Below are 283,803 nucleotides of genomic sequence, written 5' to 3'. Positions count from 1 at the left end.
AAAAACCTGGGGTCCACAGATAGGAGTGTTAAGCATTGGCTTACGGGTGTGACTCTTTACAGAACCCTTGGGAAAAAATTTAAAGAACAGCCCTCAGTTTCCCCTTATCTGAGGCCTAAGTGACAGCTGTGAAAAACGATTCAGGGACATAGGTCAAGATGTTATGTTTAGTTTCTGTAGGGAACCAGACATCTTGTGGCTCTAACTTATTTGGGTGGCCCTTGTTTGAAGCTTCAATTACCTTCTTGCTTGTCAAGGTGCTCATTTACTTCTCAAAGCTAGCTAGCTGCCTGAAATTCCCCCTGAAAGGACTCACGATTTTCCTTTATTTCCACTAAGAGGAGTCTCTGCCTCACCTCACTCTCAGTCACCTGGACTTCTCTAGCTTCTCCCCAACCTCCCTGCCTCTGTCCCAGGCCACCCAGATGCTTCTCCCTTAAGAGTAGCCCCAGCCCTCTCAGGAGCCTCCTATCCAACCAAAGAAGACTTTCACATATGCAGCTGAGACCCGCCACCCGCAGAACAGTGTTCTAAGACTGCACCCCATCTGACTCCCCCATCTCCCCTAACCTCATTCCATGCCCTGTACTGGGAGCAGCAGCTTCACCAGCCCTTCAAGAGTCATTTCAGGGGCTCTACTCTCCCCACCTGAAACCTTGCCCATGCTGATCTGTGACTGTCTGAAGGACTCTTCCATCCTCCCTGTGCCGCAGCATCCCAAAGCTCCCTTGCTCAGCATCCACCCCTCACCTATGGCCCTTCTCAGGCTGCGTCTCTCAGAGTTGCTGGTGGGGCCAAGGTTTCCCCTGCAAGGCCAAAGTTCCTGGAGGGCAGAGGCCAAGGGTCATTGTCAGGAAGACAGCAGCTCTTGGTAGAGCCAAGTAGATCTGGGCTCCAGTCCTCGTTCTGCCAGTTACTGGCTGTGTGATCTGGGCAGGTCCTCTATCCTTTTCCCTGTCTGTAAAATGGGCTTCTAGCTGGAGTGTGTGATGACCAGGTACAGGCAAGTCACGGGGATCGATAAAGGCCCGGTTGTGTAGGATACTGGGCAGCATTGTCTCTGGGCTGGGCAACTCCCATGTGTTCCAAGGTGGAGCTGGGGTTGTGTCTGAGAAGGCATGTTTGCCTCAGCCCACAAAACAGTGGGGTTCAGAGGATGCTCAGACCCCCTTCTGTATCTCAAAGCATTGGAGCCACAAGAGGGTATTGTGCAACAGTTGCAAGCATGGACTCTGCCTGGGCTCATATTAGCTGAGTGACCTCAGACGTGTGATCCAACCTCACTGTGCCAGCATCCTCTCCTATAAAGCCAGCATAGCAACAGTCGCACCATGGAGTTGTTGTGGGATTAAATAGGCCGGGCCATATGGAGCCCTCACGGTTGCCCTTTGCTTGGAGTAAGAGCTCAGCATGTGCTAGCTGGTGTTATTGTCATCTGGCCCAGCTCCTCATTTTGTGAAGACACTGAGTCCCAGAAGCAGAGACATGCACTCATGGCCAGTGAGAAGCCCAGCCACCCTAGCAGGTTAGCACTGGAAGGGCCCAGTCCTTTAATCATCTCCAGCAGCTCCACCTTCTCCGACAGGTGAGGAAAGAGGCCTAGCAAGAGTGACCTGCCCAGGACACCCACCCTGGTGGCCGGGTGGAGAGAGCATTGGCCCTGCTCTTGGGGGAGAGAGAGGTCCCCAAGATAGGCCAGGAAGAGCCGGATCTGCCCAACAAGGTTGGGGAAAAGGTGGGACTTTGATGATGCTCTGGCCCCGGGATCCTGCTGGTCAGTTTTTATAAACTGAGTCATCTAATGGTACCATTGCAGGGCCTGTTGTGGAGGTGCACTTCCCATTTCTCACAACCGCCCTCTGCGGCAGCTCTGATTAGTCCATTTTCCAGATGACAGAACCAAGCCTCAGGGAGATGCCCCAGGTCACACAATTAGTAACTGGAATCCAAACCTACCCTGTCTGACTCCACTCTTGTGGCCTTTCCCTCCCCTCTTCCTATCTCCTCCAGGAAAAGGTCACCTCCGCAGGCTCCTTGACTGGCTGTCCCACCTCTGCTTGCATGCCACTGTAACTGGGAACTCATTTCCTCATAGCACAGCCCTTTCCCCTCTACCTGGGAGAGACTTTTGTCACCCAGAGCTGATCCATCCCTCTCTTCCTGGTTCTGCCAGACTCTATACTCTCTATCTTACCAGAGCCTAGAGACAGAATCTTCTCTGCCCAGGTCAGAAAACCCCTATCTTCACTGCTCCTGTGTGTAATAGGATTTCCCAGGTGAAACTTATGATAATCATGTATTTTTTAATCCCAACAGACCTAATTGTCTAGCTATTGTGTGGGAACCCTAAAGGAAGCCGTGGCATGGGGAGTGGCTCAAAGTGGAGGCTCCTAAGGCTTGGTGTCTCCAAGAGGAATATTAAAAATCACCCTGTTAACCAGTTCATTCCGTTCTCATCTGGCCAGCTCCGGCAAGGGGGGCAGGTCAAGATTGCAGGGTGAGAAGGCCCGTCAGACACTGAACTTTCAGTGGGGAATAGTTGCTAATGGTGCTCCCCTGTGTGGTCAAAAATGGGAGCTCACAAGGGACTCCAGGGCAGAACAGGTATGATGGAAATCAGGATATTGAGACAAGATGACCTCTGAGTTGTTTTCAAGTCCATCCTTCTCTGAAACACTGCTTATATTTTGTTACTATCCTGGATATTATTAAAAACCAGTCAGACCAAGGGGATTTATTCCAAGAATGCAAGGTTGATTTATTTTTTTTTTTGAGATGGAGTTTTGCTCTTGTCGCTGAGGCTGGAGGGCAGTGGTGTGATCTCGGCTCACTGCATGCAACCTTCACCTCCCGGGTTCAAGCGATTCTCCTGCCTCAGCCTCCAGAGTAGCTTTAATATTAGAAAAATCCATCCATTAATAGCATTGCTTTAGTTTCCTAGGGCTGCCATAACGACAAGCTGGGCGGCTTAAACGACAGAAATGTATTGTCTTACAGTCCTGGAGGCTAGAAGTTCAAGATAAAGGTATCCCTAATTCTGATAAGGGTATCATCAGGGTTGATTCCTTCTATGGGATCCAATTCAATGTACAACAAGCATGTACCACATGAATGAACCTAAGGAGAGAATAATATGCTCATTATTTCTCTATAAATGCTAAGAAAGCTTTAACAAAATTCAATACCCATTAATGATCAAAACACTCAGTGAAATAGGAATTGAGGTATACTTTCTCAACATGATAAGATATAGTCCTATAAACCAGCATCTTATTTAATCAAGAGACACTGGAAGCATTTCCACTAAGATCAAGAACATCACAAGGGCCAGGTGCAGTGGTTCATGCCTGCAATCCCAACACTTTGGGAGATTGCTACGAGAGGACTGCATGAGGCCAGGAGTTTGAGGCCAGCCTGGATGATAAAACAAGACCCCATCTCTACAAAACAAAAAACAAAGCCAGGTGTGGTGGCATTTGACTGTAGTTCCAGCTACTCAAAAGGCTGAGGTGGGAGGATCCCTTGGGCACAGGAGGTTGAGGCTGCAGTGAGCCCTGATTATGCCATGTACTCCAGCCTGGGTGACAGAGTCAGACCTTGACTCTAAAAAAAAAAAAAAAAAAGAAAGAAAGAAAGAAAAGAGAAACATGGCAAGGATGCTATTATCTCCACTACTATTCCATGTTGTACTAGATGTATTAGCCAATGCAATTAGACAAGATAAATCAATTGGAGGCCTAAGAAGAAGGAGAACTATTTCTATTTACATACAGCATAATATGCCTGAAGAACCCCAGAGAATCAATGATAAAACTAATTCAAATAGTAAAGGAGTTCAGTGAAGTAGCAGGATACAAAATTAAAGTGTAAAATATAATGGCCTTTATGTATAAACCTATATGAGGAAATTTTTTTTTTTTTTAAACAGAGTTTTACTCTGTTGCCAGGCTGGAGTGCAGTAGCGCAATCTCAGCTCACTTCCGCCTCCTGGGTTCAAGTGACTCTTGTGTCTCAGCCTCCTTAGTAGCTGCAATTACAGGTGTGCATCATCACACCTGGCTAATTTTCTTATTTTTAGTAGAGATGGGGTTTCACCATGTTGGCCAGGCTGGTCTCAAACCCCTGACCTCAGGTGATCTGCCCACCTCGGCCTCCCAAAGTGCCGGGATTACAGGCGTGAGCCATCATGCCTGGCCATGATGAAATTTTTAGAACATTTTTGAAAGACATGAAAGGAAAACAAATGGAAAAATATCCCTTTGTTTGCACAGGAAAAGTCAACATTGTAATGGTGTTAGTCCTCCCTAAGTTAATGTTAAACTCCATGTAATCCCAATAAAAGAAACAGCAAGGTATTTTATGAAGATAGACATGTTGATACAAAAGTTCACATAGAAAAATAAACTTGCAAGAACAGATAAGAAGACATTGGAAAAGAAAAACCATGAGAGAAAACTAGACTTGCCAGATATTAAAATAAAAAAAAAAAGCTTCTGTAATTAAAACTGGGATGGTGCTGGTACATGAATAGATAAATTGGAAGAGACTAGAAAATTTAGGATTAGACCCAAAACATTTTTACCCCACTAATTTGAGATGTTGCCTTTGCTACACACTAAACATAGACTTTGCAATAGATAGTGCTGGGACAACTGGGAGCCATTTGGAAAAAGATAAAATTAAATCCATATGTTACACTGTCATATTTTGTGTTGTGTTGCTGTAAAGGAATACCTGAGACTGGGTAATTTATAAAGAAAAAAGGTTTATTTGGCTCATAATTCTGATGGTTGGAAAGTTCAAGACTGGGCATCTGGTGAGGGCCTCAGGCTGCTTCCACTCATGGTGGAAGGTGAAGGACAGCTGATGTGAGCAGATATCACATGGCAAGAGGAGAAGCAAGAGAGAGGGGAGAAGGTGCCAGAATCTTTCAACAAGCAGCTCTCCCAGGAACTAAGAGAGTGAGAAGTCACTCACCCCCAGGGAAGGCATCAATCTATTAATGAGGGACCACCTCCATGAGCCAAACACCTCCCATCAGGCCCCACTCCAACCCTAGAAATCACATTTGAACATGAGCCTTGGAGGGGACAAACATCTAAACCATAGCACACATCCAACAAAAGAATAAACTGAATGGATCAGGGATCTAAGTGTAAAATACAAAGCCACCTGTCTTAGTCAGCTCGGGCTGCTGTAACAAAATACCACAAACAACCAAATCCAATGGTAAAGTGAGGGGAAAGGCACCAACAGGTAACTAACCAAAAAAGATATTAAAATGGCCCTCAAACTTATGAAAAAAATATTCAAGGACACTGGTAATTAGAGCGAGGCAAATCACAGCCACAGTGAGATGCCATTTTTCACTTTTCAGACTGACAATAAAAATGATCACAACATATTCTGTTCACCAAGTTGTAGGGAAACCGTCACTCACAGCTATTGCTGGTGGGAATACCATTTGGTACAATTTGGTACAATTCTAGGGGAATTGGTGATACCTAAGAAAATTACATACGCATGTACCCTTAACCTGAGGCAACTCCACTTCTCAGAATCTACTCAGAACCCATGCCTCTGGCAGTATGGAAATACACATGCAAAGCCTTTTTCAGTGACGCGTTCTTTTTAATTGCAAATATTGGAAACAATCTACATACCCACAAGTGGGAGAGTGGTTGAATAAATTGTAGTATATCCAGGCAATGGAGCATTAAACAGCTGTAAAAGAAAATGAGGAGGAGCACATTGAATTGATACAGTGTGAATCCCAGAACACACATGGAGAGAGAAGACAATATAAGAACATACACAGGTGTCTGCTCATCTATGCAGAGAAGTACAAGAAGGAAAGATCAGAAACTGGTGAGATTGGCTACCTACAGGGACAGGTGGAAAGGAGTGGAAAGAACTGGTCAATGGGATAGGATAGCAGGGAAGAGGGGGGAGTGACACTTCTCTGACTATATCTTTTTTACTTTTCTTATTGAGATATCATTTACCTGCCATAAAATTCATCCTTTAAAGTATAAAATGCAGTAGTTTTTAGTATATTTACAAAATTGTGCAACCATCACCACTATCTAATTTCAGATTGGTAGTCCTTTCCAGTAACATCTCCACAAGGCACTGCTTGTGGAGATTGGGAAGCACTTCTGGTCCATTGGATAGAGGAAGCACGCTCCCCATTGGATTCTTCTTTATAATTGGATGGAAGGTTCTAATACAGAGAAATTGGATGCTCTGCTAATCTAGAGGTCGGGATTTTCACCACCCCAATAGAAACCTCATACCCAGGCATTCTCCATTTCCCCCTCCCCTTATCCCCTTATCCCCTGGCAACCTCAAATATCTATCTCAATGGATTTGGCTATTGTGGGTATTTCATATACTGAAATCATACAATATGTGGCCTTTTGAGTCTGTCTGGCTTCTTTCTTTCTTTTCTTTTCTTTTTTTTTTTGAGGGGGGGACAGGTTCTCACTCTGTTGCTCAGATTGGAATGCAGTCACGTGATGACAGCTCACTGCAGCCTCAAACTCCTGGGCTCAAGTGATCCTCCTGCCTCAGCCTCCTGAATAGCTGGGACTACAGGTGTGTGCCACTGTGCCCAGCTAACTTTTTAATTTTTGTAGAGACAGAGTCGTACTATGTTGCCTAGGCTTGTCTCCAGCTCCTGGTCTCAAGTGATCATCCTGCCTTGGCCTTCCAAAGTCTAGCTTCTTTCGCTTAGCATAATGTTTGCAAGGTCCATCTATGTTGTAGCATGGATCTGTACTTCATTCTTTTTTAGGGCTGGATAATATTCCATTGTATGAATATACCAGATTTTGTTTATTCATCTGTTGACAGACATTTGGGATTTTTCCACTCTTTGGCTACTGTGAATAATGCTTTGAATATTCATGTGCAAGGTTTTTTTTGAGACAAGCTTTCACTCTGTGGCCCAGGCTGGAGCGCAGTGGTGCGATCACGGCTCCTTGCAGCCTCGACTTCCCAGGCTCAACTGATTCTCACACCTCAGCCTCCCTAATAGCTGGGACTACAGGCATGCATCCCCATGCACGGCTAATTTTTATTTTTATTTTTTGTGGAGATGGAGTCTCACTGTGTTACCCAGGCTGCATGTGCAAGATTTGGAGAGGACATCTGTCTTCAGCTCTCTCAGGTATATGTCTGGGAGTGGACTTGCTGGGTCATAGGGTAACTCCGTGTTTAACTTTTTGAGGAACTGGCAGACTGTTTTCCCAAGTGCTAGGAGTGTCCACTTAAATCCTCCTGCCAGGCCCTGCAAGCTCCTGATGTAGCCCCGCGACCCTGGGAGTGAGAAAATCCCACCCAAGGCCCCAGCCAGTGGAGGGAACTGGAGCCAAGCCAGCACCTGGGGCTGCTGCCTGCATATTGCCAAAGAGGGGCCTGTGGGTCCCCAGGGTCCCTGGATTCTCCAGTGTCCTACAGGCCGGCAGCAGCTGGCGGGGTTTGGGAGTAAGGGTGGGCAGGAGGGGTACCTGCGTCCTCCCTGTGCAATCTGGGACCCAGAGGCAGCGGCAACTGCCTCCACCCTGCCCCTAGGCTGATATGTGTACATCTGCCCCCACTTCCCAGCTGATGGGGCTCTGACTGATTCTGCTCTGGGTTCCCAGTTCTAAAACTGCCTTCGTAAAAATTGTAACAGTGAGAAAATTATGCCAGTAAAAGAGATCTGACCTAACTGACTCCACCTTGCTTCTAACCTCCAAGCTACCCTTGTTCATTTTGGGGTGTAAGAACTAATTTTGGGAGACAGTTAGTTTATAGTTTAACTTTGAAACAAAGATAACATCAGCCCTTTCCCAAAACAAACTTCCTTTTGCCTGGGGACCAGACTGCCTTTGTAGGACTAATAAATTAGCCACAAGATTAGAAATTATGGTTTGGAAGTCAGCTGGGAGCAGTGGCTCATGCCACTAATGCCAGCACTTTGGATGGCTGAGGTAGGTGGACTGCTTGAGGCCACGAGTTCGAAACCAGCCTGGCCAACATGGTGTAACCCTGTCTCTGCTAAAAATACAAAAAGCACCCAAGCATGGTGCCACAAGCCTGTAGTCCCAGCTACTCAGGAGGCTGAGGCAGGAGAATCACTTGAACCCAGGAGGTGGAGGTTGCAGTGAGTCAAGATCATGCCACTGCATTCCAGCCTGGGCAACAGAGCAAGACCCTGACTCAAAAAAAAAAAAAAAAAATTATGGTTTAGGAGACATGTAGCCAGAGGCTACAAGATTCTACACCTCCCCAATTACTCCGAGGGATAACATCACTATTATAAAACCTAAGACTGCTGCTGAAAATATTTTTCAGCCCCTGCACTCAATGGATCAGGCGTCACCCAAATGGATAAACTGGCTCATCATGCCTTGTGGCCCCCACCCAGAGACTGACTCCATGCTAAAGGACGGCTTTGACTCACTGTGATTTCAACTCTAATCCAACCAATAATCACTCCCTACTCCCTTGCTCCCTACCCACAAAATTACTCTTAAAAAACCCCATTCTCCAAGTTTTCAGAGAGACTGACTTGAGTAGTAATAAGACTCCAGTCTTCTGTTCAGCTGGCTCTGTGTGAATTAACCTCTTTCTCTATTGCAATGCCCCGTCTTGATAAATTGGCTCTATCTGGGCAGTGGGCAAAATGATCTTGTTGGGAGGTTACAAATTAGCACCAAGGAGGCAGGGTGGGTGTGGGGGGGCATATGGCTGATTTGGGTATACAAGGGGTCCTGGCTGAGCCTTAAGATATTTAGGCCCAGAGGAGGGGTAGATCTGGTGTCCCCTTTGATGTGGGGACAGGAACCCATTTGCTAGGAAGCTTTGGTTTCACCTGAAGGTTTCGAGTACTCTGGCACCTAGAGGGGCCCCAAACTGTGGGAAGGAGCCCCTGCCCCACCACAGCTGGGCCCTTGGGCTCCCATTTGAACAGGGATTGGGTGGGGGCTGCCAGCAGGAGTCTCAGGCCACCCAGACAGCTGTGCCCCATCCCCAAGAGTTTAGGGACGGGGGGCTCCCTTTTCCCTACTTCTGTGCAGAGCCCAGTATTGCTCAGCAGGGGCAGGGCAGTGCTTCAGAACACTTCAGCCTGGCCCCAGCAGTGAGGACAGAGGGGATAAAGGAAGGGGACACAGGGAGGGGCCTGGCTGGCACCTGGCGTAGAGCATTTGGGCGAACACTCAGAGCCCTCACCTCACCTGCGTGCTGGGAAGCTATGGGAGACGTGGGGTAGCGTCAGAGGCAGTTGGGGCGTGGAGAACTCTCCATGCCCCTTGGTGCTTCCACAGGGTCCTAGGACCACTCAGTCTCCGGGCACAGGTGCTCAGATCTTCTCCAAGCTCCAGGCCCAGGGGCCCCAGTCTACTGAATCCTCCTACCCCAGTCACTCCACTCCAAGGGCCAGAGCCGAACCAGTCTTCCTCTGGGCCCTGGCAAGCACACCCCATCCCCACCCCCTACTTTCCAGGAACCAGCCCTGCAGGTCCAAGATCACTTCCTTCTCTCCTCTTCTCCCCTTTCCCGCCCCTCAACACACCAAGGCACCATGCCCTGCCGGGTCCTGCTCCTGTTACCCCTGGACCCCTCCACTCCTTTCTTCCCACAAGAACAGATGCACTACTGCACACCACCTCCCCACCATCCCCAGGGCTCCCTGCGCCAGATCCTGCTACCCCAGCAGTGCATGAACTTGCTCAAATCCAAATCCAATCCTTTACTTATTGCTTAAAACTCTTGGTGGGGCACCATGTCTCACACCTGTAGTCCTAGCACTTTGGGAGGCCAAGGCAGGTGGATCACCTGAGGTCAGGAGTTTGAGACCAGCCTGGCCAAAATGGTGAGACCCCATCTCTACTAAAAATACAAAAATTAGCCAACCATGGTGGCGGGCACCTGTAATCCCACCTACTTGGGAGGCTGAGGCTGGAGAATCACTTGAACCCAGGAGACGGAGGTTGCAGTAAGCTGAGATTGTGTCATTGCACTCCAGCCTGGGTGACAAGCACAAGACTCTGTCTCAAAAAACAAAAAAAAAAAACAAAAAAAGAAAAAAAACAACCTCTTGAGAGCAGGAGTCAATAATCAAGGATGACATTTTAAAAACTGACGTCATCCCTGTGTTCTTAGGAGCATCAGAATTAATCTTCTGGAAAGACTGCTCTTCTGCCGGGAAAATAGGTTAATGGAGCTGTTTGTTATTCACAGACTAGGCTGAGTCTGGGCTGCTGGGAGGAGGGGGCCTGCATCACAACAGAATTATTCCATAAATGACTGTCCCAGGGTGCAGAGGGGCATCTCTAAAGAAACCGTTCTAATGTTGATTTAACACTAAGAGCCTGGCAGTTTTCCCTGCAGCCCTGTGGCAAAGAGAGGGTTGACCCTTCAAAGCAAGTGGTGTTTCCTGATCTTCTGGCTTCCTCTGCACACAGCGTAGCTTTGGGCAAGGGGAGGTGTCTATAGGGACCAATGGGGCTATATCCTCACTTTGAGGAATGGGGTCTGTGGGGTAGCCTCCGCCTCCAGGTTGAAAGGCAGCTATGGGATCAGTGTGACCCACTTCCCCAATATAATCAAGAGAATAGGCATGGCCTGCTTTTCCAGGCCTGGAACAAACAAGGGCCCCGACGCCTAGATTAGCAGAGCATCCAATTTCTCTGTATTAGAGCCCTCCATCCAATTATAAAGAAGAATCCAATGGGGAGCGTGCTTCCTCTATCCAAGGAACCAGTAGTGCTTCCAAATCTTCACAAGTAGTGCCTTGTGGAGATGTAACTGGAAAGGACTCCCAATCCAGACCCCAAAAGAGAGCTATTAGATCTCAAGCAAGAAAGAATTCGCTGTGAGTCCACACAGTGAAGTGAAAGCCAGTTTATTAGAGAAGTAAAGAAACAAGAGAATGGCTACTCCACAGGCAAAGGAGCAGTCCCAAGGGTTGGCTATTTTTTTTTTTTTTGAGACAAAGTCTCACTCTTGTCCCTCAGGCTAGAGTGTGATGGTGCGATCTCGGTTCACTGCAACCTTCACCTCCAGGGTTCAAGCAATTCTTCTGCCTCAGCCTCTCGCGTACCTGGGATTACAGGTGCCTGCCACCACACCTGGCTAATTTTTGTATTTTTAGTAGAGATGGGGTTTCACCGTGTTGGCCAGGCTGGTCTCAAACTCCTGACCTCAGGTGATCTGTCCGCCTAGGCCTCCCAAAGTGCTGGGATTACAGGTATGAGCCACCATGCCCCTGCCTAGGGTTGGCTATTTTTATGGTTATTTCTTGATTATATGCCAAACAAGGGATGAATTATTCATGAGTTTTCCAGGAAAAGGGTCAGGGTTTCCCAGAACTGAGGGCTCCTCTTTCTTTTAGACCATGTAGGGTAACTTCCTGACTTAGCCACGGCATCTGTAAACTGTCATGGTGCTGGTGGGAGTGTCTTTTAGGATGCTAATGTTTATAATTAGTGTATAATGAGCAGTGAGGGTGACCAGAGGTCCTTTTCATTGCCATCTTGGCTTTGGCAGGTTTTGGCTAGCTTCTTTACTGCATCCTGTTTTATCAGAGGGATCTTTATGACCTGTATCTTGTACTGACTGTGAAATTCTAATTAGGGAGGGGGAGTCAGGCTGGAGGGACCAAGGGAAAGCAAAAAGAGAAAGCAGATAAGCTATAAATCTGCCTTTCTTCATGGTCCAGAACACGTAGCCCTCCTTCACAAATAACTCACAATCTTCCTGTGCCCAGCTATCACCAGACCCTGATAGAAAATGCAAGTTATCTCACTGCAACCCTGCCATTATCAGTACTGCACAAAAACCTCTCCAGCAGACAGCACAAGCATCATCCAATAAAATCCCAAGCAAGCCTTTGTCTCCTTACAGTCAGCTCCGCTCTTGCCTGCCTGCCCATTGCTTTCTTGCAATGTATTTTCCTACTTTCTCAAATAAATCTGCCTTTCTTTATCTACAATTCTTGGTAAATTCTTTTTACTGCCCACTCGACACTGGCCCCAGATAATCACTACCCGAGACACTGATCTCCTATCTCATCCTGAGAGTGAGAATGCCTAAGTTCCTGCGGACGCAGCCCAGCAGGTCTCAGCCTCATTTTACCCGGCCCCTGTTCAAAATGGAGTTGCTCTGGTTCCAACGCCTCTGACAGAGAGGCCTGGAGAAGGGGCTTCTGCGGCCTGCCCGGGGGATGTGGCTGCTAAGTGTGGTGGGGAGGCGATCCGAGTGCCCTTGGGTGTCTTAGCTCTGGGTGGAGCTCTGTGGGCCTGCAGCAGGCTGGCCGGCTAGGGCCTCCCAGTGCCTTCGCTTCCTGGGCCCTGTTTGTCCAGCAATGCTGTGGGAGCCCGTCTTTCTCTCCCTTCCCCATGCACTCTCTTTTGGGAACCTTTGAACATGTCCCTGCTCCGTCCCCTCTCCTCCAGCTTACCCATCTGGTCTAGGCTTAGAGAAAGAGTCTGCTGCTGGCCTTCTCCACATGGAGCTTCCCAGACTGGTTTGGCCCCGGTACAGAGGCTGACGTGCCCACTCCTTGGTCCTTGGCATAACATCACCATCATGGTTTGATCACTTTATTCTCTCTATCCCCATTCCCATTCCATCCCTGCCAGAGCCAACTGATCTAAGGTGGTTAATGTGTATCTTTTTGCAGGTGTGCTTGGGTAATGTGTTTTGTTTATTTACAAAAATATAATTTTATCTCCTTCTGTTTCTTACTTTTTGCACTGAGCACTGTTTTTAAGATCCCTCCTTGGTGCTACGCATAATGTAGTGTTGGCTCTAATGACGGTGCAGTATTTTGCCATGGCATCTCCCCCACAGCTTACTGCCTACTCCTCAGGGGGTGGACACCCAGGTGGCCACCAGCTCCCTGCCACCTGGAATCACTCTGCAATGAACGTCCTCCCACATGCGGCTTATGAGCTCTTCTTTGGAATGCCTACCTCAGAGTCCTGCCGTTGGGTGGCATGAGACACATGGGCCACCTAATTTAACAACAAAGACAAGATATTATTCAGAACGCCACCCCCACCCCACCCCCCCATTCCTCACTGACCCATATCTGCACATCCTTGCCAACACTTGGCATTTTTAGGTCTTTCTAATGTTTGCTCATCCATAAGTGCAGACATCTCATTGTTTTAATTTGCCGTTTATTCCAGTCATTCACAATTTTGAGGATCTTCTCACGTGCTGTGAAAGTGGGGCACTTCCTCTTCTGTAAATATAGTGTGATGTTGGCCTCTTTTGTCCACACTTCTGTTGGGGTTTTGGTTTGTATATTCTAGATATTGATGCCTTGTGGAGTTTAGACAGTGTATGTGTCTCTCCCACTGTCAGCCTCTATTATCTTTGTCCTTGTTTGTCATTGAACAGAAATCTTTAATCTTGATATATTCACATTCAAACTTCAGGCCAGGAGTGATGGCTGAAGCCTGCAATCCCAGCACTGTGGGAAGCCAAGGTGGGAGGATCACTTGAGCCCAGGAGTTCAAAACCAGCCTGGGCAATATGGTGAGACCTCGTCTCTACTAAAAATACAAAAATTAGCCAGGCATGGTGGTGCACGTCTGGAGCCTCAGCTGCTTGAGAGGCTGAGGCAGTAGGATCCTTTGAGCCCAAGAGATGGAGGCTACAGGGAGCTGTGATCATGCCACTGCACTCTAGCCTGGGCGACAGAGCAAGACCGTCTCAAAAACAAACAAATCTTATGGCTTATAGCTTTGAAATTTTGTTTGAAAAGCCCTTTCCCACACCTAGGCCACAAGATAGTCTCTGATAGTTTCTTCCACTATCCCTAGAGTTTCACATATCAAATTTAGGTCTTTGACTCAGCTAGAGTTCATCCTTGAATGAAGCGTTGGGCAATAATCCTGATTTATATTTTCTGTAGAGTGAGCCAGTTTTCCTCACAGCATCTACTACAGAGATGTCTCCCTGCATGCTCCGTTCCCACAGAGGCAGCATCTACCTCCGAGTTCGCTCCTTTGTTCACTGGGCTGTTCTTTTATTTGTACCATGCTGTTTGTATTGCCACAGCTTTGTAGTGCTGTTTGTGATATCTAGTAAGGCAAATTTAACTCTTATATTTTAAGATTAATTTTGCTATTTATTTACATTTTAGAATAAGTTTATTGAGTTCCTAAAAAAAAATCCAAATGGATTTTTTTATTAGGGTTGCTTTGAATTTAAAGATAAATTTGGGAAAAATTGATCTCTTTATAATATTACATAGTTTATTTTTACATTTTTATTTATGGATTTAAAGTGACAAATAAAATTGTACATATTTACCATGTGTAATATGACGTTTTGAAATATGTATACATTATGGAATGACTCATTGGAGCTAATTAACTTTTATTCTTTTGAGACGGAGTTTCGCTCTTGTTGCCCAGGCTGGAGTACAATGGCGCAATCTTGGCTCACTGCAACCTCCACCTCCTGGGTTCAAGCAATTCTCCTGCCTCAGCCTACCAAGTAGCTGGTATTATAGGCATCAGCCAGGCATGGTGGCGCACGCCTGTAGTCCCAGCTACTCAGGAGGCCGAGGCAGGAGAATTGCTTGAACCCGGGAGGCGGAGGTTGCAGTGAGCTGAGATCGTGCCACTGCACTCCAGCCTGAGCAACAGAGCAAGACTCCATCTCAGAAAAAAAAAAGGCAGGGCGCGGTGGCTCACACCTGTAAGGACTTATACAGTCACTTAATTCCTAGATGGTTTCTAATTTTTGTTGTTATTGTGGTTGGTATTTTCTCCCAACTTTTTATTTATTCTTTACAATGTCAATCTAGGCCAGGGACAGTGGTTCACGCCTGTAATCCCAGCACTTTGGGATGTGGAGGTGGGAGGACGGCTTGAGCCCAGGAGGTCAAGACCAGCCCTGGTAACATAGGGAGACCCTATCTCTACAAAAAAACGAAAATTAAAAAATTATCTGGGCCTGGTGGTGCACACCTGTAGTTCCAGCTACTCAGGAGGCTGAGGTGGGAGGATCTGCTTGAGCTCAGGGGGTCGAGCTTGCAGTGAGCCGTGATTGCACCATTGTACTCCAGCCTGGGTGACACAGTGAGACCCTGTCTCAAAAAAAAAAAAAAAAAAAAAAAGAAAGAAAGAAAGAAAAATCAAGCTATAGAAAAGTTGAAAGACTAGAACAATGACCTTTCTTATGTCCTTCACTTGGTACTCATGAACTGCTCATGTTTTGCTGTATTTACTTTATGCTTTATGCTTGCTTACAAACATTCATTCTTTTTTCTGAACCATGGGAAAGTTCCAGACATCATGAATGGTATATATATATTTTTAATTTTACTAGTCGATTATGCCTGGTATAGAGAAATGCTGTCGGTTTTTTATGTTGACCTTGAATCTGGCAATTTTGTTGTTACAAGACAAAACATTTTTTTTCTCTTTCTTTTTTTTTTTTTTTTTTTTGAGATGGAGTTTTGCTCTTGTTGCCCAGGCTGGAGTGCAGTGGCGTGACCTTGGCTCAATACAACCTCCGCCTTCAGGGTTCAAGCGATTCTCCTGCCTCAGCCTCCTGAGTAGCTGGGATTACAGGCACCCACCACCAAGCCTGGCTATTTTTTAAAAAATGTTTAGTAGAGACGGGGTTTCACCATGTTGGTCATGCTTGTCTTGAACTCCTGACCTCAGGTGATCCTCCTGCCATGGCCTCCCAAAGTGTTGGGATTACAGGTGTGAGCCACCGCACCCGGCCAAAACATTTTTTTGTTTGTTTGTTTTTAAACTACAACCACAATGAGAATTACGTTTTATATCATGATCCTATATCTTTACTTTCTGTAATTCACTTCATATTTCTATTTTATTCTTTTTAATTTTTTTATATGTGGGATTCAGACTCTGAATTGATTTCAGGACCCACACATAGGCCTCAGTTCATGGTTTGAAAACTACCGCTGAAGACTGGGGACCTGTGGTCTGGGCTCCCGCAGGCAGTACACCCAGTCATAGGCCCTGGCTGTGCTCCATGCCTTCCTCCGGCAGGCGGCTGTAGCCCTGGCTGACTGAATGCAGAGGTCCAGGGGCCGACAAACATTCCTAATATTTGTGTCATTCAAACCCTCACAGACCGCCCTCCCAGGGCTGGATTATGAGTGAGGGTCACACCTGGGCTCCCTGCCCTGCTGCAGATCGGCTGTGGGATAGGCTGGCCGCCACTTCTCTCAGGGCCCTCTTTCCCATGCATGGGAGCCGGGCAGGGAGGGCATTTCTCAAAACCTTTCAGGCTTGGACTTCCTGTCTCTCCATCATTATTATTTGCTCTTTCTTCAGGGTTTAGGGGAGTGAGTAGGTGAGGCATTGGGGTGGAGGAACTGAGGCGGGGCCTTGCCTTTGAGCTCTGCCCTCCACCCTGCCCAGCTCTGCATGCGTCTGAGGTGGCAGGGGCTGGGACGCTTTCCTGCCACTGAAAGTGTGAACAGTGCTATGGCTGGTTTATTTTTTCCTCGCTGGTGTGTGTTCTATTTTCAGTAAGTTTTAATTGAAATGTAGATTCGGGTATATTGTGTGAGATAGAACACTCCCAGGTGCCCCAGTGACTAGATGGCCAGATTACCGTCTGCCTCCTTTCTCTGAAGCTTGGAGACCCAGCCTCTGGCCTTATGCAGCTCTAGCCTGTGGACTCTGGGAGTAGTGGGCCCAAGGCATGGTGGCTGGGGTGGTGATTAGAGCCCAGGAATGGCAGGCAGGCGGCCCAAGCCCTTAGTCCTCGATGCCTGGCAGGCTCCATTGATCTTGGGCAGGTCTCTTCTCTACCCAGGCCTCGGCCTCCACATCTTTCAAGTAGGGATGATAATCCTGTTTTCTGGTTGCGGTGAGGACACAAGGAAATCAGGGGCTTAGAGGTACATCATGATGTCTCTCTACATTACTTTGTGTATTTAAAAAAAAAATCTTAAAAAATAGCCAGGCATGGTGGCTCATGCCTGTCATCCCAGGATGTTGGGAGGCTGAGGTAGGAGGATTGCTTGAGCCCAGGAGTTCGAAACCAGCTTGAGCAATACACGGTTAGTGAGCCATTAGTGATCAGTGAGCTGTGATCTATCGCACCACTGCACTCCAGCACTCCAGCTTGGGAGACATAGCTATAAGACATAAAGATACATAATATTTATACATATAAGAAATGTAAGATACATATATCTTAACATAATTTTTAATTATTTTCTTGCATATCTTCTTTTAGATTTAGCCCTGAGTATAATTTTGTTTCTATTGACACTTTAAAAAATGACTTTTCCTGGCATATATACACCATGGAATACTATGCAGCCATAATAAAGGATGAGTTCATGTCCTTTGCAGGGACATGGATGAATCTGGAAACCATCATTCTAAGCAAACTATCACAAGGACAGAAAACCAAACACCACATGTTCTCACTCATAGATGGGAGTTGAATAACGAGAACACATGGACACAGGGTGGGGAACATAACACACAGGGGCCTGTCGGAGGGTGGGGGTTTTGGGGAGGGATAGCATTAGGAGAAATACCTAATGTAAATGACGAGTTGATGGGTGCAGCAAACCAACATGGCACATGTATACCTATGTAACAAACCTGCACGTTGTGCCCATGTACCCTAGAACTTAAAAGCATAATAAAAAAAAAAGCAAAAAAAAAAAAAAGCTAGCTGAAACCTACCAAAACCAAGATGGCAATGATAGTGACCTCTGGTGGTCCTCACTGCTCATTACATGCTAATTATAATGCATTAGCATGGTAAAAGATACTCTCACCAGCGCCACGACAGTTTACAAATGCCATGGCAACGTCCGGAAGTTACCCTATATGGTTTTAAAAGGGGAGGGACCTTTATTTCCGGAAATTGTTCCCCCTTTACCGAAACCTCATGAATAATCCACCCCTTGTTTAGCTTATAGGTATACTCAGTCAAGTAGCCTGCATTGCTGCCTTGCCTATGTAGTAGCCATTCTTTTATTTACTTCTCTAGTAAACTTGCTTTCACTCTAAAAAAGAAAAAAAAAAAGATTTTTCCTGACAGCTTGTTGCTACTATGTAGGAATTAAATAGATTCTTTTGGTCTTTTTCTTTTTGAGACAGGGTCACCAAAGCTGGAGTGCAGTGGCACGATCAGGTCTCACGGCAGCCTCGACCTCCCGGACTCAAGCGGTCCTCCCACCTCTGCCTCCTGAGTAGCTGGGATTACAGGTGCCACCACCACTCCCTGCTAATCTTCGTATTCTTTGTAGGGATGGGGTTTCCCCATGTTGCCCAGGCTGGTTGCAAACTCCTGGGCTCAAGAGATCCACCCGCCTCGGCCTAGATTTTTGTATATTGATTTTTTATCTGGAGAAGTTGCTACCTTTTCTTAGTAATCTAATGAACTATCTGGAGGGTTTGTGCGCGTGTGTGGTTTTTTTTGGTGGTTTTTCTATGTAGACTAATAGTTCTTGAAGAGGTGTACTGCCCCCTAGGGAGAGATTTGGAAATTTGCAGGGGAGTTTTATTTTTTGTTGTTGGGCCCAAGAATTCACACATCAAAATGAACATTTTATTTTAAAGTATTTTTCTTTTATTTACTTCATATTTACATAATTCACAATAAAAGCATTGTATTGGTTTTTTGAAAATATGTGTGTGGAGGTGTTATATTATCTAAGTATTTCATTTCAGGATGGAGAGGGTGGCATTCATTTGTTACAGAAAGGGAAGTTGGATCCAATAGGGTTCTAAACTTCTGAGATTTTGAAAAAGTTCTTCCTCTATTTCCAATTATTATATTTCTGTATCTTTTCTTGTCTTGGTGTGCTCTCAAGTTCTGGACAATTCTGAACAGAAGTAGTGATGATGGGTATATCTCATTTGCTCCTAACTTTAAGCAAAATGCCGTCAAATGCTTTCACCTCTTACTAAGATTTTCTTTAAAATCACTAATGGATGTTGAATTTTAATAAACGTCTTTCACACTGCCTCTGAAATGCTCATATTTCTCTTGATGTAATGTACCTCATTGACGGATCTTCCTGTCTTATTTATGTAGTTTGGCAGTTTTTCTAATGCTAAGCCCCTCTGGAATTTCTGGTATAAACACACCTCCGTCCTGATAGATTCTCCTTTTTACATGTCACCGCATTTCGCCTGCTAGCATTTTGTGTAAGATTTTTGTTTCCATCTAGGTTCCTGAGAAAGGCGCATCATCTTCCCTGCTCAGGGGATTCTTGAGGGGTTTGAGTGTCAAAGTCATGCTGGCCTCACAAGGGGCGTTGGGGGATCGCGCTCCGCGGTTGCTTCGCTGAGTCCGCGTGTGTGCGGGATGCGGGATGCGGGGTGCGGGGTGCGGGGCGCGCCCCCTGGCGGCCGCGGGCCGCATGAGCCGAACGAGCGGAGCAGGGAGCGCCCGGCCAGTGCCGTGGGGAGCGATGCGCCAGGTGGCGCCAGGTGGCGCCAGGTGGCGCCAGGTGATGCCGGGGCTGCGCGGGTACTGCAGCCTTCTGTGGACCTGGACACGCGTGCAGCCCAGCTTCAGCACCGGGTGGCCAGGACCCAGAGTCACCTAGCCGACGCATAACAGCGGCTTCCCGAGTCTCGGGGCTGGCAAGGTCCTGAATCTTCATCTCTAGGAATAGAATGGGGATAATCCGCCTGTCTGTCAGGGAAATGGGAGGAGGCTGTAAAAGCATTTTTTGTGTGATTTTGTGTCAAAGCACAATTCGGGCCTTCCAGAGGACCCGTCCGCATTCTGGCCTCAGCATTCTTGTTTTCCTGTTTCTTGTAAGCCCTTGACAAATGGCAGCTAGGGGCAGGGAATTCAGAATTAATGTCACTCAGTAGTCCAGAATGAGAGCTCGCATCATGGAGGTCTGTGTGGAAGAAGCACCCCTGTTTGATTCATTTTTGTGCATTATTTCATTACTGTTGATTTATTCCACAAATATTGACTGGGCACTGTGGTGGGCATAATAACGGCTGCCCAAAAAGTTGCCCATACCCTACTGAATACCTGGAACCTGTGACTGTTACATGTTACATGAGAATGTTACATGTCGCATGTCACCATGTTACATAGCAAAGGGAAGTAAGGTTGGAGGTAGAATGAAGGTTGTTCATCAGCTGACTTTAAGATAGGAAGAGAATCCCAGGTTATCTAGCTAGGCCCAGTGTAGTTACAGGGTCCTTGGAAGTGGAAGGAGAAGGCAGGAGAGTCAGAGAGTGATGTGTCTGTGGAAGCAAGGCACCAAGAGCCACCATATGGTCGGTTTTGAAGATGGAGGAAGGGGGTCTCTGCAAGCTGGAAAAGGCGAAGAAATGGATCCTTCCCTAGCACCTCCAGTAAGGAGTGCAGTTGGCGGGTAGAACTGTAGGGTAACAGATGGGTGTGCTTTTAAGCCAAGCTTGTGGGAATTTGTTACAGCAGCAATAGGGAACTAGTACAGTATCCTAACACAGGGGTCCCCAAACCCTGGGCCAATGACCGGTATTGGTTGTGGCCCGTTAGGAACCGGGCTGCACAGCGGCAGGTGAGCAAAGCTTCATTGTATTTATAGTTGCTTCCCATCGCCTGCATTACCACCTCAGCTCTGCCTCCTGTCAGATCAACCACAGCATTAGATTCTCATAGTAGCATGAACCCTATTGTGAACTGCACATGCGAGGGATCTAGGTCACGTGCTCCTTATGAGAATCTACTGCCTGATAATCTATCACTGTCTCCTGTCACCCCCGATGGGACTGTCTAGTTGCAGGAAAACAAGCTCAGGGTTTCCACTGATTTTACATTATGGTGAGTTGTATAATTATTTCAGTATATATTACCATGTAATAATAATAGAAATAAAGTGCACAATAAATGTAATGCACTTGAATCTTCCCCAAACCATCCCCCACGTTGGTCTGTGGAAATACTGTCTTCCACAAAACCAGTCCTTGGTGCCAAAAATGTTGGGGACTGCTGTCCTAACAGATACAGTCCACACCACTGGGACAGATGGCACTCATCCACTCATCCATTCACCCCAAAAGCATGTAGGAGTATTTGTTATGGCCTGCTCAGAAAATAGATCAGCAAGGGACAAGTGGCTGTGGCTACTGAAGGCCCACGGCAAGGGCTGCAGAAAGGTCACAGAAGTGCCACCTCCTCCTGCTTCCTTCAACCTCTCAGAGCTGCCAGTAAGCCTGCAGAATGACAGTACCCTCCTATGTGGTTTACAGAGGATTTACATGGTCCTGGCATGGAACATCACCGTGGAAAGTGTATTTTTCCATTTTCACACTCCTATAAAGAATACTACCTGAAACTGTGTAATTATAAAAGAAAGAGGCTTAATTGACTCACAGTTCTGCAGGTTTAACAGGAAGCATGGCTAGGAGGCCTCAGGAAACTTACAATCATGGCGGAAGGCGAAGGGAAAGCAGGCACCTTCTTCACGGGCAGCAGGAGGGAGTGTGTGCGAGAACAAGGAAGTGCCGCGCTTTAAAACCATCACCTCTCGTGAGAACTCACTATCACAACAAGAACGTGGGGGAAACCGGCCCCATGATCCAATCACCTCCCGCCTGTCCATTCCTATGTGTCCCTCCCCTGACATGTGGGAATTACAATTCAAGATGAGATTTGGGTGGGGAAACAGAGCCAAATCTTATCAGAAAGAGCGGCTCAGAGAGGTGAGATGACCTGCTCAAGTTCCAGGAGTGGGAGTGATGGGAATTGCCACGGGTTCCCGCTGCGTAAATCTGTGACAGCCCTGATGTAAATCAGACATGGCCTCTCTGGGAGCAGCCAGTCTACTTGGTGAGAAACAAGGGATGAAAGGGGACACAGCAGGTGACTTAAGGTCGGAATGTTTATGTTTCCCCGGAATTCTTTTTTTTTTTTTTTTTTGGAGACGGAGTCTCGCTCTGTCGCCCAGGCTGGAGTGCAGTGGTGTGATCTGGGCTCACTGCAAGCTCCGCCTCCCAGGTTCACGCCATTCTGCCTCAGCCTCCCGAGTAGCTGGGACTACAGGTTCCCAACACCATGCCTGGTTAATTTTTTTGTATTTTTAGTAGAGACGGGGTTTCACTGTGTTAGCCAGGATGGTCTCTATCTCCTGACCTCGTGATCTGCCCGCCTCAGCCTCCCAAAGTGCTGGGATTACAGGACTGAGCCACCACGCTCGGCCCCCCAGAATTCTTACGTTGAAATACTAGCCCTGAAGGTGACGTGGTGATGAGGTGATGACGGCAGAACCCTCGCCAATGGAATCTGGGCCGCCGTAAAAGAGGCCGTGGGAGCTTGCTTGCCCCTCCCACCATGCGGGGACACAGCAAGAAGGCATTGAGGAATGGGCCCTCGCCAGACACCAAACCTGCTGGGACCTTGACCTTAGACTTCCCAGCCTCCAGAACTTTCAGAAATGTTTGTAAGACACCCAGTTTATGGTATTTTTGTTACAGCAGCCTGAACAGACTAAAATACTAGCAGGGCAAAGCTGCTGTAACAGAGTAGACAAACCCCAGAGGCTGAAAAATCATAAAAGTTTTTGTCTATATTGTTCTGTCCATAATTTTTTTTAAAAGCATAAAAGTTTATTTTGTCTTCCTCAGTAGTCTGAACTGAGTATTCCAGGTTGGTCCCCGGGCTGCTCTGCTCCGTGCAGGAACTCAGGAATCCTCGTTTCTCTGCCTTCCTCTAGGCCAGCGGTTCTCTGCTAGGGTGAATTTGCCCACCAGGGTATGTTTGGCAACATCTGGAGATACTTTAGGTGTCATGACTTGGGCTGTGATACTGGTATCTAGTGAGTGGAGGACATGGATGCTGCTCAGTGTTTTACAATGCACGGGACTGGCCCCCACAACAAAGAACTGTCCTGCCCCAAATGTCAGTAGTTGAGAAACTTCCACTTGGGCCTGGAGCATTGTTCTCACTTGCACCAAGTCAGAGCTGGGTCCCAGGCCCATCCATGTTCCAGCGAATGGGAAGGAGGAAGAGAGCATATGCAGGCCCAGGTGCCACAGTGATCCTCATCCACTCCCGTCCATCCATGAGGGCCTAGTCACAGGGCCACATCTAACTTCAGGGGATGGGGTGCTGGGAAATGGAGTCTAGGTGAGTGCCCAGGAGGAAGGGGACAGCCGACTCAGGTGGGCAGCTGGCAGCTTCCCTAACAGGCGTCCTAACCGGTGCAAGAGACATGCACGATGGAGGTGGTTGGAGGACATTTCGGTAACCAGTTCAGAGCTTGTGCAAAATGCAGAGGCAAGAGAGAGCCTGACAAAACGCAGGCACTGCCACCTGGATGGAGGCCGACAGTAGGAGGGAGGGAACAGTGAGTGGCAGCCTGGTGGCAGGAGCCTGAAATGCAGGACTGAGGAGTCTGGTCTTCGTCCTGAAGGCAGGGAAGGACCTTCGGCCAGTCTCCTGACTTTCTGCCCAGACTCTTTCCTCCCTGAAGGTGAGTCCCTTGTGTCCATCTTACATAGTTGGGACCTTGCTGACACACACTTCTGCCTGCCCTTAGGCCGTTTCCTTGATTTTCTATGTTGCCAAGATGACTGGAAGCTGCTGGAGGTCAGGACCACAGCCTGGTTCTCAGAGCCCCAAGCACCAAGTTCCCACCCACCCCTGCAAACTCTTTTTTTTTTTTTTTTGAGATGGAGTCTTGCTCTGTCACCCAGGCTGAAGTGCAGTGGCTCCAGCCTGGAGTGCAACGATCTCGGCTCGCTGCAACCTCCGCCTTCCAGGTTCAAGCGATTCTCCTGCCTCAGCCTCCCAAATAGCTGAGATTACAGGAATGAGCCACTACGGCCGGCTAATTTTTGTATTCCTAATAGAGACGGGGTTTCACCATATTGGCCAGGCTTGCTCGAACTCTTGACCTCGTGATCCGCCCTCCTTGGCCTCCCAAAGTGCTGGGATTACAGGCGTGAGCCACCTTGCCCGGTCCCACAATCTTAACCACTGTCCACTTCGGTCTCAGATCCCCCACCTCCCGAACACAATTCTACACACCTGCCTCCACAGGCTCCCCAACACTGGCCTCCATGTTCCCACCAGCGTTTCTCCACTTCGGACTCCCCGGAACTCCCTGCTGGGTTGTCCAAGGCCCACTGACCCTGAGTCCCAGACCCCGGCAAGGAGCCTGTCTCTGACCCGTGGGGGTGAGTATTGGCGGCAGGACCCAAACCAGGCCATTAGCTTTCGTTGGGGTGAGTGTGGAGGGGACCACAGCGGTGTGCTGTCTGGGAATACCATAGCCCTGGATTAGTCACTGACCAGGCCTCTGGTTTCCACTTTGCACGGCGAAGATTTCTACCTCACGGTTTACTGGGGCAGTGGTGGGAGGAAGGCTGCCACATGCGCCTCAGTTGCGTGTTGGCTGACTTCTTGGGGGAGGTGGGAGTGGGATCCACCTGACCACTGTCAGCCCAGCTCCAGCTCCACTCACTTGTAAACAGTGGAAATCACAACTGACATTTGTAGACACATGGCAGGGGACGCTGATCCTGGCTCCCACGCTCCCAGGTCTCCCTTGCTCCACTGCTCACGAGGACCCGAGTGTGGGAGCGAGGTGCCCGGAAGGCTTGCAGAGAGGGCGGTGGAGCTGGGTTTGCGAGGTTGAACAGATAGCCTAGCCGAGTGGTCCTCAGGCCTAGCTGCACATTCGCATCACTGGAGGAACTTAAAAAATACTTAACATGTCTGGGTCCACCCCAGACTAATCAAATCGCAACTTCGGGAGATGGAGCCAGGATGTAGGCATTTTCCACACCCCCCCACCCCAGCTGATTTCAGTGCGCAGCTGGGATTCAGGTGTACAGAGCTGGGCAGGACGTAAGGTACCCAGAGCAGGAAAGCTGCCTTCTCAGCATGGACACCGTCATGAGTGGAGGCCCGGGGCTGAAGCCGCCCAACTGGCCTCAGGAGACCCGGTGTCCCCGGTCACAGCTGAGCGCGGGGCTGTGCAGCGCCTTCCACATGAGCAGCATCTCGTAGGGCGCGAAGCGGTGCACTAGCAGCAACTCGCGGTACATGCAGGGGTCGAAGGAGGACTGCCGCGCGCCAGGCAGCTGCACGCCGAAGGGCCGGATGCCCTCGTGGCCGCTGGGCGCCAGGCCGGCGCGCTCCAGACACATGCCCATGTAGGCGTCGTCGATGGGGAAGAGCGGGGTGTGGCGGGCGGCCGCGCGCAGGGCCCGGGCCGTGGGGCCGGACAGGAGGAAGCCGCCGCCGCTGCAGTATACCGGGTAAGCGGACCCGGGGAAGAGCTGCGGCGGCACGAAGTACTTGCTCCAGCTGTCGCGAATGGGCACGGAGCCCTCCATGAGCTGGCCGGAGTACAGGTGGCGGCCGGGTGGCTGCGCCTGCAGGAAGCGGACTACGTTGGCGGTGTGCACAAACACGTCGTCGTCGCCGCTGAGCAGAAAGCTCGCGTGCCGGCAGCGCGCAGCCAGCCAGTCGAGCAGGTGCAGGTGCTTGAGCGTGAGGTTGAGGAAGGTGTCCGCGAAGGCCCACTGCAGCACGTCACCGTGCTCGCGCGCCTCCAGCGCCACCAGCTCCGCCAGCCGCTCCGCGCTCGCCTCGTCCTCGGGGCCTGGGGTGCCCAATAGGAAGAGGCGGCGCACTGGCCGCCCGCCGTAGCTGCGCTCCTGCCCCCACGTGCGCCGGATGAGCTCGCGTCGCTCGTAGTGCACAGGCGCCGACTTCACGGCCAGGAGCAAGAACACGCCTCGGCCGCCGGCGCATTTGGCCGGTGCGTCCCAAAGCAGCGGGAAGTGGCGGCAGTGACGGTACCGCAGGAAGTCCTGGATGCGCGCAGGCAGCTGCTCGAAGTCGGCCGTGGCGTTCGCCGAGGCGTTCGCCACGCACGGGGGCCCGGGGACGAGCTCCGAGGGCGGCGCGCCAGCCGCGGGACCGTCGGTGAGACCCTCTGGCGTCTCCTCCTGCGGGGACCTCTCCTCCCGCGGGGACCTTGGAGCCTGGAGGAACCACTGCTGCAGTGCCAAGAAACTCACGCCCACCAGGAGGCAGGCCAGAGTCTTGGCAGTCAGGGCCCTGCGGCAGGGAAAAGCCATCTGTGGGGGAAACCGGGTCAGAGGTGAGCCGGCAGTCGTCTTTGACACCGGTAGGACGCCATCCCTACCCGTCACTTCTCTCCCAGAACCTAGCTCCAGCCCCTTCTCAACTCTGCTGTTAAGTGGTAAAAAGGAACCAAAATCCAAGATTACACTGACGGTCTCTGGTCTTCCACACTCCGGACCGTTCCTCTGACCTTCAGATCTCTGTCTCTCTTTGCCTCCTGACAACACCGCCCCACCACCCGTCACGCAGGCCCAGCGGGCTCTTCATCTGAGTCTTCGTCTTCCCCTGAACCCATACCCTGCTGTTCCCACCTCCGTTCACCTGACTACTCCAGCCAGAAGCCCCAGCCTTCTTCCTTGTCCTTCTCAGCTGCTACCTGCTCTCCGCATCCTGTTGATTCTGCACCCTACATCCCTCTCACTTATTCCCTCCTCTCCACCTCTGTCCAGCCCGGATCATCTCTAATCTCTTCCCCTCGTTGCCACTCGAGTCGAGGAAGCATGAGGTGATAGCACCAGACTCAGACCCAGAGCCGAGTTCTGCCTTCCCCACTTCCATCTGCACCGTCTGAACAGTCAGTTGCGATGGCTGGGGCTGAGTGTTCTCATCTATGACAAAGGGTTAGTGAATTCCTACCGCAGGGCTGTTGTGAGCATGAAATGAGCATGAAGTGGCCAGTGACTGGGTGACACGGGTGATGCCACCTCATGGGTGAGATGACCTCCACCGCATCCTCTAGCTCTGCCTCCTCATTCTACCTGCTGGTATTATTTGCTGTTCCCAAACATTCACCCTCAGGCCCTCTCCTGCATGTAGCCTGCCCAGGTGCACCTCAGGCCTGGCCTTCATGAAGACCCCCAGGACGAAACCCAGGTCAGAACAACCTTTCCCTTATTTAACTGTGCCCTGCTAAAAATTCAGTCACATCAGGTTCTGCATCTCAGACCACTGGCTATTTATTTATTTGAGACAGGGTCTTGCTGTGTCACCCAGGCTGGAGTGCAGTGATGCCATCATGACTCACTGCAGTCTTGAACACCTAGGCTCAAGCAGTCCTCCCACTTCAGCTTTTGGAGTAGTTGAGGCGCTCTGCAGGAGCACACCACCACACCTGGGTAGTTATTATTATTATTTTTTTTTTGTAGAGACGGGTTTCCACTATATTGCCCAGTCTGGTCTTGAACTCCTGGGTTCAAGTGATCCTCCCAGCTCAGCACCCCAAAGTGCTGGGATTACAGGCATGAGCCGCTGTGTCCCGCTCCTACTCCCCCCTTAAAACAGACTCCACACTCTCCTGCCTTTCCTCCTTTCTTCTTGACCATGTTTCTCAGTTCCCTTTGCTCAGTCCCCACTCTCTAATAACAACCTCCTCTTCCCCCTCCCCCTCCTCCTCCCCCCCCTCCCTCCCTTCCTTCCTTCCTTTCCTCCTCCTCCTCCTTCTTCTTCTTCTCTTTCTTCCTTTCTTCTTCTTCTTCTTTTTTTTTTTTTGAGACAGGGTGTCACTCCATCACCCAGGCTGGAATGCAGTGGTGTGATCGTGGCTCACTACAGCCCACACTTCCCAGGCTCAGGTGATCCTCCCACCTCAGCCTCCCAAATAGCTGGGACCACAGGCATGTGCCACAGTGCTTGGCTAATTTTTTCTATTTTTTGTAGAGACAGGGTCTTGCCATGTTGTCCAGGCTTGAGCTCCAACTCTTGGGCTCAAGCGATCTTCCTGCCTTGGCTTCCCGAAGTGCTGGGATTACAGGTATGAGCCACCACACCTGACCTCTCTAATAATAACCTTTAATAGTGGAAGGCCTCTAGGGCTCTGACTTAGACCCTCATTTCACCTTTGTCCAAGATGATCTTCACAGTTAGGACCTCCAAGCTCCAGAGCCACATGTCCATCCAGCCCCCTGACTTAACAGCTCCATATGGCTGTCCACAGCCACCTTGGATGCTACTTGAACTCTCATCTTCCTCCCCCAAGCTGTCCCCAAGCCATCCACTGGGTTGTTCAAGCCAAAAACCTTGCTTGACTCCCTCCTTCCCCTCGTTTCCCCACCCAACCTCCATTGATTCTCTCTTCTGCATTTTTCATCAACCTACATGCTTCCATTCCATCTATCAACAGGCTGATCCAAACTAACATTCCCGCCTCACATGAAGTAGCGTCCTGCTTGGCGTTTCTACACACTATCTTGCTCTCGGCCGACCTCTCCCGTCCCGCAGCTGGAGAAACCTTTGAATTATGTAGATTTATGTGCCGCTCCTCATGCTCTTTTCCTTAGCAAGGTTACCTCACTGGCCTTGCCCTCAGCCCAGTGACAGCCTCAGACTGCCAGACCTCTTGCTACCTCAAAGCTTTTCCTTGTGCTGTCCCCCTGTCTGGATTGACTTCTCCCTCCCTGCTCTGTTTGCTTAAGAACTCAGTCTCTGGGTCCACTTGACAAGGCATATTCTTGGGGAAGCTTGAATGAAGCTCAAAGGAGACTAGGTACCATGTTAGACATTCTCAGCATATGATTTGTTTAAAGATTATCTTCCCTCCTAGGCTGTAAGCCTTTTAAGGGTAGGGATCGCACCGGTGTTCACCGTTGTGTTACCAGCGCCCTGCATAGGGTGGGAGGTTAGGACAGCCGAGTAGTAGGAAATGCTGGCTGCCTGGATTCAAATTCCACTGCCACTGCTTTCTAGTGTGATTTTGAGCATGTTGACTTAAGCTCTCAAATACCTGCCTCTGAAGAGTTACTGTGAAGACCAAATGATAATGTGTGTAAAGAATTTACTGTGGTCCTTGGCACATAGTATTCAGTAAATATTAGCTGTTAGGATTATCAAGGTGCTGATAAATATTTGCTGAAATACTGCTTTTCCACGACTATGTGCTCAATAAATACTTCCAGGTAGTTTGCACATACGTGTTATCAGATTGAACCCTACTGCTTGTGTATTACAGTCCATACACGATGTCTAGCACACAATGGGCACAAAGCAGGCATTCGGTGAAAGAATGGGAGCAGTTAACTAAAATGCAAGCATGAGAACCTTGCAAAGGTGTGGATGTAATCACCGGGAGCTGATTAGAAATACTAGAGTATTATATAGTATATCACTCTTCACTTATTCCTGCTTCTGTGTTAGAGGCACTGTGAGAAGAGGGCCTGCGAGATAAGCTATGTCTCTTTTACCATCAACTATCTACTCAGTGCATAGTCCTGTGTCTGGCACATTTGGGGAATGCAGTATTTTTTTTTTCAATGAATGAAAGAATAAAAAAATGAATGAAAACAGAATTTGGAGTCCGAATAACTGAGTTTGAGCCCCAGCTTCTTTCCTGAATTAATCTCCTGGGTTTCAATGTCCTCATTTGAAAAATGAAATATATATATATATATTTCAATGAAATAAGGAAAGAATTCTGTTTATGTTAAAGTGCTACACAAATACTAGTTAAAAAAATTAAGCATCCCCCATCATTTCTGGAAAAAAAAATCTCCCTCTTAATATAACAATAAATCTTGTTTCAAAGAAATTTGCATTTACTCTGATAAAACAATAGAAGATCTTGGATCACAGCCAACTTCTGATGTAAAGGAAAAGGTGTTGGGCCAGGCCCTGTTACCGAGAGTGGTGCTGGCTTGCTCACCTCTGTTCTTGGATGCCACACTGTGCAGTCTGAGGGCTTTGACTTGCTGCGAAGCATTGGGCATTTCTGTCTGTGGTTCTTTTTCATCAGGCATCCTGGAGCCCATGCACCTTAAACTTTCCCAGCCTCTGCAGGCCCTGATCCCTTGTCTCTCAGGACTCAGCTCAAATACCACCTCCTCCAGGTCACCTCACGGTAAGTCCAGGTCAACAGAACCTGTCTGCTTGTTGATGTCACAGCTGTCGAGTAGCAAATTTGGTAAAGAGGACAGATCTGCCACTTACTCCATCCCTTTGAACCTCAGGTTCCTTGTTGGTGAGACTTTGGGCAACTCCTTTATCTCAGTGTCTCAGAATTATATGAGTTAATTCATGTAAGGCATTTAGAGCCATGCCTGGCATGTAGTAAGCACCAGAATAACATTAGCAGTTGGCTAACACAGGAGACCATCTTTTTATGGATGAAGTCTAGCCTTCTCACACAGTGTGGTATAAAGTTCCTCTTTATAAGCTTTATAAAGTTCCTCTGTGATCCTCTAACTGCAGGCATTTCTCACTCTGTTTATTGCCCCACACATATTAACACATCCATTTATTGCTTGCCTTTGCAATGCTATTCACTCTGCTTAGAATTCCCCCTTCTTTTTCTTTTTCTCTGCTCACTGCAACCTCAGGCTCCTGGGTTCAAGTGATTCTCCTGCCTCAGCCTCCCAAGTAGCTGGGATTACAGGCGCCCACCACCATGCCCAGGTACTTTTTATATTTTTAGTAGAGATGGGGTTTTACCATGTTCGCCAGGCTGGTCACGAACTCCTGACCTCAGGTGATCCACCCGCCATGGCCTCCCAAAGTGCTGGGATTACAGGCGTGAGCCATCTCGCCCGGCCAGGAATTGCCCCCTTTCTTTTCTCAGGACTTTGGTCATTCCCTCCGCTGGTTTGATGCTGAGAGATGGATGGCTGGAACACAGATTCCTGGGCAACCCACCCACCCCCTACTATCCCAGGATATTCCTGGAGGAATATTCGTATAGCAGATATTCATATAGCAGAATATTCGTATAGCAGAAAAGGCAAATAAACCTTTTATTAGCTATTAGGGCCTTGGCCCCAACCCCCAGCATGAAGCCCTGAGCCCTGGGGTCTGCACTGGACCTGTGCAGTAGGGGCAATTCTGTCCTCATTCCTCTCCCCTTGGCCTTCCCCTCTTTCTTGCTTGGCACTCCGATTAGAGGGGAATGCGAAGAAGGAAAAATGCACTTCCTTCCCAACAGGAAGAAGCGCAGGCCCCCATCTTACCTGCAGTGTCTGAGAGAGAAGAAATAGACGGGAGCCATCCCCAGCCTGAGACTAGCCTTTAACTTTATTCCATACACTGAGGTTCCACCCCAGGCCTGTGGCTTCGTTCAGTCCTCTTGAATCTGACCAATCCATGACATCACCCCTCCTCCTTAGGAGTAAGGTGAAGAGGGGGAGGGCAGCTACAGGCTTCCTTAGCCACTGGTGACTGCCTGCTTCCTCTTTAAGCTCAAATGTCCTTGGAGTGTGGGTCCATTGAATCTCCTTGGAGGAGATTCTCTACTAAAAATATAAAAATTAGCTGGGCATGGTGGTGGGCGCCTATAATCCCAGCTACTCGGGAGGCTGAGGCAGGAGAATCACTTGAACCCGGGTGCAGTATCATACCTGTGCTCCTGGAGAAGGTGCATCTTGTCTGTAAAGACAGTGTGTGATGACGGACCTCACGTGGAGGCCCCCTGCGAGTTGCCTGGAAAAGTGTATTGTGTGCCTTCAGAGGCAGAGGCAAATTGCTTGAAGGGCTGTGGAAATACGCACAGAACGTAACAGGTTGGCCACATCTGTAAGAGTAAAGTATTTATTGTTGATTGAATAAAATCAGTTTCATTTTTAATATTAGGTATGGGGCCCTGATGGATGGGATCACAATGTTAAGTTGTAGTGATCCATCACAGGGTGCCATATATACACATTTATGTATTTAAAATAGAGACAAAATCTATATTACATTTATATATTAAAATATATAAATATATTTAAAAATCTAAATCTATATTAAAATGTATATACATAAAAATATATATATATTTCCAGATTTGAGCATAGGCAAAATTGGGCTGCTAAATGGAGAAGTAGTAGAGGATAATCACCCTTTTTAAAAATAAGGTTTTTTATAATGAGTTTTAATCCTTGAAGGGCCTACTTCTACTTATATTGGGCCATATTAACTATAAAATAGGGGCTCATGGGGTCCCATTTTATTAAGCCAATTTGCAAATGACAAAGAGACACTTTAATTTTAATTTATTATTATTATTAATATTGAAACAGGGTCTTACTCTGTCTCCCAGGCTGGAGTGCAGGGGCACTATCACGGCTCACTGCAGCCTCAGTCTTCTGGGCTCAGGTGATCCTCCCATCTTAGCCTCCCAAGTAGCTAGGACTATAGGCACACACCATCACACATGGTTAATTTTTGTATTTTTTGTTGAGATGGGGTTTTGCCATTTTGCCCAGGTTGGTCTTGAACTCCTGGGCTCAAGAGATCTTCCTGCCTTGGTCTCCCTAAGTGCTGGGTTTACAGGCATGAGCCACCATGCCCAATCTAATTTATTATTTATTTTGTCAAAGCATCTGTGTCCAATAGAAAACATTTTATAGCAGTGGGTATATGAGCATGGGAAATTTAGGCAAGGCTACACTTAAATTGAGGCATACGCATTTAAAAACGGTTATGTGTCGTTACCCACTCAAGATTATAGGGTCAGAGTGTTTAAATTAGTGGGATCCCCAGGTATAATTATAATTTGACCCCCAATATTAAGTTCATGAATTTTTGACAATTAGTACATTTTCACAAATGTTAAGTTAGAACCTATGTTGTAGAGGCACAAAAACCAATCAGTGCTGTTTTTAATCTTTTTGTTATACAAATTCTTTAGTATATAAATTAGGAATCTTGAATTTCCAATTAAATCAAATTGTGGAAAATATAGCATATATACAACTTGCCATATATATATATGTGTGTGTGTGTATATATATATATATATATATATATATATATATGTATATATATTTATTTATTTATTTGAGACGGAGTCTTGCTCTGTCACCCAGGCTGGAGTGCAGTGGCTTGATCTTGGCTCACTGCAACTTCTGCCTCCTGGTTTCAAGCCATTCTCCTGCTTCAGCCTCCTGAGTAGCTGGGATTACAGGCATGTACCACCACACCCAGCTAATATTTTTGTATTTTTAGGAAAGATGGGGTTTCTCCATGTTGGCCAGGCCAATCTCAAACTCATGACCTCAGGTGATCCACCCACCTCGGCTTCACAAAGTGTTGGGATTACAGGCGTGAGCCCCCACACCCAGCCTATTTATTATATTTATTTTAAAATATGTATATAATTTATTTACATACATTATTTTATATGTAGTTTATATTTAAATTATATACATTTATGTATATATAATTTATACATACCTTTTATTTTCCTCTGTAGCTAGGGGTTTGTTCATAAATCAATAAGTAATCTAAGGCTAGCATTATGTTTCCTAGATTTGGTGTTTGCTCAGTACCTAAAGTTTAAAGTTCTAGGCTGAGCACGGTGGCTCACACCTGTAATCCCAGCACTTTCGGAAGCTCAAGTGGGTGAATTGCTTGAGCCCAGTAGTTTGCAACCAGCCTGGGCAACATAGTAAAACCTCTTCTCTACCAACAACAACAAAAAAATCAGTCAGGTGTTGTGGTGCACACCTGCAGTCCCAGCTATTTGGGAGGCTGAGGTGGGAGGGTTGCTTGAGCCTGGGAGATTGAGGCTGCAGTGAGCCGGGATAGCACCACTGCACTTCAGCCTGGTCAGCAGAGTTAAATAAATAAATAAATAAGGTTTCTTTGCTTTTCTTGGAGTTGTAGCTGCCTAAAGCATTAGTCTCTCTTGTTTGATTTTTGTTGTTGTTGGTTTTGAGGCTTTTAGCCAGCAGAAGCTGTGGGTGTTAATTTCAGCCTCTAGTTGATAAGAGGAAGGAGGAAAGGGACCTACTGTCTCTAGGAAGGAGGCGCTCTCTGGGATGGCCCCCACTGCCAAATAACCAGTCCATTTTTTTCTCCTTTTAAGTAAAAATTTTAGAATGGCTAGCATTTCTAGGTATCTAAATAGGAAGATCTCTCTCTCTTCTCCCTCTCTTTCTCAACGTTTGCCTGACAAACTCTTGGTGGTATCAAGTAGCCCCCTATTGTTTTGACCTTACAAATTGTTACTGGAAAACTTTGGGAGTGACCTCCAGCATACTGGATTCACAGGCAGCTGCTTCTCTTTCCAGGGTGCCGTAATTGACATCTGAGGGGTCGGGGTGGGGACCAGGAGCGACCACAGCAAGGAATGCAGCAAAGGAGGCGCTGGCCTTAGCAGCCCTGCCTCTTGGGAGGCGCTGTGGGACTCCGGTGAAGTGACTCCATCAGCGGCTAGGGCTAGGCAGTTAGATCCTTTGCCCTGTCTTCACTCACAGACACAGAGAGCCCAGTGTCCGATCACCCCTTTCTGACTGTTACTCAGGAGGAATGCTTCTCTCCTAGAGTGTGATAGCCCATGTCTCTCAGTAGTGAGATGGAGGTAGAGCTACACTGTCCTGGCTGCCTCATTCTGGCTGGACACCAGGACTTCGTCATTTATAGCCAATACAGTCCTCACCACTACTAAGACCCCAGGTCACAGGGACAGCATGCCTGGCTCAAGGGGCAACACACCCCCAAAGAGTGGTCCACTGTTTAGGATCCTCGTAACCTCAGGAAGGGAGGCTGAGGTGGAAGGGAAACATACCTTCCTTGCCATGGAACCTGCCCTATGACGGCTCAGGGGAGCCCAGCGGTTCAGAGGTTGTCTGTAGCCACTGCGGTTTCAGGTGACTCCCCAAGACAGCACCGACAGCAGCAGTAAGCAGATGGCAGAGCAGCGTGATGGAGCGGCAGCAAGCAGGGTGCTGCCCAGACCCCCTGGGCTGTGTGATACAGAAAGTTAGTCACTCACAGCTGACTTTGGGATTGTGTCCCAGCTGCAACCACAGTCCTGCCAACTACTACAGTTGTTTCCAAATGAAACTCTTTGTGTTTCTCTATTCACTTAGCTGGTGGTTGCTGGAGACAGTAGCTACCTTAACCGTGATAGAGAAACATGAATAGTTTCATTCCAAACAGAATCCTCATAGCTTGACTTAGTGGACATTCTGTGAGAATGTTCATCTCTCATTTCTCAGGCTCCTCGTCCCTCTTACTAATTTACCTGGGGGAGGTGCCTGGATGAGAAGAATGAAGGGGGAAAGAGGTGGGAGGAAGAGAGAGAGAAGGGGAGGGACTGAGTGCAGGTTTCTGATGAGGATGGTAAGATACATTTAGAGGATTAGGAAAGCCCTAAGACTCACAGGCAACTTCATGGTGGGTGAAGGACTAAATAAGGAGCTGGGAGTACTAATTAAATCTGAGAACAAATGAGGGCAAGAGAGCAGCCCCAGGGAGGGACATGACCACTTTCCTCCCTGTCTGTGCCCCATTCATGAGAGTCCAGAGCAGGTTGACTGAATGACTAAATGAATTTTGTTAACTTGTTTTCTTCAAGCCCCCTAAAAACTCATCTTTTCTCCTTGGCAGATACATCTCTTGGGAAATTTGGGAATGATTTGAAGTGGAGAGAAAGTTAAATGGGGGTAAGGTTATTGGAATAAAATGAACAGACTTTAAGACAAACAGCTCTGACCTCTCCAGGAGGTTTCTGGAATGGCCAGGGAGGAGCTTAGTGAGATGTATGTAGTGGGTGTGAGTGCCAAGGGTGGCTTCGGAAAGGTATGTACTGTTCAGAGACGGAATTAACGCACTTCTGACGCCTTTTCAGCCTTCCCCTTTACAATGGGTGGGTGTTTTAATCTAGCAGAAAAAGTCTCAGTCCAGTGTGTGTTCTGCCACACCCTAGTCTGAAAAACAGGGGCGGGATAAGGCAGAAAAACCCATCTCCACCTCGAAGGCAAACAGGTTCTGTGAGCACAGGCCAGCACCTGATGACCAGGAAGGGGAGAAGGCCGGATAGTCCCTTGTTCCAGGTTGCACTGGTCAGTGAGAGAGGGAAGAGGGGTTGACTCCTCTCGTTTGTCCAGTTTTGAGGTACCCGTACAAGCCCAGGCCAAGCAATCTTATAGGAAAGATACCATTCAGAAACTGTTATGATTAGATTCATACTACACCGTGGTGCTAACCCCTGACAATCCTACATTTTACAGATGTAGAACCCAAAATTTAGCTGTGACTTGGCCACAACAACACAGCTTTTCAGTGGAGGACCAGGATCCTAAGCTAGGTCTTCAGATGCCCCAAAAGGAGATAACTTTTCTAACAGTAAGTACCCTCTCAGGGTTAATGCCAGTGGGCTCCAGCTTGGAGCCTGCTATTTCAATGCAGTGTCATGTGAGAGTTATTGCCTTCTACCCCTCAGCCATGTAGCTATCTCTGCTGACAGCCCCTGTGCCTCCAGCCCAGCCACGGACATCCAGACTTTGAGGAACTAGAACCCAGGCCCTCAAATAGGCTTCCTTTCCAAGTGTCTGGTGATTCTCTTTGGTTTGAGATGCTCTTGTCTTTAAAAATTCCTCTACCTAATCCTTAAATGGTCTGGTTTCTAGGACTCAGTCTGAGACCCTCTTTTCTTCCGTGATCTCATCCACTTCCATTTCAATTAATATGTGTGTCCATGATTCTTTTTTTTTTTTTTTTTTTTTTTTGAGATGGAGTCTTGCTCTGTTGCCCAAGCTGGAGTACAGTGGCACGATCTCAGCTCACTGCAACCTCCACCTCTGGGGTTCAAGCAATTCTCCTTCCTCAGCCTCCCGGGTAGCTGGGATTACAGGCGCGCGCCACCATGCCTGGTTTTGTATTTTTTTTTAGTATAGATGGGGTTTCGCCATGTTGGTCAGGCTGGTCTCGAACTCCTGACCTCGTGATCCACCCACCTTGGCCTCGCAAAGTGCTGGGATTGCAGGCGTGAGCCACTGCGCCTGGACCCATCATTCTTAAATTTACATCTTCAGCCCGAGCTCTCAGCTGAGCTCCAGATCCACATTTATTATCTTTAAGCTCTCTGCCAGGATGTCTCACACAGTCTACAAACTCTGCAGATCCCAAGTGTACTCTATAATACCCTAAACCTTCTTCCCATGTACCTCTGATATATTGGAGTTCGTATCTCCACTGCCACTATCCACCGTTCTTCCTCTATCTAGTATCCCTACATCCATACTGGCTCCCTTTAATCCATCCTCCATCTTTTCCAGAGCTTTCCAAATTCGAATTCTTTTTTTTCTTTCAAAGATGATGTTTCTATTGTCCAGGCTGGAGTGCAGTTGATTTAAGCTCATTGCACCCTGGAACTCCTGGATTCAAGTGATCCTCCCACCTCAGCCTCCTGAGTAGCTGGAACTACAGGTGAGTGCCACCACACCTGGCTACTTAAATTTTTTTTGTAGAGATGGGGTCTCGTTGTGTTGCCCAGGCTGGTCTTGAACTCCTGGCCTCAAGCAGTCCTCCCACCTTGGTCTTCCAAAGTGTTGGGATTACAGGCATGAGCCACTGCGCCAGGACAACCAAATTCAAATTTGTAAGATGGCTTTCAAAGCCCTATGTGATGTCATTCCAGTCCATCTCTCCAGAAACTCACCTCTGGCTCCCTCTGCTGTAAAGGGCCTTTCCCCCACCTTCCTTAATACCTCTCATCCTTCAGTTCTTGGTGTAGATATTCATCTTCAGGGATGTCTTCCCTACTCCAACTCCCTCGTATTCCCTCATAGAACTCTCTATACCCTTCCTCATGACATTCATCCCAAATGTAATTGGCACAATTACTTTTGAGACACTAAGTGCCATGAGGGCAGGCATCTGTCTTATTTTTCACTGTACTCCTAGCACCTAAAACAGACCTTCCAGTTTATTGAATGGATGGCACATAGTAGGGCTCAATACATGGATCCCCCCATTTTCTGCTTTCTCATTTCCTTTGAGAATCAAGCCTTACTTTGGGACTAGGCCACCCTGTCAAGTGAGACAGGTTGTGTTTTCTCTGTCACCTAAGAAGACCCACTTGAGGTAGACTGCATTCCAGTCCAGGGCAAAAGAAAGAAAAAAAGAGCTGAAAAGGCCACCCCAGAACTGCACTAGAGAGAAGCCCAGAGTAAGTTCATAAAATTTGCTAAATCAAATGACAGATGCCTTTCTTAGGCAGGTGTGTACTGTTCAGGGTGAAATAAAGCCATCCAAACTCCTTTTCAGCCATTCCCTTCACAAAGCACAGCCCAAATGGCTTTGCACACTCATGTCTGTGTTTTGTCAGGTAAAGGTTCCTGTTTCGCCTCTTGCTAGCATCCATCTGTTCATCCAGGCAAGGCTGTCCCACCCTGACACACAAAGGAGGGACTAGCTGAAGAATCAACCATATGGTCAGCAATGACTAAAACCACCCACTCCAGCAGGCTTGGCTAAGAAAGCTAATATTTGAAAAGCTGTGGTTTGAGGAAGTAGGTGAGTTATGGGAAATTCTAATTTGTTTTATATCTTATAGATGGTACTTCAGTTAAAAGTTATAAACCACAGACACACATGGCTTATGCAGGACCATTTTTTCTGTTCCTGATCTGTCCCTCTTCATTGTGTGAAGCTGGATGGTTCATGTGTTTACTTCACAGCTCCTAAAGTTGAAGATGCTGAGTATTTAAAGATATAAATGTTTAATTAAAAAATTATTAGCTTTTAACCTTGTAACATACTCAGGTTTGGAGTAGAAAGGTACTGCAGTACAGTGTTAGGAGCCCAGTGACAAAGAATTCCCAGGATAATGACTGGATGTCATTTCCATGAAGAGGCTTGCTGCTGGCCTATACTGCCAGCTTAAGCAAACTGGGAAAAGATGTGTCCTCTGAGATGCAACCCTATCTTTGGCATGCTGAGCACAGGCTAGATTTCAGCCTCTCATTCACCCTCCTTCCTCTCTCAACTGGGTGCCTTTGTGTAGTACGTAAACTCTATAATTACACATGGTAGCCCTGCCTTTATATGAATGTATAGATTTTAAAAACATAAATCAGGGATGAAACACTACCAGTAGTCTTATTCAAAACAATATCATTTAATTTAATATTTTCACCTGTGAGAGGTAATGAATGCGGAAATATAGTCTCCATTATAGCAGACCGGAAAAAATACATTATCCTACTATTTTCTAGAAAAATGACTGTGGCATTAGCAAATCAAATGGAAAAAGTGAATAAGCAGACTGAGATTACCTGAAAATAGTTAGTTGCTAGTAAGATTCAGTACACAGTACAATGTATGTTTATTAAATAATCGCTACTAGAACAAACATCTGCAACAACTATGAAGTTAGGAAATGCTGTATTAGCTTGAACAGTTTATCTGTTGGTCACATTAATAAGTGACTCAGAAATATTACAAGTATGGAAATGCATGACAGTGAACAATGCCACATGAGTACATTAAGCAAAAATAGATAATGGCCCCTATATCTTAGACTTACTTATTCATTGGTATGAATAATTTAGCTCTAAAAAGAAAAATCCAAAAGAAGCCAAGACTAACTGTGGAAGGGACTTTGAACTTTTCCTTTTAGAAAGTTAAAAAAAAAGAAAAAAGTGTACATGACTACCACAGCTTGACAACTACCATGTGGCACATTTTATATGACATGAGAAAAAATGGTCAAAAGATCTCAACTTTCTGGAAGTCAACTCAAAAGCTGAGGGCAACTGGCATTTTTGGATTTTACAGTATAGAATGGAATTCCCTTTATATTGAAAACTAAATAATGGACCTGGCTCATAGTAATTTTTCTCAAAGGTTTAGGCACTTTGCAACAGGCTATTGCCAATCTAGAAAAACTGATGTGAAAAAATAATTCGGTCATGTAAATATTAAATACAAATCATGTGATTACATTCAACAAAGACATGAGATGTCTTAAATGAAAAACATATCTTAATTCTGACAAGTGCACACTAGAATCACCTTGCAGAGAAGTGCAGTTGGGCAGTACCACTGTACTGTACCACTGTACCACTTGCTGACAGTCTAGAGCAGGGGAGACAAACTCCCAAGCCAGAGAGTAAACATTTTAGGCTTTGCAGGCTACATACAGTTTCTGTTGCATATTCTTCTTTCTCTGTTTAAACGTTTTTAAAATTTAAAAACCAGCTGGGCGCAGTGGCTCACGCCTGTAATTCCAGGACTTTGGGAGGCCAAGGCAGGCGAATCACTTGAGATCAGGAGTTCAAGACCAGCCTGGCCAACCCAGCTCTACTAAAAATATAAAAATCAGCCAGGCATGGTGGCATTGTGGCATGTGCCTGTAGTCCCAGCTACTCGGGAGGCTGAGGCAGGAGAATCGCTTGAACCTTGGGAGGCGGAGGTTGCAGTGAGTTGAGATCCTGCCACTGCACTCCAGCGTGGGTGACAGAGAGAGACTCTGTCTCAAAAAAAAAAAAAAAAAAAAAAAAATATATATATATATATATATATATATAAAGAATAAAATAAAATAAAATAACCATTCCTACCTTGCAGGCCATACAACTGCAGCCTGGATTTGGCCCATGGGTTGTAGTTTACCAACCCCTGATCTAGACCCCTTTGATATTATGACACATTTTTATCATTTTCTTTTAGGCACAGGTGATCTCTGAATGAACGCTTATAGGGAACCCTATGTATATGCTTAAAGATTTCTCTAATAAATATAGTTGCTGCAACTTTAGAGTTAATTCTGCAAATTCAATTTAAAAGTGACGATTACAGATCTGGCATTGCCAGATGTTTCAGAAGCTTTATGACAATTTTGTGAATATTAAGTTACCAATGACTAAGTTCAGTTCAAGTATCAACACTACATTTTTAAAGCAATGAAGCAGGTCTTGTAAGGGTTGAAAAGGAACTGTATGCAGAGCACAGTGACCTGTGGCTGGTGCTATACTGACTGATGGCTGCTGAGCTAGAGTGGGGGAATTTTAGGTCACTTGCAGCCTGTAACTGAATTTCTTGATTTGCATTTTAGGGTTTTCTATTTAAAAAAAAATTCTTGTGACCAGTCTTCTACACTAGCTGCCTTTGAAATCAGGTAGTAATTAGCTGAATTTAATGATAAAATGAAGACCTTGAGAAATAATATTTGTTATTTAAAGTACATGAAAATGGGTGGTCAGTACCTGCTTAGCTTTCCTCTAAAATGGCTGAATGTGTATCACAGCAACGGAAATGTTGTAGCTAACAAACGACTTAAGTTCTTGAATGATCTGTCTTCTCCTTAGCTGCTCTGCTGGCCTATCAGAGAAGACTGTGCCTTGGTGAAACTTGTTGTCCCTTACAGTTTCCACTTTTCTTTCAGCAATGTCAAGGTTTCATACTCAAGGCAAAAGTTTATACTCCAAAGTCAGAGTTTTATCTTCAGTTTGAATTTCACATGTAGAAGTGTCCATACCTGGGTATATGAAGCTGACTGGGCTGATAATTTTGGAGAAATGGTGAAGTCCAGTGGAATGCTCCCAAGGACCTCAACAACACCAGCGGCTCCCCCATGTAGCAATTACGTAGTTAGATATTTTAACAAGTATTTCCTAATTTTTTCTTTTTTTTTGAGACAGGGTCTCACTCTGTTGCCCAGGCTGGCTGGAGTACAACAGTTAAAAGACAGTATTGAAAATTTCCAGTCAGCTGGGTCAAGATGACACGATTCCTTTTTTTCTTTTTTTTTTCTTTCATTTTGCAGCTCCTTCCATAAAGGGGTTTAACTACTTTAAATCAAATTTTAATCTTTTTTTTTTTGAGACACAGTCTCGCTCTGTTGCCCAGGCTGGAGTGCAGTGGCACAATCTTGGCTCACTGCAAGCTCCGCCTCCCAGGTTCACGCCATTCTCCTGCCTCAGCCTCCCGAGTAGCTGGGACTACAGGCGCCCGCCACCATGCCCGACTAATTTTTTGTATTTTTAGTAGAGACGGGGTTTCACTGTGTTAGCCAGGATGGTCTCGATCTCCTGACCTTGTGATCCGCCCACCTCGGCCTCCCAAAGTGCTGGGATTACAGGCGTGAGCCACCGCGCCTGGCCCATTATTTTTAAATAGTTAGAACATAGTGAATAAGCTATAATTGTAGACACTGAAAAACAAGACAAAGTGATCAAACTAATTATAGCACTGACAGGATGCAAAATGGAAGACAGAGGTAGATCTGCAAACAGCCACACAGGTGGAAATTCCAATTGTAAATGGTTCTCTTTGAAATGTCAGTTTTACATAAATGCTTATCCAGCAGCATGTCATAAACCACAGGGCCAAAACAATTTCTTGTCACGTAAACATGCAGTTGCTAGCTAAAACTCAAATTTAGCAACAAATAATTGTTTTCATAGGACTCATAAAATAACCTTAAATTGTTAGATGCTTTTAGGGCATTGGCTAATTTCAGAATTGGCTGGTATTACAACAGAACTTAATTTTTGCAGGCATTTAAAGATTTTCATGCATTATGTACCTGAAGGTTTTGTCTCTTAATTTTCTTTGAACCACACTTCTTCTCCTTATTATAAGAAAAACCCTCTTAGGGTAAGGGAAGCCCAAATTAACTGTCCTGAAATTTTGCATTATATTTAAACCACAATATTTGATTTACTTCTGTCAAACAAAATACTACTATTTGGGTTCTCATTTGTAGATTATTTAAAAACATGTTTTTCCTATTAATTATCAATGCATTTACTATCACAAAGATTAAAAAGATCACTTCAGGTGGTGGGGATGTTTCATGAAACACCATGGTGGGGAGTAGGTAGTGGGCAGGCAGAGTGACAATCAGCTTAACCTCCTTTCACCTAGCTGTTCTTTAGAAAAACAAAAATAAAAGTCAAATTGCTTTCAGTTTTCCAGAGTGAAAATGGAGGCACAAGAAGGATATTCAGATGTGCAAGCAAATTGCTTCTTTTACATCCTTATAAAGTATTTTCTTTTTTCTTTTCTTTCTTTCTTTTTTTTTTTTGAGATGGAGTCTCATTCTGCCACCATGCCCAGCCTCACAAAGTATTTTCTAAAATATAATTTGCTGTAGGGTTCACAGATGAGCACTTTTCACATTAGGTGATATGCAAACAAATCATTATTGGCTCAGCAGGAAACAGACTTTTTGTACACTGTAGTTAACATGAAGTTTTCCAATAAAACAAATGACAGTGGGAGGGGGTAGTGAGGAATCCAACCCTGTAATGTCCACCTAGAATCTGAGTAGGAAAAAAATAAAGCTATTGAAATAAAGATAATTTAGTAATATCCTGTAGGTCACCAGTGATTTCCATAAAATGCTGCACAGATACAAACTCTTGAGTGTGTTACTTAGTTGCTAAAAAGAGAGCCTTGTGTGAGGCACAGCTGACTTGGAACATTAAAGAGCCTGGCTTCCCTTTCTGCTTTCCATCCTCCCAACAGAAAAAAGGGTCTTCAAAGAATTGGCCAGTCTTACAGGTCACCTTGGGGTGTAGATGACTCTCCACTGTGGTGCTGGGCAATTTTATTGAACAGGTGGCCACTGGTGGTGATGGCTGAACCACTCATTAAACAAATTGCTCTAAATGGTCTCAGTATCAAGGTGTGCTTTCTATACCCTTAATCTGACTTTAATCCTGCAGAACCTCAGTCTTAACCATGTTTAACAGCATTGCCATGTACGATATGCCTTTATCCTACACTGTATATATACTCTTTATGCAGAAGTATATCTAACTGAAAAGTATAAAAATATAATGGTGGAAAACAAATGAATTAAAAAATGTATCATGGCTGATAGCCCAGGTAACTGCAGGTGAAATGTAGCCAGAAGTCAGAATCTTGGGGCAAAATCAAGTATAGTCTTATGGGCTGTGCCTTCAAATGGTTTAGTTTTATACCCTCTTAAGGCAGAACCAAAGTTCTCTTAATGTTTTGGCAAGTGTTTTTCTTCCTGGAGGATCATAAAAGTAGGTGGAAGAATCAGTCTAATGGCTTGTTGGCATGCTAAGGGAAAGATGTCAAGTTGACATCCTTGGATACTTGGTTAAAAACTAAGGCTAGTAGGTGAAGAAAAACAACAGAATAGTTTTTGGTTTTAAATTTGTACAAAGGCTACTTACTGAATACTGGAAAAAATGACAAAAGTGTTTTACCATCTTTGCATAAGAAAAAAATGATTTTCTTTTTGAAACTGTAGCTCAGGATTTAATCTTGAGTCATGTCATCATGTGGTAAAAACAATCTGGATTTTACAATAATTTATATAAAGCAAAAAAAGTCATAAAAATGCTAAATGATGCAGAGCTGCAAATATGATGATACATGAGCAGAGGGGTCAAATCAGATTTTTACTCCAGGCAGGTGTTAAGTTTGTGAAAAGTGATGCAATTTGTTATACATTCAAATGCAAATTAGAACTAGCTGCCTTACAATGAGATTTCACTGTCATTTCTTAGCACCCTAATTTTTGTGGGTTCTGTAGGTTTCAAGTAGCAGAAACTTACATCTATTTCATTCAGAAAATTAAGGAGCAGATATTTTAATACGCTTTATGTAAATAGGATTCTGATCATTTTAGCTTTAGTTAATGCAACACACTTCCCTGGGCACAACCATGACCTCTCTGAGAAGTGGAAAATACTGCATAATTTAAAAAATCAGAGTGTAATGACATTCCCTGACAACTTCAAATAAGTTATGTGAGGAGGATGAACTATGGGTAGTCTAGACCACCAGTCCTATTTGTCTAGCCGTAGAAACAGTGACAACTTAAAGATCTGCAAAGATCAGAGCAGAGCTGGCTGAAGGTGCAGCATTCTATACATGTCCTCATGGAGCTTCAGAAAGGTTATAAGATGACCCACTCATTCTGGTTGGCTGTGGCCATAGACAGACACCATAAATCCTGGGATGTGGTTAAGTACTGAACTGGGGGCAGGTCTGAGCTTGCTTATGATCCTCCGACTAGCCCTGGAACAGATAGTGAAGAACTACACAGAATCCCACAGCTAGCTCTCTCTCTTTCTCTCTCTTCTTTTACCTTTGAGAACCATCCATGAGATTAATACAATATTAATCAAATCTGACACAGCTGAGTGCTGACTCACAGCTAACTATCTGGATATGGGGTTTTGTTGGCTCTTAGCTGACTGCATTATTTAATCAAATATTAAGAAAGGTATAATTCACATGCAACCCTTGGCAAAAAGAAAAGAAGGTTAATTTCTTATAACCAGCACAAACTGTTAACCTGTTAAGAAAAGCCCAACTGGTTCAGCATTTGAGGCATACACACATCATCATCTCTGTTTCTTTATAAACTGGAGTGTGAAAGGAGGAGGGGGACAAATAAGATAAAGCCATGAGCTAAACACCCAGCAGGCCCCACTCCTTATTCTCTGTGTGGGTGGCAGCATTAGTCAGAAAGTCACTCCTCTGCTGTGATGGTCATGACATATTTGAACTTGTAGATCTTAAAGGATTTCCTTATTTATTCTGCCAGGTCTATGGTAGGTGCTTGTTTGTTTTCTTGGTGGAATGATTCATCAATGCTTCCTGAGAGGCTCAAACAGGATCACTGGCCAGATTCCAAAGAGAAACTGTTTGGGGACAAATTAGGACAAAATGAGAAAAGACAAAATTGTTCCATGTTATCCCTGAAAAAGAATGAGAAAGAATCCATGGGGCTATACATAGGTTTGCTAGTGATTGTCCTGGTATTAGCAGCCTGAGCACAGTTTATTCCTTCTAGACTTGGACCAGATATCAGAGAGTATTTTTATTGAGTTTATTTAAATTTATTAAGCTTTGACTTTGTCAAGCATGGAGCTGGGCATATAAATTATCTCTGATCTTTAAAACAACTCTGCAATGTAGTTATTAGCAGCTTAATTTTATTGTTGAAGAAACTAAGGCTTAAAGAGATTGTCCAAGAACATGCAGTAGTAAATGAAAGATTCAATGCCTTTGGTTCCAAAGCCTGTGTTTGCTCCACTACCTCTCCAAACTCCCCTTTCTTCTTTCACCTCCAGCCTATACTCCCAGTACCATACCCCCAACACACATACAGGGCCTAAGATGTGGACTTACCTTCACTTTTGGCCTATATCTCAGGTAAAGTGTTCTTGTATACAAACTGAAAGAAAAGTGGGAGGGGGAAAGCTTTTCAGATTCATTTTTAATTCATGCACACTGGCGTACTGACAAACATAACCATAGTGCTTCTGCATGTACAAAGCAAAAACAACATGAGTATATGCTTCATTTGTTCAGCAACTGTTTTTTTTGAGCATCTACTCAAAATGTTCAGTAAACCATGCTGTAAATGGATGTGCTGTAATCTAGGCTTTGTTGTTCCATTTTATAGAGCACAAGCAGAGTATATTTAGCATAATTCTTTTTTTTTTGAGATGGAGTCTTGCTCTGTCACCCAGGCTGGAGTGCAGTGGCGCAATCTCGGCTCACTGCAACCTCCACCTCCCACGTTCAAGCAATTCTCCTGCCTCAGCCTCCTGAGTAGCTGGGATTACAGGTGCCTGCCACCATGCCCAGCTAATTTTTGTATTTTTAGTAGAGACGGGGTTTCACCATGTTGGTCAGGCTGGTCTCGAACCCCTGACCTCGTGATCCACCCGCCTCGGCCTCCCAAAGTGCTGGGATTACAGGCGTGAGCCACCGCGCCCGGCCACATTTAGCATAATTCTTAAGGGCCATAGGACTTTCAAAATAGAAAATGAGCACTGACTTCAACTTAAGGTCATCAGCTACATTAACTCCAAACAAGAGAGTCACAACCTGTCCTTTGAAGCTATGAAGCCAGGCATTGACTTCTCCTCTCTAGCTATGAAAATCCTAGATGGTATCTTCTTCCAATAGAAGGCTGTTTCATCTACATTGAAACTCTGTTGTTTAGTGTAACCACTTTCATCAATAATCTCAGCTAGATCTTCTGGATAACTTGCTGCAGCTTCACCTTGCACTTTTATGTTACGGAGATGGCTTCTTTCCTTAAGCCTCATGAACCAGCCTCTGCTAGCTTCAAACTTTTCTTCTGCAGCTTCCTCACTTCTTTCAGCCTTCACAGAACTGAAGTGAGTTGGGGCCTTGATCTGGATTAGGCCTTGGCTTAAGGCAATGTTGCGGTTGGTCTGACCTTTTATCCAGACTACTAGAAATTTCTACACATCAGAAATAAGGCTGTGTCACTTTCTCATTATTCGTGTTTCTCTGGAGTAGCACTTTTAATTTCCTTCAAGAACTTTTCCTTTGCCTTCACAACTTGGCCAACTGTTTGGCACAAGAGGCCTACCTTTTGGCCTATCTCAGCTTTCAACATACGTTCCTCACTAGGCTTAATCGTTTCTAGCTTTTGGTTTAAAGTGAGAGATGTGTAACTCTTCCTTTCACTTGAACACCTAGAGGCCACTGTAGGGTTATTAATTGGTCTATTTTTAATTTTGCTTTCTCTTAGGGAATAGGGAGGCTGGAGGAGAAGGAAAGAGACTTGGGAATGGCCAATTGGTGGAGCAGTCAAAACATACATTTATTAAGTTCACCGTCTTATATGTGCATGGTTTGTGGTGCCTCAAAACAATTGCAATAGTAACATCAAAGATCACTGATCACAGGCCAGGCACCTTGGCTCACAACTGTAATCCCAGCACTTTGGGAGGCCGAGGTGGGATAATCACTTGAGGTCAGGAGTTTGAGACCAGCCTGACCAACATGGTGAAAGCCTGTCTCTACTAAAAGCACAAAAATTAGCCAGGTGTGATGGCACATTGCCTGTAATCCCAGCTACTTGGGAGGCTGAGGCAGGAGAATCACTTGAACCCAGGAGATGGAGGTTGCAGTGAGCCAAGATCGTGCCACTGCACTCCAGCTTGGGGGAGACTCTGTCTCCCCCCCCCCAAAAAAAAAGATCACTGATCACAGATCACCATAACAGATGTAATAATAATAATAAACTTTGAAATATTGTCAGAATTACAAAAATAAGACACAGAAACATGAAGTGAGCACATGCTGCTGGAAAAATGTCACCTATAAACTTGCTTAATGCAGGGCTGCCACAAACTTTCAACTTGTAAAAAACACAATACCTGAAAAGTACAAAAAAAAAGAAGAAGTTATGCATGCTTGTTTATTTTGAAATCAAGAAGTGTGATGTTTCATGTCTGCTCTTTTTCAAGATTGATCTGGCTACCTGTGGCCTTTTGTAGTTGCATATGAATGTAAGAATTATTTTTTCTATTTCTGTAAAAAAATGCCTTTGGAATTCTAAATGAGATTGCATTGGATCTGTAGATGGCTTTGGGTAGTATGAACATTTTAACAACTTTGTCTTTTAATCCATGAATACAGGATGTCTTTTCATTTGCATCTTGCTTAATTTCTTTTATGAATGTTTTGACCTAGTTAGAGGTCTGTTCTATTTCTTCACAACTCACTCCTGGTAGGTTCTGTTTCTAGGATATTGTCCATTTCTTCTAAGTCATCCAATTTGTTGGCATATAATTGTGGGATTCTTCTTATCTCTGTGGCAGCATTGTAATGTCTCTTCTTTTATTTCTGATTTTATTTATTTGAGTCTTCTCTCTCTTTTTTTGTTAATCTAGCTAAGGTTTGTCAATTCTGGTGATCTTTCAGTAACCCAACTCTTAGTTTCACAGATTTTTAAAAATTTTTCTATTTTGTTTATTTCTGCTCCATGTTATTTCTTTCCTTCTGCCAAATTTGGGCTTAGTTCTTTTCCTAGTTCTTTGAGGTGTAAAGTTTCATTGAGATCTCTCTTCCTTTTAAATGTGGCATTAATTTCTATGAACTTCTCTTAGTACTGCTTTTGCTGCATCTCATAAGTTTTGGTATGTTGTATTTTTGTTTTCACTTGTCTCAAGGTATTTTCTAATTTTTTGACTTCTTCTTTGACCCAATGGTTGTTCAAGAGTGTACTATTTAATTTTCATGTTTGTGAATTTTCTAGTGTTTAAAAAATATTTACATCCTATTTAAAGAGTAAAGAAAAAAAAAAACAAACTCTAGTACGAGGCTAAAAAGGTCGCTATTTCCTACCTGAAAAGGATGTGAAGATAGGAACCAAGGCCAGTTAAAATATGCCACCATGCATGAAATTGTGTGGTAATACCTATGATAGGTGGTACCTTCTTTCGAAAGTTCCTGTGTGGAGAGAGGGAGAAAATCACCATGTTAAATTTTTAAAATATTTAGCAACTAACGCTGATAGTCTTAGAGCATTTTGACATATCATCCTCAAAACAGCAGTTATTTAATTGCCTTAAGTTTCCTGTAGTCTGCCACATTGTTATCCAAAGTACATTCTGAGGAACAGTATTCAACAATGATAATTTATGGTCAATCTGTGTCATCTAAACCCTCAGCCACTTCTCTCTCTCATATCTTTTTGAAGCAAATCCCAGATACTATATCATTTTATTTCTAAATATTTAGTATGTATTTCTAAAATATGAAAACCTCCCTAAAACATAACCACATTTTCACACCTAAAGATAATAATAATACTCTCTTAATATCATAAAAGATTCAGTTACTGATTGAAGTTCCAAATTTCTCATACTTTATTTTTTTAAATAGTTGGTTTGAATCAGAATCCAAAAAAGGCCAACACGTTGTATCTGGTTGGCTATATCTAAGACTCTTAATCTATATGTTCCTCTTCCCTCTTTTTTCCTGCCTCTGCAATTTTTTTTTTTTTTTTTTGAGACGGAGTCTTGCTCTGTCGCCCAGGCTGGAGTACAGTAGCATGATCTCGGCTCACTGCAACCTCCGCCTCCACTGTTCAAGCGATTCTCCTGCCTCAGCCTCCCAAGTAGCTGGGATTACAGGCACATATCACCATACCCAGCTAATTTTTGTATTTTTAGTAGAGACAGGGTTTCACCATGTTGGCCAGGCTGGTCTTGAACTCCTGACCTCAAATGATCAGGAGTTCCCTCGGCCTCCCAGAGTGCTAAGATTACAGGCATGAGCCACCATGCCTGGCTGTGCCCCTGCAATTTATCTGTCGAAGAGACCAGGTCATTCATTCTGTAGATTTCTCACAGTCTGAATTTTGTTGATTGCCTTCCTGTAGTACTGTTCAGTACCTTCCTCTGTTCTCTGTTTATGCAAAATTGTTAGTTCACAGGATTTATAGTTGGAATGACCCACTTGTTTAACCTATTCAGCATGCTCATTTCATGGAAAAGAGGGCCAGAAAGACAGTGTTTTAATGATAGACTAGAATCCAGAGACCTAAGTCTAAGATTCAAACTCCTGTCAATATATGATTGCTGACAAGATGGTAAAAGGAACACTTGCTTTTTAAGAAAATAACATTAAGCATATGAAAGTGTATATTTATATACATATATTTCATATGCTTATTACAAATCAGTCTTCTTTATTCAATGAAACAGATCAGGCAGGTTTCAAAGGAATAGTCAACATTTGATTAACTATATAGTTCTGTGATGCCCACACACACAAAACCCAAACCCTACAGAGGTTATGAAATAGTCTCAGGTCCAAAATTTTAGGTAATTTAAACAGGTATTCCAATAATCTAACTTTATTATACTGTATATATCTTTTAAATGTCAACAATAGTAAAAATTCATTTCAGGGCACTACTATTTCTATATTTTTATAAAATTCTCTACTTAATAAAATGCTTCCAAAAATATTTCTGAAGGAATGAAAATATATCTTACCTCAGTGACTCACAAAATATGTTATCTATATTCCAAAATAAAAATCCCAATAAAAATATACCCAATGATGTATAACCCAGTCCTCTAAGCCATGGATAAACCCTGTGGGGGGAAAAAAGAAAAGCAAAATAAAATTTTCTCAAGTCATGTCACGATCAGAAATTGAAGCCATCACTTTCTTCCTTTTTTATAAAGGCTGGGATCTCACTATGTTGCCCAGGCTGGAGTACAGTGGCTATTCACAGGTGTGATCATTGTACATTCCAGCCTCGAATTCCTGTGCTCAAGGGTATCCTCCCATCTCAGTCTCCCAAATAGCTGGGAATATAGACATGTGCTACCACGCCTGGCTAGAAGACATCACTTTCATGAGAAGGAACAGTTTTTGTTTATAGTAAAAGCAGACCTATCAAATTTTCTAATAATTTGCCTACTATATGTAGCTAATAAAAGGTGCTGAGAAATAAGCCACCAGACTTTAATAAATGTATTGGGAAAGTACCTGATAACTTTTTTGGTCCCATGGAAAAGGCAGGGGGATAGTGGATTAGCTATCAATGTAGGTTGAATCATATGCTCCATGTAAGGCAATGTAGTTACACACACACATACACACACACACACACACATTCATTCATTAAATCACTTTATATATATGGAGTACTTACTGTGTACCAGGCATTGTTCTAAGCATTTGGGAAGGTAGGGGTCAATAGGTAAAGTTTTTGTTCTCAAAGAATTTACAGTATAGTTGGGGGAGGTAAACAATTAAATACATAATTATAATTGCTTTGAAGAAAAATAAGGCCTGATAAGGAGAGAGTGATATGGAGGTATTGTGGACGGGTGTCCATGCACACACATACCACATACAAAATGTTCAAAAAATCCCTGTGAGGCAGGTATTATTATTTTTACTTCACTGATGAGAAAATTGAAGCTTGGTGAGGTACTGAAAATAGTATCAGCTTACCTATGTTTTATAGCTTCAATGAGGTATAACTGACTTACATTTAAACTATTAAATATATTTAAAGTGTCTATCTGATCAGTACATCTGTATATACCCATGAAACCACCACCACAATCAAGATATCCACTACCTCCAAAAGCTCAATTTGCATTTTTTAGCATGCTATATAAATGGAATCATACCATATATACCCCTGATTATATAGCTTCTTTCATTTGACATAATTCTTTGAGATTCATCTATGTTACTATGTTATCAATACTTCATTTCCTTTTATTGTTGAGTAGGTACTCCATTGTATGGTCACAGCACAATTTGTTTCTCTGTCCAAATGCGGGTTTCCAGTTTTTGACTGTTACAAATAAAGCAGCTATGAACATTCACAAATAACACTTTATATAGACATATGTTTTCATTTTTCTTGGGTAAATAGGAGAAGAATGGCTGTATTGTATGGCAGGTGAATATTTAATTTTTCAAGATACTGCTACACTGTTTTCCTAAGTGACTGTACCATTTTACATTCCCACCAGGCATGTATAAGTGTTCCAGATGTTCCACATCTTCATCAGCACTTGGTTTGAAGTCAGTCTTTTTCATTTTAGCTGTTTTAGTAGGTATGTAGTGGTATCTCATTGTGGTTTTAATTTGCATTTCCCTAATGACTAATGTTTCTGAGCATCTTTCACGTAGTTATTTACTATCCATACATCTTCTTTGATACATTATTGTTTGCCTTCTTATTATTCAGTTTTAAGAATTCTTTCTATATTTTACATGTAGGTCCTTTGTTGGATATATATTTTGCAAGTAGTTTCTCCAAGTCTGTGGCTTGCCTTTTATTTTCTGAATACTATATTTTGAAGAACAAAAGTTTGAAATTTTGATGAAGTTCAGTTTGTCAATTTTTTTCTATAGTTTGTGCTTTTTATTAATAAATCTTTGCCGAACCAAAAATATCTCCTATATTTTCTTTTAGAAGTTCTATAATCTTAGTTTTTACATTTAGAGATACAGTTTACATTTGGAAATAGAACTCACTTCTATTAAATTTTTATATTGGTGTGAGGTTGAAATTCATTTTTTTTGCACAATTTGTTGAAAAGATTATCTTTCTCCACTGAATTACCCTGACATATTTGTTGAAAATCAGGTCAGTATGGGTGTGTGGGTCTATTTTTGGATGTTCTATTGATTTATATTTCATTATTACCACCAATACAACACTGTCTTAGTAGCAGCATAGAGTAAGTCAAGTCATGCAAGCCCTCTAACGTTGTTCCTTTTCAAAAACTGTTTTGGCTATTCGCAATCTTTTGCATGCCCATGTTAATGTCAGAATCAGTTTCTCCATTTTTACCAAAAAGCCTGCAGAACCTACAAATCAGGATTGGAGAACTGGCATCTTAACAATATTGAAGTTTCTAATCCATTAAATGGTGTATCTGTCTATTTGTCTAGCTCTTCAATTTCTCTCAACAAAAAAACTGTACAGTGTAGTTTTCAATGTACAGATCTTGCATATTTTGTTAAATTTAATCCTTAAACATTTAATATATTTTGATGTTATTGTAAATTATACTTTACAAAATCTTACTAATGGTTCACTGCTAGAACAGAGAAATATGATTTTGAATATGGACTAGAATCTTGTGACTCTGCTAAATTTCACTTATTGCTTCTAACAGCTTTTTTTTGAGATGGAGTCTTGCTCTGTTGCCAGGCTGGAGTACAGTGGCTCAATCTTGGCTCACTGCAACCTCTGCCTCCCAGGTTCAAGTGATTCTCCTGCCTCAGCCTCCCAAGTAGCTGGGACTACAGGCATGCGCCGCCATGCCCAGCTAATTTTTGTATTTTTAGTAGAGATGAGGTTTCACCATGTTGGCCAGGGTGGTCTCGATCTCTTGACCTCGTGATCCGCCTGCCTCGGCCTGCCAAAGTGCTGGGATTTCATGCATGAGCCACCGTGCCCGGCCCTCTAACGACTTTTTTTGTACATGTCCTGTGATATTTTCTATACATGATCATGTCATTTGCAAGTAAAATGTTGGGTAGGATTTCCACCAGTATAATGTTGAATAGAAGTAATTATATATTCTAGTTTTATTCTTGATTTTTAAAGGGATTAAAAAAAATACATGTCATGACTAGGTGTTTTATATGCTATAGAATTTATAGGTTAAGAAAGTTCCCTTCTATTACTAGTTTGTGAAGGGTTTTGTTTTGTTTTAGAACATAAATAGGTGTTGAATTTTACAGAATGCTTTAGTCTAAATCTTGGTATCATGTAATTTTTCTCCTTTTAATTTTTAATTTTAATTTTCTAAAGACTGGTCTGCCTCTGTTCTTTATTTAAATATGGTGAATGGCAATAATAAATTTTTCAATTTTTTTTTTTTTTTTACTTAACTGTAAGTATTGGCATATAAGTGAACGTAAAAGGTGATTAGTTTAAAAATGAACAGGAAAGCACAAACCTGGCAATGTATGGAAAAGGCATTATTAATACTGTTTGGTGAGGGTTCTCAAGAGAAGATGAGCTTAAAAGAGTCACAGTCTGGCTTCAGCTTTTCAGAGTTTATCATAGCCCCCATTTGGGGAAGGCAAGAATGAGTCCCAAGAAACATAGGCCTCAACACAGTGAAGGCTTCTGGCAGTGTGGGCCAGGTACTGAAATATGACAGGAATATGATCAGTGGGGGTAGGGTGCTATCTGTTTTCCGCTTCTAAACTTACTTACCATGGCCAATCTTCAGCTCTCAGGGGCAGTTCAAAGCAAAACTCTTCTGTGGGGTAAAATGAATGTCTTTGGTTATCCAGGTAGCAGGGTGGGAAGGGGAGAGCAAGAACATCAGCACATGGTCCATGCAAGGCTAAGGGGACTTACTACCCATATAGTATCAGGTGCAAGAGTATAGAATACAGAAGGCACTCAACATATGTCTCTCTGTATCTCTCTTTCTCTATCACACTGCTTTATTCTGGACTGCCTGCCTGTCTAGCATACAGCTGTCCTCTGAGAAATCCCTTTCCGTCACCTGCACCTTAGGAACTGCCTTCACCTCTCTCTTTCATTGGATCTCCTGTCTTGTATCCCACGCACTCGTCCTTTTTGTAGTACTCATTTTGGCGAAGCACATCTTTCAGTAGGTTCTTGAGCAATATTTAATGGGATGTAAGTTTTTCTGAGATCTTGGAATGTATGAAAATATATTTTTCTCTGTATTTTACTGATAGTTTGGCTGCCTGTAGAATTCTAGCTTAGAAATAATTTTCCTTTAGAAATTTGAAGGCATTGGTCTCCTAGTTTCAATGTTGCTTTGGCAAGCCCAAAGCCATTCTGATTCCTGATCCTTTCTATATATTCCTGCCTCTCAACTTATATACTTCTGGAATCCTTCCTTGTTCTAGAACTCTGAAACTGGCATAGGTCTATCTCCATCCATTGTGCTGGGTATCCAGTGGGCTCTTTCGGTCTAATAACTCATGCCCATCAATTATATAATGTTTTCTTGAATTATTTTGGTAATTGCCTCTCTTCCATTTTCTCTATTCTCTGCCTCTGTCTCCTTTTTGATGTTGGTTCCGTTCTATTCTGGCTCAACATTATCTATTCAGTAATATTTCTATTGAGTCTATTCTATCTGCCATGTCTTTTTTTTTTTTTGGTCCTATACTCAGAGTGGCTTCTTTAACTGTATCTTTTAAACACTTCAATTCAGCTTTTCATTTTATAATTTTTAAAAAAATTAGAAAGTCTTGCTTTGTTGCCTAGGCTAGAGTGCAGTGGTGTGATCATAGCTCACTGTAACCTCAAACTCCAGGGCTCAAGTAATCCTCCCACCTCAGCTTCTCGAGTAGTTAGGACTACAAGAGCATGCCACCATGCCAAACTAGTTATTATTATTATTATTATTATTTCTGGTAGAGACAGGGTCTCACAATGTTTCCTACTGGTCTCAAACTCCTGGCCTCAAATGATCCTCCCACCTTGGCCTCCCAAAGTGCTGGGATTATAGGTGTGAGCTACTACACTTGGCTCATATTTTTATATCCTTAAGATTTTTAAAATTCTCTGAATGTTCATTAAAAAAATACCATCCTATTTTTGATTCATAGGCACGGTATATCACTAGGAATATTAATTAATGATATTTATTGTTTATGAAGCTTTCTTCCTTCTGCGTAAGTTGGTTCTTCCTTCCCTTATTATTTGTTTTGGCCTGCATCTTTCATATTGGATTCATTCATCATGTGTGACACTGTCACCTCATTTTTAATAATCTAAAAAGGGAGACTAAAAAGGTGATCATAAAAGGTCTAAGCATGTGGTTGAGGTCTTTGGACTAGTAACCTTCACTGTAGGGCTATTTTGCTGGGACAGTTATTGAGGAAATCCTCAATATCAGTATTTTTAGGTCTTTTAGGCCGACCCTATTTCCTAAAAGAAGACTCTCATTTTTTTTTGCCTAGAGTTCTTTGCAGTCAGCACTCAGAATGTATAACGTCACTCAGTTTCCCTGATTTCAGTATGCTATTCACATGCTCAATTGTGCCTGGCAGAATTTAGTGTAGACACATTGTTTACCCTTTCCAGAGAATAAACCTTCAGACTTCTGTAATTACTCAATGCTATGAAGTGGATGAGGGGATCTGCTTTTAACCAGTTCTCCTTATTTTAGATTTCTCTTCTATCTCCTTTTCCAAACTGCCTGTTACTGCTAATGCCTAATACTTGAGAAAATTCTGTGATGTAAACTGAAGGTTCCTGGCTCAGAATTTGTCTTTCTTGGGCCTGTTAAGGCAGTTAGCAGTAGTCCATCTATGTTCCAGCTTCTAACATTTTATTGGGTCTCCTCCTTGTGGGCTTATTTCTTTTAAGTAAATTCCTTTGTTGTAGTTTTAGTGGAGTTTCAGAAGGGAGCAAAATTAGATACCTAGTGATCTTCAGTATTGTGTTTCTGTTTTACCTTTCATTAATTTCTGCCCTTTATTTCCATTCTTCATTTCTCTTCAGGTGTACTCTATTGATCTGTTTTCTAATTCTTAAAAAAATTTTTTTAAAGGGGCGATGCTAATCTCTGTATTGTTCGTTTTAGTATATGTGCTACCAAAGCGAGCTTTGTTTTCTAATTCTTGAAATTGAATGCTTAGTTATTTTTCAGCCTATTTCTAATGTAAACATCTAATGTTATAAATTTCCCTCAAAGAACCACTTTACCTATATCCTACTTAGATTTGTAGAATTTTCATTATGATTCCATTCTAAGGATTTTAAAATTTCCATTATGATTTCTTTTCTTACTCATGAGTATTTAGACATGTGGTTTTAGGTTTCCAAAAATGTGGGCCATTTTGACTAATTCTATTTTGTTTTGTTTAAACTAATTACACTGTAGTCAGAGGACACCTGTGCATGATACCAGTTTTTTTTTTTTTTTTTTTTTGAGACTGAGTCTTGCTCTCTCGCCCAGGTTGGAGTGCAGTGGTGCGATCTCAGCTCACTGTAACCTCTGCCTCCTGGGTTCACGCGATTCTCCTGCCTCAGCCTCCCAAGGAGCTGGGATTACAGGCACCCACAACCATGCCTGGCTAATTTTTGTATTTTTAGTAGAGACGGGGTTTCACCACATTGGCCAGGTTGGTCTCAAACTCCTGACCTCAAGTGATTCACCCACCTTAGCCTCCCAAAGTGCTGGGATTATAGGCGTGAGCCACCGTGCCTGGCCAATGATACCAGTTCTTTAAAGCAGGGGTCCCCAACCCCGGGGCCATGGACTGGTACTGGTCTGTGGCCTGTTAGGGACCAGGCTGCACAGAAGGTGAATGGTGGGCAATGAGCATTATTGCCTGAGCTCTGCCTCCTGTCAGATCAGTGGTGATGTTAGATTCTCATGGGAGCACGAACCTTATCATGAACTGCACATGCAAGGGATCTAGGTTGTGCACTCCTTATAAGAATCTAATGCCTGATGATCTGTCACTATCTCCCATCACCCTCAGATGGGACCATCTAGTTGCAGGAAAACAAGCTCAGGACTCCCACAGATTCTACATTATGATGAGTTGTAGAATTATTTCATTATATATTACAATGAAATAATAACAGAAATAACGTGCAGAATAAATATAATTCTCTTGAATCATCCCGAAACCATCCCCCAGCCGCAGTCCGTGGAAGAACTGTCTTTAATGAAACCAGTCCCTGCTGCCAAAATGGTTGGGGACTATTGCTTTAAAGTTTGTTGAACCTTGCTCTAAAGCTAATATCGAGTAGAATTAATAATTATTCTATGCATGCTTGAGAAAGGTGTACATATTTTAAATGTTAAGAGTACAAGATCATTTTCTTATTGTGTTACTCAAATTTTATCTATATCCGTATTTATATATTTTTTTGTTTGACTTAGTGTGTTAAAAGTATCTCAGCATTATGGAGCATTATCTATTTATCTTTGTAAATTCTGTCAATTTTTGCTTAAAAATTTCCATAGATGTTTAGAATTGCCATTTCTTTCTGGTAAATTGAATCTTATTACTAATCTAGCGAATGCATTTGTTTTAAATGATGCCTTAACTTTTTGTGGGTTATTAAAAGTTCTAGTCCAACTTTCTTTTGGATTCAGTTTTTAGAATCTTATTTACTCCTCCATGTTTCTGAAAGATATTATAAAGTCAATTACCATTTTTAGTGGTTAGGAAAAATGCTTATGTAAACATGAAAACTAATCATTGAATGTATTCTCTTCCCAAATAACAAGTTTCTTGACTTAGAAACTATGTAACTTTGATTATCCCCTTCCATTGTACATGTTATTTTGTCCATTTGTTCCACTTTGTATATTTTTATTTTCTCAAATGACACATTATTTTAAGTAGTCACAATATTTTGTTCAAATATTCCCATTGGTTTATCATTTTTTTCTCCTTTATTGTTCTTTCTTGCATCTCAGCTCTTCTGCCTAAAGAATATCTCTTAAAAAGTCTTTTAGTGAGGTGTATTGGCAAACTCTCTCCATTTTTGTTGTTTCAAATTGTCTTTATCTTACCCTTGTTCTTGAAAGATATTTGGGTATAGAATTCTAAGCTGATGGTTAATTTCTCTCAGTACTTTAAAGACAACAGTCCATATGTGTTTTGGCTTCCATGGTTGCTGTTGGTAAGTCTGCAGACCAACAGTTATTCCTTTGTTGGTAATATGTGTGTGTTTTTTTTTTAATCTGTGAATGCTTTTAAGATCTTTGTCTTTGAATTTCAGCATCTTCAGTATGCTTTTTCTACAGGTATCAATGAAGATTCAATTGTAGATAATAGTAACAACTAGATTGTAAACAGAAAAGAATTTAATACTTTCAATTTCAACAGAAATTCTGAATGAGCAAGTCATAGGCTTTTCAGGAATGACTGATGGACACAAACACAGAAAAATCTTGCCAAAGGAACTTTTTTTCTTTGTCACAATTAGGAATCTAGAGAATTGGGAAGCCTCTGGACCAACTTCTGCACCCAGCATCAAACTACCTTGGTATAATTCACAGATCAGGAAGCTGCCATCAGACCTGTTTGCACCAGTCATGATGCATACCCTAGATCCACACCAGTAAATGGATGCGTTACATACTACCACTTCTCTTCCCTCACTTAACTGGTTCTGAATTCAAGCCTCATGTTAATACATGTGATTGGCAGAACCTGAGTGTTATTTGGAATCTTACCTGCAAAGAAAATATGGGAAATAAAGCTTTTAACCTTTTGGCATCTGTAGTACTGGAAGGCACACTAGAAGGAGGTTGGAACCATGCTAATCTATCACATCTGCCACACCTGAAAAAGATTTCCATTTATTTGTCTTGCTTGGAATTTGTTTTTGAAGCCAAGGAATCATGTCCTTTGTCAGTTCTAGAGAATTCTCATCTATTATCTCTTTGAATACCTCTTCTTTCCCAATTTTTGCTATTCTCTCATTTTGGAAACGCAATTAAATGTTATTTCTCTGTGATGTTATCGGGCTTATTTCTTCAGGTTATCTTCCAGTTCACTAATTCTAACTTCAGCTGTGTTAGTGTATTTTTTACTTATCAATTTTTTTATTTCAATGATTTTATTTTCTTTTTCTTTTCTTTTTTCTTTTTTTTTGAGATGGAGTCTCATTCTATCACCCAGACTAGAGTGCAGTGGCGTGACCTTGGCTTACTGCAACCTCCACCTCCCAGGCTCAAGTGATTCTCCTGCCTCAGCCTTCCAAGTAGCTGGGATTACAGGCACCCACCACCACGCCTGGCTAATATTTGCATTTTTAGTACAGACGGGGTTTTACCATGTTGGCCAGGCTGGTCTCGAACTCCTGACCTCAAGTGATCTGCCTGCCTTGGCCTCCCAAAGTGTTGGGATTAAAGGCCTGAGCCACCGCACCTGGCTGATTTTATTTTTAATATCAGAAGTTCTTTGATTCTCTTTCATATCTTGATTTTCATTTTTGATAATCTCCTCTGCCTTGGTCTCATTTTCGATTTCTCTTTTATTTTATTAAATATTTTCTAAATTGATACTTTGTATTTCAGCATCTGATTTGAGGGAGGTTATTTGTTTTTCCTGACTTTTGTTTATGGTGGCTTATTCCTTCCCGTGGTTTTAGAATTATTGATTATGTACACGTTTGATCTCCATCTACAGAAATCCAGAGGGGCCTCCATTAAGAATACATTTCTTTACAAATTCTTAGGGGAGTCATTTTTCCTACCTAAAACTGAGGCTGAAAGACAAGTTGCCTTGTCACTTCTTTCTACTGGAGAGCAAATTTTTTCTAGCCCAGCCCTTCACTGACAATATACCTCTTTAATGGTCCTGGCTTTATTTGTATATGTGTGTGTATGGTGATGAGGAAATAGTTCCAATTGCCGGTCTGAAACATACCAAAAACTTTGTCTTCTGTTTTGTGGCTTCAAACCTAAGGCTCTGGTTTCATGGTATCTTCAAATGCCTTGATGTTTACCACAATCTCTCTCTCTCTCTCTTTTTGTTGAGACAGGGTCTCACTCTGTTGCCCAGGCTGGAGTGCAGTGGTGTGATAATGACTCACTGCAGCCTTGACTCCCTGGGCTCAATCAATCCTCCTGCCTCAGCCTGCTGAGTAGCTGGGACTAAAGGTATGTGCTGCCACACCTACCTAATTTATTAATTTTTTTTGTAGAAGTGGGTTCTTACTTCTTTGCCAGGCTGGTCTTGAATGCCTGGGCTCAAGCAGTCCTCCCACTGTAGTCTCCCAAAATATTAGGATTACATGTGTGAGCCACTGTGCCTGGCCAGTTGACCATGATCTAAGTACTCATTTGTCACTGTAGTTTGCAGCTCCTTCTTTGGATTTGATGCCCCCTCCAGATCTCATGTTGAGATGTAATCCCCAGTGTTCCAAGTGGGGCCTGGTGGGAGGTGTTTGAGTCATGGGGGCACTCTCTCATGGCTTGGTTCTGTCCTTGCGGTAGTGAGTGAGTTCTCAAGAGATATGGTTGGTTAAAGTGTATGGAACCGCCCCTACTCTCTCTTGCTTCTGCTTTTGCCATGTGGCGTGTCTGCTCCCCTTTGCCTTCCACCATGATTGTAAGCTTCCTGAGGCCTCCCCAGAAGCCAAGCAGATGCCACACCATGCTTTCTGTAAAGCCTAAAAAACTGTCAGCCAATTAAACTTCTTTTCTTTATAAGTTACCTAGTCTCTAGTATTTCTTTATAGCAGTGCAATAATGGCCTAATACAGATACTTTGGATTGTTATTATTTGGAGACAGGGTCTTGCTCTGTTGCTCAGGCTGGAGTGCAGTGGTACAATCATGGCTCAATGCAGCCTCAGTGTCCTGAGATCAAGTGATTCTCCCATCTCAGCCTCCCAAGTAGCTAGGACTATAGGCATGCATCACCACACTTGGCTAATTTTTAAATTTCTTTTTGTATAGACTAGGTCTCCCTATTATTGCCCAGCCTGGTCTCAAACTCCTGGGCTCAAGTAATCCTCCTGCCTTGGCCTCCCTAAGTGCTGGAATTATAGGGATGAGTCACCATGCCCAGCCTGGAATTTTATGTTCTTTTGAACTCATCTGGGCATTTAAAGGATGTTTGTTATATTATATTTAGAATTTCTAGGTGTTTTGTTACAGGAGGAATTTTCAGATGTTTCATCAGACAAAAGTAACAAAAGTTTTAAGAGTTTCAATTTGATTTTAAAAACATTTATGGATAAGCACTATCCTGGGATCCAGGGATTACCAAGATAACTAAGACTTTAAGAAGCTCACAGTCTAGTTGAGCAGACAGATAAGGAAATAATGACCAGTGCTAAATGAAATGATCAACAAATGGACATATAGGAAAGAAGTTGTGGCAAGACAGATGGAAGAAAGTTGCTTTTATTTCACAGGATTGCCACTGTTAAGTGCTTTTTAAAGGTCTGTCATTTGTGTTTCTAAAAGTATTGGTACCCTGTCTATCAGACTTGATTTAAGTCAAGGACTGTATTTTATGCTTCTTTATATTTACCTAAGGGGCCTAAATTAAAAACAGAATAAACTGGGACTTGGGCTTCTGGGAAGATGAAGTGGATATACTTTTTCATATTCATTCCACTAAGTAAAACTAAAACTGCTGAGCATTATATATAAGACAAACATAAGAAGACCCTGAAAGGTGTTGAGAAGAAGCAGACTAACTAGGGACTTTGAGACCTGAGAAATGATACAGTGGTGAGTTCCATGTGTTTTCTTTTTAAAAAATTAATATTATTTTAAATTGATAAATCATAATTATATACATTTATGGAGAACAATGTGATGTTTTGACATATGTATACAATGTGGAATGATTAAATCAAGCTAATTAACATACCCATCACTTATTTTTTTGTGGTGAGAAATTTGAAATTTGCTATCTTAGCTATTTTGAAATATATAATACATTATAGTCACCCTGCCATGCAATAGATTCCCCACTCATGCCACAAAGGCTGAATGGGGAGCCTAGACTTCCATTCTCATCAGGGTATTAGAAGGTGCTTCAACCCCATGCCAGGTTAAGAAGGCCAAGTAGTGAAGGCTTGGGACTCTCATCCCCACCCACAGTAATTAGTTCCTCATTCCCTTAGAGACCATGTGAGGAGCTTGGATATCTATCTTCCCGTGGCAATGATGAGACACTGTTTTCCCTCCCTACTGGGGTAGTGTCAGAGACCTACTGCAGAGTCAGAATTTTCACCACTGGCCAGAGATACCATGGCCACACCACGTGGGTGTCAGTGGAAACCAGATGGTGACAAATATTAAAGCAATCCTTCCCCTCTCAGACAAAGCAGTGGCCTAGTAGGGAGAGGGAGCTCCCATCTCAGCCCAGCAGTTAATCAAGAGCCTCTTCTCCCCCTGGCTTGCCAACAGAGGCCAAAGAGGAACCTAGACTTCTATGAGTACCTGGCAGTAATGAGGTGGTGCTCAGGGACCTGTGGGACTATAACAAAAGATCTAAGTGTCTTGTTATTGGTGTCCCCCAGAAGGAGAGGAGGAAGAGAGCAGGGCTGAAAAGTACTTGATAAAATAATGGCAAAAAACTTCTAAATTTGTTAAAAAAACAAAATAAAAACAAAAAACTCAACAATTCCCTAACTAAAAACAACAAACACACAGATTCAAGAAGCTGAGCCAACCTCAAAACATGTGATTTTTTTAAGTTTTTTTTTTTTTTCAAGAGACAGGGTCTTGCTCTGTTGCCCAGGCTGGAGTGCAGTGGTGCAATCCTAGCTCAATGCAGCCTCGAACTCCTGGGTTCAAGCAATCCTCCTGCCTCAATCTCCCGAGCAGCTGGGACTACAGGTATATATCACAATGCCTGGATAATTTTTATATTTATTTTTTACAGATGGGGTATCTCTATGATACCCAGTCTGGTCTTGAACTCCTGGCCTCAAGCGATCCTCCCACCTCAACCTCCCAAGTATCTGGGATTACAGGCATGAGCCCTGCTCAAACATGTTAGACCCAAAGAAATTCACATTAAGACAAACTTTAGCCAAACTTCTGAAAACTAAAGACATAGGAAAATCTTGAAGTAGTGAGAGACAAACAACAACTTACCTATGGAGGAAAACAATTCAAATGATAAAGGATTTTTCATTAAAAAAAATGTGAAGGGCAGAGGAAGTGGCATGACATTTTTCAAATTCTGAAAGAAAATAATTGTCAACCTAGAATTTTATATATAGTAAATACATCCTTTAGGAACAAAATAAATATCAAGACATTCTTACGTGAAGGAAACCTAAGAGACTACATTTCCAGGAGACCCACCCTAAAAAATGGCTAAAGGAAGTTCTCTAAACAGAAAGGAAATGATGAAAAAAGGGATCATGGAACATCAGGAAGGAAGAAAGAGCAATGGAAATGAGTATAAATGTGGGAGGACACAACACATTTTCCTTCTCGAGTTTTCTAAACTATGTATTATGATTAAGACAAAAATCATAACACTGTCTGATATGGTTTTAAATGCATGGAGACAAAATATTAAAGACAGCCGGACGCAGTGGCTCATGCCTGTAATCCCAGCACTTTGGGAGGCTGAGGTGGGTGGATCACCTGAGGTCAGGAGTTTGAGACCAGCCTGGCCAACATGGTGAAACCTTGTCTCTACTAAAAATATAAAAATTAGCCAGGCATGGAGGCAGCGCCTGTAATCCCAGCTACTTGGGAGGCTGAGGCAGAAGAATTGCTTGAACCCGAGAGGCAGAGGTTGCAGTGAGCCAAGATCGTGCCACTGCACTCCAGCCTGGGCAACAAGAGCGAAACTCTGGCTCAAAAAAAAAAAAAAAAAAAATATATATATATATATATGTATGTATATATATATTATACCAATTATAGTTTAAATGGGTCAGGGTAAAGGCATTCTTATGAGTTGAATTTTTCACCTCTAAAAAAGATATGTTGAAGTCATAACTCTAGTACCTCAGAATGTTACCTAATTTGGAAATAAAGTCCTTGCAGATATAATTATTTAAGATGGGTTTATATTAGAGTAGGGTGGGCCCTACTCCAATATGACTGGTGTCCTTATAAGAAGATAGCTATGTGAAGACACACAGACATGGGGAGAATGCCATGTGACAAAGGCAAAGACTGGACTGATGCAGCTATAAGTCAAGGAATGCCAAAGCTTGCCATCAAACTACTAGAAGCTAGGAAGAGAGGTAAGGAAGAATTTCCCAACTGGTCTCAGAGGGAGCATGGCCCTGAGACATTTTCATCTGGGACTTCTAGCCTCTAGAACTGTGATACAATAAATTTTAGTTATTTAAAGCCACGTAGCTTGTGGTACTTTGTCATAGTGGCCCTAGGAAACGAATACAGACACATGAAAGGGAGGTAAGTTTTCTGTACTTTACTGGAACTGGTAAAATGCTGATTAACATTAGACTCTGATAGGGTATGTATACATAAAGTAATACTGAGAGCAGCCACTAAAAAAGCAATACAAAGAGAAACATAAGCACTATAGACACACTAACGGCGGGCGGATCGCAAGGTCAGGAGATTGAGACCATCCTGGCTAACACAGTGGAAACCCCATCTCTACTAAAAATACAAAAAATTAGCCGGGTGCGGTGGCAGGCACCTATAGTCCCAGCTACTCAGGAGGCTGAGGCAGAAGAATGGCGTGAACCCGGGAGGCGGAGTTTGCAGTGAGCCGAGATCGCGCCACTGCTCTCCAGCCTGGACGAGCGAGACTCCGTCTCAAAAAAAAAAAAAAAGAAAAAGAAAAAGAAAAAGAAAAAGTTTAATAAAGTAACTCACAGGCAGGAAAAAGCATACAAAAGCAAAAAACCAGAGAGAACAAATAGAAAACAAAAAATAAAATGGCAGTTAAGTTCTAATATATTAATAATTATATTAATATAAATGATCTAAATACACCAATTAAAAGAAATTGGAAGAGTGGATTAAAAGCATGACTCAAACTAATTCAACTATATAATGTCTAAAGGAAATGCATTTCAAATATAACAGTATGATCCGGTTGAAACTAAAAGGATGAAAAAAGATATGCCACACAAACATTAATCAAAAGAACGCTATGCTAATATGGATATATTACTCAGATAAATTAGACTTCAGAGCAAAGAAGATTACCAGACTCAGAGAGGAACATTACATAATGACAAAAAGGCCAATCTACCAAGAAGATATAGCAATTCTAAATGTCTGTGCATCAACATAGACCTGCAAAATGTGTGGAGCAAAAACTGATAGAATGAAGGAGAAATAGTTAAGTCCAAAATCATGTTTGGAGACTTCAATATTTTTCTGTCATCAACTGATAGAACAACTAGATAGAGAATCAACAATGATACAGAATAACTAAAAAATACCATTGAGCATTAAATAGCTAAGTCGGTGGGCTTGGAGCACAAACACTGCACATTTCAAAGAAAGGACTGGCTCTTGACTGGCTCCTCGGAGATAACTTCTGAGACCTTAGAAAATCCTGCCCAATAAGAGTGTCTTTGTATACTTGACACTTTGGGCCATGCCAGATAGTTTATGCAACTAACGTGATTTATAGGAAACACCTATTTTTATTTGCCTGGGGTCTTGGGCCATGCTGTATCAGTTTGACCTTTAGGTAACAAACCTTAACTATGAGTATAACAGCTTTGCTGAGTTCTGTGAATCCTAGTGAATCATCAGACCTGAGGGTAGTCATGGGGAACACTGACACAACCACCAACCAACAGGATCTAATTGACATATGTAGAAGATTTTATCAAACAATAGCAGAATACATATTCTTTTCAAACAAACATGGAACATATGCCAAGATATCCTTGGCATAAATATCCCTGGTATAACCTGATCCATAATACAAACCTCAACAAATTTAAGAAAAATGAAATCATGCAGAGTGTGTTCTCTGACCACAATGAAATCAAACCAGAAATCAAGAATGACAATAGAAAAATCTCCAAACCCTTGAATGTGAAACAACATACACCTAAATAATACATGGGTCAAAGAGAAAGTCTCAAGAGAAATTTTAAAAAGTACATTGAACTGAATAAAAATGAAATACAACATATAAAAAGCTGTGGGACACTGCTAAAGCAGTGCTGAGAGGAAAATTTATAGCACTAAATGCTCATTAGGAAATAGGAAAGTCTGAAATAAAAATTTAAGCTTCCATCTCAAGAACCTTGAAAAAGAAATGAAAATAAACCCACAACAAGCAAAAGGAAGAAAATATAAAGAACAGAAATCAATGAAACTGAAAAATGAAAAATGGAGAAAATCAATCAAACAAAATCTGGTTTTTAAAAAGATCAATAAAATTTGAGACACTTCTAACAAGGCTGACCAAAAAAGAAAGAGAGAAGACTAACACATTACCAATATTAGGAATGAAACAGATTATCACTACAAGCCCTCTCAACATCAAGAGGAAAACAAGGGAATATTGCAACCAATGCTACACACATAAATTTTGATGACTTAGATGAAATTAACCAATGCCTCAAGAAACACAAACTACCACGGTTCACCCAAAATCAATCATTTGAATAGCTGCATGTCTTCAACAAGAGTGGAAGAAAAAAGAAAAAAGTGAATAACTGCATGACTATTAAAGAAGCTGAACCTGTATTTATTTTTCTGCGTATGTTTAATGTAAACATTTTATTATGTTAAAATATTCATAAAGTTTAACTTTTTAACCCTTTTAAAGTATACAGATCTGTAGCATTAAGTACATTCACATTGTTGTGCAACCCTTACCACTATCTCCAGAACTTTTTCCATCTTCCCAAACTGCACTTTGTACCCATAAAACAATAACTCTCCAATGCCTTCCCCAGGGAACCCCCTCATCTTACTCCCCACCAGGCCCCGACCACCATTTTATTTGTGTCTCTATGAAGTTGACTACTCTAGGAACCTCATATAAGTGGACTCATGTAGTATTTGTCCTCTTGTGACTGGCTTATTTCACTTAGCCTAATGTCTTATAGGTGCATCCCTGTTGTAACAGGTGTCAGAATTTCCTTTATTTTTAAAATGTGTAATTTTAAAATGCCCCAAAAAACAGATTTCCAGGCCCAGATGGTTTCACTAGAGAATTCTACCAAACATTTAAAGAAGAGTATAAATTGTATACACTGATTGTATACAATTTATTCCAGAAAATAGAAGGGAGCAACATTTCCCAATTCATTTAATGAAATGTATAGTATCCTGATGCCAAAACCAGAAAAAGACAGGACAAAAATAAAAACTACAAACCAATATCCTTCATGAATACAGATACAAACATCCTTAACAAAATATTAACAAGTGAAGAATTCAGAATATATAAAAAGAATTACATAAGTAAGGTTTATCCCAGGATACAAGGCTGGATCAATATCCCCATATCAATTAATATAATCCACCTTATTAACAGACTACAGAATAAAACAGTATGATAAAATCAATTGATACTGAAAAAGCGTTTGACAAAATCCAACGCCCATTCATGATAAAGAAAATTAGTAATAGAGTGTATTATAGGTCCATTTATGATAACGAAAGTTATGATAAAAGTAAAAAATAGAGGATATAGTGTGTCTCCTCTGATATTCATATGTTAAAGTCCTAACCCCCTGTACTTTAGAATGTGAGTATTTAGAGATAGGTTCTTTAAAGAGATAATTAAGTTAAAATGGGGTCATTAGGGTAGGCCCTAATCTAATATAACTGGTGTCCTTTATCAGAAAAGGAGATTAGGACACAAACACACAGAGAAATCAGACCCAGGCATGCACAGAGAAAAGACCAAATGAACACCTTCTCTCTGTGTTCTCTGTGTGGCCAATTGCATGCCAAAGGGAGGGGTGTCAGAAGACATTAGACCTGCTGACACCCTAGTCTCAGACTTCTAGCCTCCAGAACTGTGAGAAAATAAGTTTGTTGGTTAAGCCACCCAATCTAATGGTATTTTATTATATGTGGCAGCCCTATCAAACTAGTATAGAGGGCAGATTCCTCAACGTAATAAAGAACGTCTATAAAAAACATACAGTTAACATTTAACTTAATGATGAAAGGTTAAATGTGTTTCCCCTAGAATTGGAAACAAGGCAAGGAGATCCCCTGTCACCACTCTTACTCAACATAGTCTTGGAAGTTCTAATCAGGGCAATAAGGCAAAAAGGAACTAAAAAGCACACACATCAGGAACAAGGATATACACTATTTCTATTTGCAGCAAATCTTAAAAACAAATCTACAGGGCCGGGCGCGTTGTCTCACGCCTGTAATCCCAACACTTTGGGAGGCCGAGGCAGGCAGATCACGTGGTCAGGAGTTTGAAACCAGCCTAGCCAACATAGTGAAACCCCGTCTCTACTAAAAATACAGAAAAATTAGCTGGGCATGGTGGCGGGTGCCTGTAATCCCAGCTACTGGGGAGGCTGAGGCAGGAGAATCACTTGAACCTGGGAGGCGGAGGCTGCAGTGAGCCGAGATCGTGCCATTGCACTCCAGCCCGGGAGACAGTGCGAGACTCCATCTCAAAAAAAGCAAAAAACAAAACAAAACAATCTACAAAAAAACTCCCCTAGAACTGACTTCAACAAGGTGGCAGAATAAAAGATGATCAATTGTGTATCTATATAATAGCAATGAACATGTGGACACTAAAATTTAAAAATACAATATCACAACTGCTTAAAAAATTGAAAACTACAAAATGCTGATGAAATAAATTAAAGATCTAAATAAATCAAGAGACATACTGTGTTCATGGATTGGAAGACTCAACATATTAAAGATGTCAACTCTGCAAATTGATATGCATATTTAATGTAATTCCTATAATTCCTAAAATCTCAACAAGATTTTAAATTTAGAGAGTATTATTCTAAACTTTATATGGAAAGGCAAAGGAACCTGAATAGCTAGAGCAATTTTGAAAAAGAAGAATGAAGTGGGAGGAATCAGTCTGTATGATTTGAAGACTTATATGGCCACAGTAATCAAGACTGTGTGGTATTGGTGGAGGGGGAGACACATCAATCAATGGAACATAACTGAGATCCCTAAAACAGACCCACACAAATCTACCCAAATAATTGTTGACAAAAGTGCAAAAGCAATTCAATGGAGAAAGGATAGTCTTTTCCACTAATGGGTCTTAGAACAGTTGGACATCCACATGGAAAAAACAGAAGCTCACACTATGCCTCACACCTTATACAAAATGAACTGAAAATAAACCACAGACTTAAATGTAAAATGTAAAACTATACAATCTTTTAGAAAAAAAACATAGGAACAAATCTTTGGGATCTATAGGTAGGTACAGAGTTCTTAGACTTGACAACAAAAACACAATCCATAAAACTGATAAATTTGACCTCTTTGAAATTAAAAATGTTTGCTCATTGAAAGAGAGGATGAAAAGTTATAGATTGGGAGAAAGAATTCACAAATCACATATTTAATAAAGAATTAGAATCTCACAACTCAACTGTAAAAACAATAGAAACTGTCCTTATTATCTCTTATAAAAAAAGAGAAACCAGGCAAAGACATGAGCAGAAATTTTACCAGGGAGAATACATACACATATGGCAAATAAGCACATGGAAGGTATGTTCAACGTGATTAGCCATTAGGGAAATGCAAATTTTAAAAAACTTCATTAAAAATAGTGACACTACCAAATTCTGGTGAGGATGCAAAGAAACTGGATCACACATATATTGCTGGTGGGAATGTAAAAATGGTGGAGCTACTCTAGAAAACAATTCAGCAGTTTTGAGAAAAACTAAACATAAATTACTACAAAACCTAGCAATTCCACTCTGGGCATTTATTCCGGAGAAGTGAAAACTTGTGTTCCCATAAAAACCTGCATTACAATTGTTCACAGCAGCTTTATTCATGATTGCCCCAAACTGGAAACAATCCAGATGTTACTCAACAGGTGAATGGTTAAACTGTGGTACATCTATACCATGGAATACTACTCAGCAATAGAAAGGAATGAATTATTGACACACTGAACAACTTGGATTAATCGCCAGATAATTATGCTGAGTTCAAAACGCCAGTCTCAAAGGTTATATATATGATACCATTTATATAACATTCTTGAAATGACAAAAACAGAAATGCAGAACAGATTAAGTGATCACCAGAGGTTAAGGACAGGGAGTGAGGAGTGAGGTGGGGCAGGAGGGAAGTAGGTCTGGTTATAAAAGGGCAACATAGACATCCTTCTGATGATGGAAATGTTTTGTATCTTGACTGTATTCATATCAAGCCTTGGTTTTGATATTGTAATATAGTTTTGTAAGATGTTACAAATGGAGGAGATTGGTAAAGGATACTGGGATCTATTATTTTTTACAAATGTATGCATTTCTACAGTTATCTAGAAACTAAAAGTTTAATAAAAAAGAAAAAAAAGAACAAACCCACAAATCATACTACTTATTTATTGAACACCTGTTGTGTGGCCAGGCCCTATTTAAGGTAATCTCATGAATGTTATTTCTTATTTAATTTTCATGAATGCCTAAAGATTATACCCATTTCCCAAATAATCTTTCATGAAATACTAATTCTTTGTGACATTAACAGCCTTCCTTGGAGGTACTATGTAAAAGGAATTCCCTAGTCAAGTAGGTTTAAGAAAGACAAAAACAATTTTTTTTAACTATAGGATTTTTAAGGTCTCTAATATCTAATGAATTTTATAAATATTCAAAACAAGGCCATCATAGACAGCTCTCTTTAATTTTCCCATGTCTTTAATTTTGGAACCCTAGTTTTCACATGATGCCCATTAACAACTTGTCTGAAGATCCAGTATTCCTTATAATATAACAATAAATGTTGGGTTATAGTTTTCTTCCAACATCTCTACTGAAGTGAGCTTTTATGTGTTATTTTGATTTAGGCTATAGATTTACTGTTGTACGTCTAAATATACTTCAATCATAGTGCAGATGATCCAAACTACTTACCATGTAACAATATAAATAGATCGAAGTACTAATGTAAAGACCAACATTCCATACATGACCTAAATAGGAACGGAAAATGAGGTTAGTACAATCATTATTCTTTGGCAAAGGAAGTCTATTTTGCCTACCAAAATAGCCTTCCCAATTAAATGTAAATATTTATTATCCTTCATTACCTTTTAAAGAATAGAATTTTTAAAAATGTGTTAAATCACTAAATCATGCTAACTTCTGAGGAAAAGTTAAGAGTCTGCTTAACTTTATTAAATAACCAGTATCAGAAGTCCTATATCAATTTTAATTCTGAATGGATCCTTGAAATTTTAAATATCTGCTGAAACCTGAACAAATGCTGTAATTTTGCCTTATAATCTTTAGCTCCTCTTTTCCCTTTAGCTCCTCTCTTCTCTTTAGCTTTGCTTTCAGCAAATACAGTAATTGTGCTTCTCATTTTACAATAGTATAAACCTGAATTCTTTTAACTCTTCTAAATGCCTCTGCATTCATATGCATCCTCCCCTGGCATTCTTTTTCATCCCTAGTCTCCAAAAAAGGTGCCCACTTCTTGACTAAAGTTAATCCATTTTCCTATGTTCTTTATTCTATATGTTCCCACATCTTCTAGCGTTGGCTCTCCTTTCTTTTCTGTATTGACTATTAGATGAGTATTAGTACCTAGAAAATTGAACCTAGTGGGAAAATATGATTTAGCAAATACATATAAAGCCAATAGTCGAGAAAGCACCACCCAGGTCAAGAAGCAAATCCTTGTTAACCCCCAAGAAGTGCTGCATGTGTGTCTTCCCAGTCCAACCCTCTCCCTTCCTTCTTAGAGGAAACCACTCTCCTGACTTGTATTATAAACATTGTTTTGCTTTTCTTTATATAATTACTAATTTAAACTAGTCATCTACAAATGCATTCCTAAGCAATAATAATACTGTTTGCTTTTGCGTTATAATAGAATTTTGATTAAGTTTTATTTTATTATTCTTATTTCTTTTGAGGCAGGATCTTTTGTTGTCTAGGCTGGAGTGCAGTGGCATGATCATAGCTCATTGCAGCCTTGATCTCCCAGGCTCAAGCCATCCTCTTGCCTCAGCCTCGCAAGTGGCTGGGAGTAGAGGTGTGCGTAACCACATCCTGGCTAATTTTTTTTTCTTTTTAGTATAGACGAGGTCTCACTATGTTGCCCAGGCTGGTCTGAATCTTATGTGGATGAGGGTACAAAAGAAGCTGTGTGTATGAATAGTTCTGGGTCTTCTGATGAGATGAAGACGCTACATCTGCTATAACTCTCACCCTGTATCCTTCTATAAAGCTGAGTAAACATAGTATTAGATTAAAGCTTATTAGGGTCTCATTGCCAGCTTAAATCCATAACCACAGCTATACTGCTACAAATGGTGAACAAGAAAGGCATAATCCCTATACTCACAGCAATTACAATCTAGTAAAGGGAGAGATAAATAACCAGGCAATTATAATATAGTATTATAACTCTATGGCAGGAACTGTACAGAGTACTTTATAAACACATAGGAAGGCCACCTAATCCAGACTTATACAGTAGACAGTCTTTCTGGAGGATACAGTGTTTAAAATTTTATACCTGAAGCTCACGTAGCAGTTACCTTAAAAGAAAGTGGAAGAGAGTTATTGTCATATCTTATATTCTAGAGACAAGGAGGAAAAAAAGATCCTTATAGTATATTGTTGGAATATAGAATAGGAAAAATGGAGTCACAGACCAGAGGTCAAATCTGGCCTTTCAAGTCATGTTAAGGAGCTGGACTTTATATAACAGTAACAGAGGCCAGGTGTGGTGGCTCACGCCTGTAATCCCAGCACTTTGTGAGGCCAAGGCAGGCGGATCACTTGAGGTCAGGAGTTCGAGACTAGCCTGACCAACATGGTGAAACCCCATCTCTACTAAAAATGCAAAAATTAGCCAGGTGTGGTGGCAGATGCTTGTAATCCCAGCTACCTGGGAGGCTGAGGCACGAGAATTGCTTGAATCCGGGAGGCGGAGGTTGCAGTGAGCTAAGACTGCACCACTGCACTCTAGCCTGGGCAACAGAGCAAGACTGTCTCAGAAAAAAAAAAAAAAAAAAAAAAAAAAAAAAAAAAAAAAAAAAAAAAAAAAAAAAAAAAAGGCTGGGTGGGGCGGCTCATGCCTGTAATCCCAGCACTTTGGGAGGACAAGGTGGGTGGATCACCTGAGGTCAGCAGTTTGAGACGAGACTGGCCAACATGGTGAAACCCTGTCTTTTCTAAAAAATACAAAAAATTAGCTGAGTGTGGTGGTGGGTGCCAGTAATCCCAGCTACTTGGAGGCTGAGGCAGGAGAATTGCTTGAACCCGAGAGGCGGAGGTTGCACTGAGCCAAGATCACGCTACTGCACTCCGGCCTGGGCAACAAGAGCAAGACTCCGTCTCAGAAAAAAAAAAAAAAAAGGAAAAATAATGGAAAGCCAATGAAGGTTTCACCAATAGATAACATGGTCAGACTTACGTGTTAGAAAGATGTCCCTGTTGTGCTGAGTGGAGAAAGAGAGGGAGGTGAGACTGACAGGAAACAGACCAATGATAACATGTTGCAATAATCTAAGTGAGAGATAGAGACCTGAACTAGGGTAATATCAGGGGAGATGCAGAGAAGTGGCTAAATTAGAGAGAAATTTAGGGTTCAGACTAATCATTAGTTTGAATGGGAGTTAGAGAAGGGGAAAGAAAGACAAGGATGATGGCCTGGTTTGTGGCATGGATAGTTAGGTGCATGGCAAAATTAATTATTGGATTAGAGAATATATGAAGAGAAGAAAGACTAGGGAGAAAAGTAGTGAGTTCACTTCTGCATATACGTTCAGAGTTTGATGTGCCAGTGAGATATCTAAGTAGAGACCTCTAGCAGAAGTTGGATTCCTAGGTCTATAGTTTAAAAGAAAAATCACAGCTGAAGAAACAGAACTGTCAGCATATAGGAGTCAAAGAGAATGAATTTCCTAGGGAATATGTTGAGCATATGAAATGATGCATTAGGAAAGAACCTATGCCTTGGCAACATCATGGGACTTTTTCAAATTAACTTTCTTCTCTCCAGAGCACCCTTACCCCATACTTTTGATGCTCCCCACTGCTAGTGGCCTACCTAGTATTCATTCTCTCCTTCCGACTATATAGAAACTGATTTTATCTGGCTGGCAGCATGTTCAGCTATATAAGTTTGATTTCTCAACTTATAGAGGTTTTTTTTTTAAATAAAAAGATGACAGAATATATACTTTTCTGCTCCTTATAATTTTTATCTAACAATATGTATATTTTTATAGTGAAATTTTATCTTTCTATATTTAATAGTTGTTTTCAGTCTCCAAACTCCAAAGGCTATAAAAATATTATTAGTGTTTTCTCTCTACTAAAGCAACTAATAAAAGTTAAATCAGGATAACACAGAGAAGGATGGACTGTAATTTTAGACAGAGTTGTTAGGTAAGGCCTCTCTGCTAAGTTAACATTTAAGCAGAGACCTGAATGAAGTGAGGATATAAACCATGTAGATAGCTGGGGTACTAGTATCCTAGGCAATGGCAATAGTGAGTGCCAAAGTCCTAAAGTGGAAACATGCTTGTTGTGTTTGAAATATAAAGCAAGACTCAGTGTGACTGGAGTGAGTGAAGGAGGGGTAAGTGGAAGGACATCCCCTAACCTATTTTTCTTTTTTATAGCAGTTATCACCTTCTAGCATGTATGTATACTATATAAATGTACTTGTTATATCTATAGTGTATTTCATATCATCCTATAGCACTGGTTTTTTAAAAATCCTTTCTCAATGGACTAGGGCAACAGAAATCAAACTTGTCTCTTTCCTTGGCCTTTTACTTCCTTCCTCCAGCCCCTAGATAGCCTTTCAATGATCTTTCTAAAATGAGAATCTGATTTGGTCATACTGCAGCTTAAAACCCTTTAATGGCTCCTGACTGCTTATAATTTTAAGCATAGTATAAAGGGCTCCTCATGACCTAACCACCTCACTAGTAATCCAAACCCATCTCCTACAGTTAGGGCCAGCCATACCAAATATTTATAGTATACCAATGCTTTTAAAACTTTTCTACGAAATATTCCTAATAGCAAAGGAAGGGTGACTTATTCCCGATGGACAGAGATGGGAGAGGCACACTGAAAACACAAACTTCAAAGAAGTTTCTTATTTCATCCTAAAAATTCATGTGGTCATTGTACTCAGTTCTGTAACATATTTATATTTGTTTTAACTTTAAAAAGTTTAATCCCAGCTGGGCATGATGGCACATGCCTGTAATCCCAGCACTTTGGGATGCCAAGGCGGGTGGATCACTTGAGGTCAGAAGTTCGAGACCAGCCTGGCCAACACGAAAAAACCCTGTCTCTACTGAAAATACGAAAATTAGGCCAGGTGCGGTGGCTCATGCCTGTAATCCCAGCACTTTGGGAGGCCAAGGCGGGCAGATCACTTGAGGCCAGGAATTCAAGACCAGACTGGCCAACATGGCGATACCCCGTTTCTACTAAAAATACAAAAATTAGCCAGGCGTGATGGTACACGCCTGTAGTCTCAGCTACCTGGGTGGCTGAGGCATAAGAATAACGAACCTGGGAGGTGGAGGTTCCAATGAGCCGAGATTGTGCCATTGCACTTCAGCCTGGATGACAGAGTGAGACTCCTTATCAAAAAAAAAAAAAAAAAAAAAAAGTTTAATCCCTACAATATAGTTGAATAAAATAAATGTTATAGGAAAATAGGAATGTTCAGATGCAGTCACTGATTTTGTAAACACCTCAGCACACTACCACAAATCCCTGGGTGAACTTGTACTCCTGTTTCATGTGCAAGAGTTACCAATTCACACTTCTGTACCTTAACACAGGGGTCCACATCCCCCAGACTGGTACGGGTCTGCAGCCTTTTAGGAACTGGGCTGCACAGCAGGAGGTGAGCTGCAGGCAAGTGAGCATTATCGCCTGAGCTCTGCCTCTTATCAAATCAGCAGTGGCATTAGATTCTCATAGGAGCGCAAACACTATTGTGAACTGCACATATAAGGGATCTAAGTTGTGTGCTCTTTATGAGAATCTGATGCCTGATGATATGAGGTGGAATCCCAAAACCATCCCCTGGCTGTCCGTGGAAAAATTGTCTTCCACGAAACTGGTCTCTGATGCCAAAAAGGTTGGGGACTGCTGTCTTAACACATGCTTCTCTATAGATGGAATAGCCTTTCTCTACTTCTTTACCTGTGACATCTTGTTCATCTTCAAGACTCTCCTGAAGCCCCTCTATGAGTCATCTAAGTAGATAGAGCTTACCCTTGTCCATATTACCACTGCTTTTACATATTTATCACAAGACTTATATACTGCAATTAATTTTTACAAGTCTGTATTACTGATTAGACAATGATCTTCTTGAGATTAGTGGCCATATCTTATTTGCCTATGTATATTAATGTTAGTCAACATTTATTGAGTGTTTACTATGTGACAAGGGTTTTATACACATTATTTCGTTCAATCCTCAAACTTAGGAGGTTACTATAGAGATAGGGTGTAAGTTCCTTGAGGGCAGGGCTTGTTATTTTATTCACTAGTGTATGTATCTCTTGTGCCTAGTACAGTGCCTGGAACACTGAAGGCACTTAAAAAGGGTTTGTTCAGGCTGGGCACAGTGGCTCACACCTGTAACCCTGCCTGAGCTTCACCAAGGCAGGGGCTGAGGTGAGCAGACTGCTTGAGCTCAGGAGTTTTGAGACCTGCCGGGCAACACGGTAAAACCCATCTCTACAAAAGATGCAAAACAGCCTGTTGTAGTGGTGTGTGCCTGTAATTCCAGCTACTTGGGAGGCTGAGGTGGGAGGACTGCTTGAGCCCAGGAGGTCAAGGCTGTAGTGAGCTGTGATTGAGCCACTGCACTCCAGCCTGGGTGACAGGGTGAGGCTCTATTTCAAAAAAAAAAGGTGGGGAGATTGTTGAACAATGAGGAAGCCAGCTCAGAGAGGTTAACTAACTTGTCCAGGGTGTACAGTTAGCAAGTGGAGGAGACTAGATTTTAAATCCAGCTCTGCTTGACTGTATGTAGATCATAAAGTCTTTGCTTTGCTGCCTATCTCCAAATTCCAGCTCAGAATTTGGTATAGAGAAGGCAGACAGTAGACATCTGTTGAATGAATGAATGTCTTTTACCTTTAGATTTCTTATTTGCTTCACTCTAGCATTCCCTTATTTCTTCATTTCTCTATCCTGATTTTTAATCTCTAGGCCTAGGACACAAGCCACAGTGGGCATGGATAGACCTAGCTTTCATCCTGCTTCTCTTCTTATCAATAAATATTACTGCTATACATAGGGAAGAAAATCTTTATTAGTGGAAAAACACATGGATATTGCACTAGGGGTAGTTACTTATTAAGAGTTGTTTTTTATTACATAGTGTCAAATAGTTCTAAAGCACAAAATGAAAAACAGATGGTCATAAAACTTGTAAAAATTAACCCAGAATTTCCAAATTTTATATTTTTGTGGTCATTATTTTTCTTTCTTAGTAAAGGCAAACAAGAAGTTTATAAAAACTGAAGTATTTATACAAATTAACTTCATTTATTTATTATTATTTTAAGAGATATGTTGCCTGGGCTGGAGTGCAGTGGCACAATCATAATTCACTGCAGCCTCAAACTCCTGGGCTCAAGGGATCCTCCTGGGCTCAAGGGATCCTCCTGCCTCAGCTTCCCGAGTAACTAGGAATACAGGCATGTTCCACCATGCCCGATTTTTTTTTTTTTCTTTTTTTGCTATGTTTCCCAGGTTAGTCTCGAACTCCTGGCTTCAAGCAATCCTCCCACCTCAGCCTCCCAAAGGACTAAGATTATAGGCATAAGCTGCTGTGCCTGGCCAACTTTGTTTTTTATACTGTTAATAAAACTTTCTAAATAAAATAGTAATTACATAATGGCATCATTTCAAGTTACAATAAACAAGAAAGTGAGGATGTCTTTTCTTTTCTTTTTTTTTTTTTTTGAGACAGAGTTTCATTCTGTCGCCCAGACTGGAGTGCAGTGGTGCAATCCCGGCTCACTGCAACCTCTGCCTCCTGGGTTCAAGTGATTCTCCTGCCTCAGCCTCCCAAGTAGTTGGGATTACAGGTGCACGCTACCATGCCTGGCTAATTTTTGTATTTTTAGTAGAGATGGGGTTTCACCATGTTGGCCAGGCTGGTCTCGAACTCCTGGCCTCAAGTGATCCGCCCGCCTCGGCCTCCCAAAGTGCTGGGATTACAGGTGTGAGCCACCACGCCCAGCCGTGAGGATGTCTTTTCTGTAGCATTTACTTTAGTTCATCTACCTGCAGCTGACCTGGAGAAAAGCAAGGCATAATAATGTGGTTATAGAATATATTTCAAAAGCCAGGTTCCAGTTAGATGATTATTGTATAGCTTGAATTGTAAAAGTTACAAGAACATTAGTAAATGTTAATATAAGCACAAAATATTTTAAAACTCTGGCACTTCTGAAAAGCGTGCTTATTTATTCATTTTTGTTTGCTAGTCTGTTAAAAGAATGATGAAAAGGAGTCAGACAAATCTAGGTTATAATCCTGGCTCTCCCCCTTAATAACTATGTCACCCTAGGGCAAATTACTTAATATTTCTGAGCTCATTTTCCTTGAAATGTATATAATAATTTCCCATTAGTAGGACTGTTGGTGAGATTAGAAGTCTGTGTAGTGGTAAGCATAGTACCAGGCACATGGCAACACTCAAAGGCCTGCTTCTTTATTTCACTCTGGTTTCATAATGGCATACACTTAAATCACCATTTCCTACAATAAAGTTTCCTGTGTCTGCTTCCTTCAATGTACATCACCTCCCATGTCAAAAAATGTGTTAAAATATATTAGGGGGAAAATACTCAAGGAATTTTCAGTCTGTCTTTTCTAGATGTCATAAAAAGACTTTATGTGTATGTGCATAATGCTTCCTGGTTCTTTCTGCTTATAATAGCAATGTTGCACCTGTATTACTGGATACCAACAGCCAGCTAGACCTGCGCATTGGCTGTCCCAGGTATATTCCTGTTACCTACACTTGACTCCTGTAAGCATTTGAGTTTACAACCTCCCTTTTAAACACTGAACTTCCTTAGAACATCTACCATTTCATTAAAAAAAAATTTTATCTGCATATCATTTCTTAGACAAGGAAATCATAAAGCAGCCATGTATCGTTAAACAATCTAATGTGTAATAATTTACAAAAAATTACCTGATGGAATATCGGCTCTTTTACCTTAAGGTAAACCTGCAAAATATTAGAAAAAACACATGTGAATGAAGTACATTATGAAGGGGGGAAAACCGATTCCAATTACTCTGCAAATCCCAAACCTCTCCTGCTTCCCCCATCTTACTCAGACTAGAATCCAGCCATGTAAAAGCAATCAGGTCAAGTGGCATGCCACAGGAGGGCTAGTATCTACAGGAGGATTTCCTCAGTGCTTAGCCCTATTATGGTGAGTAGAATGTTTTAGATCTGTTGTGGACCACCCCAAACTCTGGATCAGTATCAAGGAGAGATAAGGATACATGGATTCTCATGAGGAGTGAAGAGGTTATGTTGACAATCCCCAAAGCAGATCTGTTCTACAACAGAAAGAACACTGGACTTAGAGATAGGAGTAAATTTCAACTTCTGCCATTTACTTGCTACATGCCTTGGACAAGTAATTTAACTAAAAGACGCATCCTTCCTCATCTGGATAATGAACAGTAATAGTGGTGAGGAATGATAAGCTAAAATACCTGAAAGTGTCTAGCATACAGTAGGCGCTCAGTAAGTGAAGACATTTAAAACAAATTTCTTGTGCTTTCTTATGCTTCCAGAAATCTCTAACTCACCTTCTAGATGCATTCGCAGTTACACAAACCCTAGCTGTAGGTTCCAATGTCATGTGGATGATTAAGCTCAATGCCTAGTTAAGATTTAACATGCATGTATTGCCCTACAGGAGCACAATTTTTAAATGATATGGTACAGGGGAATCAAAATTCAAGTCATGACCCTGCCATGACTCTCATCACTTGCAAGACAAAGTTCAAATTTCTTAGCCTAACATTGAAATCCTTCCATGGTTCCTTCCTTTCTGTTTGGTCTCACTATTGTTTTCTTGTCTCCTCCTCATCCAAGTCTCCAGAAAGTACTGTGCTTCCTCAAATGTGCTAGTTTCACACTTCTGTATATTTAAACATGCTGCTCTTTACTTTGTTCAGAAATCTTCCTCTACTCATTACTCATCTTTTAGGATTCAACTCAAACTATACCTCCTTCTTGAAGCCTTTTCTGATCCTTTCTCTATACAGCAGAAGCAACCAGTCACGCTCCTTTCTACCATTACTCTTCATGTATAAACTTTGTGGCATTTAATAGTTTGTTTCTCTCCCTACAAGACTATAATATCTTTGATAGTAAGTACTGGATTTAGATATTTCTATATCCTCATTTAATGTAGCAATCCCATAAAATTTTATATAATTTTATTACTTGGCTACAGAAGTTTCTACCCTCAGTACAAAAAAAAACCAAACCCAGATTATTTCCTTTAAGCATTATGAGCTTTAAAAGTATGATGTGTATGAGATATGGTATATCTGTAACTCTAAACCCAGTAAGGGAGAATGCTTTTAATCTCTGAAATTTCTTATTTCAAAATACTAATTTCCATTTATATAGGTAATGCTATCAGATTCCCATTGTTACTAATAAAAGAAATGCAAAACGACATACCTCTTAAAGACATTTTTTAAAGCAAATAATTATGGAGTCCTTCCTATGTGTTAGGTATTAATTTTCACAACTAACATAAAATATATACTATTATTTTCTTCATTTAACAGATAAAGGAAACTAAGGCTGAGAGAGATTAAGTAATTTGCAAGGTCCCAAAGTTTTTAAGTAGCCTGGATCCAAACTTAAATCTGACTTCAAAGTCTGTCTCTCCCACCAATTCTCTATATAAACTTGATTGGCCAGGCAAGTCACTGACAATCTCTAGACTTGATTCTCTTCTTTCATATCATAACAAGACTTCATTTCACCTCTGAAATTCTACAATTCTTTCATGATTAACCAATATGTAGTTGATATGGTTTGGTTGTATGCCCACCCAAAATCTCATCTTGAACTGTAATCTGAATCGTAATCTCTATGTGTTGGGGAAGGGACTTTGTGGGAGGTGAACAGATCATGGGGGTGGGGTGGTTCCCTCATGCTTTTCTCATCATAGTGAGTGAGTTCTCATGAGATCTGATGGTTTTATAAGGAGCTTCTTCCCCCTTCGCTCTGCACTTCTTTCTCCTGCCACCATGTGAAGAAGGATGTGTTTGCTTCACCTTCCACGATGATTTGTTAAGTTTCCGGAGGCCTCCCCAGCCCTGCGGAACTGTGAGTCAATTAAACTTCTTTCCTTTATAAATTACCCAGTCTTGGGTATTTCTTTATAGCAGCATGAGAAGGGACTAATACAGTAGTTTCGGCAAAGTAATGTGGAAACAAGTAAATAGTGCATATGTGCCCTCTCAACCTCCTATTCAACATCTCAACTAACTGAAATTTGGCTTTTGCCTCCATCAGTTTACTACTGACAGTATCCTCATTAAGGTTACCTGGTCTTCCAACTGAAAATTTCTATTAGCTCTCAATCTTCATTGTACTCATCCTTTCAGAGGCAACTGTTCTTCCATTTTTCACTTCTAGAAATCTTTGTACTCCATGACATCAGGCTCTCCTAGCTTTCTTACGTCCCTGATTACTTGTTCTCAGTCTCTTTTGCTAGCTCCATTTCTTCTACCTAGTCCTCAAATGTAAGTATTTCATTAGGTTGTACTTTTAGTCTTTGTTTGTTTTGAAACAGGGTCTCACTCTGTCACCCAGGCTAGAGTGCAGTGGCACAATCATGGCTCACTGAAGCCTTGACCTCCTGGGCTCAAGCAATCCTCTCACCTCAGCTTCCTGAGTAGCTGGGACTACAGGTGCATGCCACCACATCCAGCTAATTTTTAAAAAATGTTTTGTAGAGACGAGGTCTCACTATGTTGCCCAGCTGGTCTTGAACTCCTGGGCTCAAGCAGTCCTCCCATCGTGGCCTCCCAAAGTGCTGGGATTACAGGTGTGAGCCACTGTGGCTGGCCCCTTTAGTCATCTTAACGGCCCATGCTACTTTTTCAGGTCATCTATTCTCATATTTTTGTACTATCTATACCCTGACAAATCCTAAATCTACATCTTTAGGCCAGCCTAACTGTTAAGCCTCAGATGTAATTAATGTCAGGCACCTCAATCTTAACACATTTCATATGAATTTATCTCTACCCCTACCCCATGGTGCAAACCTACTCATTATCTATCCTGCAAAAGCTATTCATCCTCCAAGTTTCCTGTTTTGATTAAGGACATACTATCTATCCTGACAACCAGGCCAGTAGTCATTCTAGACAACTCCTTTTTACTCTACTTTCACCCCCTCTACTATGAAGTGGGTCACATATCCTGCAGTTTGTTACTTATGACCGTTTCTTTTCAACCCCACAGCTATATTACTTTCACCTGAGTCTCATATCTTACTAAAGCAAATACAAAAGTCCCTGGGTCTAGCCTCATACTCCTGTAATCCAGCCTCCATAACCAGAGCAATCTTTCTAAAACACATATCTGATTACATCTTTCCTTTAAACCAGTTATTGGCTCCACACTACCTTTTTCTTTTCTTTTTGAGATGGAGTCTCACTCTGTCGCCTATGCTGGAGTGGAGTGGCACGATCTCAGCTCACTGCAGCCTCCGCCTCCGGGGTTCAAGCAATTCTCCCATCTCAGCCTCCTGAGTAGCTGGGATTACAGGGGAGTGCCACCACACCTGGCTAATTTTTCCATTTTTAGTAGAGACAGGGTTTCACCATGTTGGCCAGGCTGGTCATGAACTCCTGACACCTCAAGGTGATCCACCAGCCTCAGCCTCCCAAAGTGCTGGGATTACAGGAGTGAGCCACTGCGCCTAACCACTCCACACTTCTTCGAGGATAAATATTTGAACTCTCAAACAAGGCATAGAAGGGTATTTATAATCTGACATTTGTCTAATTCACTAGACTCATTCACTGCCCTTCAATTACCATATGTTCCAGCCATATTAAATCTTGCCCAGTTCTACCAGTGGTGATGATTTAATGAGACAATAAAGGTAAAGTATGTAGTTACAATATCTGGCATATAGTAAGTGATTGAAAATGGTAGTTCACTATGTTGTTTCAAAGTTCTCTGCCTATGAACAAACAATAGTGCTATCTACAAATTCTTCACTGCACTCTTGCCCAGGGGTCTGATGAACTCCTACTCATCAGTTAAATTCTAGTGCAAGTGCCACCTCTCAGAAGCTTTCCTTGACCCATGCATGAAGCCTTGATTGAACCTCCTTTATCTCATCACCATATAAGTAGTTTTTACCTCTATTATTGCAATTATTATCTTTTGATGCAATTCTTTGTGTACATGTCTAAAATCTCTAACAGAATGAGCTCCTCACAGATAGCAACTGCTTTTTAATCATCTCTGTATTTCTAGTGCCTGACATGGTAAGTTTTCAATAAATGTTTTCTGAAATAAATATTTTCATAATATAAAATGCAATTTACTTGAGAAAAAAAGCATTAATGTAGAATTAGAAGTGACTAGCTATCTCAACTTACTAGAGAAAAGTTAATCATTAAAACAGTCACATTTGGACCAATGGAGCAGAGCCAATCTCTCATTTTTAACAAATAGGAGCTAATATGTCCATCTATGAGAAAAATTAATTTTTCCCAATTATTGCTACTAAATATTTGCTTTTTTGCTTTTTCCCTTTAAAAACTAAACAGATTTTTAAAAGTACTTCAATTACAGTGAGAAGTAACATTTGAACAGGGAACAAGGGAGCAATATTTGTCAGTGTGATATTCTTGTTTTGTGTAGAAAGATTTCAGTTTGATAGCATGAAGCAAATACTGGAAGTAAAATATGTCAAACTCCATAAATGGTGAATTTACATGCTTAATCTGTTAGAAACAAAATATGACTTACTGTGGTTACTATTAAACTGAATAGAACTAAGGTAAAAAGCAGATGGTAGTTTACTGAGTTCTTGATCTTGAAACATTCAAACCTTGAAAAAAAGAGAGAAAGAAACTTTTAAAAGAATATATAAGTAGGAACATAAATAGAATGCTGCTTTACCACTTGCCTATATCTCTCGATGATAAGTGATATCCATCATTTCTTTCCACTCATAGAGAAAACCTGCACTGCCTATTATCCTCTAAGAGGCTGGAAGGACTAGGATTAGACACGTGACTTAAACTGGGACAATGAAAGGTTCTCGCCTGAGAGTCTGGAGTTTGGGAGGGAGAGACTGAATCAATTCAGTATAGAGAGTCAGCTGGGTGCGGTGGCCAATGCAGGAGGATCACTTGAGTGCAGGATTTTGAGACCAGCCTGGGCAACAAATTGAGACCCTGTCTCTACAAAAAATAAAATAATTAGTGGGCATGGTGGTGTACATGGCATGTAGTCCCATGTACATGGGCATGTAGTCCCAGCTACTCGGGAGGCTAAGGTGGGAGGAGAGCTTGAGCCTGGGAGATAGAGGGTCCAGCCTGGACGACAGAGCAAGACCCTGTCTCCAAAAAAAAAAGGTATAGAGAGTCAAAGTCATATGGACTCAAGGTCTGAGGCTGATATTTGGGGGCAGCCAAATTGAATGAAGAAGTAGATGAATGAGTAGAAGTAATCTACAGGGAGAGAAAAATATAGCAGATACAAAAAGGTGAAGCCATGTGGAGAGGAAGGAATGGCAAAAAGAGGGAAGGGGGAAGAAGCTGTCCTTCCAGTTCTAGTAAGGTGGGGCTGTACTTCCTGCTATTGGGTTCCACATAATTTCCTCATATCCTTACAATAAATAAGGATGTAATAAATAAGGATATAATTTCCTCATATCCTTACAGTAAATAAATAATCTCTCCTAATTCAAGCTAGCTTGAATAGGTTTCTATATCTTGCAACTAATGATTCCTAAGGAACATTATTGGAGAAAATAGCAGTCTATTATAATTGTCTCTTTCCTTATCTGTCTCCTCAACTAGCCTGTGAATTCCTTGTGTGCAGGAATAAATTTTATTTTTTTCATATATCTAGCACAAAGATAATGCTTAACACATAGGAGGTATCCGGTAAATAAGCAAATATGAACAGACAATTGGCCATCAGTGAGTATCCAATCCAACCTTTGAGGACTGTGACTTGGTATAGGCAGCAAGAGTGTTCTCTCAGTTTACTAACTGGCTGTGGGAATTGGACCAACTCTTATTTTCTTATTTGTAAGGAAAGGTGGTTAGAAGAGGCACTTTCTAAGATCTCTTTTACCTTTAAATTTTGTCACTTGGACAATGATGAAAATATTAGGTGAAATATTAGTTTTTACTTTTAAACTCTATTATTCCAAATTCGAAAGCAAGTTATCTGTTAAGAAACCAAAGGTCTTTAGGAGGCCTGGCTTGTATTTATTACCATGGTTATTTCACTTTATTACATACAGTCACTTTCTTATCTGTCCCCTTCCTCAGACAATGAGTTCCTTGATTCTGTATCTACAGAGCCTAGGATCATGCCTAAAATAAAGGAGGTTTTCCAGTACATGTTTCACAAATGAACAAGCACACAGAAGGCAAGACAGATTTAAAAATCATTAGAGCCCGGGTGCAGTGGCTCACGCCTGTAATCCCAGCACTTTGGGAGGCCGAGGTGGGCAGATCACAAGGTCAGGAGTTCGAGACCAGTCTGGCCAACACAGTGAAACCCCATCTCTACTAAAAATACCAAAAAATTAGTCGTTGTAAGTGTATGCCTGTAATCCCAGCTACTTGGGAGGCTGAGGCAAGGAGAATCACGTGAACCCGGGAGGCAGAGGTTGCAGTGAGCCAAGATCGTGTCATTGCACTCCAGCCTGGGCGACAGTGCGAGACTGTCTCAAAAAAAAAAAAATCATTAGAGGTCTAGACTGCTTCACGTATTTGATATGTTCAAAGAATATCCTAAGGAATCAACAGAAAAACGAATAAGTTATCAAAGTGATAATATAAAAGGTCAATATACAAAAATCACTTATATTTCTAAATGCTGGCTATGAACAATTGGAATATAAAGCTTTTAAAAAGCAATACTGTGGTCAAGTGCGGTAGCTCACGCCTGTAATTCCAGCACTTTGGGAGGCTGAGGTGGGAAGATTGCTTGATGTCAGGAGTTCGAGACCAGCTTGGGCAACATGGCAAAATCCCGTCTCTACAAAAATTCAAAAATTAGCCGGGCATGGTAGAGCGCACTTGTAGTCCCAGCTACTTGGGAGGCTATGTAGGAGGATGGCTTGAGCCTGGGATGAGGAGACTGCAGTGAGCCAAGATCGTGCCAATGCTCTCCAGCCTAGGTGAGAGCCAGGCCCCATGTCAAAAAAGAAAAAAAAGCAATACTATTGAAAATAGCATCCTAACCATGAAAAACACAGGGTTAAATTTAACAAAGATCAAGTCACTTAAAATCACAAAATGTCACTTAGATAAATTAAAGGACCACATTCATGGTTTGGGAGACTTAGTAATGTTAAGATATTAACTTTCCTCAAACTGGTCTATAGAGTCGAAGAAATTACAGTCAATCTTCCAGCAGGCTATTTTGTAAAAATTGACAAGCTGACTCTAAAATTTATGTGGAAATGCAAAGGACCTAAAATTTCCAAAGCTATACTGAAAAAGAACAAAATTGAAGGACTTACTCTAACTGACTTTAAGATTTACAATAAAGCTACAGTAACTAGACAGTATGAGGACACACGCAGTGAAAATACAAAAATTAGCTGGGGGTGGTGGCGGGCGCCTGTAGTCCCAGCTACTTGGGAGGCTGAGGTAGGAGAATCACTTGAACCTGGGAGGCGGAGGTTGCAGTGAGCCGAGATCGCGCCACTGCACTCCAGAGTGGCAACAGAGTGAGACTCCATCTCAAAAAAAAAAAAAAAAAAAAGGAAAAAGGTTTGAATAGATTGAATAGATAGTTCTTAATATAACATATACAAATGGACAATTAGAATATAAAAAGATGCACATCATTAGTCACTAAGAAAATACACATTAAAACACCACAGAGATAGTATTTCATACTCACTAGAATGACTAAAATAAAAAAGACTGATAATACCAAGTCTTGGCAAGTATATGGAGCAAATGGAAGTTTCATATATTGCCAGTAGAACCATAACAAGGTGCAACTAAATTGAAAAACAGTTTGGCAGTTTCCTATAAAGTAAAACATATACTTACCATACAACACAGAAATTCCACTTCTAGATATATACCCAAGAGAAATGAAGTCATATATCCATACAAAGACTTGTTAACAGATGTACATGGTCCCTTTATTCATAGTAGCCCCAAACTGGCAATAACCTTAATGTTCAACATTGGTAAACAGTATAAAATGGAATACTACTAGTGATATATGTAACAACATAGATGAATATATTCATCAAAAGTAATTGGCAAATTAGTGGCCTCAAAAAATATTATACTGAATAAAAGAATCCAGTTACAAAAGAGTACATATGGTATAATTTCTTTTATATAAAATTCCAGAGCAGACAAACCAATCTATAACTATAGAAAGCAGATCAGTGGTAGCCTGGAGGCCAGGGTAGGTGTCAGTATTAACTGCAATGGGTCAGAAAAGAATGTTCTAACATGATAGAAATGTTCTGTTTCTCTTTCTTGCCATAAGGGTAATGGGTACGTAGGAGTATACATTTGTCAAAACTCGTCAAACCATACACTTAAACTGGGTGCATTTTATTCCATGTAAACTGTGTGTCAATACAGTGGATTAAAAATTATTTCACCCCTTTCATTTCCTTCTAAGTGTCACTTAAAGTGTACTACAGCAGGCTCTTTCTGAATGGGGGAATATGATCATAAACGGATACTGCAGAAGATTGCTGAGGAAAGATTAGAATCCAGAGACCTAGTTTTTGAGAAACAAAAGCTTTGCGTGCTCTTTTTATATATTCTTTTTTATACTCTGAGGTGGTAGCAATGATGAAACTTATGTTTAATTCACTATGACAGGACACCATGCTCCATTTTCATATAATGGCAAGCTCTATCCCTTTCTACTCCACTGAACTTTGTATGTCTCAGGTATAGTATTAATCACATCACATGAAAGCTGCTTGTTTCTGGTTCTGTTTCTTTTACTAAACTACAAATTTCTTGAGGTAAAAGGACTATTTCTTACTTAATTTCCCAGTTCCCAGTGCCTATCACAGTGCATGATACATGAATAGCACACAATAAGTTTATTTTATAAACAAATCATTTATTTTAATCTTCATGGGAAATTTATAAGTACTATAATCTCCACTTTTACAAACAAAGGAACAAAGGTTGACTTACTTAAGCTCATTCAGTTACTAAATATCAGAGCTGAAAATTGATCTACAGTATCAGTATCCTTCTAAGTAATATCTGCTGTTCCCTAGCACTAAAACTGTTTTTCTTTTTCTTTTTTTTTTTGAGACAGGGTCTTGCTCTGTCCCCTAGGTAGAGCGCAGTGGCGGCACAATCATGGCTTATTGCAACCTCAGCCTCCTGGGGCTCAGGCAGTCCTCCTGCCTTAGCCTCCTGTGTAGCTGGGACACAGGTGTGTACCACCATGCAAGCTAATTTTTTAATTTTTTGTAGTGACAGGGTCTCGCTATACTGCCCAGGCTGGTCTTGAACTCCTGGGCTCAAGCAATACTCCTGCCTTGGCCTTCCAAAGTGCTGGTATTACAGATGTGAGCAAACTATGCCTGGCTCCTAGCACTAATACTTAAGAGTTCTTTGTACCCATTATATGATGGTTATCTGATTCTTTTCAATATAGTCATAATTGCTAGCTCAAGAATATCTTCTCCTAAAGATATATAAACATCAGAATAGTTTTTAAAATATGTTATTAAAAGGAGTTTACCTTATTTTTTTAGATCAAGGTGACAAACTATGGCTCAAGAGCCAATATCTTGGCCTGAGCCTGTTTTTTTTTGTTAGTTTGGTATTGTTTTTTGTTTTTCTTGAGACATGGCCTCCCTCTGTTGCCCAGGCTGAAGTGCAGTGGCACAATCATGGTTCACTGCAGCCTCAACCTCCTGGGCCCAAGTGATTCTCCCACCTCAGCCTCCCAAGTAGCTGGGATTACAGGCATGTACTACCATGCCTGGCTAATTTTGTAATTTTTGTAGAGATGAGGTCTCCCTATGTTGCCCAGGCTTATCTTGAACTCCTGGGCTCAAGCGATCCTCCCACCTTGGCCTCCAAAAGTGCTGGGATTACATGTGTGAGCACTGTGCCCAGCTAAACCTGTTTTTTTAAATAAAATGTTACTGGAACATAGTCACACTCATTTATTTACATATTATCTGTGGTAGCTTCCAAGCTACAACAGCAGAGTTGAAGAGCTGCAACAGAGACTCCTGTCCTACAAAGCCTAAAATATTTATCATCTGGCCCTTTACAGAAAAAGTTTTCTGATCCCTGTTCTACATCTTTTTTTCTGGGGGGGACAGGGTCTCACTCTGTCACCCAGGCTGGAGTGTAGTGGTGCCATCTCAGCTCACTGCAGCCTCTGCCTCCTGGGTTCAAGCAATTCTCCCACCTCAGCCTTTTGAGTAGCTGGGACTACAGGCACACATCACCATGCCTGGCTAATTTTTTGTATTTTTAGCACAGACAGGTTTTCACCATGTTGGCCAGGCTGCTGTTCTATATCTTCTTACCTAAGTTTGAAATAGGGCTTGACGCCATATAGGTCATAGCAGCTAGATGGCATTCTTACTTTTATTGTTTCTGGATAAAGATCAGTCTTAGTAAAGGTAAGAGCCAACAGTGATATAGTTGGTTATAGCTAACTAAAAATAAAAGAAAAAAATCTTTGAATTACTTTAGTGTGTACCATTAACTTTGAGAGAGGTATTAGGAAGTAGAAGTCAGATATGAACTGCTTTAAATTGTGGCTCCACTACTTAAAAGTGTCTCAGGATCCTTAGGGTGTTGCTTTTCTAGCCAGAAACCTCTGTGGCTGGTGGCACCTTTGCCTGAGTTTTGTTCTGGCCCACTGGGCTCATTCTGCCCACTCGGCCTGGCAGGCTGTACTTGGCTCATGCTACCAGCCTGGATCCCATGCCTGCCAAGGGGAAGCCAGGAATGGAGCAGTGAGAGGTGTATTAATGAGGAAGCTTGGGGTCTGGCCACTGTGCACAGCCAGGCACACTGGCTATTGTAGCAGGGCGGGCAGCTCCAGAAGCCGGCATAGGCACTGGCTCCATGCAAGCCTGCAGTTTGATCAGATACATCGTAAGCATCTTCCACTGTGGGCACCACCATCTGGACAAGGGGAATGCAGTGGTGCCTGGAAACTGGGAGATGCCAGAAACCACCAAGCCCCCAAAAGGGTGTCACAGCCCTGACTCACGGAGCCCCTAGGTCTGGGCTCCCCGAAGGGCCACAGCTCTTCTCTCCTTCTTATCTCCTGCAATGTGGCAAGCTGGGGAGAGGGATATGTTTCAGCCCTGTTTGTGTTACATCTCTTTCAGCCCACCATTTGGCAAGTCCTAAGTTCTTGTCCTGCATCCAGGAAGAATGAGGTATGTGGACAACTGGAGGGTGAACAAGGTGGAAAGGAGCTTTATTGAGTGACAGAACAGCTCTTGGGAGACCCAAAGTGGGTGGCTCCTATCTGCAGGCAGGTCATCCCAATGAATGTCCAGCTCTCAGTGGAGAGGAGATCCAGAGTGGGTAGCTCCTATTCGCAGGTAGGTCCTCCAGTCATCTGTGTGAGTCTTGCTGGGTCTGGGGTTTTTATGGGCTCAGAAGGAAGGAAGTGAGTGCTGATTGATCAATGGGTGGCCATGGGAGGGCTTGGAAAAAGCACTGTAAGTTCTCACTCTGGGCCACAGACTCCACCCGAAACTGACAGCCTGGCCCCCAGGCTTCAGGCTGTCCCCGGCTTGAAGGTGGAGCTTCACCGGGGACTGCCCCTTTCTGCCCAGGAGCCTGTCTGCTTCCTGCCACCATCAATGTATGGCCCATGGTGCCCAGGCTGTTCTTGCCGAGGGGTGCCTGCAGGCCCACACCAAGCTGCCCTCAGTCCCCGCCTCGGCCTCCCTCCCATGCTTGTCAGTGCCTAAAGTCCAGAGGGGGCGGAGGTGGCAGGGGGCTGGCATGTCAGCACCACCCCAAGCACATGCACACCTGGCCAGGTTGCGGCAGCACCCGGGCTCGGCCACAGCTTTGCTCTGCCCTGGAGTGGGAGCTGGGAGCGGAGAGAGGCCAGGCAGTGGGAGCAGGCACTTTCAAGCCTGCAGGGGCAAGGGGTTTCCTGGAACTCCAAGAGTGCAGGGATGCCCAGGTCCAGAGCTGTGGCTGGGCAGCTGCAGCTGTGCCCGGGAGTGTGGGGCTCCTGCCCCACCAACTTAGTAGGGGACGGGGTTCCCACCTGTTCCCGGTCCCCACCAGCACTGCCTCCCCTGCTGCAGCCAGCGTCTTTGCAGTGGCTGCTCTAACTGGGCTACTGCTGCCCTCAAAAGCCTTGTTACTAGGGCCTGACTCAGGCATGTGGGTCCCTACATAAGCTAGTAATTTTTTGCCCCTCCAAACACATATTCTTAACATACTTGTCCAACATTTAGAGAAGGCTGATGCTACAGGGTAATGGGTGAAGGAGGCTTTCCTCTAATGTTCCCAGTGACTTAGCTAGAGCCCAAACCTGCATACCCTAACTTACTCAAATAGAAGACATATAGCTAACCTCACCTACCCTCCTTAGAAGGCACATTATTTGATCATGCAGTACAGGAAGGGTCTCACTTCTACACTTCTGCCACATACCCAGGCAGTCTATCAAAGTGTTCTTCCAATCTCTCCTTGAGAGGAATTGTGATCATTGTAATTTTCTCCATCATGACATATTTCCAGGGATATTTCAGTGTTCCTCAGAGACTGTTTACCTGGACAATGGCCTGGCCAGTATGCTTTTAAATCAAGCTCTGTTTTTGTCCATAGACAAGTTACTGCATCTCTCTGTGCTTTACTTCCTTGTCTATAAAATGGGGACAATACCCATTTATCTTGCATAGTTGCTGAGAATTAGAGATGGCACTGTACACTGCCTAGCACAGTACAAAGTAGATAAATATTAGCATTTATTAATGTTATTTATCATAATCATTTTTATCTTTCAAGATTGATTTTTTCCCTGACATTCAGGAAATGCAAATTAACTTGATAATAAAGTAAACAGAATATAATACAGTAAGAGAACTTTGGATTGGGAATGGCCTGTAAACTGTTTCCATATTTGTAAATAACCAGTCAAAATAAGTATATTCTTGAGAGCATTTAGTCTACCTTAGAATAAGAAAACAAGTATCTATTTAAAAGATAACTTCAAACAAAAAGGAGATTAAGTTGACATGATCACTATACAACTAGAAGTGTACCTCACTTTTCTGGTAAGCGTCTTGTTAAACTATACTGTAGAATACAGAAACTGTATCTGAAAACTTTTATGGCACAATATGAAAATCTTTATCTAAATTTGTACACATTATTCACTTGGGAAAGGCAAATTATGGAATTTAAGCTATTTAGATCCTATCTAAATTGGCTACAGGGTTTTGAGATCACAAAAGTTAATACACAACATTATTGTAACTTCCCAGAAATTATACTCTATATTGATATCATAAAATTTATAACCTTCTACATTATTAAAATATCCTAGTAATATAAATATATCAGTTATATTAATCCACTATGAGGTAAATATAAATTTAAAAATATATCAAACAATGAAATTTTAAAAGTACTTACATGCAGTACACAAATATGCAACAGCTGTATATCATTGGGAGTTCATCCAATAGCTATAAGAAACAAAGATAGATAACAGGCTTGAATATCATGGAGCAGCAATTATTATGCAAATCAAAATAAAACATCAAAATGATTAAGATTTTCAGCTCTTAGACCAGGCACAGAGGCTCACACCTGTAATCCCAGCACTCTGGGAGGCCAAGGTTGGAAGATCGCTTGAACTTAGGTGTTTGAGATCAGCCTGAGTAACACAGTAATACCCTGTCGCTACAAAAACTTAAAAAAAAAAAAACAGCAGGGCATGGTAGTGGCATGTGCCTGTAGTCCCAGCTACTTGGGAGGCTGAGGCGAAAGGATCACTTAAGCCTGAGAGGTCGAGGCTGCAGTGAGCCATGATTGCACCACTGCACTCCAGCCCAGGCAACACAGCAAGACCCTGTCTCAAAAAAAAAAAAAAAAAAAAAGAAAAAGAAAAAAGAAAAAAAAAGGTTTCAGCTCTTATTTCTTTTACTAATTCTCTTTATATATTTGTCATCAAATTTACTCTGAGTATGTGTGTGTAGTTTACTGTTTTTGCACAAACAAGGTTATCATCCAAGTGTCCTAATGTACATACCTAAGCAGGGTACCTGACTCACTATTCCTGGAGGGCAGACTTGTCATTGTGCTGCTCATATCATCTGGTATTACAAACTATGATATTGTACCTCCAGAACAAAATGATGTCCATCATCTTCAGGTCCATAGGTCCTATGAGTATTCTTTTGCATTTCCATCCTTCCTATATCACCTTAAATGGATAAAGTGTCTACTAACATACATAAGAAGAGGTATTAATGGCCAGGGAAATAATTTTATTAATCTAAGTAAAGTATACCTCTGAGAAATAACATTTATTATTATTATTAGCAAGATAATAATAGTAGTAATAATAATTACAGCCATTATGTGTTAAACTGCAAGCTAGACACTAAGCTAGGTGTTGTAGATATCAATCTTACAGAGTTTATTTATCACTAGATACACATTAAATTAATTTTTTAATAAAATGTCCACTATGTGCCAAGTAATGTGTTAAGAGCTGAGGATACAATTTTAAGACACAGTCTCTGCCTTCAAGGAGTTCACATTCTAATTAGAGGTTAAGGGAACGAAAGCATGATTAAATATAGAGTAAGGATTCCAACAAAAGACACAAAAGCCAAAGAAAGTGATGGCAGGAATGAAATGAAATGAGGTGGTGGAGAAAGGCATTCTAGGAAGTAGGAAGAGAGCTTATGTAAAATGGATGATTCATTCTGGTAAATTATTAGAGTTATGAAAATAATAGCATTTGTGCAAGTTAAATATTTTTAGCCATTAATTTTTTTTTTTGTTTTTTTTTTGAGACGGAGTCTTGCTCTGTCACCCAGGCTGGAGTGCAATGGCACAATACCGGCTTGAAATAGGTCTGCAGATTACATGTAGTAATAAATCAATGTTAATTATTGATTTTGTTGGGAGTATTGTGGATATGTGAGTTTTTTTTTTAAGATATAACTTACATACCATAAAATTCACCTTTTTTTTTAACCCCTTCATACAACAGTAAAAATTTATATCCCTTCTCTCCCTCACTAATTAAGTTTGAACAATGTTGGGCTTTCAGTTCTTCACATTTCTTTCCTACCACAGGACCTTTGCATGTGCTGTTTCCTCTACTTAAGCTTCTCCTCTTCCCCTAGTCCCTCTTTACCTTAATCACTTCTGGATATTTTTCAGGTTTCATTGTATGTGCCACTTCTTCACCCTAAGGATCCTGAGACACTTTTAAGTGGTGGAGCAGTTCATATCTGACTTCTACTTCCTGATACCTCTCTCAAAGTTAATGGTACACACTAAAGTAATTGAAACATTTTTTTCTTTTTAGTAAGCTATAACCAACTATATCACTGTTGGCTCTTACCTTAGTGCTAAGACTGATCTTTATCCAGAAACAATAAAAGTAAGAATGCCATCTAGCTGCTATGACCCATATGGCATCAAGCCCTATTTCAAAGTTAGGTAAGAAGATATAGAACAGCAGCCTGGCCAACATGGTGAAAACGTGTTCCATCTACCTTTTTGCAGAAATTGACAAGCTGATCCTAAAATTCATATGAAAATGCAAGGGACCCAGAGTAGCTAAAACAATCTCAATAAAGAACAACAAACTTGGAATACTCACACTCTCTAATTTCAAAACTTACTACAAATGTACAGTAATGAAGGCTATGTGGTAATAGCATACGAATAGATATATAAGTCAATAGAATAGAATTGAGAGCTGATAAACTCACACATTTATGACCAGTTGATTTTCAATAAGAGTGCTAAGACAACTCAATAAGGAAAGAACAGTCTTTTCAACAAATGGTTTTGGGACAATTAGATATCCAAGTACTATAGAATGAAGCCAGACCCCTACCTCACACCACATAAATAATTAACTCAAAATGGACCAAGACCTAAATGTAAGACCTATACTCTTAGACAAAAACACAGATATAAATCTTCACGACCTTGGATTAGGCAATTGGATTATGTTTTTGATACCAAAAACATAAGCAACCAAAGAAAAAAAAACAGATAAAATGCACTTCGGTAGAACTGAAAACTTTTTTTGCATCAAAGGACACTACTAAGAAAGTGAAAAGACGGGACAGGCCATCCGTGCTCTAAGCCTGGCAAGGGCGTGCTTATCTGTGTCCCACATGCTAGAACTTGGCATCTGTAGGGGGCCTGCTAGAGGCAGGAAGGGACTGGCACCCAACCCTGAGCTGGGCGCTCATGCTTCCCTGGAGCTGTGTGGAGGAGCTGAGGGTGTGGACAGGCATGAGGTATGGACATGTCCATCCCTTTGAGGACCAAGATCATGACTACCACAGAGCGAGTACCCCTGGGGTCCTCAGATAAAAAGTCTGACCGCCATTGAGGATCCAGTCAGGCTCACCAGGCTACTGTAGCAGTCCCAGCAAAAGCAAGGCCAGGCTGAAGCAGTGACACCACAGACTTGGGGCACAGGGGGGTATCTCAGTGTCTCAAGGCTGCTGTAACAAGTTACCATAAATGCAGTGACTCAAAATGGCACAAGCTGATGACAGTTGTGGAGGTCAGAAGTCCAGAATGGGTCTCACCAGGCTGAAATCAAGGGGCCAACTTCAGGGGAATCCGTTTCCTGCCTTTCCCAGCTTGAGAGGCCCCGTCATGGCTGTCACCTGGGCAGCTGCTCTGCTCCACGGGCCTGGCCTCACTTACGGGGCTCCGAGAACAGTGCCTAGATCATCCTGAGAGCCCTGTGGCGTCACTGTCACGACAAAGGAACATTTGGGATGCACTGGAATCCCAGAAGTCCAGAGATGGAGATAGGAACTATCAGTTACTGTCGGGCACCTTGGGGGTCCCACACACACCACTGTGGGTGTCAGACCCTCAGATTGTTGCCACTTTGGGAAGGGGGTCAGCAGTTTGCAGAGGACTCTGGACAGCAGCAGGGAACAGCAACAATACAGGGGTTCCCCCCAACCCCTGACCCTGCAGAACTTCACCCCCAGTACATGGAGGAGGTGTCGTGCCCCTGCTTCAGGAAGCCTCGAGGGAGACACATGCACCCTCAGAATGCCCAGTTGGGGGCTCCTCACTGGAGGGCACTGGCAGAAACTGGTGTCAGAAAACAGCAGCACAGAGTGGATCTGGAATAGATCAGGGTGTCACAGAAAAGATGCTTCATAAGATGTGTTTTGATGAGGATATTTAAATAAATGTAATTTAATTGATGTTAAAAAAAAAAAAGAAAGTGAAAAGAAAACTCACAGAAGAAAATATTTGCAAATCATATCTGTATCCAGAGTCTAGTATCTAGAATATAGAAAGAAGTCTTACAACTCAATAAGAAAAATACAACTATGGCTATTTTAAAAATAGGCAAAGGATATCAATAGACATTTCTACTATGAAGATATACAAATGGTGTCAATAAGCACATGAAAAGATGTTCAACATTAGTCATTAAGGAAATGCAAATCAAAGCCACACTGAGAGAAACTACTTCATACCCACAAGATGGCTATACTAAAAAGATAAACAATAACAAGTATTGGCAATGATATGGAGAAGTTGCTGGTGGGAATCTAAATGGTGCAGCCACTTTGAAAAACAACCTGGCAGTTCCTCAAAAGGTTAATGACCCAGCAATTCCACTCCTAAGTATAGGTCTAAGAAAACTGAAAACATACATCCACAATGAGGGAAACTAAAAATATTTCACCCCCAAATATATTTCTTTGATATATTTCAGGACAGCGATTCAGAGGGACTAGAAACCAAAGAATAGCTAAAAAGCTGTCTTTTCTAGGGGAGATGTGCATCTGTAGAGGAAATAAAGTCAAGTAAACAACAGATGCAAACAGGCTTTCTTTGAACCACCCCCCACCACTTCATCTAGATCTAGGAAAGATTAACTGAGAATCTGACACCTTTAAAGGTCTGACAGAAATATTTACCAAAGGCTACCATCTCTTCTTCCTGAGAGCTGCTACCCATGAAGTTTCATCCATATAACAAGGCTGTCTTTGCCAGCCAGGCCTTTCCTCTTCTTTCCCTCTTATAACCAGTCTTGCTACATAACCTGTTTTGCCAAGCTCCAAGCCCCTATTCTTTCTGTGACCTCAAGATGGTATAAAAGTATCAATCTTCTGACCATTTGAGTTTTTCATATTTTGTATGCCATGCCCATACACGTTAATAAGACCTGTATGCCTTTTTTATTGTTAATCTGTCTATTATCGGGTTTTTTTTTTTTTTTTGAGATGGAATCTCACTCTGTCACCAGGAGGAGTGCAGTGGCGCGATCTTGGCTCACTGCAACCTTTGCCTCCTGGGTTCAAGTGATTCTCCTGCCTCAGCCTCCCGAGTAGCTGGGACTGCAGGTGCGCGCCACCACACCCAGCTAATGTTTGTATTCTTAGTGGAGATGGGGTTTCACCATGTTGCCCAGGATGGTCTTGATCTCTTGACCTCATGATCCACCCGCCTTGGCCTCCCAAAGTGCTGCGATTACAGGCGTGAGCCACTGCGCTCGGCCTATCAGTGTGTTTTATAGACTCAAATCATTGAGGCTTTGGGGAAAAATTTAAACTTCCCTACAACACAACTTGTACACAGAAGTTCATAGCAACATTATTCATTATTCATAATACTTAAAACGTGGGAACAACCCAAATTTCCATTAATTGATAAGTGGATAAAAGAATGTGGTATATCCATACAATGGAATATTATTCAGGTAAAAAAATTAAGTACTTCTTGCTATAGCATGGATGAACTGTGTGTGAAAACATGCTAAGTTAAAGAAACCAGACATAAAAGGCCACACATTATATGATTCCATTGATATGAAATGTCCAGAATGGGCAAATCCATACAGGAAGAGAGTGATTGTCAGGGGTCGTTGGAGGGAGTAATAGGGAGTGGTTGCTAATGGGCATGGATTTCTCTTTGGGGTGATGAAATGTTGTGGGATTAGACAGTGGCAGTGGCTCCACAATCTGTGAACATACATAAAACCACTGACTTGTACACTTTAAAAGGGTGAATTTTTACTGTTGTATGATGGGATAAAAAAAAAAAAAAAAGGGTGAATTTTATGGTATGTAAGTTATACTTTTAAAAAAAACTCACCTACATATCCACAATACTACCAACAAAATCAATAATTAACATTGATTTATTACTACATGTAATCTGCAGACCTCATTCAATTTTTTTGAGTGTCTCAATAATATAAATACAAATATGAACACACACACACATACATTGTATTTAGTTGTCAGGTCTTTTTATCTCCTTTTATCTGGAACACTTCATCAGTCTTTGACTTTTATGACTATCATACTTTTGAAGATGATAGGCCAGATGTTTTGTATAATGTCCTTCAATTTGGTTTTGTCTGATGTTTTCATAATATTAAATTCAGATTACGCAACTTTGGCAAGAGTATCAGAGAAGTGATGACATTTTTCTTGTCACTGCATCCTATTAGATGGCATATGTAAACCAAAAATAAAGTTCTAAGTTCTCCAGCTGACTGGATGAACTCCTCTTGGCCAAGGGGACCCCAGAGAAACATGAAAACTGAATTTTTAGCCATGATGGGGAAAGGAGGTCCGACATGCCTCGTTATAATCCTCACCCTTTTGGAGTTTAGGCGCAACTGCCCATGATTAAGGTTAAAATAGAGATCATAAGACTGACAAAACAGACTGTGGCAATAAACAGTCATTACCAAATTATAATCACAGTAAGAGTTGCAAGGTAGCCATGCAAGCTAAGAGTTAAGTTACACCCTGCAAACTATAAGATCTTATTAAACAGGTTTCTTTATTATTATACTGTAAGTTTTAGGGTACATGTGCAAAACATGCAGGTTTGTTACATATGTATACATGTGCCATGTTGGTGTGCTGCATCCATTAACTCATTTAGTATTAGGTATATCGCCTAATGCTATCCCTCCCCACTCCCCCCACCCCACAACAGGCCCCCGTGTGTGATGTTCCCCTTCCTGTGTCCATGTGTTCTCATTGTTCAATTCCCACCTATGAGTGAGCACATGCGGTGTTTGGTTTTTTGTCCTTGCGATAGTTTGCTGAGAATGATGGTTTCCAGCTTCATCCATGTTCCTACAAAGGACATGAACTCATCCTTTTTTATGGCTGCATAGTATTGCATGGTGTATATGTGCCACATTTTCTTAATTCAGTCTATCATTGTTGGACATTTGGGTTGGTTCCAAGTCTTTGCTATTGTGAATAGTGCCACAATAAACATACGTGTGCATATGTCTTTATAGCAGCATGATTTATAATCCTTTGGGTATATACCCAGTAATGGGATGGCTGGGTCAAATGGTATTTCTAGTTCTAGATCCCTGAGGAATCGCCACACGGACTTCCACAATGGTTGAACTAGTTTACAGTCCCACCAACAGTGTAAAAGTGTTCCTATTTCTCCACATCCTCTCCAACGTGTTGTTTCCTGACTTTTTAATGATCACCATTCTAACTGGTGTGAGATGGTATCTCATTGTGGTTTTGATTTGCATTTCTCTGATGGCCAGTGGTGGTGAGCATTTTTTCATGTGTTTTTTGGCTGCATAAATGTCTTCTTTTGAGAAGTGTCTGTTCATGTCCTTCGCCCACTTTTTGATGGAGTTGTTTGTTTTTTTCTTGTAAATTTGTTTGAGTTCTTTGTAGATTCTGGATATTAGGTCTTTGTCAGATGAGTAGATTGCAAAAATTTTCTCCCATTCTGTAGGTTGTGTGTTCACTCTGATGGTAGTTTCTTTTGCTGTGCAGAAGCTCTTCAGTTTAATTAGATCCCATTTGTCAATTTTGACCTTTGTTGCCATTGCTTTTGGTGTTTTAGACATGACGTCCTTGCCCATACCTATGTCCTGAATGGTATTGCCTAGATTTTCTTCTAGGGTTTTTATAGTTTTAGGTCTAACATGTAAGTCTTTAATCCATCTTCAATTAATTTTTGTATAAGGTGTAAGGAAGGGATCCAGTTTCAGCTTTCTACATATGGCTAGCCAGTTTTCCCAGCACCATTTATTAAATAGGGAATCCTTTCCCCATTGCTTGTTTTTGTCAGCTTCGTCAAAGATCAGATAGTTGTAGATATGTGGCATTATTTCTGAGGGCTCTGTTCTGTTTCATTGGTCTATATCTCTGTTTTGGTACCAGTACCAGGCTGTTTTGGTTACTGTAGCCTTGTAGTACAGTTTGAAGTCAGGTAGCGTGATGCCTCCAGCTTTGTTCTTTTGGCTTAGGATTGACTTGGTGATGTGGGCTCTTTTTTGGTTCCATATGAACTTTAAAGTAGTTTTTTCCAATTCTGTGAAGAAAGTCATTGGTAGCTTGATGGGGATGGCATTGAATCTATAAATTACCTTGGGCAGTATGGCCATTTTCACAATATTGATTCTTCCTACCCATGAGCATGGAATGTTCTTCCATTTGTTTGTATCCTCTTTTATTTCATTGAGCAGTGGTTTGTAGTTCTCCTTGAAGAGGTCCTTCACATCCCTTGTAAGCTGGATTCCTAGGTATTTTATTCTCTTTGAAGCAATTGTGAATGGGAGTTCACTCATGATTTGGCTCTCTGTTTGTCTGTTATTGGTGTATAAGAATGCTTGTGATTTTTGCACATTGATTTTGTATCCTGAGACTTTGCTGAAGTTGCTTCTCAGCTTAAGGAGATTTTGGGCTGAGACGATGGGGTTTTCTAGATATACAATCATGTCATCTGCAAACAGGGACAATTTGACTTCCTCTTTTCCTAATTGAATGCCCTTTATTTCCTTCTCCTGCCTGATTGCCCTGGCCAGAACTTCCAACACTATGTTGAATAGGAGTGGTGAGAGAGGGCATCCCTGTCTTGTGCCAGTTTTCAAAGGGAATGCTTCCAGTTTTTGCCCATTCAGTATGATATTGGCTGTGGGTTTGTCATAAATAGCTCTTATTATTTTGAGATATGTCCCATCAATACCTAATTTACTGAGAGTTTTTAGCACGAAGGGCTGTTGAATTTTGTCAAAGGCCTTTTGCATCTATTACGATTAATCATGTGGTTTTTGTCTTTGGTTCTGTTTATATGCTGGATTACGTTTATTGATTTGCAGATGTTGAACCAGCCTTGCATCCCAGGGATGAAGCCCACTTGATCATGGTGGATAAGCTATTTGATGTGCTGCTGGATTCAGTTTGCCAGTATTTTATTGAGGATTTTTGCATCAATGTTCATCAAGGATATTGGTCTAAAATTCTCTGCCAGGCTTTGGTAACAGGATGATGCTGGCCTCATAAAATGAGTTAGGGAGGATTCCCTCTTTTTCTATTGATTGGAATAGTTTCAGAAGGAATGGTACCAGCTGCTCCTTGTACCTCTGGTAGAATTCGGCTGTGAATCCATCTGGTCCTGTACTTTTTTTGGTTGGTAAGCTACTAATTATTGCCTCAATTTCAGAGCCGGTTATTGGTCTATTCAGAGATTCAACTTCTTCCTGGTTTAGTCTTGGGAAGGGTATGTGTCCAGGAATTTATCCATTTCTTCTAGATTTTCTAGTTTATTTGCGTAGAGGTGTTTATAGTATTCTCTGATGGTAGTTTGTATTTCTGTGGGATTGGTGGTGATATCCCCTTTATCATTTTTGATTGCGTCTATTAGATTCTTCTCTCTTTTTTTCTTTATTAGTCTTGCTAGCGGTCTATCAATTTTGTTGACCTTTTCAAAAAAGCAGCTCCTGGATTCATTGATTTTTTTGAAGGGTTTTTTGTGTCTCTATCTCCTTCAGTTCTGCTCTGATCTTAGTTATTTCTTGCCTTCTGCTAGCTTTTGAATGTGTTTGCTCTTGCTTCTCTAGTTCTTTTAATTGTGATGTTGGGGTGTCAATTTTAGATCTTTCCTGCTTTCTCTTGTGGGCATTTGGTGCTATAAATTTCCCTCTACACACTGCTTTGAATGTGTCCCAGAGATTCTGGTATGTTGTGTCTTTGTTCTCATTGGTTTCAAAGAACATCTTTATTTCTGCCTTCATTTCGTTATGTAGCCAGTAGTCATTCAGGAGCAGGTTGTTCAGTTTCCATGTAGTTGAGCGGTTTTGAGTGAGTTTCTTAATCCTGTGTTCTAGTTTGATTGCACTGTGGTCTGAGAGACAGTTTGTTATAATTTCTATTCTTTTACATTTGCTGAGGAGTGCTTTACTTCCAACTATGTGGTCAGTTTTGGAATAGGGGTGGTGTGGTGCTGAAAAGAATGTATATTCTGTTGATTTGGGGTGGAGAGTTCTGTAGATGTCTATTAGGTCCACTTGGTGCAGAGCTGAGTTCAATTCCTGGATATCCTTGTTAACTTTCTGTCTCGTTGATCTGTCTAATGTTGACAGTGGTGTGTTAAAGTCTCCCATTATTATTGTGTGGGAGTCTAAGTCTCTTTGTAGGTCTCTAAGGACTTGCTTTATGAATCTGGGTGCTCCTGTATTGGGTGCATATATATTTAGGATAGTTAGCTCTTCTTGTTGAATTGATCCTTTTACCATTATGTAATGGCCTTCTTTGTCTCCTTTGATCGTTGTTGGTTTAAAGTCTGTTTTATCAGAGACTAGGATTGCAACCCCTGCCTTTTTTTGTTTTCCATTTGCTTGGTAGATCTTCCTGCATCCCTTTATTTTGAGCCTATGTGTGTCTCTGCACGTGAGATGGGTCTCCTGAATACAGCACACTGATGGGTCTTGACTCTTTATCCAATTTGCCAGTCTGTGTCTTTTAATTGGAGCATTTAGCCTATTTACATTTAAGGTTAATATTGTTATGTGTGAATTTGATCCTGTCATTATGATGTTAGCTGGTTATTTTGCTCGTTAGTTGATGTAGTTTCTTCCTAGCCTCGCTGGTCTTTACAATTTGGCATGTTTTTGCAGTGGCTGGTACCGGTTGTTCCTTTCCATGTTTAGTGCTTCCTTCAGGAGCTCTTTTAGGGCAGGGCTGGTGGTGACAAAATCTCTCAGCATTTGCTTGTCTGTAAAGTATTTTATTTCTCCTTCACTTATGAAGCTTAGTTTGGCTGGATATGAAATTCTGGGTTGAAAATTCTTTTCTTTAAGAATGTTGAATATTGGCCCCCACTCTCTTCTGGCTTGTAGAGTTTCTGCTGAGAGATCAGCTTTTAGTCTGATGGGCTTCCCTTTGTGGGTAACCCAACCTTTCTCTCTGGCTGCCCTTAACATTTTTTCCTTCATTTCAACTTTGGTGAATCTGACAATTATGTGTCTTGGAGTTGCTCTTCTCGAGGAGCATCTTTGTGGCATTCTCTGTATTTCCTGAATTTGAATGTTGGCCTGCCTTGCTAGATTGGGGAAGTTCTCCTGGATAATATCCTGCAGAGTGTTTTCCAATTTGGTTCCATTCTCCCTGTGACTTTCAGGTACACCAATCAGACATAGATTTGGTCTTTTCACATAGTCCCATATTTCTTGGAGGCTTTGTTCATTTATTTTTATTCTTTTTTCTCTAAACTTCTCTTCTGGCTTCATTTCATTCATTTCGTCTTCCATCACTGATAGCCTTTCTTCCAGTTGATCGTATTGGCTACTGAGGCTTGTGCATTCGTCACGTAGTTCTCATGCCGTGGTTTTCAGCTCCAGCAGGTCCTTTAAGGACTTCTCTGCATTGGTTATTCTAGTTAGCCATTCATCTAATTTTTTTCAAGGTTTTTAAATTCTTTGCCATAGGTTCTAACTTCCTCCTTTAGCTCGGAGTAGTTTCATCTTCTGAAGCCTTCTTCTCTCAATTTGTCAAAGTCATTCTCCATCCAGCTTTGTTCCGTTGCTGGTGAGGAGCTGCGTTCCTTTGGAGGAGGAGAGGCGCTCTGATTTTTAGAGTTTCCAGTTTTTCTGCTCTGTTTTTTCCCCATCTTTGTGGTTTTATCTACCTTTGGTCTTTGATGATGGTGACGTAGAGATGGGTTTTTGGTGTGGATGTCCTTTCTGTTTGTTAGTTTTCCTTCTAACAGTCAGGACCCTCAGCTGCAGGTCTGTTGGAGTTTGCTGGAGGTCCACTCCAGACCCTGTTTGCCTGGGTATCAGCAGCGGTGGCTGCAGAACAGAGGATATTGGTGAACCGCAAATGCTGCTGCCTCATCGTTCCTCTGGAAGTTTTGTCTCAGAGGAGTACCCAGCCGTGTGAGGGGTCAGTCCGCCCCTACTGGGGGGTGCCTCCCAGTTAGGCTACTCGGGGGTCAGGGACCCACTTGAGGAGGCAGTCTGCCCGTTCTCAGATCTCAAGCTGCATGCTGGGAGAACCACTACTCTCTTCAAAGCTGTCAGACAGGGACATTTAAGTCTGCAGAGGTTACTGCTGCCTTTTGTTTGTCTGTGCCCTGCCCCCAGAGGTGGAGCCTACAGAGGCAGGCAGGCCTCCTTGAGCTGTGGTGGGCTTCACCCAGTTCAAGCTTCCCGGCCACTTTGTTTACCTACTCAAGCCTCGGCAATGGTGGGCGCCCCTCCCCCAGCCTCATTGCCACCTTGCAGTTTGATCTCAGACTGCTGTGCTAGCAATGAGAGAGGCTCCGTGAGCGTAGGACCTTCCGAGCCAGGTGCGGGATATAATCTCCTGGTGTGCGGTTTGTTAAGCCCATTGGGAAAGTGCAGTATTAGGGTGGGAGTGACTCGATTTTCCAGGTGCTGTTGGTCACCCCTTTCTTTGACTAGGAAAGGGAATTCCATGACCTCTTGCGCTTCCTGGGTGAGGCGATGCCTTGCCCTGCTTTGGCTCACGCATGGTGTGCTGCACCCACTGACCTGCATCCAATGTCCGGCACTCCCCAGTGAGATAAACCCGGTACCTCAGCTGGAAATGCAGAAGTCACCTGTCTTCTGTGTCGCCCATGCTGAGAGTTGTAGACTGGAGCTGTTCCTATTCGGCCATCTTGGCTACTTGACCAGGTTTCTTTTCTTAACCCACTATAATGTGGCTTACTTTTCAACCTGACTTTGGTATAGCATCACATGACAAGGAAATCAAAGGACCTCTTGAGACTCTATTGTCTTGAGACAGGAATAATACAGGGTGGAGAAGAAATTCCAGGCAGCAATTTCACATGACTTAGAGTCTTTGGGCTGGTAAGATCCTGAAAAACAGGGTGTGGACCAAGCTGGCTAAGACCGATTGGATCCAGCATGTCACTGGATTTGACCTAGGTTTCACCTAGGACCTCATTATATGCTCATTAACATACTAAACCACAAACCCAGCAGCACCATTGAAATAGGTCAGGGTCACTGGTCTCGTTGTCTAATGTGTTATCCGAGCTCATGGTCTCAAGAAAATTAAGGAGTGTGGACCCAAAGAATGAGGTTGGAGCAAAAGTTTAATAAGCAAAAGAAGAAAAGCTGAATTGAAAAGCGTTCATAAGAAACTGCTCTCATGTCTGTAAGTGTTTGAGAAACTTATCTATAAAACTGTCTGCATAACTCCCCTTTATGTAGTTGTGGGTATGTCTCTAGGTAAGCATAAAGTGACACTTTTTGTTTGTATAATTGTGGGTTTGTTTAAAGTAAGCCCCCCTCCTCCCTGTGCAAGTTTCCATGGGGCCCACTGTGTACATGTCTGAAAAGGGGAGGAAACTTCCTGGGAGCTCGCTAATCATACAAAGAACAAAGAGCTTCTATGCTGGACTTTTCCTGCCTTGCCTGCTTATCTGTGGCTTATCTGTGCAGGTGCACTATAGCTGCGATTTTTCAGGCAGGCAGCTTCTACAGTCTGAGTTTTTCTCCAAGCTGCTCTATCTTGCCTGTAGCTGTGATTTTTCAGGCAGGCAGCTTTTCCAAGGACCAGCCTTAACCGTTTACCTAACTAATTTTTCCTTTTCTTCTCCCTCACTATGACAGTTCCAGGAACACCTATATTTGATGTAAAAGTGGGTGGCACCACAGTTCTGATAAATCTCTACCTTTTTCCAGGAATTTTCATGAATATTCCATTCCTTGATTAGAGAAACACATAAAGGTAGCAGCCCCAAACCCCACTGCATGACACTCTCTCAAGTACGCCTGCACTCCCTTGAGTGTGTACTTTTACTCTTTGCAATAAATTTCTTTACTTTCATTATTTTTCAACTTGTCCTTGAATTCATTCTTGTGATGGTGTCAAGAGCCTGGACATTGGCTAGGATAGAGGTCCACTGCTGTTTGGGGACTTCCCCCAGCCCACCAGTATCACACCATGCCGTGGTCACTAATATTGGCTCGGAATAAACCTTTAAAAAATACTTGACAGGCCGGGCACAGTGGCTCACGCCTGTAATCCCAGCACTTTGGGAGGCCAGGTGGGTGGATCATCTGAGGTCAAGAGTTCAAGACCAGCCTGGCCAATGTGGTGAAACCCCGTCTCTACTAAAAATACAAAAATTAGCGAGGCATGGTGGCGGGCGCTTATAACCCCAGCTACTCAGGAGGCTGAGGCAGGAGAATCGCTTGAACCTGGGAGGCAGAGGTTGCAGTGAGCCCTGATCACACTGCATTCCAGTGTCACTCTGGGCGACAGAGTGAGACTCCATCTCAAAAAAAAAAAAAAAAAAAAAAAAAAAATTAGCTGGGCATGATGGTGCATGCCTGTAACCCCAGCTACTCGGGAGGCTGCGGCAGGAGAATCACTTGAACCTGGGAGGCAGAGGTTGCCGTAAGCCAAGATTGCACCACTGCCTGCCAGCCTAAGTGACAAGGGTGAAACTCCATCTCAAAAAATAATAATAATAAAAATTAAAAATAATAAAATAAAGATATTTGACAGGGTTTAGTTTTTCCATTAACACATATAATTTTGATTTGTCCCATTAGTGATGATTAGGTTGCTTGATTAAGGTGTTTCCCACTTGGCTTCTCCACTGTAAAGGTATTCTTTCTCCCCCTTTTAAGTATTTTGTGGAAAGGTACTTTGAAACTATATAAATATGCTCTTCAACATCAAACTTTTTCTTTATTCATTTATTTATATGCATGTATTATTTCATTTAATACATCATTTATTATCTAGTATGGACTCAGATTTCCCATATTACTCATCAGGTTATATTATAACTATTATAACCCATTACCATTTATTTTGATGCTCAAATTGTCCCAGATTTGGCCAGCAGGAACCCCTTCAAGTTGGCTTCAGTGTCCTTTTGACATATTCCCATAATTTTTTGAGCCTTTCCATTTTTTCTGGCATAAAAAGATGATCTAGGCTGATATTGTCCTTTTTTTTTTTCTGCCCCAGCCCTTGGAGTCAGCCCTGGTTCCTTTTAAAGAAGAATGATTTTTAGAAAACAAGATCTGGATGCTAGGTATATTCTTTGGCTTTGAAGTTCCCCATTCCCAGATCCTCTCATGGACAGAGCTTGAGAATGTATGTACATATGTGTGTATTAAAATATGTATACATTTAAGTATGTATACATATACACAAAATAAATACATATGCATATCACATATTTTCACATCATATTTATGTCTATTATATATGTATGTATTGAACATAGGAGTTTGCACTGTTAACTCCAATTTCAATTTGTCACCACAGAGCTCATTCTAGTTTTCATCTTTTCCGTATTTGCGACTTTGTTCTCTAACAGTAAGAAACTTGGCTCCCATTCTCTTTAATGTATTTATTTATTTGATTAATTACCCTGTATGCAACATGGCTTCCATTGCTACCTCTCCTTTTCCCAAGCAATGCCCTTCTCACTCAATTCAGGCTTCAACACTCGGTGCTGGGCTGCTGCTGCACCTCCACTTAGACGGCCTCTCGACTCTGCTTGTGCTCTCAGATCCTGCACTGGGCCACTCTGCCATGTAGAAGTCACCCTCACCTTCCCAGGGTACCAAAACATGGCACAAAGCTGTCCCCTCTATGTGGCACTCTCTCCATCCCACTCAGATTCCAATCACATGTCAAATGACCTCCCCAACTTGTGAGGACACCCTCCTTATTCTGCACTGAGCTGTCCCCTTTGCATGGATACCTTTTCAACCCTGGTCTCTAATACACTGTCCCTGGGCTGCCTTGATGTGTAAATACCCTCCTCACTCCTAGTTAGGCTCTGACACCCTACACTGGACTATCCCCCTATGTTGACACTCTCTTTAACTGGCTCAGGTCCCAGAGTTCTGTGATGGATGGTCCCCACCCCATGTGGCTATCCTATAAGCCACACTCAGGTTTTGACACTCCAATGTGGCTACTGAGCACTTGAAATAAGCCTAATCTGAACTAAAAATATATTGCAGGTATAAAATATAACTAGATTTAAGAATATGAAATACTTTATTCATAATTTTTTATATTGATTACATATATAGACAGAAGTAGTATTTTAGATATACTGGGTTAAATAAAATATATTATTATTATTATTATTATTATTATTAGAGATGGAGTCTTGCTCTGTCGCCAGGCTGGAGTGCAGTGGCGTGATCTTGGCTTACTGCGATCTCCGCCTCCCAGGCTCAAGAGATTCTCCTGCCTCCCAGGCTCAAGAGATTCTCCTGCCTCAGCTTCCCGGGTAGCTGGGATTACAGGCGCACACCACCACACCCAGCTAATTTTTGTATTTTTAGTAGAGATGGGGTTTCAACATGTTGGCCAGGATGGTCTCAATCTCCTGACCTCGTGATCCACCCACCTCGGCCTCTCAAAGTGCTGGGATTACAGGCGTGAGCCACCGCACCCAGCCAAATAAAATATATTACTATTTTCACCCATTTCTGTGTACTTTTTTTCAATGTAGCTACTAGAAAAATTTAAATTACAAATGTAGCTCAGATTTTATTTGTACTACTGTTCTAGAAGTTTCTGGATTAGTGATGGGAAATCAAGAGATCAAAAGACTGAGGACTTGACATATATTCCCTCCTCAGAGTAAGGATGGAAACTAAAAATCCTTGGCTAGCTCTGCAGGGGTGTCCAATCTTTTGGCTTCCCTGAGCCACACATAAAATTAACACTAACGGCCAGGTGCGGTGGCTCATGCTTGTAATCTCAGCATTTTGGGAGGCTGAGGCAGGCGGATCACCTGAGGTCAGGAGTTCGAGACCAGCCTGGCCAACATGGTGAAACCCCGTCTCTACTAAAAATATAAAAAATTAGCCGGGCTTGGTGGTGGGTGCCTGTAGTCCTAGCTACTTGGGAGGCTGAGGCAGGAGAATTGCTTGAACCTGGGAGGCGGAGGTTGCAGGGAGGCGGAGGTTGCAGTGAGCCAAGATCGCGCCACTGCACTCCAGCCTGGGCAATAAGAGCAAAACTTCGACTCAAAAAAATGAAAAATAAAAATAAAAATAAATTGCAAAAAAAAATCTTATAATGTTTTAAGAAAGTTTATGAATTTGTATTGGGCTGCATTCAAAGCCATCCTGGTTCACATGCGGCCCACAGGTTGGACAAGCTTGCTTTAAAGTCTTGCTACGTAGAGGGACTCAGACCATTCAAATGGATGCCATAGAGACATGAAAGAATGCAGGTATCTCAGAATAAGAATATATTGTTCTGGTGAACTGATTATGTCTTTTTAAGATGTCCCCATGTGACTCTGCTCTCTAATGCTGCTGTCAATTTTATATGCCTGCACAGAGATGGTCAAAAAGCCCTATACTATTTGTACTTGTTTTCTTTATGGACTCACCTGCTTATTTCTTCACTTCACTTAGTCAGTTTGGATCCTCAGACTTGAAGTAAAAAACTCCAGAGATTACAAATCCCATCTTTTAGCCATAGTTATGTACTCTTTTTTCAAATCTGAAGTACTTCTGAATTAAGAGAAATAAGCATTTGTCAATTTCATCATTACTAACCTGCATTTCATATTTCAGAGTCATGTGGAAGCACCAGGATCCCATTCCTACCACTGAAATTAAACAAATGAAAAAAAATTAGCATGAAATTCTTTGTGCGTGGACAGTGACCTGAGAAGACAATAAGTCATTTCAAAGCATTGAGTTAAGGATAATGAAGTTTATAAAATCTAGTGGCAAGATATAGCTGACTCTTGAGTAAGTGCTATAATTGATGAAATTTTGGTGTAGAAAAGAAGTACAATATAAATTCTCCTAAATTTCCTCTACTAAGTGACTTACTAGACTAACAATATTCCATTATTTCTGTAAAATGTATTATCTGATGCTCAGGATAAGTTTTAATGCACATAGCTGGTTAGCTACTCCTTTGCACTTCTGACCCAAATGGCTAAGGTGTATGCTTACTAAGAGCCAGTCAGTTTGTTCCTGAACTTGTTGATGCCATTGTATTTGGTTATCAGAGCTATGACTGCAAAAAGAGTTGTTGCTTCTCCAAGAACTATTTAAAATGCTTAAAGTACACTTAATAAAAATGAGTTGCTGGCCAGGCACAGTGGCTCGCGCCTGTAATCCCAGCACTTTGGGAGGTTGAGGCGGGTGGACCACCTAAGGTCAGGAGTTCAAGACCAGCCTGGCCAACATGGTGAAACCCCGTCTCTACTAAAAATACAAAAATTAGCTGGTCATGGTGGCAGGCCCCTGTAATACCAGCTACTCAGGAGGCTGAGGCAAGAGAATCGTTTGAATCCAGAAGAAGGAGGTTGCAGTGAGCTGAGACTGTGCCACTGCATTCCAGCCTGGGCAACAAGAGCAAAACTCTGTCTCAAAAAAAAAAAAAAAAAAAAAAAAAGAAAAAAAGTTGCTAATAAAAATCATTGTTGAATTAGGTGTGGTTGGATATCTGTTACAGATTGGGAAAAATAGCAAAAATCTAAAAAGATTCTGTAGGCAGGGCACAGTGGCTCAGGCTTGTAATCCCAGCACTTTGGGAGGCTAAGGCCAGAGGATCACTTGAACTCAGAAGTTCAAGACCAGCCTGGGCAACATAGTGAGACCTTATCTCTATTAATACATAAGATAATAATAAAATTAAAAAATAAAAAGATTCTGTGTTCATGTCCTAAGTTCTTCCCAAGTGCCTCCATTTTAAATAAACTATTTTCATTTTAGGGTTTTATAAAATGTTTGGTTTTTAAAGCAAAGAGTAAGTAGAACTAAAATTAGGGTCTCTCATTCAGTGGTCATGCCCTATGTTAAATAATTGTCAAAGATTATATACAACAAAAATAAAACTTCAGGCCCAGCCCGGTGGCTCACACCTGTAATCCCAGCACTTTGGAGGCTGAGGCAGACAGATCACCTGAGGTCAGGAGTTCGAGATCAGCCTGGTCAATATGGTGAAACCCCATCTCTACTAAAAATACAAAAATTAGCCAGACATGGTGATGCACACCTGTAGTCCCAGCTACTTGGGAGGCTGAGGCGGGAGGATCGCTTAAAACTGGGAAATGGAGGTTGCAGTGAGCCGAGATTGTGCCACTGCACTTCAGCCTCAGTGACAGAGTGAGACTCCATCTCAAGAACGAAAAAACAAAAAATTAAAAATTAAAAATTAAACTTCATGTATATATGTATTCAATAATTCTGTGCTTCAATATATCAAAGGTTTAATATCCAAAATTAAAAAAATTCTATGCTTCAACTTAAAAAAATTAACTGATCAAGTATCAGCCCCTATAACATCTAATAAAGCTTTTTTTTCTGATTCAGTTTAGTTCAGAATTTACTGAGTGCATCCTATTTTCCAAATTCAATTATAGATGCTGAGGTACAAAGATAAGATCCAGTCATTGGCCTTAATGAAACATATAGTCTAATGGAAGAGACAGGCAGATAAACAGACAGTGCCTGTACATGGACATATGCGTTGAGTACCATGGAAGCACAGAGAAGGAATGCTTGTGAAGGAAATCCAAGAATGCAAGAATGATGGTACAGATTAAACTTAAGGATACATAGGACTTAGCCCAACAAATGTAGTGAGTAGGGGTGTCATTAAATAATTTGTATGAAGCCACCTGAGAAAAATTTCAAACTATATGTTATTCTTGCCTTTAAAAAAATCACTATATAGATTGTAATTTTTACTCCTCAAAATGAAATGAGGGAAATAAGATAGTTATTGCACTCATCTCATTAGAGAAATAAGGAAGTGGGGTGGTTCGTGCCTTTTTTCCCAAAAAAGTAATTAGAAGGTACAAAGGTGGATAAATTATTCAATGTAAAGGAAAAAAAAAAACCTTTAAGTTATTTAAAGTCACACAATAACAATATACTATGAAGTAAAAAAAAAAAAAGTGAGATGAGATGATTATTCATCTTGGTAGAATGGCCACTTTATCATGCCTTACTCAAGGACTGTTTTTATCAAAACCTTTTCAAAGTGTTCTATTGATACTGTTAAATTATATAGCATTAAAAGTCTGATTTTTTTCCCTGCTTTTGCTCACAGAGCCATTAAACGTCTGACATTTTAGAGATCTCTACAATTTATTTCCTTTCAACAATCTGGGTAACGCATAAAAAAGTATTCTGATGAAAATCTATTCTGGTGGCTACTCAGAGGTTTCAAATTCCTTTCAGGAGAGGGTAGCACTAGGTTTACTCCTCTTTTTTGTTTGTTATTTTCCTTTTTTAAAAAGCACTCTCCTGCAACTGACATTTCTAGACATTTAGAGTCCAAAAACATGTAATAGAACAGCATTCTCTATGCAATATTTTGTATTTTGCCCCTTTAAAGCAAACCACCAAGTTTTGCTGAAGTTTATCAGGTTTCTTGAGATATAATTCACATAAAATCAATTCAAAGTATACAATTCAATTGTTTTCAGTATATTCAGAGTTGTGCAAACATCACCTCAACCTAATTTTAGAACATTTTCATCACCCCTAAAAGAAAGCCTATACCCATTGGCAGTCATTTTCCATTTTCTCTCAACCCCTCCAGCCCTGGGCAATCATTAGTCTACTTTGTCTCTACAGATTTGCCTACTGGGGACATTACATCTAAGTGGAATCTTATATCATGTAGTCTTTTATGTCTAGCTTCTCTTCCTTAAGCATAATGTTTCCAAGGTTCGTTTATGCCATCACATGCAGCAGTGATTCATCCTTTTTATGGACGAATAATAATATTCCATTATATGAACATACCATATTTTACTTATCCATTCATCAGGTGATGGACATTGCTATGTACTGAATGTTTCTATGCCTGCCTCCTCAACTCCCCAGTTCATATGTTGAAGCTCTAGCCCCTAATGTGATGGTATCTGGAGGTGAGACCTTTGGGAGTTAATTAGGTTTGGATGAGGTCATATGGGCATGGCATCCCCAGGATGGGATTAGTGCCCTTATAAGAGTAAGACACTGAAGCTTGCTTCTTCTCTTTCCACAGCACAGACAGAGGAAAGGCCATGTGAGACACAGCAAGAAAGTGACCATCTGCAAGCCAGGAAGGAGACGTTTTTTTGGTTTTGGTTCCTCACCAGGAACCAAATTAAATGCCACCTTGATCTTGGACTTCCAAGCCTCCAGAACTGTGAGAAATAAATGTGTGTTGCTTAAGCCACCCAGTCTAAGGTATTTTGTTATGGCAGCCTGAGCTAAAAAAGACATTTAGGTTGTTTCTACATTTTCGCTATTATGAATAGTGCTGCTGTGAACACTCATATACAAGTTTTTATGTGGACATATGTTTTTATTTCATTCATTCATATACACTTTGGAGTGAGATTTCTGGGTCACATGGTTTAGTATTTTGAGGAAGTGTTTTTCAGAGTGTCTGTACCATCTTATATTCCTATCAGCAATACACTAATTTCTCCACATCTTGCCAATATTTATCACTGGCTGTCTTTGTGATTACAGCCATCCTAATGGATGTGAAGTGGTATTTCATTATCATTTTGATTAGTATTTCCTTAACGAGGACCCCATTTGTTTTCAATAAATATTTACTGTGTACTTAATACTCCAAGCATTTCCATTGGGATAAATGAGTGTACAAGAGAAATATGGTTCCTGTCGCAGAACTTTAAACAAATCATTAAAAATATAAAAAGGGGGCCGGGTATGGTGACTCACACCTGTAATCCCAGGACTTTGGGAGGCCAAGGTGGGTAGATCCCTTGAGCTCAGGAGTTTGAGACCAGCCTGCCCAACATGGAGAATCTTTGTCTCTACAAAGGATACAGAAGGTTAACTGGGTGTGATGGCATAGTCCTGTAGTCACAGCTACTTGGGAGGCTGAGGTGGGAGGATCACTTGAGCCTGGGAGGTTGAAGCTGCAGTGAGCCATGATTGTGCCACTGCACTCCAGCCTCGGTGACAGAGTGAAATCTTGTCAAAAAAACAAAAAAACAAACAAACAAAAAAAACAGACAAAAAAAACCAACCAAACCACCAAACAAAAAAACATCAAAAAGGGGAGTTATAGAGCTATGGGAATCTATGCAAAGAGTAATGTTATTACCTCATCTAGGGGATCAAAAGAGGGCTGTCTGAGGAAGTAATACTTAAGCTAGAATTTGAAAAATAAATTGAAATTAGCCAGATGAAAGAATTTTTTAAAAAATGAGATCATTCTATGTAGAAGAGTCATCTAGAATAAAGGCAAAGTTCGTGCATTTGAAGAACTAAAAGAGTTTGGCTTAAGCCATGAACAACTTGGTGTAGGGATCCAATGATGAAACTCGCATGCGTGGTTTATAGAAAATAGTTTAAGAAGAACTTTTAGACCAGGTGTGGTGGTTCACACCTGTAATCCCAGCACTTTGGGAGGCCGAGGTGGGTGGATCACCTGAGGTTGGGAGTTCGAGACCAGCCTGACCAACATGGTGAAACCCTGTCTCTACTAAAAATACAAAATTAGCCAGGCGTGGTGGTGCAAGCCTGTAATCCCAGCTACTTGGGAGGCTGAGGCAGGAGAATCGCTTGAACCTGGGTGGCGGAGGTTGCAGTGAGCCAAGATCGCGCCATTGCACTCTAGCCTGGGCGACAAGAGTGAAACTCCATCCCCCAAAAAAAAAAAAAAAAAAGAAGAAGAACTTTTAAAGCCATGTTAAAATCTGATTCAGATTTGGACTTTATCCTAAGGAGAAAGTACAGTTGTTAAAAAATGACACATACACATAGGAATTGAAATAATCAGTTTTGCATTTTAAAAATATCACTTGGGTTACAAGGCAGGAAAATGTCTAAAGACTAGTTTTCCAATTTTGATATCAAAAATATTTTTAAGCAACCCCATATATTTATTTGTAAACTATATACAAACTGTGGTGCTAAGATACTATACATTTTAAAACACATAAAATACAAATTTTTAAAAAGTGAGGTAAAGAAGTAACTATATACAAATAGAAGTTTTTTGTCTAGTTTTGTTTTGTTTTTTGAGACAGAGTCTCACTCTGTCAACGCGGCTGGAGTGCAATGGCACAATCTTGGCTCACTGCAACCTCTGCCTCCCAGGTTCAAGCAATTCTCCTGCATCAGCCTCCTGAGTAGCTGGGATTACAGGCATCCACCACCACACCCAGCTAATTTTTGTATTTTTAGTAGAGACAGGGTTTCGCCATGTTGGCCAGGCTAGTCTCGAACTCCTGACCTCAAGTAATCCACCCACCTTGGCCTCCCAAAGTGCTGGGATTACAGGTGTAAGCCACTGCATCCAGCCACAAATAGAAGTTAAAGAGTTTTCTTCCTGCATCCCAAAAGATTTTTCTCACTCCTTGCAGTGTGTGCATCCTGCTTTAACTGCTAGCTTAAATAATGAATAAACTCCTTGCAAGGCATACACGGAGCTTCATAATCTGGCTCCGCTGATTTCTTCCACTGTAGCTTGTAGTTCAGTCACAGCTGATTGCCTTTGGTCTCTCATCTCACACCATTAACTCTAGTCTGCTTTGCCTTTGCTCATCCTGTGCTCACTCTGTCACTTCTGCCTGGAATACTTACTCTTTCCATTGTTCAATCCCACTTGCCCCCAACCTATCTCTCTGCTTATTGAAATCTTATGCAACTTCATGGCTGGGTGCGGTGGCTCACACTTGTAATCCCAGCACTTTGGGAGGCTGAGGCGGGCAGATCACTTGAGGTCAGGAGTTTGAGACCAGCCTGGCCAACATGGTGAAACCCTCTCTTTACTAAAAATACAAAAATTAGCTGGGCGTGGTGACAGGCACCTGTAATTGCAGCTACTTGGGAGGCTGAGGCAGGAGAATTGCTTAACCTGGGAGGCGGAGGTTACAGTGAGTTGAGATTGTGCCACTGCACTCCAGCCTAGGTGATAGAATGAGACTCTGTCTAAAAAAAAAAAAAAAGAAATATTACGTAACTTCTATAGCCATTTTATTGTTTGCTTTTTGTTTCTTTCAATTTTTTTCTTTTGAAGTAATTTCAACCTTACAGAAATGTTGAAAGAATAGTATAGTAGCCGGGCGCAGTGGCTCAAACCTGTAATCCCAGCACTTTGAGAGGCCAAGGCAGGCAGATCATGAGGTCAGGAGTTCGAGACCAGCCTGGCCAACTTAGTGAAACTCTGTCTCTACTAAAAATACAAAAATTAGCCGGGCATGTTGGCGGGTGCCTGTAGTCCCAGCTACTCGGGAGGCTGAGGCAGGAGAATCCCTTGAACCTGGGAGGCGGAGGTTGCAGTGAGCCGAGATTGTGCCACTGCACTCCAGCTTAGGCGACAGGGAGAGACTCCATCTCAAAAAAAAAAAAAAAAAAGAAAGAATAGTATAGTGAATTCTTGGATATGTTCTACATATTGGTTCAGATTCACCAATTTTTATCATCTGGCTAATTTTCATATATGTATGTGTGTGTGTGTATATATATATATAATTTTTTTAACATTTATGAGTAAATTGATACATCATGTCCTTTTACTCCTTAATACTTCAGTGTATATCCTAGATCCATTTTAAGTGCCATCTCCTAAGTCAAATGTTCCACTGCTTCCTCTCCAGTTAAGTCTACTATACAAAGCATCCAAGAAATAATGTTTGATAAGGCTAGTAGTTATCAGCTTTTGGATCATACTGTTTTGCCCATACAGCTTTTAAAATGCTAGGCCAGTCCAGAAGCTTCTGATTCAGTGGGTGCCCTGGTACATGTATTTTAAAGGGCTGTCAATGACTGTTGCCCATGAAAAGCCAAAGATCACTTTTGGATTCTAAGGTTCATAAAGGCATAGTCTAGGTCTCCACAGTTCACTATCACCAGAAACTAGCCCAGTGCCAGGCATATAGAGAACACTTATTAGGTATTTGCTGAATGGCTGATTTTTTCCCCTTCTCCTTTGATAATCCAGTATTTCACAAGAAATAGGGCAGAAGGATAGAAGGAAGGGGGAGAAATAAAATAAGGTGCCTGAAATTAGCTCTCTAAAGTGAACCAGATGGGGGAAACTCAGTCACATCTCCACATTTAACAAGAAATCAAGGGAGAATTCAGAAAGCATTTTGGTCACTTTCTCTCTAGTCAATGATGAACTCAAATGTTCTCCAGACACATTAAAATACTGGAAAGAAAAGAAGACCAAGAGGATCAACACCGCTATTGTGAGCCTCTTAAAATGTTTCATTATGTTGACTATATCCACTTCAAGGGAATACTATGATGTGCTTTAATGTGGGAGGGGAGAGTAAAAAAACCCTTCTAGCTATAAAAATCAGCAAGACACAAAAGTAAAAGAGCAATAAAAATATCCCACCAAAGTTAGCAATTGCTGTATAATTTATTCCCGTTAAGACTTTTATTTATAAATCTTGTGATAAAAAATAAGTTGTAACTTAAGGCTGTACATAAAATTGTTTTTGATAAGATACAGGTACTTTAGAACCTCTGATTTTAGTATATAAATTTTAAAAAGTCAGAGCTGATCCAAAACTTAGGAGAGGATCATTTCATGGTAAGGATATGAATCAAGACAAAATTAGAGGAACCAAATAAAATAATTCAAAAGGCAGAAGTGCAAGTATAAGGCACATATTTAGAATCAAACATATTTTCATTAGATGGGAAGAAAAATGAAGGCAAGTATAATTTTTAGATCTTAGTAAATTCAGGAAAAGACAGAAAAGATCGTCCATATTATCTTTCTCTCAACAAAACATACTTTCTGTGGTTATAACAAGGCTATCAAGAGAAAATCTCCAAATCAACTTTGGAACTTTTTTCTTCCTTTGTAAATTCTGGGCCTGGCACAGTGGCTCATGCCTGTAATCCTACAACTTTGGGAGGCGAAGACAGGGGGATTGCTTGAGCCCAGGACTTCAAGACCAGCTCAGCCTGGGCAACATAGTGACACAATGTCTCTACAAAAAATGTAAAAAATTAGCTTGGTATGGTGGTGCACGCCTATGGTCCCAGCTACAAGGGAGGCTGAGGTGGCAGGATCACTTGAACCTAGGAGATTGAGGCTGCAGTGAGCCATGATTGTACCACTGCTCTCCAGCCAGGGTGACAGAGTGAGATCCTGCCTCAAATCTATATCTATATTTAGATATAAATATACATACACACACACTTATATGTGTAAATATATATATATATATAATCATGTCACTCTCCTGTTTAAAACCCTCCATTGGCTTTCCATTGCTCTTAGAATAAACTTTAGACTCTACTCTGGCTTATGGTAAGGCCCTGGGTGATCTGGCTCCTGCCCAAATCTCTCCAACCTCATATTCTACCACTTTCCCTCTTGACTTCTAAGGCATATTAGGAGAAAGTTAGGAAGTACACAGATAATTACAATATGGTGCACTAAATGCTATATTATGCACTGTATTCTGTGGGAGAGCAGAAAAGTCATCTGATCCTAGCAGGAGACTGAGGAAGATTTAAAAGGCAGCTTTCTAGAGAAAGCAGAGTCCTAAGTGATAGCTATGCAGAATTCACCAGACAAAGAAGGTTAAAGGCAGAAATGTGAAAATACATATGGTACTGAAAACAGCAAGTAGTTTGATATAGCTAAACTGTTGGGTATATGTGGGAGAGTTACGGAAGATGAACCTAGCAAGGCAAACAGAGTCCAGATTAGAACCCATGTGCCAAGGAATATAGATTTTCAAATAGGTGATCTCACTTAAACAGAAAATGGTTGAATAGAAAGAGGTAGGCAGGGCTGGAGAACAGGTGAAGTTTAGCACCGTAGAACAGTTTTCATTATTGACACACTACAATTTATCAGAAAGTACATATTTTCTGAAAAATTATTCAAATCACCACAAATAGGAAAATAAAGAGTGGAGAAGTTATTTAAGTCAAAGGAACAAATGTCAAACGTGTGAAAACAAAATGGGATTTATTGGTCCTTAATTTATAAAAATTAGAAATTCTGGAGATAATTTAAAAAAGGAATCTAAGCATTTTTTCTTTCTTCTTCTTGCATGCACAGATTTAGTCACATGAAGAATAAAACATTTTATTAATATTAGGGTGACTCTTTTAGCCAACATTTCATCATGATGAACAGCTGCATTTGACTTGCTTGTTTGTGACATCAAAGTTAATATAAAATTCATATCTGTAGAAATTATCCAGCACACTCCACAAAATAAGTAATAGGGATACGTTTCCCCATATGGTCATGTCCAAAGTGAAGACAGATACAATCAAAATAGAAATGAAATTGGAAAAAGGAGGTCAGGGTACCATCTGCATCTTCTAATCAGATGTCCATATTCACACTTTACTATAGTTTTAAGAGTTTCTCAAGTGTATAACAGAATTTCACTCAGTTGGAACCTCTGGATTCAGATATCTTGGCAAACTACCAGCCAAAGTTTTTCAAGGTTACAATAAAACACAAATATGCTCTAATGCACATTTATTTTGACTCATCTGATCACACTGGAAATAGTGTACAAGGGTTTTGGGATCAGACCTAGACTAGAATCCCAGATTTATCACTTATTACTAACTTTAGAAAGCTGCTTAAATCTCTTTGAGACTCAGTTGCCTTAGCTATAAAATAAGGATAATATTTGTCATGAAAGGTTGCTATGAGGATTATCTACCATGTGTCTGGCATACAATAGGTATCAATGAATTTTATTTTCTAGTCTAACTCCAGCTATGAAAAATTCATGTACAAAGATGACATAATTAGATTTTGGAAGCAAGTTAGCTTATTTGCCATGACAGAAATTTAAAAGCCCAAGAGTTACAAGTTCCTTTTAAATCACATCATGTTTACCATAATGCATAAGAAGGGACCTAGAATACATAATACAAGGAGAAGGTCATGTTTCCATAAAGTGTCAAGGCATCAGCGGCCTGGTATATGATATAAAATCTACACTACATATTCAGAGGTTTTAGTGTTATTCGTACTATCAAAACAATGCCAACTATGACTTCCAGGGCATGCATGGCTGTAGCTTTCCAAGTGAAGATAGCATTCACAATAGAAACAAAATGCACTATCATATTAGAGGGGTAGTAGAGTGCAGTAATTGAAAGCATGAACCTTGGAAAGTTGTCCTAAGAAGTTTGGACTTTATCCTTATACTGATAAGAAGCCATTTAGGCTATTTAAAAAGAGCTTTTTAAATTGTTCCCCATCTACCCTCAAGGGAACAGATCATTCGCTACTTTATCTTTTAACTAGTATGTAACCTTATTATAGTAACCTACACACCTACACACACACACAAACACACACACACACACACAGACACACAGAGAGAGAGAGAGTGAGCCAGAATGGAGCTACAGCAATAACAGAATGGTAATAGCAAAAATGAGACTAGATGTTATAATCTTTTATACCTTTTTTCTTAGAAAATAATTTGTTATTCAATTACTGTCTTATTCTAGCTCCAGCCTAAAACCCTATGAAACATAAGCCACAACTGAGGCCTATAGGAACCACATGAAGAGCCATTGCAGTTGCCTGCTTTCCGCCTTAGGCAATACTACCAAACTACGTACCTGGCCATCTCATTTCATTTCCTGTTCACTGACTACATGGGCTACTTAGCTATCTGTGGTTTCTGCATCTCTGATTGGTCCTGTCCCTGGGTTTGGGCTACTAGGTTAAACATGTTTATTCAAAATGTAGTTATCTGAAAATCATACTTCCATATGCACAAGTACTGGAACTATTAACCAAAAAATAAAAATATTATTTCTGTTGGATGATGGGATTATGAATATTTTTCATTGCTTTCCCCCAATTTTTCTTCAATGTTACTATTTAGCAGACTAAAAAACAGGAGGTCACTAATATTTTTGGCAAATTGGACTAAAAAAGAGAGGGGGAAATAAATGAGCTACTAAGCAAGCTGTAAAATGATTTCCAAAAATCCTTTCCATGGCACATTGATTGGATGCCTATTTCAATACTAAGTGTAATTGCTACAATTTAAAAGTCTATTAGACCAGGATATAGTATGCTAAAGCATCCACTCAATTTCTCCTTGATAAGACGTAAAATGTTGTTAAGATCACTTAAGATGACTTTTATTTACTCTGGCAGTGACAGACTATAGATATGATCACACTAAACTTAATTAAGCTTGCTCCATGCAAAGAATTTCCAATGGTCGTTTTCTGATGAAAATCACTTTGGGTCCTGGTGCTTCCCCATGAGGCCCTGCATAGTGCAGTGTACCCTCTCCTCTTGGGAACTGTCATAAATTCCTCTGGCTCAGGGAAGGTGTGTTGTTCATATTTTCATTGCCAGTACCTAAGAATATTAGGCACTTTGAAGGAAAAGAGGGAGAGATGACTGACAAGACACAGGTAGTGTGTATCTCCTCCACAGAGAGGAACCAGAATAGTAAGCAGATACCTTTCAAACAGATTGTCTAGGAGAGAACACTAGGATTCACCATAGAAGTGACATGATGCACCAAAAGTGAATAAAGAGAGGGTTCAAGGCAACTTACTTAGCCAGGGACTGACTGAAAGCCTGGGGAGGGTCCTGGACGTAGAAAAACAAGAAGAGAGAAACCCTCTGAGTTCCACACTCCAAAATGGGCTTTTACAATCTTGGCTAGGGAGAACCCCTTAACCCTTGTGGGCCTCAGGCCTGACACAGAAAGCTACCTGGAGATTGCCCAGAGATGTTGCTCCAGAAAGGGAATCAACGCGAAATTCCACAGGCATCCAAGCCTAGACCAGCGTTGGCTAAATGCCATTGTGACAGCCTAGATACCAGGAACCTACAGATGAAGCTGTTGATGCTACGCTGCTCCAAGGAGGGGAGGGGAGACTGGGTGCTCCCATGTACCCCTGGGAGGGTCCTTACTGCCCTGCTTGGGGCTATTGTTGAGACTGAGGTGCAGGTGGACCACACTCTCCAGAGCCTCTAGCTCACACTGCTTACCTGGGAGGGGCCCTGCCCTACCTAATCCCCACCCTAGGCACCATATTGAGAGTTTAATGCTGGGCTGTGCTCCACCCTCAGGCTGAGTTTGGGCTGATGTGGCTGCAGCTACCACCTGGCCAAGGAGTGACAGAGAAACTAAGCTCTCCTACTCATACTTAGGACAATACCCACCACCCTGCTACAGACTGCTGTGAAACTGAGACTCAAGCAGATCGTACTCCTCACAGCTTCTTGCCCATGCTGCCTTCCTAGGATGCACCCTTCCCTCCTGGGTCGCAGGTCCAAGGCATCATTTAGAAAGTTTAATGCTGGGCTGTGCCTTGCCCTTGGGCTCAGTTCGAGCTGATAAGGCTGCATCTCCTGCCTGGCTGAGGAGGGACAGGGAAATCAGGCTGTCTTACATGTACCAAGGATAATACCCACTGCTCTGCTACAGACTGCTGTGAGACTGAGACTTGAGCAGAACACACTCCTCACATTTACCCATGCTATGCACCTGAGAGGGGCCTTGCCCTCCCTGGTCACACTCCCCCGCTAGCACCATTTTGAGAGTTTAATGCAAGGCTGTGCCCTCAGACTGAGTTTGAGGCTACCCGGCTGCAACCACCAACCAGCTGAGGGAGGCACAGGGAAAACAGACTCTCCTGCTCATAACTAGGACAATACCTATCACCCTGTTTCAGGCAGCTGTGGGACTGAGGACTAGCCTGCCCAACCCATCACAGCTACTAGCGACATCAACAAAGACCACTTGGCTCCCAGTGGATTGCTCCACTACCACTATTGCCATTACCCATATCACACCAACTGCCCAGGAGTTTGAGAACCTGCCCACATACCTGCCCACATACCTGGAAGCTGTACTTCCACTACTAGCTTCTAAGCAAGTGAAGTGCAGGCCCAAGAATCAGCCCTCCAGGACCCACTAACACTGGTGCCAGCATATACTGCTTTGGAGACTAAAAGCAGACACACAGCCTACTTCTGCCACCAGTGGGGTGTGAATACTGGCTCAGCGGGTGTCCAAGCCCCCAGCAAAACTTCACCACTGCCTCAGCTAACTATACCCTAAGCCATAGAGGAAATAACAGATACCACTGAACCCGTGTACTGCCAAAGAAGTCATACAAAGATCACACTACTGCAGGCACCCAAAATCAAAGCCAAAGCATCCTATTCAACCAACAACATATATCTATCTTCAGGAAAAAATTCTGCCCTACAAAAGCAATTTCAAAAAATTGGAACAAGTGAATACTAAACCAGATGTTTAGATATCAATGGAAGGACATGGGAAACATGAACAAGCAGGAAACTGACACCATCAGAGGACCACAACAGTTGTCCAGCACCAGATCCCAACCAAAAATAATGCCAGATAAAAAATTCAAAATATTGATTTTGAAGAAGCTCCATGAGATACAAGAGAAATATGAGAACCAATACAAATAAATCAGAAAAACAATTCAGGATATAAATGAGAAATTTACCAAAGAGATAAATATCTTAAACAAAAACCAAACAGAAATTCTGGAAATGAAAAATTCATTGAAAAAAACCAACAAAATACATGTAAAAGCTTCAATAATAGACTAGACCAAGCAGGAGAAAGAATCTCAGAACTTGAAGACAGGTCTTTTGAAATAATCCAATAAGACAAAAATAGGGGAAAAAAATAATAAAAAAGAATGAACAAAGCCTTCAAGACATCTGGGACTACATAAAGTGACTGAACTTATAAATTATCAGTATTCCAATGGGGAAGAGAGATCAAAAAGTTCAGAAAACATATTTAAGGAAATAGTCAATAAAAACTTTCAAAGTCAAGCAAGAGAGTTAGACACCCAGATTCAGGAGGCCCAGCAATCCCCAGGCAAATACACTGCAAAGAGGACATCACTATGGCATATTATATTCAGAATGTCAAAAGTCAAAGTAAAAGAAATAATTTTAAAATTAGTAAGAGAAAAGCATCTAGTCAATATAAAGGAAACCCCATCAAACTAACAGCAGACTTTCTAATAGAAACCTTACAGGCCAGAAGAGAATGGAATGGGATTATCAAAGTGCTGAAAGAAAAAAAGAATCAGCCAAAAATTTTATATCCTGCCAGAATAAGTTTCACAAATGGAGGCAAAATAAAGTCTTTCCCAGAGAAGCAAACACAGAGAGAATTTGTTACCACTAGACTGGTCCTTCAGGAAATACTCAAAGGAGTCTTAAACATGGAAACGAAAGGTCAATAATCACCATCCTGAAAACACATGAAAATATAAAACTCATAAGTCTTATAAAACAATTGCACAAAGGAGGAAAAGAATCAAATGGGAACACAATAGAATTTCATTAAACCACAAAGACAAAAAGACAACTAGAAAACAATTAACAATGGACAGGAACAAAGCCTCACATATCAATATTAACCTTGAATGTAAATGGATTAAATGATCCACTTAAAATATATAGATTGACAGAATGGATTTTAGAAAGCATGATCCAGCTATATCTACATACAAGAAACTCAACTTACCTATAAAGACACATATAGACTGAAAGTAAAGGGGTGGAAAAAGACATTCTACGAAAACAGAAATCAAAAGTGCACAGGAATAACTATACTTATATCAGATAAAATAGACTTAAAATCAAAAACAGTAAAAAAAAAAAAAAGACAAAGGTCATTATATAATGATAAAGGTATCAATTCTGCAAGAGAATATGACAATCTTAAATATATATGCACCCAACATCAGAGCACCCAAATTCATAAAACAAGTATTATTAGACCTAAAGAAAGAAGTATACAGCAATATGATAATAGTGGGTGGGGGGGTCTTCAACACATCACTCACCGCACTAGATAGATCATCAAGATAAAATTAGCAAAGAAACACTGGACTTTAGACAAAATGGACTTTTCAGATATTTACAGAACATTCTACACAACAACTACAGAATATATATTATTTTCATCAGCACATGGAACACTGTATAAGATATACCATGTTAGGCCACAAAATAAGTCTTAAAATTTTTTAAAAAATCAAAATCATATTAAGTACCTTCTCAGATCACAGTGGAATAAAGCTAGAAATCACTACCAAAGGAACTCTGGAAACTATACAAACACACAGAAATTAAACAACATGCTTCTGAATGATCGCTAGGCCAATGAAGGAAGTAAGATAGAAATTTTAAAATCTTTTGAAATAAATGAAAATGGAAACAACACACCCAAACTGGTGGTATACAGCAAAAGCAGTGCTAAGAGGGAAGTTGACAGCATTAAAACCCTACATCAAAAAAGTAGAAAGATCATAAATTAACAATTCATGTCCCACCTCAAGGAACTAGAAAAACAAGAACAAACCAAACCCAAAGTTAGCAGAAGAAAAGAAGTAACAAAGATAAGAGCAGAAATAAATGAAACAAACAAACAAACAAAAAAAGCAAAGGATCAACAAAATGAAAAGTTGGTTCTTTGAAAAGATAAACAAGATTGATAAACCACTAGCTAGACTAACCAAGAAGAGAGAAGATCCAAATAAAAATCAGAAATGAAAAGGGAGACATTACAATTGATACCACAAAAATACAAAAGATCATCAGAGACTATTATAAACAACTATACACTCTGCCTAGAGGAAATAGATAAATTCTGGGAAACATACAACCTCCCCAAATTAAACCAGGAAGAAATGAAACTCCTGAATAGATCAATAATTACTAGTGAGATTGAATCAGTGATTTAAAAAAAAAATCTCCCAACAAAACAAAGTCTAGGAGTAGATGGATTCACAGCTGACTTCTACCAAACATACAAAGAAGAACTAATACCAATCCTCCTGAAACTACCCCAAAAAATCAAGGAGGAGGGAATTCTTCTTAATTCTACAAAGCCAGAATCACCATGATACCAAAACCAGACAAGGACACAAAAACAAAAAAGAAAACTACAGACCAATATCTCTGATGAACATAGACATAAAAAACCTCAACAAAATACTAACAAATCAAATCCAACAGCACATCAAAAACATAATACACCATGATCAAGTGGCATTTATCCCAGGGAGGCAAGGATAGTTAAACATATGCAAATACAAAAATCAACACATGCAAATCAATAAATGCAAATCATCACATAAAAAGAATGAAGAACAAAAACCATATGATCATCTCAATAGATGCAAAAAAAATATCCATTAAAACTCAACATCCTTTCATAACAAAAATCCTCAACAAGGCATAGAAGGAACATATATCAACATAATAAAGGCCATATACAACAAATCCATAGCCAACATCATACTACTTAATGGGGAAAAGTTGAAAGCATTCCCTCTAAGAACTGGAACAAGACAAGGATGCCCACTTTCACCACTCTTATTCAATATAGTATGGAAGTTCTAGCCAGAGCAATCAGGCAAAAGAAAAAAATAAAAGACATCCAAATTGGAAAAGAAGAAGTCAAAGTAGCCCTGTTTGCTGACTATATGATCTTATATCCAGACAATCCTAAAGACTCCACCAAAAAGACTCTCAGATTTGATCAATGAATTCGGTAAAGTTTCAGGATACAAAATCAATGTACATAAATCAATAATATTTCTATAAACCAACAATGATCTATTGGAGGGCCAAATCAGGAAAGCAATTCCATTTACAGTAGTTAAATAATGATAATGATAATAATAATAATAAAATACCTAGAAATATATTTAACCAAGGAGATAAAAGAGCTCTACAAGGAAAATTACAAAACACTGATGAAACAAATTGTAGAGGACACAAACAAATGGAAAGACATCCCAGGCTCATGGATTGGAAGAATTAATATCATTAAAATGATCATACTGCCCAAATCAATCTACAGGTTCAATGAAATCCCTATCAAAATATTGTCATTTTCCACAAAATTAGAAAAAACCTATTCTAAAGTTCATATGAAACCAAAAAAGAGCCAGAATAGCCAAAGCAATCCTAAGTGAAAGAGAAAAGAACAAGGCTGAGGCATCATATTGCCTCAAGTGAAAAGAACAGGCTGGAGGCATCATATTGCTTGACTTCAAACTACACTGCAAGACTCTGTCTCAAAAAATAATAATAAATAAAAATAAAAAATTAAAATTATCTAATTAATTTCTGTCTCCCCATGCTAGACTATAAGCTCCAATGAACATTGGTTTTGAGAATTATAACTAGCACATAATAGATATTCAGTAAATATTTTTCAAATAAATTTTAAAATGACTAAATTCTTAGTGGATCTATGCTCTAAACCAGAAACCTCATAAATTATTGTCTGTTTCTGAAATATTTCTCCACAAAGCCGAAATTCCCACTTCTTTCTACAAAATCTCTTTCAACACCAACAACTAAGTGCATATCAGTTAAGCAGTTGTTATGGGTTTTTGTCAAAAAATAAAAAACTGAAAATCTTGTTATGGTATTCAGCAAATATCCTTGATTTGAAATAAAATCTCTGTTTCCAGGTAAAGTTGTGTTTCTCTCTCTTCTCCCCTTCTCTTCTCTGCTTTCTGTGTGTGTGTGTGTGTGTCTGTGTGTGTGTGTGTGTGTGTGTGTTTATACACACACATATTTGGTGGGGAGACTTAACTCAGTGTAAAATTCAAACAAGAATATAAGAAGTTTTAGCAAAATTTGCCTAATGTTTAGAGGTGTTTAAAATAAAGCATTCATTTTTTTTCATTCACTTATCCATCGAACATTCACATGTGTTTAGTTTGTACCAGGTATTGCTGCATGCAGAAAATCCAGAAGAATAAAACTCAACCCTACTTTTAGGAAGCTTCGTCTTATAGAAGGGACAGATACTTAAAAACAGATTATGACAGTACCACATACAGTGATATAACTGCAATCCAAAAAGTAAGAGTAAGGTATAGAAGTAGCATAGAGGAAGAAGTCATTTACCACCAGGGTTGGTGGATAAGAAGAGAAGGATTGTTAAGTCAGAAAAATACTCCTATAATCGCTACCCACTTCTGTTCCTAGCTTTACTTATTCCAAAACTCTCATTCATTGTTAAGTTGCTTGGTATACTATAGACTATACATACTATTGTCTATATGTACTTATGGTTGATGACAGTATACCAATAAATCTTTTAAAATGTTCAACAATTCTTTTAAAACAATTACACATTTTATTTAAAAAATATTTTAACCCATTTCCCATTTAGAAAAAAAAGTTACAAAAGTATTACAATGAACTCCTATACACCCTTAAATTAGGTTTACTCATTATTAACATTTTGCATTTTATCTTTATCTCTCAATATATTTAAAAAGTTGGCTGGGTGCGGTGGCTCATGCCTGTAATCCTAGCACTTTGGGAGGCTGAGGTGGGAGGACTGCTTGAGGCCAGGAGTTCAAGACCAACCTAGGCCAACATAGTGAGAACCCATCTCTATTTAAAAAAAAAAAATTTAAGTATCTAAAATAAAGCAATAAACATATTGTTATTTTGCTCAACTATGTGAAAGTAAGTTGCAGAGAGCATGACTCTTTACCTCTAAATACTTCAGGATGTATCTCCTAAGCATGGACATTCTCTTATATGATCATATTATAATAAGCAAATTCAGGAAATTTATCATTAATGTAGTATTATTATCTATTGTAAAGTCATTATTCAACTTTCACTGATTCATCCAATATTGTCCCTGTAGAGCTTCTTCCCCTCATGCCCCAACCCAGAATCTAATCTGTGATTACATATTGCATTTAGCTGTCATGTCTCTTTTAATCTGGAACAATTCAAGATGAATTATTTGTTTTTCATGACACTAACATTTTAGAAGCACACAGGACAGTTGTTTTATAAATTGCTCCTCAATTTGTTTTTTTCTGGTTATATTCTCTTAATTTCATTCAGCACTTTTGGCAATAATACTGTATAATGATGTTTCCTTTTCGGTATATCACACCAGGAAGAACCTGCTGTCAGTTTGTTCCTTTGTTTTTGTTTGTTTGTTTTTTAGAGATAGCATCTCACTCTGTCACCAGGCTGGAGTGCAGTGGCACAATCCTGGCTCACTGCAGCCTCCACCTCCTCGACTCAAGGAATCCTCCTACCTCAGCCTTCTGACTAGTTGAGACTACAGGCATGCACCACCATGCCTGTCTAATTTAAAAGATTTTTGTTTTGCAGAGACAAGGTCTCACTATGTTGCCCAGGCTGGATGTACCATTATTAATGCGGTTAACTTTGATTACTTGTAAACAAGATGGTATCTGCCAGATTTCCCCACTGTTAACATTCTTCCCTTTGTAAATAATGAGTAATCTGTGAGGAGATACTGTGAAGTTGTAATTATCTTGTTGACCAAACACTCTGACCCAATAGTTTTATATTCACTGATGACTCTTGCCTAAATCAGTTATTTTATCATTCTGTTTACATTTATTAGTTGGCATTCTACTTGTTTAAAGCTTTCTCTTCTCACCCCATTTGTGTTTTTTAGGATCATAGGAACTCATGGATTTTTTTTATACCACATGTTAAAATCTATTACTGTTATTTTTCAGATTATTAAGTTCAGATTGTCTTGGTTTGGCCAAACTGCCTTCTGTGTTACTTTGACGTGATTCCCTCATTTTTTTTTTTCTTTAGCACTTTCTTACTTTCTGACAAGACGTTCCAGGCTTATCTTGTACTTTCCCTGCCTTAGCCCAAAAATTGGCCACTTCTCCAAGAAGTTTTGGTTCCTTTCAGTGCAGAAAGACTTAAAAACCAAAGCCTAGCACTATTAATAGGTATGTTCGTTGCTACTAAGCCGTCATTGCTCCCAGGCCCTTTCAGACAATAGAGCATTTGAAATCAATAAAAAAAAGCATGCTGATACCTCTAACTCCAATCCAGTACCACAGGGTTTTTTCCTTGCCTTCGCTCATCCAAATCTGTATCTCCCTTCTTCCACAGTGAGAATCCTAGCTCCTAACAATATCAATATAGGTTTTCAAGGCCAGACCTGCTGGCTCACACCTGTAATCTGAACACATTGGGAGGCTGAAGCATGAAGATTTCTTGGGGCCAGGAATTCAAGACCAGCCTGGGCAACATAGGGAGACCCGTTTCTACCAATAAATAAATAAGTAAGCCGGGTGTAGTGGTGCACACCTGTAGTCCCAGCTACTTCAGAGGCTGAGGTGGAAGGATTGCTTCAGCCTGGGAGGTTGAGGCCGCAGTAAGCCGTGATAGTACCATTGCATTCCAGCCTAGGTGACAGAGCAAGACCCTGTCTCAAAAAAAAGTTTTTCATTTCCTTTTCTAATGCAATGGGTCAAGCCTGTAATCTCAGCATTTTGACAGGCCAACGTGAGCGAATTGCTTGAGCCCAGGAGTTCCAAACCAGCCTGGGCAACATGGTGAAACCCCATCTCTACAAAAAAATACAAAAATTAACCAGGCATGGTGATGCATGCTTGAAGTCCCAACTACTAGGAAGACCAAGGTGGGAGGATTGTTTGAACCCTGAGGTCAAGGCTGTAGAGAGCCATGATTGCACCCCTGCATTCCAGCCTGAGCGGCAGAGTGAGAACCTGTCTCAAAACAACAACCACGACAAACAAACAACCCCAAAAAACAAAATCCTAAAATGCATACAAAGACAGCTTCAGAACTGCTATACCTATACCACTACCAACAATAAACATATAGTAAATAAACATAGCAAAGCGAGGTTTTCTTTTGTTTTCAGATTGGGGATATGTAATAATAATACTATTTCAAAAGTTAATCAGATTTAGTCTGGATAATCTAGTTACATTTTTGAATATGTGAAATAGTAACATACTTTTGAAGTAAAAATACAAACATACATACTCAGAAGTGTCACTCTCTCCTCTATCTTTTCCACACCATTTCTACCCACCCCCTGCAGTAGACAGTTTCATTATTTTCTGGTTCATCTTATTTTTTGAAAAAATAAGTAATGTGTATATTTTCTTTTTATTAGCAAAAAAGTTGTATACCAACTTTTTAAATATTATTTTACATTCTCATCTTTTACTTACTTAACATATCCATATCAGTTCAGTGACATTTCTCATCCTTTCTACATCTTCATGGTACTTATGATGTACATATACCAGTTTATTCAACCAATTTTCGTAAGTCTGTTCACATTATTTTGTAATTACAAATAATACTGCAGTAACCTTGTGTACATTTAATTTTGAACTGTTGATGGCATATCTTCACAGAAAATTCTTAGAAGTATGATTGTTGAGTCAAAGGATAAATGCATATATAGTTGTCAGATATTGCCAAATTCAGCTTCAAAAACTGTGTTCTCATCAGCAATGCATGAAGAATGCCTATTTCTCCCACAGCCTTGCCAAAATAGTGTTGTCAAGAGTCTGACACTTTGCCCATCTAATAAATGAGAAATAATGTATCAGTGTAGTTTTCATTAGCATTTCTCTTATTAAGTAAACTGAATATTTTTTCTTATACTTGTGAGCTATTTTTTATATCTTTCTTGGAGAATTTTCTGTCTTTGACCACTTTTTCCTATTGAATTTTTCATCTTTTTATAATTCAATGCTTAAAATTATTGGCCGGGCACAGTGGCTCATGCCTGTAATACCAACATTTTGGGAAGCTGAAGTGGGCAGATCACTTGAGGTCAGGAGTTCAAGACCAGCCTGGCCAACATGGGGAAATCCCATCTCTACTAAAAATACAAAAATTAGCTGGGCATGGTGGCGCATTCTGTAATCCCAGCTATTCGGGAGGCTGAGGCAGGAGAACTGTTTGAACCCAGGAGGGGGAGGGTGCAGCAAGCAAAGATTGCGCCACTGCACTGTAGCCTGGGCAACAGAGCGAGACTCTGTCTTAAAAAAAAAAAAAAACAAAGAAAGAAAAGAAAAATTGTATATTAGGGATATTAAACCTTTTCTTGTGAATATTTTTACCATGTGGCCTTTTGCTTTTGAGTTTGCTTATGCTATTTTTTGTCATGCAAAAGCGACTTTATTTTTTAATACAACGTAAATGTTATATAACAAGTTTTTTTATTTTACATAATTTGTCAACCTTTTCCTTTCTTATACCTGAATTTTGAATCATAGAAAGTCTTTCCCCAAAGATTCTTCCCCATGTAAGAATGCACACACGTTTTCTCCTAGTAGTTGTAAGATTTTTATTTTTACTTTTAGCCTTCTTATCAATTTAGAATTTATTCTTATGTATAAGGCATACATCCAATTCTTTTCCTCAGCATCATTTATTAAAACCATCATCTTTGCCCCAGTGACTAGAGATGCCATCTTTATTAATACTAAACCCCAATATAGGTTTGGGTCTACTTCTGTACTTTTTAAAAACTCCACTGTATGGTCTATCGGAATATCAGTGCTATAATATTCTAATTCTAATCTACTCTTTGCCTGCTACCATACATGTAAGAAGTGACTTGCTCCTCCTTGCTTTCTGCCATGATTGTAAGGCCACGATTCCCCAGCCATGTGGAACTGTAAGTCCAGTAAACCTCTTTTTCTTCCTAGTCTCGGGTATGTCTTTATCAGCAGCATGAAAACAAACGAATACAGGGTGTTTTGTTGTTGTTTTAGGAATTACTTTTGTATCAGTGCTATACTAAACCCCAATATAGGTTTGGGTCTATTTCTGTACTTTTTAAAAACTCCACTGTACGGTCTATTGGAATATCAGTGCTATACTATTCTAATAATTTGTTTTCATATCTGGTAGGGCTAGTACTCCCTCAGGGCTCTCCTATTTTTTAGGGATTTCCTAGATATCCTCGCATGTTTATTTTTTCATACAGACTTTACTATCAACTTGTCTAATTCAAAGGAGAAAAAAGCTTATTGGTATTTTTATTAGAGTCATTTATGTTATTTTTTTCTTGGTACCACTGATTTATGTCTCTATTTTGTTAATTTCTGCTTTTATCTTGATAATTTCCTCCTTTTAATGTTCATTTGGTTTACTTTGTTGTCTTGTTTAATTACCTTTTGAGTTGAGGTTTTAATTAAATTTTCTCCTTTCACATTTTCTCTTTTATTTTCATTAAATGTTTAAGTCTATGAAGTATCCTTGATGGCTGTTTGAAATAAATCCCCATAGATTCTGATATGCAGAGTTTTCACTGCAAATATATTTCAGAAATTCCATAATTCAGTTTCCATTTTCCCTTTTAACCAATAATAAATAGAAGATTCTATAATTTCAAATAGAAGCCTTTTTCTAGTTTTTAGTTGTTGATTTCTAGTGTAGATGCACTGTGATCAAAGAATGTTGCTTTAATATTTCTACTTCATGGACATTACTGTTTTCTTTGTTTTTTTTTGGAATTTTTTAAATTTTATTTTTTAATTGGCAAATAATTGTACATATTCATGGAGTACATAGTGATGTTTTGATACATATAATGTACAGTGATCAAATTAGGGTAATTACTATATCCATCATGTTTTCTGTTTTTATGAACATTCTAACTTGAGACGGGGTATAGTCTCTATTATCAGGATGTAAAGTTCAGCATAAATCTTTAAGATCTGCCTTATTAGTTGTGTTGCTTAGGTCTTCTTAAATTTTTTTTTTTTTTTGGTCACTTGACTTCTCTTGTACCTAGTGTAGCATAAAATCTTCTATTATTTATCTGTTTTTATTTCTTCTTGTGCCCCCCCACAATTTCTGCCACATAAAGGTGGTGGCTATATTATTTGTTACAGAGACATTAATAACTGTTATATTTTCATTGTAAATCATGGCTTTTAGCATTATAAAGTGCTTCTTTGTCACATATAATGCTTTTTGAAGGGAATTCTACTTTATATGGTATCAACATCACTACCCCTGCTTTTTTATTATTTCTATTTCTTTGATATATTTTTGCTCATTATTTTATGTCAAACTTTTCTAAATCACTTTGTTTTAGGTGTATCTTTTGCACATAGCATAAACTTGGGTCTTGCTTTTGCTTTGTGAGCCAATTTGAAAATCTTTTTTTTTTTTTGAGACAGGGTCTCACTCTGTCACCCAGGCAGGAGTGCAGTGGTAAAATCTTGGCTCACTGCAGCCATGACCTCCTAGGCTCAAGCAATCCTCTCACCCCAGCTTTCTGAGTAGCTGGGACTACAGGCATGTGCCACCATGCCTGACTAATTTTCTGTAGAGACAAGGGTTTACTATGTTGCCCAGGCTTGATGAAATATATCTTTTTTTTATAGTTAAGTTAAACAACTCTGTCATATTGTTTTATTATAATTATCACGTTTTATTTTATATTTACCATCTTTCCCTAAGCAATGTGTCTTTTTCACTTTTTTCTTTTTTGTTTCTTTTCTTTTCTTTTTTTTTTTTTTTAAAGAGACAGGGTCTCACTATGATGCCCAGGCTGGTCTTGAATGCCTGGGCTCACACAATCCACCTGCTTTGGCCTCCCAAAGTGCTGAGATTACAGGCATTAGCCACTGTGCCCGGCCCTTTTTCACTCTTTAAGATAAATTCTTTTGATATTTAGGAAAGGGGTGCAATATGGTTTGGCTGTGTCCCCACCCAAATCTCATCTTGAATTGTAACTCCCACAATTCCCATGTATCATGGGAGGAACCCGGTGGGAGGTGATTGAATTATGGGGGTGAGTCTTTCCCATGCTGTTCTCATGATAGTGAATAAGTCTCACAAGAGCTGATGGTTTTAGAAAATGGGAGTTTTCCTGCACAAGCTCTCTCTTTGCCTGCCACCATTCATGTAAGAAGTGACTTGCTCCTCCTTGCTTTCTGCCATGATTGTAAGGCCATGATTCCCCAGCCATGTGGAACTGTAAGTCCAGTATGGACTTTTCTTCCTTGTCTCGGGTATGTCTTTATCAGCAGCATGAAAACAAACTAATACAGAGTGTTTTGTTGTTGTTTTAGGAATTATTTTTGCATTAAGGCTTTTTCAGTACTCATGACTGGATGGACATTCTAGTACAGTGTGGCCGGTAGAACTTTCTGCAGTAATGAAGATGTTCTATATCTGCACTGCCCAACATAGTAGTCACAAGTCATATGTGGGTATTGAACACTTGAAATGTGGCTAGTGTGACAAAGGAACTGAATTTTACATTTTATTTAAATGTAATTAATTTAAATTACAACATGTGACTAGCAGCTACTAAATTGAACAGTGCAGTAACAGTGGATTAATCAGGACAGAGTCATGTGTACAGTATTCAATGAGTATTTGTAGGTTTAAAACTGTTTTTCTATAACTAGAGCACCTGGAGAACAACCTGGTTGGAATATAAAATACGTGGCTTATACTTCCTCTTCATTTTTTTTAGAAAATGCTGCTCCACTGGTATTTTCTTTGTATATTACTGATAAGGTCTGATGCCAGTCTAATTTTTGGTCCCTTGTAAGTAATCAAGGCTTATTTCCAAGAGCTTTGACAATAATTTCATTTTTACAATCCAATAGTTTTACTAGGCTCTATCTCAAAATTGATCATTCTAAATCAGTTTACCAGGCAAAACTGGACCTTTCAATATACATATTAAAGTCTTTTTTCATTTCTAGAAAGTTGTCTTGAATTATAATTTTAAATATAATTATGTTCCACTGGTTTCCCCCATGCCACCTAGGGACTCCAATTATATGCATGTTGGATCTTTTCTGCTTGTCTTCCATTTCAATCCTTTTCTCTCTGACCCTTTTTATTTCTTTATCTCCTTTTAATTTTCTTGCTTGTTTCTCTGACTTTCTACAACAGCCCTTATTAAATATTCAGTAGACTCTACTCTCCCTCAAGCACACTGTAATTTAGTCTTAATTTCTTTATTAAGTTCGATGAATTCTAATTTTGTTTCGTCTTTTTTGAGGAGAGGAATTGAGCTATTTCTGTTATTAGTTTTTACATTTTTGAAACATTTCTTTGTTTGAGGCAACTTAATTCAGTTAGGAGTATTGTATTACATCTTCCTTCTGTTTCATAGTTTGCTGTGGAGAAGAAATTCTATCACCCAAATGGTTTTGATTCTCATTTTCTGTTTTTACCCTAATTTTATATGGAAATAGGCTGCATGTTGGGGGGTCTATTTTATAGAGAGAGTAAAGATTTTAAGTGGCTTACAAGATTTCTAATTGAAGACTGCCCACTTCAGTCAGAATAGTGAAGTTTCATATATATATATATGAAATATGTATATATTTGGGGAAGCAGTGAAGGGGGCATAAAATAATGGGCAAAAATATATAAAAAATACATCAAAGAAATAGAAGTAATACAAAAGCAGGGGTAGTGATGTTGATACCATATAAAGTAGAAGGAGGTAGAGACACAAAAAACCCTTCAAAAAATCAATCAATCCAGGAGCTGGTTTTTTGAAAAGATCAACAAAATTAATAGACCGCTAGCAAGATCAATAAAGAAGAAAAGAGAGAAGAATCAAATAGACACAACAAAAAATGATAAAGGGGATATCACCACTGATCCCACAGAAATACAAACTACCATCAGAGAATACTATAAACACCTCTATGCAAATAAACTAGAAAATCTAGAAGAAATGGATAAATTCCTGGACACATACACTCTCCCAAGACTAAACCAGGAAGAAGATGAATCCCTGAATACACCAATGACAGGCTCTGAAATTGAGGCAATAATAGCCTACCAACCAAAAAAAGTCCAGGACCAGACGGATTCACAGCTGAATTCTACCAGAGGTACGATGAAGAGCTGGTACCATTCCTTCTGAAACTATTCCAATCAACAGAAAAAGAGGGAATCCTCCTTAACTCATTTTATGAGGCCAGCATCATCCTAATACCAAAGCCTGGCAGAGACAAAACAAAAAAAGAGAATTTTAGACCAATATCTCTGAGGAACATCGATGTAAAAATCATCAATAAAATAGTGGCAAACCGAATCCAGCAGCACATCAAAAAGCTTATCCACCATGATCAAGTGGGCTTCATCCCTGGGATGCAAGGCTGGTTCAACATATGCAAATCAATAAACGTAATCCAGCATATAAACAGAACCAAAGACAAAAACCACATGGTTATCGCAATAGATGCAGAAAAGGCCTTTGACAAAATTCAACAGCCCTTCGTGCTAAAAACTCTCAATAAATTAGGTATTGATGGGACATATTTCAAAATAATAAGAGCTATTTATGACAAACCCACAGCCAATATCATACTGAATGGGCAAAAACTGGAAGCATTCCCTTTGAAAACTGGCACAAGACAGGGATGCCCTCTCTCACCACTCCAATTCAACATAGTGTTGGAAGTTCTGGCCAGGGCAATCAGGCAGGAGAAAGAAACAAAGGGCATTCAGTTAGGGAAAGAGGAAGTCAAATTGTCCCTGTTTGCAGATGACATGATTGTATATCTAGAAAACCCCATCGTCTCAGCCCAAAATCTCCTTAAGCTGAGAAGCAACTTCAGCAAAGTCTCAGGATACAAAATCAATGTGCAAAAATCACAAGCATTCTTATACACCAATAACAGACAAACAGAGAGCCAAATCATGAGTGAACTCCCATTCACAATTGCTTCAAAGAGAATAAAATACCTAGGAATCCAACTTACAAGGGATGTGAAGGACCTCTTCAAGGAGAACTACAAACCACTGCTCAATGAAATAAAAGAGGACACAAACAAATGGAAGAACATTCCATGCTCATGGGTAGGAAGAATCAATATCGTGAAAATGGCCATACTACCCAAAGTAATTTATAGATTCAATGCCATCCCCATCAAGCTACCAATGACTTTCTTCACAGAATTGGAAAAAACTACTTTAAAGTTCATATGGAACTAAAAAAGAGCCCGCATTGCCAAGTCAATCCTAAGCCAAAAGAACAAAGCTGGAGGCATCACTCTACCTGACTTCAAACTATACTACAAAGCTACAGTAACCAAAACAGCATGGTACTGGTACCAAAACAGAGATATAGACCAATGGAACAGAACAGAGCCCTCAGAAATAATACCACACATCTACAACCATCTGATCTTTGACAAACCTGACAAAAACAAGCAATGGGGAAAGGATTCCCTATTTAATAAATGGTGCTGGGGAAACTGGCTAGCCATATGTAGAAAACTGAAACTGGATCCCTTCCTTACACCTTACACAAAAATTAATTCAAGATGGATCAAAGACTTACATGTTAGACCTAAAACCATAAAAACCCTAAAAGAAAACCTAGGCAATAGCATTCAGGACATAGGTATGGGCAAGGACTTCATGTCTAAAACACCAAAAGCAATGGCAACAAAAGCCAAAATTGACAAATGGGATCTAATTAAAATAAAGAGCTTCTGCACAGCAAAAGAAACTATCATCAGAGTGAACAGGCAACCTACTGAATGGGAGAAAATTTTTGCAATCTACTCATCTGACAAAGGGCTAGTATCCAGAATCTAGAAAGAACTCAAACAAATTTACAAGAAAAAAACAAACAACTCCATCAAAAAGTGGGCGAAGGACATGAACAGACACTTCTCAAAAGAAGACATTTATGCAGCCAAAAAACACATGAAAAAATGCTCACCACCACTGGCCATCAGAGAAATGCAAATCAAAACCACAATGAGATACCATCTCACACCAGTTAGAATGGTGATCATTAAAAAGTCAGGAAACAACACGTGCTGGAGAGGATGTGGAGAAATAGGAACACTTTTACACTGTTGGTGGGAGTGTAAACTAGTTCAACCATGGTGGAAGACAGTGTGGCGATTCCTCAAGGATCTAGAACTAGAAATACCGTTTGACCCAGCCATCCCATTATTGGGTATATACCCAAAGGATTATAAATCATGCTGCTATAAAGACACATGCACACGTATGTTTATTGTGGCACTATTCACAATAGCAAAGACTTGGAACCAACCCAGATGTCCATCAATGATAGAGTGGATTAAGAAAATGTGGCACATATACACCATGGAATACTATGCAGCCATAAAAAAGGATGAGTTCATGTCCTTTGTAGGGACATGGATGAAGTTGGAAACCATCATTCTCAGCAAACTATCGGAAGGGCAAAAAACCAAACACTGCATGTTCTCACTTATAGGTGGGAACTAAACAATGAGAACACTTGGACACAGGAAGGGGAACATCACACACCGGGGACTGTTGTGGGGTAGGGGAAGGGGGGATGGATAGCATTAGGAGATATACCTAATGTAAATGACGAGTTAATGGATGCAGCACACCAACATGGCACATGTATTCATATGTAAGAAACCTGCACGTTGTGCATGTGTACCCTAGAACTTAAAGTATAATAATAAAAAAAAAAAAACAGAAAAGAAAAGAAAATGAAAAAATGAAACTACTAGGAAGAATCCACTTTATTTGGTATTTTTTATTTATTATGATGATGCAAGAACATGACAGAAGACTGAAGTGATTTCACTACGTTAGGCTCTGGTATAGCTGATTTACCCATCCATCCAGTACTTATTGAGGAACACTAAACTGCCAGACAATAGGGACGGGAAGATCATTAAGACACAGTCCTCCACTTCATAGACAAGTGGAATATACGTAAGTCACAAAAGGTTGGATGGTATCCTTTCCAAAAAGTTTAAAACTATGCAAAACCATACTATGTATACTTCTAAGGATATATACATACATAGTATAAACGTGAAAACAGGAGGAAATCATAAGCATCAAATTCAGGATTGAGGCTAGCTCTTAGGGGATGGGCTGGGAGGCTGAGGGGGATACAATCAGGGAGGAATACAAAGGAGTTTTAATTTTATCTGTAGTAATTTCCTTAAAAAGGAAAAAGATCTGAAACGAATATTATAAATTGTTAGGACCTGACAAAACTGGGTAGTAAGATGTGTGGGTATATTTGTTATATTATCTCTATTCTTTTTTGTATGCTTAAAATATTTTGTAATTTCTAAAACATTTTATTCAAAATGCAGTTCAATTCACTGGCAAGGTTTTTGGAGTTTTAACTAAGAAATTTCAGAATATATTCAAGTTATGTAATAACACAAAATTGAAAACTGCTTTTAGAAATGAATGAGAAAAATGGCCTATTTGAATACTGTACATTTCTTCAGATATAGTGTTATACATACCTGTGAGTGCTAAATAAGAAGCAATGTACCGTTTTTCCAGACCGTCTCTAACACTCTGAATTGCACCGAACATTGGAGGTATAATCATGATCAGGTTACTCACTGTATTCCCTGTAAGAGAAAAACATAAGAAGACATTTAGGTTAATCAATAACACTTTAAATAAAGATACATTCATGTAGCCTTTAACAACAATTACACAAGTAACTTCTCAGAAAGACATTGGGAAGATATTTTCAAGGTGCTGAAAAAAAATTCTGTACTCACCAAAAATTTCTCACAATAATCCAAATAAAATAAAGATATTTCAGACAAATGAAACTAAAAATTTTCCACCAGCAAACCCACCAAAGGAAATTCTAATTTCTAAAGGCAAGCAAGAAAAAGATCTCAGGAAGAACCTCAGAGATACAGCAAAAAATGAGTTGGGGGAGGCAGCCCATACCGATGCACTGAAATTGTGGTCCATGGATGCAATATGACATGATGAATACAGGATTGGCTTAATTTTGTTACTTGGAATAAAAAAGCATACAAATTGCAGTTTACATTTTGTATGTCTCTTTAACATTTCATTTTCTAGTAATGTTTTAATTTCTAGTTTCTGTTTCTAGTAAAACATAGAAGGCTTAATTAATGGATCTTAATTTGATCTTTGCTCTTGTCTTCACAAAAACAAAGTGCAAACATGAATAGCAAAGGAATAGTAAAAAACCCCAGTAGAATTTATAAGTAAATAAAATGGAGAAAGAAATGGCTAAACAGTATTTTATAAATTTGATTATCAGAAGAATAAAGGGGCACAATATTTTCCAAATTTCAAAAGAATGATTTTCAGCAGAGGTGCTAATATCAAGACAAATAATCAATTCACTGAGAGGGGAGAAGAAAACATTTTCAAACAGTCAAGGATTAAAAAAATATACTTACAACATATCTTTTCTCTGGAATCAACTGGAGAATGTAATGAGTGCAAACAAGGAAATTGACCATGAGAAAGGATGACACGAGAGCTAAGAAACATGGGCTGCAACACAGGAGGTAAAGAAAAGGCTCAAGACTGCAAAAGGACCAGGGACCACACAGTCCATCCAAACTGTGGCAGGAGAACCAAGAACTGCAGGAAAGAAATTTCCAAGAAGAAAAGGAAGAAAAGGATAGACAATTTGATAAATTAAAAAATTTTGGGAAAAAAATGCCAATGGGCATTTGACAGAAGTGTTGGAAAAATTGTACTATAACTCATTCAACCAGTCCTCTATAACTGTAAACATTCAGGTTATTTCCCATTCTCACTATTACAAGCAATATTGCAATGAATAACCATATATATTTACAAGTGCAGGTATATCTGTAAAACAGACACACAGAAATGAGATTGCCAAGTCAAGAAATAAATCTATTGGCCCAAAAAGTAGTAAAAGAAAACATGGACGCATCGTTCTTTCTTTTACAATGAATAAGGATGGGTATAATTTTATGTTCTTTTGTATTTCTTCTCCTATGAAATGTATTTCATGCCCTGTGCCAGTTTTTCTATTGGTCTTTCCTTTTTCTATAAGAAGGAGCCCTTCTTGTAAAAGGGATGTTAATATTAACCCTATGTATTTGCTGTGGACAAATTTTTGGTGTTTTTTTTTTTTTTTTGACAGTCTTCCTCTGTTGCCCAGGCTGGAGTGCAGTGGCGTGATCTCAGCTCACTGCAACCTCCACCTCCTGGGTTCAAGAGATTCTTGTGTCTCAGCCTCCCGAGTAGCTGGGAACACAGGTGCATGCCATCATGCCCAGGTAATTTTTGTATTTTTAGTAGTCTACACAGAAAGAAATGTTACCATAGAGTACACTATCTGGCTTAGCAGTGCACATTATTTACATAGCCATATTGATATTATGGATGTTACATCCTAACTACTTATTTAGTAAAAAATTATGCTCTGACTTTATTGAGAAAATATAGTGGGGAAAGCAGGGATGGTATAAAAAAGTGAAATCCCCAACCACCAAAACTAGAAGACAACAGACAATATCTTAAATTTACAGATCCAGAAATAGGACTGTAAGCAAGTTATTCAGAAATCTGAAGCCAAATTAATAATAATAAAAAAAAAATAGCTGGCCAGGGGCAGTGGCTCACACTTGTAATCTTAGCACTTTTGGAGACCAAGGTGGGAGGATCGCTTGAGCCCAGGAGTTCTAGAACAGCCTGGGCAACACAGTGAGACTCATCTCCACAAAAATAAATTAATAAATAAATACACAAATAAATAAAATAAATGTTAACAAAGTTGTTGTCAGACTTCTGTTTCCACACAAGATCAAGAAACAAGAACCAGATTTATCCTCTTACCTGAAATAAGGAGAAGAGGGGAGAAAAGGGAAGGGGAGAGGAGACAAAATATATGAAACAACTATTTTCAAGACAATAGACATCAGGCAATGATTCCCAAGAAACCAAGAAACAAATGGAGGCCCCTGTGCTTGCCCCTAACTTACTGCCTGGAGTACTCAAGCCACAGCATAAGGAGGGAGTACCCACGGGGAGCTTGGCAGGCTCCCTGATGAGGAAACAAAGCGGTGAGTTCAGGAAGACCAAGGTGACTAGATTTCACAGGAGACAGTATATGAGAGACAACTTCAGAGAGAAAGAACTCAGGAAATCTATAAAGGGCCCCCTAACTATTCAGCAGAAGACTGATCAGCAGATGTGTAGGAGCAAACTAGTCAAAGCCAGGAAAGAATCATGGTGAAAATATTAGAGGGAACAGTACCAGGTGTTCACACGTAGCCAGTACACACATAGCCAGAAACAGTGCCTACTCCCACAAGCTGAATAGTAACATTTGTATCACACTGGGCATTGGATAAAGGAATCAAGAAGGCCTGGCTTCAGTAATAGGGAATAGCTAGTACTAGACTGAACCCTGTTCCAGACACACCTAACAAATCACAAAAGCAAAATCCAAAAGGATCAAACTGTTTCCAAGTAGCTTCACTGAAATCGAGAACAAAATTCAAGACTATTTATAGTAATACAAAAATTATTCAGCACCTAACAAAGTTAAAAAAAGCACGCTGTCTGGTATTCAATCAAAGATTACCAGGCATACAAAAAAAGCAAGAAACATGATCCATGAGGAAAATAATCAACTGGAACCAACCCAGAACAGATGTTAGAATTAGCAGACAAGGACTAAAACAGATCATATAAAAGGCTAGAAAATGCAAACTAATCTACAGTGACAGGAAGAAGATCAGTGGTTGCTGCGGGAGAAATGGTGGAACAGTTCAATGCAGAAGGAGGGCTTACAAAGTAATAAAATAAAACTTGGAGGTGAAGGATATGTTACTATCTTGTTTTTGATGGTTTCACAAGTATAAGCCAATGTCAAAATTTAATTTGTACACTTTAAATAGGTGCAGTCTGTTTTGTATCTCAATTATACCTCAATCAAGCTGGGTTTGTTTTTTTTTTTAATTTTGCTTCTGGGGAGTAGAATTGGACAGTGGGAAGCAAAGAAGGGTTGGGAAAGAGCATTGCCTTCTGGTTTTGTTAAAGTTGTTTAGCATTATCTAGATTTTTAAATCTTTTTTTATATGTTGCTTTGATAAAATAAAAATTAATACAGAAACCATTTAGGAGAGGGAGTAAGATCGTTGGGAATAGTTTCGTAAATGTATTAAGATTTGAGCTGGACCGTGAAAGGAGAGAAAGGAACAAAAATATGCTGAGCCTATTAAGTACCAGGTACTGAACTTTATATTTTACATGTGCTATCTTACTTGCTTCTCACAACTAATCTTGTGAAGTATTATTGTCCCTATTAAAAATAAACAGTAAAAGCAGGTTAAGAAATTATACAATTTACAGTATACAATTCCAAGTTCTCACAATAAGCAAATAGTGGTGGCAAGATTTTATTCCAGGTCTATCTGTCCTTATAGCCAATGTTCCTCTCACTAGATGTGCTAGCACAATGTTCACACAGAGGGTGCTTATTAATTATAATGTTTTAAAAATTATATCAGAGTATTTTATTCAGAACATATTAAATGAATTCCAAACTGTACAAAGAATAAAGTAATTTGCCTAGGTAGGGTATGAAAATGTAAGGTGGGGAGCCAGACAGATTGAGAGTTATATATCCAAACAGCAGTTATCAATAGTTTAAAGTAAACCTGTAGGAGATGTTGAATATTTTACCATTCAGGAGTGCCCTAAGATTCAAACTAATGAAAATATTTACTGATGACTAAGATAAAGCAATGGAAGCATGCCCAAACGTACAGATAATATTAAATTTAGCTGAAATGTCAATAGTATGGAAGTCAGTAATACATTTCAAATTACCTGGAGGCAGGGAGTGGAGGACGGTCTTACAAACTATATGAAACTCATTTAAGGACAATGCACAAGTTTTACAAATTAGAATGAAGAATTGCAAACCACAAATATAGGCTTGTTAGAGAGAGTAAGGACAATCCTGATAGAAAGTTCCAAAGACAGAAAGATGACAGTAGGCTATTCTGGGAGGAAAATCTGAATATACTAGTATTCAGAGGTAAAAATGGAAAGAGCTAGATAGTGGTCCTCCTACTTTTCTCTGCTTCAATTCAGCTTCTCATTGGGATGTTTATCTATTTGTGGCACCCTAAACAAAACAGAAATACTAAAGCATTCAGAGTAGAGACTCATATAAAGGCATAATATACTAAATAAATAAAACACAACATATAAGGAATGGAATGACTGCTATCTTCAAATATCTGAAGGATTCCTGGGTCAGAGTGACAATCTGAACACATAATTGCAGTTTTGGTGTTACAGATATAATTTGCAATAGCATCAAAACACATCACATATCTAGGAATAAATCTGACAAAGACATATAAGACATAATACTAATAAAAATCCCAAATGGTTTTGGGTACAAATTGAAAAGCTGATTCTTAACTTTATATGAAATACAAAAGGCCAAGAAGAGCCAAGACAATCTTGAGTAACAACAAACCTGGAGTATTTACACTACTAGATATCAAGGCCGACTAACAAGGTTAAATAGAACAGGTAAGATTATAAGAACATATTAACATTTACAATCACCTGATTTATGACAAACATAAGCCTGCGGTGTATTAGGGAAAGGATGGTCTTTTCAATACAGATAATGGATCAACTGCATATTCATATAGGAAAAAAATTAATCTGGATCCCAGGTTCACACTCCTTACACAAAAATAAATTCCAGATGGGAGATTCTCTGAACCCATTCTGGTTCAAGGGCTGCCCAATTTGATAAACAATTAAAAATTTGTTTTAATTAAAAATAAATTCCAGATGTACTACAGATCTAAATGTAAACGGTAAAACAATAAAACCTTCAGAAGAAAATATGGGAGAACATCTTTATCACCTTGGAGAGGCAATGATTTTTTTAAGTAGGACATGAAAAGGATTAACCACAAAGGCAAAAAATTGATAAATCAGATAAGACTGTAAAGTCAGAAAAAAAGAATAAAAGGTTACTTTTAAAAAGCTGATTTAAAGAATAATAGATATGTAATTGCTTTGTAAATAAGCAATTTAGCTTATATAGCTATACATGTTAGCTAATTTAACTTTACTAAGCAAAATAATGCACATAAAATGATCGTGGACTTAAAACTTTGGGTAAAAAAATGGTTTCAGCCCAGGCATTGTGGATCATGGCTATAATAATCCCAGCACTTTGGAAAGCCAAGGGGGGAGGATTGCTTGAGCCCAGGAGTTTGACACCAGCCTGGGTAACATAAGGAGAACCCATCTCTACAAAAAATTTTTTAAAATTAGCCAGGCATAGTGGCACTTGCCCGTGGTCTTAGCTGCTCAGAAGGCTGAGGTGGGAGGATTGCTTGAGCCTGGGAGGCTGAGGCTGCAGTGAGCCATGATCACACCACTGCACTCCAGCCTGGATGACAGAGCAAGACCCTATCTGTAAAAAAAAAAAAAAAAAAGTCAGAGTTCAATCAGGAAAGATAAACCAGACTAATTCGAATACAGAATTATTAACTTATAAGAGTAAGGAGAGACAGGCTAGTCACAAGTAAAGAAAACTCTACAGAATAAAAGAATAACAGAGGTAATGAGCAGCCACTACCCCTAAGGCTGAGATAGAGCATTAAAAAAGAGGTTTCCCCAAGGCTGAGATGCAGACCTTGCTGGAGAAGGCATGACCATGGTTCACTGAATAGCCGAGAAGTTGCTGTGGTGCTATACCCACAGAGCTTGCTGAAATCTACTGTTCAGAACTTGTCAGAAATCTGCCCTCTAGGGTGCCAGCCAAAGCTAATCACATAGAGCGGGGAGGTAGGTGGGCAGGGGAAGCTACTGACCACTAGGTGCTGCTGACAGCCACGTTCTGCAATAGCCTGGTACCAGAAGCTGACCAAGCTTTAAGAGCTGGGCACTGGGGAAGCCTCAGCACTGTAGGAGCCAGAAGCTATTAAGCCACTTGGACTGCAAGAGCTGGCGCCAGAGAAGTTGCCAAGCCAGCACACCAGAACCAGGAAGGAAAATCTCTTCCTCTTGCAATGTCTCTCTAGCGCCCTCTATTGACAAAATTTAACATCCAGCCAGCTGTCAAAGGAAAATATTCAAAGGGCTCAGGTCCATTTTCACCAACCATACAATCAATGTTGAACTCAGAGCTAAGAAGTAATAAATTGATAACTACCACAATTATAAAACTATGTTTTCATCAATCATGACTTGGTAAAACTATAGTTGGCGAGGGTTCCCTAACCAAGAAATTAAGAATAAACGTTTAAGCAGGTTAAATAATAGATTTCCCCCCTTTTCCATATTTTTTACAATGTTGCTATATTGTCTTTATAATTGAAAACTAAAGTATTGAAAAGATGAATGGTAGAAAATAAAATTACTTCTACTAAGAGTTTAATTGGATTTGAGGTTAACTGCTTCCAGAAAATTCAATTAAAAGTTTCTGTTCTGGAAATAAAAACGAGATATTCATTCATACACCACACAATAGTGTACTAAAATATTTTGAAAACTTTTTTTCTAGGGGGAAAGTCTTATTTTGATATAGATGTAGATTTTTGAAAACTATGATATTTTTATACCCCCAAACACATTCTCCTTATAATATAAATTACAGGCAAGACTGACAACGTTACAGTAATTTCACGATTTCTTAATAGGTAAATTTATCTTTCAGCAAGGTAAACGGAAACTCAAATATCAAAAATATGAGAAAGAAAGTTTGGGGAAAAGCACAATGTGCAAAAGGGTACAATTTAAGAGAACTGTGAATACGGTAGGAAAGTGTTTTCTCATAGGACAGTAGGTGGAGCCAGTGTGTTCCACAATCTAAACGGTTTTCCAACATTTGGCTAAATACACAAAACCCTGAGGTGACTGGATAAACAATTTAGAGCTCGGTTGTATTTACAACTGTAAAACCATCACCCAGAGCTAAAGATAAATAAATAGAAGCATTAAAATCTAGTGAAGCTGAAAAAGTGATATATATTGCTTCACTGCCACTGTGAAAAGCCCTCCTGCCCAGTCAGCAAATTAGCTTGATGAAAGCTGTAACTGGTTTGAGCCTGAAAGCAACCCAGCACTTTTCCCCAATGCAAGTTCATTTTGCCAAATATTTTACTGATTATGCAGATGTTCAAATAATGTTAAACATTCCCAGAGCTTCAGAGACTTCAGAGCTGGATGTAGATAGGGAGATCATCTAAATTCATCTTCACAATCTAGAGTAGGCATCACTGTGTTCCTATCTACTACCACCTTCTAGCTGTGTGAACTTAGGCAACTTATTTGTGCTTAAGCCTTAGTTTCCTAACCTGCAAAATGGGTAAGAACAATTATATTTAAATTATTTAAATAATTGAATATGATAAAAATAATAAATATGACCAAATAACACATATAAAGATTATTTGATATGAGAAAGATCCATAGAATATTATATAGGAACTTCCACAATCTTGCTGTGTGAAGAATTAATATCTATATAGCAAACTTGCACATGTACTCTTGAATTTAAAATAAAAGTTGAAAAAAAACCCCACATAACTACTTATGATATAAATAAAAAGTAAAAAACAAACAAAAATAGGTGCAACCTGGGAATTGTGTTGGTACTTGCACCAGCTCAAGAACAGTTATCACAAGGGAGAAGGTTTGTCTTCTAATCCAGGCCAGTAACAAAGAAAGTTATAGGGTACTCTGGTTCACGCTAAGCTTAAAGAAAAAAATAATAATAATAACCATCATATAAATGCATATTACAGTACAAGGGACTCCTTCCAGTAGCTTTAAATTAAGATAGATATCAGAAGAAAAAAAAAACAGGAAACCAAGTGTGTCTTACTTTAAAAAATGATAAACACAAGTGTAATTCAATTTGACAAACATTTATTAAGTATTTTCTACAGGCAAGGCACTAAGTTGGGAGCTAGAAGAAAAATTAACAAGTGAATAACTTTGGTACCTATCCTGAAAAAGTATATATAAGTATAGCAGGAAAGACAGACAGGTAAACAACTAGAAAAAGAGAGTGATAGGAACAAAGAGTGCAAAAAAACCAATATACTTAGGGGGAGGGAGAGAATCCAAGATGGGCTTCAGTAAGAAGATAACACTTAAGCTATGCTTTGAAAGATAAAAAGATATGCAGGAATGCGGGATTTTTATTACTACAAGAGTCATTCTATTTTCTTTTCTTTTTTTTTTTGAGACAGGGTCTCACTCTGTTGCACAGAGTGAGTTCAGTGGCACAATCATGGCTCACTGCAGCCTCGACCTCTTGGGCTCAAGTGATCCTCCCACCTCAGCCTCCTGTGTAGCTGGGACCACAGGCATATGCCACCACTCCTGGCTAATTAAAAAAATTTTTTTCTGTAGAGACAAGGTCTCATTATGTTGCTCATGCTGGTCTTGAACTACTGGACTCAAGCAATCCTCCCACCTTGGCCTCCCAAAGTGCTTAGATTACAGGCATGAGCCACTGCGCCTGGCCAATTATATATATTTTGGTTTTTTTGTACTGACAAGGTCTTCTTATGTTGCTCAGGCTGGTCTCGAACCCCTAAGCTGAAATGATCCTCCCACCTCAGCCCCCCAAAGTGCTGGGATTATAGGCATGAGCCACCGTGGCTGCCCTAAGTCATTCTATTTTCTTTGGGATATATATAATAGTTTAGAAAAATATTTAATTTATGAAAATTAGTTTTTTCACATTATTTTTAAAAATATACATTACACATTCACTTTATTGCATGTAAGTATTACTAAAAATATTTTTAAACCACCAATATTGCCCAGAAATATTTCCTGGGTAAGGGGGAAATTGTGCAGATGGCTTCTGGAAGACCTCCAGTCCAGGTAGGTTTATGGTGAAACATTTCATCTAGAAGTCTGGGCCTTTTGTCTTCAGTTTGCTGGAACCCACATTCACTAAGCATTTTTATTGGGACCCAGTAAAAATGGAAATGTTCATGTTAAATTCAAGAGGAAGTACATTGTAGGTTTGGGAAGAAAGGCCAAGTACACAATGGTAAAGAGCTAAGAGAAGAACTTGGGAGCTCCATATCAGATATGGCTTAGGTAAACTCTGGCCTCACAAGATGGAGGTTACAGGGGAGGGGAATGACTCTGTACAAACAGCATTTACAGGTCTAAAATGCTGCTTTGGAGAAGGATCAAAGATGAGCACACTGAGAAAGATTTAAAACAGATAAGCATGATGAAGTCATGAGCCAGAGAAGAACAAGGTAAGTAACAGGGTCTTGAAATCCCTAGAGAAATAGTTGGTGAAATGAACATTTTTTATTTATTCAAAGGTCAAAAAGGGAAAGTTTCCAAACTATGTTCAGGAATGAAGAGGTATTATTGAAATGACATAATCTGAAAATGGTTATTTTGATAATCCCTTCTTCCTCTCCACTTTTACTGAAACTTCTTTAAGGGCCCAAATGAAATCCTACCTACATTTGGTGAATTTTTGTTAACCATCCTACTCAAAATGACCACTCTTGTTACAGCACTTATCATTTTAACCTCTCACCTGGCACTTAGCACAAATTGCCTTGCATAGACAGATCTCTTTTCACTAAATCTGATCAACTGATATTTATGACTTATCTCCTCAGTTACATTTCTTGAGGGCAATGGCCTTATATTCATTCAATAGCAAATACCCACTGATCATCTACTACAAAAGGCTCTATAAAGGAATACAAAAGAAAACTAGACAGACCGCCCTCATGCAAATTAAACTAGTTCCAAATTTTCAAGAGTACAGATATTTAAAACCTAATAGATATTATTTCAGATGTGGTTCAGTTATGATGTAATAGTTATTCTTTTCCCCAAAATTAATTTTACAGATTCATCCTTCACCCCAAACTAATTTCAGTATAATTTTTCATTCACTCTCCATTTACTTAGAATTAAAATGCATCAGTCAAAAATCATGAATGCATAAGACCTTTAAAATGCATTTTAAATTTAGACTAAATTAACCTTAATTATTAAAAATGCAGACGATTTATTACTGTTAAAATCTCACAAAAGATACCTTCTATATTTGATATGGTTAGGTTTTGGGTCCCCACCCAAATCTCATCTTGAATTGTAATCCCCAGGTGTTGAGGGACCTGGTGGGAGGTGATTGGATTATGTGTGTGGTTCCCCCATGCTGTCCTTGAGACTGAGTGAATTCTTACAAGATCCGATGGTTTTATAAATGGTAGTTTTTCCTGTGCTTGCACACACTCTCCAGCTGCCATGTGAAAAGGTCCAAGTTTGCTTCCCCTTTGCCTTCTTCCATGACTGTAAGTTTCCTGAGGTCTCCCCAGCCATGTGGAACTGTGAGTCAATGAAACCTCTTTTCTTCATAAATTACCCAGTCTCAGGTATTTCTTTATATAAGTGTGAAAATGGACTAATACTGTTACAGGTAGTTAGGCATGAGTGAGGCGGGGGAGGGCTCTCCCCCCACCCACTAGAAATGTCGGGTGATAGTTCAGCAATTATCACATTGCCTCTCTAAGCAGTAGGGGTGCCAGGGAGAGGTTGTTTCCTGATGGTCCACACCTGTTAACATCAAGACAAAAATGGTGAAGTATGATCTCGGTGGGGGTGGGTACGCTCCACCAGAAAAGGGAAGAAAGCCTCAGATGGGCATGTGTATAACTCCCTGAACACACTGTGTGTGCTCAATTCCAAAGGGTAAGGAAAGCACTGGGCATGAGAAAGCCCACCCTAAGGGAAGAATCATGGGAAAGAGGTGAGCCCATAAAGTCCTAGGATCAAGGTAAAAGGGCCTTTTTTTTCTGTCTTCTTTTGCTGTCTTTTTTTTTTTAAAACTTATTTATTTATTTTTCCTTTTTTTTAATTATACTTTAAGTCCTAGGGTACATGTGCACAACGTGCAGGTTTGTTATATATGTATACATGTGCCATGTTGGTGTGCTGCACCCAGTAACTCATCATTTACATTAGGTATATCTCCTAATGCTATCCCTCCTCACCCCACTTCAGTCCCCAGTGTGTGATATTCCCCACCCTGTGTCCAAGTGTTCTCATAGTTCAATTCCCACCTATGAGTGAGAACATGCGGTGTTTGGTTTTTTGTCCTTGCGATAGTTTGCTGAGAATGATGGTTTCCAGCTTCATCCATGTCCCTACAAAGCACATGAACTCATCCTTTTTTATGGCTGCATAGTATTCCATGATGTATATGTGCCACATTTTCTTAATCCAGTCTATCATTGTTGGACATTTGGATTGGTTCCAAGTCTTTGCTATTGTGAATAGTGCCGCAATAAACATACGTGTGCATGTGTCTTTATAGCAGCATGATTTATAATCCTTTGAGTATATACCCAGTAATGGGATGGCTGGGTCAAATGGTATTTCTAGATCTAGATCCTTGAGGAATTGCCACACTGTCTTCCACCATGGTTGAACTAGTTTACACTCCCACCAACAGTGTAAAAAGTGTTCCTATTTCTCCACATCCTCTCCAGCACGTGTTGTTTCCTGACTTTTTAATGATCGCCATTCTAACTGGTGTGAGATGGTATCTCATTGTGGTTTTGATTTGCATTTCTCTGATGGCCAGTGATGGTGAGCATTTTTTCATGTGTCTGTTGGCTGCATAAATGTCTTCTTTTGGGAAGTGTCTGTTCATATCCTTTGCCCACTTTTTGATGGGGTTGTTTTTTTCTTGTAAATTTGTTTGAGTTCCTTCTAGATTCTGGATATTAGCCCTTTGTCAGATGAGTAGATTGCAAAAATTTTCTCCCATTCTGTAGGTTGCCTGTTCACTCTGATGATAGTTTCTTTTGCTGTGCAGAAGCTCTTTAGTTTAATTAGATCCCATTTGTCAATTTTGGCTTTTGCTGCCATGCTTTTGGTGTTTTAGACATGAAGTCCTTGCCCATGTCTATGTCCTGAATGGTATTGCCTAGGTTTTCTTCCAGGGTTTTTATGGTTTTAAGTCTAACATTTAAGTCTTTGATCCATCTTGAATTAATTTTTGTATAAGGAGTAAGGAAGGGATCCAGTTTCAGCTTTCTACATATGGCTAGCCAGTTTTCCCAGCACCATTTATTAAATAGGGAATCCTCTCCCCATTGCTTGTTTTGGTCAGGTTTGTCAAAGATCAGATGGTTGTAGATGTGTGGTATTATTTCTGAGGGCTCTGTTCTGTTCCATTGGTCTATATCTCTGTTTTGGTACCAGTACCATGCTGTTTTGGTTACTGTAGCCTTGTAGTATAGGTTGAAGTCAGGTAGCGTGATGCCTCCAGCTTTGTTCTTGGCTTAGGATTGACTTGGCTATGTGGGCTCTTTTTTGGTTCCATATGAACTTTAAAGTAATTTTTTCCAATTCTGTGAAGAAAGTCATTGGTAGCTTGATGCGGACGGCATTGAATCTATAAATTACCTTGGGCAGTATGGCCATTTTCATGATATTGATTCTTCCTATCCATGAGCATGGAATGTTCTTCCATTTGTAAATTAGGTATTGATGGGACGTATCTCAAAATAATAAGAGCTATTTATGACGAACTCACAGCCAATATCGTACTGAATGGGCAAAAACTGGAAGCATTCCCTTTGAAAACTGGCACAAGACAGGGATGCCCTCTCTCACCACTCCGATTCAACATAGTGTTGGAAGTTCTGGCCAGGGCAATCAGGCAGGAGAAAGAAACAAAGGGTATTCAATTAGGGAAAGAGGAAGTCAAATTGTCCCTGTTTGCAGATGACATGATTGTATATCTAGAAAACCCCATCGTCTCAGCCCAAAATCTCCTTAAGCTGAGAAGCAACTTCAGCAAAGTCTCAGGATACAAAATCAATGTGCAAAAATCACAAGCATTCTTATACACCAATAACAGACAAACAGAGAGCCAAATCATGAGTGAACTCCCATTCACAATTGCTTCAAAGAGAATAAAATACCTAAGAATCCAACTTACAAGGGATGTGAAGGACCTCTTCAAGGAGAACTACAAACCATTGTTCTTTTGCTCTCTCCTCTTGGACCTTTAGGTCTCTTTCAAGCAAATTTTCCTCTCTTTCCTATCCTAAAACCTTTTAAATAAGCTTCCACTCCTGATCTGAAAATTGCCTCAGTCTCTTTTTCTGCTTTATGGCCCTCGGTCGAATTCTTTCTTCTGTGGAGGCAAGGACTGAAGTTGCTGTGGACCCGTATGGATTCACTGCCAGTAACTTGGATCTCTTCCACCGCTAACAATACAATATTTTTATGATCTATTGTCATTAAATGGCATAAAAATTTCCTCAATTGCCTTAATACATGCAAAAAAAGTTTTTCAAACAGCTATTTATTATATAAACACAAGAGAAAAAATTTTTTTTCTGACGACTGTACTGCCTCCACATTACTCAGACCAAGACTCAGGATTCCCCAAAGATTAGTGATCTGGGTTCTATAACCTTTTTAAAAACAATATGTCATTGTCTTCTTTAATGTATAAATAGAGATCACAATTTTTAAAAATTATCACATAATATTACATTATATGGATATATTATAATTTGCATAATCCCTTATTGGCAGATAGTTATGTTATTTTCAGGTTTTCAAATCAGAAAAAAGCAATATTATGAACATCTGTATTAATTTCCTAGGGCTGCCGCAACAAATTACCACAAACTGGGTGGCTTAAAAAACCAATTCAATTTCTTACAATTCAGGATGTCCACAGTTCAAAATCAAGGTGTCAGGAGGGGTGGTTCCTTCTAGAGCCCCTGAAGGAAAAATTGTGCCATGCTTCTCTCTCAGCTTCAGGTGGTTGCTAGCAATCTTTGGCATTCCTCACCTTGCCTTCTGCTCTCTATGTCACTATGTTTTCTTCTAAGGATACCAATCATTGAATTTAAGGAATACTCTAATTCCAGTAGATTTAATCTCAAGATCCTTAATTATTAATGTATCTGCAAAGACCTTATTTTCAATTAAGGTCACATTCTGAGGTTCCTGACGGACATGAACTTTGGGGAGACATTATACAACCACTAGAACATACTTAAAAATATTTATTTGTTCATACATTTTATTAAGTTCACAGGATGAATTCCCTAGAGTAGAATCTCCTGTTGGAGAAACTCCGCAGCTTCCCTCTAAGAATTTTCCTTTTAGCCTCTATTGGGGTAGGCAGCAAATTATAAGACCTTCCCCACTCCCTCATTCCCCTTGCCAAATCTCACACTAATCCCCGATTCTTTGTCTGGAAAATCAGAATTAGGACTCAAATAAAAATGATACTTTTTTGGATACTTATAGTGAAGGTAGTGTAAAGCTAAAGCTGAGGCTTCCATTTTTAGGCCAAGTATATAAGGAATGAGAGAAAGCTGTTCTATAGAGGAAGAAGAAAAAGGCACATGAGGCAGATAGTAGCAGACATGAAACACCATGGTAGTGTCAGAGGCATTTGAACCAAAGCAACTCCATCTTGAATAGTGGCTGGATAAAATGAGGCTGAAATCTGCTGAGCTGCATTCTCAGGAGGTTAGGCATTCATATCACGGGACAAGACAGGAGGTCAGCAGGATGGGATTTTGGCTGATAAAGAAGCCAGCCAAAATCCACCAAAACCAAGATGGCAAAAAAAGTGACCTCTGGCCCTGGCACTGCTAATCATATGCTAATTATAATGCATTAGCATGTGAAAAGACGCTCCCACCAGTGCCACGACAGTTTGCAAATGTCATGGCAAAGTCTGGAAGTTACCTTATATATAGTCCAAAAGGGGGAGGAACCCTCAGTTCCAGGAATTGCCCGCCCCTTTCCTGGAATACTCATAAATAACTCACTCCTTGTTTAGCATATAATTAATAAATAACCATAAAAATAGCCAACCAGCAGCCCTCAGGGTTGCTCTGCCCTTGGAGAAGCCATTCTTTTACTCCTTTACTTTCTTAATAAACTTGCTTTCGATTCACAGGGACTTGCCTGGAATTCTTTCTTGCGCAAGATCCAAGAACCCTCTCTTGGGGTCTGGATTGGGTAACAGTAGCAGAGACTGTAGAGAGTAATCTTAATAACTATAAACAATTTTCACCTCATTTTCATCAGAAAAATGGTCATTGTTTCTGATTTTCCTATAATCACGTAAGTATTCATCCATGTAACTTAATAATCTTTGAAAATACAATTTCGATGGCAGCATAATGTTCTACCATATAATAATCACTTAATCATTATATTTGTGGGTGCATTACACAGTACAACCAAACTACTTTCCAGAATGGTTGGATCAATTATAATCCTATTAGCAGTACATAACGGTGATTGGTTCACATATTAACTTCAGTAACATTGAACAATATAATGTCTTATTTTAAGAGGTAGAAAATTATATATTATTACTTTTTAATTTACATTTCTCTGGGTTACTAAACTATTTATATGTTTATTATTTTCTGTTTATTAATGGTATATTTTCTTTGGTGAAATGTTTATCCAAGTTATTTAACCACCTTGCGCCTTAATTTTCTCCTCTGTAGATTAGGCATAATACCTGTCATGATGATGAAATACTGCAAAAGTGAATTGAGTAAGCAAGGAATAAATGTTAGTTCTCTTTTAAAGAGTTTATTCTATAATGAGATAAAACAGTTTTATTCTAATAGGGTGAAATATCTTAGAAAAATATGCAGTCTACAATAATTTGTTAGAAAAAATAATAGATTCATTGGAATTATATGTAGTCTTTTTTTTAGAAAGCAGTAAGAAATAGTTACTCTTAAGACTTATCTGTGAAAATCATAATTTTTTTATTATTATTATTATACTTTATGTACTGGGACACATGTGCAGAACGTGCAGGTTTGTTACATAGTTATACATGTGCCATGGTGGTTTGCTGCACCTATGAACCGGTCATCTACATTAGGTATTTCTGCTAATGCTATCCCTCCCCTTGCCCCCCACCTCCCAACAGGCCCCAGTGTGTGGTGATGTTCCCCTCCCTGTGCCCATATGTTCTCATTGTTCAACTCTCACTTATGAGTGAGAACATGAGGTGTTTGATTTTCTGTTCCTGTGCTAGTTTGCTGAGAATGATTCTTTCCGGCTTAATCCATGTCCCGGCAAAGGACATGAACTCATTCTTTTTTATGGCTGCATAGTATTCCATGGTGTATATATGTCACATTTTCTTTATCCAGTCTATCATTGATGGGCATCTGGGTTGGTTCCAAGTCTTTGCTATTGTGAATAGTGCTGCAATAAAAATACGTGTGCATGTGTCTTTATAGTAGAATGATTTGTAATCCTTTGGGTATATACCCAGCAATGGGATTGCTGGGTCAAATGGTATTTCTGGTTCTAGATCCTTGAGGAATCACCACACTGTCTTCCACAATGGTTGAACTAATTTACACTCCCACCAACAATGTAAAAGCGTTCCTATTTTTCCACATTCTCTCCAGCATCTATTGTTTCCTGACTTTTTAATGATTGCCATTCTAACTCGTGTGAGATGGCATCTCATTGTGATTTTGATTTGCATTTCTCTAATGACCGGTGATGATTAGCTTTTTTTCATATGTTTGTTGGCCATATAAATGTCTTCTTTTGAAAAATGTCTGCTCATATCCTTCGCCTGCTTTTTGATGGGGTTGTTTTTTTTCTTGTAAATTTAAGTTCCTCGTAGATTCTGGATATTAGCCCTTTGTCAGATGGATAGATTGCAAAAATTTTCTCCCATTTTGAAGGTTGCCTGTTCACTCTGATGATAGTTTCTTTTGCTGTGCAGAAGTTCTTTAGTTTAATTAGATCCCATTTGTCAATTTTGGCTTTTGTTGCCATTGCTTTTGTTGTTTTAGTCATGAAGTCTTTGCCCATGCCTATGTCCTGAATGGTATTGCCTAGGTTTTCTTCTAGGGTTTTTGTGGTTTTAGGTTTTACATTTAACTCTTTAATCCAGCTTGAGTTAATTTTTGTACAAGGTGTAAGGAAGGGGTCCAGTTTCAGTTTTCTGCATATGGCTAGCCAGTTTTCCTAACACCATTTATTAAATGGGGAATCCTTTCCCCCATTTCTTGTTTTTGTCAGGTTTGTCAAAGATCAGATGGTTGTAGATGTGTGGTGTTATTTCTGAGGCCTCTGTTCTGTTCCATTGGTCTATATATCTGTTTTGGTACCAGTACCATGCTGTTTTGGTTACTGTAGCCTTGTAGTATAGTTTGAAGTCAGGTAGAGTGATGCCTCCAGCTTTGTTCTTTTTGCTTAGGATTGACTTGGCTATATGGGCTCTTTTTTGGTTACATATGAAATTTAAAGTCTTTTTTTCTAATTCTGTGAAGAAAGTTAATAGTTTTTTGTATTTATTCAAATAAAAGCTTGATGGGAATAGCATTGAATCTATAAATTACTTTGGGCAGTATGGCCATTTTCACAATACTGATTCTTTCTATCCATGAGCATGGAATGTTTTTCCATTTGTTTGTGTCCTCTCTTATTTCCTTGAGCAGTGGTTTGTAGTTCTCCTTGAAGAGGTACTTCACATCCCTTGTAAGTTGTATTCCTAGGTATTTTATTCTCTTTGTAGAAATTGTGAATGGGAGTTCCCTCATGATTTGGCTCTCTGTTTGTCTATTATTGGTGTATAGGGATGCTTGTGATTTCTGCACATTTTGTATCCTGAGACTTTGCTGAAGTTGCTTATCAGTTATCCTTATTGGATAACTGATATTGGATTGCTAACAGTTATCCTTATTGGAAACAATATGAAAGAGAACCACAAAAATAGAGATATAAACACAAACAGCATGTCCACTAAGAACAAATCAGCTAAATAACACTAGTTTCACAATAAATTTGTTTGAAATAGTGTCTAGTGAGCTGTGATCTACAGAAGACTTTCAAATGCAGAAGCAATAACCAGATAACACAAAAGGTGCTGTGATGGGGCCACTGATCATACTCATAAGAACTAGTTCCTGGCCCTATCATAAAGAATGCTTGTTTCCTGAATTTGTACCTCATTGGAGGGATTCACTTTAAAGTGATAGGAGAAGCTTTAAATAATTGGGGTATTAAACTGGCTGCCTAATGTAAGTTGATGATCCAATCCTGTAAAAAACGGTGAAAAAAAACAGGGAGAGAAGTGAATTAAGTATCTATTTTGCACCAGATGCTATACAACGTGACCCTTTTTTTTTCAATTTAAGAAACTGTAAAATTCAGAAAAAAGAATAATGTAACAAACAGGCTAATGCCTAAGAATTTATCATTGTTTATATTTTGTTATGTCTCTATCAAGCTTTTATTTGAATAAATACAAAAATCTATTGCAGATAAAGTCATGTCCAGGCATGGCGGCTCATGCCTATAATCTCAACACTTTGGGAGGCCAAGGTGGGAGGATTGCTTGAGCTCAGGGGTTCAAGACGAGCCTGAGCAACAAAGTGAGATCCCATCTCAATATTTAAAATAAAAATAAAATAAAATAATACAAAAAAAGTCAAAGTGTAATTGCCTGAGGGGTTCTTCTTGCCCAGTGCACAGACAAAACCAGCTCACTGAGACCATGGTATTGCAGTAAAGAAAGATTTTAACTGACATGAGGCTGGCCACACGGAAGACAGAGTTATTACTCAAATTAGCCTCTCTGAAGGCTTGGAGGTTAGGGATTTTCAAGGATAATTTGGTGGGCAGGGAACTAGGGAATGGGTGCTGCTGATTGGTTGGAGATACAATCATAGGGGTGTGGAAAACAATTCTCTTGTGTTGAGTCTGTCTCTGGTTAGGGGGCGACAGGACCAGTTGAGTTATGAATCTCAATGCCAGAATGCAAAAATCTGAATTTCAAGTACCAATAGTAGGAGTAATCACAGAAGTCACAAATGTGTGTCCTCTGGCCTGTGACTCCTGAGCAGTAAGGGATTACAGAAATTACATCTATACTTATGCAGAATTCGGGCCCCTCCCATAATCCTAATCTTGTGGCTTTTCATTAGTCTTACAAAGGCAGTTTCAGCTCATGAACAAGCAGGGGATCAGTTATAGGGAGGGAATATTATCCTTGCTTCAAAGTTAAAAACTATAAACGAAATTCCTCCCATGGTTAGCTTTACCTACACCCAGTAATGAGCGAAGGCAGCCAGCCTGTGAGGCTAGAAGCAAGATGGAGTCAGCCATGTTAGCTTTCTCTCACTGTCATAATCTTTGCAAAGGCAGTTTCAAAAGTCAACCATCTGTCCAGCCAACTCCCCTTCATGCATTTCCAGAGGTAATGGTTAATTTGGTGTGTATCACTATAATTCATTTTTAAATGATTTTACATAAATGTGTATCCACATAGTTTTGCTTTGTTTTCTTGTTTTATCGAAATAAGTGTAAATATCATTTTGCAAATAGCTTTTATCAATAAAAATTATTCTTGAGAGATCTATTAGATACTATATTTCATTCCTTTTAATTTCTGTATAGTATGCTATCATAGGAATATAAACCACATTTTGTTTATCCATTCCCATATTAATGAACATTCTAGATTGTTTCCTATGTTTTTGTTAAACAATACTGCAGTGAGCAACCTTGTTTATACTTCCTTATGTACGTTTACGCAAATGTCTTGTTTCATGCTTTATATGCATGTAGAAGAGTTTTCCTAGTTGGTGGAGAAGGAAAAGAAAAAAAGAAAGAAATGGAAAGGGGTCTTGAGCTACCACAGAAGGCAGAAGGTCTAAGGGCAATGAATGCTCACTGCAGTAGAGTTCACCCCATTCACCCCATTATCACTGCTATATTTCAGGCCCTCTTTCCTTGACTTGGCATGATAAAAAGTAAAGTAAGAAAAAAGTAAAAGAACAACATATGCTAAATACATTATTTTACATGAGGGGAGTCAATACATATTGTTTCACTTTTGATAGAGAAATGTAGATTCAATTTTTTTTAATTTAAAGGTAAGCTTGTAACATAAAAAAAAATCTTCTAAATCATACTTTATTCAGGCCACAAAATATTTCGTAATGCACAATCACATTTTCACTAAAAAAATACACACACATGGCCAGGTGTGGTGGCTCACGCTTGTAAACCCGGCACTTTGGGAGGCCGAGGTGAGTGGATCACCTGAGGTCAGGAGTTCGAGACCAGCCTGGCCAACATGGTGAAACCCCATCTCTACTAAAAATACAAAAATTAGCCGGGCATGGTGGCATGTACCTGCAATGCCAGCTACTCGGCAGGCTGAGGTAGGAAAATCACTTGAACCGGGAGGTGGAGGTTGTAGTGAGCCGAGATTGTGCCACTGCACTCCAGCCTGGGCAACAGAGGGAGACTCCATCTCAAACACACACACACACACACACACACACACACACACAGAAAAGACATATAGCAAATAATTAACTGGTTAAGAGGAACTTTTCCATGAGGCCATAGATGTGGGTTGAGAGGGGCAGCAAAAGAGTAGATGTTGGTACCATGGAGTCTAGATCACCCGCTTGTGCAGTTTAATTGTGCCTCATCTCCAGCCGGGTCCCAATTTTACCCATTTCATTTTATTTTTTTATTTTTATTTTAATATTTGAAGAGGTTTATTCTGACCCAAATACGAGTGACCACGGCCATGACACAGCCTCGGGAGGTCCTGGGAATACGTGTCCAGGGTGGCTGGGTTACAGCTTGGCTTTATACAATTTAGGGAGACAGAAGTTACAGTCAAAGACATAAATTTATACATGTAAGGTACACATTGGTTCAGCCCAGAAGGGTGGGACATCTTTATGGGGGGTGGCAGGGAGGGCTTACAGGTCATAGGTGAATTTAAAGATTTTCTGATTGACAATTGGTTGAGAGTTGAGGTTTTCCTAAAGAGTTGAAGTAGGCAGAAAGAAATGCTTAAGATAAGGGGGATTGGGCAGAGTGCAGTAGCTCACGCCTGTAATCCCAGCACTTTGTGGAGCTGGGCGGGCTCGCAGGTGGGGATCACTTAAGGTCAGGAGTTCGAGACTAGCCTGGCCAACATGGTGAAACCTCGTCTCTACTAAAAATACAAAAATCAGCTGGGTTTGGTGGTGTGTGCCCCTAATCCTAGCTACTTGGGAGACTGAGGCACGAGAATCACCTGAACCCACGAGGCCGAGGTTGCAGTGAGCCAAAATTGCGCCACTGCACTCCAACCTGGGTGACAGAGTGAGACTTCATCTCAAAATAAAAATAAAAATAAGGGTATTGGAAGCCAATAACAAGTTCTTGTTATGTTTTTATTATATAGATGAAGTCTCTAAGTTGGAGACTTCAGAGAGAATAATAGATGGTAAATGTCTCCTATCAGACCTTAAAAGATGTCAGCCTCTCCTGGATCAGGAAAAGACCTTGAAAGGGAAGAAGATTCTCTATATGCAAATTTTCCCCATAAGAGATGGCTTTGCAGGGCCATTTCAAAATATGTCAAAGAGATATTACTTTGGGGTAAAATACTTTTATTTCCTTCAGGGCCTGCCATCTACCATGTGATGCTATAACAGAGAGTCAGGTTGGAGTTGGGTATCTTATTGCAAAAAGAATCTGGTTGTCAGTCTTTTATGATCTCTATTTTAATGTTGACACTGGTCAGCTGTGCCTAAACTCCAATGGGAGGGGTTATAAGCAGACATGTCAGACCTCTCTTTTCCTGTCATGGCCTGAACCAGTTTTTCAGGTTTCTTTGGGATTCCCTTGGCCATAAAAGGTGTGGGGGGGGGGGGGCGGGGGGGGGGAGGGGGGGAGGGGCGTTTCCATTCATTTGGTTGAAGGCAATTTCATTGTAAAATTGAATGCCGGGCAGAGTGATTACTGGTGTTGCATTTCCTTTTTTGCTTCTTTGGCTTGGTATAGTTGATAAAGGTTTCACTGAAGAGACAATATTTGAATGTGCTTTAAAGGATGCATAGGAGAGGAGTATTCAGGGCAGAGATAACACATATAGTTGACTCTTGAACAACACAGGTTTGAACTGTCCAGGTATACTTCTATGTGGATTTTTTTCAATAAATATATTGGAAAATTTTTTGGAGATTTGTGACAATTTCAAAAAACTTGCGAACAAACTATGTAGCTTGGAAATATAAAAAAATTAAGAAAAAGGTATGTCATGGATGCATAAAACATACGTAAATACTAGTCTATTTTATCATTTACTAACATATACATAAATCTATTATAAAAAGTTAAAATTTATCGAAACTTACACATGTACTTACAGATGGTAAACAGCACTATTCACAGTCAAGAAAAATAGAAATGTAAAGATGTAGTATTAAATGATAACTGCATAAGATTAACTTAGTACATACTGCAAATACTGTAATAATTTCATAGCCATCTCCTGTTACTACTGTGGTGAGCTCAAGTCTCACGAGCGTCTGCTTAAAACACTATGTGATACTAATCATCTCCCTGTGAGCAGTTCATCTCTCCAGTAAATTGCATATAGCAGTAAAAAGTGATCTCTTGTGATTCTCATGTATTTTTGTCGTGTTTAGGGCAATATTGTAAACCTTGAATAACACCACAGGACTATATGAAGTGTCACTAGTGATGCTAGAAGTGCTCCCAAGAAGCAGAGAAAAGTCATTACAAGAAAAGGTTTAATTGCTTGATATGTACTGTACTTTAAGGTCTGCAGCTGCGGTTGCCAACCATTTCAAGACAAATGAATCCAGTGTAAAGACCATTGTAAAAAAAACAAAAAGGGAATTTGTGAAGGCATCACTGCAGCTATGCCAGCAGGAGCAAAAACTTTGCACTTTTTGTGAAATACCTTTTTATCTTGTATTGAAATGCAGTTTTTATATGGGTCCAGGATGGCTAAAGGAAAGGCCTATCTATAGATTCTCATATGATTCGAGAAAAAACAAAGTCATTATATGATGACTTAAAGCAAAAGAAAGGTGAAGGATCTAAAGGTGGAGATTTAATGCCAGCATAGGATGGTTTGATAATTTTAGAAAGGGGTTTGGCTTTAAAATGTCAAGATGGCAGGAGAAGCAGCTTCTGTAGACCAAAAGGCAGAAGACAAGTTCCCAGATGCCATTAAGAAAATTGAGAAGAAAGAATATCTGCCTGAACAGGTTTTTAATGCAAACAAAAGTACCCTATTCTGGAAAAAAAAAAAATGCCACAAGGGACATTTATTAGTAAGGAAGAGAAGCAAGCACCAGGATTTAAGGCAGGAAGGGATAGGTTAACTCAAACAAAGGAGGAGACCACCCCTCACATTGTCTTATGCCCAATTTCTGCCTCCAAAGAAAGAAAAAGTAAAAACTAAAAGGCAGAAATGAAATCCACAAGCAGACAGCCCAGCACCACACTCTGGGCCTGGTAGTTAAAGATCCACTCCTGACCTAATCGGTTATGTTATCTATAGATTACAGACATTGTATAGAAAAGCACTGTGAAAATCCTTATCCTGTTTTGTTCCAATCTAATTACTGGTGCATGCAGTCCCCAGTCACGTACCCTCTCCTTGCTCAATTGATCACGACCCTCTTGCATGCACTCCCTTAGAGTTGTGAGCCCTTAAAAGGGACAGGAATTGCTCACTTGGGGAGCTCGGCTCTTGAGACAGGAGTCTTGTCGATGCCCCTGGCAGAATAAACCCCTTCCTTCTTTAACTCGGTGTCTGAGGAGTTTTGTCTGTGGCTCGTTCTGCTACATTACTACTTTGTGCAAATGCAGTTGGATTTATGATCAGGACTGCCCTTATCGATAAAGCTGCTAACCCCCAAGTCTTGAAGGGAAAAGACAAAACCAGCTTCCAGTCTCTGGTTATGCAACAAGAAGGCCTGGAAAACAAGAACCCTTTTTCTGGATTGATTCCATTGATGCTTTGTCCCTGAAGTCAGAAGTATCTTGTTATTAAGGAACTGCCTTTTAAAGGTTTTTTTTTTTTTTTTTTTTTTTAATGTTGGACAATGTTGGACAATGCCTCTGCCCACTGAGAACCCCATAAGTTCAACACCAAAAGTATCAAAGTGATCTACCCCCTTAAATGCAACATCTCTAAATCAGGGGATCATAAGGACCATTAAGGCTCATGTAAACACAACACTCTGTGGAAAACACTGTCAATGCTATGAAAGAGAGGCCCATAGACAGAACATTATGAAAGTCTGGAAAATTACACCATAGAAGATGCCATCATTATAGAAAAAAGTCATGAATGCCATCAAGCCCTAAAACAATAGATTCCTGTTGGAGAAAATTGTGTCCAGATGTTGTACACATGACTTCACAGGATTTACAACAGGGTCAGTAAAGGAAATCATGAAACAGATTGTAGATAAGGCAAAAAAGGTAGAGGGTGAAGGGTTTCAAGATACGGACCTTGGAGAAATCAAATACCTAATAGATACTACATCACAGGAATTAGCAGAAGATGGCTTGATGGAAATGAGTGCTTCTGAACCAATGCCAGAATGGGGAAGAAGATGTAGAAGAAGCAGTGCCTGAAAACAAACTGACATTAGACAATCTGGCAGAAGGGTACCTATTATTTTATTTATTATTTTGATTAATAGAGACAGAGTCTTACTATGTTGCCCAGGCTGGTCTTAAACTTCTGGCCTCAAGCAATCCTTTCACCTCAGCTTTCCAAAGTGCTGGGATTATGGAAGTGAGACCCCTCACCTGGCCAGAAGGGTTCCTATTATTCAAGACTGCTTTGACTCCTTTTATGACATAGACCCTTATACGATACTAGCACTGAAACTAAAGCAAATAGTGGAAAAATACTGTTATCATATAGAAACATTTTTAGATAAATGAAAAAGCAAAAAAGTTACACAGAAATTACATGTGTCTCCTTAAAGTCACACCAACTGTGCCTGCCTCTCCTACCTCCCTTTCCTCCTTCTCCACCTCTTCTGCCTCTGCCACCCCTGAGACAGGGCTAGCCCCTCCTCTTCCTCAGCTTACTCAATGTGAAATGATGAGGATGAAGACCTTTATGACAATCTACTTCCACTTAATGAATAGTAAATATATTTTCTCTTCCTTATGATTTTCTTAGAGACAGGCTTTTGCTATGTTGCCCAGGCTGGTCTTGAACTCTTGGCCTCAAGCACTCTTCCCACCTTGGCTTCTCAAAGCAATAGGATTACAGACATGAGCTACTGCACCTGGCCCTGATTTTCTTAATAACATTTTATTTTCTTTCACTTACTTTATTATAAGAAGAATATAGTATATAATACATGCACAAAATACGTGTTAATGATCAACTGTTTATGTTATCAGTATGGCTTCAACAGTAAGCTATTAGTAATTAGGATTTTGGAAAGTCAAAATTGTACATGAATTTTTGACTGGCGTCAGGGGTTGTGCTCAGCACCCCAACCCCTATGTTATTCAAGGGTCAACCGTATATGTGCAAAAACAGGAAAGAACATGGTGTGCCTAGGGAATCTTGCAAAGTAACATGTCTAGGGGAAAGGTATGTCAGGAGGCAAAGCTACTAAGATAAACTAGAAGATAAACATGATTAACATGTCTGTGATCTCCCTAAAAAATAAAGAGCAAATGATAAAGAGGAAGGATAAAAAGACAATTAACTTTAAGATAAGCCTAATAGTCTGGACATGTTAGCAAGAGGATACAAAAGGACAAAATAGGACAATACTGCAATATAAATTATAATGGGGGCTTGAATTAAGATGTCTGTGAGATAGGAAAAATGAAGGAGAAGAAAGGCATATATTTGACTAAGATTTCGATGATGAAAGGATATGTTTCCAACTGATATTCCAAATTGGTCACACAGAAGACAACAAAAAGCATGCAATATAACGATTACACTGCTGAAAAACTAATAAAATGTCAGAAGTATTAAGAAAGTTATCTGCTTTCTTTCCATAGAAGAAAGGAAGAAATAACTTTAAATATGCAGGGCATTTGTAATAAATATTCCCCAAACAGATTTTTCATTATAATAAGGTGCTTAGTATGGTGGCTGACACATACCAGGTACCAATAGATATGGGCTATTATATTAGTAGTGTTTTTAATATTAGCAAAAAGGCCACAAAAGGAACTCATTTTCCCTAGAAATCTGTATATTCTTTAATTAACAAATAGTGCTTTCTCTTTGAAATCTTGGCATGGGTTTTCAGAATTTAAAGTCTTTCCTGATGCCAAGATTATAAGGCATTTCATCAGATCTAGTTGTTGAAAAAGGCTTTAAATAGAAGATGAAATATATAAAACTTCCTCTGGTGGCAGGAAGATCACCAATGAGGATTTTGAACAAGTCTCTGCATAGAGTAGGGCCCATTATCTGAAATGAGAAACTAATGATATCTTCTTACTTACTGCTAAAATATACTCCATTAAAACTCCTCTATAAGTTGGGCATAGCAGCATGCACCTGTAGTCCCAGCTATTCAGAAGGCTGAAGTGGGAGGATCACTTGAGCCCAGGAGTTTGAATCCAGCCTGGGCAATATAGCAAGACCCTGTCTCAAAAAACAAACAAACAAAACCTTCCTCTATAAAGTAGCAGACTCCAAAAAGTGAAATGTAAATACTATGTTCGAGTAGACAAATCTTTTTTAGTAGGTTAAAGCAACAGTTCTCAAATGGTGGCTGGTGTACCCTTTTTGGAGTCTTTGGGGTCAAAACTATTTTCATAATACTTAGAGTTATTTAACTTATGCACTGTATTGACATTTACACTAATGGCACATTTACACTAATGGCACAAAAGCAATAGTAGGTACACTTTTGCACAAATTAGGGCAGTAGCAACCAGTCTGTACTATAATCATTGTATTCTTCTCCACCACCATATATTCATAGTTAAAAAAAAAAAGTCGGCTTCAATTAACAGTGCCTTTGATGAAGCAATAAAAATTACTAATTGTATTAAATCTCAACTCTTGGGTGCACATCTTTTTAATATTCTCTATCATTAAATGGAATTTGCATAAAGAACTTCTACTATATCCCAAAGTATAATGTTGTCTCAAGGAATAGCACTTGTATGACTGTTTTGAGATGTGAGCTCAACTTAGCTGCTTTTTTCATCAACCACATTTTTACCTAAAAGATGAACTGACAAGTAAACTATGATTATTCATTCCTGGGTATTTGGAAGATGTTTTCCTAGAAATGAGCAAATTGAGCCTTGTCCTTTCAAAAAAAAAAGAACAACTAAGTGTATTTTCCTTTTTTTTGCCAGCAATAAAATTCAAGCAAAAATAAGAATTTTGGAAAACTTGCATCTACCACAATAAGCTTGACAGCTTCTCAATACTTAAAGACTTCTGATGATGTCAGAGATGATAATAATAACACGTGTTTTTTTTAATATTACATAAATATCTCAACATCTGGAAGATCTGCATCAACAGCAAACCAGTATTTTCCAAATGATCTATGCATGGTGCTATAAAATGATGCATAGGTAAAAGTCCATTCAAAGTGCAAGAAAGGCCAATGGATCTTAATGTATGATGGCAAGAAAAATTCAATGATATGATCTCAGATTCCACATTCCAATTAACCTTAACACTACCACTTGTCAAGTTTTGGTATACGTAATGTCAAAGAACATCCACAATTATCTAGAAAGGCTATTAAAATGCTCCTCCCTGGCCAGGTGTGGTGGCTCATGCCTGTAATCCCAGCACTTTGGGTGGCTGAAACAGGCAGATCACTTGAGGCCAGGTGTTTGAGACCAGCCTAGCCAACATGGTGAAACCCCGTCTCTACAAAAATACAAAAATTAGCCAGATGTAGTGGCACACACCTGCAATCCCAGCTACTCAGGTGGCTGAGTCATGAGAATCACTTGAGCCCAGGAGGTGGAGGTTGCAGTAAGCTGAGATTGCACCACTGTACTCCAGCCTGGGGAACAGAGCAAGACTCTGTCTCAAAAACAAACAGACAAACAAAAAACCAACAACAACAACAACAAAAAACTCCCTTCAACAACTACATATATCTGTGTAAAGCCTAATTTTCTTTAAATACTTCAACCAAAACAACAGATTACAACAGATTAAATGCAAAAGCATATATGAAAATCCAGCTGACTTCAATAGAAAAAAATCCACATATAAAGCTCTTCTGGGTTCTCAATAATTTTAGGAGCAGAAGGTGGTCCTGAAAGCAAAAAGTTTGAGAAAAAGAGGGTACAGCACTAGTCTAACATACATCTCAAAGTCTATCACAGGATCAAGCCAATCTTCTATTCACAGGCTGCCAGAATTGGGAGGATTCAAGGGGGTAGAGGGGTCGTCTTTAGCAAAGTTCCCATAATATACTTCTGTTTCAAAGATTTCTACTTAGTGGGACAGTAGTGAGAAAGCTTGGAGGGGAGATTCTACTAGTCTTTTCTTTTTTTTTTAAGACAGGGTTTCATCATGTTGCCCAGGCTGGTCTCGAACTCCTGAGCTTAAGCGATCCGCCCGCCTTAGCTTCCCAAAGTGCTGGGATTACAGGCGTCAGCCACCAAGCCCACCCCACTAGTTTTTTTTATGCCCCTTAACTATGGCATAGGAGGACAAAAATGAAGAATAAAACTTCATGAAAGGTCCCGATGCAACTCTGGAAGCATGGGCTTTTGTACAACAGTAAGGATCCAATGAATGATACCTGTGTAAAGATGTTTCAAGAATTTGAACAGTTGAAATAATCCCTTTTCAGAATCCCTTTCGTATCCAAACAGCAAAGAAGTTTTCCTATTCTAACAAGCAAAAATTTAAAGGGGCAATAATTAAAAATTAGTTTAAAATTAGGTGTTCCAAAATGGTTCCAGATATGGGAACCTTTTTATTGCATAACTCCAGGGTTTTCCTAGGTCTTAGTTGGTGATTATGGTTGTCCAGTAATACGACAAACTGGAAATATAAAGAGGAAAGAACAGGGGGACTAAGATAAATGGAGCCACAGCCCTGAATTATGGTTTCAATATATATAATTTCAATCCTTTTGTTGGCTACATAGTATTCTATTATAAGGCCACGTCATATTTTATTAACACAATTGTCTATTAAGCAACATTTAGCTTATTTCCAATTTTTACTGTCAGCCAATGCTATAATAAACAATGTACAAAAAAATATTTCGTGAATATTAAAAAAACATTTTTTACTTATGGCAGGCTGCTTGCAGTTTCTTCTTCACACATAGGTACTTGTTTTCTTTCTTCTGCCCTTAAGGATGCTTCAGTGGAAAAATTTAAGAAGCAGTGACCTAATCAATTTTCCTCATTTTGCAAATGAGGGAAATAGAGAAGCTAAAAAGTCAACTGGCTTGTCTACATGTATACAGCAAGCATCAGAAGTAGACTCAAACTAGAGTGTCCTGATTGTAAGCTAAATACTTCCTTCCCCAGCCCCATTATATCTCTCTTTCTACTTTTTCTCTTCCTGGTACCAGAGAATACATTTAAAAATTATTTCCTTCTGCTCCTGGCCCTAAACAAAAATACAAAGTCTTTATATGTTGTGCAGTGTTTCCTGCTAGTGACATAGAGGACCTGGGTACAAGGGAAATGAGGAAAGTGGAACCATAATTGAGGCAAATATGAAGTTACATAAAATCATTAAAACAGTATGATATTGAGATATAAGAGAGATATCAATAAAACAGGCTAGAAAGTTCAAATATCTGCCCCAAAACACAAGGGATTTAGTATATAATAATGTTGACATTTCAAATCATTAAAAGTAGAAAAGAAGTATTCAGTAAATGGTATTGAGGCAACTGGGTAAAAATCATCTTGAGATCAATTAAATTGAATCCTTTCTCCACATTATACACTAGGCTATATTCCAAATATATTTTAAAATATATAATAATAAAGTATTAAAAGTACTGGGGGAAAAAAACACTCCATGACCAGTGCAACATAAAATACCTCATTGGGAATTTCTGCCTTGAGCTATCCTGAAGCCAAAATTTATCACACAGATCTTGGTGATTCAATCCAGAGATGAAGCAGGCCTCCATGCAGATTAAGATCCTAAGAGAGTTTGCTCCTTGATTATCTTCCATACCCTCAATGTTTGCCTGTCCTCTTCCTCCTTTGCCTTTAAATGAAAGGTAAATATTCTCTAAGGAGACTTTCAGTCCTGTCAAATATCCAAACTTGTGACATCTTTGCAATATTTTCTACACACTTTCATGAATGTAAAAAATCAGTCATATGGCCCAGCTCATATTCTTGTCAAAAACGTCTACATTTTATGCCACTGTATGGTTTATAAATATATCCATTAATATTTAATTCCCAAAGTAACCTTGTAAGGGAGTAGTCTCACCATTTACTAGAGAAAATGAGGCTCCAAAGATTAAATGACTTACCAACAGTTGCTCAACCAGTAAGAGGCAGAAATGGATTAAAACCTAAGTCTAAGAATATTAGTTATACTATGTGGCCTCCAATTTTTGTGACAATTACATGTCTATGATATACCTACAGTAAATTTGAGAGTTCAAGGTAATACCATTGAATCCTGACGAGGCTTATTGAAAGAAAGACACAATGGTATCTGCATTTATCTAATTATTAAAGAGGTAACTTAGTTTTGTATTTTTTTGTTTTTGAGACAGGGTCTAGCTCTGTCTCCAAGGTTTGAGTGCAGTGGCATAACCAAGGCTCACTACAGCCTTGATCTCCTGGGCTCGAGTGATCCTCCTACCTCAGCCTCCTGAGTAGCTGGGACTAAAGGAGTGCACCACCACGCCCAGCTGATTTTGTAATTTTTTGTAGAGACAGGGTCTTGAACTGGTCTTGAACTCTTGGGCTCAAGCGATCCTTCCACCTCAGCCTCCCAAAGTGCTGGAATTATAGGCATGAGCCACTGTGCCTGGCTGGTAATTTAGTTTTTAACAGCAATATATAATGCTGATGCCAAGAAGTTGAACATATTCATTCCTTCACTCCACAAATGAATGAACACCTATGGTGGGGCTTAGGCACTACGTTAGGTAAAGCTCACAGTTTTAGTTAAAATAACAGACATTTTAAAGCAGAAAAACAAATAACTTTTCAGTTCATGGATTAAAAAAAGGTAGTTTGAATTTAATTGCATTATCTGATGTTACAAATTCTTAAGAAAGCCATTAACCAAAATGTATATGGTAGTTTAGAGTGTATGAAATCATTACATTGTCTAATTTGATCCTCAAAACAAATCTATGAAGTATTTTCTCTCTCTCTCTATTTTTTGAGATAGGATCTCGCTATGTTGCCCAGGCTGGTCTCAAACTTCTAGGCTCAAGCGTTCCTTTGCCTCAGCCTTCCTGATAGCTGGGATTACAAGCACGAGCTACTACATCCACCCTATGAGGTATTTTCAATCCAATTTGACAGCTAAGGAAGGTGAAAATCAAAATTAAGTAATTTGTATAAATATATATAAGATCACACAGCTTGTAAATGGCAAAGTCATGATTCAAATATAAGGATATTGATTATAAAATTTATTTTCTTTTACTTATTTATTTTTTTAGAGATGGGGGTCTTGCTTGGTCACCCAGGCTAGAGTAGAGTGGCGTGATCACAGCTCCCTGCAGCCTTGAACTCCTGGGCTCAAGTGATCCTCCTGCTTCAGCCTTCCAACTGGCTGGGACAACAGGCACATGTCACCATGCCCAGCTAGTACTGTCATTTTAGCAATATGAATTCTTCTGATTCATGAGCATGGGATGTCTTTCCATTTGTTTGTATCCTCATCAATTTCTTTCATCAGCATTCGGTAGTTTTCCTCACAGAGGTCTTTTACCTCCTTAAATTTATTCCTATGTAATTTTTTGTAGCTAATATAAACGAGGTTGCATTCTTGATTTATTTTCAAGCTAGTTCACTGTTTGTGTATAGAGATGCTAATTTTTATATATTAATTTTATATCCTGCAACTTTACTGAATTTATTGATCAGTTCTAAAAGGCTTTTGGTAGAGTCTTTAGGTTTTTCTATATAAAGGTCACGTCATCCACGAACAGGGACAATTTGACTTCCTCCTTGTCAATCTGGATGCTTTTTATTCCTTTCTTTCTCTTGACAAACTGCTCTGGCTAAGACTTTCTGAATTTATTTAATTTAACTTAATTTCTTAAACAGTGTTTAATTTATATCAAGTTCCTCAGCAGTAAGACAAAAATTAGACTAGAAAATCAAAGTTTTAAAATTTTTTTAAAAATCCCAAATCTCTCAAATGAATTATGCTAGTTCTACCAGAATCCTTTGGGCCAAGTTCTACTGGAACAAGATATTATTTTCTAGGGTACTCACTGCCCGAGTGTCAGCTTTTAAAGGTCTGAAAAAAACTGCTTCAAAGAAAACAAGAGAAAATGGGATCAGTCAGCCAAGACAAGTGTGCTACAGCAGCAAACAGAGGTTTCTCTGTGATCCAACTAAAATAGCAGTGTTGTTAAACCCCCACACACATATAACTGGAATATTTGCATGGTCTTTCCTATTAAGCTTCAATCTAAATACTAAATTTATTATTTTAAAACCTGGTTTTTATTTTTTAAAAATAAAGAGAATGAAAGTGGAAAAAACACAGGGTAGATAATGAAAGAAAGAATAAAGCAGAAGGGAACCAAGACCTATTGAGTTTATATTCCTATAACCATACTAGTGACTTTATTTACATAATATCTTTTGATATAAAATATCACCTTACAAGGTGGGTGTTATCATTCTCATTCTACATATTAGAACACTTGAGGCCCAATGAGGTTAAGGAATTTTTCCAGTATATTATAGCTCCTAAATGGGAATATCTGGATTCAATCTTATGTTATATCCCTTTAACAAGAAGCTGTATTCTTTATGCTGAAAAAGCAAAGGACAAAAAAGAAAACAGAAGAAATACAACCTTCATGCTGAAAAAGCAAAGGAAAAGAAAGAAAACAGAAGAAATACAATCATGAGTGTTGGTCTATACTAATAATTGTTAAGAGGCAATCCAACTATATAATTCTGGCAAATATAACTTGTGAGTGTGAACAAAACAACACTTGATGTGCTTTTTCCTATTTTAATCACTCCACAACCATCATTAGCACAGAAGACTTCTGTGACCAAATATGTGGGGGTTTCTCCCACAAACCAGGCAAGCAATCAATTCTACAGTGGACACCAGCTGAGTGTTCTCCAATTCAATTCAATTCTGAAGCTATCTAATTGGAGATAGCCTCAGAAACCACAGGTGTAGGGCTTGGTCCCACAAGAGAGCCTCCTCTTTTCATCAGTCACAAGTCTAGACCTCTAGACTGTCTGACCACCTGGCTTCAAGCTGGGGTTCCTACAACCCCCTCTTTGGGTTCAGTTAATTTGCTATAATGGCTCACATAACTCAGAGAAACACTTATTTGTGTTTATCAGTTTATTACAAAGGATATTTTAAAGGATTCAAATAAACAGCCAGATGACTCACAATCAGATTAGAGTCCTGCCTTGGTCAGGTGAAAGGAGGGCAGCAGAAGATCAGAGAGAGAGATTCTGTTTCCTGAGGCCTGATTCTGAGGCCTGCAGTGTCCCAACATTACAACAAAAGACTATAATAAGGGTTATGAAAATTATGAGCCAGGAACCGTGGATGAAAACATATATATATATATTTATATATATTATATATATATATATTTATATATATTATATATATATATATATATATATTTATATATATTATATATATTTATATATATTATATATATATTTATATATATTTATATATATTATATATATATATTATATATATATATATAAATCACAATACTGGATTCATCTGAACCTCTATAAAATTTATTCAATTGTATTCTATATGATTAAAGAAATGATACTGTTTTAAGACAATTCTTTTATTACTGTAATAAATTTTTTTTTTTTTGAGACAGAGTCTCGCTCTATCACCCAGGCTGGAGTGCAGTGGTGCAGTCTCAGCTCACTGTAACCTCCACCTCCTGGGTTCAAGCGATTCTCATGCCTCAGCCTCCAGAGTAGCTGAAACTACAGATGCATGCCACCATGCCTGGCTAATTTTTGTATTTTTTGGTAGAGACAGGGTTTTGCCATATTGGCCACGGGTCTCAAACTCCTGACCTCAGGTGATCTCCCTGCCTCAGCCTCCCAAAGTGCTAGTTACAGGAGTGAGCCACCGCACCCAGTGATTACTATAATAAATCATTTATCTTGTGTTCTATTTATCCTTCTCACATTTTTAAGTTTATACCTTAGTTAGCATATAACATACTGGGAAAAAATATATCACATAACTTGCAAACTAATATACATATAGTAGATGTTTGGTACATATTTATTGGATGAACATTTTGTACACTATGCCTTGAAATCTGTAAGTACAGGAATAATTAATGTGATTAGCCTTCAGTGACACTGAAGATTTTGGAGTTCAGTCTGGAAAATGGTTCTGCTTTAATCTATCATGAGCAATATGCGCACTAGTTATGTGAGCTGATTCATCATTTCTCTAGTATCCTCCATTTTATTAAAATGACTTTATAATGACAAACAGGCAAAATAAGTCTTATTTATTCTGAAGATTTCATTGGGCAGAATATGCCAAGCAGTTCCTCATTCATTCAACAAATATTTACTGAGAACTTAAACTATATTAGACTCTGTGCTAAATGCTGGGGATACAGCGTTAAAGCCAAAAAGTTCTCTAACTCGAGGTATTATCAATACAGTAGAGAAAATAAACATATATATAAATAATTATAGTTCTGTCTGTAAGGTGTGGGCATGTAATTTATTCATCCAATAAATATTTATTGAAAGTCTCATGTACTAGACACTGTAATAAGCCCTGGGATACAGCAATGAACAAAACCACACGGGCCCTCCCCTCATAGACTTTACAATCCAAGATGGTCTCAAAGATTTCTCAAATCTCCAAAACAATGAATTAATGGTAAAAAAATCACAAGAATACGTGAGGAAACATGCAGCCATAAAAGAGAATCAGCAAAACAATAAGCAACAGAATTAGACAAGCAAAAACGAAATATACTGAAATTATTGAATATGAAATATTGTTAAGTGTTTTTAAAATATTTAAAGAAATATAAGATAGCAAGAAAAAATAACCAAGGAAGAAAAAATAACAAAAATGGCCACGCAGATTTGAAAAAAAGAAACAATACCCCTAGAAATGAAAAATAGAAAAATTAAAAATACAAAAAAGTGAATTTAGAAGAAAAAAGAAATAAGGCTGAGTTAACAAAATAAAGAGAGATGGGAGGCATAAAGCAGAACATTCCAGACAAAGACAATAATGAATGCAAATACATGAAACTATGAGCTGCATTCTGTGTTCAGGAATACAAAAGCAGTACCATACAAAAGTGCAAGTGTTTAGAAAGGCCATTAGAGAGGAAGTCAAAGGGCAGATTGTGAAAGTCTTCATATGCTATACTTCTCAACTCTATATTTCCATGTGTGCTAATACTGATCATCTGGTGCACTTATATGTTTGTAAGTACACATATGTGTATATAGCATTTAGTATTTCCAGTACTGAAATAAACCCTTGGCTAAAAGAAAACAAAGAAATAGCTATTAAGCAATGTGACAGAAAACCCTAAAATTCTCTCATTACAAATACCTAGATGAGTTGTAAAAATTTAACAAATAATATTTTTAAATGCACAGCTGGGCTCCAAAAAAAACTCAAAGTACTTCTTAAAAGGAAAAAAAAAAAAACCAAGAGGCAACTGAAAACTAATACAGTAATACCTCAGTTATGACTGCCCTTCAGAGGGTAAGAGATAAGGCAGTGAGTTGCCTATCTCAGTACCATAGGAGGTTGGGTTTCAATGCTCACACAGGAATGAGAGATGAGGCCTTGGACTACACAAGGATAGGAAATGGATCTGAGATCATCTATATAGAGCTGAGATGCTTGTGGGGCTACTTAGTAGCTAAATGAAATAGAAAAGTAAACACCCACTAGCACAAAGGAACAAGAAGACCACTGGTCTTTATTGACCTGGTTACAGGGTAAAAAGTAAAAAGAAAACAATAATTACTTCACTTGGAAATATAAAAATAAGGTACGTGAAACACAGATATCTAAAGTGGCCCCCAGATCCCCATCTCCTGGTATCCATTGCCTTGTGTAACTCCCTCCTTTAGTGTATAAGCAGAAACTGTGACTTGCTGCTAACCAAGAGAATAAGGCAAGGTGACAAGAGATACATGAGCATGTGTATGTGATGACATTACCTAAGATTCTAGCACCCATCTTGCTGAAGTCTCTCATTCCCTTGCTGGCTTTGAAGAAGCAAGCTACTATGTTGTGGTCTGCCTATTTTGGTAGTCCCATATGTGAAGGGCAGCCTCCAGGAGCTAAGGGCAGCTTCCATCCAAAAGCCAACAAGAAACTGAAGCCTCTCAGTCCTATAACCACAGGAAACTGAATTCTGCTAATAGATTCTTCCATAGTTAAGCTTCAGATGAGACCCAGCTAACACCTTGATTGCCCCCCTGTGAGATCATAAACAAAGGACTCAGCCAAACTGGATCCAGACTCCTAACCCATAGAAACTGTGAGATTATAAATGTGTGTATTCCCATATATAAATATATCGTAATATAATTACTGCAAGTAAGAGACTGGGGAAAAAATATGCCAGGCAAAAAAAACAGAATAGATTTTAAGGAATACATTCAATATATAGCTTAAATTTCAGATCATTTTAAAAATTAATGCCATGTTTTGTCTAGCATCTTAAAAAACAAATCATTTATTTATTGATTATACACAACAGCTTTATACCAGTTTCACAGATGGTAGAACAATTCATGAAGATAGCTATACAGCATGCTTACCATACATATAACCTAAAAAGACTCTCCTAACAGAGGGCAATAATAAGCAAGGCAGGCTATAATTCCAGCACTTTGGAAGGCTGAGGTGGGTGGACCACTCGAGTCCAGGAGCTGCCAAGACCAGCCTGGGCAACATGGCAAAACCCCATCTCTACAAAAAATACAAAAACTAGCCAGGTGTGGTGGCATGCACTTGTAGTCCCAGCTACTTGGAGGCTGAGGCAGGAAGATGGCTTGATTCTGGGAGGTCAAGGCTGCAGTGAGCTGTGATCGTGCAACTGCACTCCAGCCTGGACAACAGAGTGAGGCCCTATCTCAAAAAAAAAAAAAAAAAAAAAAAGTTACCTATAGTAATTAACATCCACAGACTCCAAAACAGCTTCAATTAGTTATGGTAATGTCTAGACATGTAGGAGAAGTTTTATGCAATTTATGCACATGTGTGGGCATCATAAAAACTCATATGTACCCTTCTGAATGGTAGCACTTTTCAAAGTAAGGTTTGAAATACAAAATCAATTTGTATTAATTTCCTCATTTGACCTTCACAACAATCCTATTACATAAGTGGACAAATATTTTATAACAATGTCTTTTCTTAATGTTTTAAATATATATATTTGCAAAACTATATACTTTTAAAAATGATAGCTACCAATTATGATTTTCTTTATGAAGATCATTTTCTTGATCCATCTAATGCAAGGCATATAAATTTACTTCAAGCAGTCTCTCTTTGAGTTCTCCTTTGCTTTCTCATCACCTACTCTTATAACCTTTACTCCCCTTAAAACCAATCTATCTTTAGTCTCCCAATCTCTGACTGAAAACATTTTCTAGAAAGTTAAAGACAAAAAGCCTTATCTGACATACACATATATTTGGAGACAGGGTCTGGCTCTGTTACCCAAGCTGGAATGCAGTGACATGATCATAGCTCACTGCAGCCTCAACCTCCCAAGCGACCTTCCTACCTCAGCCTCCCGAGTAGCTAGGACTACAGGCATGCACCCAGCTAATTTTTGTATTTTTTGTAGAGACAGGGTTTCACTATGTTGCCCAGGCAGGATTTATAGCTATTCTATATCTATTTTTTCTCATCATTTATTTTAGTCATTCTTAAACTTTATATATTGTTCTCGACAGTAAGTTCTTATACTTAAAAACCCATGGTGGTATGACTCACGCCTGTAATCCCAGCACTTTGGGAGGCCAAGGCGGGAGGATTGCTTGAGTTCAGGAGTTCGAAACCAGCCTGGGCAACATGCCAAAACCCTGTCTCTACAAAAAATACACAAATTAGCCAGGTGTAGCTCACGCTTGTAATTCCAGCTACTTGGGAGGCTGAGGCACAAGAATCGCTTGAACCAAGGAGGCGGAGGTTGCGGTGAGCCAAGATGGCACCACTGCACTCCAGCCTGGGCCACAGAGTCAGTCTCTGTCTCAAAAACAATACCAGCAAAACCCCCATAGTACCTTGAGTACCTAGGCCTGCTTTGTATGATTTCTCTCCTTTGAAATTCCATTCTCATTCTTCATCAATCCTAGTCTCCCACTATGATCAAAATCCTCCTTTGCAGCCATTTGTTTCATGAAAATGTTTCCAATTTAACAACATCTTCCTTTTTAATCATATAACTGTAACATGCTAATGTATCTCCCAAGTGTTATACTGTCAATGGTATTTGTACCTGACTTGTTCTGAACTGAGTATAAAAAGTTTGCTCTCCCCGCTGAAAACACTCCAAAGGCTTTCAACTGCAAATAAAATAAAAGCCAATCTCTTTACCATGGTCTACAAGGCTAACACAATCAACCCCTGCCTATCTCTTCTAATTACTCTCCTTCTTGCCCATCATTCCCAAAACACTGATCTTCCCAAAGTTCCTAGACCAAACCAAGTCTATTCCAGCCACAGGGCCATTTGCAGTACCGCTGGGAGCATCATTACCCCAGATTACCACATGTGCCATCTCATTCTTCAGGGCTTATGCCAGATGCCACCAACTCAGAGAAGCCTTCCTTAACTACCCTATCTAAAGAAGTCCTCTAGACATTCTCTATTATATTACCTAGTTTTATTTACAGCATTTATCACAATTAGAAACCACTTATATACTTGGTTAATTGTTTATTTGTCATCTTCTCTCATTAGAATGCATGCTCACGACAACAGCTTTCTTATCTGCTTTCCTCACTGCCATTATGAACAAGTACCTAGAACAGTGCTATGATAACCACGTTTTCTGGTTTCTGTATTTTACACTTTGGCGTCTGGGGCCTTGCTTACCCTGGTGGAATCGCTCCTCCCAGAGCTAGCCAGATAGCAAAGGAGTGCACCTTCCATATGCAAACCAAACAATCCAGAGCCCATAGTCCCAACTACCTCATTTATCAGACTCTTACACGCTAGGCTACTATTCCCTTACCCAAATTACCCCAGGGTCACGTACCATACAACTAGTGGCAGCCCCTACATCCCAGTGCCCACTGAAATTACTCAAAACTAGCCAAGCCTAAGCCTACTCATAATGCCTTGCCTGTTCCTTCCTGCAGGAAGGAATAAAGCTGCATGCCCATGTTTCTCCCCACTTCCTCTGCCCCCTCACTGACCCTGGTGCTTTCCCAAGTGGCCCTACAGGATGTGTTATTCATCCTGTTTCTAGGAAACTGAGTATAAAAACTTCTTCCTGGGCAAGGGGAAGGAGAGCATCAGGACAAATACCTAAGGCATGCGGGGCTTAAAAACTAGATGATGGGTTGATGGGTGCAGCAAACCAGCATGGCATATGCACATCTATGTAATAAACCTGCACATTCTGCACATGTATCCCAGAACTTACAGTAAAATTAAAAAAAAAAAATTTCTTCCTTCATGACAGTCATTTCTGTGTCTCTGTATCTAAACATACCTGATTAAAACAAATCCCAGGCACCTTTAAATTAAGTGCCTAGCATATAGTACATGCAAATAACATATAAGAATGCAAAAAGGTTGTAAGTAAAGAATAAAAAAACGATAATAAATACTTCAAACCAAAAGAACTTTAAAACAAAAAGCATTAGAAAAAGAAGGATCTGGCTGGGCTTCGTGGCTCACACCTATAATCCTAGCACTTTGGGAGGCCAAGGCAGGTGGATTGATTACTTGAGCCCAGGAGTTTGAGACAGCCTGGGCAACATGGCAAAACCCCATCTGTACTAAAAATACAAAAAAATTAGCTGGGCATGGTGACACGTGCCTGCAGTCCTAGCTATCCCAGAGGCTGAGGTGGGAGGATCAGCTGAGCCCAGGAAGTCAAGGCTGCAGTGAACTGTGATTGTGCCACTGCCCTCCAGCCTGGACAACAGAGTGAGACCCTGTCTCAAAAAAAAATTAAAAAAGAAAAATGAAAAATAAGAATCCAATTCACCTGGAAGACATCATAATCCTAAACATATTTGCACTAAATTACATAGCCTCAAAATACTTAAAGCAAAAACTAACAGAATAATAATGAAGAAAATAAACAAATCCACCAACATGGTAGAAGATTTTAATACACCTATCTTAATGTTTAATAGATGAAGCAACCTTCACATGCTCCCCCTGTACAAATCAGCAGAGTTACAGAAGACTTTAACATCGGAATGGGCTTGATCCAATAGATATTAAAACTAATGAACACAAGAACACTACAATGATTTGGGGGACTTTTACTGCTAGCCATAATAGAGTAACTGGGACTGGATTTTCCCTTGCAGTTAACAAGTATAAAAGAGGGCAAATTCTATGAAAAAATTCTTTTCAGGCATTGAACAACTAGGTAGCAGAGCAATGTGATCTCTGAGAAAAGGGAAATAAATGAGGTAAACTCAGCTTTCTGGAGGAAGTATTTCCAGACTTCGGTGCAAGGAAAAAAAAATCCAAGCATAGCACAGCAGTCTTGCAGAGAAAGAGCTCCCAAAATTTGCAAGGAATCTTTGAGTCTACTGCCGAATAAAAAACTGCACATGCTCACAGTCTCTTAGGCTGAGAAAAGAACTAATAGGGGAAGAAATAACTACTATAGAGCTGTAAACCAAACAACTACCGTAACACATAGGGTTTGAGACCTTCACATTGTGACTAGAGAGAACAGTGATCATGCTGAACACTTAGAGCATCCAGTAGAGATCCTAGAACATTTTGGTAATGAAGCAAAACTAGCAAAAGAATAAAGACAACAACTCTAGAACTACTCCCAAAATATGCTTTAATAAAACAAACCTTGAAAGGGATCAACTGATCAGAATCTAACTGCTGGCCAGAACAAAATCCAACACACTTTAAGAGAAGACAACAAAATCTATTCACTCAACAATATCCCATTACCATGTCTGGCATCCTAACAGAAATTGCTAAACAAGTTAAAAAGCAAGAAAATCGGCTGGGCACAGTGGCTCACACCTGTAATCCCAGCACTTTGGGAGGCCGAGGTGGGCGGATCACTTGAGGTCAGGAATTCGAGATCAGTCTGGCCAACATGGCGAAACTCCGTCTCTACTAAAAATACGAAAACTAGCCAAGTGTGGTAAGCACACACCTGTAATCCCAGCTATTAGGGAGGCTGAGTGAGGCAGGAGAATTACTTGAACCCAGAGGGCGGAGGTTGCAGTGAGCTGAGATCGTGCTACTGCACTCCAGCCTGGGTGACAGAGTGAGACTCTGTCTCAAAAAAAAAAAAAAGCAAGAAAATCACTCAAAAGAAGCAACGCCAAGATGAAACTGACAAAGATTTTAGATCACCTATTACAAGTATGTTCAAGAATCTAAAGAAAACATGGACATAATGGGGGAGAGAAATGGAACATAGTAAAAAGGTCCATATAAACTTCTGCTTCTAGCAATGACAGAATAAGGCCCTATTAGCTAATTCCCCCTCAGAAAAACACGGTAAAATCTAGGATAATACAAAAAGAGATTATCTGGAAGCACCGGAGTGTAAGAAGCAGACAAATTCTAATGCAGGGTACACATTTCAAGAAGGAAAGTTGTACAAAGTGAATTCCCATTTTCACAGCTTTTAGCCTTGGGATAAGTGCAGCTGACACAGTACATAAGAAACAGTGAAAAGTAACACCACAGGCTTGCTGGTCTGGGGAACCAGAACACTGAAGCCAGAAAAAAAAATATGGCACTGAAGAGAATTGAGGAATCTTGAAAGGGAAAACAAAGAAGGGATCCCTAAATTCTGTCTGCCCATGTCTCTGATTGAACCATGAACCACACGTGCATATAACACATTGAAAGAAGTTCAGCTAAAGACAAATGAAATGCTGGTCAAGAAACAAGAGTGTACAGTTCAAGTCAAGTCAGTCAAGATAACTAAATGCCAGTCAAAACAATAGAAACAACACTCATAAGAAACAAAGATACCTGAATCTCCACAATTTAACATTCTTTATGTTCAGAATAAAGTCTAAAATTACCTAACATATGAAAAACCAGGAAAATGGTTCTTATTCTAACGAGAAAAGAATATCAATTGAGACTGATCCCAAGATCATCTAGATGTTAGAGAAAGCAGCCAAGGATGTTAAAGGAACCTTGGCTTCTTTAAGATAAAATATATTTTTCTTGGCATATTTAAGATAAAATATGCTAACAATAATGAAAAAAGATAGGAAATCTCTGGAGAAAGACAGAAATAATAAAGAAGAACTAAGTGGACACTCTACAACTGAAAATATAATATCTGAAATAAATTATTCACCAGATGGACCTAACAAGACAAATAGATGACAGAGAAAAAACTAAGTGAACATAAAGATAGGTCAATCAAAACTACCCAATATGTATACGCACAGAGAGAGAAAAAAAGATTCTGGGCCGGGCACAGTGGTTCACGCCTGTAATCCCAACATTTTGGCAGGTCGACGTGGGCAGATCACGAGGTCAGGAGATCGAGACCATCCTGGCTAACACGGTGAAACCCCATCTCTACTAAAAATACAAAAAAATTAGCCGAGCGTGGTGGCGGGCGCCTGTAGTCCCAGCTACTCGGGAGGCTGAGGCAGGAGAATGGCATGAACCTGGGAGGCAGAGCTTGCAGTGACCGAGATCGTGCCACTGCACTCCAGGCTGAACAACAGAGCGAGACTCCGTCTCAAAAAAAAAAAAAAAGATTTTTTACAAAATAATCCTAAACAGATCCTAATGAACCTATAAACTATGCAACATATCTGTAATTGGAGCCAAAGGATAGAAAAGAGAGAATGAAGCAGAAAAAAATTTGAATACATAATGATCAAAGTTTTCAAAATGTAATGAAATATAGAAATTTATAGATATGAGAAGCTCAACTTGCTGAAGGAAAATGATACCAGAGGGAAATGTAGATCCTCAGACAACAGTGAAGAGCATCAGAAATGGTAAGCTACAAAAGACAGTAATGTTTCCTTTTCCTTTTAACTTATTTATAACTTGTTTAATTTTAATATGCTGATATTTGGAGGTTTATAACATACAGATGTAATACATATAATAACTATAGCATAAAGAACAAGGTAGGTAGGATATGAGCCTATATAGTTGCCTTATTCTGCAAGCTTCTACATTTTTCATGAAGTGGTCCATGAAGTGGGCTGTGAAAAGTTAAAGACAAGTATTGTAATCCCTAGAGTAACCATTAAATAAATAATGCAAAGAAGAATGGCTAAAAAGGCAATAGTAAAATATTTTACTATTCTAAATATTCAAATAATTTGTTAAAATTATATTCAAATAATTTGTTAAAATGCAGAAGAACAAAAAAAAAGCTAGTATAATTACAATAATAAAATGATAGACCCAAACCAAACCATATAAACCAAAGATAAACCTGATAATTTGTTGCCCTGTTAATAACATTTAAATTGTTATCTGCTTGGGAATTCTACTTTTTTTTTTTTTTTTGAGACATTATCTTACTCTGTCATCCAGGCCGGAGTGCAGTGGTGCAATCATACCTCACTGCAGCATTGACCTCCCAGGTTCAAGCAATCCTCCCATCTCAGCCTCCCAAGTAGCTGGGACTACAGGTGTGCACCACCATGCGGGGCTAATTTCTTTTATTTTTGTAGAGATGAGTTTCACCATATTGACCAGGCTGGTCTCGCACTCCTGGGCTCAAACAATCTGCCTACCTCACTCTCCCAAACTGCTGGTATTACAGGTGTGAGCCACCATACCCCGTCCTGGCATCTTCTTACAAGGGCACTAATCCCAGTCATAAGGGTAGACCCTCATGAACTAATTATGTCTCAAAGCCCCCACCTCCAAATACCAGCACAATAAGCGTAGGGAGTGCTATGATAGTATACATACATAACATATATATATATGTTTTCATCCACAGTTCCTGGTTTATAACTCCCACAGTCCTTGTTATTTCTCCCCATGGCGGGCCATATAAACTAAAAAATACACTCTAATCTTCCCTGACCTTTCTGTCTCAGAGCTGGACATAAAGAAATTCTCTGCTACTATATCTGATTGTAGATCACAAGACCCCCATTTCAGAAGGGGCCCCATCCCATGACCTGGAGGAAGGAATGCTGCACAGAGAGGCCAAGAAGAATCTGAATCTGATCCTATTTATAGCAGGTTAGTCAGAAACACAAGTAAAACAACATGGGGCTTCCGACTGGCATGGGAAGTGGAGGACAGTCTTGTGGGACTGAGCCCTCAACCTGTGGGATCTGATGCTACCAAGTAGATAGTGTCAGAATTGAATTGAAAGATACCCAGCTAGTGTCCACTGCAAAACTGATTGCTTGTCTGTTGGTGGGGAGAAATCCCCACACATCTGGTCACAGAAATCTTCTGTGTTGATTGTGTTGTGAGCACAGAGGAAAAACAGTTTGTGTGCCAAGAGGAAAATTTACAACTTTAAATGCTTCTATTAACAAAGAAAGATCTAAAATCAGTGTTTTAAGCTTTCGTCTCGTGAAACTAAAAAAGGAATACGTTAAATAAAAATAAGTAGAAGGAAAAAATAAACAATAGAATAAGAATAGAGAAAATTAACAAAGCCAGAAGTTGTTCCTCTGACATAATAAAATCGAATAAACCATTAGGATGATTAATCATCAAAAAAGAGAGAATATACAAATTACTGATTTCAGGAACGAAAGAACAGAGTTACCCCCAGATTCCACAGACATTAAAAAAGCAATAAGGAAATATCAGAAATAATTTTATGCCAATATATTCAACAATTTAGAGGAAATGAACAAATTTCCTTGAAAAACACAACTTAAAAACCTGAAGCAAGAAACCTAACAAAAAACAAATGTCAAAAAAAATCTCTTATGAACAAAGATGCAAAAATCCTGGCAAAAATCAGTCCTGCCAAAAGTACAAGCAAATCAAATCCAGCAACACATAAAAAGGATAACATATCATGTTCAAGTGGGCCAGCGAAACAAAGTTTATCCAACATTCAAAAATCAATCAATTAATCAGTCCTATTAACAGAAAGGATAAAATCACATGATCACTTTGATATAGAATAATATTTGACAAACCCAACACCTATTCATGATAAAACTCAACAAGAACTTCCTCAATCAAATAAAGGATATCTGCAAAAGACCTATAGCTAACATTATACCTAATAATGAAATATTGAATTCTTTGCTTTTTAGATCAAGAAAAGGCAAGGATGTTCACTCATGATGTCATTTCTACTCAACATTGCCCTGGAGGTCCTAGCCAGTGCAATAGCATGAGCAAAAGAAATAAAATGCATAAAGATTGGAAAGAAAGAAGTGAAACTTCTATTTGAAGATTACATGATTAAATGATGCTAAAATAACTGGATATGCCTATGAGGAAAAAATAAACTTCAATCCCTACCTTACACCATATGTGACAATAAATCTGAGATGGATATAGACCTGAATATAAAGCAATTAACTATAAAGCTTCCAGAAGAAAACATGGGAATAGACAAGCTATGAAAAGCAATAACCATAAGAGAAAAAGCTGATCAATTAGACTTCATCAAAATGTACTACTTCTCATCAAAAAAACACCTTTAAAAAAATGAAGTAGGCAGACAGGGAGAAAATAGTCACAAAACATCCATCTGGCAAATGGACTTATATTCTGGATATGAAAGGAGCCCCTATTACTCAATGATAAAAAGACAATCCAATTTTTTTAAATGGGCAAAAGATTTGAAAAGATACTTCACAAAAGAAGATATACAAATGACCAAGAAGCACAAGAAAATATGCTCAACATCATCAGACATCAGGTAAATGCTAATTAAAATTACAATGAGATACCGCTACACACACTCCAGAATGGATAAAATTAAGAAGCATGACAACACCAAACATTGTTGGGGATGTGGAGCACCTAAAACTTCCATGATGAGAATGAAAAATGATACATCACTGTGGAGAAAAAGTCTTACAGGCTTGTTGCGGGAAGTCAGGGACCCCAAACAGAGAGACTGGCTGAAACCATGGCAGAAGAACCTGGATTGTGAAGATTTTATGGACATTTATTAGTTCCCCAAATTAATACTTTTGTAATTTCTTATGCCCGTCTTTACTGCGATCTCTAAACATAAATTGTAAAGATTTCATGGACACTTATCACTTCCCCAATCAATACCCTTGTGATTTCCTATGCCTGTCTTTACTTTAATCTCTTAATCCTGTCAGCCGAGAAGGATGTATATCGTCTCAGGACCCTGTAATAATTGCGTTAACTACAAAAATTGTACAGCATGTGTGTTTGAGCAATATGAAATGTGGGCACCCTGAAAAAAGAACAGGATAACAGCAATTGTTCAGGGAATAAGAGAGATAACCTTAAACTCTGACCACCGGTGAGCCAGGCAGAACAAAACCATATTTCTCTTCTTTCAAAAGCAAATGGGAGAAATATTGCTGAATTCTTTTTCTCAGCATGGGATATCCCTGAGAAAGAGAATGCGCACCTAGGGGCAGGTCTCTGAACTGGCCCCCCCCAGGGCATACCTGTCTCTTATGGTCGAGATTGCAGAGGTGAAATAAACTCCAGTCTCCCATAGCGCTCCCAGGCTTATTAGGAAGAGGAAATTTCCACCTAATAAATTTTGGTCAGACCGGTTGATCTCAAAACCCTGTCTCCTGATAAGATGTTATCAATGACAATGGTGCCCGAAACTTCATTAGCAATTTTAATTTCGCCTCGGTCCTGTGGTCCTGTGATCTCGCCCTGCCTCCACTTGCCTTGTGATATTCTATTACCCTGTTAAGTACTTGATGTCTGTCACCCACACCTATTCGCACACTCCCTCCCCTTTTGAAAATCTCTAATAAAAACTTGCTGCTTTTTGTGGCTTGTGGGGCATCACGGATCCTACCAACGTGTGATGTCTCCCCCGGATGCCCAGCTTTAAAATTTCTCTCTTTTGTACTCTGTCCCTTTATTTCTCAAGCCAGCCGACGCTTAGGAAAATAGAAAAGAACCTGCGTGATTATCGGGGCAGGTCCCCCGATACAGGCTCTTAGAAAACTAAACATAAACCCACCCTAACCTGGCAATTCCAATCCTAGATATTTATTCAAGAAAAATGAAAATATACATTCACAAAAAGACTTGTATAAGAATGTTCAACTTTATGCATAATAGCCAAAAACTGGGAACAGCCCAGGTATCTGTCAATAGGAAAACAGATAAACTATTACATTCATACAGTGGGATACCACTCAGCAATCAAAAGAAACATACTACTGATACAACACATGGAAAAATCTCATTTCTCACAAATACGAATCTTAAATGGATTAATAAAGATTTAATTTTTTTCAGTTTTAACTTCTAATATAGTAAATACTAATAAACTCACAGAGCTCTTTGGGGTCTTCAATAATTTTTAAATGTGTAAAGGGGTCCATGAGACCAAAAAATTCGAGAATTTCTATTAGGTCACTGCAAAAGTAATTGAGGCTTTTGTCATTGACAGTAATGGCAAAAACCGCAATTACTTTTGCACCAACCTAATAGTTAAAGTTGAATATGAGCATGACCTATATTCTAACAATTACACTCCTAAGTATACACAAAAACCCTTACATTTCTGTGTACCAGAAGATGCACAAGAATGTTCACAGCAGCCTTATCTGTAACAGCAAAAACCTGGACAAAATGTCCAATGATTAAAGAATGGATAAATGAATGTATTCATACAGTGGAATTCTAAACAACAGCAAAAATAAATGAACTATATCTACATCCATCAACACAGTCAATTCTCAGGAGCATGAATGATACTAATAAGCACAATTTGTGTTTTTTAAAAAAAAGCAAGTTGTGGAAGAATGTACATATAGTACAATTCCACTTATATAAAATATAAAACAAGCAAAACCTAAACAGTTTATTTTTAGGAATGCAAAGTGGTAAAAGCTAGGAAATGACAAACACTAAATTAAATATACTGGTTATCTCCAGAGGAAAAGGAAGAAGATGGGATCAGGGAAGGACACAGAGGGTGCTAAATGTTTCTTCAATGATGACTGCTCTTAACCAAAGGACTGTCCTCCTTTATCAAGGTCATAATTCTCTTCATTTGTCAACCTTTAGGTTGGACTTTCTGAACACAAAACAGCCATCTGATTGGCAAGATTAATTAGATCAACTCTAGTGATCAATGGGATTTCAGAAGACAAAGTCAGATTGCCCTCATATCTGCTTGAAAAAAGAAATGAGGAAAAAAAAGGAAAAATTGCTACTCAGAAGGTGAAATAGCTTAGAAACCATAATGTTTCACTTCAGGAAAAGTATCTTATCTAGAATCTCTCCTTATCATTTTGTTTAAATGAATAAGTGAGTGAAGATCATAAAAACACAGCTTTTATAGCAGCAACAAGATTTTAACATGCATAGTTTTGGAGTTCTGACTCTAGCCAGTCCTTCTACTTGCTGTTAAAAGCAGCATGCTCTGAAAAGTTAAAGAACATATGTTAGAGCAAGAGTTTACATCTATGATGAGTCAAAGATTTTTTTTCCAGCTTCATAACTGAATTATTTCAACCCTGAGGTACTTACTTGCTTTCATTGGGTAAAATAACTCTTTTGAGTCTTGAGTACATTGCAGGTATAAATAAAATGATGCTTATAAAATTTTTTGAAATCTTCAGATGGGCTTATAAAAGTACTAATCTTTATTCTTTAGTCTCATCTTCTAAGAATAAAAGGCATGGTATAATATGACGTACTCTGAGTTTTCACAACAGAAAATCAAAATTTCTCAAAACTCAACTTCAGACACAGTTTTCAGTTATTTATTGCTGAATAACCATCACAAACTTCATGATTTTAAAACAAATTTATTATTACCTCTCATGGGAACAATATGAACAATAAAAAGTGCACAGGGTATTAATGTATATGTAAATAGCTTGTTTTGGCAAGAGTGAAATGTAAGTAGGGCAAGGAAACGAAAGAAGACAAGAGTTAAAAATAAACTGGATAGCACAATGAGATACAACCACACATCCCCCAAAATGACTAAAATTTGAAAGATTGACACTAAATGTTGACAAGGATGTGGATCAAATGCTCTGTGTGTAAAATGGTACAACCACTTTGGGAAAAGGTCTAGCAGTATCTAATAAAACTAAACATACACATAATCTATGACCCAATTATTCCAATCCTAAGCATTTACCTATGAGAAATGAAAATATATATCCACAAAAAGATCTGCCCAAGAATGTTTATAGCAGCTTTACTTATAATTGTCCACACCTAAAAACAGCCATGTGTCCATCAACAGGAAAATGGGTTAATAAACTGGTATATTCATACAGTGGAATCCTACCACATAGCAACATGGATGAATCTCAAAAACATGCTGAACAAAAGAAGCCTTACCCCAAATAGTAAATACTAGATAAGTCCATTTCTATGCAGTTCTAGAACAGGCAAACCTAATCTATGGTAGGGGAAAAAAAAAAGAAATCAGAACAGTGGTTGTGCTAGAAAGAAGGGGTAAGATGGAGGTGGGGATTAACAGGGAAGGGGCATGAGGGAACTTTCCTGACTGATGGTAAAGTTCCACATCTTGATAGAGGTTGTTACATAGGTGTATGCATTTCTCAAAATCCAGCAAAAATAACTTAAGATTTGTGTATTACAGGCTGGGCGTGGTGGCTCACGCCCGTACTCCCAGCACTTTGGGAGGCTGAGGTGGGTGGATCACCTGAGGTCAGGAGTTCAAGACCATCCTGGCCAATATGGTGAAACCCTGTCTCTACAAAAAAATGAAAAAATTAACTGGGTGTGGTGGCATGTGCCTGTAATCCCCCGTCTCTACTAATAATACAAAAATTAGCCGGGTGTGGTGGTGCTCTTCTATAATCCCAGCTACTTGGGAGGCTGAGGCAGGAGAATTGTTTGAACCTGGGATGGGGAGGTTGCAGTGAGCTGAGATCATGCCACTGCACTCCAGCCTCGACAACACAGCGAGACTCCATCTCAAAAAAAAAAAAAAAAAAAAAAAATTATGTATTACATTGAATGTAAACTTTACATCAAAAGAAAAAACCAAGGAAGTAAACTTTAATGATATGCTTTAGTATTCAGAGGAAAGCAAACAGATGTCTGCAGTTTACTTTGAAATGTATCAAAAAATAAAATGAACTGATGGATGGAGAAAGGAATGGAAAAATGAATCGGTATGTGATAAAAACAAGTATAATAAAATGTTAATGGTAGAATCGAGATAGTGGGTGAATGGATATTCACTGAAGAATTCTTCCAACTTTGTTGTATGTGTAAAAATTTCATCTAAAAAAAATGAAATGTTGGCTGGGTGCGGTGGCTCACGCCTTTATGTAATCCCAGCACTTTGGGAGGCTGAGGTGGACGGATCACGAGGTAAGGAGATCGAGACCAGCCTGGCCGACATAGTGAAACCCCATCTCTACTAAAAATACAAAAATTAGCCGGGTGTAGTGGCGTGCGCCCGTAATCCCAGCTACTAGGGAGGCTGAAGCACAAGAATCGCTTGAACCCAGGAGGTGGAGGTTGCACTGAGCCAAGATTGCACCACTGCACTCCAGCCTGGCAACAGAGTGAGATTCCATCTCAAAAAAAAAAAAAAAGAAGTGCTTTTCATGCCATGTTAGAATTTGGTCTTTATGCTTTAGTCAATAGAAAGTCCTCAAAGGGAAACAGAAAAAGCACCTAATTCTCTAAGAAGTAATCAGTCAAGGTTTAAAGATATATCCACTGACTCAGAGAATGCAGTTACAAATGACAAATGACAAGCCAACAGCATGTGCAAAAGCATCAGGTTAAGGATATGTGACATATAGATAATCCAATTGAACCTCCCACAGAAAACATCTAAAAATCCTGAATTTAAAAACAAATCAAAGAAGGAAGAAAGAAGGGAGGGAGAAAAGGAGAAATGGAAAGTCCACCAAAGTAAGGAATCAAGTAGACCTCCCAAAATAAAGCTTTAACTGCCCCCGTCCCCACCTCCCACACCCTAGAAACTCAGGCAGGAGTTGATGCTGCAAACTTAAGGCAGAATTTTTTATCCTGGAAACCTTAGCATTTGCACTTAATGCCTTTTAAATGATTGGATGAGGCCATTCATGTTATTGAGGGTAATCTCCTTTACCTAAAGTCAATTGATTACAGATATTAACCACATTTACTAAATACCATCATAGCAACACCAAGATAACTGTTTGACTAAATAAATGGATATTATAGCCTAGCCGAGTTCACAAATAAAACTAATCACCACAGGAAAGGAAGCCACAACTATAATAAAGCATGGGTTAGTTTTGCTTCTTTTTTTTTTTTAACTTATTTTTATTAGATTCCACCCCAACTCATCTTTATTGAGTATCTAATATTTGCCAGGTACTTCACAGTGTGTTTTCACATGCATCCTGCCATTTAAGTCTCATAACCGTTCTTTTCATCAGTTTTTGTAAAATGAGAAAAATGATATTTGATAAGGCTAAGTGATTTGCCCAAAGTCACAGGCTCAACAGAGTGAAGTCCAGATAGGAATCTTGATTCTGATTCCAAGTCCAATGGCCAGCTGTTCCACTATACCATGTACTTTCCCCAAAATAAAATATCTAAGACTTTCATGCAACCATAAAATGCTTTTACTGTCCCTTTTGGATCTATCATTTTGCTGGGTCTTAAAATGTTTCTTCATGCCTTTACTTCTTTTGAATGTTCTGCACTACCTAAAACTCTCCAGGTGAGTTTTTTCCCACTATTGGAAATAGCTGGCAAAGGAACAAAGGTAGATTCTAAAAACTGAAAAAACAACTTAAAATCTTAACCTGAAATAAGAATTTAAATACTATACTACGTATTCTATCTCAGTGATGTTCCCCAAATTACTGTTTGAGGAATTGTACTCTCCTTATTTACACACACACACACACCACAATTACTGTTCCATTTAAAAAAAAAAAAAATCAATCATTTCTTCCAAAATGTGCTACCAAATGACAATTCTTCCCAGTTAATACCTTTGAAGACTTGAGCAAATACTAAGATTAGATTTCCAAATGTACTTAGCCTTCAAGTACCTACTAAGCTCTAGCTGCTAACTACAGACTTGAGTCTAAAAGGTGATTTCATTTAAGCTTGGGAAAGGTACTAAGAGAAAATAAGGATGAAAATTGTTTCTGAAATAAAAAAGTTCAACTTAGCTCATTACCCAGAATGATCCTTTTCAAGCTTTCCTTCATATACAGGTTTTCGGCCTTCTGTTACTGTGCAGGGTAATCAACACCTAACTTGGTTTGCAAAGTTAGAAACCCAGGTTCCAGTACCAGCCCTGTGATCCTTAACAAACTGCTTATCCTTTTGAACTTACTTTCCTTACATACAAACAGAGATAACACAGAGAAAGGATATAAAAATGCTTTGTGTATGTTAAAGCCTTGCTTCTCCAAGTGTAGTCTCCAGACCAGCAGCACTGGAATCACCTGATAGCTTTTAAGAAATGCAGACTCAGCCAGGCGTGGTGGCTTATGCCCATAATCCCAACACTTTGGGAGGATCGCTTGAGGCCAGGAGTTCGAGACCAGCCTGGGCAACATAGCGAGATTCCCTGCATCTCTACAAAAAATAAAATAAAAAAATCACCAGGTATGGTGGCAGAAACTTGTAGTGCTAGCTATTCGGGAGTCTGAGGCAGGAGGATCCCTTGAACCCAGGAGTTTGAGGTTACAGTAAGCTATGGTCATGCCACTGAACTTCAGCCTGGGCAACAGCATGAGACCCTGTCTCAAAAAAAAAAAAGAAAGAAAAGAAAACGAAAAAAAGGAATGCAGACTCTAAGGCCACATTCCATGTCTACTAAACCAGAATATGTTTTTACAAGATTCCCAGGTAATCCACATACACATTAAAGTCTGAGGCCCATTGTTGTAAAGCACTTCATAGATGTTAGGTATCTTCACCATAATAAAACAGTTCATTAGAAACTTTTTGTTTGGAGAAGTCCCGTGATCTGGTAACCCATTAACAATATGACATCAACAATAATGACATCATCCTCCTCAGCTCCATCATTTTCCAGACTGAGAAACTACTAAACATGGATTCTGATCTAGGCTTCACCACTAATTTTCAATGTAATCTTAGGCAGACCACTTCTTAAGGTCTTTTTCCTTATTTGTAAAATGAGAACATTAGATCACCAGTTCCCAACATAAAGTCCCTGGACTCACTGGGATCTAAAAAAGTGGTAAGGGAGGAAGGCAGGGTAGTGTGGTAGTTAAGTGCATAGTTTTGGGATTAAATGGCTACTTCAAGACTGGGTGTGGTGGCTCACGCCTGTAATCCCAGCACTTTGGGAGGCCAAGGCAGGCAGATGACCTGTGGTCCAGAGTTCGAGACAAGCCTGGCCAACATGGCGAAACCCTGTCTCTACTAAAAATATAAAAATTAGCTGGGGGTGGTGGCACGTGCCTGTAATCTCAGCTACTTGGGAGGCTGAGGCAGGAGAATCATCTGAACCCAGGAGGCAGAGGTTGCAGTGAGCCAAGATGGCACCACTGCACTCCAGCCTCCGTGACAGAGCGAGACTCAGTCTCAAAAAAAAAAGTTCAGCCCATGCCAGGGTTTGGGGGGTATAGTTGGGGGATGAATGGGGGTGGTGGGTGGGGAGAGGGGTCAGATATGCCTCATTACACTCTTTGGAGTTCAGGCACACAATTGACCAGCATTAAAAAATAGAGATCCTAAGACTGACAGAACAGACTTTTTGTAGCAACAAGATACCAAATTCCAACCTGACTCTAATATACCATCACATGATAAATAGCAAGGCCCTGAAACAAATCAAAGTACTTTAGCCAAAATATATTTTTTGACATAATTTGAAATGGCCCTGCAAAGCTGTCTCTTGTAGAGGAAATTTACATTCTATAGAGAATTCCCTTCCCTTTCCAGCTCGTTTTCTGATCCTGAAGAGATTAGCTGACAGTCTAGCATCTTTTAAAGGTTTGAATAGGAAACATTTGCCATCTATTGCCTCTAAGGGCAGCCATCAGTGAGACTTCATCTACATAATAAGAACCTTGGTCTCTAAAACCCCTTATCTTAACCCAGATACTGATTGCTATTGATTCCACGGATTTAAATAATAACTTAACTCTTTCAACCAATTGCCAATCAGAAAATCTTTAAATCCACCTATGACCTGTAAGCTGTAGCCCCCTACTCACCACTTCAAGTTGTCCCACCTTTCTAGACTGAACCAATGTATACCTTACATGTACTGATTGACATCTAATGTCTCCCTAAAACATAAAACCAAGCTGTAACCCAACCACCTTAGGCACATGTTCTCAGGACTTCCTTAGGCTCTGTCACAGGTCGTGATCCTTAATCTTGGCAAAATAAACTTGTATAGTATTCCACGGTGTATATGTGCCACATTTTCTTAATCCAGTCTATCATTGTTGGACATTTGGGTTGTCCTCTGTAGGGACATGGATGAAATTGGAAATCATCATTCTCAGTAAACTACTGCAAGGACAAAAAACCAAACACCGCATGTTCTCACTCATAGGTAGGAACTGAACAATGAGAACACATGGACACAGGAAGGGGAACATCACACTCTGGGGACTGTTGTGGGGTGGGGGGAGGGGGGAGGGATAGCATTAGGAGATATACCTAATGCTAAATGACGAGTTAATGGGTGCAGCATACCAGCATGGCACATGTATACATATGTAACTAACCTGCACATTGTGCACATGTACCCTAAAACTTAAAGTATAATAATAAAATAAAATAAAAATAAACTTGTAAATTGACTGAAACCTTTCTCAGATACTTTTTGCTTTACAATATATACTTAAAACAGATGCGTTTTATTGTAAGTAAATTATACCTCAAAAAGCTAATTGCAAAAATAAAACAGGAAGAGAGAGAATGAGAATGCACTCTGGAAGTCAGAAAGCATGAGTTTAAATCTTCGCTTGGCCACTTGCAAAGTGGAAAACTTTAGACAAATTATTTAATCCCTCTCTGCCCTAAAATTTCCAGATCTTTAAAACAGGACTACAGAACCTAAGTTAAGAGTTGTTGTAAGAATTGTAATAAGAGTTATTATCAGATAATACACTCATAGAACTTTGTACATTAAACCCCATAAATGTTAGCTATTATTATTTCTATTGGCTATTTTTAATATTTCAAAAATCACATTTATCCACAAGAAGACTGTAATGAAAATATTATGCTGTTTTGTTTTATATCAATGCATTAAACTAATTAGTGGCTGTTATCTCATATAATCATTACAGCATGGTAATAGTATCTAGAACTTATCTGATTGGGTTACATGTACCTTTGATTAATTAAAACAGGGATAAAGTACATTAACAATTGTAACTTATGTAGGAGTAATAATAAATTAAAATTTATGTAAGAGTGACAATAAATTCATGGCACCCATGAAATAAATTTTTTAAAAGGTTTCTTTATAATGAAAAGGTTAAAATAGCTACTCTGCTACCACATCGTCCAGCAGTTCCACCTTTGGAGTCTTGAAGAGATATTTGTGCACCCATGTTCACAGCAGCATTATTCACAATAGCCAAGTAGAAGCAACCCAAGTGTACACTGACAGAATGAATAAAAAATGTGGCCCGAGCATGGTGGCTCACACCTGTAATCCCAGCACCTTGGCAGGCTGAGGTGGGAGGATCACTTGAGCCCAGGAGTTTGAGACCAGCCTGGGCAACATAGTGAGACTTCATCTCTACAAAAATAAAAAAAAAAATAGACAGGTGTGGTGGCGTGCATCTGTGGTCCCATCTACTTGGAAGGCTGAGGTGGTGGGAGGATCACTTGAGCCCAGGAAGTCAAGACTAGCCTGGGCAACATAGTGAGACCTCATCTCTACAGAAAATAAAAAAATTAGTCAGATGTGGTGGCACACATCTGTGGTCCCACCTACTTGGAAGGCTGAGGTGGGAGGATCACTTGAGCCCAGGAGGTTGAGACCAGCCTGGACAACATAGTGAGACCTCATCTCTACAGAAAATAAAAAAAGTAGCCAGGTGTGGTGGCCCGCATCTGTGGTCCCATCTACTTGGAAGGCTGAGGTGGGAGGATCACTTGAGCCCAGGAGTTCAAGATTAGCCTGGGCAACATAGCGAGAGCTCATCTCTACAAAAAATAAAAAAAATTAGACAGGTGGGGTGGCATGCATCTGTGGTCCCATCTACTTGGAAGGCTGAGGTGGGAGGATCACTTAAGCCCAGGAGGTCGAGGCTACAGTCAGCCATGATCACGACACTGCACTCCAGCCTAAGCAACAGAATGAGACCCTTTCTCAAAAAACAGAAAATGTGGCAAATACATACAATAAAATATTATACAGCCTTGAAAAGGAAGGAAATTCTGATTGCTACAACATGGATGAACCTTGAGGACATTACACTAAGTGAAATAAAACACTCACAAAAAGACAAGTACTGTATGGTTCTACTTATATGAGGTACTTAGAGTAGTCAAATTTATAGAGACAGAAAGTAGAAAGGTGGTTGCCAGTGACTAGAAGGAGGAGAAAACAGGGAGTTGTTTAATGGATACAGAGTTTTAGTTTTGCAAGACGAAGAGTTCTGGAAATTGATTGCCCAACAGTGTGAATGTACTTAACACTATTGACTACTGAACTGTATGTACATTTAAAATGGTTAAGAAGATAAATTTTATGTTATATGTATTTTTCCATAATTAAAAATAAATAAATAGCTGGTATGGCAGCTCTTGCAGCACTAACGCTATAAAACCTTTATGAACCTATCTATGCTTTAAGTTTGTAATAAGCGATCATAGCACCTAAAACAATTAACTGGCAGTCTGACTTGGATGCTGTCTGCATATATCAACTCAAACTGTGTTTTTCCTCTGTTCTCACAACCCAACAATCATCACAGAAGATTTCTGTGACCAAATGTGTGTGGGGAAACCCAATCAGTTCTATAGCAATCAGTTCTACAGCAGACACCAGCTGGGTGTCCTCCAATTCAATTCCAACATTATCCACCTCGAGATAGTGTCAGCTCCTACAGGTTGAGGGCTCAGTCCCCAAAACTGCCCCCTTCCTTCAGACACCTGTCCCAAGTCCGGGGCTGGGGCTAGTGCAGCTTACAGAACCCAGGGAAACAGGTTTATTAGTTTATTACAAAGGATATTTCAAAGTTTACAAATAAACAGCCAGAAGAAGAGATACACAGGGGCAGGTTTGGAAGGGTCCTGAGCACAGGAGGTTCTGTCCCCATAGGTTTGGAGCACAGCACCATCCTAATATGTGGATGAGTTCTTGTTCACCTTCCTGTCAGCCTCCCCGTGTTCAGCTATCCAGAAGTTCTCCAAACCCTGTCCTCTTGAACCTTTTATGGAGACTTCATTGGATAGGCATGATTGAAGCATGAACAACCATGCTGAAATATGATTGGACAAAAAAGGTATAGTCTAATATTAATAGACTGAATGGGGAAACCCAGCAAAGCCTGTCTGTTCAGATTCCTCTTGGCTTCTCTCTGCAGCATTCCTTCCTCCAGGGTATGGGGCAGGACTCTCTCTGTAATGAGGGTCTTGTGACCCACAGTCAGATTAGAGTCCTGCCTTGGGTAGGTGAAAGAAGGGCAGGGGAAGATCAGAGAGATAGAGATTCTGTTTCCTGAGGCCTGCTTTGAGGCCTACAGTGCCCCAACATTATAATAAAAGACTCTAAAAAGGGATACGAGAGTTATGAGCCAGGAACCATGGGCTATACACACACACACACACACACAAACACACACACACACACACACAGATATATTAAAACTAAACTCTTTTGTACACTCAATTTGTCCTTCCATTTGGCCTTCATTCTTCAGTTGACTTATGAACTTTTGAGTTATAATTTGGAGGCAGTGCTGCTTGCCTGTCAATAACCTTCAGAGAAAGGAGCATCTTCCTTCATATGACAGGGATGTCACCTCTGCCAGCCCAGAGTCCCAAGACCAAAAATGAAGCCTGAAGTGTGCTCACTAACTTCAGGTTGCTCTTCAGGGAGGATGGTAGGAAGGAACCTGAGAAAAGGAAAAGAAAAGAAATATAGCAAAGGGCTACAAGCAGTCAAATGCTTTTCATGGCATATCTGTATGGCAGAGGTAGCTGATTAAAGCCCCTTTTGTCTTGTGCTGCAGCAGTAAGGAAAAAAAAGACCTTGTTCCCCCATCTAAGTGAATCCCATAGTAAAGGTATAGAGACTGAGGGCTGCCCTACTTTCCTTCTGCCCACTTCCTATGAATAGGACAGGGAGAGGGGCAGCAAACCTATGAGAAGGAACAATACCTAGCTTGAACCATTCTCACTCATGGATAAAAGGATATGGCAAGATGATCATACAAGCTCATAACAGCCATTCTTCCCATCCATGAAAGTCATACCAACCAGGTTACCTCCTCAGACTGAGGTAAGCCCTATAAAAACCATAATTGGGAATTTTCACGTATTTTTTAGCTTTCTTTTGTTTATTTATTTTTATTTTTTAGCTTTCTGATAAATAAACCCTTCCTCATAATATGTCAATTCTTGGACATTCCATGATCAAATACGTTTTCGGGAATGCATTTCATTTCACCTGAAAGAAATAAATGTGACTGTTTGTACTTGTCTGTTCATACTCCTGCTGGCCTCTCAGCTACTTTTCTTTCTTTTTTTTTTTTTTTTTTTTGAGACAGAGTTTCACTCTGTCACCGAGGCTGGAGTGCAGTGGCACAATGTCAGCTCTCTGCAACCTCCGCCTCCAGGGTTCAAGTGATTCTCCTGCCTCAGCCTCCCAAGCAGCTGGGACTACAGGCACACACCACCACACCTGGCAAATTTTTGTATTTTTAGTAGAAACGGTGTCTCATCATGTTGGCCAGGCTGGTCTCCAACTCGTGACCTCAAGTGATCTGTCTGCCTTGGCCTCCCAAAGTGCTGGGATTACAGGCATGAGCCACCATGCCTGGCCCTCTCAGCTACTTTGAACAGAGAAGCTGTCTTCAAATGGTTTTATAGTCTTAGTCAGTGACAAAATAGGTACTCAGTAAATATCTGCTGAATAAATAAAACATTTTGAATGACTTTTAACCAGGTAATTCTTTTCTGAACACCCATATTCACAGCAGCATTATTCACAATAGCCAAGAGGTAGAAGTAACCCAAGTTTACGCTGTCAGAAAAATGAATAAAGAAAATATGGCCTGGGCATGATGGCTCACATCATGAAGCTGTAGGTAAATCTTATTCCCCTCCATTTCCCTTTATGTAATATTTCTTCCATTAAACCAACAGCACCTGAAACTCCACTTCGTATAGATAGTATGTCTTGGTAGAAAGAGTTGTGAGACCTAAATTTGAATACCATTTCTGCCTCTTAATAGCTGTATGATGTTGAGCTGCTTATTTAACTAACTTCTCCAAGACTCAGCGTCCTTCTCTTTACAATGGGATAACAACATCTAACATTCCTTGATAGGAATGTTCTGAGGATTAGAAATACACAGTCTTCACTTTGCAGGGTTCCAATATGCTCAAATTTCAGTTATCATAGTTTAGTTAAATAACACCAATTACCCAATGACACAATTCAAATTTCAGTTACCACTGTATACTAATTGTGAGTAGCTGAATATAGTACAAACTTCACTGCTACAGCTTAAGTCCACAAATCACTATACAAATAACAGAAGTACATCACCATCAGTGACCAACCAGGTCACTTCTTTCAATGTCTGTTGGTGATCAGTCACAGTAAACCTGGTACCAGTTATTCAGTTCACGTACAGAAAGCAAAGCATGTAGTTGAGTTGCCTCCTTGTCTCCTGGTGATAAACTTATGTGGCATGTTACAAAACTGAGCAACAGAAGGAGAGAATTGGCCAAGAATGATGAAAGGGTAGCAGAGAAACAAAAATATATAATGTTGGAAGTGAAATTCCAATCAAACATGAACAGAAGAAACAGCTGTATAGAAGAAATAGCTGACCATAAGAACGCTGACGCTACTGCCATTCAAGGGACTCTAAATATGTAGTCTGAGGGGCTGGGTGCAGTGGCTCACACCTACAATTCCAGCACTTTGGGAGGCTGAGGTGGGCAGATCACTTGAGGCCAGGAGTTCAAGACCATCCTGGCCAACATGGTGAAACCCCATCTCTACCAAAAAAAAAAAAAAATACAAAAATTAGCCAGGTATGGTGGTGCGTGCCTCCCAGCTACTTGGGAGGCTGAGGTGGGAGGATCGCTTGAGCCTAGGAGGCACAGGTTGCAGTGAGCCAAGATCACGCCGCTGCACTCCAGCCTGGGCGACAGAGTGAGACTTCGTCTCAAAAAAGAAAAAAAAAAAAAAAAAAGATGCTGGGCAAGGTGGCTAACACCTGTAATCCGAGCACTTTGGGAGGCCAAGGCAGGTGAATCACTGCAGGTCAGGCGTTTGAGACCAGTCTGGCCAACATGGTGAAACCCCGTCTCTACTAAAAATACAAAAATTAGCTGGGCATGGTGGTGCACTCCTGTAATCCCAGTTATGTGGGTGGCTGAGGCACGAGAATTGCTTGAACCCAGGAGTTGGAGGTTGCAGTGAGCCAAGATTGCGCCGCTGCACTCCAGCCTGGGTGACAGAGCGAGATTCCATTTAAAAAAAAAAAAAAAAAAAGCAATCTGAGGAATTCAGAGAAAGAGAAGGCAAACTTATCAACATAAATGCATAAAGCAGTTGTGGTGAAAAGGATAAAGATGTCCCAGGAGAAATTATACTAACAAAAAAACCTTTGCATTAAAGGAACTCTCGGAGAGATTTCACAATCTTAAAAGTGCAAAGGATAAATTCTGGAAGCTGATACAAATTAGAAAAGCATTCATGAAGGGATAGTACTCATCCCGGCTGGGCATGGTGGCTCATGCCTATAATCTCAACACTTTGGGAGGCTCAGGTGGGAGGACTGCTTGAGCTCAGGAGTTTGAGACCAGCTTGGGCAACATGGCAAAACCCTGTCTCTACTAAAAATCCAAAAAAAAAAAAAAAAAAAAAAAAAAAAAAATTAGCTGGGCATGGTGGCACACACCTGTAGTCCCAGCTATGGGGTGCTGAGGTGGCAGGATTGCTTGAGCCTGGGAGGTCGAGGCTGCAGTGAGCTGTGATTGTGCCACTGCACTCCAGCCTAAGCAACAGAGGGAGACCTTGTCTCAAGAAAAATCCAAAAACCTGTTGGCCCTCATTAGTGTAGCTGTAGCTGGCTAAAAAAAAAAAAAAAAAAAAAAAAAATTAATTTAAAAGAAAAAAGACAACTGGGCATGGAAGTTCACGCCTGTAATCCCAGCACTTTGGGAGGCTGAAGCAGGTGGATCACTTGAGGTCAGGAGTTCGAGACCAGCCTAGCCAAAATGGTGAAACCCCGTCTCCACTAAAAATACAAAAATTAGCCAGGCGTGGTGGCATGTGCCTGTAATCCCAGCTACTTGGGAGGCTGAGGCAGGAGAACTGCTTGAACCCAGGGGGTGAAGGTTGAAGTGAGCCGAGATCGCGACACTGCATTCCAGCCTAGGCAACAGAGAGAGATTCTACCTCAAAAAAAAAAAAAATACTCATTCCATATTATGAGTTACGTGACAAAAAGGCAAGCACTGTTTTAATTACTCTTGATAAGTGATTTTTATAAACAAAATAGTTTATTTCTCAATGTTTTTAATGTTTTAAAGTGTACTAAATAAATATGCTTACTTTTTTCATTTCCCTATATATTCATAACCAACAGTAAGAGAGTTTACAATGTTTGACAAAAAGTTTTAAAGGTCACAGAACAATCATAACTTTTCCCATTTATTATTAACATAGTGTTACCTGGTTTTAACTTGCACAGTCATTTGTGTGGTCCCACACTACGATGCAAAGCAAGGACTGCCTGTACCTCTAACTTCTGGTAGGTCAAGGGGCTTATTATTTCACAATGAGAGACCTTTTCCTCTGGTCTTTACAAAATGCTCACACAAAAGGAATTTAAACTGATCTTGGCTGATGCTAGGAAGACAGTTTTCAGGTGCTGAAAGTGACTGAGAACTACTGCCATATCTGAATATGCAATTCCCCAAACTCTTCATTATTCCCTAAAATACATATATTCTAATGCTGAAAGATAGTTGAAAGATGGTTAAGTAAACTGAATAGTTGTTCAATTTGTCCTTTGTGATAGGACAGTATTTCATATCTGTCTTCCTTTCTTGAATATAGGGGCAAAACAATGAATGTGTGATAGAAGTAATGATGGAGAGGTAACATGGATAGTAGCTTTAGAGTCAGACCTCAATGTGAACACTATCTCTACATCACTTACTGTAATCTTAGGTAACTTATTTCTTAGAACTTCAATGTCCTTATCTTTGAAATGGGGATAATAATACCTTCTTTTTGAAATTACTGTAAAGATCAAAAGAGATAAGATATATGAAGTGCTTAGCAAAGTGTAGTACAAGTGACCACTTAAATAATAGCTATTATTACATTATCCTTAATATTACCATCAATACTATCGTTAATGTAAATACTATCATGATGTTAAAATTGCACTTGCTTTAAACACATATTTTAAACATATTATTATTAATCAGCATATTTTTCAAAGATCAAACTATCTTAGTCCAAGATATATTATTATAGGATACTCATGACTTGCTACGGTAAGATGACTTGACCTCAACTTCCTCCAGATGATTTTCTCCCAAGGTGCATGCGCAAAGGGCTGCAAACATTCACTCATCCTCTTCTTGCAACCCCTCTGATTCCTATGTCAAAACCCTCCCTGCAGTCTGCTCAGAGTTTCCTCTTCTGAGCACACTGAGAACAAATGTCATTTCCCATTTCTCAGAGCTATCTGCCAGAACACAGTATCTTGCTCTCTCATAGTCCACATGACTTACCGCCAGTTTTCTCTCTTCGCATTTTTTATATTTTTTTTTGTAGAAATAGGGTCTAACTCTTGCCCAGGCTGGAGTGCAGTGGCACAATTACAGCTCACAGCAACCTTGAACTCCTGTGCTCAAGTGATCTTCCCACCTCAGTCTCCTAAGTAGCTGGGACTACAGGCACAAACCACCATGCATATCTAATTTTTTTTATTTTTTATGGAGACAGGGTCTCACTATGTTGCCCAGGCTGGACTCAAACTCCTGGCCTCAAGCAGTCCTCCTGCCTTGGCTTCCCAAAGTGCTGGGATTACAGGCATGGGCCACGATGCCCAGCCCAGTTTTTTCTTTTGATTTGAATCCAAAACCTTGGTTCTAAACTAAGAGTCATTATTACCTACGTAGACCCATAAAGCTGCAACTAAGGCCAGCCCCTTTTCTCTATTAAATAATTTTTCCTTCGAAAATATTGAGTTCATTGAACAATGTCTTATTTAACACTTTCAGTGACAGAAAGTCCTCTGTCCCCCAAGTCAACCTTTCCCATATCATTGGTTAGAAGGTTTTTCCTTACATTGAAGCAAACTTTTCCCCATTACAGTTAGTTTCTGCCCATAGGCCCTAATTCCAGATTCTAAATAAATTAAAAAAAAATTATTCTATATGATAGCCCATCCAATATTTGAAGCCTCTTGAATTCCTCTTTTCCATGTTACACATTTCCAGCGCAGAGTGCATGGTTTTACGTCTCTTTCCTCGTGGTCATGGTTCTCTGGACCAGGCATGGGCTTGCCAAAGTGATCTAACAACAAACTGGTAAAGCGCTTCCTTTGCCAACATGTGGGTTCCCAAGTAATTGCATTACAAATGATCCCTTTGCCCATATTTCTCCATGATTATGTAAAAATTATTAATTTAATAGTCCAAGAAATGTGACTCTTAGCCTAAATCATGGTCATAAGAGAATAGTACTAAAGTCCTGAAAACTGCAAAAAGTGTTCTGTTTTTTTTTTTTTTTGAAACTTAGCCAATTACCAGAACAGAATAAAGTGGGACCATTTGTCATGATACGCTTGCCTCTTTCCTGCAAAGCCATGCACAGATGCCTGGGAGCAGGACTCAACAATGAGAAGGTTAGCTAAGAAGAGTTTCACTTCACGTCCTGAGAAGTAGATCCAACTAAAAGAAGGCAGTAATCATTAGCCAAAGGATATTCTTTGCACTTTGCCAGAGGCAGGTACCTAAAAGAAGGATCAAATATTGTGCTCTCAAAACCTGATTAAATGATAGAAAAAGAAGTGGCAGATTTCTCCTAGCCTGGCAGGAAAAATAGTCTAGGAAAACAGACAGACACCCACACAGGCACACAGAACAAGCCCAACCTGACCAGCAGTGCCTGACAGAGCAGCAGCTAAAGAAGAATTGTTAAATCCTCAGAAGGTGCAGTCGGTAGAAGTAGTGTCCTCAGATGACCCCTAACTCCTAGATAGTTGGATAGGACAGAATGGAGCAAGGGACTTGGTCCTCTGTGCTCTTGGGAGCCTGGCAGGGGCAGAAGGTACAGACTAGGTGCAAGATGCCTTCGACTCCTAGTGCAAGATGACAGTTGAATAATCATACTCAGAGAGCAGATGACCTCTGGTACTTGAAGACATCCTGGGGGATAGGGGTGGGATGGTTCAGATCTCAGACTAGTGAAACTGTTCCCCGGAGGTGAGCGAGGAGGTCTAATATTCCAGTGAAAAGGGAAGGGAAAGACGGTAGAATTCTCACGGACTGGGGGAAAGACGAAGCTAGGAACGCTCCCCTTCTGATGGCGGCAACAGCAGAGCAGGTGTCCTGGGCCCTCATTCCAAGGGGCAGGGTCCTCCACTCTCCCAGCCTGGCCCCACTCCGCTCTCGGGCAGGAATTCCCATTCCCAACCCGGCTCCTCAGGCTTTCCCCCTTAGGTCCAGCAGGGGCTCCCCACTTCCCACTGCTCTTCTGCCCCCCCAATCCTCAGGCCCCCTTCCTCCCTCCCAGACCCCGGCACTCCCCCCACTACACACTGGACTCCCGGCCCGCTCCTCTCAGCCTCCCGCTGGCCCAGGGCGCCGCATTCCAGCTCCCGGGGCCAGGCCTGGCACCTCCCCTCGCGGCCAGGTTCGCCCTTTGCCTTCCTCACACGGCGTCTCCTCAGCCCGGTGCCCTCTCGCCCCCACTCCCCTCCTCAGGCCACACTCACAGAACTCGGCGATGTACCAAGTCACGGAGTAGTTCTCCTCGCACCAGTCCAGCGTGGAGGTCGTGGGGCCCCAGAAGCCCTCCCGGTCCGCGGCCGGAGCCATCACGCCGCCGCCGCCGCCCAGGCGCTCCGCTCACTGTGCCGGGTGAGGCTGGCGACCAGGCCGGCTCCGGCCCAGCCCGCGCGCTCGCTCGCGCCCCGCCCTGCCCTGCCTCCCCGAGGGGCGGGGCCTGGCGCCGTTACTGACACTGCCGTGACGGAGGCCCCGCCCACCGGCGCCAACGGGCCGCGGGGCCGGGCCAGGCCCGACCTGGCGCAAGGCCCACTCGGAGGGCGCCGGCTGGCCCCGCCCCTCTTCACCCTTGGGCGGGGCAGGGGCGTGATCCAGGAAGGAACCGCGGGCCTGGGCTTACTGGCCGGCGTAGACACGCCAGTGGCCGTAGGTTGGGGATTCCTGACATCCCAGAGGCTATTCTGTCGGGATGTGCCAGAGCCTCTATTTGTGTGCGTGTGGTTTGATTTAATCCGGGCGGGGGTGGGATGAATACTTCTATCAAGCCCTTGCTTGATTAAACCTGTACAGCGAAGCGCCTCTATGTCTTCCATTGAGCCACGGGCCTCAAATGGAGCCCCAAAACAGAGCACCCCCAACCAATCCCCGCGATTCTCAGGAAATAAACCGTGATTTTCTGATAAAGGTGTAAGTGTCTCTTCGGTACAAAAGGAAAGGGTGAACAACCCAGGACCGAAAAAAAAAAAGTAGATTCTGAGATCCTAAAAAAAAAGAATGCTGCTAGCTGGAGCACTAAAGCAAAGTTTCCCTGCTTCGTTTGGGCCTCCAAGCGCAGAGGTTTCCACGTTCTAACTATAATTGTGCCCTGCTCTTCAGGCAACCAACAGCCTACCTCTACTTCCAACTTCAAAAGTCTAATACTCCCAGCCCCCGTCTGGGAATATGGTAGACGGCAAAACCCCGTGTCTACGAAAAATACAAAAATTAGCTGGGCGCAGTGGCTCAGACCTGTGGTCCCAGCTACTTGAGAGGCTGAGGTGGGAGGATCACTTGAGCCCCCGCGGTGGAGATTGCATGCAGTGAGCTGAGACTGTGCCAATCCAGCCTGGGAGAACAGAGCGAGACCCTGTCTCTAAATAAATAAATAAATAAATAAATAAAAAGTCTAGTACTCCACAGGTCTGCCAGAGAGCTCTTCCTAAAACAGATGCAACCACCCTTGCCCCTAGTGTTCAGCTACACCAAACTCAAACTTTCCCCTCTCTTAGAATGTGCTGGGTCACCTGCCTTTGCTCCCACAGTTCAACTGGGACAGCCTAACTCTCTTCTCCGTTTGACCAACTCCCCACTCTTCTTTTAAAATCCAGCTCCCTGAAGCCGTCCCAGATGTTTACACCCTAGAGCTTCCTTGCCCTTTGTTCACATCCTACTGTGCTACATCCTGATCAGAGAGACCTTGCTTTCCATTCTTTATGGTCTTAGTATTAGGACTCTGCCTGAATACACAGGAAGAAATGAAGAGTAAAAATGAAGGATGATACAACTGCTATTTTCTAAATAAATAAGTCAGATGTGGTGCAAGTCAAAGGTAAAAGAGAGGACAAGGAGAGATGAAGAGCCCACAGCCTTTCTACAAAATAACCATAGCCAATTAGCAGGAAATAGATGCAGAACTTTTATTTGCTAGATGCAAAACCTAGGGAAGCAGTGTATCTTTTTTTTTTTTTTTTTTTTTTTGAGGCAGTCTTGCTCTGTTGCCAGGCTGGAATGCAGTGGCATGATCTCGGCTCACTGCAACTTCCGCCTCCTGGGTTCAAGCGATTCTCCTGTCTCAGCCTCCAGAGTAGCTGGGACTACAGGCGCACACCACCACGCCCAGCTAATTTTTGTATTTTTAGTAGAGACAGGGTTTCACCATGTTGGCCAGGCTGGCCTCGATCTCTTGACCTCGTGATTCACCCGCCTCGGCCTCCCAAAGTGCTGGGATTACAGGCATGAGCCATCGTGCCCGGCCGGAAGCAGTGTATTTTAATAGGAATAGTGGCCTCTCTGAAATTTTTCTTTTTTGAGACAGAATCTCCATCTGTCGCCCAGGCTGGAGTGCAGTGGCACCATCTTGGCTCGCTGCAACTTCTGCCTTCCGGGAATCGTGCCTCAGTACCCCCTCATCCCCATAGCTGGGATTACAGGAGGCTGCCGCCACACCTGGCTAATTTTTGTATTTTTAATAGAGACGAGATTTCACCATGTTGGCCAGGCCAGTCTTGAACTCCAGACCTTGAGTGATCCACCCTCCTTGGCCTCCGAAAGTCCTGGGATTACAGGCCTGAGTTACACCCCGCCTGGCCTGAAATTTTTATTTTGAATGTCATTGAGCTTCTACTATATACCAGGCCCTGTTTGGCTGCCTGGGTGCTAGGACCACACAGAGGTAAACATGAAAGGTCCAAGAAGGCCGTCTCCAGAGAGATAAAAGCCATTGAGATGTGGGGAAACATCTATTTGTAGTCATTTTATCTCATCTTCTAAAACTTCCGTTTTGTTTATGTGTTTATATAATAATCATGAGCATATATAATTTATAAATGAATGAAATATTTATATATTTGTACGCTCAAAATGAATACGCAAAAACTCATACTCAAAAGTGATTTGCCGATGAGGTGTACAATCAGAACAGTGCAGAGACCACAACAATAGAGTATGATCATTCTTAGCTAGGAGTAAAAAAAAAAATTAGGGTGTTGTAGAACCCCCTATGTGAAAATAACCCCTGACCCAGCCAAGTGACTCCAGGCAAGATGAGGCCTTGGCTGAGTCAATACGCTGCACAATGTTCATCAATAGTGAAAAAGGAAATCTACCGTGACCAGGACGGAATTTAGGAGAGAGAAATTCCCCCATCCAAGAGAAAAGGTGCATTGCAGAAGTTTCACTCAGAAAACACAAAATGAATTTCACAGTTCCTTCAGCAATATCCACCTTCCTTTTTCTTTTTTTCTAAAAAATTTCCCCCCTTGAGCATAAAAGCAATGCCTGGAAATGTAAGGGACCCAGACTAGTCAAAACTTCTCAAAAAAGAGGAACAAAGCTGGAGGACTTTTACTTCCCGATTTCAACACTTACTGTGAAACTATAGTAATGAAGACAGTGCAGTACTGACAGGAAGATAGACATGTAGATCAAAGGAACAGAATTGAGAGTCCAGCAATAAACCCTTACATTTATGGTCAATTGATTTTTAACAAGGATGCCAAGACAATTCAATAGGGGACGAATAGTCCTTCAACAAATGGTGCTGGGACAACTGGATATCCACATGCAAAAGAATGAAATTAGAATGCTTCCTGTTACAATAAACAAAATTCAACTCAAAATAGATCATATACCTAAATGTAAGAGCTAAAACTATAAAATTCTTAGAAGTTTACATAAAAATAACCTTGGAGTAGGCAATGGTTTCTTATATAAAACACCAAAAAGACAAGCGACGAAAGGAAAAATAGATAAATTGGACTTCATCAAAATTAAAAACTCCTTTGCTGAAAATGATACCATCAAGAAAGTGAAAAGACAACCCACAGAATGAAAGAAATTATTTGCAAATCATATATCTTATATGAGACTTGTATCCAGAATATATAAAGAACTTGTAATTCAATAATTAGAAGACAAATAACTCCCAATAACCCTATTAAAGGATAAGTAAAGGATCTGAATAGACATTTCTCCAAGGAAGATATACAAATGATCAATAAAAACATGAAAAGATGTTCAACATAGCCGGGCGCGGTGGCTCAAGCCTGTAATCCCAGCACTTTGGGAGGCCGAGGCAGGCGGATCATGAGGTCAGGAGATCGAGACCATCCTGGCTAACACAGTGAAACCCCGTCTCTACTAAAAACACAAAAAATTCACCAGGCGTGGTGGTGGGCACCTGTAGTCCCAGCTACTCAGGAGGCTGAGGCAGGAGAATGGCGTGAACCCGGGAGGCGAGCTTGCAGTGAGCCGAGATTGCGCTGCTGCACTCCAGCCTGGGCGACAGAGCAAGACTACGTCTCAAAAAAAAAAAGAAAAGAAAAAAAGAAAAAGAAAAAGAAAAGGTGTTCAACATAATTAGCCATTAGAAAAATGCAAATCAAAACCACAGTGAGATGCCACTTCAGACACCCTAGGATGGCTATAATCAAAAAGACAAATAACAACAAATGTTGGCAAGCATGTGGAGAAAGTGGAACCCTCAAACATCGCTGGTGTGTAAAATGGTGCAGCAGCTTTGAGAACTTTTTCAGTTCCTCAGAATGCTAAATGGAGTTATCGTATGACCTAAGCAGTTTTACTCCTAGGTATATACCAAAAGAATTAAAAACATATATCCACCAAAAACGTGTACAAGAATGATCATAGCAGTATTATTCACAGTAGCCAAAAAGTGGAAACACACCAAATGTCCATCAACTGATGAATAGATTAATAAGTGTGATATACCCATTCAATGAAATATTATTCTGCAAGAAAAAGGAATGAAATGAAATACTGGTGCATGCTACAACATGGATGAACCTTGAAAATGTTATGCCATATCAAAGAAGCCAGACACCAAGGGGCACATATTGTGATTCCATTTATAATATATGGAACATCTAGAATAGGCAAATCTGAAGAGATAAAAAGTAAATCAGTGGTTGTCTAAGGCTGAGAAGGGGAGCAGGAACGGGAGGTGACTGTTAATGGGAATAGGGTAATTTTGGGGGATGATGAAAGTGTTCTAAAATTAGATTGTGGTGATAGTTACACAACTCTGTGAACATGCCAAAAAAAAAAAAAAAGCCCACTGAAGTGTATACTTTAAATGGTCAATATATATGGTGTGTAAATTACATCTTAAAACTTTTTATTTTATTTCATTTTATTTTATTTTGAGATGGAGTTTTGTTCTTTTTGCTGAGGCTGGAGTACGATGGTATGATCTCGGCTCACTGCAACCTCTGCTTCCTGGGTTTAAGTGATTCTCCTGCCTCAGCCTCCTGAGTAGCTGAGATTACAGGTGTGCACCACCACGCCTGGCTAATTTTGTATTTTTAGCAGAGACCAGGTTTCACCATGTAGGCCAGGCTGGTCTTGAACTCCTGACCTCAGGTGATCCGCCCACTTCGGCCTCCCAAAGTGCTGGGATTGCAGGCATAAGCCACTGCACCCGGCCAAAACTTTTGTTTAAAGCAATACATTCTTAAGTTGAAAAATTTAGAAAATACCAAAAAAAAAAGTATAAAAAAAGAAATCACTTATAATCCCACCAACTAGCAATGTCCGTTGTCAACACCTAAGTACATTTTCTTCCATTATTTTATCTAACGATTTGTTTACATGATGGAGCTATTTTTGTCTTTATATTTTATATTCTTTCATAAGCATTTCTCATGCTATTAAAAATACTCATAAATATCACTTTAATAGTTACATTAGGGAGGGTGCAGTGGATCATGCCTATAATCCCAGCACTTTGGGAGGCCAAACTGGGAGGATCTCTTGAGTTCAAGAGTTCAACACCAGCCTGGGCAACATAGCCAAACCCTGCCTCTACAAAAAATTTTAAAAATTAGCTGGGTGTGTTTGTGTGTGCCTGTAGTCCCAGCTACTCAGAAGGCTGAGATGAGAGGGTGCCTGAGCCCAGGAGTTTGAAGTTACAGTGACATATTATGCACCACTCCACTCCAGCCTGGGCAACAGTGAGACCCTGTTTCTAAAAAAAAAAAAAAAAAAAAAAAAGAAGTTACATCATATCCAATTTTATAAATAAATCACAATTTACTTAATTATGATATATTACTATTCCCTTACTACTGGGTATTTAGGTTATTTCCAATGCCAATATTTATTTTCAACTAACAACCCAAATTTTGAAAGCTTTCAACTATATTCCTGCTGAAAATTCTTTTTATCAGTTTTCAATATGACAAAAGAAATCCAAGCTATAATTAATTTTTCCATATGAGATATGTTGTACCATTTCACAACTGCGAAGGAAAATTTGAAACCACAAAAACCAAATGTGTAGGCTCACCACAGAATAAGTGATCTTAAGATCTACAAGTTACCTCTTGGCCTCTTTTACAGCTGAGTGCATTCATGGCAGCCCCTTAACACTGCCTAGCCACCTCTCTGTGGGAGACATGGAGTGTCACCAAAAGACAACAGACCTCAACCTGGGGACAGAACCCTAGCCTTTCTGGGAAGGCTCCCGTGACCCCCAGACAGGGTTGAAGAGCCTCCTGTGTTCACCTGCAGACCCTTGGTTTCCCTCTGCCATACTCCTCTCGCTTTTGGTAATAGTCTGTTTAGGAGTTGGCCTTCCAGACCCTGTCCCACTCCATCTCTGTATCTTCATCTGGACCTGACACAGGATTGGCGCTCAGGAGATACTTATAGAACAATATAACAATAGTGTTTATCGAACATTTACCATGGGCTAGACCCTGTTCTGAGTTTTATGTATAAATATATAAACTCAGTAAAATCTTACAGCAATCCTATGAGGTAGACACTGTTCCTTTTCTCATTTCACAGTTAGGGACATTAAAGAACAAACAGGTTAAGTTACTTGCCCAAATATACATAACTAGTTCATAGCAGAGCAAGGATTTGAATCTAGCAGGCTGGCATTAGAGCACAGGTGCTTAATAGCTACATTAAGAAAAATTGCTAATGGATTTGTGAAATCTTGATAATGAAGCCTACTCAGAGGATTTTACAGGGATCCAGAGAGCACTCATGACGGTAAGTGCCATTAGGATAGAAATCATATGTCACCACTGTATGCCTAACACACAACTTGCTGCAGATTACATTGTCAATAAATACACAGTGAATGTGTATATATATATACATATATATAAAAAGGCAAGGATGAGAAAAGGCACAAGAGAATACGAATGTTTTAAATGTTATTACATTTATTATTTACTTTCTCTGTTTAATATAACCAGTAATGTATGTTCCTTATGGAAAATTTAAAAATACAGATGGGAAAAACAATTTTATTATGAATATATAATATACTAAAATAATATCTATAACTTACGTAAATTATTCAGAAAAATAATGAAATGAATCTTGACATAGCCATCACCCAGTTTAAAAGATGGACTGTAGCCAATTACTTGAACCCCTGTGTATCCTTCTTCAATCTCATCACTTTCCTTTCTCCATAAGCAACCACCCTCCTGAATTTTGTTTTTATCATTCCTTTACTTTTCTGTATATTTTATCATATAAATGTATCCCTGAACATATATTTTGCATGTTTTTGAGCTTGATATAAGTAGACTCGCATGGAATGTATTATTTGGAGACTTGCTCTTTTTTTTATCAAAATACTATACTTTCAAGATTCATCCATGTTGTTGCATAAGGCTTTAGTTTATTTATTTTTACTTTTATTTTTATTTTTTTAGAGACGGGGTCTCGCTCTGTCCCCCAGGCTAGAGTGCAGTGGCACATTATAGCTCACTGTAACCTTGAGCTCCTGGCGCAAGGGATCCTCTCGCTGCAGTCTCCTAAGTAGCTAGGACTACAGGCGCATCACCATGCCTCACTAATTTTTATTTTTTAATTTTTTTGTAGAGACAGGGTCTGGCTATGTTGCCCAGGGTGGTCTCAAACTTCTGGCCTCAAGTGATCCACCTCAGCCTCCAGAGTGTTGGGATTACAGGTGTGAACCACTATGCCTGGTCAAGTTTTACTGTTTTACGGCCGTTTTTGTATGACAATACCACAACGTATTTATCAATTCTCCTAAGATGAATATGAAGTTGTTTTTCACCTTTGCTATTATAACCACTGCTAACCTGATGTTTATTTTTACATATCTTCTGACACACGTACAAGCATATTACCTTTAGCATGTTACCTATGAATGAAAGTTTGCACATTTTCAAATTAGTAGATAATGCAAAGGTTATACCAATTTATATTTTCACAATTAAATTATATTTCACACTGAAAATATATTTATTCAAAAAAATCCACAATGAAAAAATATATAAAGAATCACCTGAGGCCGGCCGGGCACAGTGGCTGATTCCTGTAATCTCTGTGCTTTGGGAGGCAAAGGTGAGACAATTGCTTGAGGCCAGGAGTTCAAAATCAGCCTGGGCAACACAGTAAAACCCCACCTCTACAAAACAATTAAAAATCAGTCAGGTGTGGTGGCACAGGCTTATAGTCCTAGCTACTTGAGAGAATGAGGTGGGAGGACATCTTGAGACTGGGAGTTCGAGGCTGCAGTGAGCTATAATCACACCACTGCACTCCAGCCTGGGCAACAGAGCAAGAGAAAGATCCTGTCAAAAAGAAAGAAAGAAAGAGAGAAAGAAAAAGAAAGAGAGAGAGAGAAAGAAAGAGAAAGAAAGAAAGAGAGAAAGAGGAATCAGCTGGGTGCAGTGGCTCATGCCTGTAATCTCAGCACTTTGGGAGGCCGAGGCAGGTGGACCACCTGAGGTCAGAAGTTCAAGACCAGCCTGGCAAACATGGTGAAACCCCATCTCTACTAAAAATACAAAAATTAGCCAGGCATGGTGGTGGGCGCCTGTAATCCCAGCTACTCGGGAGGCTGAGGCAGAGGATCACTTGAACCTGGGAGGTGGAGGTTTCAGTGAACCGAGATCCCACCACTGCACTCCAGCCTGGGCAACAGAGCAAGACTCCATCTCAAAAAGAAAAAAAAAAGAAAGAAAAAGAAATCAAGAGTCACCTGGAATTTCATCACTTTGTAAACACTGATAATATTTTGGTGTATAACTAGCCAGATATTTTTCATACATATACATGTTTTATTAAAATAGTTATAAAATACAAATCATTTTGGAGCTTTCTGTTTTTACTTAAAATGCGTGATAAGCATTGAAAAATAAATGTTGTATGTACCTGCTGATGCTTATGCTTCCAGAAACATTATTAGACTAATCATCACTCCCAATTCCAGACTTTGAGACTCTACTCTGATGCCATCCTGCTGATCCCAGGAAGGCATTAGACCCCAGAAGCTGGACCCCAAGCCCCACTCTCCAGGCAGCGTTAGTGCTAGGGCCTGATTTTCTCATAAGGCCTGATTCTCTCATAAGACTTATTTTCTAAACTCAGAAGAAACTTGGATTACACAGAACAAAAGTCAATTTCAAGCTCCTTGAGCTAGCTAGACTTCCTGGGCCCTTTGTCTCCCAGGATTTCCCCTTGCAGACCTCTTCTATTACCTTCTATACCTTGGCCGCAGGCCACCTGCCATGTCTCCTGCCAGTGCCCCTATGTTCTCTCCCATTTTCTCCCGATTGGAGTCTCCTCTAGTTACATTACATCTTTGCAAAACTTGAATAAGTAAAAGCCAGTTTACGTGGGAATCTGCAAAATGAATTGAACATCTATTATCAAGCAAGCTTAGTGTTGGGAATACAGAGAATTCCCAATTTTGACCTGGTAATAAATGAAATATGACAAAACACACAAAGCAAGTTAGTAAATTCACTTTCTAATAAATATTTAAGGAATCCCAGCTGTGTGTCAGGCACTATTCTGGGCAATAGAAGAGGAAAAACAGACAAATCTCAAATGTCAAAATGGGATTTTCTTGAGACTGAGTCTCACTCTGTTGCCCAGGCTGGAGTGCAATGGTGCGTGCGATCTTGACTTACTGCAACCTCTGTCTCTGGGTTCAAGCGATTCTTCTGCCTCAGCCTCCCAAGTAGCTGGGATTACAGGTGTGCACTACCATGCCTGCATAAGTTTTGTATTTTTAGTAGAGATGAGGTTTCGCCATATTGGACAGTTTGGTCTGGAACTCCTGAACTCAGGTGATCCACTCGCCTCGACCTCCCAAAGTGCTAGGATTACAGGCATGAGACACTGCGCCCGGCCCGGGATTACCTTTTAAAATCTTTCTAACAATCCTGTGAATTAAGTACTACCTTTAGGCCTTGTTTACAGATGATGAAACTGACACAGTGAGGTTAGGTATTTCACACAATGGCAGCCAGATCACAAGCAGCTGAGCCTAGGCTGGAATCCAGGCAGTCTGGTGCCAGAGGCCATGTTCTTCTCTGCTGTGCCAAGCTGGCTGTGTGAGCTTGGAAGAAAGGGCTGTGCTGGACAGACAGAACTAGAGGTCTCCTTAGAGGCCAGCACTGTGTTTGGTTTTACTTTGCAGCTGAAGTGTAGGCAATGAGGCTTATGAGGTCTGCAGGGACAATGCCATCAAGGGCCTACAGGGTTTTAAGTAAGATCTTGATGTGGGTACGTATGCAGAAGGGAGGACAGATTGACTGAATTGGGAAAGACTGAAGACATGGAGCCTGCAGAAGAGACTATTGCAGTGATAGGGTGAGTAGCAATAGTGATGGAGAGGAGAGGACAAATTCACAGATGTTTAGAGGGTAGAATCAACAGGAATTGGAGACAGACCTGTGGGGAAGGGTTGAAGGAGAAGAAAGTGGTAGGTTTCCAGCCATTCCTAGCTGCTGGGAAAACCAGAAAATTAATCTGGCTGTAGCAGATAGTTGCAGGTGGTTGGTCAGAGCAGAAGGCAGAGAAAGCATTTCTGGGCAAGAAACAGACTTTAAGGGCTTGAAAGGGCAAGAGAAAAACAGGCAGAATGAGACATTCAGAGTGGCTGAACTTGCGTGCAGACATGAGGGAGGAGTGAGGACAAATATCAGAGACTAAAGATGGAAAGGGTGGGGCCCAATATGCTGTGATAACGCATTTGGGGTTTATCTTAGTGTTCAAGAAAGGGAATAACATGTTTAAATCCACGTGTTAGAAGAAATAAGTTTTTGATGTGGGGATTTTTTGTAGTAGGGCAGGGTAAGGAGGAGGCGAGGGATCAGGAAAATCAATTAGAAGGCTGTGGCAAATAATCTTGGCAAAGGATAGGACAGTCAGATTAAACTGCAACACAGGTCCTGGACAGTCCTTGCCCCAAATTTCCAGGAGAGAACTTCAGAGTTCCTTGCTTGGTGGAAGATAGAGAAGAGCTGAAGTTTATCAAGTCAGCTCCTGAGCCCAAAATACGCCACACCCTGGGAGGTAAGTCACCACACATATTAACAGAGTCAACAGCCTTTTTCCACCTGGAAAGTTGTTACAAAATAAATCTGACGAAGTTGAGTATTAATTGAATAGCTCTAATTTGATTGTTTTGTTTTGAATGAGGTTATGGAAACATCAACAATTTTTAAAGTACCCTAAAGACGTTTGCCCTGTGAACAGGAATTCCTTCCTTTCAACATTGCCTATAAGCCAAGCCCTCTCTTTTCTTTAACTCGTAATTTCTATCTGTGCATAGGTGGATGTCTGATTTTCTTGTATCTACCCTAGCACTGTTACCGTCTAGAGGCTGACCCAAATCTCTATCTCTAACCCAGATCAGTTTCCACAGCTTCGGCTCTTCAACCAGTTAGGATCATGTTTTGCTGCAGGCGACAGAAAATTAGTTCCAGTGCCTTAACCAAAGAAGGGTTTGTTTTTCTCAGGCAGTAGATAGTCCAGGGCCCTGCCACAGCTCCACAGTGCCAGAATCCTTCTTCTTGCTCTGCCCCCTTAGGGTATGGTCTTCAGCCTCATGGTCACAAGATGGCTGCTTCTTGTCTAAGAAACCCAACTCTGTTTGGGTAAGACAAAGGAAGAAGGGCAAGGGTAAAAAGCAAATGCCAGCCAGGGCTGTCCATTGCTATCATGAAAACAATAGCCAGGCCAGGCACGGTGGCTCACACTTGTAATCCCAGTATTTTGGGAGGCTGAGGCAAGAGGATCACTTGAGCGCAGGAGTTCTAGACCAGCCTGGGTAACACAGTGAGACCCTGTCTCTGTTGAAAGAAAGAAAGAAAGAAAGAAAGAAAGAGAGAGAGAAAGACAGAAAGAAAGAAAGGGGAGGAGGGAGGGAGGGAGAGAGGGAAGAAGGGAAGTGAAGGAAACAGCCTCTTCAGAACCTACACCCATTGATAGCCACTTAGAACTCTTTGGTCAGAACAGGGGTCTCATGACCAACCGTAAATAGTCTGGGAAGACTGGCAAGAGAGTCTAGGAGAGTGGATGTTTTATCTGGGCACCACACTGTCCAAACAAAGTTGGCTTCTGTTAGGAAAAAAGTAGGGGGACAGGATATTCAGTGACCAACTGACAGGATCTCCCATAGACCAGCATTTCCAACTATCTTCTGAACAGCTCTCCTTGGATATTTCTTTTTCTTTTCTTTCTTTCTTTTTTTTTTTTTCTTTTGAGATGGAGTCTCATTCTGTCGCCCAGGCTGGAGTGCAATGGCGTGAGCTTGGCTCACTGCAACCTCCGCCTCCCAGGTTCAAGTGATTCTCCTGCCTCAGCCTCCCGAGTAGCTGGGATTACAGGCACCTGCCATCATGCCCGGCTAATTTTTATATTTTTGCAGAGACAGGGTTTCTTTTCTTTTTTTCTTTTTTTTTTTTGTTTGTTTTTTGACAGAGTCTTGCTCTCTCGCCCAGGCTGGAGTGCAATGGCGTGATCTCGGCTCACTGCAACCTCTGCCTCACAGGTTCAAGCAATTCTCCTGCCTCAGCTTCCCAAGTAGCTGGGATTACAGGCGCCCACCACCACGCCCAGCTATTTTTTTTGTATTTTTAGTAGAGACAGTGTTTTACCATGTTGGCCAGGCTGATCTTGAACTTCTGACCTCAGGTGATCTGCCCGCCTCGGCCTCCCCAAGTGCTGGGATTACAGGCATGAGCCAGGGCGCCTGGCCGGATATTTCATAAGGATCTCAGATTAGTTATGTTCTAAAGTTATCTCATTCTCCCTCCACACTGGCTTCTCTTCCACTGTTTTTTTGTTTTTGTTTTTTTTTTTTTCCATAGTGAAATTCACAACCATTGACCCAGTTTGTTAAAGAATGAAGCCTTGACTGGGTGTGGTAGCTCATGCCTGTAACCCCAGCACTCTGGGAGGCTGAGGAGAGCAGATCACTTGAGCCCAGGAATTCAAGACCAGCCTGGGCAACATGGTGAAACCCCGTCTCTACTAAAAATACAAAAATTAGCCAGGTGTGGTGTCATGCGCCTGTAGTCCTAGATACTCAAGAGGCTGATGTGGGAGGATCATTTGAGCCCAGGAGGTTGAGGCTGCAGTGAGCTGTGGGCGACAGGGCAAGTCCCTGTCTCAAAAAAAAAAGAAAGAAGCCTTGACACCTCCCTATCTCCATGCAGCTTTATCCAGTGATCAGACGCTATGAATTCTTCTCTCTGTCCATTTTCCTCTCTCCCCTACTACCGTTATCTCTGTCCGAGTCATCATTGCCTGTGCCCTGACAGCCCTGAAGAAAGTCTTACCCTGCTCCAATGCCACAACCTATTTATTCTTTACACTGTGGCTGCCAGAGGGCTCTATCAATGTCTTCTTCCAAACAACAAAATAACTTTCAGTGATTTTCCACAACCTATGGGATAAAGTCCAGACTCCCTGATATGACCAGCAAGACTCTTGGTGACCTAGTTCCTGTCCATCTCTCAAATCTTGTTGTTGCATTCCTAAAATACTTTCTCTTCCCTAAAAGAACCCCTTCTCTCAGTCCTGGGCTTTTATGAACATTTTCCCTTCAGCTTGAATCTCCCCTTCCCTTTCTGCCACTTTGGCTAACTGTTGTTTAATCATTCAAGTCTCCGCTCAAACCAGACTTTCTCCAGAAATTCTTCTTGATCGTAGCATCACTCTGTATTGTAATCGTCTGTCTATTTGTCTTCCCCACCAGCAAGATCCATGGCTCTCAAACTTAACAGAATATCACAATCGCTGCTTGTTATGTTTCAGCTGAGACCTAAAGAATCAGAATCTTGGCTAGGCACAGTGGTTCACACCTGTAATCCCAGCACTTTGGGAGGCCGAGGCAGGTGGATAACTTGAGGTCAGGAGTTTGAGACCAGCCTGATATCAACATAGTGAAAACCTATCTCTATTAAATACAAAAAATTAGCTGAGTGTGGTGGTGTGCACCTGTAATCCCAGCTACTTAGGAGGCTGAGGCAGAAGAATCGCTTGAACCCAGGAGGCGGAGGTTGCAGTGAGCTGAGATTGCATCATTGCACTCCAGCCTGGGCAACAAGAACAAAAACTCCATCTCAAAAAAAAAAAGAATCAGAATCTCTGGGGCCCTGGATCTGCAAGCTTGGGTCGTTGTGAGCCAGGAACCACATCTTGAGAAACTGAGGCAGACTCCAGGCAACCTCAAGGCAAGGAAAGTGTCTTGGCTCTCAGTGTGTCCCTAGTGCCTAGCACAGGGCAAGGTGCAGAGTGAGCCATCTGTGTAACTCCAAAACCTTTCTCTTTCCACTACCTGTAGGATAAAGTCCAAACAACTTTACATGACGGATAAGGCTGTCTGTGACCCGGTTCCTGCCCACCTCTCAGGCCCTGTTGCTGCATATGTGAATGAGGTAGAATGGTGTCATCAACTTTAAAGAATGATTACTAGTTATAGGGTACACAGACTTTGATGTCAGATAGGTAAAGCAATCAATCAATCAATCAATCAATCTTTGGTGATTCTCTATTGCACATGAGATTAAGTCCAAACACCCTGACAGATCTCGGATTTGAAGCCAGCAATGCCTCTTATTATTTCTGTGAATTTGAGTTATTTTCTTATACAGTATATGCCTTGGCTCCTTCACCAGAAAAACTAGGCTAATACCTACATCAATCTCTCAACAGTGCTATTAGAAGTAAATGAGATACTGAGTTTAAGGCACTTACGGCAATGCCTTGGAACATAGCAAAAACTCAATACAAATTGACCATTTACTACTACTATTACCACCACCGCCACCACCACCATCACCACTACTACTACTATTTATGAAGTGCCTGTTTAATTCTAGCCAGGAATTTACAATTTTTATTTTATTTTTTTTAGAGACAGAGCCTCTCTATGTTGCCAAGATGGAACCTGAACTCCTGGGCTCAAGCAATCCTCTCTCCTCAGCCCCAAGTTGACTGAGGCTACAGGTATGCACCACTGCATCTGCTAGCCAGGCATTTAAGTAAATATATATATATATATGTTTTTTTAGATGGAGTTTCTCTCTTGTTGCCCAATTTGGAGTGCAATGGTGCGATCTTGGCTCACTGCAACCTCCGCTTCCCGGGTTCAAGCGATTCTCCTACCTCAGCCTCCCGAGTAGCTGGGACTACAGGCACCCACCACCACACCTGGATAATTTTGATATTTTTAGTAGAGAAGGGTTTTCACCATGTTGGCCAGGCTGGTCTTGAACTCCTGATCTCTGGTTATTCATCTACCTTGGCCTCCCAAAGTGCTAGGATTACAGATGTGAGCCACCACGCCTGGCGTTTTTTTTTTTTTTTTTTTTTTTTTTTTTGAGACAGAGTCTGGCTCTGTTGCCCAGGCTGAAATGCAGCGGTGTGATCACAGCTCACTGTAACCTGCCTTTCCTAGGCTCAAGCGATCCTCCCACCTCAGCCTCTCGAGTAGCTGGGACTACAGGCATACACCACCACATCTGGCTAATTTTTGTATTTTTTATAGATACGGAGTTTTGCCATGTTGCCCAGGCTGGTCTCAATCTCGTAGGCTCAGGCAATCTGCCTGCCTGCGCCTCCCTAAGTGCTGGGATTACAGGCATGATCCCCCACACCCGGGAGTAAGCATTTTTATATGCATTACTTTATTTAATTATCCCAGTCACTTACCAAGATAAGTATCACCATCCTCATTTTATAGATAAGAAAACTGGGTCAACTGAACAATTTGTCTGTCCAATGGGACTCAACTGAAAAACTTGTCTCTGGATGTTTGTAATAAAACATGCTAAAACCCTAAGTCAAAACATGATACGAGTTAACAGGAAATTGTTAATTGTTCTTCTGATATATACAGCAAAAGGGAATTGAAAGCATTATTTCCAAATTGATTGTGCCACATAAATTTGGCTACATATGAGTCCAACATATAAAGACAAACTCCTCTTATGATCTTGCACTTTGCTTTACAATTTGTTCCAATAGAACTCGACGTTTTGTGTATGCACACCAACAGGTGACACAAACACAAGTTGGGATCATTGTGGGTAACCTGAGTATGTTGGAAACCAAGGAGGTGCTGAATATTATTATACGAAGCTTATGAATTGAAGTGAATGGTAGAACCAGGCCAAACCACACATTGCAAAACAGGCAGCAAAGTTTGGGCCAAACGTGACCAAGAATTTCCAAATAACGCATAGCTGGTTGATAGGTATTATCTACAATATCCCAAACCCACATTTTCCTCTCCAGAGCATTGTGGTGATGAAACTTGATTTTGTGACTAAAACAGAACCTGTCGATTTGCAACTAATGACCCAGAACACCAAGTTGTTAGTGTATGCATTTCAAAGTAGTGCTTGCATACTTGGATACAGAAATTGTAGATATTGACCATAGTATGTGTTACTGGTGTAGGGTGTACGGGTTCTTGGTGTTTTGAACAAAGAATTGAAGAAAACACACAAACAAAACAAGGAAAGAATGAAGCAACAAAAGCAGAGATTTATTGAAAATCAAAGTACACTCCACAGGGTGGGAGCGGCCGGAGCACAGGGGCTCAAGACCCCCATTACAGAATTTTCTGGGGTTTAAATACCATCTAGAGGTTTCCCATTGATTACTTGGTGTACACGCTATGTAAATGAAGTAGTGGCCCACAATTAGTCTGTTTGGTTTAGGAAAGCAACCAGTCAGAGGCTGGAGTTACAAAGGTTACACTTATGCAAGTGTCTGATTGGTTGTGAAAAGCAACCAATCAGAGGCTGAAGTTACAAAGTTACACTCCTATGCAAGCCTCTGATTGGTTGCTTTCTGCAACCTGCAACCAATCAGAGATACTTTAAATTTTCCTTCTGCCATGTAGAAAAAGGGCAGCAGGGGGTGGTTTGCAAAGGGAGTAGCCTCCAGTCCTTTTGTTACTTAGGTGTGGAAAGTTGGGGTTTTCCTTTTCATTTAGTTCTAGAAAGTCAGTGTGAATCAGCCTTACGATCCCTGCCTCCAGACCCTATTCTCCTGCCTCATTTTTCCCTGAGAGATGTGATCGCCATAAATCTTTATGGGAGGCAGAGGGACCAACGGTCTTTCTTCTGTAATTGCCTCATGCTGATTGGGGTGTAGTCCTTACATATTGGGAATCATGGAATCATGGAATTCTCACCCTCCTCTGTCTAGTGGAAATAGGGTAGCTTCTTCAGGGGGTGGTGTCTTCACCTGGAACTGGCTGGAACACTTGTCGCATGATCATCTGGTTTGATGGTCTCTAGGAGACAGGAAATTAATTTGGTTAAAAGATTTAATGGGAACTTCAGTGGGTGGATACCTATGCTGTCAGGAATGTTTGTTACAAAGATTTGCAAGAAAGAGGAAAAAAAAAAAAACTGGTCTGTTCTAGGATCTATGTGTTTCCTTAAAGTCTTAGCACAAGCAACTCCATTTTGGTTTGGTTTGGTCTGTTGGGGCCTAGTGCATGAGCTCAGTCCAAGACAATAGCCTCCCATAATTTTGTTTTAAAACAATTCCCGCTTTTGTCTGGGCGCGGTGGCTCACGCCTGTAATCCCAGCACTTTGGGAGGCTGAGGTGGGCGGATCACGAGGTCAGGAGACCGAGACCATCCTGGCTAACACGGTGAAACCACGTCTCTACTAAAAGTACAAAAAAATTAGCCGGGCGTGGTGGCGGGCTCCTGTAGTCCCAGCTACACGGGAGGCTGAGGCAGGAGAATGGCGTGAACCGGAGAGGCGGAGCTTGCGGTGAGCCCAGATCACGCCACTGCACTCCAGCCTGGGTGGCAGTGGGATACTCCATCTCAAAAACAAAAAAACAAAAAAAAATTCCCGCTTTTTGGTCACGTTCTCACTTAGGTGGTGTCCTCATGGCCACACATTTCTTTCAGCTCTTGTCATTCCAGTTGAAGAGAGACCATCTGACATTCTAGAGATGACTGCATGCAAACATTTAAAACGTTTGAGAGAATACAGTGCACCAGGGAGACTATTATCATGACTATTGGGAGGATAATACCAAGAGTTTGGAGCATGCTCCTTACCCAGGGTCCCCATAAACCAAACCTCCTAAAATTAAATAGATTGAAGAATGAGCTAAACAGTCTGCTTATAACTAAGCAATGTCTTCGTTAATTCCCTGCAACTGAATCTCCATAATCTTCATTTGATGTATTTGTCCATAGGCCAGGAGTGCCAGCAGCTGCAGATACTTCTCTGTTCATTGGTTCAGCCAATTCTTTTTTCTTTCTTTTTTTTTTTTTTTATTTTTGTTGTTGTTGTTGTTGTCATTGTTGTTGAGATGGAGTCTTGCTCTCTTGCCCAGGCTGGAGTACAGTGGCACTATCTTGGCTCACTGCAACCTCCGCCTCCCAGGTTCAAGTGATTCTCCCACCTCAGCCTCTCAAGTAGCTAGGACTATAGGTATGCACCACCATGCCCAGCTAATTTTTTTGTGTTTTAGTAGAGATGGGGTTTTACCATGTTGCCCAGGCTGGTCTTGAACTCCTGAGCTCAGGCATTCTGCCCACCTTGGCCTCCCAAAGTGTTAGGATTACAGGCGTGAGCCACCACACCCAGCTGTTCAGCCAATTTTTTTTCTTTTTTTTTTTTTTTAATGAGATGGAGTCTTGCTCTGTCACCCGGGCTGGAGTGCAGTGGTGCAATCTCAGCTCACTGCAACCTCTGCCTCCCGGATCCAAGTGATTCTCTGCCTTAGCCTCCCAAGTAGCTGGAATTACAGGCATGCACCACCACACCCAGCTAATTTTTGTGTTTTTAGTAGAGACAGGGTTTCACCATGTTGGCCAGGCTGGTCTCGAACTTTTGACCTTATGTGATCTGCCCGCCTCAGCCTCCCAAAGATTATAGGCATGAGCCACTGTGCCTGGCCTGTTCAGCCAATTCTCTCATAATTTCCACAAAATCATTTAAAGTCTGTTGTGTAACTATAGCCTTTACAGTAGATATTCTCAGAAGATCCAGTCCTTGGGTTCTAGATTGTGAAGGGGTTAATTGTCCTCAGTGAACCATAAAAAGCTTTCTTTACCTGGTGAAAATACACTGTATCATAATAATCTACTGTTACATCAGCCCTCTTGCATGGGAAAGCTTTTATACAACAAGAAAACATGCATTGAACATTACAGTGGAATGAAATCCCTTTGTAAATGTTTAAATGGCCCATCAGGTAGCCAAATGTACCTGAAGCTTTGATTGCCTTCCCAGGAATATGAATTGGACAATCCAAACATTGCTTATAAAATATTTTAGCAATTTATAAGTCAGCACATCAATGTATATTTAATTTGGATCGTTTTATCTTTTCCCTGATGAGTCATGGAATGCAGAACCTTTAGTTACAAAAGATTTAAGGACTCAGGAAGGACAGGGTGGCTGTCCTGGTCCTCCGTAAGTCCATGCCTAAAATTGGCTTTATATCCTCTTGTATACCAATTGTTTCTCCAATTTAGGTGCATAGCACTGATAGCTCATGGGTTATCATACGTAATTTGACATAGACCATGGTGTTCAAAGGACTTTTAGTTAAAAACACTATTGACAAGACGTATCCTCAGACATATTAGAATTTTAGAAAGCCCATACAATTTTGGAACATATATTAATATCATTCACTAAAATATAATCTGAAGAAGATTAAACATTTTTTATTTTGACAATATTTCCCATGTAACTAAACATGTACAATTTTGAAGCTGAAATTAGACTTTGGGAAGCCTACTAAATACGTTAAAGGTTTATGAAAATTTATATTCCATGCCTTCTTATAATCTTTTACCATTCATTTAATCAGTTTATGCAGAGAAAAAGAGGCCAGAGATTGACTGTTAAAAAATTCTTACCATTTTGCTGGCATGCCAGGCTTCTGGGTTCTCTTTCCCTGAGCGGCCCTAGCAACCCTGCTTGACTGTATACAAACAAACACATTCCCATGATTTAAGAATATCCACAAATACTTCACAAATTTTGGATAAATTTTGTAAATGCTATTTATGAAAGTATACATTTAATATATCAGGAAGCCTAATACCCAAAAAGTTAGTTTAAAGTGAAAAAGCTGGTGTGTGTCATCAATTCCTACAGATGCAACAAAGGTAGCCTAGGAATTCCAAATAAATGGAACCAATGATGACTTGCTAGAAATGCATAGGAAACAAAATATCCACACAATGAAATAAAAGCCTTCCATTAGAAACTTTAAAAAATCATGGTTTTATATATATGCATACATGAGCAAAGCCCAGAGGAGAATAAACGGCAAACAAATGAAAATTAGAAGCAAAAACAAACAGGAAACCAACCCTAAATTTTTCCTATTCAATCTACCCTGGAGGCTATGGTGTTACCCAGGGACCCCAAAAACCCACATGATGAATATTTTATTCTTGATACACAATTCAATATCCTTAAGTTCACCAATATCATCATATATCCTGTGCAATCAAGAAATTCACTGTAGGCACATGACCAATAAGTACTCCAGTGTCAGCACTATCCATGCAAAACAGAACCATTTATATGGTTTATATTCAGAACCATTTATCATTATCAGAAACAAAAGGACATTTGTATTTTGATATATAAATGAGCAAAATACTTGTTTTCTGGGTTTGTATCTCCCATTAACAGACTGTGGAGATTCTTAGGGCAAAGAAATAACTCAGCTTTGGAATGAATTAGGGTTTTGAACCATAGCTCTGCCATTAAGTGTGGTCTTGAGCAAGTCACCAAGGCTAATTCTTAGTTTTCTCATCTTTAAAATAGAGGTAATCACACATCTCGTATTCCATTGTAAAGATTAGAGGAGATAAAGTGTGATGAAATACTAAGTGTGTAAAATTCACTTAGCATCTTTGTGCACATATAAATGCTCGATAAATGCCAACTGTAGTCTTTGTAGCAACTGTTACTGGTGTGTGGCACATGAGCTGGAGCTTTTTCTTCAGAAACGTTTGTTAGACTACCGGACCAGAATAAACAATTCATTCATGTGACAGGGAGTAATTTCTGAGATGAAAAGCCGGTATTAAAGAAATTCCTTGAAGGCGATATGGGCTTCAAGGAATCATACATTCTTTTGTAGCTGAGTGGCTGGGGAGTGGGCATAGGTTTCAGTACGGGAGAAGGTTGAGATTATGCTCTGTAGCTAATGCAGGCCTCATAAGGCTGTGGACAAACCCAGACACATAAGCGCTCAGAAGTCCTGGGAAAAGCAAGCCACCAACCAACCAGAGGAAGATAAAGAGCTGGACCCAGGAGTAAGGAAATTAATATGCATTCATCCTTTGTGCTGATTGCAGTGTCTTCTGTAGGTGAGCAATCCCCCACATGCACAGACTGAGCTAATACTTTGGTTTAGAGCACAGCATTTCGATCTCTTGGATTATCATTACAGGGATTGGAGGCGGGTGAAAGCAAAGTGGGGCCAGATTAGAGGCTAACACTTACTGAGCCTTGACTATATGTGAGACAATTTACACACTTTTTTTCATTAAATCTTCATAATTTTTGAGGTAGGTATTACTACCCCATTTGCAGATGAAGCACTCAGGACTAGGGAAATTAGTGACATGATGAAGGTCACACAATTCCTGAGTGATGGAGCTAGAACTCAAACTCAAAGGCTGATTTACCCCAAGCTGGCACCCTTTCCCACTACAATGTGTTGCCTGCCAAACTCCATTGCCTTGAGTAAGGCTTCATGGAGTAGAAAGTCGAGGGCTCTGAAATAAGAAAAGTTGAATTTAATTCTTTCTGTGTGGACTAGAGGGAATCCCTTGTCTCTAGGTCTTGGTTTTCTTAACCGTAAAATAGGGACCATGATACCTGTAGCACTGGAGGCTTAGGCAGATCAGATAGGTCTGAAAGTGCTTACACTTGCTTACACTTCATAAAAGCTATGTAAATGTCCACGGTGGTTGTTAGGAAATGGCAGAATTTTAGGATGTCTCTGAAGAGGACTGTGCCCAGGAAGGTACCAGATCAGGGTTGGCTCTCTGCTTGAGCCTGGAGACATGAGATGGAGGGAGTGGTTTGACTCACCTGGTGCAGGAGGGCTTTGCCCTGTATTTGGTACTTTAAAGCAGATTAGTAAACATTAACTGAAATTAATCCAGGCACCGCACAAAAAGTGGTTTGGGTAATAATTGATCCTTTCATTAAATATTTGTTAACTCAGTCTGTGCAGGACTCTGAGCAGGGCCCTGGAGAGATCTGGAAAAATGAAACAAGTCCTTTAACATGAGACAGAGCATGCTAAATACCACTAGAGAGTTTCTCTGTGACTGCAGTGGAAATAGAGATGAAAGGCACAGACCCTTGTTCAAAGAGCTTCCACCTGGGGGAGGGATACACTGCAAGCTGGGTAGAGTAATCAGAATCATCACAGAGGTAGAGCAGAGCTGTGGGTGGTCAGAGCTTGGGGACAAGAGACTGAGTGATAGGGAAGGTGGAAAACATTGGGTGGGAGATTACGGCTCTTTTTTCTAACTCTGAATGGGCAGCATCAATTTGAAATGGAATCATGGTGGGTTTCAGGGATTGAGAGGAAGGGGATAGGGAAGGATGAGGCTGGAAGGGAGAGACTGGCGGGATGCTGTGAGAAAGGGGATGGGGGAAGGGGGGACAGGAATTGTCCAGAGAGGAGCTGTTTGCTTAGAGAATGGGTCAGTGGGTAGGCTTCCCTTCTGAAAGACAACTTCATGACATGGGGAGGTTTAATGTATCAAAGTGTTGCCCCTCTTACTAGGCTCATGTCTTTAGTCATTTAATTTTTCTTAATCTCAATTACTTCATCTCTAAAATGAGGTTGATTATACATACTTCATATGGTTATTGTAAGGAATGAATTAAATCAATGTCATAGCGTGAGTGCTATGACACATATATAAGAATGTTCCTGGCTGGGCACAGTGGCTCATGGCTATAATCTCAGCACTTTGGAGGCTGAGCTGGGAGGATTACTTGAGACCAGCCTGGGCAACACAGGGAGATCCCTGTCTCTACAGAATATTTTTTAAAAATTAGCTGAGTGTGGTGGCATGCACCTGTGGTCCCAGCTATTCAGGAGACTGTAGTGGGAAGATTGTTTGAGCCCAGGAGATATAGGCTACAGTGAGCCATGATCATGCCACTGCACTCCAGCCTGGGCAACAGAGCAAGACCCTGTCTCAAAAAAAAAAAGGATGTTCTTAGCCATGCTCTGTGCAATGCTGGAACCCTGGAGCCATTTAAGTGTCCCTTCACTCAGTGGATAAAATTGTAATGTATTCATAAAACACAATACTATGTAGACAAGAAAATGAATGAATGAAAAGTCTAGGCGTCAACAAGAATGGGTCTCTGGAACATAATGTTGAATGAAAAAAGTGAGGCTCACTCCTGTAATCCCAGCACTTTGGGAGGCCGAGGCATTGGACTCAATTGAGCCCAGATTAAAGTAATTTATATAAATAAAGTTTTTAAAAAAGAAAAAAGCGAGTCACAGAAAAATACATACTCTCCACTTCCTTTAACCTAAAGTTAGGAAACATAAAAAACTAAAAAAAGCACTTTGAGGATAAAAATATGTGGTAAAACTATGAAGAACAGCAAGGGAATAAAACACAGAAAATTCAGAAGAATGGTTATCTCTGGGGTGAGAAGGAAGGTGATAGGGTGGGGTGTTCCTCAGGGCGGAACACTGAGGAGGTTCCAAAGGTAATAGTAATGTTCACTTTAAAAAACTGGTTTTGGGTGCATGCGTTTTGTTGTATCATTCTTTATACTTTGTACCTACTTTGTAAGTATTTTTACCTACTTAATTTTATTACAACAATTTGAAAAACCTATCCCATCTAATACCAACTGCTGTGAATTATATAATAGTTGAAAAAGACATAAGCAAATTTAGAGAATTAACTTGGTATGACTTGGCTTTTGGTGAATTAGCTTCTAACATATTAACCATTCAGCAAAATGATGGTTTGAGGAATTCTTCATTAGGGCAGCTGGCTTTCTGTGATTTACTTGTAGAAAAAATGACCTAGAGTCTGGTGTTCAGTAAGATCAGGGCTATTAGAAGGAAGAAAGAGTGGACAGGCCTGGAGCAAGGATCGTAACTCCGCCTGGAAGAGGAGGGGAGGTTTGTTGGAGATCTGTGTTGAGTCCAGAAGAATGAGTAAGCACTGACCAGGTCTGTATCTGTGTGTGTTCTGTCATGTATATGTATATATGTGAGTATATACGCATACTATTGGGTGTGTATTGATTCAGAATTGTTTTATCCTTCTGTTGATTTGAACATTTTATCATACCTAGGGACCCTCTTTAATCCTGGTAATGCTCTATCCTTAAAACCTCTTTTGTCTAATATTAAAATAATTACTATACTAGCATTCTTTTGCTTGATACTTGCCAGGTATAACTCTTTCTTTACTCTTACTTTCACCTTTTTTTTGTATTATTTTATCTTAGATTTATATTCAGCAAACAGCAGATACCTGGTTTTAAAGATTCACTTGAGGAAGATGGTATTTGCTAAAGATGGCTGCACCAGCCTATGCCAGTCCCAGTGTGACACTGATCCTCCTCCTTTGAGAAGTGGAGTCTGTGTTCACTGCCCTTTGATCTGGGAGAGCCTGTGGAAGTGACACTCTATGACTAATGAGGCTAAGCCACCAAAGGCAATATATTCTTAGGACACACACCTTTGGAGCCCGGGGCTGGCATGCTGGAGACACCAAGGGGAAGGAACACAGAACTAGAGGAAGAAGCTTGAGGAACCCTGGCTACTAAAGTCTTAGTGCAGGCATGAGAAATGCAAATGAGGAAGGCTTTAGGACACTCCATTCTCAGCCACTGCCTGACTGCAAAACGAGGAGACTGAGGGTCAAAGAGAAGGGGAGGCTGAGAGTGGGAGAGGGGAGAGTGAGCAGCAGGGAGGAAAGAGTGAGGGGCAGAGAGAAGATGAGACCAAAGGACATGAGAAGAATGAAGTCATTAGAATATAAATATTCCAGAATGTATTTATGAACATGTTATTCATGAATATGTTTAAGAAAAGGAAACATCACTGATATAGTCTTATTCAGGAGTAAGAATGTATTCTTCAAGAATATATCTACATTAGAATAATATGTTCTGGAATATTAAGGATTCTTCTAGACATATTCTTTTCCGGCCCCTGCATTTCCCTCTCTGTCCCTAAGGCTTTCCTGCTCTCTGCCACTCCCCAGAAAATTCTCCTCTCTCTCTGTCCCTCAGTCTTCTCCCTTTTGACCCCAGTGTGTCCCCTTGTGCCTCCAGCCTCCCTCTCCCCACTGGATGGGGCCATTGTCTGCTGGTACTGACTCCCCGCTCCTAGCAGAGGGTCCCTTCTGTCTACTCCAGGTCCCTCCAGTTGCAGCAGCCAGGAACGAAGCACAAACTGAGCCCAGTGAGCATTCCTCAAAATACTATCCTGAAGATAAAGTAAAGACCAGTCAGCTAAAGGCAGATAGAAATCTTAAAAAGTTGTTCAAGCTATCCCATCCAATGAAAATCTCCATTTACTTCTTTTAAATAGTTAAAAAAAGGAAATTTGGAGACTTGCTCTTTGGGACTTAGCCATGCAGTGACTTTCTCATTCAGGGCAGTGTCTTTGAACACACTGGCCTGCTTCCCCAGACGGGGCGCTTCTCCAGGGCAGGATTCTGGTCTAGTTTATCCCTTTGTCCCCAGTGCCAAGCACAAAGCAGCCATCGGCAAAGCTTTTTTAAAGAGAAGAAGAGACACATTGAGTTTGCACATTTGAAGCCAGGGCCGGAACTTATTTCCTGCCACCCGATGGTAACAAAGACGCATTTTGCACTGTGCTGGGCTGTCAGCAGCCTGTATAACCTGTTCATTGATCCAACAATTTGGGGGTTGTAGGGAATTTCCCGAGGATTTTGCCACTGAGAACCACTCAATGGAAGCCAGGGCACAGGAGCCTCAGAACAGCAGAAGCTGAAGTATCTTTTTGCTATTGATCAGTAGGATCCTGGGCTGTAAAATAAGATGTGAGAGACCCTGTCAGCCTGGGTGGGACCCTGGCAGCTGTCCCACTGTGGTTCTCACTTGACCTCCTCCCTCCCTGTCCCCTGTATACAATGGGGTTCATTTTCGCTTCTCCCACAGGCTGGCACTGTGTGAGGACTCAGTGATGAGAGTCATGGTAGCCCCTGACCTCAGGGCTCCCAGACTTGGAAATGAGGCAGGTTTGAACCCCATTCATGTCCATATGGGGGATGGCTGCAACCATAGCAACCTGACCATACAAGCACTGCCTAGAGGGAGTGTCTGGAGCATACAGAATGGTCAATAACATTTGTCGGGTGAATGTGTGGTTAGTGCGGGTTTCTCTTCCTGGGTCAGCCATCTCTTCCTTCACAGAGCAAGTTTTCATCAGAACTGGGTTTGGAGGCATGGACACCTGCTTGTCACATGATGGGAGCAGGGAGTGGAGGTGGGGGTGTCATTTGAAGAAAAGGAAGCAGTAGGTTCCTAGACAGAGAGGTCTGAAACAGTGTAGGGCTACTGTGGCATTATAGGTAGTTCAGGAGGAATGCAAGGAAGTGTCTCAGGGGAGATGGGGAAGAGGGGAAACAAAAGACATCAGGCTGTAGAGGGAGGCTGAGGCTTTTTCTTGTGGCACTGGGGAACTCATGACAGGTTGTCAGCAGAGGAAAGACATGACCCGATTTTCATTTTAGAAAAATGGCTCTGGTCATCTGTTTGGAGCTTAGATGGAAAGAGGGGAGACTGTTAAGTGGCTGTTTTCACAGTCCAAGTGAAAGTTGATGTGGCCTGGCTTAAGGGAAACAGGAGACTCATTCAAGACACCTTTACAAATTAGAACAGACAAGACGAGGTGACTGATGCGTCTCTCAAATATGTGTTATGTTCCTGCTGTGTTCAAGAAAACACAGGTATGTGAGAGACATGAGAGGTTCAGAGATGGAGGAGACATGTCCCTGCCCTTACAGCGGGGACATGCATTCGTTATCACATTTACCGAGTGCCCGCTCCATCATGCGCGCAGGTAAACACAAAAGGTTCAAAGCAGCAAGTGCACAGGGAGCAGGACTGTGAAGTGCTGTGAAAATTTAGGTGCAGGAAGGACCTTGGAATATGGGGTGTGTGATGCTCATGGGAGGCTGCTCCGGGCAGGGGAACATTGTGAGCAGAGGCACAATGATGTCAAAGCCTAAGGAACTGTGGCTTGGGGGGTGTGGGGCAGAAGGTTAGAGGGGGACAGAGAGAGAGAACATAGCAAGGACAGCCAGGGGTGGACTGTTGTGAGCCTCAAACACCAGCCTAAAGAGCAGCGGTGAAGAGGGCCAGTAGTAGGGGTCACAAAGCCTTCCGAGCAAGACAGAGGCATGGTCTGAGCTGTGTTTTACAAAGACAAATCTCATACCATGCTCAGGACAGCTAGAAGGGAACAAGCCCTTCCCTGAAGGGGACTACCAGTAGGTGGCCATTGGCATGGCTTCCATGAGAGAAGATGATGCTCTGAGGGAGGTTTCTGGCAGAAAGGATGAAACTGAAGGAACAGATATGTGAAATATTGTAAAGGCAACCTCAAGAGTCCGCATATGTTTATTGTTTGTTCACTGGGCTCTGTGCCTGGTGCTGAGGGTGTGGGCAGATTCAGGCACCATTAACAAAGATTCTGTGCTTGGCAAGCTCACAGGCCAGTGGGGAGAAGGGAAAAAGGAAGTAACATTTATTGCCTGAGGATTAGGTCTGGGTACTATGCCAGCAGCTTGACATGCATTATCTCATTTAATCTTAAAGCCACAGTCTCTGGAGGGTAAAGTGATTAGTCCAAGGTCATACTGACTAATTACAGGAACCCTCCAAAGATGGCGTTTTGCCTCCTATACCAGGTGTCTCTGTGGGAGCCATCTAGGTCTTTCTTGCATTCACTCCCTCACTGCATATGTAGACATCACCAACCTGCTTACATCCCATCGGTGACTCTCTCTTGCTATCTAAACTCCATGCCATGCCCCCGTGTGATCCCACCTCCCTCTTACCTGCCACGTTAACTGCCACTTTCCATGTTTTTAATCTGCTCCAGCCCCACTAGTCTCCTTTCTGTCCCTCAAATAGTCAAGCTCGTTCCTGCCTCAGGGTCTTTGCACCTGCTGTTCCTGAAGCCTGGGAAGCACTTTTCCTACATTATTGCACAGCAAGGTCCTTCTCAATCTTTTCATCTCTGCTCAAATTTCACCTCCTCATGGAGGCCATTTCTGACTACCTTAACCTACACAGACCCCTCAATCACTTCTAGCTTATATTTCTCCTAGAACTTATAATAAACTGAAATCATCATATTTAATTGTTTATATCTTTACTGTCTCTACATAAAGTTAAAAGATTAGCCAGGTGTGGTGGCATTCGCCTGTGGTCCCAGCTACTGGGGAAGATGAGGTAGGAGGATCGCTTGAGCCCTGGAGGTCAAGCCTTCTGTGGGCCATGATTGTGCCACTGCACTACAGCCTGGGCAACAGAGGAAGACCCTGTCTTTAAATAAAGAAAGAAAATTTAAATTATTAAAAGCTCAGATCTAAGGGAGGAAATGGTCATGTGTTCTCCTGACTTAATCTTTTTAATTTTTTTTTTTTAAATCATGGAGTTACAAACTGTTCAGGTTGGGTAGGAACCATTTCAGCCTTCAGAACCAGACGAACTTGGACTTAAATGCCAGCTCTGCTATTTGCTAGCTTCATGAGAGCAAATAGGTCACTTAGCCTCTTGAACCTCAGTTTTTACAGCTATAAAATGGAGATAATAATGTCTACCTTACATGAGGTATTTAATTAGATACTGGGTATAAATTGCCTGGTATGCACTTGGTGCTTATTAAATGTTAATTCCTCTTCTCTCCATCAAGGGACTATGTGAGTGTGAGCCTGTTTCATTTTCCAGGCTGTGACCTCCCAAGGACAGCTCTGTCTTTCATCATTTCCCTACCAAGGGGAGCCAGTGTATCATAAGAACCTGAAGACAAATACGTTTGTTGAACAAATGGTGAAATCTACTCCAAGGCCCTTGTTTTAGTTCTGGCTGCTATTTTTTTTTTAGAAAAAATACCATAGACTGGTGGCTTATAAGCCGTAGAAATTTATTTCTCACTAATTTTTAGGTTGGAAGTCCAAGATCAGGCTGCTAGCATGGTCAGGTTCTGGTGAGGGCCCCATTCTGGATTACAAACTGCCTTCTCCTCCTTGTATCCTCACATGGAGGAAAGAGGGCAAGAAAGCTCTCTGGCATCCCTTTCATAAGGGCACTAATCCCCCATTGATGGGGGGCACTCCACTCTCATGGCCTAATCACCTCCCGAAGTTCCCATCTTCTAATGCTATCACCTTCGAGGTTAGAGATTCAACATATGGGTGGGCAATATGGCAAGACCTTGTCTCTACAAAAGTTTTTAAGTAAAAATGTTTTATCTTAAAAATATATTAAAAAAAGAATTTCAACATATTAATTTTGGGGGACACAGACATTTGTCCGTAACAGGCCTTATTCTGTAGATGAGGAAGTTATAGCCCAGACTGGCAAAATGACTCTCTAGGCTACACAGCGTGTGAATGGCAGAGTGCAGCTTAGAGCAGAACTTAAGTATCCCAGTGCTTTTTGATGCCCCCTGAATGCGGCTGCTTTGGTTTTTTCCATTGTTCACATGCAGCATTCTGAGTCCTGTCCTAGGTTTCACATACGTCCACACAGCTCCCAAGGCTCAGGGGGATTTTTAGGCTGTAAGGAAGCCTGTGCCAGAGCTAGTAAACAAAGCTGAAATATTTCACAAGCTTTATAGCAAGTGTTTACACACTGGCTTACTAACTGGCCTACAATGGTAAACTGTCTCTGAAATAAATTCTCATGGGCTGGAAGTGCAGGCAGGCACACCATTATAGCCACCAGCCTCCAGCCTGATGATGGATCATTCTGTTCAATCCACAAGGCTTCCTGAAGCCACCACAGTGCCTGGCCTTGTGCTGGGCCCTGGACTCCTAAAGACCAGTGAACCTAGGCTGAGGGGAAAAAGAAAACAAACAAACTTTTTATCAGAGGATGTGAGCCCCGTTTAATTATCAGGCCCAGCGAGGCACTGAAATGTGGCACCATATGACAGCAGTTACATTTCACCACCCCCTTGAGCTAAATACTTAGCTCTCGAAGCCACTTGCTACATGGGCTCTAGACTCACTGATGCCAAGTAGCCATAAAATGCCATACACTGGACACCATAACTCGTACCCTATAGTTCAACAGTTAGAGCCAATCACTAATCAATGTTATTTCTATAAACCAGTGAGAATCCCTGTCAAGCAACTTTGTTTTGCTGTTTTTTGTTCTGTTTTGTTTTGTTTGGTTTTTTGAGTAAGAGTCTTGTTCTGTCACCCAGGCTGGAGATCTCAGCTCACTACAACCTTTGCCTCCCAGGCTCTAGTGATCCTCCTGCCTCAGCCTCCCGAGTAGCTTGATTACCAGTGCACACTATCATGCCCGGCAAATTTTGTATTTTTAGTAAAGACAGAGTTTTGCCATGTCGGTCAGACTGATCTCAAACTTCTGATCTCAAGTGATCTGCCCTCCTGGCCTCCCAAAGTGCTGAGATTACAGGCATGAGCCGCACTAGCCCTTGTCAAGCAACTTTGTATCAGCCTGTTTCTTGTCCCCTTGTGCCTTTAAAGCCTGCTTATAACAAAGATGGAACAGAGAACTCCCCAAGGCAACTTGGAAGTGTGTCCTGGGCAACTGTCCTGAGCCTTGGCCTGAATAAACTCTCTACATAAATTTTGCCTCAGCCTCTTTCCTTAGGTCGACAAGGATGTGTTAGTCCATTTGTGTTCCTGTAAAGAAATACCTGAGACCGGGTAATTTATAAAGAAAAGAGGTTTATTTGGCCTATGGTTCCGGGGGATGTACAGGAAGCATGGCATCATCTGCTCCTGGTGAGACCTCAGGAAGCTTACAATCATGGCAGAAGGCAAAGGGCAGCCTGTGTGCCCCATGGCAAGAGAGGGACAAGACAGAGAGGAGGGCTGGGCACAGTGGCTCATGCCTGTAATCCTGGCACTTTGGGAGGCCAAAGCAGGTGGATTGCTTGAGCCTAAGCATTCAAGACCAGCCTGGGAAACACAGTGAGACTCCATCTCTACCCCCCAAAAAAAAAGAAGGAAAAAAAAATTAGCCTAGTGTGGTGGCATGTGCCCATGGTTCCAGTTACTTAGGAAGTAAGCCTGGGAGTTCAAGGCTGCAGTGGGCCATGTTCATGCTACTGCACTCTCGCCTGGGTGACAGAGGGACACCCTGTTTCAAAAAAATTAAAAAGAGAGAGAGGAGGAAGTCACCAGACTCTTTTTAGCAGCCAGATCTCGTGTGAACTTATTACTGTGGGGATGGCACCAAGCCATTCATGAGGGATCCACCTCCATGAGCAAAACACCTCCCACTGGGACCACCTTGAACATTGCAGGTCTTGTTTCGACATGAGATTTGGAAGGGACAAAATATCAAGCCATATCAAGGGAGTAGGAACAGACATGGACATGGGGCAAAGACCACATGATACAAAGTGGGCTGAGCCAAGACAGACACAAATGCAGAAAGCTGAAGGATCCTCCAACCCAGTCTGGTAGAAACCTGCAGTGAGCACTTTCTGGAGGAGGGGACATGTTAATTTCATATTTTCTATGTAAAAAGTATTTTCTTCTCCTGGTAACATGGCTTTCAATGGAAAACTTGTGGTTGCGGAGAAATGAACTAGCCCCAAAGTACTTTAGTCTTGCATCTTAGAAATTTGGGAAATTCAGATTTGCCCAGGGGCTCCTGATGGATGCATTTTTGTCTCAACACCATATATATCATCCTGAAAACAAAACAAAACAAAGCAAAACAAAATCCTTTTGCAAAATGCTATGATGTAAAAATTATAGGGCTTAACAACAACAACAACAAAGTTTGGAGCAGATCATTTAAAACGCATGGTCTTTGTAAGCACAGCTCTAACAAAAACAGCACCAATTCTAGTAAAACAGCCTCAGGGTTAAATCACCAGCATTTGCACCCAGCATCATAGTCACTTCATCCTGGCAGCTTTAAATGTTTGGTTTTTGTACTTTCTCCCAGATGTGGGACCTTTATGGCATACATTTGTAATGGAAATTGGATTCATCAAAGTGAAAAATATGATCTAAAGTTTAGATTTCTTAAAAAACTAAACTTTTTTTTTCTTAAATACAAGAGGAAGTCTCTCCACAGCGTCTTCATCTGTACTCTTCACTTCCCCAAAGAGCCTAACATAGTGGAAAGGGTAGTGTGTTCTTTTTTTTTTTTCAATTAAAAAAAACCTTTTTGTAGAGACGGGGTCTCACTATGTTGCCCAGGCTGGTCACAAACTCCCGGGCTCAAGCGATCCTCCTGCTTCGGTCTCCCAAAGTGCTGAGATTACAGGCGTGAGCCACCATGCCCAGCTGATACTGGGTTCTTAAAGACACTAAATCAGCAGCTTCTTCCACCAGTGAAAAGTGCTTTTGCAGGATTTTCAATGTTTTTATAAGGTCTTCATACTTCCTTCTTTATTAAGAGAAAGTTTGCTTCTGATTGCTTCAAAACATGAACTTGCTGGAAAATATTGCATGTGAACCAACATGACTTCCATATAATATGGACACCGTGGCTCTCTTTACCAATTGGGTGGGAGCTATTCCCACAAAAGAAACACACATTTTGGGAGATCAGACTTAGGAATCTTCCTTGGGGATGGGCTGCTTCTTCAGGAAGTTTTCACAGAACCTCTGGCCTCTCCTTTTTTCCTGCCAATGATCAGAGCCCACTTTCCCTTCACAGTGCATCACCCTTTACAGCACACATACCTGCACACTCATTCCTTCAACTGTTACAACAGTTTTGTAGATTAAGACATGTAGAAGGCAGATGCCATTCCCAGCACTCCATGGGACAAGGGGAAGGGATTAACAACTGCTGAGGGCCCCCAGGCTGCAAGCTTTGTGCCAGACATATGCCATATGTCCCCTAATTTCCTTCTCACAACAGCCTGGTGAGGCCAAGGAGTGCTTATTTCTGAGGCAGTTTGATGTTATCCTGTCTTTTCAGGAGAGGAACGCGGATCTCAGAGAGAAGCAACAGGGCAGGATGGAAACCTGGCCCTGAATGAAGATAACACCTGTGGTCTTTCCCCACCACACCTCAGGGAACCAAATAGCAACTCCTAGCATAATGGATGAGGTTATCACACTGCAGAAAAGCCCTTGAAAACCTGAATGTCTCCCTGGCCAAGAGCAGCAAGCCGACATCTCAGCAGGACCATAAGAGTAATGAGTCCTATTTGGTGAGCATTTATATAAGCCAGGCACCGTGCCAAATGCTCTGCAATATTCTCTCTCCAAACTTCTCCCAGACTCTGTGAAACAGGATTTTGAAACCCAACTTGCAGGTGAGGAATCTGAGCCCAACAGAAGTTCAGCAGCTTGCTGAAGGACATGAGACTTGTTAAGCAAAGGGCCAGGGTCTGAAGCCACATCAGACCAACTCCATGTGAATCTAAGGGGGAGATGAGGGCTGAAACAATTTTATGTTTGGCTCAGAGTGTCTGCATTGGCACCAGAGACCAAAAGCAAGACAACCTCCACAGGTTAACCTCGGAGACTAAAGCCCCACTGGGAAGGGAGAAGGCTGAGAATTTGGGCTGGGCTGTAATCCCAGCACTTTGGGAGGCTAAGGCAGTGGATCACCTGAGGTCAGGAGTTCGAGACCAACCTGGCCAACATGCCTGTAATCCCAGCTACTTGGGAGGCTAAGGCATGAGAATCACTTGAGCCTGGGAGGTGGAGCTTGCAGCGAGCCAAGATGGCAAGATGGCGCCACTGTACTCCAGCCTGGGCTATAGAGTGAGACTTGCTCTAAAAAAAAAAAAAAAAAAAAAAAAAGAAGGCTGAGGATTGGGTGGATTAAGAAGGGAGTGGTGAGGCTTTTCATTGGGAAGTGGACTGTATTGTTCACTGCTCTGCCTGCCCGTGCCTTGTCCTGACCCCCACATGAGGAGGGGAGAAGGGGAGCTTCTTTTTTACCTAGGCCAACTGAGGTGGGCTCCCAGTGAACCATCCAGAGAACGTAGCCTGCGTGCCTTGACATTTAGCGGGTATAGGGGCTGGTCACGAGATGGGGTACTTTGGGAATGGCCTAGAGTCTGGCTGGGCAAGGATGCCTGGGGATTTCCACGGCCCAGATGGATCTCCATGGCAGGGAGCAGAATTAAAATGGTCACAACACAGTTCAAGAGGACTCCTAGAAGGGAAGATGACCCCTCAGAAGGAACAGATAAGAGCTGGGCTGAGGGATGAGGCAGAGCACCCAGCCAGAGAAGCCAAAGCCAAGTCAAGGGACCATAGGTGGGAGAACTCCAGTGACAGGGAAGGGCTGTGGGGGCCCAGGGACCTTCATGCAAGGCAAATGCCAATAACCACATAGCGATCTTGAAGAGGGCCCCAGTGCCAAGCTCTGCCTGCAGCAGTCAAATTAGGCCTTATCTGCTTCTTGTCTTTCCTGTCCACCTGCACTTGATGGAAGTGGTAGTGAGGGGATAACAGCAGCTAGAGAATGGGGGCAGAGGTGCCCAGTCCACCAACAGAACCCCTTAGAGACCACGGAGCTCATTGCCACACGCCTTTGGACACTCAGTTACTTGCTTCTGACGCAGAAGGACAATCATTCAAAGTGGTTAATTTTGTTATAGTGAATACCCAACATCTAGAATGAATTGTCAGCTGGGTGAGATGGCTCACACCTGTAATCCCAGCACTTTCAGAGGCCAAGGAGGGAGGATCACTTGAGCCCAGGGGTTGGAGACCAGCCTCGGCAACATAGTGAGACCCTGTCTGCACAAAAATAAAATACATTTAGGGGGTGGTTCCAAGATGGCGGAATAGGAACAGCTTCAGTCTACAACTTCCAGCGTGAGCAATGCAGAAGACGGGTGATTTCTCCATTTCCAACTGAGGTACAGGGACACATACACCCTCCCAAGACTAAACCAGGAAGAAGTTGAATCTCTGAATAGACCAATAACAGGCTCTGAAATTGAGGCAACAATTAATAGCTTGCCAACCAAAAAAAGTCCAGGACCAGATGGATTCACAGCCAAATTCTACCAGAGGTACAAGGAGGAGCTGGTACCATTCCTTCTGAAACTATTCCAATCAATAGAAAAAGAGGGAATCCTCCCTAACTCATTTTATGAGGCCAGCATCATCCTGATACCAAAGCCTGGCAGAGACACAACAAAAAAAGAGAATTTTAGACCAATATCCCTGATGAACATTGATGCAAAAATCCCGAATAAAATACTGGCAAACCAAATCCAGCAGCACATCAAAAAGCTTATCCACCATGATCAAGTGGGCTTCATCCCTGGGATGCAAGGCTGGTTCAACATATGCAAATCAATAAACGTAATCCAGCATATAAACAGAACCAAAGACAAAAACCACATGATTATCTCAATAGATGCAGAAAAGGCCTTTGACAAAACTCAACAGCCCTTCATGCTAAAAACTCTCAATAAATTAGGTATTGATGGAATGTATCTCAAAATAATAAGAGCTATTTATGACAAACCCACAGCCAATATCATACTGAATGGGCAAAAACTGGAAGCATTCCCTTTGAAAACTGGCACAAGACAGGGATGCCCTCTCTCACCACTCTGATTTAACATAGTGTTGGAAGTTCTGGCCAGGGCAATCAGGCAAGAGAAAGAAATAAAGGGTATTCAATTAGGAAAAGAGGAAGTCAAATTATCCCTGTTTGCAGATGACATGATTGTATATCTAGAAAACCCCATTGTCTCAGCCCAAAATCTCCTTAAGCTGGTAAGCAACTTCAGCAAAGTCTCAGGATACAAAATCAATGTGCAAAAATCACAAGCATTCTTATACACCAATAACAGACAAACAGAGAGCCAAATCATGAGTGAACTCCCATTCACAATTGCTTCAAAAAGAGTAAAATACCTAAGAATCCAACTTACAAGGGATGTGAAGGACCTCTTCAAGGAGAACTACAAACCACTGCTCAACGAAATAAAAGAGGACACAAGCAAATGGAAGAATATTCCATGCTCATGGATAGGAAGAATCAATATCATGAAAATGGCCATACTGCCCAAGGTAATTTATAGATTCAATGCCATCCCCATCAAGCTACCAATGACTTTCTTCACAGAATTGGAAAAAACTTTAAAGTTCATATGGAACCAAAAGAGAGCCCACATTGCCAAGACAATCCTAAGCCAAAAGACCAAAGCTGGAGGCATCATGCTACCTGACTTCAAAGTATACTACAAGGCTACAGTAACCAAAACAGCATGGTACTGGTACCAAAACAGAGATATAAACCAATGGAACAGAACAGAGCCCTCAGAAATAATACCACACATCTACAACCATCTGATCTTTGACAAACCTGAGAAAAACAAGAAATGGGGAAAGGATTCCCTATTTAATAAATGGTGCTGGGAAAACTGGCTAGCCATATGTAGAAAGCTGAAACTGGATCCCTTCCTTACACCTTATACAAAAATTAATTTAAGATGGGTTGAAGACTTAAATGTTAGACCTAAAACCATAAAAATCCTAGAAGAAAACCTAGGCAATACCATTCAGGACATAGGCATGGGCAAGGACTTCATGTCTAAAGCACCAAAAGCAATGGCAACAAAAGCCAAAATTGACAAATGGGATCTAATTAAACTAAAGAGCTTCTGCACAGCAAAAGAAACGACCATCGGAATGAGCAGGCAATCTACAGAATGGGAGAAAATTTTTGCAATCTACTCATCTGACAAAGGGCTAATATCCAGAGTCTACAAAGAACTCAAACAAATTTACAAGAAAAAAACAAACAACCCCATCAAAAAGTGGGCGAAGGATATGAACAGACACTTCTCAAAAGAAGACATTTATGCAGCCAACAGATACATGAAAAAATGCTCATCATCACTGGCCGTCAGAGAAATGCAAATCAAAACCACAATGAGATGCCATCTCACACCAGTTAGAATGGCGATCATTAAAAAGTCAGGAAACAACAGGTGCTAGAGAGGATATGGAGAAATAGGAACACTTTTACACTGTCAGTGAGACTGTAAACTCGTTCAACCATTGTGGAAGACAATGTGGCGATTCCTCAAGGATCTAGAACTAGAAATACCATTTGACCCAGCCATCCCATTACTGAGTATATACCCAAAGGATTATAAATCATGCTGCTATAAAGACACAAGCACACGTATGTTTACTGCAGCACTATTCACAATAGCAAAGACTTGGAACCAACCCAAATGTCCATCAATGATAGACTGGATTAAGAAAATGTGGCACATATACACCATGGAATACTATGCAGCCATAAAAAATGATGAGTTCATGTCCTTTGTAGGGACATGGATGAAGCTGGAAACCATCATTCTCAGCAAACTATCGCAAGGACAAAAAACCAAACACTGCATGTTCTCACTCATAGGTGGGAATTGAACAATGAGAACACTTGGACACAGGAAGGGGAACATCACACACCGGGTCCTGTTGTGGGGTGGGGGGAGGGGGGACGGATAGCATTAGGAGATATACCTAATGTTAAATGACGAGTTAATGGGTGCAGCACACCAACATGGCACATGTATACATATGTAACAAACCTGCACGCTGTGCACATGTGCCCTGGAACTTAAAGTATAATAATAAAAATAAATAAATAAAATAAAATACATTTAACATAGATTGAATTTTTTTTACACTTGTAAGATTTCAATCTAATATTCCTTTAAATATTGCCCTTCCTTTGCCCTTGAGTAAGGCGCAGGAGGTGGCTGGTGCTTTATGTTAACATCTGGCTTCACCTTCACCTTAGCTGCTCACTTTAATCCCTCACCTGCTGTGGGCATGGGTGTTCCCTGAAGGAAAAGCTTTGCTCTGGGCAGGAATCTCCATATGCCATAGTTGGGAGGAGAAGGTCATGACTAGAACCCAGCACTGAGCATCAACTTTGTACTAGGAACTTGCTCCTGCTTCTGGGGAAATGCTTGGGGAGGGCTGGTGTATAAAGAAATGAGGGAGAATGCCTGGCCCCAAGGCAGAGCTCACAGGTCACAGTATCTCTGCAAGGTCCCCAGGGCTCCTTATTAGCTTTGCACTTCTTATGGTTCCCAAGAAGTCCCTGGGTGTCAACCCACCCAGGGACAACTGTGCTCAGGGGGACGGTGCCAAACTAACCAAGCCCAAGGGAGATGCATCACTTACTTTGGGGTGAGGGTAGGAGGCACGTTGCTCTTACAGAAAGGTAGATACTATGTTTTTCATTTTCATATTGTATTTATTTATTAACAAATATTTATTAGTGACAAATACCATGGGCCAGTCGCTGTGCTCCATTCTGTGTGTAACTTGCAGATTTAACAAGAGGCTTTTGGAAATACAAGAAACTTCACCTCAGTAACTGACAATACCAGATACATCCCAATTTCAAGAAACAACACAAGGAGGACATGCGAGTGTTGGAGGTGAGGAGCTGTGGCAGCTCTCTGGGGTGGTGAGGGGAACTTCTCTGGTGCCATCCTGGCTCTCAGCAGGCCTGTCTCCAGAGCTGGGCCCTCTACCTGTTCCCCTACCTTGGCCAGGATCCAGCTCCAAAGCTGCCTGGAAACCTGCAAATCAGATGCTCAGGCCCTGCCAAGGCCCTACGAGGCCATCTGGGCAAGGCCTGGATGCCAGAGTAGGGTGGGGCCGGTGTCTCTAGACAGTTCCTCCAAACAGCTCCATTTCTGGAAATTGCCCGTGAGTCCTCTCCCACAACACATCAGGCTAGGATACTGAGTGTTCATGGGATTTGATGGGACTGAGAGACTCAAGATGGATGACAGTGGAATACAGTGAATTCCTTTTTAAGATTTATTACATAAGTCATACATGTTCCTAGTAGAAAAAAAGAGATAAGGCAAAAAAAAACCAGCTATAACTCCACCACCCAGAGATAAACACTTTTATCATTTTGATCTGTAATGTGAAAAACACACCTTCCTTCCCCTACCTGCCTACAGCCCTCCCAACACACACACACACCACACACACATACACCACAGTCACACACATATCACACCATATGCACACACCAAACTTACTCACACACAACACACACATACACCACTCTCACACCCCACACCGCACCACACACACTACACACATATACACTACACTTATACACACATCACCCAATACATATACCACACTTACACATACACCACCACACACATACACCACACTCACACACATGCCACACCATACACATAACCACATCCCTCACACACACCACACCACACCACACACACATACACCACACTCACACACACCACATTATACACAGGACCACAACTCCCCATACCACACCATACACACACGCCCACCTCTCACACACCACACACATACCACACACATACACTACACACACCACACCATACACATAATCACACCCTCACACACACCACCACTCCACACACACACCACACTTACACCAAACAATACACATACACCACACCCACACACACACCATCATACACACATACACCACACTCACACACACCATCATACACACATACACCACACTTATACACATACCACACCCCTCACACACACCACACCATACACAGGACCACAAACCCCCACACCACACCACACCATACACATGACCACACCTCACAGCCCTCCCACACCACAGCACACACACACACCTCACAAACCACAAACACACACCACACCACACACCATCCACATACAAACACCTCACACCCCACACACCCCAAACAGAGTTGGGGCACCGTGTGACAGCCCTGATGAGCCCACCAGCTGAGGAGCAGGGCATTGCTCAGAGAAATGTGCTGGGGGAAATGGGTCCAGTGAGACCCTCACCCTATGTAGGAACTGGTTTTCAGTGGGACTGGAGTAGAGGCCAGAGGACGGGCTCGAGAAAAGGAGGCTCCCTCTCTTTTCTGAGACAGAGTTTTGCTCTTGTTGCCCAAGCTGGAGTGCAATGGCATGATCTTGGCTTACAGCAACCTCCACCTCCTGGGTTCAAGCAATTCACCTGCCTCAGCCTCCACAGTAGCTAGAATTACAGGCATGCGCCAACACGCCCAGCTAATTTTGTACTTTTAGTAGAGACAGAGTTTCTCCATGTTGGTCAGGCTGGTCTCGAACTCCCAACCTCAGGTGATCCTCCTGTCTCGGCCTCCCAAAGTGCTGGGATTACAGGCGTGAGCCACTGTGCCCGGCCAAGGCTCCCTCTCTTGGGGGAAGAGAGCTGTGATTGTCAGGGTGAGGAAGGGAGGGTGGAAACCGGGGCATGCCCTGAGGGGACTGCTCCCTTCTGTACCTGGGAAATGTCAGGAGAGTATGAGCTTTCATCTTCCTCTTGGACATTGTAGCTCCTCTTATGATCGTACCAATACCCTGTGAAGAAAGGTTCATCCCCTGCCCAGCTGGCTGTGTCATCTCAGAGGGAACCAAAGGGATGGAGCGGTAAGGAAAGGAGCCCTGCTCCCTCCTGCCTCCTCCAGGGATTCTGCGGAGAAGGGCCCGCAGCCCAGGTCCCTAGGAGAGAGCTAGAGCCAGTAGGCAGCGGCCTTGGACAGCAGGGAGTGCTTCCGGGGGGACGGTGCAGGAGAAGCAGAAAGACTGAACCTCCTCCGACCCCAGCCTGGTGAAAGAAGTTTCACTTTTGAAAGGAGAAAGAGGTAAAGAAACATGAGTACTGGGCCACCTGTAGCCCACTTGATGCCTCCGTGCAAATTAGAAAAATGCACCCTTCTTCAAGACACTTCCAGCAGACGCACATTGTCCTAACATTTGAGAAAACAAGCACCTCACTTTCATCCACTGGAGAATTGTCATAAGAAACTCTCGGTGGTGAAGGGCACCTCCTGAGAAGGAGCCCCTTGCCACAGACTGCATGTGACAGTCCTGCTCACAGGTGTCTGTGACTTTTACAGATGAGGAGGCTGAGTTGAGAGAGGATGGAGAACTCAACCAGGGTCTCACAGCTGGTTAGGGGTGAATTCAGACTCAGTCAGTCTGACTCCAGAGCCCACACTCCTTACCGTTAGGTCACTCTGTGTTTGCTGGAAATGTTTGTTTCTCTATGGTGCCTTCTTCCACCTCACCAAGTCGAACTGGCCATTTCCTCCTCTGTCCCAGGCTGCCTGCTCCTGGACTTTATACAGCCCTCCAACAAAGCCTCGCCCTACTGAGTGAATTTAGTAAGTTTCAATCTGTCTCTACTACTTGACTGTGAGCAAATTCTTCAAGGGCTGTTGGGGAGATTGAGGGGTGCCATCTGTGCCCCTACAGTCTGGCACAGAGTCTGGCACAGAGAAGCAGCACAGTAATGATGGATGAAAAGAAATGAATTTGCACATGAGGGGATTGGACCCACTGCTCTTGTAAGGCCACTCCAGCTCTGACCTTCCGTGAATCCATGACTCAGGGTTGGATTCTTAGACCTCCGCCAATGCTGGAGAGCAGAAACCACAGCGACTGGGCCAGAGCAAGGCAGGATGAAGGGTAAGTGACAGAAAATAGCAATGACATCTGCTCAGGAGATGTCAGAGTGATTAAATGGGAGTTAGTCTAGCATGGAGTTTCTTGGAAGGCTCCCATAAGCCCATTAAATCCCACTGAATGCCCAAGAGTTCCCTAGGCAGAGCAGCTGGAGAAGCTGTCGAGCTCATAACCGACTTTGAAATCCCCTAGATGCTCCTACATTAATAGGTTTTCAGGAAAGGAAGAAAAAAAATACCAGTGGGCTGTCATTCTGGAATTAGAGTGCATTAACGACACTCTCACTGGGAAGAGGTCTGGGCCTTTTTGCGAGTTTCAATTGTGGCCAAGGATACCCCATGTACATAGGACTTCTGTAGGGAAATGTAAATAGGAGCTCAGGGGAGAGACAAGACACAGCGAGTGAGGGCCCTGGTTCTATCCCCTTCTCTTCACTTTAATGAAATGTAACCAAGCTGCCACCATAGACTGGACCCTGCCATGGGGACAGAGAGAATTCAGCTGGACCTTGAAGGGCCAGAGCTATCTCTTGTCACTGGATCTTACTAGGATCTGAGCTGATCTGGGGCAGCTGATATTCTATGACTGCCATTTAATGTTGAATTGAATTTCCTTATAATTCTGTTGAATTCACTCATTGTTTGAAACAATAATTCCCAATATATGCAAAAGATTTTAAGTTGATCTCCCCCCTTCATTAATTAACTCAGTCATTCAATAGGTTTTTACTGAACATCTGCCATGTGCTCCTGGGCCAGCTCAACATCACCTTCACTTTGTCCTTTTCTTCTTACAGACTCTTGGCCTTGGCAGGTTGCCCTCACTGTAGCAGCAGTGAGCTCCCTGGGCCATCCTAGGCCAGAGGTCCTGATGCAATCTTTTGCTGGCCTCTGTCTTGTCTGAACCAAAACCCAAGAATCAAGTGAGACTGTGCCTCTCAGAATCTAGAGACAGGGATATTCAGCTGCTGCTCGGGCCCAAGGGGCAGCTTCCTGACATGACAGAACATGCGGGATGGGGACACACTGGGGGCAGGAGGACCTTCAGACCCTTTGTCATTGTGACTGTCAGCTCAGACTCCATATCTTCTTCCTCACAGAGGACATAGATAAGTAACGATTGTTGTTACTTTTTAGCAAAGAATGAGGAAAATACACAAAGGTGATGGTAAAAATCCCCAGTGATTCCTTTTAACATTTTGGTCTTTATTATTTCAGTTTTTTAAAATTCATATATAGACATATACATCTTTACAAATGTAGGATTATTCTGCCATCCTTTATGACTCACTTTCAAAACATAACTTATTATGACTATTTCTCCATATCTTATATTTCATAGCATTGCCTAGTATGGATCTAACAGTATACTTATCTCTCTACTGACTCTTTTTTTTTTTGAGACAGGATCTTCCTCTGTCACCCAGGCTGGAGTGCAGTGGCATGATCTCGGCTCACTGCAACCTCTGCCTCCCAGGTTCAAGTGATTCTCATGCCTCAGCTTCCCAAGTAGGTGGGACTACAGTCACGTGCCACCACACCTGGCTAATTTTTGTATCTTTAGAAGAGACAGGGTTTCACCATGTTGGCCAGGCTGGTCTTGAGCTCCTGACCTCAAGTGAGAGGCCCACCTTGGCCTCTCAAAGTGCTGGGATTAAAGGTGTGAGCCACCAAGCCCAGCCTTCTATTGGCACTTTATTTATAATTCTTTTTCTACTATGCAAAAGGTGAATTTTTAAAAGAGATGATGGGCATTTCCTGCTTATTTCCTGACTTATTTTATATCCCTCTTCCCTGATTTATTCTTCTGTGTTTCTACAGCCTACATGTCAGCCAAGCCAGAATTCTGGAGTTCACCCTGACCCCTGAAAATCAAAACGTATCTGAGACAGGTCTCAATCAACTGAGAGGTTTATTTTGCCTAGGTTAAGGACCATGACCCATGACACAGCCTCAGGAAGTCCTGAGAACACGTGCCTAAGGTGGTTGGGTTACAGCTTAGTTTTATATTACACATTTTAGGGAGACAGAAGTTACAAAGACATAAATTGATACTTGTAAGGTATACATTGATTCAGCCCAGAAAGGTAGGACATCTCTAAGCTGGGGGGTTACAGGTCATAGGTGGATTTAAAGATTTCCTGATTGGCAATTGGTTGAAAGAGTTGATCTTTTCCTAAAGAATTGAGTCAGCAGAAAGAGAGGTGTGCGTTGAGATAAGGGGACTGGAAGCCAAGGTTCTTGCTATGTTCTTGTTATATAGACAAAGCCTCTAAGTAAGCAGTAGATGGTAAATGTCTCTTATGGAAACTTAAAGGGTGTTAGACTCCCTGGAAAAGACCCACTTAAGGGAAGGAGATTATCTACAGAATGCACATTTCCCCAGCAAGAGACCAGCTTCGCAGGGTCATTTCAGGATATGTCAAAGAGATATATTTTGGGCTAAAATACTTAGATTTCTTTCAGGGCCTGCTATCCATCATGTGATGCTATACTAGAGCTAGGTTGGAATTTGGTATCTTATTGCTACAAATAGTCTGTTTTGTCAGTCTTATGATCTCTGTTTTAATATAGACATTGGTCAGCTGTGCCTAAACTCCAAAGGAAGTGGTTATAAGGAGACATGTTGGACTTCCTCTTCCTGTCATGGCCTGTACTAGTTTTTCAGGTTTTTGGGAGATCCCCTTGGCCAAGATGGGGGTCCATTCAGTCAGTTGGGGGGCTTAGAATTTTACTTTTGGTCTGCACCCCTCCCTATCTCTCACCCCCATATTCAATCAGTCACAGAGTCTTGTGCTCTCTCTTCCTATCCAGGTCCTCAGCCCAGCTCAGACCTCAGCCACTATCTCTAGACCATCACAAAGGCCTGGGCTCCTAGAGATTACCCTCCAAATTCCTCTTCCTCTCCATTCTGAGTCAGCTTGAACCAGGATAATATTCAGTTTACTCAGCTACTGTCCTTGAGGGCAGAGAAAGAAGCCAAAAGCTCCCAGTCTTGGCAGAGGAGGAGACCAGTGCTTAACGGGGATGACTGGACCTGTGTTTTCAGGGGGCAGATCCCAGGGGAATTAGGGAGAAATTGATTATAGGCATCAGAAGGAGAAAAGACCTCTGTATCACTGGGTGCTAGTTGGGAGTCCTCAGAGGTCAGGATGCTGGCTGGGCTGCCTCTTCTGCTGGGAGTGCAGGGGCTGGCCATTTCATCTTGGCCCTTCCACATAGCCCACACCCAGCCCACACATGCTTTAACAGGTTTTTACTCAGGCTGAAGGCCTGGGGCCCAGGCCCTCCCTGGAAAAACTCAGAATGGGATGCTAAGACTTAATTATGGGAAGACAAATGCCCTCAGGCCCCTGGCAAGAGAGGCTGTGGGTGTTTGAGGTTGCCTGCCAGAGCATGCAAACCTCACTTATGAGTTTGGTAATAGCGTGACCCTGGCTCAATATTTTTCTTTTCTTTTCTTTTCCTTTTTTTTTTTTTTTTTTTTTTTGAGACAGGGCATCGTTCTGTCACCCAGGCTGGAGTGCAGTGGTGCCATCATGGTTCACTGCAGCCTCAACCTCCCAGGCTCAAGCAATCCTTACACCTTAGCCTCCTGAGTAGCTGGGACTACAGGCATGTGCCACCACACCTGGCGAATTTTTTTTTTCTTTTTGTTAGAGACAGAGTCTCCTTATGTTGCCCAGGCTAGTCTCGAACTCCTGGGCTCAAGCAATGCTCCCACTGCAGCTTGCCAAAGTGCTGGGATTACAGGTGTGTGCCACTGTGCCTAGCTCGAGATTTTTCTTTAGTCCTCAGATGTGGCATTGCTTCTTGGGTGCAGAGGCATAGAAACCTTATGTTTTCTTTCTAATCAGGGTTAACTCAGAGCTTAGACCTAAGAAAACCCAAAAGGCCTTGTATTCCAGCCCCTCCATTCACCACATAATGCTGACTTGCCAGAGCATTCCAAACAAAGCTGGCCCCTTCACATGCCCTTCTTTTCCTAGAAGTCTTTCTCCCTCTTTGCGCGTATCTTTAGAAAGCTCTTCCTGGAATCTGTCATGCACTGAGAGGGGGAGGTGCTTTTTCATGTCTATGCCTTTGCTTTGTAAGTCTGCTACGCCCTTCCCCATCTTGTGCATCAGGGCAAACTCTTATTACTTCTTCAAATCCCAGCCCCAGGTCACTTCCTCCATGAAGCCTTCCTTGTGTTCTGCAGACTGAGTTGATTCCATTTCTCCCTTCCCCACCCCACATCACTACCACCACGGATACTCCTGAGGGTAATACCCTGGCTGATTCATCTCTCCATCTCTACTGCCTGGTTAAGGGCTTGGCCAAGAGAGAAGGCATGAATGAATGAATGAATGAATGAGAAGGGAAGGAAGGAAGATCTCAGACCACTTTATACAGCAATAGCCCCTGTACCACCCTCTGCTATCTGACCCAGGTCCCTGATTTTTCTAAACTCTTTTCTATTCCTGATCTTACTGGATTCTCATGGTGGCCCCAGTGTGGTTTAGGATAGGGACCCACACCCTGATTGGCAAATGAGGAAGCTGAGGTTTCAAGAGGAAAAGTGACTCTCATAAAGTCACCTCAGAACTCCTGTGGGAAACCCGGAACTGCCTCCTTCCTTCCTCTCTTTGTTTTCCTCAGCTCCTCCCACTGACTCATTTCCCTTAGGGCTACAAGAGCAGAGCTGAAATTCCTGGTGGGATATGAGGGATTTGGGAACCCTGGAAGTCGTTCCTGGGCAGTGAGGTGTGTGGATGAATACACGCAGGCTCCTCTGTGTGTGTGTGCACGCTAAGGAGGCTTGGCACTGAGATGCCTCCTATGTCTCCCTCCCACCTCCTTCTCCTGAAAGGGGGATGGGTGTCGTGTGTCCCTGCAGTGTCCAGGCAGGACTAGTCATATCAGCAGATATGGGGGGAGGGGTGGAGGCTGCAGTGAGCGGAGATCGCGCCACTGTACTCCAGCCTGAGTGACAGAACAAGACCCTGAGTAAAAAAAAAAATTAAAGAATATTATATATTCTTGAAATTATATAGTATGTATGATTGGAATGTTACATACCATTCTTATAGTGTATAAAGATAGTATAGTGTATTTCTTTGATTACACTATAATGCAAGAAATACACTAAAGTGTGTATTCGTTTGATTACATACATACTATTTTTTGTTACATGCTATATGATTCCAAGAATATTATATATTCTACATAATCTTAACATTATTGCAATATTATTATATTGATTATCAATAATATTATATACGATTAATATATAACATATAACATTAATATATAATATTATATAATATTAGTGTTAATATATTATATATTATTAGAATCATATAATAAATAACATTTTGGGATTGGATATCTTTCATAATTCCTTTGAAACCTTTACAAGTGTCAATAATGTGTTCCTTTATATTGCTATGCAGGATTTTATAGTATGGATATACTATGGTTTCTATACCTTTCACCTGTTGGAGAGCATCAGCGTTGTTCCCCTTTTTGACTACTACAGATGATTATTATGAAGGTTTGTGTCCAGGTTTCATGTGAATATGTCTTCATTTCTCTGGGATGAATGCCTAAGAGTGTGATTGCTGGGTTGTATGATGAGTGTATTGTTTAGTTTTATAACAAATTAAAAGACTGTTTTCCAGAATGGCTATGTCCTTTTGCATTCCCACCAGCTATGCACAAGTGATCCACTTTCTCCACATTCTTGCCAGCATTTGGTGTTGTCACTATTTTTTATTTTAGCCACTATGGTAGGTATGTAGTGTTATATCATTGTGGTTTTAATTCGCATTTCACTGATGGCCAATTATGTGGAACATCTTTTAATGTGCTTATTTGCCTTTTGTATATTTTATTTGGTGAAATGTCTGTTCATGTTTTTTTGCCCATATTCTGATTGAGATTTTGTTCTTTTTACTGCTGAGTTTTGAGAATTCTTTATACATACTACATATAGGTTCTTTGTTGGATGTGTGGTTTGCAACTATTTTAGCCTAGCCTGTACTTTAATTTTTCATCTTTTTCACAGGTTCTTTTATAAAACAAACTTTTAAATTTTGATGAGGTCCAGTTTATCAATTTTTTTCATTTGTGGAGTCTGCTTTTGATCTGAAGTCTGAAAATCCCTTTGCCTAGTCCTTGATCTTAGAGATTTTCTCCTGTTTTTTCCTAAAAATTGTAACATTTTGTTTTACATTTAGGTCTGTGATCCATTTTGAGTTAATTTTTATATAAGATGTGAGATAGGAATCAAAGTTTTTAAAAAAATTTTTGCCTATGTGCAGCTTAATTTTTTTTTTCTTTTTCTTCTTCTTTTTTTGAGATGAGTCTCACTGTATTGCCCAGGTTGGTCTCTGACTCCTAGGCTCAAGCAATCCTCCTGCCTCCACCTCCCGAAGTGCTGGGATTACAGGTGTGAGCCACCTCACCTGGCCATGCAGCTGAATTTTTAATGGTTGCCAATATTCTGTCCTGAGACATAAGTTACTTAAACAGCCATGCTATTGATGAATCTTTAGAATGTCTTCAATATTTTTGCTATTATAAGTAGCAAAATAAGTATTATTGTAGCTAAATCTTTTACTTATCTATGATTGTTTCCTAAGAAGAGTATTACAGAAGTGAAATTACTGAGGCAATTTTTAGGGCATAGGGAACATATTGCCAAATTGCTCCTCAGCAAGGTTTGTGCCAATGCTGTGTCTCGAGCTGGGTATAAAACAGCCTGTTCTCCTCCAAGCTAGGGACCTCCTCCTAGACATAAAACAAAACAAAATCCTTAGTATTTAAATCTGTATTTCTTTGATTGCTAAGGGCCAGCATGGGGGCAGCCACAGGGGTATTTTCAGTCCCTGATGCTCCTCTGTTCTTCTGAGGCAAAAGGCAGAGAACCTAAGGCCGATCCACACTGGACTTCCTAGAACTAAATCAAATGGAAACACTTCAGCTGCAGGAAATATCCTCTCCATTTACATAGGGCATACACCAAGTAACCAATGGAAACCTCTAGAGTATATTTCAACCCAGAATACTCTGTAATGGGGCTCTTGAGCCCCTTTGGTCGACACCCCTATGGGGTGTACTTTCATTTTCAATAAATCTCTGCATTTGTTGCTTCATTCTTTCCTTGCCTTGTTTGTGTGTTTTGTCCAATTCTTTGTTCAAGACGCCAAGAACCTGTACACCTTTAACTGGTAACATATTTTGGTGAACCAGCCAAGAGCTAAGCCCAAAGTTTGGGATTTATTTTTCTCCTTTCCCCTTTCTTTTCTGCTCTATACAAGTGAGTCTCTCTCTCTCTCTCTCGCTCTCTCTTTTCCTTTCCAACTTGGGACACTTTGTGGGCAGTGCCTAAACACAGAGGCAACTGCAGGCTTCTGGCCAGAGCCACTCTGAAGGACAATTTTTTATCTTTTCCAGTTGTGGTCCCTGATCCCTACATTTGGTGCAGCTCAGGCAAACTCACGTGAGTTTCAGGTGACTTAAACCTTCTTTTCTTATGCGAAATTCTTCCCTTCCCTACTCCACTGGCTAAGGGCAGAGAAACCCACCCAGCCTCCAGTTCCTATCATTAAAGCTCATGGAACAGGAAACATGGGAAAGCTTGGCCTTATCAAATTATAAGGATGCTAGAAGTCGAGGCCTTCATCCTGGGACAAAAGGAAAGCTCACAGTGGGCCATCGCCTCTGGTGGGAAAACTTGCAAGTGACACCAGTGCCCACCTAAGGTCAGAGACGTCTGACACTCTAAGATTGGACCCCAAAGGGGGACGCTCCGGGAGATCCTCCGGTCCTCAACCTCTCCAAGGGGGACGCCCTTGGCAGAAGTGCTGAGGCCCAGTGCTAGGACCTCCTACGAATTTTCTCTCACAGTTGCAATACCGTTTGGCCCCAATGTTGTTTGGAATCTGAAGTTTGCTGTTGATTGGGAAAGTGGGGTGGCGTTGCATGTGGCCAGGCTTTTGTGCTGCTGTTCTAAGCAGGGGGCCTGGTTAATCTGTGATGCTCTCCTTTGGTGCTGTTTGGCCCCAATATTCTTTGGAGTCTGCGGAGGTTTGGCTTTAAAAATCAAACTGCCAGGGAAACTTCTTTACCTGAAATTTTGGTTCACAGCCTTCGTTGGATTACCTATTGGGGCAAAGTAAAACCAGTGAGTTTGTATTGCTATCTCATGGCTAGGATTCTAAGCTATTAGATCTTCATTCATGTGTGTGTATACATGTTTAGATGTGTTTGTTTGTATGTAATTTATTGTTATATGTTGTGTCTACCAGATTGGCTTATAAGTAAAAGAGCGCTAATAAATTAAGCAAATAAGTCCAAGTAATTTTTAAGTTCACGTGACTTAAGTTTAACTTCACAAAACAAGCTGCCTTTAAAATAATTGGTAAAACAAAAATAGAAATGCCTTCAGAATTGTCAGCATACATTTTTGTCTGGATTTTATATTTGTCTCTGCTAGATATTTTGAGATGTCAGGGTTTAGCATAGAAGGTTATAAAACTGTAAACCCAGCCTGTATATATAAACCCAGTTTGTATATATAAAACTATAAACAAAATGATCTTGGTTTGTGTGCCTTTTTTTGACAAATAAGAGTAACTTAATGTTAGCTAAATCTTTTGAGTTGTTGGCAAAAATACGTATGTATTTAACTTTGAGGTTCTTACTTAGGTTTAGGTGAGCATCTGATGTTCACTGGTGAATAAAAACATGGTTAACAAGGAAATAACTAACTTCAAATGATAGTGTCCAATATCTCAGCTTACAGAAGTAATCTAGATAAACTGTTTTAAAATGAAGGAATTGAGTGCGTGTACATGGGATAAATGTTTTAGGTAAACTTTTTGCGTAAATTAAAATCTTAAGATTATTTTTGATGGTCATTGAATATATGAGTCATTTCCAATTGAGAAAGGGTTATGATATAGGGGAATATGTTTCTAAAATTGTGGAATTGTTCTTGTCTATAAATGCCCATAGCTGGTGGTTCAGGATTTCTTGCTTTTTAGGGTCTCACTAAAGTTTTAGGTTACTAAAGATAAGAATTCTAGTTAACACATAATTCTCTATACAAAATGTGCCAGAAAGGGTTATGTTATTAGTGAGAAAAGAATAATTTTGTCTAATTCAGAAGTTATCTAAAAGTTGGTTCAAATTACAGATTTGAAAGGTTATTTATGAAACAATGTAGTAAAGAACTAGTAAGTAGGGGAGAAAGACATGGAAATGTTTAGATAATAAAATGTTCTTTAAATCCTGATACAGAATTGGAGACATTTGGCTAATTAACATTTTTATGGTTAAAGCTCTTAGTCTTGATTAAAATAAAATGAATATTGTAAAGAAATGCATTCAGAGTTTGGCAATTCTTTTTTAAATATAGTTAAGCATGAAGCTGGATTTAGTGTGGAGCAAAATTTCACATCCATGCTTGCATTGCTTCACACTATGTTTACTGTTTTGCATGGATAGTGCTGACACTGGAGTACTTATTGGTCATGTGCCTACAGTGAATTTCTTGATTGCACAGGATATATGATGATATTGGTGAACTTAAGGATATTGAATTGTGTATCAGGAATAAAATATTCATCATGTGGGTTTTTGGGGACCCTGGGTAACACCATAGCCTCCAGGGTAGATTGAATGGGAAAACTTCAGGGTTGGTTTCCTGTTTATTTGTTTTTGCTTCTAATTTTCATTTGTTTGCTGTTTATTCCCCTCTGGGCTTTGCTTGTGTATGCATGCATATATAACACCATGAATTTTTTTTAGTTTCTAGTGGAAGGGTTTTATTTGATTCTGTGGATAGTTATTTTGTTTCTTATGTGTTTCTAGCAAGTCATCATTGGTTCCATTTAGCTGAAATTCCTAGGCTACCTTTGTCAGGCTTTCAGGAATTAATGGAATGCACCAGCTTTTTAATCTTAAACTAGCTTTTTGGAGTTAAGCTTCCTGATATGTTAAGTGTGTTTGGCATACTTTCGTAAAGAGAATTTGAGTCATATTTCTGTCTCTGCCTAATTTTTCCAAAATTTGTAAACTATTTGTGAATATTCTTAATTCACAGCAATGTGTTTGTCTGCATACAGTTAAGCAGGGCTGCTAGGGCCACTCAGGGAGAAAGAACTCAGAAGCCTGACATGCCGGCAAAAGGGTAAGAATTTCTTACCAGTCAGACTCCGGCCTCTGTCTCGCTGTGCAAACTGGTTAAATAAATGGTAAAAGTCACTGTTTATCTCCTCTGCAAAGTTTTGATTAATACAAAAAAAGAATTCTGAGGCTGGTCTTAAACTGTAGTGAATCCAGTATGCTTTATGTGACTTTCTATACTGTTCTGTTATAAAGAGGTGTACCTTAGAATAAAATGCGTGCCTAGGAACCTATAGGCTCGTTATTCAAGGCTGCCCAGCAAACTGGTCAGTCTTGTCCTTGGGAGGTTGACCTTGTAACCATGTGGCCATGCTTTCTCTTTTCACAATGGCGGCCCAGGTTTAGGTTTCAGTTCCTGGCTTAGGGAATGAGTCCTTTATCTTCTGCCTGTCTGTGTATTTATATGTGTTGTGTGTGTAATATAAAAGAACTTTAATTGATTGGTTTAATAATCATAAGAGTGTTGTGGGAAGTCAGGGACCCTGAACGGAGGGACCAGCTGGAGCCGTGGCAGAGGAACATAAATTGTGAAGATTTCAAGGACATGTCTCACTTCCCTAATAATACTCTTATAATTTCTTACGCCTGTCTTACTTTAGTCTCTTAATCCCGTTATCTTCATAAGCTGAGAATGTACGTCACTTCAGGTCCACTGTGATGACTGCATTAACTGTACAAATTGATTGTAAAACGTATGTTTGAACAATATGAAATTAGTGCACCTTGAAAACGAATAGAATAACAGCGACTTTAGGAAACAAGGGAAGACAACCATAAGGTCTGACTGCCTGTGGGGTCAGGCAAAAAGAGCCATATTTTTCTTCTTGCAGAGAGCCTATAAACGGACGTGCAAGTAGGTGAGATATCACTAAATTCTTTTCCTAGCAAGGAATATTGATACTAATACTCTAGGAAGAGTATTGCATTCCTGGGGGGAGGTCTATAAACGGCCACTCTGGGAGTGTCTGTCTTATATAATTGAGATAAGGACTCAAATACGCCCTGGTCTCCTGCAGTACCCTCAGGCTTATTAGGGTGGGGAAAAAACCCTGCCCTGGTAAATTTGAGGTCAGGCCGGTTCTCTGCTCTCGAACTCTGTTTTCTGTTGTTTAAGTTGTTTATGAAGACAATATGTGCACAGCCAAACATAGACTCTTATCAGGAGTTCCTGATTTTGTCCTTGCCCTGTTTCCTCAGAAGCATGTGATCTTTGTTCTCCTTTTTGCCCTTTGAAACATGTGATTTTTGTGACCTACTCCCTGTTCTTACGCCCCCTCCCCTTTTGAAATCCCTATTAAAAACTTGCTGGTTTTGCAGCTCAGGTGGGCATCTTGGTCCTACAGATATGTGATGTCACCCCCAGTGGCCCAGCTGTAAAATTCTTCTTTGTACTCTTTCTCTTTATTTCTCAGACCAGCTGACACTTAGGGAAAATAGAAAGAACCTATGTTGAAATACTGAGGGCGGGTTCCCCTGATATAAGAGTTTAAATATTTTGTCTGAAAAGTAGAAAGTATAATGCCTTTTTAAAAATTTTATTTTATTTTTGAGATGGAATCTCTCTCTGTCGCCCAGGCTGGAGTGCAGTGGCATGATCCCAGTCACTGCAACTTCTCTCTGCCTCTCAGGTGCAAGTGATTCTCCTGTCTCAGCCTCTTGAGTAGCTGGGACCACAGGCATGAGCCACCACGCCCAGATAATTTTGTATTTTTAGTAGAGATGAGGTTTCACCATATTGGTCAGGCTGGTCTCGAGCTCCTGACCTCAGGTGATCCACTTGCCTCAGCCTCCCAAAGTGCTGGGATTACAGGCATAAGCCACTGCACCCAGCCATCCAATGCCTTTTATTTAGTTCATGTGACTTCAGTAATCTTTGGGAACATAGACAGTTTTAAAGATTATTGGTAAAATAAAAATATCTTCAAAAATGTAAACATTTGGCTTAAATTATGCAGGTCGGATATTAGGTTTGCTAAATACTTTAGGTCATAAACTGCTTCTTTGACTTTTAACAATTGTTCAATTTATTTTGGAGCATTAGATTCTAGATAAGGTCTGGGGATGTGTGAAATTAGCCATGCCCCCTAACTATGCAAAGGAGGTTATAAAGAAAAGAAATTTTACATACGAAAGGATCTTATATGGTAAATTTTTGTCCTAAAGTAAAATAATTTGTTGTTTAAAAGAGGCATGTTGGAGGAGGAGCCAAGATGGCCGAATAGGAAGAGCTCCAGTCTACAGCTCCCAGCGTGAGCGACGCAGAAGACGGGTGATTTTTGCATTTCCATCTGAGGTACCATGTTCATCTAACTAGGGAGTGCCAGACAGTAGGCGCAGGTCAGTGGGTGAGTGCACCGTGCGCCAGCCGAAGCAGGGGCGAGGCATTGCCTCACTCGGGAAGCACAAGGGGTCAGGGAGTTCCCTTTCCAGGGGTGACAGATGGCACCTGGAAAATCAGGCCACTCCCACCCGAATACTGTGCTTTTCCGACGGGCTTAGGAAACGGTGCCCCAGGAGATTATAGCCCGCACCTGGCTCAGAGGGTCCTATGCCCACGGAGTCTCGCTGATTGCTAGCACAGCAGCCTGAGATCAAACAGCAAGTTGGCAGCGAGGCTGGGGGAGGGGTGCCCGCCATTGCCCAGGCTAGCTTAGGTAAACAAAGCAGCCTGGAAGCTTGAACTGGGTGGAGCCTCTGTAGGCTCCACCTCTGGGGGCAGGGCACAGACAAACAAAAAGACAGCAGTAACCTCTGCAGACTTAAATGTCCCTGTCTGACAGCTTTGAGGAGAGCAGTGGTTCTCCCAGCACGCAGCTGGAGATCTGAGAACGGGCAGACTGCCTCCTCAAGTGGGTCCCTGACCCCTGACCCCCGAGCAGCCTAACTGGGAGGCACCCCCCAGCAGGGGCAGACTGACACCTCACACGGCCGGCCAGGTACTCCAACAGGCCTGCAGCTGAGGGTCCTGTCTGTAAGAAGGAAAACTAACAGAAAGGACATCCACACCAAAAATCCATCTGTACATCACCATCATCAAAGACCAAAAGTAGATAAAACCACAAAGATGGGGAAAAAACAGAGCAGAAACACTGGAAACTCTAAAAAGCAGAGTACCTCTCCTCCTCCAAAGGAACGCAGTTCCTCACCAGCAATGGAACAAAGCTGGACGGAGAATGACTTTGACGAGCTGAGAGAAGAAGGCTTCAGACGATCAAATTATTCCGAGCTATGGGAGGATATTCAAACCAAAGGCAAAGAAGTTGAAAACTTTGAAAAAAATTTAGAAGAATGTATAACTAGAATAACCAATACAGAGAAGTGCTTAAAGGAGCTGATGGAGCCGAAAACCAAGGCTCGAGAACTACGTGAAGAATGCAGAAGCCTTAGGAGCCGATGCGATCAAATGGAAGAAAGGGTATCAGCCCTGGAAGATGAAATGAATGAAATGAAGCGAGAAGGGAAGTTTAGAGAAAAAAGAATAAAAAGAAATGAGCAAAGCCTCCAAGAAATGTGGGACTATGTGAAAAGACCAAATCTATGTCTGATTGGTGTACCTGAAAGTGATGGGGAGAATGGAAACAAGTTGGCAAACACTCTGCAGGATATTATCCAGGAGAACTTCCCCAATCTAGCAAGGCAGGCCAACATTCAGATTCAGGAAATACAGAGAACGCCACAAAGATACTCCTCGAGAAGAGCAACTCCAAGACACATAATTGTCAGATTCACCAAAGTTGAAATGAAGGAAAAAATGTTAAGGGCAGCCAGAGAGAAAGGTCAGGTTACCATCAAAGGGAAGCCCATCAGACTAACAGCGGATCTCTCGACAGAAACCCTACAAGCCAGAGGAGAGTGGGGGCCAATATTCAACATTCTTAAAGAAAAGAATTTTCAACCCAGAATTTCATATCCAGCCAAACTAAGCTTCATAAGTGAAGGAGAAATAAAATACTTTACAGACAAGCAAATGCTGAGAGATTTTGTCACCACCAGGCCTGCCCTAAAAGAGCTCCTGAAGGAAGAGCTAAACATGGAAAGGCACAACCGGTACCAGCCACTGCAAAATCATGCCAAAATGTAAAGACCATCGAGACTAGGAAGAGACTGCATCAACTAACGAGCAAAATAACCAGCTAACATCATAATGACAGGATCAAATTCACACATAACAATATTAACTTTAAATGTAAATGGACTAAATGCTCCAATTAAAAGACACAGACTGGCAAATTGGATAAAGACTCAAGACCCATCAGTGTGCTGTATTCAGGAAACCCATCTCACGTGCAGAGACACACATAGGCTCGAAATAAAAGGATGGAGGAAGATCTACCAAGCAAATGGAAAACAAAAAAAGGCAGGGGTTGCAATCCTAGTCTCTGATAAAACAGACTTTAAACCACCAAAGATCAAAAGAGACAAAGAAGGCCATTACATAATGGTAAAGGGATTAATTCAACAAGAAGAGCTAACTGTCTTAAATATATATGCACCCAATACAGGAGCACCCAGATTCATAAAGCAAGTCCTGAGTGACCTACAAAGAGACTTAGACTCCCACACATTAATAATGGGAGACTTTAACACCCCACTGTCAACATTGGACAGATCAACGAGACAGAAAGTCAACAAGGATACCCAGGAATTGAACTCAGCTCTGCACCAAGTGGACCTAATAGACATCTACAGAACTCTCCACCCCAAATCAACAGAATATACATTTTTTTCAGCACCACACCACACCTATTCAAAAATTGACCACATACTTTGAAGTAAAGCTCTCCTCAATAAATGTAAAAGAATAGAAATTATAACAAACTATCTCTCAGATCACAGTGCAATCAAGCTAGAACTCAGGATTAAGAATCTCACTCAAAACCGCTCAACTACATGGAAACTGAACAACCTGCTCCCGAATGACTACTGGCTACATAACGAAATGAAGGCAGAAATAAAGATGTTCTTTGAAACCAATGAGAACCAAGACACAACATACCAGAATCTCTGGGATGCATTCAAAGCAGTGTGTAGAGGGAAATTTATAGCACTAAATGCCCACAAGAGAAAGCAGGAAAGATCCAAAATTGACACCCTAACATCACAATTAAAAGAACTAGAAAAGCAAGAGCAAACACATTCAAAAGCTAGCAGAAGGCAAGAAATAACTAAAATCAGAGCAGAACTGAAGGAAATAGAGACACAAAAAACCCTTCAAAAAATTAATGAATCCAGGAGCTGGTTTTTTGAAAGGATCAACAAAATTGATAGACCGCTAGCAAGATTAATAAAGAAAAAAAGAGAGAAGAATCAAATAGATGCAATAAAAAATGATAAAGGGGATATCACCACCGATCCCACAGAAATACAAACTACCATCAGAGAATACTACAAACACCTCTACACAAATAAACTAGAAAATCTAGAAGAAATGGATAAATTCCTCAACACATACACCCTCCCAAGACTAAACCAGGAAGAAGTTGAATCTCTGAATAGACCAATAACAGGAGCTGAAATTGTGGCAATAATCAATAGCTTACCAACCAAAAAAAGTCCAGGACCAGATGGGTTCACAGCCGAATTCTACCAGAGGTACAAGGAGGAACTGGTACCATTCCTTCTGAAACTATTCCAATCAATAGAAAAAGAGGGAATCCTCCCTAACTCATTTTATGAGGCCAGCATCATCCTGATACCAAAGCCTGGCAGAGACACAACAAAAAAAGAGAATTTTAGACCAATATCCCTGATGAACATTGATGCAAAAATCCCGAATAAAATACTGGCAAACAGAATCCAGCAGCACAGCAAAAAGCTCATCCACCATGATCAAGTGGGCTTCATCCCTGGGATGCAAGGCTGGTTCAACATATGCAAATCAATAAATGTAATCCAGCATACAAACAGAACCAAAGACAAAAACCACATGATTATCTCAATAGATGCAGAAAAGGCCTTTGACAAAATTCAACAACCCTTCATGCTAAAAACTCTCAATAAATTAGGTATTGATGGGACATATCTCAAAATAATAAGAGCTATCTATGACAAACCCACAGCCAATATCATACTGAATGGGCAAAAACTGGAAGCATTCCCTTTGAAAACTGGCACAAGACAGGGATGCCCTCTCTCACCACTTCTAGTCAACATAGTGTTGGAAGTTCTGGCCAGGGCAATCAGGCAGGAGAAGGAAATAAAGGGTATTCAATTAGGAAAAGAGGAAGTCAAATTGTCCCTGTTTGCAGATGACATGATTGTATATCTAGAAAACCCCATCGTCTCAGCCCAAAATCTCCTTAAGCTGATAAGCAACTTCAGCAAAGTCTCAGGATACAAAATCAATGTGCAAAAATCACAAGCATTCTTATACATCAATAACAGACAAACAGAGAGCCAAATCATGAGTGAACTCCCATTCACAATTGCTTCAAAGAGAATAAAATACCTAGGAATCCAACTTACAAGGGATGTGAAGGACCTCTTCAAGGAGAACTACAAACCACTGCTCAAGGAAATAAAAGAGGATACAAACAAATGGAAGAACATTCCATGTTCATGGGTAGGAAGAATCAATATCGTGAAAATGGCCATACTGCCCAAGGTAATTTATAGATTCAATGCCATCCCCATCAAGCTACCAATGACTTTCTTCACAGAATTGGAAAAAACTACTTTCAAGTTCATATGGAACCAAAAAAGAGCCTGCATCGCCAAGTCAATCCTAAGCCAAAAGAACAAAGCTGGAGGCATCACACTACCTGACTTCAAAGTATACTACAAAGCTACAGTAACCAAAACAGCATGGTACTGGTACCAAAACAGAGATATAGATCAATGGAACAGAACAGAGCCCTCAGAAATAATGCCACATATCTACAACTATCTGATCTTTGACAAACCTGAGAAAAACAAGAAATGGGGAAAGGATTCCCTGTTTAATAAATGGTGCTGGGAAAACTGGCTAGCCATATGTAGAAAGCTGAAACTGGATCCCTTCCTTACACCTTATACAAAAATCAATTCAAGATGGATTAAAGACTTAAATGTTAGACCTAAAACCATAAACACCCTAGAAGAAAACCTAGGCATTACCATTCAGGACATAGGCATGGGCAAGGACTTCATGTCTAAAACACCAAAAGCAATGGCAACAAAAGCCAAAATTGACAAATGGGATCTAATTAAACTAAAGAGCTTCTGCACAGCAAAAGAAACTACCATCAGAGTGAACAGGCAACCTACAAAATGGGAGAAAATTTTCGCAACCTACTCATCTGACAAAGGGCTAATATCCAGAATCTACAATGAACTCCAACAAATTTACAAGAAAAAAACAAACAACCCCATCAAAAACTGGGCGAAGGACATGAACAGACACTTCTCAAAAGAAGACATTTATGCAGCCAAAAAACACATGAAAAAATGCTCATCATCACTGGCCATCAGAGAAATGCAAATCAAAACCACAATGAGATACCATCTCACACCAGTTAGAATGGCAATCATTAAAAAGTCAGGAAACAACAGGTGCTAGAGAGGATGTGGAGAAATAGGAACACTTTTACACTGTTGGTGGGACTGTAAACTAGTTCAACCCTTGTGGAAGTCAGTGTGGCGGTTCCTCAGGGATCTAGAACTAGAAATTCCATTCGACCCAGCCATCCCATTACTGAGTATATACCCAAAGGATTATAAATCATGCCGCTATAAAGACACATGCACACGTATGTTTATTGCGGCATTATTCACAATAGCAAAGACTTGGAACCAACCCAAATGTCCAACAATGATAGACTGGATTAAGAAAATGTGGCACATATACACCATGGAATACTATGCAGCCATAAAAAATGATGAGTTCATGTCCTTTGTAGGGACATGGATGAAATTGGAAATCATCATTCTCAGTAAACTATCGCAAGAACAAAAAACCAAACACCATATATTCTCACTCATAGGTGGGAATTGAACAATGAGAGCACATGGACACAGGAAGGGGAACATCACACTTCGGGGACTGTTGTGGGGTGGGGGGAGGGGGGAGGGATAGCATTGGGAGATATACCTAATGCTAGATGACGAGTTAGTGGGTGCAGCGCACCAGCATGGCACATGTATACATATGTAACTTACCTGCACATTGTGCACATGTACCATAAAACCTAAAGTATAATAATAATAATAATAAAATAAAATTTAAAAAAAAAAAGAGGCATGTTTAGGACAAATCAGAAAGTCCAAGCGTGTCATACATGGTCTGTGTATGTCATGAAAGAATTTATGAAAGAGAATTTATGCAAGAAATGTACAATTTAAAGGTGATTAGGCCACCTAAATGCTTCATAAAATGACACCATGACTCTTAATTGTACAACCTGCCTGCTTTACAGCTAGGTAAGACCTGGGACATGCGGAGTTAGACACTGGAAGAAGTCAGACTTTATCTGCACTTCTGTGTGGGTCCTAGGCTCCACACCTTGTACATAATTAAAATCCTAAATTTGGTTGGGTGCAGTGGCTCACGCCTGTACTCCCAGCACTTTGGAAGGCCGAGGCAGGTGGATCACGAGGTCAGGAGATCGAGACCATCCTGGCTAACACAGTGAAACCTCGTCTCTACTAAAAATACAAAACATTAGCTGGGCATAGTTGCGGGCACCTGTAGTCCCAGCTACTTAGGAGGCTGAAGCAGGAGAATGGCGTGAACCCGGGAGTCCGAGCTTGCAGTGAGCCGAGATCGGGCCACTGCACTCCAACCTGGGTGACAGAGCGAGACATTGTCTCAGAAAAAAAAAAAACCTAAACTTACCTAGGTTTTCACTAAAAGTAAAGTTGCAAAGTGTTAACATTGTAACATGTAATCAAGACTACTGAAGAAACTGTTTTACATGCAAGGTGTGTAAGAAGAGTAAAATGTGTTCTTGGTAAAAGATTATAAGAAGGCATGGGAATGTGGATTTTTTTTTTTTGCCAAGTGTTAAAGAATTGTTTTAAGTTAAGATAAAGCTAAAGGTTTGAATAAGTTGTGGAAGGTTTTTAAAAAATAAATCTTATAAAAAATTCTGTGTGTGAAATGTTAATATATGTTCCAAAATTGTATGAGATTTCCAAAATTCTAATATGTCTGAGTATATGCTATCAATCATAATTATGGTTATTATGTTAACTGATTGTAAACCACAGAAATAACCAAATTTCCTTGTATAAAGCTACTAACCCAAGTAGAACAAAAAATTAATTAAATACTAAGAAAATATTTTGTCAGATTTTCATGTTAAACCAGCTGATACTGAAATTGTTTAGATATACAATTTGAATGAACTCCATGGTCTAAGTCAAATTACCTATGATAACCCATCAGTTACCAGTGCTATTCACGTAATTTGAAGAAACAACTGGTATTCAAGAGGATATAAGTCTAATGTTAACTAAGCATGGACTCATGGAGAACCAGGATGACCACCTTGTCCTTCTTAAGTCCTTCAAGCTTTTATTATTAAAAGTTCTGCATTCCACGACTCATCATGGAAAAGATAAAATGATCCAAATTGAATATATTGGTGTGGTGACTTATACATTGCTAACATAGTTTATAACCAATGTTTGGTCCCATATTTCTGGGAAAACAATCAAAGCTTCAGGTACATTTGGTCACGGGATGGGCCATTTAAACATTTTACAAAGGAATTTCTTTCAATTGTTATTTTCTTTTTTTATTTTTATTTTTTGAGAGTCTTTCTCTGCCTCCCAGATTGGAGTGCAGTGGCATGATCTCAGCTGACTGCAACCTCTGCCTCCCAGAATCAAGGGATTCTCCTGCCTCAGCCTCCTGAGTAGCTGAGATTACGGGCATGTGCCACCACACCCAGCTAATTTTTGTATTTTTAGTAGAGATGGGGTTTCACCATGTTGGCCAGGCTGGTCTCGAACTCCTGGCCTAAGTGAGAACGTGACCAAAAAGGGGTAATTTTTTTAAACAAAATTATGGGAGGCCATTGTTTTGGACTGAGCTCATGCACTAGGCCCCAACAGACCAAACCAAACCAAAATGGAGTTGCTAATGTTAAGACTTTAAGGAAACACATAGATCCTAGAACAGATCACAGACCACATTTTGTTTTTCTCCTGCAAATCTCTATAACAAACATTCCTGCATAGGTACCCAGCCACTGAAGTTCCCATTAAATCTTTTAACCAAATTCATTTCCTCTTACTTGGAGCCCATCAAGCTTCAGATGATCATGCAACATGGATTCCAGCCAGTTCCAAGTGAAGAGACCACCCCAGGCCATCAAGGAACTACCCTCCCTCCACTAAACAGAGCAGGGCTAGCGTTCCATGATCCCCAATAGGTAGGGACTATGCCCTAAGCCAGCATAAAGTAGTTAAAGAAGAAAGACCATCCGTTCCTCTGCCTTCTATAAAGATTTATGGGGTCCCATCTCTCGGGGGGAAATGAAGCAGGAGAATATGGTCCGGAGGCAGGGAACCTAAGGCCGATTCATGCTGGACTTCCTAGAAGTGAATCAAATGGAAACATTTCAGCTATGACAGGGAATATCCTCTCCATTTACATAGGGCATATACCGAGTATCCAATGGAAACCTCTAGAGGGTATTTAGACCCCAGGAAATTCTGTAATGGGGCTCTTGAACCCCTATGCTTGGGCCACTCCCACCCTGTGGGGTGTGTACTTTTGTTTTCAATAAATCTCTGCTTTTGTTGCTTCATTCTTTTTCTTTGCTGTCTTTGTGCATTTTGTCCAATTCTTTGTTCAAGACGCCAAGAACCTGCACACCCTCTACCAGTAACACTCCTGCCTCCTGGCCTCCTTCCTGGTGTCTTCCCAGTGACCCGCTGTCACCAGGCCAAGGAGCAGGGACAGGGTTCTCCTTTCCTCTCTGTCCTCATTTGTACAGGGAGTGGACAGTGCTAACAATGCAACTTCCTCACTAGGTTTTTGTGAAGATCAAACATATCTGGGACATCCAGTTGCTTTGAAACATTACATGTCATTCAGATAGTAGACAGGAATGACTCATTTTATGATTGTTGCTTTTAGTTTCTTTTCCTCCATAATTTCTGGCAACACTTTGAATTAAATCGTTTTATCAGTGCCCCCTGCTGAGTGCCAATGAAATAATGACCCAATCCTAACTTTGGACGGATTAGACCTAATATGTAGCGGGCAGAGAAAGCCAAAGGATTGACATACTAGCATCACACCAGTACTGACCAGTCAAAACTGACACGGGATCATGTCCTGGGATGTGATCCCTGAACCCCAGCCTCAGGGAGTGGAGGAAGGAGCCCCTCAGGGTGCCAGGCCCTGTGACAGGGGCTCTAGCTGATTACCTTGGTAACTCTTTCAGCAGGCTCTGAGCTTGTTAGAAATGGGTTGTAAACAGTGTTCATGTCCCCATGCTTCTGTGATGCAGCTTGAACATGGTAGGAGTGATTGAATTCGAGGTACCCCAGCTCTCTGCCACCCCAATTTGAGGAGCAAAATACCTTCCCTGCTGACCTATCTTTATGCCTGGGTGCCTCCACATACATAATCAATATTTTTCTTTTGTTTTGAGACGGAGTCTCGTTCTGTTGCCCAGGTTGGAGTGCAGTGGCGCGATCTCAGCTCACTGCAAGCTCCGCCTCCTGGGTTCACGCCATTCTTCTGCCTCAGCCTCCCGAGTAGCTGGGACTACACGTGCCCGCCACCACACCTGGCTAATTTTTTGTATTTTTAGTAGAGACGGGGTTTCACCGTGTTAGCCAGGATGGTCTTGATCTCCTGACCTTGTGATCCGCCCGCCTCAGCCTCCCAAAGTGCTGGGATTACAGGCGCGAGCCACCGCGCCCGGCCAATATATATATATATTTTGAGATGGAGTCTCCCTCTGTCGCCCAGGCTGGAGTGCAGTGGTGTGATCTCAGCTCACTGCAACCTCTCTTTGCCTCCTGGGTTCAAGCAATTCTCCTGCCTCAGTCTCCCAAATAGCTGGGATTACAGGCTTGCGATTTTTTTTGTTGTTGTTGTTGTTCTTTTAGTAGAGATGGGGTTTCCCCATGTTGGCCAGGCTGCTCTTGAATTCCCAATCTCAAGTGATCCACTGGCCTTGGTCTCCCAAAGTGCTGGGATTATAGGCGTGAGCCACAGCACCTGGATGCAAAATCAAATACTTTTGGTTAAAGCACTGAGGTCCGTGTTAAAAAGCTAAGGACTCATGAGGGGAATATGCCATGCTCTCATCTGACATGAGAGGTGGCCACGTGATGTTCTTGGTTTTACCCTGTGCTGAGCGGGCTCTGTGAGGGCAGGGAAGAGGCCTGGACAGGAAGGTCAGAGGACCCAGGATTTAAACTGGCTGGGTGACCATAAGTGGGTTACCCAAGAAGGGGAAGAATGCAGACTTGGGCTCTTGGGAGCTTTCTCTGATGAGCTTTTGGATCCCAGGGCAGCTGGCCTTGGCCAAGAGAACAACCAATCAGTTGAGACAAGTCTCTGGTCTGGGCTGAAGCCTGCATCAAAGTTGTTGGACTAGCACTCTGGGATTCCGTTTCTGATTCTGTATGGCTAATCTTTTGTTTTCCATTCTCTGCATTGAGCAGTCTGTTTGTGGGCTCTGGAATCAGACAGACTTGTTTTTAAAATGTAGAATCTGTCACTTATCGGCTGTGGGACCTTGGGCAAATTACTTAACCTCTCTGAGCTTCCATTTTCTCTTCTGTAAAACAGCTTTATATATAGTGAGAATGAATAAGTCAATACACACAAAGTGTACATCTCAGCGCCTGGCACTGAATAACCTGTCATCTCACCGGCAAGTTTTATTTTTATTTCAAAATAGACCCAAATTCCTACATTTCTTCCTATCTCCATTGCTACCATCAAGTCACTCTCATCTCCCTCCTGGTTTACGGCAAGGACTTCCTAATGGATCTCTCTGCTTCTGCTCTGGCACTCACAGCCAGGGCAATCTTTGTAAAGTGTCCCCAGAGCCTGTGTCACCTCTGCCTAAAGGCCTCTAACTGGCTTCCTGCTGTGACTGGAGTAAAATCCGCAGCACTGACAGTGGCCTATCCAGCCAGCCTCGCTGCCCTCAATTCTCCCATCAAGCCCCAGCCAGCCTTGCATCCTGCCTGAGCATGCCAGGCTCACTCACTCCTTGAGGTCTTTGCACCGAGATTTCCTCTCTTGGAAAAGGTTCCTCAAGTCTCCACAGGGTTGGCTTCCTCCCTTCTTTCAAGTCTCAGCTCAAACGTGAGAGTAGCGCCCAGCCGCGTTACCTCCGCTGGCACCCCCCTCACCTCTACTGTGCTCCAATTTGCCCTCTTCATAGCATTCACCATCTCCTCACTTACTTAGATGCCAGCCACCCGTTTACTGCTGGCCCTCCCCATAGATGGCCGCCTCCATGACAGCAGGGACCAAGGTGGTCTGTGGTCATGGCTGTTTCCCCAGTACTTGTCCCTGGGTCTGGACACAGGAAACCCTCTAAACTATTTATTGAATTTTATTTTATTTTTTAAAAAATATTTATTTATTTTAGAGACAGGGTCTCACTATGTTGCCCGGGCTGGTCTCGAACTCCTGGACTAAAGCAATTCTCTCATCTCAGCCTCCGGAAGTTCTGGGATTACAGGCGTGAGCCACCAGGCCCAGCCTGCTGAATAAACATTATTTTTTAAATTCTATAAAACACCAAGTTGAAAGTTCTTTTATCGGAGGGGAAGATGTGAAAGTGATGGAGTCCTTGGTGGCTGCTGAAAACCGCTGCTCATCAGACTTCTGCGTCTGAGCTTGCCCTCCGCTTTCCTCTTGTGGGGACCCCTCTAACCCCCGGCCTGTGTATAGAGCGACAATCCCCGCACAGGGTAGGGAGAAAGGGAGCAATGGGCGGGCGGAGAAAGGAACAGGAGTGTCTAAGGCAGCGCCCTCTGGTGGGCACAAACTCCGTGACAAGTTGGAGACCTGGAATCCCTGTCCACACTCCACCTGCAACTCCATTTTTGCAAGGTTTCCCCTAGTTTGCCCCTCTTGTCAGGGGCAAGCTCGTGCCCTGCCTATGCAGTCACTTTCCACCTTGCATTGCAGTCATCTGACTCTCCTAGGGGATGGAAAGCCACTGGGGCCAGGGCTGGCTCTAGTCCATCTCTGGGTGCCCCATGGCTAGGACTGTGGTGTCTCTGCCAAACACACGGCTCTCACGTGTATGTGGGGATGAATCCTGCACGCTGAGACCCAGGGGCCTACTCCCTGGGCTGCCCTAATCCTTTGAGTCACTCAGCATGCTGCTGGCTTTGTCTCAGAGTTTTATTATTCTTGTCATCTCTCACCCCATCCCCTAGAGAAAGGGCTTCCCACAAAATGACTTAGCCTCCTGCCACGGCTAAGCAGGCTCCTCTGGCAGGTCTACCAATCAAGTTATTATATGCAACCTTTTTTTCTTCTTTCTTTTCTTCCTTCTCTCTCCGTCCTTCCTTCCTTCCTTCCTTTCCTCCTTCCCTCCCTTCCCTTCCCTTCCCTCTCCTTTCCTTCCTTCCTTCCTTCCCACTCCTTCCTTAATTTCTTTCTTTCCTTTTCTTTTTCTTTCTTTCTTTTTCTTTCTTTATCTTTCTTTCTTCTTTCTTCTTTCTTTCTTCTTTCTTTTTCTTTCTTTCTTTCTTCTTTCTTTTTCTTTCTTTCTTTCTTCTCCTTTCAACTCAAATCACTCTGTGGAGAGCAGGAAGCAGACATAATTTGAGACAGGGCCTCTGAGTATAAGTCCCAGGCCCTGCCACCTACTCTCTGGACATCATTTTCCTTGACTGTGAAATGGGCTGATTCTAAGCCGTGCCCTGCTGTCCTCACAGGAAGGCTGCACAGAGCAGCTAAGGTGTGGTATGAAATGGAAGATCCATGTCAACTTTAAAGTGTGGCCCAAACCTGACTATGCAGTAAGATCATCTGGATTTGCTTGTTTTGAAAAACTGAAAACTATGACTCCCTACCCTCTCCCCACACACGGGGAAGTTTTAAAAGTATGTGACATTGAAGTCAAATTGTAGAACATTTGGGAAAAAATGAGATTTATGGGCCTTTCTGATGCTTGATGAAGGCTTCTGCTTTGAGCCACGCTGCAGGCAGCATGGAGCTGGCCCCAGCCTCTTCCGTCTTCACAGGGCATCACAGGCCCTCCCGGCTGAAGGAGCCTCAGGATCTCCTAGGCTGACTCGTCTTATGGCTGGGGAAGGGAGCAGGCTCAGAGAGGTGAGACTCACCTCTCCACAAGCAGTGGGGCTGCGGTGGGCTGAGTGAGGTGGGGCACAGACTTAGTGGACAGCAAGAGTCGGAGCAGAAGTGGGTTCCGGCCAAGGAGCTGGAGAGGCAGAGGTGGAGCCTTACAGGGGACTCCTACTCCAGCCCAGCTCCAGGCCTGTCTGTGCACATACCTGCTGCCTGTGAGTAGGGGAAAAAGAGAGAGCAGGGAACAGGGGTTTCCCTTGCAGAGGACCTGGAACAAACGCTGGAAGTCTCAAGAGCTGGTTTCTTGGTGGTTTCTTCCACAAGCTTGCTGTGCAGCCTTGGAAAGGCCACTTACTCTCTCTGGTCCTTCATTTCACCATCAGTAAAATGGATATAACAGACCCATTTGTTAATCCTACAGATATGAATTGACAACCAACTATGTGCTGGACGCCAGCCTAGGTGATGTGGACCCTGTGAGGAGCAAGGCAGGAACAGTTCCTGCCTCTGGGGATGAGTGGAAGCTGGAAAAATAAACACAAAGTAAATATGATGAGCGTCACTCTGAAGGGAAGACCAGGTACTGGGCTGGCACAGAGGAGGAACACCTAACTTTGCCTGTCGTAGGATGGGGGGAGGTGGTTAGGGAGGGCTTCCCAGAAGAGGTGGCATGGCAGCTGAGGTAGGAGGGATGAGTGGGAGCTAATCAGGCTGGTGGGTGCGAGGACAGCGAAGCATTCATTCCTCCCCCTCTCCTCCTCTATCCTTGAGGTCACCTTTCTTTAGAACATGTTAGCAAAGGATGTCTGTGTAGTCACTTCTGAGGTCTGTTTAGAATCCGGACTCACTCCCACATGCCCAGCATGCACCCATTCTGTCCCCTCCCCGCCAGCCTCACGTGTCTGAGCAGGATGTCGAATGTTACCGGCGGGTGGGCCAAGTCCAGGAATGACAGTGTTTGTGTCTGTGTGTGGGGAGAGTATTTAAAGCTTGTGCTAAGTATGACTTTGCCCACAGTCTGCGGGAAGTGCCCAAAAGCTACGCCTTTCCCAGGGTCCCCTGGGAGTGCTGGTCTGTCCCCTCCACCTCCTCCTCTCTGAGCAGCTTCCACCTGCCCCCACACAGTGACTGGCCTCATTTAGCCTCAGTTCCCCTCCTGGGAGTCCCTTGGTCCGATGGAAACAGGACAGTGAGCCTGGCGTGGTGGCTCATGCCTGTAATCCCAGCACTTTGGGAGGCTGAAGCTGGCGGATCACCTGAGGTCAGGAGTTCAAGACCAGCCTGGCCGACATGGTGAAACCCCATCTCTACTAAAAATACAGAAATAGCCGGGCGTGGTGGCGGGCGCCTGTAATCTCAGCTACTTGGGTGGCTGAGACAGGAGAATCACTTGAACCCGGGAGGCGGAGGTAGCAGTGAGCTGAAATCATGCCATTGCACTCCAGCCTGGGAAACAAGAGCAAACTCTGTCTTTAAAAAAAAAAAAAAAAATCCGGGCGCAGTGGCTCACGCCTATAATCCCAGCACTTTGGGAGGCCGAGGCGGGTGGATCACGAGGTCAAGAGATCCAGACCATCCTGGCCAACATGGTGAAACCCCGTGTCTACTAAAAATACAAAAATTAGCTGGGCATGGTGGCACGTTCCTGTAGTCCCAGCTACTTGGGAGGTTGAGGCAGGAAAATCGCTTGAACCCAGGAGGCGGAGGTTGCAGTGAGCTGAGATCACGCCACTGCACTCCAGCCTGGCATCAGAGTGAGACTCCATCTCAAAAAACAAGCAAACAACAACAACAAAAAACAAGACAGTGAGTTCAGGTCTTTATTCTTCCTGTTCCCAGCGGCAGGTGGGAGAAGGGACCCATGGAGAGTCCAAGAGGGAGAGGTGGGTTTGTCTGGAGACTGGGGAGGGGTCCGGGAGGCGAGTGCGAGGTTACCGGGAGGGGCCATGCCTGCTGGGTGGTCTTGAGACAAGAATGTAAGGAGATGCGCTCAGGGCAGCCCCTCATACGCTTTCAAACACCAGGCAGTGTGCTTCCTTCAACCGCCCCTCTCTGCCTGCTCCCCTCAGCTGGGTTGTTGTCAAGGAGGGTGGCTTTTTCATTTGGCATCTTTTCTGCATCTTCAGCTGCCCAAGTCCCAGGGCTCCAGTGAGGTTAGCAAGTGGGGAGGAGTGGCGGAATGGGGCTGGGGGAGGCGGAGGCTGTGGCTTTGGTTGTTTCAGTCATCTACTGCCATATAAGAAACCACTACAAAGCACGATGGCTTAGAACAGCAACCATTTTATTTACTCATGATTCTGCAACCAGGGCTGGGATGGGCTGCTTGGTTCTGCTGGGTTTGTTGTGGTCACTCATGGGCGTGAAGCTGGTGACACAGCTGGGGCCTGACGTCTGCTGGGATATTGGAAGGTTGAACTTTTATTTCTCTTTGTAGTCTTAGAACTGGCACTGAACCACTTCTGCATTGCACTGATTAAAGTCACAGGCCAGCCCAGACTCAAGAGGAGTATAAATACAAGGGTGTAAATCCTCAGAGGCGTGGGTTCACTGGAGTCATGAATATAAAAGGATATCACATCAGTTGGTGGAGAAGGCAGCATATATGTGAATAAAAGGCCCTACCCTTCAACTACCTTCTCTATGGATCTCACAATCTTGCCTCTAGCATCATGGTCTTAACAACTGTTATATCAACACACTACCTTAAAAACATTTTTTAGGGTATAACACATTTTGAGAGCATGCTCAGATACCCCTTGCACCCCGTTAGTTAGAAAATGCCCCACTACTGCATCCAACCCAGACATCTCATCTGTATCCCCTGATCACACTCTTGGTATCCTGAGTCCTTGCCTATCTAGGAGGGGCCTTGGACAACAATCATAGCTTATGCCAAAGGGAAATGGTGGAACCGAAGGCAGAGACTGAGGCTATTAGGGAGAGTAAGAAGAGTGGAAGGTTTTCTCTCCATCTCTCAAATCACAGCAGGTCAGTGACTGCCATCTGTGACTGCCAGGCCTGGGGAAACAGTGGCAAACCTGCCTCAGGAAAGAGGCATGAGGACATTTCCTAAGCACTGTGTCTTTAAGAGTGTTGGGCCAGAAGGCGGCTGTGTGGCTGGGTGGTGTTGAAATGTACTGGGGCACAGGGCAGGACGTCTTTTTAAACAAATTCCTAAGCATAACAGCTTCCATGATATCACCCCCTGGGAGCAGATGGCCACTAAAGAAACCATGGTTGAGAATATTTTGAGCCACAGAAAACTTATAAGTTTGACTAAAAGAAGAATTTTCAAAATAAATAAATAATGTGACATCTATGAACACTTGTCATACACAGAGCACTGTTCTCAGGGTTTTAGGAGCATTAGCTTATTTTCAACAACTGCCCTGTGAGGTAGCTACTAGATTTCCATTTACAGATGTGGAACTGAGGCTGAACGAGGGGCTGAGCGGCTCACCCCGGGACACCCAGCTGTGAGTGGCAGGGCTGGGCTTGAGCCCAGGCAACCTCCCTTTGGAGCCTGTGCCTTGGCTACTAGTTACACTGCCCTAAGGAGTCCCTGCCTCAGGCCTTCACCTGATTAGGGAACCTGGCTTTTTACAGCCAAAAGCAGGGCTCTTTGCCTTTCTTAACCTGAGGAGGAGGGCTGGCGCCTCCATTCATCACTTCACTTTGGAAAACTTGCTGCTTCTGAGGCTCAGCTAGTAGAAAATTGTTCCTGAGTTGATACTTCTGGTATCAGACCAGTTTCTCTTTTTCTGTGTCTTCCTGTATCATGTATATAATTATTTCCGTGTCTTCCTGTATCATGTATGTAATTATTTATATGTTACATATACATACGTACATATATTAAGAAACATGGCAGGGCACAGTGGCTTGCGCATGTAATCTCAACACTTTGGGAGGCTGAGGTGGGAGGATTTCTTGAGCTCAGGAGTTCAAGACCAGACCTTTTCTACTAAAAATTTAAAAATTAGCTGAGCATGGTGACGCATGCCTGTAGTCCCAGCTACTCAGGAGGCTGAGGCAGGAGGCTTGCTTGTGCATGGGAGATTGGCTACAGTGAGCTATGATCACGTCACTGCACTCCAGCCTGGGTGACAGAATAGGACCCTGAAAAAAGAAAGAAAGAGAGAGAGAGAGAGAAAGAGAGAGAAAGAAAGAAAAGAAAGAAAGAAAGAAGGAAAGAAAGAGGGAGGGAGGGAGGGAAGGGAGACAAAAAGAAACATAAATGTGTTTGTACCTCCAGTTCAGAACACTTTGACTATCTAATGGATATCCAAAAGAAAATAATAAATAGCTTTGGGAACTAAAGAATAAACACAGGAGGAATTTCCCTCCAAGCTCAACAAACACAATAATCCCTGTAGACAGAACCACTAGTACTTAAATAAATAAAGAGAAGAATAAACACAGGGCATGTGACTTAACTGGATAGACATTTGCTGTCGTTAGAAGCTGAGCTGTGGACTGACATTGGGTATTGATGCACAGAGCAAGTATAATTGCAGTTAGCTACAGTGAACACTGGGCACTGATATACAGCAGACACTGCCTCCAACAGACATTTTCCCTTTGTGGATATTGGTCATTGGTGGAAGCTGTCATTCATATGATAAACATTATATATCAACCAACATTTGCACCCTGGTGAACGTTAGCCAACAAGGAACAACTGAACATTGACGGGCAAGGTCCTATTAGCCTATGATGACCTCTGTTGTCATAGACAGTGCCCTTGGTGGAGATTAGGTATGAGTGGGCTTTAGCGCTGGTGGACTTTAAATTCTGTAAGCACATAAAGTGAGCAAGGGGTAGGCCTCTGCCCCCCCATATTCCTGGCAGTCCAGAGAAACAGCCCATGAGCTGGTTTGGTGGCAGTTGGGTGGTAGACTCCACCTCTTTAGCTGCCTTTTCCCTCTGAAAGCCTTTCGGCCATGGCAAGGTGGGGAAACCAGGGGGCTGTGTGATAACGATAGAGGGACGTTCCTGCATTTGGAAGAGTCTAATTGGTTCCCTGAACTACAGAGGGACTGGATTACACACAAATCCACACCTACTCTCTTCTGCCATCCTGACCAACACTGTCTGGGTGTTTGCCCCTCCTCTAGAAATGAGATGATCAAATGGCAGCAGGGCTGGCTTCATGGGCAGTGAAACCACAGAAAGACCCTGTGCTTGGTTTAATGCTCTGTTCTTGTCATCTTGAAATCCTAACGACTTTGAACAAGGGGCCCCACATTTTCATTTTAGACTGGGTCCCACAAATTACATAGGCAGTTCTGAAGCACAGAATCCTGGCCATGGACCATGGGAACTTTCTCATCTCTGGGCCTCAGTTTCCCCATCCGTGAAAAGGGGCCAGGAGAGAAAGGACTTTGACTTTGACCTTTGGCTTTTTATACTGTAAGATCTAGAATCCACAGTCTGATCGGAGCTATGTAGAACTGCATAACTTCTCCAACTTATTTGAAAACGAAAAATAAATGGAATCCCAGTGCTTTTTGGTTTATCAGTGCACCTCTACCCTCTCTGGTTCGTGGGATTTACACAGCTGGCCCGGCCCCTGGGGTAGGACAAGGAAGAATGTGAGAATTGCCACCTGACAGATAAAGCCTGGCCTATGCTGGTTTCCTCATCTGTATGGTGACAAAAATACCTGGTGCAGTTGTGAGGAGATGATGGCATGTACACAAAGCATGAGGAACACATAGCCATAGCTGGCCGCTGCATTACTATGAAAGGCGTAAAGAGGCTGGTGACCCTGCTGACCCATGGTGGTGAGTACCTACTCCATGACCCTGTGGATTACCGGGTGTCGTTCTGTGATTCTACAGTCCCAGAACTTTACAAAATTCTTCAGTTCTGAGTGCGAGTTACAAAAAACAGACTCAGACTACATGGCTCTGTAATCTACTTCATAACTCCATGGTTGGATGAGGGCGGGAAAGAGCACTTACAGGCTGCCATTTTGTGCCAGGCACCGTACTTGGTTCTCTACAAATGTTACTTCATTTCTTCTACATACAGTCCTGTGGAGGGAGACATTTTCCCTCCCTCCGTCCCTCCATCCCTTCTTTCTTTCCTTCCTTCCTTCCTTCTTCCTTTTTTTCTCTTTCTTTTCTTCCTTTCTCTCTCCCTCCCTCCCTTCCTTCGTTCTTTTTTTTTTTCCAGGGTCTAGCTCTGTCATTCAGGCTGGAGTGCAGTGGCACAATCTCGGCTCACGGCAGCCTCAACCTTCCAGGCTCAAGGAGGTATTTTCTCTTTCTTTCTTTGTGTCTCTTTTTGTCTTTCTTTCTTTTATTTTTCTTTTTCTCTCTTTGCTTTTTTTTTTTTTTTTTAAACAGGGTCTTACTCTGTTGTCCAACCTCCCAGGCGCAAGCTATCCTCCCACTTCAGCCTCCCAAGTAGCTGGGACTACAGGCGTCACCATGCCCGGTTAATTTTTAGATTTTTAAATTATGTTGCCCAGGCTGGTCTTAGTCTTGAATTCCTGAGCTCAAGCGATCCTCCTGCCTCAGCCTCCCAAAGTGCTGGGATTACAGGCGGGAGCCATCGTGCCCGGCCTTGAGGGAGATATTTACATCCCTATTTTCCAGGCTCAGAGAGGTAAAGTGACCTGGCCAAAAATCACACAACTGGTTAGTGATGAACCCAAGATTTCAACCCTTTTCTGTGAATTCCAAAATGTATTCTTTGCACGAATTTTCCTGATTGTGTAAGATTCGAAGCCCTCGCCCTGGGCGCCAGGGTTCCTGGAGGGCGGAGTCTGGCAGGGCGAGGGTAGTCCGGTGGGCGGGAAGGTACTGGCCGCAGAAAGCAAACAGCGCAGCCCACTTTGGCCTCCAGCCGCCCCGGGCCTGGCTCCTGGCCCCGCTGGGATCTGGGGTGTCTGGCCATGCGTGAGCACGAGGTGGCGCTGCGGGCCGGGAGCCTCGGCACGGGGAGGGAGGGGCCGCGCGGACTCCCGGGTCGGCGAGACCCGCCGGGGCTTCCGCTCTCCTTATGGCTGGCAGGAGGCCAGGGCTGCGGGGTGCAGGGCAGGTTCCCCACGGGAAGGACGAGCCCGCCCAGCGTGATGGCATCCGCGCCCATGCTCTCACTGGGCCTTCACCCTGCGCCGTTTCGCAGAGGAAGCTGCAGCTCGGGCGGAGGTGACCTGCTCCAGAACTGATTGCCGCAGAAGCCCCCTCCTTCCCTTCGCTGCCCTCCGCACGCTTTGGCCCTGCCTTTAAGGCCTTTTTGTTCCATGGCCCTCCCGCAAGGACTCCTTCCACAAGCGGGGACTTGGGAAGACCCGGACCCATTGGGTGAAAGTACCGTGATCCCTACCTCCATCTGAAGCCTCTCCTGTCCCAGGAAATGTAGGGGAGGTGGAGAACAAACAGGAGGACTGTGGGGGCCCGGGGTCTCACCCTGACCTCCCTCTCCTCCACACCGCCCGACGCCAAGCCTCAGCTCTTTCCTACCTTGACCGCTGGGTGCCAGCCTCGGACCCAGGGCCTCAAGCTGATACTTCTCCCTGGGGAGGCCTGATTACAAGATGGGCAAGCTCCCACCGGTGCATATGGCCTGAATGTTCTGGGCACAGAGTAGGGATCAGGAAAAACCTGTCATTGGTGATGATGGTAGACATTCCCTGTAGACTGGCCAGTTAGAAGGAAGAACTTGGTGACAGCAGAGCCACCCAGATGAGCTGCAAGTGTGATCTCTGTCAGTGGAAGTGTGCAAACAGGAGCTGGGGTACCATAGCAGCTGAAGCGCCAAGGAAGAACAAAATACTGTTGCAGTTCAGAGGAGGGAGGTGGAAGGGGCCAGGGAAGCTTCTGCGGGCGGGCAAGAACTAGGTCTACTGGATAGGAAGGAGGTTGAGAGACAGGGGTGAGGGCAAGGGCAAGGTCCCACAGTAACGCCTGAGCAAGAGAACAGGTGTGCAAGGGCCTGCATGCTCATGGCTATGGCTGGAGTTGGGGTGGCAGGAACAGTGGGGTAGGGCCACGGGAGATGACAGGGTGCAGGAACTCCCTCCTTCACGTCACCTTACTCCCCAAATCCTGAGATTATCAGGCTTTTCAGGGAGAACAAGCTGCCCAGGGCAGGGCCTAACCTGATTCATCTTTGTGGTCCCAGAGCCCAGCCCAGGGATTGCTAGTGGACACTGGCTGAGTAAAGCAAAGAACTTTTTATAGTGTTTATTAAATCAAGGACCAGTCAGATAGATGATGGGCTAGGCAGGTGGGGGAAGACAGAGCTCACTGCCCTGTGGGGTCTCTGTGGGGCCAGCCCCTGATGCCCACGTGGCCACTGATGCCCAGCTTCCCCCAACACCCCAACACAGGCCCAGGACAATATTACAAAAGTGAACAAATGCAATCTTTTTCTGCTTTTACAAATGACATGTCTCCATCCCCGGCCAGCAGGGGTAGGGGAGGCGGGTTGAAAGTGACACTCCATTAAAAAGGCAACAACTTTTATAAAATGAAGACTAAGGAAACAGCCCAGGGTTCGGAAGCTGAGATGCTACCCTGGGGGTAGAGCATAGACATGGGTCGGGCAGACCTTGTCACCTTTCATGGCATTCCTGTGAGGGTAAGAAGGGCTGTCATGCTCAGGGCCAGTGGGGACTGAATCCAGGAGGCCCCCTGGAGCTCCCGGCCAGATGAGGCTCCAGAACTGCAGCAACTCCTTGGGGCAGCATCTAGAGGATGCTCAGGGGAAAATGGGTAGGTTTCCAGTCTGGATGCTGGGGGACCCCAACCCAGGGTGAGAAACTGGCTAGGCTGGAACCAACATGCCCTAAGCTTCCAGAGGCTCTGAAGGGCAGAGTGACTTAGCCCATGCCGCACAGCTGGTCACCAGGCCCAGAGTCCCACTTGTGAGTCTCTTGCCTGTCCTGCTGCTGCTACTCGTGTGCTAATGGGGAACAGGCAAGGGCAGCAAGGGGAGCCCAGGTGGGGAGGGTGGGGCTTATTAGAGGAGACAAGAAAGTGCATTGGGTCCGGGCTGGGAGGCAGGAGGCTGTGCTCCAGTCATGCTACTGCCCGTAGTAACTCAGATTAGCCTTTTTCCTTCTCAAGGCCTCAGTTTCCCCATCTGTCACATGAGAAGGGTGGACTTGATTCTTTGCAATTCCTTCTATCATTAAGGTTCTAGGGAA

At 41.3% G+C, this 283,803-nt stretch overlaps 3 protein-coding genes across 6 annotated transcripts in view; all 3 read right to left on the bottom strand.

Moving 5' to 3' along the window:
* Positions 1 to 23,124: 23,124 nt before the first annotated feature.
* On the bottom strand, positions 23,125 to 31,082 carry B3GNT6 (UDP-GlcNAc:betaGal beta-1,3-N-acetylglucosaminyltransferase 6). Its single transcript, XM_002822271.4, has 2 exons — positions 31,005 to 31,082; positions 23,125 to 26,066 (listed from the first exon to the last, which is right to left on the bottom strand). The coding sequence occupies exon 2, from the start codon at positions 26,064 to 26,066 to the stop codon at positions 24,912 to 24,914; it is 1,155 nt and encodes a 384-aa protein (XP_002822317.2). The 5' UTR covers positions 31,005 to 31,082; the 3' UTR covers positions 23,125 to 24,911.
* Positions 31,083 to 42,013: 10,931 nt separating this feature from the next.
* ACER3 (alkaline ceramidase 3) lies at positions 42,014 to 207,708 on the bottom strand. 4 transcript variants are annotated; one of them, XM_024255600.3, is made up of 11 exons: positions 207,504 to 207,708; positions 141,467 to 141,577; positions 110,951 to 111,003; positions 93,541 to 93,593; positions 84,680 to 84,761; positions 79,835 to 79,870; positions 71,533 to 71,591; positions 50,529 to 50,630; positions 48,871 to 48,975; positions 45,889 to 45,934; positions 42,014 to 45,398 (listed from the first exon to the last, which is right to left on the bottom strand). In XM_024255600.3, exons 1-11 carry the CDS (start codon positions 207,604 to 207,606, stop codon positions 45,345 to 45,347), a joined length of 804 nt encoding a protein of 267 aa, XP_024111368.1. In that variant the 5' UTR covers positions 207,607 to 207,708; the 3' UTR covers positions 42,014 to 45,344. The 4 variants fall into 4 exon arrangements, with proteins under 4 accessions (XP_024111368.1, XP_054380830.1, XP_054380829.1 ...); XM_054524855.2 differs by lacking the exon at positions 207,504 to 207,708 and adding an exon at positions 138,023 to 138,180 and having other exon boundaries at positions 141,467 to 141,529; XM_054524854.1 differs by lacking the exons at positions 141,467 to 141,577; positions 207,504 to 207,708 and adding an exon at positions 115,102 to 115,189.
* Positions 207,709 to 282,823: 75,115 nt separating this feature from the next.
* Positions 282,824 to 283,803, bottom strand: part of TSKU (tsukushi, small leucine rich proteoglycan) — a 14,831-nt gene continuing 13,851 nt past the window's right edge. Inside the window, exon 2 of the mRNA XM_002822265.6 lies at positions 282,824 to 283,803. This exon is cut by the window's right edge and continues 1,559 nt beyond it. The gene's annotated coding sequence lies outside the window, so the exon portion shown is untranslated.

The sequence above is a fragment of the Pongo abelii genome, chromosome 9, assembly GCF_028885655.2.
Source record: "Pongo abelii isolate AG06213 chromosome 9, NHGRI_mPonAbe1-v2.0_pri, whole genome shotgun sequence".
NCBI lineage: Eukaryota > Metazoa > Chordata > Mammalia > Primates > Hominidae > Pongo > Pongo abelii.
The sequence above is the reverse complement of the archived record's forward strand: the minus strand, read 5'-3'. Positions and strand labels throughout refer to the sequence as shown.

Excerpts from the sequence above, each read along its gene's own strand:
- B3GNT6 (XM_002822271.4), bottom strand. The coding sequence starts at position 26,066 with ATGGCTTTTCCCTGCCGCAGGGCCCTGACTGCCAAGACTCTGGCCTGC.
- ACER3 (XM_024255600.3), bottom strand. The coding sequence starts at position 207,606 with ATGGCTCCGGCCGCGGACCGGGAGGGCTTCTGGGGCCCCACGACCTCC. Across the intron at positions 79,871-84,679 it reads TCAGTTTAATAGTAACCACA|GTTTACCTTAAGGTAAAAGA; the intron begins GTAAGTCATATT and ends AATATTTTGCAG. Across the intron at positions 45,935-48,870 it reads TATCTTCACATCCTTTTCAG|TTTGTATACAAGAACACTTT; the intron begins GTAGGAAATAGC and ends CTTTTCTTTCAG.